The 288,358-nt window shown below is 43.1% G+C and overlaps 1 protein-coding gene across 1 annotated transcript; it reads right to left on the minus strand.

Moving 5' to 3' along the window:
* Positions 1-78,624: 78,624 nt before the first annotated feature.
* PCGF3 (polycomb group ring finger 3) lies at positions 78,625-234,289 on the minus strand. Its single transcript, XM_077475394.1, has 9 exons — positions 233,965-234,289; positions 127,194-127,311; positions 100,632-100,728; positions 95,297-95,352; positions 91,002-91,112; positions 90,192-90,280; positions 89,105-89,242; positions 87,639-87,719; positions 78,625-84,128 (listed from the first exon to the last, which is right to left on the minus strand). Exons 2-9 carry the CDS (start codon positions 127,300-127,302, stop codon positions 84,081-84,083), a joined length of 729 nt encoding a protein of 242 aa, XP_077331520.1. The 5' UTR covers positions 127,303-127,311; positions 233,965-234,289; the 3' UTR covers positions 78,625-84,080.
* Positions 234,290-288,358: the final 54,069 nt, after the last annotated feature.

Here is a 288,358-nt window from a genome sequence, read left to right on the forward strand (position 1 = left end):
CATGGTTTAGGGAACAATTGTACATGTTTTAATATCTTTTCTCGCTTCAAGAAGTTTTTTTTTTAACACAGGAAACATACAGCGCATAGGAAACTGCATTTTGTCTTGTACACAATGAAAGAAATAATAACAAAATGTACTCAAGACCACGTCAGGTTACAATAAGGTTAACGAAATATCAACGTGATTTGGATCAGCCTGAAACCTAACTTATGTTCGGCCTAGACACTAGAACATATAGACAGATACTTGTAATTTACGTATAGGCTAGGACACTATCATATAGAAAAGTGAAGAATATCTAGTTATGTGCGTACTAAAGGCTGCATAACATTCAAACCACAACTAGTGTTACCCAAGGTCACCACTAGGGTGGGCGTCTATTGCAATTGGGTACATTAAGAGGGCGGATGTTAAAGTACAAGGCAAGAAGAGTAGAAGGAAAAGAAAGGGAAAGAAAAAGGGGGAAAAACAGGAGAGAAAATAAAAGGAGAGAGAGAGAGAGAAAGGGAGGAATGGAGGAAAGAGAGGGTGGAGAGGCAGGAGCAGTGGTTGGCCGGCTCCCACTAAACATTTGAAGGCCAGCAGTTGGCTGCTGACCGAGGGAGGTTTTTTGCTATGGGTCAAGTAGATGGTGATCAAAGTGTGGAGGTAGATAATGGTCAACCCATGGTTGCCAGATTTTAGAGTGTCGGGGGATAGCGTCTTGAACAGTTGCTTCGATTTTGCTGTGTATCATTGCCTGCGTAACCCTATTCTTCACTTCAGTCAGGCGCAGGGTGGACGTTTTCCAGGCTTTAGCTATTGTTTGTTTGGCTGCTGTGGTGACCTGCAGAGCGAGACGCATCTGAGCCTTGGTATAAAAATTTGGGTAAAAATTGAGGAGGGCCAAAGCCGGGTCAGGGTCTAATGTCTTGTTGATCAGTATGGATAAAATCAGAAAAATTTCAGTCCAGAAGCGTTGAACCACTGGGCAGGTCCACCAAATATGCAAGTGCGTACCCCTCTCGTCACAGCCACGGAAACAGTTTGAGGAGTAAGAGGGTAAAAATTTTGCAATTCTATCCGGCACTAAGTACCATCGCATGAGAACTTTGTAGCTCGCTTCCAGGGCCACAATATTTTTAAGGAGAGTTTAGTGTGTAGCCAAACATCAGACCAGTCGTGTCCATCCAAATTTAGATTCAGGTCCCTGGACCAACATTGCGCATATGTCGGAAGTGTCAAAGGCTGGGAGGTAAGGTGTGCATACAGCTGTGATATGGTACCCGGGGCGTGCGGATCAGAGTTGCATATTTTTTCAAATATCGTGTACGTATTCATTCCCCTGGTCAAGCCTACAGTCTGTTGCACGAAATGTGATATTTGGAGATAACGGAAATATTCATTATTTGGTAATTGTGTTTGGGCTTGCAGGGAAGAGAACGGTTTGACTGTACCACCAGCCACCAGGTCACATATTCGGGTTAAGTCTGCATGTTCCCATGCTCGGAATGAAGAAGGAGAAGTATAGGCAGGATAGAACTTAGGATGACCAATGTATGATAATAAGGGGGAGTGCGGGGAGATCAAATGAAATGATTTACAAAGCTTATCCCAAAGTTTGACAGATATAGAGGTCAAGGGGTTGGGAATAGGGCCTCGGACTGCAGGGGGGAGCCAGAGAAGATTAGTTAGGGGTATGGGATGGAGATCCACCGCTTCCAGACTCACCCAAATGGGAACTTCAACTTTGGCATGATAGAGTGTTATTTGGGCAAGCTGGGCCGCGTGGTAGTAATGTTGGAAATTGGGTACACCTAGACCACCGGCCCTGTGGTGACGAAGTAGGGTGGATCTAGAGATTCTGGGTTTCACGGGGCCCCATATATAATTAAAGACCCGGCCTTGTATTATACGGTGGAAAAAAGGGGGAACAGGGATGGGAAGGACTCTGTATAAGTAAAGAAGCTTAGGGAGCAGGGACATCTTGATGGCGGCAATGCGCCCCATCCAAGAGATGCAGAGGGGATGCCAATCTTGGAGTAAGGATGAGAGATGCTTCAGCATTGGGAGATAGTTCGCTCGGAACAAATCTGCAGGATCACTGGTAAGTTTTATGCCTAAGTACGGGATAGAAGAACTAGACCATTGGAATGGGAAATTAGTCCTAAGAAGTGCTATGGCGTCATCTGGTAGTGATACATTAAGGGCTTTGGATTTTGCCTGGTTAACTTCTAGGCCAGAAATTTTAGAGAATTTGTCAAGGAGATTGATTAGATTAGGGATGGTAATGTGTGGGGAGGTAATGAACAGTAGAGCGTCATCGGCAAATAGGCATAGCTTATGGTTAGTAGAGGCAACCTCCAGTCCCCTGATATCTGGGTGTGCTCTAATCAGCGCGGCCAGGGGTTCTATTGCTAAAGCGAAGAGTTGCGGCGACAGGGGACACCCCTGTCGCGTCCCCCTTCGTATTGGGAAACTTTGAGAACCGAACCCCGAGTATTTCACTGACGCCTGGGGGTCGGCATACAGTGACATAATCCACTGAAGGAAGTGAGGGCCAAAACCCCAACGTTTCAAGATGAAATGGAGATAAGGCCAAGAGACCGTATCGAATGCTTTTCTGATGTCTAAGGATAGGAGGTGCATGGGGATTGAACGTGCTTTCGCAAGGTGTTGCAGCAGGACGACTCGGCGAATGTTGTCGCTAGCCTGCCTACGGGGAATAAACCCTACCTGATCTTTGTGGATCAAAGTTCCTATAATCGGATTGAGACGTAGTGCAAGGATTTTGGATAACATTTTTATATCTACATTAAGTAGAGATATGGGGCGAAATTAGACCACAGGGTATTGTCAGAATTGGGTTTGGGAATCATTGCTATCGTGGCCATTAGAGAATCTCTACCGAGGGCTTGCTGCTTTAACAGGGCGTTAAAATTTTTTTATAATAGTTACTGGGTAAACCGTCAGGGCCAGGGCGTTTATGAGGTTTGAGGGATTTTATAGCTAAAAGTACTTCCTCCGCAGTAATCAGAGTATCGATGGATTCTCTAGCTGTGCGGGATAATTCAGGTATAGACAGATTCTGAAATAGGGATTCTGCATGTTGATGAGAGAACTGGGTTTTGTCAGAGTATAAGTCAGCCAACTTCTCACGAAATTCGGCTAGTACTTTGATGGGCTTGCTAGTGTGGGAGTTCTTAGCAATTTTAAGCCTAATTGGTTTACGGATCTTGTCAGGCTGTCGGAGACACAGGGCCATAAAGGTATTGGGTTTATTGGCTTTGGTATATATCGTGTGACTAGATTTACGAAGAACCTTATCCGCTGACTCGGCTAATAGAAGATCCAGTTCCAGTTTAGTTTTTTCAAAGATAAGCCTATGGGGTTCTGTAGGTGAGTTCTGGAACTGGAGAAAATGTGAGTGGTAATCTTCCTCCAGCTTTTGTTGCCTGGCCTGTCGATCTTTCTTAATATGTGTGGCTAGAGAGATGCAGCTGCCCCGAATTACCGGCTTATGAGCTTCCCAGAGAAGAACCGGGGAAATGTCTGTGGTGGTATTATGGCGTAAGTAGTCTGTAAGAGCAAAACGAATGTCAAAGCAGTAGGTTTGATTGGTAAGATGTGCTTTGTTCATGCACCAAGACCTTTCTTTAGCTCTGGGGATCAATGAGGTGATAGTGGTGATAACAGCGCAGTGGTCAGACCAGGGAACCGGACATATGTTGGACTGGAGCATGACTGGGAAGGAGGCCACTGGTGTCAGAATATGATCAATCCTAGAAAACGAATTGTGAGGGTATGAATAGAACGTGTAGTTCTTTTTCAAGGGATTACATTCCCTCCAGGTGTCTAGGAGGGATGCCGTGTGGAACTGTTTCCGAAGCTGCGCCGAAAGGGAATGGCTTTCAGGCGTATATGGTGATTTATCTAGGTGAGGATGTAAAGTTAGATTGGAGTCCCCACAAACAAAAAGCGTACCCTTGCAGTGAGTTTTGATAACCTGCAGGAGGTGCGGAAAAAAAACGGGTTAGGGTTACCGTTCGGGGCATAATAAGAAACTAGCGTGGTTTCAGTATCCTGGAGTAGGCCGACCAGAATAATATAGCGACCTGCCGGGTCTTTAATTTCTGCAGTGGGCGTGAAAGGTAGAGAATGATGAAACGCTATCAATACACCCCTATGTTTAGTGGCTGCAGAAGCCGTAAAGACCTGAGGGTAACTGGAACTAAAAAATTTGGGGGTTTGGGATACCGCAAAATGTGTTTCCTGCAAGGCCACTATCCCAGCTTTCAGGGAGTGGAAATTTCGGAAGGCCTTAACCCTCTTGTTGGGGGAGTTAAGACCCTTAACATTAAGAGATAGTATATTCAAGGGGGCCATCTATAAGCTGAGGGGGAGATATTATAGAGTAATGCATGGAGTGTAGGAACCGACCGACCTAAAAAAGACAAGGGAAATGAGAGAGAGGGAGCAAAGAAGGGATAGAGAAAGAAGAAGAAGAAGAGAGAAAGTTCGTCTGCAGGGCAAACCATGAGATGGCAGAAACAGTCAGACACCGGGATGGTTTGCTCGGCCAAGCAATGCTCAGTCCCCGGGGTCCAAAACAGGCGACCCAGGAGAGAGTGCATTAAGAGAGGGGGGAGCAGTGGCTGCTCTCCGCCGCCGCCAGGACAACAATTGTACATAAACAATGCATTTTGCTAAACCAATAAGAAACCAAAACGAAAAAAGAAAGAAAACAGAAAGAGAACATAAGAACCTGGTCCAATTAACAGGACCACAAGAAGTATTGGATATATAATTAGACTGGTACATAATACCCCATTATAACAGTATTACAAGGACCTTCGAATAATCAGGAGGACGGTGATGGGGGAGAAAGGAAAGAGGGAGAGGGCACGTCAGAGTAGAGAAAAGTAGGGAGGGGAAGGGGAGACAAAAGAGAGGGAAAGAGGGAAAAGAGTGGGAGGGGGGGTATCAGAGATGGAGGGAAGGGGTGGGAGCCAGGGAAAGAAAAGGAAGGGGAGGAAGGGGTAATGGGGGACAAGACGGTATATACTAGGCCATTAAAAAAATATCATCATTTGTAAGCACTATGATGGAATCGTGAAGACACGATAATTATAGATATAACCAGACATCTCTGAACAGTTGTAACGCAAGCCTGAGGTGCCAGCGTCACATCGCAAAAAAAATAAAACATAATGTGAAGATTAGGTATGAGAGTCAGGCTATAGAGAAGCTTAGAGCCCAAGGTCAAAAAAATAAAAGGTTTCAAGTTAAGAGCCATCAGTGCTGAAAAACCTGGGAAAATAAAAATAAAAATGAGGAAAAAAAAAGAATAGAGTACATACGGAACAGCAGGTAGAGAGGATTCGGTGGAAGATGTCCTCCGGAATAGAGGACATTATTCGTCTTCCGCACGGATGTCCGAATCCTAGAAATCTCACAAAGAAATATAAAAGTTTAGAGAAAAAAATAAGAAAGGATGAAAACACCCGAGCAGTCAGTTCAGCGCGGCGGGCGAGACTTGGGAGTAGAAACAATGCCGTCCGACAGTCTGGTGGGGGTTCCTTTGCGGACAGACACAGGGCCCGGCTGGTTACGATGCGGCGTAGCCGAATAAGGAAGGGCCGCCGAACGAGCTGGTGTGCGAGGCAAGCTGGTCTCTGAGTGTGAATCAGGATGGGCAAGATGGAGGCATTCCAGCAGGCGCTGTAATGATTCCGGAGACGAACAGGTGTGCTGCTGTCCTTGGTAGGAAAACTGTATCGCAAACGGGAATCTCCAGGTGTACTTCAGTTGGTGATGGAGTAAGATTTGCAGCTGTGGCTTCATGGCTCGGCGCTTGGTGATGGTAAGGGGAGCCAAATCTGAAAAAAGCTGGTATGTGTGTCCCTGGAATTGCAGGGATTCCTTGTTGCGTGCTGCATTGAGAAGTTGTTCTTTCGTGCGGAAGAAATGCAGCCTAACGATAATGTCCCTGGGAGGGCCGTCTGCTTGTCTGCGGGTCAGGGCTCTGTGGACTCTATCGAATTCTAAACGTTCAATAAGTATGCCCGGGGCCAGTTCCTGAAACATGGCCGTTACAAAAGACTGAACATCATCCACTGACTCGGGAATGCCTCTTATTCTCAAATTGGCTCTACGGGAGCGGTTCTCGGCATCTTCCCATCGTGAGAGAAGGGTAACATTCTCTTCTCGGAGGGCAGTTTGTTCCTGGGCTTGCTCCTGTAAAGCGATTTCGATGTCGTCCACTCTGGACTCCAAGGCGGCAGTGCGCTGGCCTATGTCACGTATCTCCCTCGAGAGTCTGTCGGTGATCTGCTCAGAAGTGACTTTCAGGGCTTTCTGTAGCATGGTTTCCATGTGTTTGAGGAAGTCACTGGGGATCATCCCCGACGGTAAAGAGGATGTATCTGTGGGGTCATGTATGCTATCCTCTCGATCATCATCGCTGTCCGAGGTTTCGCGGCTGGGGGCGGAGGACGCTCGCTGGATAGCAAGGGCCTTCGCCGCCATTTTAGACGAGGCACGCCCCTTAATATCTTTTCTTAACAATGTGTAGTTCTCCTACAAACTTGTGCAGTATCCCTGTTTGGCAGGGATTTGTTTCTTTTACTACAACAGGTCCTTGTGCAGCCAACAGTCTAATCCCTCTAGGCCAGGGGTCTCAAAGTACCGGCCTGCGGACTGGTTACAAATGGCCTGCAGGCATGGGGGGCCCACATAAGGGGGGTGCCATGCTTAAGAGCTTTATCTCTCTGTCTCCTGTGTCCTTTTTGCCGCATGCTGCTGCAGCCCAGCTGTATACAGACACCATAAAGGAGAGCAGAGAGAGAGAACAGAGCAGAGGGAGGATCCGCCCATTGCTCCCCCCACCTAGGCACTGATGATAAACCAGATCCAGGGTCCTGATGTCACCTCAGGGTGGGAGATTGTGGCATTCTCAGGGTGCCCTGTGTTGAGCCAGGACCTGACAGGAGGAGAGGACTCGGGAGGCAGAAGATCAGGCCACCAGCTGACTGCCAGGAGGAGAGGTAAGTGAGCCATCACACTGAGGCTGAGTGAGATTTGTGAAGAGGGGGTATTCGTGGAGTGTAGGGGGGTATTTGTGGAGTGTAGGGGGGGTATTTGTGGAGTGTAGGGGGGTATTCATGGAGTGTAGTGTAAGCCTTATGTGCACAACACAACATTGTAGGATCTGAGACTGAATCCGTATTCATAGCAAAAAACACAGATAAGGTGTCGGTAATGTTGGTAGCCTATGATGGCATCTGAAAAATGCGGAAGTTGGCCCGCCAAATGTAGGCAGGACTAGGAGTGTGCCCTTCCACCACCGTGATAGACACAGGTGCGTGATCAGACCATGTAATGTCGTGTATGGTGGAGGAGGACACTGCCTGGAGCAGTATTTTGTCTACAAGTATCAGTTCGATTGGAGAGTAAGAATTATGTCTAGCAGAATGGTAAGTATAGTCTTGTTTGTTTGCATGTTGGCATCTCCATAACATCATAGATGTCTTCCGTATGGAGCAGATGTTGAAGCATAGAGGGTGGGCGTTTGGCCTTGGATGTAGAATCCAGTGTGTAATCTGCCATTAAGTTGTGGTCACCACATACCACCAGGGAGCCTTTTTGGGTGGCAGCAATTTTGCGGTATAGTCTTTTTAGGAAGAAAGGTTGATGGAGTTGAAGTTGAAGTATAAGATATCTGCCAGCCGGGGTGAGGTAGGTTTCTGTTAAGCTGAAGGCCACAGAAATGGCGATGAGGACTAATTTCTGTTTTGTTGGAGCTGAGGCCAAATACATATGAGGGAAGCTTTTGTGTTGGGAGAGTTGCCAGCTAGAAAGTACATCTCCTGGATAAGTAGGACATCGGCCTGGAGTTCGATTGCTTCTCTCCAGACTGAAGTTCTTTTGGCTGGATGGTCATTTACATTGAAGGAAACTATTTGAAGAGCCATGTGTACAGGGTAAGTATGTGTGCTGACAACACCTTAGTTTTGTTGATAGTAGGCATCTCGCAGCTGGTCTAATAACCTATTGCTATAACACTATAATATTGGCCTGTTTTGCCACAGGCCAATTCACTGTAAATAAAATTGAGGGTTTAAAGTGACACTAAACCATATTTTTTTTTTTTTTGTAAAAATAATCCACACACATCCACTACTTAATAATGTCCCTGTAATCTATTTTTTATGTTGTTTTTTCATGAAATCTTACTGTGTTTTTCTGCCTCCTTGTAACATCTTCTGTGAATCTTTGAGCCTTTCTTTTTTTCCCTTAATTTCCATCTGTTTTGAATAAGCAGAGAATGTTAGTTGAGGTCATGTGCACTGCTCTATGTACAGTACAAATCCATCTCTGGAGTGATCAAGCAAGGATGGCTATGTTCACACAAGTAGGCCATAGAGAATGAACGTAGCCATCCTCTAACAGGAAGATCAATGTAGCCAAAAAATGAATGGTGAATGTTATTTTTTGAGTTAGCAATAAATACATTTTTTAATGTTTATATTTGTGCTATGACTGCTACTCTAGTACTCTACTCTGCTATTCCAGTTAATTCATGCATATTACCACTTATTTAAAAAATCAGTGGTTGCATTCAAAACTACTCACAAAAGCTTTTTTTTTTAGTTATAACAAATTGGGGTATTAAAGCGGGAGTAAACCCTGTTTCAAAAAACACTTACATTCCCGGCATGCCGGAAATGCTAACTTTCACATTGGTTGTGCTCTCAACCAAACTTTCAAACCATCCAATGTCTGGTTTCATTACTGATCACATATGCGGCATTATGGCAGTTGAAAAATCATTAGAGGCCAAGATGGCAGCTTCCTTTACTGAAAACGATAGAAGGGTTTACTTCCACTTTAATGCTGCTATTAAATGCAAGCAATAATGTAAAGTAAAAATGTACTAACCATTTAAACTATGTGATGCCAGCATACAGTGTTGCTGACCCTGAGATTTGTATAGTTCCATAACCCCACATACAGCTTTTAGGCATATCCGAGTCCCAAGCATGTATTTGAAAGGATTGGTGTTTTTATTTAGTGCAATAAAATAGACATAACAGATACGTTATGGAACAGATAATGACAAAGGCAATGAAGCTCATTGTTACATGAGTTGGTAAGAGTACAAAACATATGATATATAATTATATAGATTCTGATGTATTGTAAGCAAATTATAAGAAAATACTTTCAGAAATTAGCTATTATCCTGAACCAACAAGAGTTAATGAGGTAACTTCAAGGAAGAAGGCCATATTCTGTAAAATGGAGAGCTTCAAAATCATAAGAGATTGAAAGAAAGGATAGAGAGAAGGTAAGTAAAGAGCAGAGGGGTTCCACAAGGTTGATTGAAGAGCCATCGCAAGGTATGGTATGATCAAAATGTAATCAACTACCACGCAATTAGGACAGAGACATTAAAGGATGACGGGATTGGTGTTTTTCCAATGTCATCCTAATTGAAATATGTTTTTACATTTCTACATATCCCCCAGGGAAGTGAACAGCTCCCCAACCCCTGTGTAAGACAAGCCATTACCTATTAATCTTGAAAATGTCCAGAATTGATTTTTAAAAATCATTCCCAATTGACTCCAAATTATGATTAGTACAGAAACAGGCCGTGAACCAAACTCATGCATATTCATTCATTTCTACCATTGCCTTCTGAAAATACAGTAACTACTAAATGTTATGTTTTGTATAATGTTTGCTTTAAGGATGTTTCTCTGGGTTCCATCCTGTAAGCCTGTAAATTCAGCTATACATGCGTAAACGTTTCACAATTGGTTCCACATTTTCTGCACTCACTGATCCTTACTAATCTCCACATGAAATAGTTGAGCTTCTTCTATTATCTAAGAACCTGAATTCAATTTAAACTGAAATACTCTACCATTTACACCAATATTAATAAAAATAAAAAAAGTCATACAGAAATTCCATTCAATTCACTTTACCTTGAACATTAAAGGTTTAATCCACTTCCCTTTTCATGTTTTCTTCCCTAAAGTTAAACTTTGACCTGTATTTTAAAAAGTACATCTGTGAATGTAGCAAATTGTGTTTGCTAAGGCTAGGGACACATTTAGTTGAAGACATTTCAATAATTCAGTTCCTTAATGATAATCTCTCATTCGAACATTGCTAGCAAGTAGTAGAAACACCTACAGATAAATGTTCAAGGCTCTGCAAGAATATACTGGGGAAATTGAAAGGACCGGGACTTAATTAAATTCCTTACCTTACTAGGGAATCCACCAAGTCAAGATAGGTTAATGTTACAGTAAAGCATACTATTGAGATTAAATGCAGACCTAGACCATCAAAATGTATTAAAGCAGTAGCATTATGCCTAAGATAATGAAGTGCACAGTTCAAAGATGGAAACAAAGCTCTGATGCCTTTGAAGAGGATCAACCATTAAAAACTATATTAAGCCATTTTAATGGCTTTAAGAGAAAATAGAACAAGTGTAGGAGGTTATTTTGGGACTAGTGAAATACTTTGGGAAAATTTATATTTTAAAGCAAAAGAAAAAATATATTGTTCAGTCTAGCTCCTTTTTCAATGTCATCTAAATGTTTTAAATCAAATTGAATATTAAGCATATTTGTTGTGGCATGTTTGGGATCACTAGTCTACTAGTCTATGAATCAGTACTTTAAATAACTTTCTTCCTTAGCACAAGTCTACATGTAAAGTGGAGTTCCACCCAAATATGGAATTCCGCTTTAAGCACTGAGACCCCCTGACATGCCATATTTGGCATGTCATTTTTTTGGGGGGGTGGGTACCCAGTTTTGACATGCACCCAGCTCCCACTTCCTCTCCTGGCACCACAGGGCTGAGTGGAAGTTCACCTCTCCCCTCTCCCTCCCTGCAATCTTCTGGGACACGTCACAGATTGCCTGGCCATTCACAACGTGCAGTGTGGCTAGCACATGCGCAGTGCGCTGCCGGCTGTGAAGCCACAGCTGGGCACCCTCAGTTACAATGCTGGTGCCATGGAGAGGAGGGGAAGAGGAAAGAGGCTTCATGCACCGCATCACTGGACCGTGGGACAAGTGAGTATCTGTTTATTAAAAGTCAGCAGCTACACGAGCGTCGTCTACGTCAAAGGGAGACAGAGAGGTGAGAGGACGCCAGGCTCACTCACTCACTCTCAGCTGCATCCGGTCACGCCCCATGATCTTGATTATTACAGTATACTTTTTTTTATTATAAATTAATCTTTATTACATTTTACACTTTATACATACAACTTTTAGATCATTTTTTTAAAAATAGAGTTACCAAAATTCTAGTATATATTCCTTCCATCCAAGAGTCTGATATTTAAGGAAGGGGGGAGCTGGGCATATGTACCCATACACACATGCATAACTTTATACATAAAAACAATATCTAGACAATACCATAAATCCCCGCTCTTCCCTATTCATCTATTTTTCTACTTCTTATTTTTTTTATTAAATAACCCCCCCCCTCCTTCCCTCCCTTTTCTATCCCTTCCTTCCCCCCTCCCCTCTCCCCAATGTTATGTTTATGCCTTTACCCCTCAGTGTTTTTCTCTTCTTTTCTTTTCTTTTTTCCTTTGTGCCCTATTACTTAAAGTGTTTCCAATACCCTTATCCCTTTCTTCCCTTCTCCCTCCCACCTCCCTCCCCCCCTTTATCCTCTTCATTTTATTATTATGGTTTATACCGGGGTATGTATCTTCTCTATCCAATTTCGCCAATTTCTATCGAACTCTTTTAGATTATTCCGTTTTGCATATACAGCTCTCTCTTTACATATATATTCATTTACGGCTCTCACCCAATCTTCCACTGTGGGGGCTAGGCTTTATTGCCATCTCATAGCGATCATCCTTCTGGCTTGGAATAAGCATCTTAGGATTACAATAGTTACTCCCTTTCTCTCTGCTTTCTCATTTCTATATCCTAAAATACACACCATGGCATTTAATTCTATCGCGGTCCCAAAGACCCCGCTCAGTGTCTCTACTACTCCTTTCCAATATCGAAATAATTTGGGGCACTTCCAGAGCATATGTATTAAATTTCCCGTCCCCCCACACCTGGGACAACTGTCATCCGCTCTTTTACCAAACCTAAATAATCTCTGGGGGGTATAATATGCTCTATTAATCACCATCAGGTGGGATATCTTATGCGGAGGGGAGACCGAGACCTTTGGGCAAGCCTCTAGAATTATCTTCCACTGTGAATGTGTTATATTTCCCACATCTAACTCCCATTTCCCCTTCTCAGCCCTATTTTTCCCCTCACGATTAATCTGTTTATTTAACTGAAAATAGAGTTTTGATATTAATCCTTTGGTGGGCCCTGCTTTTGCTATCAACTGTAACAGTGGCAATTCTTCCCAAACCAATGATAAGTTTCCAAACTGGGTCTTTAAGGCATGTCTCACCTGTATATATGCATAACATGTATTTTGTGATACTTTAAATTCTTTTTGCAGCTCTTCAAATGATTTAATACCCCTGCCTCCATATAGATGGTTCAACCTTTCAATACCACATTTTTCCCATCCTAAGATTTTACCAACCCGCCAAATTTCTTGTAGCTTCCTATTGTTCCAGAGAGGGGTATATTTTGTTATTTCCCTATATCCCATCTTTTTTTTAACTATATCCCATATCTTTAACATAATTTTTACTGTAGGGCACCTATACTGGAATGAATCTGCTTCCAGCGTCTCTATCAGAGTTCTATGTGGGGAACCTGTCAGAACTAATCTCCCATTTGGGGTTCCTCCATTCACCACATCAATTCTCCCTAACTGTAATTGTGATGACCAGAAATAACACTCAGGATAAGGAACTGCGAAACCTCCTTCCTCTACCGGTAGCTGGAGCATACGCAATCGCAATCTGGCCTGTCCTCCCTTCCATATTAATTCCCTGAACAACATCTCAATCTTATTAAACCAGCTTCTATTAATCCATATTGGGGTATTATGCAATATATATAGAAGTTGGGGCATCCAGATAATTTTTATCAAATTACATCTGCTAGCCACCGATAGAGGCATTCGCTTCCATATAGCAATTTTTTGTTTAAACTTAACTAATAATGGACCTAAATTATAATTTATAAATTGCTTAGGATCCTTTGTCAGAACTACTCCCAAATATTTCAAATTATCCACTATTGACATTTGGGGGATTCCCAGGACCGTTTGTTCACTGGCAGAGTCCATAGGGAGACATTCCGACTTTTCCCAATTAATCTCCAGCCCTGTGAAACCTCCAAATTCCTGCACCATACCTATTGCTTTTATCAATGAGTGTCCCATATCTCCCAAAAATAACAAAATATCGTCTGCGTAAAGCGCAATTTTTTCCTCCCCAGTTTTTCTTAAAGAAGCCGACTATCTCCCGATTTGCTCTAATCGCACAGGCTAAGGGCTCTATAACAAGAGCGAAGAGCAGGGGTGACAATGGACACCCCTGTCTCGTCCCTCTCTCCAACTCTATTTTGTCGGAAAGCTCATTATTGATTTTTAGTCTTGCACTGGGTTTATCGTATAACATCCTAATCCAACCAATGAAAGAGGGACCCAGACCGAATTTCTCCAGTACTTTCCATATATATCCCCACTCTACGCTGTCGAATGCTTTTGTTACATCTAGTGCCACTACTGCTCCCGGCGTATCGTTATCTGTTGAAATCTGTAAGTTCAGAAAGGCTCTCCTGATATTTATGCTGGTTGACCTGTTGGCTATGAACCCTGTTTGATCCATATGCACTAATCTTGCTATAACTCGATTAAGCCTAGACGCTAAGACTTTGGCAAGGATCTTTGCATCAGAGCACAGGAGAGAAATAGGTCTATACGCTGCTACATCCAATGCATCCTTTCCTTCCTTATACAGCAAAATTATAATTGCCTCCATCATTGAAGGAGGCAATTTGCCCTCCCTAATTACTCCTCTTAGAGTTTCCAGAAGTTCAGCAAGCAGTATCTCACCATAGTTTTTATATACTTCAATCGGCAGCCCATCCGGCCCAGGTGATTTCTGATTTGACATACTCGCAACTGCTTCCTGAAGCTCCTTCAAGGTTATTGGGGCCTCCAATTCCTCTCTATCTTCTTGATTCAAACATGGAACCTCTAGGTGACCTAAAAAGGTTTCCATCTGCTCATCCATCCCCACTTTCTGTGCAGTGTAAAATTTTTTATAATACTCTCTAAATGTTTGGCATATACTCCCAGTCTCCGTTATAACCTCTCCCTCCATTGTCCTAATAACCGGGATTGAGGATGGCCCAGAATTAGGCTTCACCAGTTGTGCCAACATTTTTCCCATACTTTCCCCTTCTGCAAAAGAGACTTGACGATGGAACATATGTTGTAACTCCACCTTTTTCAAAATCATTAGCCTAAATTCTTCTTGTTTATCCAACCAGATTTTTTCCTTTCCCCGAATGGGGTCTCTAATATAATCACTTTCAGCCTCCAGCACTTCTCTCCCTATTCTTTCCTCCTGCTCTCTCGATTTTCTATTCATTTTTGCTATAGATTGAATCAGGAGTCCCCTCAAAAATGCTTTCAAAGCATCCCATAGTATCCCTGATGCTACTGTACCACGGTTATATTTTAAAAATTCTTTTAGTTCTGACTGGATCCTCTCTGGACTTTCTTCTTTCTCTTTTTTTATTAGTTCTAGCCAGAGCGGATTCAATTTCCATACCTTCTGTGCTCCTCGTTCTCTCATTTTTAATGCTACTGTCACTGGAGAATGATCTGATATCCCCCTTGGCTGATATTCAATCTTTTCCACCATCTGTAGGGCCAGGTCATTCCCCAGTATCATATCTATCCTGGACAACGTGGAATGCGAGGCCGAACGGCAGCTATACTGCCGGGCTCCCGGATTCCCAGTTCTCCACAAATCCAGTAATCCTACTTCTTCCAGGTACTGACCCAACCTTCCCTGCCCAGCCGGTTCCACCAATATCTTTTCTGGAAATCGATCAAGTTTAATATCTAAGACCGTGTTAAAATCCCCTACTATTATAATAGGGATTTCATCCACCCCCAATAGGAATTCATATAGTTTAAACACCACTTCCATTTTGAATGGTGGGGGGATATAGATATTTGCCAACACGCATTCTCTATCCTCAATTAAACAATGTAAAAATATATATTTACCCTTTTCATCTAAGCTGGCCTGCTTGCAGGCAAACTTCATCCCAGTTCTTACCAAGACACTCACCCCCCTACTATATGATGAATATACTGAATGATATTGATATTGATATCTTCTATTCTGCAGCCGGTGTATTGTGTCTCTATTTAAATGAGTCTCCTGCAAGCAGACCAACCCAGCTCCATATCCCTCCATCATAGCAAACACCGCTTTTTGTTTCACCTGTGTCCCTAGGCCCCTCACATTCAAGGAGCCTATCTTAAATTTCCTATCCTGCATTTACAGGGTAAGAAGAAAAAAAATGGAGGGAGAGAGAGAGAAAGTGGGGAGAATTTCTGAGAAAGACAAAAACTAAGACCCCCTCATACCCCAGTTCCTCCCATCTCCCCCCTACCCTCTTTATTAAGTCATAAAAAGCTTCCATAACCTTAATCCCCAATGGGGTAACAAATTGACTAACCATCACCTCTATTTCATTTATTACATATCCCCTAATGTAAATTGTGCTGTATAATTGGTTATTACAATTTTTTCCTGTGTAACCAATAAGTTTTCCTTGTTTTTTACCTCCCCGTATTTTGTGTCTTTTCTTTATTTGAGTTATCTCCTGAACCCCATTCGTTAGTGCAGTTAAGTTTTTTTTTTCCAGCCTCCCCCATATTTTTCCCTCCCCTCCTATCCAACCTCCCTCCCTCCCCCCCCACCTACCCAGGTGTTACCCAGGGGGCTTCTTAGTGACCTTATTCCACTATTTTTCCTCCACATATACCACATACACCTTCTCCAATCCTTCCCACCGTGTACCACCCCCCCCCCAAAAAAAAAAAAAAAGAATACATATCCCGCAACCCCCTTCTACCTTCCTACCACAACTCGTATTCCTGACCAAGAACTAAAATGACTAGAATTTTTCTCTATTTTCTTCTATCCATTTTTCCACTTCCATTGGAGAACTAAAGACTTGGGTATACCCCAGTGCATTGATCCGTAGCTTTGCAGGATAAAGAAGTCTACGCTTCACCTGCAAAAACTCTGCCCTTTTTCTCTGGAGTTCTGGGGAAAAATCAGAGTATAATGAAATTCTAACACCCTTATACAATATATTCGCCAGTTCCCTTGCTTTCCGCAACAACACCACTTTATCCTTATAATTAAGTAATTTCATCAACAGTGGCCTAGGGCGGCCCCCCTCAGGTGGAGCTCTAAAGGGCACTCTATGCGCCCTCTCTATAGAAAATGTTGTTGAAAATTAGTCCCTTCCAAAAAGATTGATTAACAAACTCGACGGGATTTACACCCTCGCTTTTTTCAGGGAGACCTATTATGCGCACATTGTCCCTCCGGAGCCTATTTTCCATTTCATCCATTCTTGTTCTATATCCAATAAACTGCTCCTTCAAACTTTCTACTTCTTTAATTAGGAAGGTTGTATCATCTTCTAATCGACTAGTCCTTATCTCAAGTTCAGTTGTCCTTTCCACCACTTTCTGTAGGTCTTGCCTTACCACCAATAAATCCTCCTTCACTCCCTTCATTTGATTACACAGTTCTTTCAGTGAGATGTTACACGCATTTACTGCCAGCAACACGTCCTTAATGGTTGGCTCTTTTTCTAGCGGAAGTGGGTCACCCGTTGTGATCTCTATACTCTGTTCCCCTGTGCCCGCATTTTTATTAACCAAACATTTTGCCACCGCTCCAGCCTGCGCATTGATATTAATGTTTGACTGTCCCAGGCTTTTCCTTTCAGGCATTACTCCTTGCTGCCCCTTTGTCTGCCCCTTTTTTGGAGGGGTCTGAGATGACTGAGCAGAATTGTGAGCAAATTGTTCTAATTTAGCTGCTGTAGAGGACTGTTGCGAGCTTTTTTCCCCCTTCTCCTTTGCAGAGCGCAGGTGCTGCATTTTCCTTTTCTCCCTCCTTTCCTCTTCCCCTCTCCTTAGATAATTCCCCCTTTGTTTATCCTGATCCAGTCTTCAGAACAGTCCTGGGTATCGTATTTAATGTATTATTGACTTTTTTAAATCAGCCGCCCATCACTCAATTGGTCGATTAATGTGATGTTAACCATATCTTATAACCAGTCCTCAAGCACCCACATCAGGTATCACAAAGACTTCCTGGTTTACAAACATACATCTTCGCAAAAGGATACTTATTTGCACGCACTATTTCAGGTACTGTTCATTCAGCTTACTGTGCAGTGCAATGCGGTGTAGTCCAGATAAAAAGTTATAAGTCCTCCTCACCCCCAGCCAGCACACTCCTATTTACTATTTGCCAGTCTCCAGGCACCGCTACGTCCAGGGCTTATACCGCAAAACATCCAGCTGCTATGCCCCTCCCGCCTCCGTCTTCTCCCCCCCGCAATACTGCCGCTTACCTCCTTCCTCCTAGCGCGGCTTGCGGGAGAGCCTCTCGGTATGCACTGCGTGTAGGATCTCTCAGCAGGACTCGGTGACTCGGTGACGCTCGGCGTGGCTCGGAGGTGCTCGTAAATCCTCGGCAATGTTCGCTGGGTTTCGCTGGGTTTCGCTGGGGTTCGGGTCCCGGAAGCTTACGGAAAACCCCGAGATCTCCGTCTGCACTCAGCACGCTAGCACTCCTCCTCCCGCCCAGCTTCGGTAATCAGCTCCGGCCCTCCTCACTCAGCGTCAGGCCGCGACTCCAGACACACCGCGCTCTCGTCAAGGGGCCAGGGAGGGAGTCATACACGGCGTCTCACATCCCTCACCCACTCCACTCCACCTTGCACATCCGGTCACACCCCCTATTACAGTATACTTGAACATGTGTTCTTATTTTTAACTTTTATATGTATATGGTCTGTATTTTGTATCAATAAAACTAGAAATTTATTAATTTTTTTCTGCCTATCTTGTTCAGGTACCGATATAGTCCGTTTGTGGTTTTCTCCTTTTTTTTCTTATCGCTTCTCCTCCCCCATCTCCCTTGAGGGAGAGGGGGGTGGGGGTGGGGCGAGGTGTATGGAAGGAGGAGAACAAAAAGCACGGTGTCCTCTTTTTTCTTTAGGGGTGCAGCACAATGTTCTCTTCTATATTCTTTATGTTGTGTTTTTTTTTGTGTGTGTTTTTTTTTTCTGTGATGGGGGTTAGGGAGAGGGAAGTTACAACACAAAAAAAATGTGCAAGTACTTTATTCTAAACAAGGTGTGTATGGGTAGGTCACAATAGAAGGCCCCCAGCCAAACCAAGCGAGATGATGAGAGAAGAAAATATGAGAAGTGGCGGGCGTGATTGGTATGTTATGCTTGTATGTGATTTAGGGTATAGTGTGTATGTAAGGTGTAGGGCTGAATGTAAGATGTCCACTCAAGATAAAAACGACTTTCACAAATTGCACTTGACTAGTACGATATCACAAGTATATAGTTTGACCACAAGAGGGCACACACTAATGAGTAAAGGATTATTATACAAACTCACAAAATTAATAAGGAACTTATAGCACTAATGTCTGGAGATAAACTAGTAAAGAGAAAAAGTATTATTTTATGCTCCTGGAATGTTAGGGGGCTAGGAAACCAAGGGAAAAGGGCTGCAGTATTGTCAATGGCAAGTATTTATGGGGCCACAATTCTATGTTTACAGGAGACACATCTTACCAATATTTCCATACCCCAACTGGGATTTAGAGAGTTTGGCCTACAGTTTCACACAGTCCACACTTCCTTGTCTAGAGGAGTCAGTGTTCTGATTAAAGCAGGGGCCACGTTTAACTGTATGCAGAGCAGGATTGATAAACAAGGGCGCTATATATTTTTACATTGTAAGATTGAGAATAGAACTCTTGTACTGGCTAATGTGTATATACCACCTCCTTTTAGTGTCGAGATTTTGCTCGATCTGGTGGAGTTTGTTCTGGACAAGCCAGGTCTTCCTGTCTTGGTTGTAGGAGATTTTAACACGGTCATTGACTAGACAGTAGATAGGCTCCCTCATGTGACACAATGGGGAGGGTTAACAGATGGCCGACTATCCCAGTTTATGGGAGAGATGGGCCTGAAGGATATCTGGCAGATAAGGAACCCAAATTCCCGGAGCTACTCTTGCTTCTCCAGCACACACTCCACACTATCTATGATGCTTGGTAACGATGAGGTGATTACTATGAGAAATAGCCTTAATTATATGCCAAGAGGCCTATTGGACCACTCTCCAATGACAGCCTCTCTGGAAGTAGGGGAGGGAAGCCACCATCAGGAATGGAGAATTAGCCCTTCCTGGTTGGAACTCATGGGAGAACCACAGGAGGTATTAGCGGCTTTGAGAGAATGTGTAGAGTTGAATACGGGTACAGCCCCTCAGGGGGTAATCTGGAACACACTTCAGGCCGACCTCCGAGGTTTATTGATCCAGCAAATTTCAAAAATAAAAAAACAATCAAAGGAAGGGGAAGAACTTGCAGCAGGAAAAGTGTCATCAACAGAAGAACAATATATTCATGATCCAACACCTGGGAACTTAAGGGCTTGGACAGAGACACAGCAGAATTATCGTCTAATATTGTTAGCAAAAGCTGAGAATAAATACATTTTTTCAAAAACAAATAGCCTTTGGGGAAGGGGAAAGGGTAGGTCGGATGCTGGCCCACCTAGTCCGAACAAATTTACCATCATCGGTAGTACCAATGATTACTACTAGCGAGGGTAGGTCATCCACATATACACCGGAAATAGTGGACAGATTTAGGAAGTACTACGAAGACCTATATAGGTCCAATCAGGAGGAAAGGGGGAAGAAATTGATAACTTCTTTCGAGATCTGACGATCCCCAGTCTCTCTGATGAGGACAGGGCTGCACTGGACGGCCCTATCACACTGGAGGAGATACAGCGGACCGTCCATAAAATGGCGGGTCAAAAATCCCCAGGACCGGATGGCCTCCCCATTAAAATTTATCGCCAGTATGGGGGAGTACTTCTTCCCGAACTGCTGAAGGTGTTTAACTGTTCGGCGGCGAAGGGAGAGCTCCCCCTATCCATGATGGAGTCCACAATGATAGGGATCCCTAAAGAAAATAAAGATCCACTTGACCTCGCCTCATATAGACCCATTTCTTTACTGAACTCTGATACAAAAATTTTGGCAAAGGTCTTGGCAGCTAGACTAAACATAGTTGCACATAAACTTGTTCATCCTGATTAATCAGGATTTATTCCTGGTAGATCTACCAGAATAAATATAAGACGACAATATCTCAATCTTCAAATCCCTACGGATGAGGAGGGCAACAGAGTAATCCTCTCTTTGGATGCCGCCAAGGCCTTTGATACCTTAGAGTGGAACTTCCTCTGGAGAACCATGAGTAAATTCCAGATAGGACCGAATTTTGTTAATTGGGTGAAGTTACTATATGGGTCACATGAGGACAGGGTAAGAGTGAACTATGAGCATTCTGCCAGGTTTCGATTGCTGAGGGGGACAAGACAGGGGTGCCCTTTGTCCCCCCTTCTCTTTGCCCTCGCGATCGAGCCCTTGGCTGTGTCCCTTAGGTCTTCTCTAGGGATAAAAGGATACAAACGTGCGTTAATACAAAGCCTTACTGCTCACGGGACTGAAAAGGATGTTTTCCCTTGTTGCCTTGGATACCTACAGAGAAAAAGAGTAGCGGCCGGAGGCTGCTATGCGGGCCACAAGACAAGGTCTGGCGGGCCAGATTCAGCCCACGGGCCTTGCATTTTCCACCTGTGGTCTAAAAAAAGATTTAATCTCCAAATACAGAAAGGTTTCTTCACAGTAAGAGCTGTGAAAATGTGGAATAGACTCCCTCCAGAGGTGGTGCTGGCAAGCTCAGTTGATTGCTTTAAAAAAGGCATTGGTACTAACATTTATAGGTAAAGTTGATCATGGTAAAATCCGAATGCCTCTCGGGGGATCAGTAAGGAATTTTTTCCCCTGCTGTAGTAAATTGGAGCATGCTTTGCTGGGGTTTTTTGCCTTGGGTGAGGGACTGTGTAAAGGGGATTGTATGATTATTTTTTTTTGGTTGAGTTAGATTGACTTGTGTCTTTTTTTCAACCTGACTAACTATGCAACTGTGTAACATAGGGTGATGTTCTAATGTTTTATTGTTTGTTAGGGTGATGTTGCAGGTGAGCATTGGAGGATCAGCAGAATAGCAATTGTATGGCAAGCTAGATAAGGGTCATTTGTCCAGTTTCCAGGCCTAGTAATGGGATCATTAGTTCATTCAATAGGCAAAATAAGCTGTAAGCATCCTGTCCAGCGACTGTAAATTACTCTATAGAGCATGAAGATAACAACTTTTTACAGGTAAAATATATGTTTATTCAGTTTTCATAGAATAAGAACAAAATACAAATAGTAACCATACAAAGACAATACTATTGTCAGAATGTTTATACTGAAATACTAAAAATTTATTGTAATTATGAAAAACATGCAAATCTTTGATTTGGGAGATTTACAATTTTCTAACAATACAAACAAGAAATTTAATTTTGGTTATCCATGCTATTTTGAAGACGAGTGATACAAATGATGTGGCCTAAAAATATATATTTATTAACTAAAATACAGTGCAAAATAATATCAGGTATATTTTGTGATAAAACAAATAAAAGGATATACAGTACTTCTACATATCAGAATAAATGATGATAAAGATAATATTATTCATATTTCTATTATCCCCTTGCCGCCGAGTGTATGCAGATGTGCGTACTCGGCTTCCAGGGGTTATACTGGGATGATGCCCGCACCTGCAGGCATCATCCCGGTACCGCTTTTTTACAGCGGGCGATTGGCTATCCAGCCATAACAACCGAAGTGGCTAAAAGCCGCTTGGCTGTTATGCCGGAGGAGCGGGAGGGGACGTCCCCCCTCTCGCCGCCTCCCGCCGCTGTTACCGGTGCTCCCGCTCAATCGGGAGCACCAATTCACGATCTGATGCCTCCGGCTGCTGGGGAGGAACTGGAATGAAGCTGTAATCAGCTTCGTTCCAGTCTCCTAATAGTAAACACGGAAGCAACGTCATGACGTCACTTCCCGTTTACTCGGCTGCCAATGGCGCCGGTTTTAAAAAAATATACAGTATTCAGAATCGCCGTTTGGATTTTAACTTGTAAACACCAAATGCCAAAAATAGGCTTAGTCATGAAGGGGTTATTCAAGTTCTTATAACAAAATACCACATTTCAATTCTTCTAATTATTTCATACTGCAGTTAAAAATAATACAACTCCAATTTGCTTTGCCATATATTTAAATGGTCTTAGTAATGTAATACTTTCATGCCAATACAATCTTAGAACCTGAAGTCGTTATTCTAACGATAAGCATAACAGTTTCATGAACAAACTCTTCATAGGAACCCACACTTGCAACCTTATAATAATATACGGTATGTATTAAACAGGTTTATATGTATGAATAACTAATACAGATATATTACCACATTAAAAAGAAAAACATTAGTTAAGATATGCATAATACAACAGCAATTGTGAATAAGCCCTCTGGTTTCTGTAGCTTATTCTGAAAATACTATTTAGGTTTGTGATCTGTGTAAATCTGTACCAACTCCCCTTATCTATAAATGTCCAAATCTTTAAATTATGGTCTGGGAAGGTGGTACAGACAAGACTTACAGACTCTCATTATAAGACATAAAAGAACTTTTGCAACAATGCCTATTCATGGACCATGAACTCCGATTCAAATCCACAGCCAAAATGGCTCCTCTCATGTCCAATATATATGAAAAATATGAAAAATTACACAATATGCGACTTTTATATATATATATATATATATATATATATATATATATATATATATTCTTCTAACCCCACATGTTCTGACACTATGCCAAATATCACGCTATTGCCGGCAAACATACCTGTCAGATTGCATATGCAGGAATAGTGTCAATGGTTTTTCCTCACTAAAGGCTTGTATGCAAGTTTTTTTGCCATAAAAAGTGTACGGGGACCCAGGTACTGGCCCAGGGGGCATGTATCAATTGATTTTTTTTTTTTAAATGCCCATTTTTTCAGAAGCAGTTATTTTAATAATGCTTAAAGTGAAACAATAAAAATGAAAAATTCCTTTAAACATCGTGCCTGGGGGCCAGTCTGTCTTTAAAGTAATGTATCTTTCCCATGTTTATAACAGTATCAAAGCAAAATTACATTTCTAAAGGAAAAAATGTAATCTAAAATTGCTTGCTGCTGTAATGTATTGCCGGATCTCCGCAATATAGATAAAAAAAATCTATGCCAGGCCCATCGAGTCTGGTATGGACATTAAGGGGAAACCCATGCCAATTTTTTTTTTAAATTGACATAGGATCCCCACCAAAATCCATACCAGACCCTTCAGATCTGAATGGATTTTAAGGGGAACCCCGTGCCAAAACTAAAAAAAATGGCATGGGGTCCCCCAAAATCTATACCAGACCCTTATCCAAGCATACAACCTGCCAGGCCGCAGGAAAAGGGGGGACAAGAGAGTGTGCCCCCCCTAGATGAATGAGTTTGTACCCCTACCCATTCACCAAAACAAGTAGTGAAATGTGACAAAAGACAATAGATGGTTTTTGACAATTCCTTCTTCCTCATTCGGTCTTCTCCTTCTTCCTCCAGCTTCTTCTTCCCCCGCTTCTTCCTCCATCTTCCTCCAGTCTTCCTTGAGTCTTCTCCATCTTCCTGTGGCTTCTTCTTCCCCTGTTTTGTCCTGCTATGTCCTCCTCTTTCTCCACTGCTGCTCTCGCCACTGCTGCTCCCGCCACTGCTGCTCCCGCTGAAGATTTAAAAAAAACTCCTCTGATGTGACTTCATTGCCTGGGGCATGATGTATCTGTGATGTCACAAGGGGCAAGGTCTCCTGGCTAATGTCATCGGATGGCCACGCCCCATAGTTATAGATGAAAGCGGACAGATTGGCTGGCCGCAGTGTCAGAGGAGGGTCGTTATTTTCATGTTTGGCGGGTTGGTGTCAGGAGCAGCGACAGAGGAAGACGAAGACCACAAGAATAACTGGGGGAAGAAGAAGCCGGAGGAAGATGGAGAAGACCAGAGAAAGATGAAGAAAGAAGTGGGGGGAAGAAGAAGCTGGAGGAAGAAGGAGAAGACCGAAGGAAGACTGGAGGAAGATGGGAAGATGGAGGACGAAGCCGGGGGAGAAGTGAAGAAGACATTTTTAATAAAGGAATTGTCAATAACCGTCTATTGTCTTTTATCACATTTAACTACTTTTATTAGTGAATGGGTAGGGGTACAATGTACCCAATATCCATTCACATAGGGGGGGGGGGCGAGATCTGGGGGCCACCTTGTTAAAGAAGGCTTCTAGATTCCCCCCTGCTCGCAGACCCCCACAACCACCGGGCAAGGGTTTTGGGGATGAGGCCCTTGTCCCCATCAACATGGGAATAAGGTGCTTGGGGGGGGATCCCAAAGCACGCTCCCCATGTTGAAGGCAAGTGGCCTGTTATGGTTCAGGACTGGGGATGCACTCGCACCCCCCCCTTTCCTGGGGCCTCATCCCTACAACCCTTGCCCGTTGGTTGTGGGGGTCTACGGGTGGGGGGACTTATCGGAATCTGGAAGCCCCCTTTAACAAGGGGGCACCCAGATCCCTGCCCCCTTATGTGAATGGGTACATTCTACCCCTACCCATTTACCAAAAAAAGCAGTGAAATGTCACAAAAGACAATAGGTGTTTTTTGACAATTCCTTTATTGTAAGATAGCTCTGAGCCATCTTCTCCCCTGAGTTGTGTCTCCCGTCACCATCTTCTGCTGGTGCTCTCTTGCTGCCATCTTCTGTCGCCATCTTCTCCTGTCACGTCACTCCCACCGCTATTGTCTCCTGCCGCCGTCTCTTCCATCACCTCCTACTTCTCCAGCTGCTGTGTTCTTCCTTGCCACCGTCTTCCTCCGTTGTGTTGTCATCCTCTGTCTGGTGTCTCTTACACAGCCATGGGGCGTGACCATCCGATGACATCAAATGGAGAGCCCTCCTTTTTTTGTTTTTTTCTTAATAAAAAAAGGCTAAAGGGCCTGGCATAGACCTGGGGGGAACCGCAGGCCATTTTTTTTTACATTTTGGCATGGGGGGTCCCCTCCAAATCCATACTGGACCCAAAGGGCCTGATATAGACCTGGGGGGAACCGCACGCCTCTTTTTTCGCATTTTTTTTACTTTCAGTGGGGAAGCCCACTGACAGCTGATGACTCATTGGTTGTTAGGGACATTGCAGCTGGCTTCCCGTCCCCCTGCTTAGCAACCAGCTATATACAGTGTTTAAAATAAGAACCGCAAAACACATAAAAAATTGCATCACAAATGCAACAGTTTCTGGTGCAGTTCCATTGAAATCTTTTACCCGCAAATCGCTGGAAAAAAGTCCTGACCCTTTCCAAAAATGCACTGGCCGCAAAATGCATAGGTGTGAACTAGTACCACAGGAAATAGTACCACAGGAAACCATGTTAAATGAACTGTAGTGCATTTCTGCAAACTGCAAAATGCACTAAAAAACGCATAGGTGTGAACCTAGGGTCAGGGCCGGTTCACACTGAAGCAATGCGGGAACCCTGCAAATCCAGAGCGGGTTCCCGCATCACATACAACTCACAGGCAATTAACACTGCCATATGTAAACTGCTGGGAATGTCAGCAGAAAGCTAATGACACCCCAAATCAGTTCGCATATCGCAGAGCGAATTACAAATTCGGACTGGAATAAGATCGCATGGGTGTGAATACCCGGTTCTGCTGCGGACCAAAAAAAGGGTCCTGTGCGAGTTTGGCCTGAATGCAATGCAAATTCAGCCATACAATCTGTATGGCTGAGTTCGCATTACATGTGATTTCACACTTGTGTGACTTGTCCTGCGACTCCTGCGTCCATAGACCTCAAGATTGCGCACAAATTGATTAAAGTCGCACCAAATTTGTGGCAAAAAGCGCCGTAAAATCGCAGGACTTTCATGTCGCACAAGTGTGAAAGGGGCCTTATGGGCCTCAGGTCACATGAAAAATTGGGCAAAGTGTGAAAGGAACCTAATGAGATTCATTGATAACACCTTTGAATTAGGCCCCATTTGCACTTCTGTGACCAATTCCTGTGTAATCTTGTGGTGTATGGATCTCAAGTCACTTCAAAGCCAAACCAAAGTAGTGCAGGGACAAATTGGACCCACTTTTAGGATGCACAAGTAAGAATAGGGCCTAATTCAAAAGTATAATCCATTAATCTCATTTATACTGCTTTGACCCTAAAGTCACACTATTTTTCTGCCACTTTACTGTTGCAACTTGGCCCAAACTTCTGGGAATGCTTGTGTAATATTGTACCCACCCTGTGTACCTCAAGTCACACCAAAGTAGTACATGGACTACTTTGAATTTGTTGCAACTTGACGTAGCACAGATATGAATGTTTATATCACTGAGAATCATGGAGTACAACTTGTCATGTAACTTGGAGGTTCAAATTTGTAGGAAAAGTGGCCCAAATGTGACACAAATCATACATATATTTTAATAAAAATTAGCTCTCATTCATATTTGCATAGTCCTTACTGATTTACATTAGCAGAACAATTGCAGGAGGTGATGGGTGCACATGGGCCAGAAGCAAACGTGTGGTGATGCCAAATAAACAAATCAATAAACCCCACCCACATCAAATCTAACTACCACATCCACCCCCACATTGAGTAAGCACAAGTACATTCCCTACACTTACCCAGCAAATGAGCAGCACCTCCTCTCTGCTAAAGAGGGACCTCGCCATGTCCACCTAGATGGAGATCCTGAACAGCATAGGAACTTTCGGGTGATTACAATGATTTTGGGTCAGAAGGTGAAACCACGCTCTTTTGACCAAAGCTGAGAATATTTGATCGCAACCACAATTAGAATTTTTTTTTTCATTTATTTGCAGATATGCATATCTGTATTTCTACATATAAAGGCAAACTTAAGGGAGTTTGATAAGAAATGGTGTCCCTGGGATTGCAGCAAGTGAATGAGCTTGAGCCCTGGTTTACACCGACAACGAGAATGAAATTTAAATTGTGTGAGTTCAGCTGAACTCACACAATTTCATTCCCGCGTGTCAGTCCCGACAGCGGGGAACTTTCAGACATCTGTGCGGGTTTCTGCGCAGATGTCAATGGAAATCGCACCCGAAGTCACCAAAAAGTAGTACAGAAACTACTTTTGAAAATCAGGTTGCCGCACCGATTAGGCCGGTGTAATTGACGCTGACATTTCAAATCGCACCAATGTGAACTATGTACATTCATCTAGTGGCATAAAAAAAATATTCTACAAGATATATGGTGCTACATTTAACAAATCAATTGGCAATTGGGTTTTAAGGGCCCTGCTCATAGGAGCTTACAATCTAAAATTTGTCTAAACCTTGGAGTGGATACAGCTTTACTTTCAGTGTATAACAGGTAAAGCATTTCATTGTACAACTACTCACCCACATCACATTTTTATATGCAAGATTATAGAAGCATACTTAACAGTCATTATTCTTACAAAGCATTCCAACATAATATTAAAAAAGGCACATATTCAAACTATAACACCCACCACCACCCCACATTCCACACGCATACATTGGTGACCATGTTCTGCTGGAAGCTGCATTTCTGTGTACATGATTAAGCAATGAGATCAAAGAATAGAAGGTCAGCAGATGCTCCTAAACCATGAATGCATGGTCAGACAGGAACAATACACATACAACATTGACAAATGACCACATAACCCCACTTTTGATGGACAAAATGCACAAGAATTTCAGCAAACAAATAGCCCTAGTGGGGCATTTGTCATTATGCACAATATCATTCCTTCTCCCCCACAAATCATAGCAAAAAACCTGACCCTTTCTCAGGCCAAACAAAACCCCCTACTGCAGTCCTTTATATAAGCAAGGTTGTATTGCTTATATAGTATCTTTCAATCTGTCTGTTCATATATGTCTAAAGTGATAGCACCTGATGAGCAGGAACACATAATACTATTTGCAACTGTGTTCGATCTTTGGCCTGTAGTTGGAGATTTTTTGCACATAGCCAAGGGCTAATCAATTTGCATGCACATAAACAAAGCAACAGTTTTCTAAGCATATGTACCTGTGCAGTGTAAACAAAATTTAAATGTCCAAGTCCTTGGGAAAGATTAGTGCTAACAAACATTAACCCACTTGCCAACTGGCTCATGCCAATATACTTCGCCAGAATGGTACGGCTGCACAAAACGACATACTCGTACTTCGCTCTCGCCTGCGGCGATCAGATTTGTTGCAGAACCGATCAGACTTCAGGTCCCGGCCAATAATTTCTGGCCTGGATCTGCTGATCAGTTATGACCAATGGAATGCCTCCTCGGCCTGTGAATTGTAAACAAAGTCAGAGGAAGTGATGTCACCTCCCCTCCTGGAATCCTTTTTGGTTCCAGAGAGAGGAAAGAGGACATCTAAAATTGAGTTGCACCAACACTACACTGACACAGTACACGTAGGCACACATTCCCCCCCCCCCCCGATCGCCCAAAGTTAACCCCTTCACTCCCTGTCACTGTGTCACCAATTGCAGTTTTCAGATTTTTCACTGATCACTGCATTGGTATCACTTGTGACACTAATCAGCATTAGGGCAGCTAGTAGTAGGCCCAGGTAGCTTTAGGGTACCCCCCAATAACCCCCCAATAAAGGTTTAACCCCTTGCTCACCCCCCAGTTAACCCTTTCACCCCCTGTCACCAGTGTCAGTAGTAGGTCTATTTTCTGATCGCTGTATTATGCCGCGTACAGACGATCGGACATTCCGACAACAAAACCATGGATTTTTTTTTTTATTCTGATGGTTGTTGGCTCAAACTTGTCACACAAATGTTGCCAGAAATTCCGAACATCAAGAACACAGTGACGTACAAAATGTACAATGAGCCGAGAAAAATTAAATTTAATAGCCAGTGTGGCTCTTCTGCTTGATTCCGAGCATGCGTGGACTTTTGTGCGTCGGAATTGTGTACACAAGCTATAAATTTCCGACAACAAGGAAAATTTGAGAACCTGTTCTCAAACAGTTGTTGTTGGAAATTCCGACAGCAAATGTCCGATGGAGCATACACACGGTCAGATTTTCCGACAACAAGCTCACATCGAACATTTGTTGTCGGAATGTCCGATCGTTTGTACGCGGCATTCTATATATAGTAATATTATCTAATAAAGGTTTTAACCCCCTGATTGCCCCCTAGTAAACCCTTTCACCCCCTGTTACCAGTTATCACCATATTAGAGTCACGGGTGATGCTGGTTAGTTCATTTTTTATAGCGTCGGGTACCCACCGTATATTACGTAATCAGGGGCGTAACTATAAATCACAGGGCCCCATAGCAAAATGTTGTATGGGCCCCCCCCACCAAAAAAAAAATGCCATTGAACAACAGACTACCACACCCATGTGGCACAGTACCCAGGCAACAGCTTATATTAATTTTGAACAACAAAGTATGCAGTATACTGTATGCAGCCCCTGAAGGGAACACATTGCTGACCTCCATGTCTTCTAACCAATTTCTGTTCTGTTATATAAAATGAAATAGTTCAACTCACCATAATGCAAAATCAGTGGGATCCCTGAGTGTGTCACTTGCCATCATCGCCTGCCACCAGATGCAGATTGTAACTTGTCACACGTTGCGGAATGTCACCTACCACATCCCAGATTGTCACTTGCCAAGTCACCTGCCACACATTATGGATTGTCACTTGCCACGTCCTGGATTGTCACTTGCCACACATTATGGATTGTCACTTGCCACGTCACTTGCCACACATTATGGATTGTCACTTGCCACGTCCTGGATTGTCACTTGCCACACATTAAGGATTGTCACTTGTCACATCACCTGCTACACATTGCGGATTGCGGATTGTCCACTTGCCACGTCGCCTGCGACCAGATGCAGATTGTCACTTGTCACACGTTGCAGAATGTCACCTGCCACATGTTGCGGATTGTCCACTTACAACGTCCCAGATTGTCACTTGCCACGTTACCTGCCACACATTACGGATTGTCACTTGCCACGTCCTAGATTGTCACTTGCCACGTCCCGGGTTGTCACTTGCCACGTCACCTGCCACACATTACGGATTGTCACTTGCCACGTCACCTGCCACACATTATGGAATGTCACTTGCCACGTCACGGATTTTCACTTGCCACATCCCCTGCCACATGTTACGGATTGTCACTTGCCACATCCAGGTTGTCACTTGCCATGTCACCTGCCACACGGTATGGATTGTCACTTGCCACGTCCCTGGTTGTCACTTGCCACGTCGCCTGCCACACATTATGGATTGTCATTTGCCACGTCATGGATTTTCACTTGCCACGTCACCTGCCACACGTTACGGATTGTCACTTGCCACGTTCCGGGTTGTCACTTGTCACGTCGCCTGCCACACATTATGGATTGTCACTTGCTCTGCCACTTTCCTGCTGTGTCACAGAGTCAGGCAGCAGATTATCAGTCAGGCAGCAGAGAGATAATGTCATCTCTCTGCTTCCTGGCTGCCTGCACAGTGAGGGGAAACTGCACTGCAGGGATGCAGGGCGGCGAGAGATGATGTCATCTCTATGCTCCCCCGCCCATCAGCTCCCTGATTGGCCAGCCCGCTCACGCCCACTCTCTCACCAGCTGACCGGCCACTCTCATCCGCCTCCCACTATCACCCGCGGAGCCTCTGACCGCCCGCTATCACCCACGGAGCCGCCCGCGGACCGCCCGCTCTCACCCACGGAGCCGCCCGCGGAGCCGCCCGCTCTCACCCGCGGAGCCGCCAGCTATTTCCCGCTGAGCCGCGGCGCCTGTCCTCACCGGGCCCCACTTGACTGCGGGCCCCATAGCGCCCGCATGTGTTGCTATGGCGGTAGTTCCGCCACTGCACGTAATAAAGTTTTAACCCCCTGATCACCCAGCGCATGACATCAGTAAGGTTTTATTGTCAGTTAGGGTCAGCGTCAGTCCCAGGCAGTGTCAGATTAGTGCCAGTAGTGCTAACACCCACACACGCATCATACACCTCCCTTACTAGTATCTTGTCTAAATAGATCATTATCTTTGATCTGAGCAGATCTATACTAGCAACCCCAGTAATTTAGGGTTCGCAAAAATGCAGCATTAGTGGGATCAGCCCAGATACCTGCTAGCACCTGCGTTTAGCCCCTCTGTCTGGACCAGCCCAGTCCAGCCCACCCAAGTGCAGTATCACACATAACTGCAGCATTCGCTACAGTTAGTTAGGCATGATCCCTGTGAACACTAACAGTTTTTTTGGTAGCGATTGAAGCAGTCACTGAAATCAGGTGCTCTTTTGCCTGTGAGTCACATTTGTACCTATAAATTTAGAGGCCAAAATGTCCAGACAGAGGTACACTAGTGAAGAGGCCTACATGTTGCTGAGCATGACAGATGAGAGCAAAGGGGAATCAGCCTCACTGGCAGATTCAGGCTCAGTATACAAACCAGTAGACAGCAGCGGCACCATGACAAATAGCTCTGATGATGGAGTAGTGGACCCCGTTCTTCTGTTGTTGAGGTGCAAGAAATGCAATAGCTCTCATATGGAGCAGAGAGCCAGTACTAGTGCCGCTCATCCTTCTGGTGAACTGGCAAGCACCAGCGGTCTAGTACACCCTGGTCGTACATCCAGCACTGTAGTATCACGTGGTGATATGGCAATTCCCAGTGCAGTTCAAGCTGGTGCGGTAGCTAGCACAAGTAGTGTCCTGCAGCCACCAAGAAGCCGCCAAGAAGACAAAGACAAGTCCGTCAAGCCCATAGTGCCCTTCCTGCAGAATATGCTAACCCTGATTGGGAGCCCATCACTTCTGCAGCACCCATACTTCCCACATTCACTAGCCAACCCAGAATTCAGGTGGAAACAGTTGATTTAATGCCACTTGATTTTTATTCACTGTTTTTCACGGAAGATCTTTATAGATCTATTGTGGACCAAAGCTATTGTATGCTGCTCAATTTATCATCGCTAATCCCCAATTGACCCTTGTCAGAGATTGGAAACCTATTAAGCTTTCCAAATTTTAGACCTTTCTGGGCCTATCCCTCCTCATGGGCATAATTTTAAAAAAGTGAGTTGCGGTCATATTGGTCCACTGACCCAGTTCACCATATGCCTGTGTTCTTTGCTTCCATAACCAGGGCTAGATATGAGTAGATCTTGCAGTTCATGCATTTTAATGATAATGAACTCTGTCATCCTCGAGTGACCCTGAATACGATCGGCTCCACAAAATTCGGCCCCTCATAAACCACTTCAACCAACAGTTTACAGCCTTGTTTACTCCTGATCAAGTTGTCTGCGTTGATGAGCCCCTGATTACATTTTCTGTCCGCTTGGCTTTCAAACAATATCTCCCCAGCAAGCGTGCCAGATATGGGTCAAGTTGTATAAGCTCTGTGACAGGGCAACAGGCTATACATATAATTTTTTGGTTTACAAGGGAAGAGATAATCACGTGGAGCCCTAGAACTACCCAGACTACATAGGGAGCGCTGACAAGATTGTTTGGGACTTGGTGTCACCCTTATTCGGAAAGGGGTACTACTTGTACGTGGACAATTATTACACGAGCGTGACACTTTTTAGTCACTTGTTTGATCATGGAATTGGCGCATGTGGCACCAAGCGATCTAATCACCGGGGCTTCCCCCAACAGCTTGTAGAATCCCAACTTAGACTGGAGGAGAGAGCCTACTTTAAGTGTAATAATTTGCTTGCAGTGAAGTGGAGGGATAATCTGAATTTTTTCATTCTGTCCTCCCTTCACGCAGATACAACAGTCCAAATTCCAATGGTGACTGGTGTTGTGGAGAAACCCCTCTGTGTCCATGAATACAACCTTAATATGAGAGGGGTTTACCTCAACAACCAGTTAATGGCGCCGTACTTAATTGCCTGTAAGGCCAGATGCTGGTACAAAAAAGTGTCGGTATACTTATTCCAGTTGTCTCTGCTGAATGCTTATGTGCTATACAAAGCATCAGGATGAACTGGATCTTTCCTTAAATTCCAGGCAGAGATCATCTGTGGCCCAACTTCCCAACTTCCCAATCCAAATGAGTCAGCTGCATGAGAGGCATTTTCCGTATGTCCTCCATGGTACCCCTACCCAACAATCACCCCAAAGAAGACGATGTTTCTGTAGCAAGCGTGGATATAGGCGTGATACCCGCTATTATTGTCCCGCCTGTCCTGGTCTCTGCATTAATGTTTCCAACGCTACCACACACTAGTGGAGTATTAGCATAGGGTACAGTGCAGTCTAGGGTACATTTTCACAGGATCTCCAACGATGCCATTGCATTTTGAGAAACTCAAACCTGGAACTATTACAGTTACAGTTACAAATAAAAGTGTTAAAAAAAAGTAAAAAAATACATATTGCTCTTCTGTAATTGAGCTATCAGCCATCTGCAGGAGTTTGTGGGTGTTGTCTGTGTGCCTTGAGCACAGTATACACCTGTATCTACCTATATAGCTATATTGCTCTTCTGTAATTGAGCTATCAGCTATCTGCAGGAGTTTCTGGGTGTTGTCTGTGTGCCTTGAGCACAGTATACACCTGTATCTACCTATATTGCTCTTCTCTAATTGAGCCATCTGCCATCTGCTGGGGTTGTGTGCCTCCAGCACAGCACAGTATACACCGGTGTTAGGAAAGGGTCCGTCCGCTGGTAAGATCCATCATTTGGCATGCAGTACTGAGGTCCACCAGCAGGTGTCTCCTGGCAGTTTGTAACTGTCAGGAGAGACTTTCCCTGCTGGTGTTATGTCACCATTGGGCCACTGTACTAGCGTCCACCAGCGGATGGATCCTGGCAGTAGGGAGCAGGCAACACTTCCTACACTCAGGTGTTACTTGAGGACAATTAATGCAGTCTTATAAATACCCGGCAAGCCCACATGCTTGCCTTGGTATCTTTCTCCCTGGGTCCTGACCTTGAGACTGCTATCCTGACCTTGAGCCTGCTATCCTGACCCTGAGCCTGTATCTGACCCCGTCCTGGACCTGTCCCTCCTGTTTGCCTTGGATCCCTGCTCTACAGCCCATCCATCCATCTGTCCTCGCCCTGTCCTGTTGGTTCCCCATCCTTACCCATCTGCTGACCCCCCTGTGTATGACCTCGGCCTGGCTTTTTTTAACGATTCTGGTATTCCCCAATATTTGTATATATCATTGTTGTTTGTGGTTTTGGGCTGGTTGTGCACTTTTATATTCACTTACTTTTCACCTATGTAAATAAACACCATTACTTTTTTGAGCATTACACAGCCTGTTCCCGACAGATGATAGTAGAATGTGTTGATTCTGTACAATCCCTTGTCAGACAGGCAGTATGTAACCCGCAGTTTGTACAACCACTACTTTTAGCATGGTCTGGTATTTTCCAATCAGCCACAGCCAGCCCACAACAAACCATCTCTGCTACCAAACACCTGCCTGCCCAAGAGTCTCTTCCTCCATCACCTATGGCAACCTTAGTTTCCGCCCAATATACTCTACTCCCCACCAAATATCAATACCCTGTTTCTTCCTGCTGCACATACCCTGCCTTTAATCCAACTGCCTCTTTCCCGTTGCCTACTATCCCTCAAGAACTTCCCTCAGCCACTGTTACCTCTTCCCTGCCATATTCCAACCCTTCTCTCCAGTCTGCTTCATCCCCTACCTATAGATCTTCAGCTACCTACAGGACTTCAGTAACTAAATCTAAAAAGAGACTGAAGTTCTTTCCTACCCATTTGATCCTGCCAGTAACGCAACCTGCTCCAGTTTGCCTGCATGCCAGCTGAACCTGATCCCCCACCTGATTCTGCCAAACATCTGACTGCTATCCAGCCAGTGTCTACGCCTGAAGTTCCTGTGCCCCAGTCTGATGTGCCTGCTGTCCAGCCTGACGTCCCAGTGCCTGCTGTCCAGCCTGACGTCCCAGCCTTCCAGTCTGATGCCTTCCAGTCTGATGTCCCGGCCTTCCAGTCTGATGCCTTCCAGTCTGATGTCCCAGCCTTCCAGTCTGATGCCTTCCAGTCTGATGTCCCAGCCTTCCAGTCTGATACCTTCCAGTCTGATGCCCCGGCCTTCCAGTCTGATGCCTTCCAGTCTGATGCCCCGGCCTTCCAGTCTGATGCCTTCCAGTCTGATACCCACGGCCTTCCAGTCTGATGCCTTCCAGTCTGATGCCTTCCAGTCTGATGCCGTGGCCTTCCAGTCTGATGCCTTCCAGTCTGATGCCCCGGCCTTCCAGTCTGATGCCTTCCAGTCTGATGCCCCGGCCTTCCAGTCTGATGCCTTCCAGTCTGATGCCCTGGCCTTCCAGTCTGATGTCCCGGCCTTCCAGTCTAATGTCTTCCAGTCTGATGTCCCGGCCTTCCAGTCTGATGCCTTCCAGTCTGATGTCCCGGCCTTCCAGTCTGATGCCTTCCAGTCTGATGTGCCAGCCTTCCAGTCTGATGCCTTCCAGTCTGATGCCCTGGCCTTCCAGTCTGATGTCCCAGCCTTCCAGTCTGATGCCTTCCAGTCTGATGTCCCGGCCTTCCAGTCTGATGTCCCGGCCTTCCAGTCCGATGTCCCGGCCTTCTAGCCCGATGCCTTCCAGCCTGATGTGCCGCTGCCTGCCTTCCAGCCTGATGTGCCGCTGCTTGCCTTCCGGTCCGATGCGCCAGATTCCCGGTCCGATGTTTTCCTGTCTGCTGTCCAGCCTGAGGTGTTCCTGTCTGCTGTCCAGCCTTAGGTGCCTGTACCCGCTGTCCAGCTTGAAGCTCCTGTGCCCGCTGTCCAGCCTGATGTGCCTGTTGCCCAGTCCGACAACCCGGACCCTGCCGGTGACCTGGAGCCCTCTGTCTGCCTTGATGCCCTGCCTGAAGAGCCTGTTGCACAGCCTGATATACCCCCATCCAGTGTTCTGTTTGACGCCATAGACTATGTAAAATTTCAGCCAATTGGAGCGTCCGGAGGCCGCTCCTTTGAGGGGGGGTACTGTCAGGAAAGGGTCCGTCCGCTGGTAAGATCCATTATTTGGCATGCAGTACTGAGGTCCACCAGCAGATGTCTCCTGGCAGTTTGTAACTGTCAGGAGAGACTTTCCCTGCTGGTGTTATGTCACCATTGGGCCGCAGTACTAGCGCCCACCAGCGGATGGATCCTGGCAGTAGGCAACACTTCCTGCACTCAGGTGTTACTTGAGGACAATTAATGCAGTCTTATAAATACCCGGCAAGCCCACACATGCTTGCCTTGGTATTTTTCTCCCTGGATCCTGACCTTGAGCCTTTATCTGACCCCATCCTGGACCTGTCCCTCCTGTTTGCCTTGGATCCCTGCTCTACAGCCCATCCATCCATCTGTCCTCGCCCTGTCCTGTTGGTTCCCCATCCTTACCCATCTGCTGACCCCCCTGTGTACGACCTCGGCCTGGCTTTTGTTACGATTCTGGTATTCCACAATATTTGTATTTATCATTGTTGTTTGTGGTTTTGGGTTGGTTGTGCACTATTATATTTACTTACTTTTCACCTATGTAAATAAACACCATTATTTTTCACTTACATGTGTTTCTGGTTTCCTCTGTGCAGTCCACACAGTTCTGGTCTTATCTGATACGTGACAGAATACCAAGGCCATCCCTGACCAGAAGTGGCTACACAGAGGCAGGGCTGGTGCAAGGATTTTTGACACCCTAGGCGAAAGCTAATTTTGCCGCCCCCCTGGCTCCACCTCTGACTCCACCCCCTTTCCTCTGCCCATGTATACCACACCTTTTTAATGAAGCGCCCATTGATGTAGCCTCACCAGTGCCCATCGATGCAGCCTCACCAGCGTCCATCAATGCAGCCTACCAATGACCATCAATGCAGCCTACCAACGCCAATCAATGCAGCCTACCAACGCCCATCAATGCAGCCTACCAATGCCCATCAATGAATGTTTACTTGCTTCCATTCATTCGGGAGTCGGGCTGCACCTCTGACACTATGTGCGAAGGTGGCTGCCTGCTGATGCTGAGACTTAGTTGCTTGCTGCAGAGAGAAGAGAGTAGGAACACCAATGGCCCGGCGCCCCCAGGCAGAAGTGCGCCCTAGGCGGCTGCCTAGTTTGCCTAGTGGTAGCACCGGCCCTGCACAGAGGAACCATCTTGGTTCAGATTGCTTTGCTGAAATGAATTTAGAGGTGATTGGTTATTATGCTTTGCTGGTCTCTGAGAGTATTGACTATCTCCGCCAGACATTGAAAGAGTGGACCAGTGATCAGCTGTTGGAAACCATTCGTTTAGCTCACTCCTGGGTTGATCAGGGCTGTATGCTGTTTGGGGATGTTCAGCCGTTAATTCAAATCTGCACAGAGCTGGCCCTGCCCTGCATCCCAGGGGGCCATAATGATTTTTCTCCCCCTTTCACTATTAATCAAGTCACATCACTGGTATGGCTTCTGGAAGATGATTCCCCTTACTTTTTTGAGCATTACACAGCCTGTTCCTGACAGATGATAGTAGAATGTGTTGATTCTGTACAATCCCTTGTCAGACAGGCAGTATGTAACCCGCAGTTTGTACAACCACTACTTTTACCATGGTCTGGTATTTTGCAATCAGCCACAGCCAGCCCACAACAAACCATCTCTGCTACCAAACACCTGCCTGCCCAAGAGTCTCTTCCTCCATCACCTATGGCAACCTCAGTTTCAGCCCAATATACTCTACTCCCCACCAAATATCAATACCCTGTTTCTTCCTGCTGCACATATCCTGCCTTTAATCCAACTGCCTCTTTCCTGTTGCCTACTATCCCTCAAGAACTTCCCCCAGCCACTGTTACCTCTTCCCGGGCATATTACCACCCTTCTCTCCAGTCTGCTTCCTCCCCTACCTATAGATCTGCAGCTACCTACAGGACTTCAGTAGCTAAAGCTAAAAAGAGACGGAAGTTCTTTCCTACCCATTCGATAATTTGTAAATAAACACCATTATTTTTCACTTACATGTGTTTCTGGTTTCCTCTGTGCAGTCCACACAGTTCTGGTCTTATCTGATACTTGCCAACCGGTATCTACCCTTTAATTCCTGTTGTTCTATAATAAAGGCATCTGCAGGAGTTAGTGGGTGTTGTGTGCCTCCAGCACAGCACAGTATACACCCGTATCTACCCTTTATTGATGGTGTTCTCTCATACAGACATCTGCAGGAGTTAGTGGGTGTTGTGTGCCTCCAGCACAGCACAATATACACCTGTATCTACCCTTTAATTCCTGTTGTTCTATAATAAAGGCATCTGCAGGAGTTAGTGGGTGTTCTGTGCCTCCAGCACAGCACAGTATACACCGGTATCTACACTTTAATTCCTGTTGTTCTATAATAAAGGCATCTGCAGGAGTTAGTGGGTGTTGTGTTCCTCCAGCACAGCACAGTATACACCGGTATCTACCCTTTAATTCATGTTGTTTTATAATAAAGGCATCTGCAGGAGTTAGTGGGTGTTGTGTGCCTCCAACACAGCACAATATTTACCTGTATCTACCCTTTATTGCTGGTGTTCTATAATAAAGGCATCTGCAGGAGTTAGTGGGTGTTTTGTGCCTCCAGCACAATATACACTACCCAATTGCTGGTTTCCCACCTCCCTTCAGGCCATTACCATGTCTGGAAGGCCAACAAGGAGAGGCAGACAGGCACGAGCCAAAAAAAGAGGGCAAGCAGGCTCTGTGTCTAGAGACAACAGTGCTGGTCGTGGACGCGGTGCATCGTCATCAGCACGTGGCCATGGGACACGCTTGTCCTTATTTTCGGCAGCTGGATGTGTTGAGCCGCATCATGCCGAAGACTTGGTAGAGTGGATGACCAAGCCCTCTTCATCCTCCTCATCCTCTCTCACCCAGGCTCAGGGTACTAGCAAAGCAGCTGCCAACGCATCCTCTTCCCTTGTCTCAATGTCATCATCAGTGACTCTTTCCCTAGACCCACCACGTCCTCCTGAGGATTCCCCTGAACTCTTTGAGCACCGTTTTGGGTACATGCTCCAGGAGGATGCCCAGTGTTTTGTAGGCTCTGATGATGATACTCAGCTAGAGGAAGGCAGTAGCGTGAGCGCAGAGAGAGGGGATGTTCAAGAAGGACAACAATCTAACAGTCATATTTCACAAGCTGCAGCATACTGCCAGCTTTGCTCCAGCGATGAAGAGGTAGGGGATGATTAGGGCACTGACTCCACGTGGGTGCCTGGTAGGAGAGAGGAGGAGGAGGAGGCACATCTCCAATGAGGCAGGATGCCCTCCGGGGGCCAGCTTAGGGGCAGCACACCGACTGAATTACACCGCAGAGCTCCGCCTGTGCAGGGCGCTGCCTCTGAGCGTTATTCTAAAAGTTGTTTGGTGTGGGCCTTTTTTGAGACGAGTGCATCAGATCGCACCGCTGCTATTTGCAACATATGTCTCAAGCGTATCTCGCATGGCCAAAACATCAGCCGCTTGGGAACCACATGCTTGACCAGACATATGTTGACCTGCCATGCAGCTCGTTGGCAAGCTTACCTCAAAGACCCACACCAAAGAACAAAGCGGACCTCTCCTTGCTCCTCATCAGCTGGGATCTCCAACCCCACTAGACCTTCAGTCCTCTCTCAAACCTGCACTGAGAGGAATGAAGGTGTAGAATTAGGTGTGTCACAGCCAAGTGCTTGCGGGCACTCTGCTAGCAGTACACCCATGTCTGATTGTAGCAGGCAAATTTCTCTGCCCCAGCTGCTGGACCGTAGAAAGAAGTTCACTCCCAGCCATCCACATGCCCAGCAGTTGAATGCTAGCTTGGCTAAATTGCTAGCACTTCAACTGCTACCTTTTCAGTGGCAGGCCCCCAAACGCCACTTTTTCTCACAGAAGGCTCTCTACCGGCATGTGGAAGGCAATGTCCTTGCCTCGCTGGACAGGGCGGTCAGTGGTAAGGTGCATATTACCGCTGACTCATGGTCCAGCAGGCATGGACAGGGACATTACCTGTCTTTCACGGCCCATTTGGTCACTCTTCTGGCAGCTAGGAAGGATGCAGGACAATGTGCAGTAGTGCTGGAGGTTGTTCCGCCACCACGCCTCCAAAATGCTACTACTGGTTGTGACACACCTCTCTCCTCCAGCACCTTCTCTTCTTCTTCCTCCATGGCATCTTCCAGTGCTCTGTCCTTGGAACCAGCAGTGCTCCTTGGCGTTCAAGGGGCTACACAAGTAAGCAGGCAAAACGATGCCATGCCGTGCTTGCGCTGGTTTGTTTGGGGGACAGGAGCCACACTGGGGCAAATATTTTGTCAGCTCTGCAGGGTAAGGCTGAGAGGTGGTTGACGCCATGCCAGCTTAAGCCCAGGATTGGTGGTTTGCGACAATGGCACCAACCTCCTCTCCGCCCTCCGACAGGGACAACTGACCCATATGCCCTGTGTGGCTCACGTCCTTAACCTGGTGATGCAGCGGTTCTTGGGCAGGTACCCGGGCTTACAGGATTTCCTGAAGCAGGCCAGGAAAGTCTGTGTGCATTTCCACCGATCATTTAATGCCTGTGCTTGGCTGGCTGAGCTCCAAAAGGAGTTGAACCTGCCCAAGAACCGCCTTATATGTGACATGCCCACCAGGTGGAACTCAACGTTGCCAATGCTGCAGCGGCTGCACACACAGCAGAGGGCCATCAATGAGTACCTGTGCAACTACGGCACCAGGAATGGGTCAGGGGAGCTCATTTTTTTCTCACCACGCCAGTTGTTGCATGTTCAGGGATGCATGCACTGTCCTGTGACACTGTACCTCTTGTCCACCTGTTGGAGCATACGCTGCATGGAATAATGGACAGGGCACTTGAGGCAGAACAGAGGCAGGAAGAGGAGGACTTCCTTGCCTCTCAAGGCCCCCTTTATCCAGATAGTGTTCCTGCTGTCCCACGCATCACACAGGAAGAGGACGAGGAGGAGGAGGAGGAGTATGATTGTGTCAGCATGGAGGTGGAGCCTGGCACTCAGCATCAGCAGCAGCAGTCTTGTAGGGATGATTTACAGTCCCAAGAAACCCATGGACTTGTACGTGGCTGGGAGGAGGTAGCTGCGGATCGTGTTGTCCTTAGTGACCCAGAGGACTCCAGACCGAATGCCTCAGCTAACCTATGCTGCATGGCCTCCCTGATCCTGCAAAGCCTGCGGAAGGATCCTCGTATTCTTCGGATCAAGGAGAGGGACTATTACTGGCTGGCCACTCTGCTTGATCCACGGTACAAGGGTAAGATTGCGGACCTTATCTTGCCATTGCAGAGGGAGCAGAGGATGAGATATCTCTGGGAGGCCTTGCAGAAAGGTCTGTGCAACGCGTTCCCAGAGACTGGGAGGTTACAAACTCCTGGTCCTGGACAACGTGTTACTGAGGCATCGGTCAGAAGGAGAGGTGGAGAAGGGGGCCGTCTGACCGATGCGTTCAGACAATTTTTTAGTCCGCAGCCCCAAGGTATGATCGGTTCCAGCAACCATCGCTAGCGTCTGATTTACATGGTGCAGGAATACCTAGGGGCAAGGTCAGACTTGGACACCTTTCCCACCAAAAATCCTCTGGCTTACTGGGTCTTGAGGATGGATCACTGGCCAGAGCTTGCACAGTATGCAATTGAGCTACTGGCCTGTCTTGCATCCAGCGTTCTTTCAGAACGCACCTTCAGTGCTGCTGGTGGCTTTGTAACCGATCACAGGGTGTGCCTGTCCACCGACTCGGTTGATCAACTGACCTTCATAAAGATGAATCAGTCTTGGATCACCACCAGCTACCAAGCACCTGAAGCTGATATAACCGAATAATTTTTTTGAAATATCACATCCCTTCAAGACTGCCTATGCTGATGCTGAGTGACTGTCCTGTTATGTTGACTGTCTATCCTCTTCCTCCTCCGCTGATATCTTGAAAGAACATTTTTGGTTCTGGGTGATGCCACCAGCCCAATTTTTCAGCCCCTGTTTAACAGGGGCGTGAAATTACAATTTTTGATGCAATGCTTTGCAGCAGGGCTCATTCCTGCACTACAACTAGAGTATATGGGAGAGGTTGCAGTGTCGTGGCACCAGCACCAGTGCCTAAGGCCCAATTTTTCAGCCCCTGTTTAACAGGGGCGTGTAATTACAATTTTTGATGCAATGCTTTGCAGCAGGGCTCATTCCTGCACTACAACTAGAGTATATGGGAGAGGTTGCAGTATATAGGCCCAATTTTTTAGCCCCTGTTTAACAGGGGCATGTAATACAATTTTTGATGCAATGCTTTGCACCAGGGCTCATTCCTGCACTACAACTAGAGTATATGGGAGAGGTTGCAGTGTATAGGCCCAATTTTTTAGCCCCTGTTTAACAGGGGCATGTAATACAATTTTTGATGCAATGCTTTGCACCAGGGCTCATTCCTGCACTCCAACTAGAGTATCTGGGAGAGGTTGCAGTGTTGTGGCACCAGCAAGCAGTGCCTTAGGCCCAATTTTTCAGCCCCTGTTTAACAGGGGCATGTAATTACGATTCTTGATATAATATTTCACAGCAGGGCCCGTTCCTGTGCCCACCATGAGTAACTGTGAGGACTTATAGTGTTGTGGCACCAGCACCACCACCACAACCACCAAAGGCCCAATTTTTCTACCACTGTTCAACAATGGCATGTATTTACAATTCCCGCATCCAGCATTCGCTCCAGCGTCCACCAAGAGTCACTTTGAGGGCTTACAATGTTATGGCAACACCAACACCTTGTTCCGCCATTTCTGCAGAGCATATAGGGCAGGCCCCTACTTTCAAACATCGAACTTACAAACGTCTCCTACTTGCAAACGGAAGGAGACAACAGGAAGTGAGATGAAAAAAGACGTACTGCAAAAATTTTTTTTACAGGGGTGATAACCCTTCCCTATGTTTTCCAAAAAGCTTAAAAATAGATTTTGGACTGGAGCTACACTTTAAAAATGTACCAGTTAAAAATTACAAACAGGTTCTACTTAACACAAGAAACCTACACAGTCCCTGTCTTGTTTGCACTGCCTGTATACTGCTGTTCTGAGTATATAGGGCCTGGGGGCCCCACGCCTTTCCTTTTTTTAATATGGATTGGGTACGGGGTTCTCCTTAATATCTGTACAAGACCCAAAGGGGCTGGTAATGGGCAGGGGGGCTACCCATGCCATTTTTCTCAATGATTTTCATCCATAGTGCCGGAACCAGATATTACATTAAAACCGCATACAGTTTTAAATGACTTTTTTTCCGTTAAATGTCATTTTGTGCAGGGACTGTTCTAAACACGGGAAACACGTGGAAATTCACAGGCATAACTATAGACACCCCCCAGGCATGATATTTAAAGGAGTATTTCACTTTTTTTTCGTCATTAAAATCAGTGCTCCCGAAAAAACGGCTGTTTTTAAAAACATTTTAAGCATTGACCCATGTCCCCTGGGGCAGGAGCCAGGTCCCCAAACCCTTTTTAGGACAATATCTTGCATATTAGCCATTAAAATTAGCACTTTTTATTTCGAACGTTTCGAGTCCCGTAGACTTCAATGGGGTTCTAAAGTTTGGACGAATTTTCGGTCCGTTCGAAAGTTCTGGTGCGAACCGAACCGGGGGGGGGGGGGGGGGGGGTATTTGGCGCATCCCTATTTGTATATAATAAAAAACACACAAAATTGAGACTCATTTAAAATTTGCAAACAACCACATTGTTTGTGGTTTGTAAAGACATCTGTGTGAGTTTGGGTAAAGATTTTTCTGAGGACAGCAACAAGCGAAAGTGACAGAGAAAAATATATTTTACCAAAACATGAAAACATTCCACATTCTAGCATTCTTAAAAACAAAATAAAATAGATGAAGTAGAAGCAACATTGGTGCAAAGACAATTTCTTTGAGAGAAAGATACATTTCATCTCAACATGAAAAGTATTTATTTGGGGAAGTTACAATTGTTCCATTAGAATTAATGGCTGAAACTTGATTGGGCTACATAACTAATTTTCACTCCCAAAAAACGCTCTTTAATGATTTTTTATACTACTCACAAAAACGGCACATGTTTATATCAAAGGTAGAGATTGCTCAGTTTATCAGTCTGCATACTTCACAATGATCCAAAAGGTAAGTCTTTATTGGAATATATTTTAGGCTATATCATATATCTCAACTTCTATTTGATACTAAAGCTGCTTTTTGGTGTTTCCACGCTGATGTAGTACATGGGATGTGCTTTGAATATCTTAGAGAATTTATTTCCTTATCCTTATTATTCCTTATAATATTATTGCTAAAGAATGATTGACAAAATAAAGCAATTGTAACCAGGGGTGGCCCATCCATTAAGGGCGCACGGGCGCTGCCCCCTTCACTCCAGCCACCCCCCTCTATGGCTAATGGATAGATTCATGCATTGCATGAATCTATCCATGGCCGCTGCTGCCACCCCCTATTCAGTTGCCCGGCCCCTTTTCGGATGCCAGGCATCTGAATTTCAGCAGTGGTGGGTGTATTTTTTAAGCACCCAATTAGACTTATAGGCCCTGATAGGCTTCAAAAAAGGTGGACTTGGAGCACAGAGCATTGCGCTCGCAGTCCACCCAAATGTGTTAGAAAAGCAAATTAATATTTGCTTTTATAACACAGAACCGCCACTCCTGATTGGTTAAGGGCACGGGCGCACCTATTGGACGCTTAGTAGAACAGAAAAACAGAGGAGGGGGAAGCATGGAGGACACAGGAGCTGTCCCACAGCTCGCCACCGACACCCGCTGCCCAACCCGTCACTAAGATGGGGTAAGTGCTGGGTAGACAGCGGTCAGGCGGGGGTCACAGTGGCGGCATATGATGGGCACAAGTGGCGGCATTTGATGGGGCACAAGTGGCGACATATGATGGGGATAAGTGGCTGCATTTTATGGGCACAAGTCGTTGCATCTGATGGGCACAAATGGCTGCATATGATAGGCACAAGTGGCTGCATTTGATTGGGCACAATGACTGCAATTGATGGGGTTTTTTTTCAGTATTTTTCAGTTTGTTTGCGCCCCCCCCATCCCAAAAAAAGTTTGAGCACCAGCCGCAACAGTTTGCAATTCTCCATTATTATACCATTTCCTTTTCTATTAGACCTTTCACTTTGCTAAAGCATTTATGGTTACTATTCTATAGCACGGAACAACATAAACTTTGTTTCTTGCACATCTTTTGGTGTAACATAAAGATTAATGGCTGCTAATCAAGAAAATAACCTTTAATTTAACCTATCATGTACAGTTTTATAGAAATCTTCTGTTTTTGCAATTTGCAATACCTGTTGACCATGCTGCACACATGAAATAAGCAAATGAAAACATGGTGTACACCAAGGACAACCAGAATACCTGTGGAAATCTAAAAATTGTGGCTTTACTTTTGGGAACACTGCTCAGATACACCAAATACTGTTGATACATATGCAAATGGGATGGACAGTCATGCAAAAGCGCTGCATTACAATAAAATGATATGACCCCTTTAAAAGAATTTGGTTTCTGGACAGAAAAACATGGCACATGAACCATTTGTTGTCCCAACAAAAATATTTTTGCCTCTGTTTCCCATAAAACTCAACACAAAAAGATTTTGTGCAAGTGCTGAAAAAGGAAGTGAAGGTTTTCATTATTTGCATAAGTTTTTCTTGTAAACATCTGTCTCAACGATTAAGGAAGGCATTTTTGTTGGTTCATAGATCCGGTATGTCATAAATGACAATCGGGGGACAGAGAAAATCTGGAAAGCATTCAAGGATGTTGTTGAGAATCTTCTTAGCAACTACAAAGTACCAAACTACAATTAACTGTCAAATTTCTTCTTTCACACCAGCGCGTTTAGGCTTCGTTCACAAAATGCACTGCCCCTATGCAGACATGTGGCAGTGCAACTTGTTCTTAATGGCCCCCCTCACATGCCTTGCAAATGCCCTTGCATTCACAAGCACCAAAACACACTGTACCATGCATTTTGGTGCGGTGTGATTTCTAAAATGGTGCAATTTTTTGCGTGTTTATCATGCCTAGGGCAGCCAATTTAAATTAATAGGCTGCCCTAAATGTGCTGTATGGGAAAATGCATACACAAAATCATGAACATTTCACTGAAGTTAAAATTTTCTGTATTCAAACTTGGACTTCTTTCCCAAAAATCTAGGTGCAGTTAGGGACTAACATGATGAAAGGTTTCACCAGGACATTGCCACAATGGAAAAACAGTATGAGGGCACATGGAATCCATTAATGCTGGCTGACTATTGTTGGAAACTGCAATGAGAGGCAATGAACGCTGAGTACGAATGAAAATCAGCAGCAAAACGCTTTTAGCCCTGTTGAACTCATGCAGCGTGTCAGAACATTATGCTATTAACTACATTATAGGCATTAAAAGTTAATTTCATATTTCTCAAGATTCCTATGTGGTACATTCATTTTATTTGTGACAGTTTAAAGGGGTCTATCATAATCCTCAAAACTTTTTCAGGAAGCAAAACTTTTGAACAAAATGTGTTGTATAATAATCTTGTCATAATACTGCTTTTTTTTTTCTTGACCAAGGTATGCATTTACAAAGGACAATAACAGTTGTCATAACCACAGAGCAGTTTTTGACATGTATGATCTGATCTGTAAAATTAAACATCAGAGAAAGACCTGAAGCAAAAGATGTAAGATTATTTCAAACTGCCTTCTGTTTTTGTGTTGCTTTTATCCAGTTTATATATTAATCCATCATTTATTATACAAAAATTTCCAAGTAAACCCTAAAGTCTAGTACAAACAGGGACTTTAAAGAAAACAAATTCTAAAACTAGACAGTTTATAAAAAGCATGTCAAATGTTCAAGAAGAAATAATTAAGGAAGAAGTTTTGGCTACCGCACAAAAGAGTGAAGGATAATGATTTGATAACTGTCCTTATAAGAATTCATAATATAGATAGCATCTGTTTAATTGTCTGGTATGCTCTTTAATTGATTCTTCTTCTTTTTCCATATTTTAGCTTTCAGATGCCTCCCAAGAGCCCAAGGAGGTGAAAAACATTTTGCTACCTTTGAGTACCTAATAACGCTCATGTATATAAGCATTTAACATTTTCTGGACAAGTGTTTCTAAAAGTAAAATCTTCCATAGCTAGAAGTAAGTAACCTGTGGATGTCAGCTGCTGTTGCAATACAGGATCCATTTATCTTCTACCATCCTTGACATCCATAGCTATAACATTAAGGGATAAAATAATCAAATAGCAGGCACGACTGGCATTTAAAAAAAGTGAATCAAATAGAACAATATGAAATGCTTCTCATCTGCTGCCGCAGCTGCTCTGCTACACCCGGCTGGGTATATCACGCACTGCCATGGCGAGATGAGGGACAGGACCCAAGATTTCACCTGACACCCCCAGCCCTGATGGCCTGCTTGGGAAAGGAGGCAGCTTAATGGATGTTCACCAAAAATCTCTCCCTGAAAGGCCTGTCATCACACCAGCTGACTGATCCTGGAGAAGGGCTTCTGGAGGCCGATATGGGATCCTTGGATGGCATCCCCCGGCTTCTGGATGACAAGAAGGCCACATCTCATGTGAGTACTGGGCCTCAGGCCCCCAATATGGTGGTGGTGTCCCAGTGAGACATTGCTGACCCTGAGCCCACACTAAGGGACATTTTTACTGCAGTGACCATCTGCAGCTCTTCTATTGCTGACCTAACAGGGGAGGTGAAGGGTATGAACGTTGAAATATCCCTAATCAGGCATGACATGCAGAAATTGTGGGGGCGCACCTCTGCCCTGAAGGGATGCCTTGGTACATTGGAGGATGATTGGCCGCCTCTGCAGAGAGATGTCAGACATATACAATCAATGGCCTCTGCTAATGCATCCCACCTGGTGGACATGGAAAATCGCTTACGCTGGAATAATTTGCGTGTGGTGGACATCCCTGAATGGGCAGAGGGCAAAAATCCAGTTACCTTCATTGAAGCATGGCTCATTGACACCTTTGGCCTAGATGAATTTTCACCCATGTTTGTGGTGAAGAGGGCGCACAAGGTCCCAGCAAGGCCACCACAACAGGGGGACCCCTCGCCACTTTTTGTTCCGTCTCCTGAATTACAAAGATATCTTTGAAGTGGATAACGCCAAAGTGTCCCTATTTCTGGATTTTTGGGCTGAGGTACAGTGGAAGAGATTTAAAGTCATGGATTTAAAGAAAAGGCTGCGTGCCCTCAACATCCAATACTTCATGCTCTATCCTGCAAAGCTGAAAGTCATTGCCAGTGGAACCTCGCACTTCTTTGAAAATCCTGTGACTGCAGTGCACTGGCTCGACAGAGGAACATTGCCTGGCACAACTCTAGCATGGAAGGACACATGTATTGAAGTCTGAGCAAGTTGCACACCCCGTTACAAAAATTTGGAAAAATTCGAACAAATTCCCCATGGGGCTTTTTAGCAGCAATGAGAAACAGATACTCTTGTAAAACTTAATTGATTTTATTAATCAAGAAGGTAATCAAACTTCATTGAAGTACAGGAGTTTAAAATATGAGCTCTGGTGTACATAAAGCGAAAAATTTGGTTAGGAAAATAGCATTCATCATGTTAATTTTTGTGCAAAACAATGGTATTAGATTTATACAATTTCCATGACATATTAAACTGAATGACCATTTGGTATGGAAATACTCCAATGCATCTCGACCTTGGGAAATTTCGGTCTTCTTCAGGGGGTTTCTCACATTTCTGTAGGTACATCAAAAGGACAAAATTTCAACATTGTACAGAATCAATTCATTACATTTTCAATACTGATACATTGCACCATCAAATATTGGAATAAACCTATATTTATCCTTTCAACCAAATGGATTCGCTTGAACCAGAGACTTTCCTTAAAACCCAAACACTTTCCCTGGAGGCAATCCTAGACCCTGCTGCGAAACTGTCCACACCCAACCTTCTCACCAAAGAGGGGGAGGGCTAACTCCAAAAGTCACAGGCTTACACGGGGTCACAGAATCAACAGCACCTGGCACAACACCCTCCTTAGGAACAGTGAGATGTCTCGGGGACTCTTCCTTGTTTCATGGGTCCTTTCATGTTAATTAGCAACCCAGCGGGGACAGCTCTAGCAGTTTGTCTTCCCTACATTGCACAAAGTAACTGTTCTTTTACCTTAGTTCTGGTCTTATAGCACAAACTGGTTCTTTGCCTCAGGGCTACATTTGTGCCCCCCCCCCCCCCCAAGATGGTCCTGTGTGGAATCTTTCCCCTATATGTTTGGGGATGTTTTTGTTTTTCTAAGGCCCAGTTGGCCAAAAACTGTACTAACTTTGACCTCATACATGTGATTCTCCCTTCCTCTCTCCCCTTAGCCCCTTTCTCTTCACAGGTAGGACTTTTAAAGATTTTAACATCACTAACTATGATACAAGCATACACTAGGTGGCGTGAGACTCTCATCATTGATCTCTCAGTGAGATTGGTATGTTCAGGTTCACATTGTATTTACCTCAGCCTAAGGCTTGATTTGGGTAATGTGGCAGTTATATCCTATAGAGGAGGAGAGCCCTAGGCTTTTCCTCCCTTTCCAACAGTGTCCAGGATATCACAGAATACTACCAAGGGTTTATTATTTATGTCATGGAATGTAAGAGCCATGGTGGACAAAATTAAGAAGGTGCAATTTTCAAATATTTCAATAGATTACAGCCTCATTTGATCTTTCTCCACGAGACACATCTGCAGCCTGACTGTCCATCTGCTGCGTTCTCACAAATTCCCAACACAATTCCACTCCACACACTCATCTTATTCCAGAGGAGTCAGTGTGTTGATATCTGCCAATGTTTCTTTTGAGTGTATTCAGCAGCGGATTGATAGAGAGGGCAGATTTGTCTTATTATGCAAGTTAAATGGTTTTACTTGTATAATTGCAGCAATATATATCCCTCCGCCCTTCTCGGTGGACTCCCTTAAGAAACTAAAATACCAAGTTGTACCGGCGCTCAACCTCCCCCTTGCTGTGCTTGAGGGTCCTCTGCAATCCCAGTCCTAGTCCCCCCCCCAGAAAAACCAGGGTAAGTGAATGATGTATATATATATATCTTTAGGGGATTGCACCTCCCACTCACTATTTATACTACCCCCTTCTCAATAGAGTATTCTTAATAATACTTATATTCACTAAATAATCACTGTGCCCCCATATTATCCAAAATATATACACAAGACATTAATTTATAATTGCAAAAAATATAGTGTTCTTATTGTTCGATATTTTAATTTGATTGCTCCAACTGTGCCGTCTTAATCACCGATCATCTTCTAATCAAAAGTTCACTTGTGTCAACTAAAATAACCAAAACTGTGCCACCATCACCAAGCAGAATGGCCACTCACCAGATGTCCCCAATCAGTAAGCCTTCGGTTCATTCAACGGATAACCAATCCACAACGCATTCCTCCTGTTAGCAATTCCTCAACGTCCATATATTCATACAAAATTAAATGGGACCAATATAGTGTAAAACCGTTTTAACTTTAATGGAAAAATCTATAAAAAACGTATTGCACTCACATTTCAATGTGTCTATTGGCCGACACCAAGCCTTTCCAGCAATGAGAAAACCGCTCTAAAATCGGGCAAGCCACTGATGTTCCGCAGGTGGTGTTAGTCTCTCTCACTGGGCCGATGGATTAGAACAATATAGAACAATATCTGTAATGTGCCCTGTTATTGCTCACGCCTTATCTATGTTTGGGACAATCTGTCATATGTTGTCTTTACCTATTTGACAGAGTCACTGTATGTATTGAAAGAGCAACTTAGTGCGCATGCGCGAGGCGCCAAGGTCGGACATGATCTGATCGGGCTCCGCTAGCCTCCGGCCAGAATCAGCTAGAAGAAGCAGGGAGAGCCGATCGGGACGACACCTGACCAGCAGGCAGTGTACCGGGAGCGGAGGATGCCGCGGAGGGCGGCGGGGAACGGATCGCACCACAAGCAGCATCTCCAGCAGTCCCGTAAGTCCCGCTCCATGCAGGCCTCACAGCGAGCCAAGATGGCGCCCGAGAGGGGAGACACGCAGCGTGGCAGCCCAGGACCTACCCAGCTACACACAGCCTCTCTAGGAGAGCGACAACGGGGGGTAGAGGACACAGACCTTGCCCAGCGATCCTACTCCCCATCCCAGCATACAGAGACTGGTGATAGCTCGCAGAAGTACAGTTCCCCACAAGCTGCTCAGGGGAAGGAGAGGGGAGACATGGCAAGCAGAGGGGAACTACATCAGCAGAAATCATTATCTCATTCTAGCATTGTCACCCAGGCTGAGGTACATAGAGACCCCTTCTCATCCCAGTCTCAAGATGAGCTCTTTTCTCCACAAGGACAACTATCCCCTGGGTCGGACTCCCCTGAGTGTGTTATGTTTGCTGACTCTCCAGCCTCCTCCACAGATAGGCAGATGGCTGAGCTGGCTGAAGTGGCGTTGAGTCAGGCTAGTAGCGGACCCGGCCAGAACCCCATCCCAGCGGCTACTTATTCAGGGGACGCGGTCCTTCTGGCTAGATTTTCTGCTTTACTACAACAAGAACTGTCCAAAGCATGTACTATCATCACCACGGGTATGAGGAATGACTTTCAAAATATAGGAGAGAGGTTGGACACCATTGAGTCAAAAATGGACGGTACTGTGAAAAGAGTGAACCAAAACTCTAGAATGATCACATCTCTCCAGGACCAGCTGGATCAGGCAAACGCAAAGATAGAAGACCTGGAGAATAGGTCTCGCAGGTACAATTTTAGGGTACGCGGACTCCCTGAAACTGAGGTGAACTTGGAGGATTCTATACACGCTCTGATGAAACAATTGTTACCAGACATCTCCCCCCACCAACTTGAATTGGATAGGGTTCACCGGGCCTTGACGGCCCCCAGACCAGATGGACTTCCGCGAGACGTGATAGTCAAGCCCCACTTTTACCGGATTAAAGAGAAAATTATGATGGAGGCGAGACAAAGGGGTGACATATCTCTAGCGGGGCATCCGATCCAGATTTTTGCGGACCTAGCCCAGTCGACAATCCAAAAGAGGAGATCACTGAAACCGCTCCTGAATCATCTGATTGATCACCGTATAAAGTATCGATGGTCATTCCCATTCCGATTGACATTCGCCTACAAGAACAAAACCCACTACTTCTCAGATTTCCACTCTGGTGAGCTGTTACTCCAGAATCTGGGTCTGCTTCCTTTGGAGCCCGCGGCTCCCAACGCCTCCATGGAAGCGAGTCGACCGGTATCCCCCTTGTGGTCCCAACAGGGCAGATCCAGAGCCAGGAAGACTCCATCGGTTACTTGACTAGACTGAACTTGATAAACCCCATACTCTTCTATAGTCCCAAGAGGGATTTCTTGGCGAGAAGGAACTTGGTCTGCTTTGAGGCCTTGGAGGTCCGGGCCCCCCCCCCCTTCCCTTTTGTTTTGTTTTTTTTGTGGTTACTTAGCCTACCACTGGAGCCCGGGGGGGGGGGGTTTGCCTGTAAGGGCTAGTTTGAGTTTATACCTCTTAGAGGTTTTGCCATTTAATTGATGCCTACTATTATTTTCAGATGCCTTGACCCTGGTGTTGTCCTGGTCGGACCCTTTCCATAGTTAATGTAGATACAGGGCCGGAGGAGGGCGCACGCCACTTCTGGTGAACTTGTCTTTACACTGTTGGTGGAGACAACTTCACAACGAACAAGGGGGACTTAGAGCCCCAGTCGGTGTACTGCTAGGCAGTGCACGGGTTATCTTAAGTTACAATTTTGATACCTTGTCGTCCTAGAGGCGACAATGAATGTGCAGTTCTATTTTGAGTGTTATACCTTTAAATTACACTGTTCTTTTTTTTCTCTCTCCTTTCATACTTCTCTTACATTGGATGCGCTCCGGCTCCGGCTGGGAATATGTATGAATTCTTTCGACAGCGGTCGAGGTGGATTCTTTCAGATGATACACAGTGAGTACAATCTGCCAATTTACCATGACGAATGATTCCCAATTGACCTACTCGGTGGGGACACATAATGTACAAGGTTTGAATTCCCCAACTAAAAGAGCGAAGGCGTTCCAGCAATATCATAAATTGGGGGTGGATATTTTAATGTTGCAGGAGACGCACTTCTCACGGACCTCAGCCCCCAGGTATCTGAATGCCAGATACCCCACAGTTTACCTATCTAGTGGCCCTGACAAGAAAAGGGGAGTGGCCATATGTTTTGCAAAACGAGTCCCTTTTACCCCCACTAATGTTGTGAAGGATAGGGAAGGTAGATACATCATGGTGGTTGGGAAGATTGATGACAGAGCTGTCACCTTCCTCTCTTATTATGCCCCTAATGTGGGTCAACTTCCCTTCTTTCGCGAAATGTTGAGGACGGTAATGACCCATGTGGAGGGACATGTGGTGTTTGGGGGTGATAGTAATACCTCACTAGATCGGATATTGGATAGATCTAATCTGGAGAAACCCATCCTGAAACACGCCCCAAAACAAAGTTGCGAATTAGCACGCCTACTGCATAGTTACGACCTTATTGACCTATGGAGGAACATCCACCCCTCTACTAGGGAATATACCTTTTACTCTTCGGTGCACAAAACTTACTCCCGTATCGACCACATGTTTACTCTGTCCCCTCTATTACCGCAGGTATTGGGGTCAAAAATTATCCCTGTAGCATGGTCTGATCATTCTATGGTTCAAGCAACTCTTACAGGTTTATGGGCCGAGCCACGTTCATCGGCATGGAGATTAAATGAGTCCCTTTTGAATGATCCACTCCTTGTCGTTGAAATAGAAAATACACTGCGTCAATACTTCCAAGACAATCCCTACTCAGACACCTCCCCATCAATGGTGTGGGCGGCCCATAAGGCCACGATTAGGGGGACTTTGATACAGTTGTCGGCTAGAAGCAAAAGGGAACGGGATAAGGTGATACAGCAGCAAGAGAGGGAGCTCCTAGACTTGACCCGGGCACAAAAACTAAAACCACAAATCGACCTTAGAACACAGATAGACACGGCGCGATTGGCTCTGAATATGAGCCTCACGACCAAAGCGGAAAAGTACGTCCGCTGGAATAGGCACCGGTTTTACTCCCTTGGGGATAAACCTAACACTCTATTAGCTAGAAAACTTAATCCTAGACCTTTTAACCCAGCACCTCCTAAACTGAGATTACGTAACGGCCAAACTTCCCAAAACCCGCAGCTTATAGTGGAAGAATTTCATTCATTCTATTCTAAGCTGTACGAATCTCCCAAGGACTTTGAGGGGCAGGAGGCGGGAACATTCTTGCGGGATTTACAACTCCCCACATTGTCTAAAGAACATGCAGAACTGTTGGAGGCAGAGTTTACTGAGGGAGAAATTGCGGCGGCCATCAAATCCATGAACCCGTCAAAATCTCCAGGCCCTGATGGCCTCTCGGGCCACTATTACCGCAAGTTCAGAGAGATTCTGACCCCACATCTATGCTCTTTTTACAATGACCTGCGCAGGGGATCCCCTCTACCTCCACATGAGAACCGGGCTTATATACATGTTATACCGAAACCGAACAAAGACCATGGTGATTGTGCGAACTATCGTCCCATATCTTTGATTAATGTAGATCTCAAACTGCTGACGAAGATAATGGCTACTCGGCTGAATGGATTTTTGGCGGAGTACATTCATCCGGACCAGTCGGGGTTTGTCCCCACTAGACAGGCCCCAGACCAGACTAGACGGATCATTGACATTATCACCGCTTTGAACTCGGGATGGGACGGGGGGGGACAGAGGGGTGCACTACTGGTCTCCCTTGACCTGCATAAAGCGTTCGATTCTTTGTCATGGGACTACTTATTCTTTATTTTGAGCAAATACGGTTTTGGACCCAGCTTCTTGACTACACTTAAAATGATTTATGAAGGCCCTACGGCAACACTAGTAATTAAAGGCCATCACTCACCAAACATATCTATTCACAGAGGGACCCGCCAGGGGTGTCCTCTGTCTCCCCTTTTATTTATCCTGGCCCTAGAGCCACTGGCTATCAAGATCCGTGAACATCCGGACATATTGGGAGTCACGAGTGGGGGTCGGGAACACAAATGCGCAATGTTTGCGGACGATATACTATTGCTCCTCTCCTCTCCAGTTACATCCCTGCCCAATCTCCATGCGGTATTACAGCAGTTCACATCATTTACAGGTTTACGGGTGAATCACTCTAAATCCCAAGCACTAGACGTGTCCCTACAACCTCATATAGCCCGAGCAGTACGGAGTTCCTTCCCCTTTCAATGGCAAGATAAGTCCTTGCCCTATTTGGGTATAGTGTTAACCCCATCTCTGACCACGCTCTACAAACATAATTTCCCTCCACTGTTTAACAGAATAACTACAGATCTTAAACGTTGGTCGAATAGCCCCCCGTCATGGTTTGGCAGGTTGTACTCCGTTAAGATGACAGTTCTTCCAAAGGTGCTTTACCTATTCAGGACTCTCCCGATTTCTATTGATAGGCGGGAGCTCCAGAAATTTCAAGCTAAATTATTAGATTATGTATGGGGACATGGTAGACCTAGGGTGAACAGACAAACAATGTACACACCCAAAGCGAGGGGTGGCCTGGGCATGCCGGATCTGTTTAAATACCATCAGGCAGCAGTGTTATCACAATTAATTCGGTTCCATACACGCCATGACAAACCACTCTGGATGACGTTGGAATCCTCCCAATTCCCTAGAAGAGAAATTAGTCACTTAATCTGGATGAAAGCAAAAGATAGGCCCAAGGTGATGAGCCCGACCCTGTCCTACTCTCTAAATTTGTGGGATAGATTGTCAACCACCCACGCCTTCAGATCTAAGCATGCTCCGTTAGCCCCTCTGCTTAATAATCCTCTGTTCGCCCCGGGCTTACGGCCTCAAGATTTTTTTTGGTGGACTAATAAAGGTTTGCTGCGTATAGCTGATCTATGTGACCATAGAGGGGCCTTGTCACGAGTATCCTTACAGGAAAGACATCAGCTCCCGAGGTCAGAGTTTTTTCGCTTTACTCAGATAGCGCACTTTCTGGCAACATTAAGTCGCACTTCTGATCTCACTACATATACCCCAATGGAAACCGTATGCAGGACGTACGACAATCACAAGGGCCATATTTCCATGATATATAATATCTTATTCCCGACCTCCCAGAAGTTGCCTTATATGGAGAGATGGGAAAGAGATATGCAGTGCACCTTGCGAATGGAGGAATGGAATAAGGTAGTACAAAATGCATCTAGAGCACTTATTAATACTTCTTTGATTGAAGCAAACTATAAGGTGTTATTGAGGTGGTATATGGTTCCAACTCGAGTGGCCGCTTTTGCTCCGGGGGCGTCCCCGCGGTGCTTTAGAGGTTGCACTGCGGAGGGGACCATGTATCACATATGGTGGTCATGCCCCAAGGTGCGAAGGTTCTGGATACGCACTCACAATTTTATTTATTCTTTGACCGGAGTGAACCTTCGGAAGTCACCGTTGCATGCGCTGCTGGGGCGCCCTGTGGAAGGGGCATCGAAGCCAATGAGAACGCTTATAGCTTTCATATTTGTGGCGGCAAGGGTTTCTATAGCTAAATCGTGGAGGTCACCAGCAATACCCTTTTATTTGCTCAAAACAAAACTGTCTTGGATTATGGTGAATGAACGCCTATCGGCAATACTAACTGATAGACTGGCTTGGTTCAACGGAGTGTGGGGTCCGTGGATCAGGGATTTAGTTACAGTCTAGGGGGTTTACCTAGCCCGCCAGGGTCGGGGGCCCTCTTGGAGCTGGGGTGCATCCTCTCTTCTATCTCTTCTATCCTTCTTCTTCTCTTTCCTCTCTCTACTCTTTTTCACATATCTCAGTCTAGGATAGCTATCTCATGTCATCTTTCCCTCTCTACTGGGGGAGCTCTTTATTTAGGCCGCATATGTGCTATTGAGTACGGTACGGTTATTAGGATGTACTGATTAGAGTACCGGAATGGGAATTGAGGGCTGGGGGGCGGGGCACTAGTACTTGCCATGCCGCTCTCATATAGAGCAAAATAAATACATGATGTTGGTATGTGTGGATTTAATTATTCTTTGGGCTATCTTTTAAGCCATGCATATGCGGACCGACTCCCCCTTTTTTTTTTTTTTTGTTATCTTATGGTTACTGTTATGCAATTGGAGTTATATTGTTATAAGAATTCTGATTCTCTGTGTCTTAAAGATGTCAATAACTGAGATTGTAACTTCTAAGTTGAAAACTTGAATAAAAATATTGAAAGAAAGAGCAACTTAACACTAAGAAAAGTTTTGATAAAGAAAAAATGTTAACCAAAAAAACCCTTGCAATAGATTGCAAAGATTTGACTGTAATTGTCATTGGAGTGCTGGATAAGAATGTAGTACATAAATCTAACAATAAGGCTGCTTTCACACTGAGGCGCATTACAGGCGCTATAGTGCTAAGAATAGCGCCTGCATAGTGCCTCTAAAGAGCCTCTCCTGTCACTCCAGTGTGAAAGCTGAGGGCTTTCACACTGGAGGGGTGCACCGAAATCAATGGGCAGCGCTGTGTTGATCTGCCTAGATTAGTGATGGCGTACCTTGGCACTCCAGATGTTTTGGAACTACACTTCCCATGATGTTCATGCACTCTGCAGTGTAGTTGAGCATCATGGGAAATGTAGTTCCAAAACATCTGGGATGCCAAGGTTCACCATCACTGGCCTAGATCAACAAAGACTCAATGCCAAACAATAATAAATTGTTTATTAACTCCACGCTTATGGTTAAAATCAATTATAAGGTAAGCAGCTTAACACACACTGTGATCTGAACTAAACAAAGAACATGCATATAGAAAAAAAAAAGAGTGTAGTGCTGTACCTTTAAAAATTGTGCATTGCTATGTGTTATAACACTCTTTAATCAAACCTAATTACAACTTCCATGTTTTACTGTCAAAGATTAAAAGAGAAATATAAGTGTTTTTTTCTTTTTAGAAATCATACTTATCTAGATGGATGCAGCATTTGTCTGATGCTGCCCCTTTCTGCCACCAGTTCTAAGACTTAGAACTGAGCGAACAGCTGTCTTTGATGGCGTCCCAGAACGGGCACGCAGCAGGGCGATCTCTGACACGCCATGCTGCTAGGACACGGCGTGACCCCGATCTCTCTAAAGAGCTGCATCCGCGGCTCTTTAACCATGTAATCGGCTGTGCCCAATCACAGCTGGTCACATGTAAACACAGAGATGCCAGTAATCGGCGCTCCTCGCCTCACACTGACAGAGCGTGTGGCGAGGAGAGACAATCAGCGGCATCTCCTCGCAGGAGACAACAAAACATGTAATCAGGGCACTGATCATCAGTGCCCTGATTACATTATAGCGCCACCAGTGTCACCAATCAGTGCCCACCAGTGTCAGCAATCAGTGCCCACCAGTGCCAGCAGTCAGTGCCCATTAGTGATGCCAGTCAGTGCTGCCTATCAGTGCCACCTATCAGTGCTGCCCATCAATGCCCATCACTGCTGTCCGTCAATGCCCATCAGTGCCGCCCATCAATGCCGCCTATCAGTGCCCACCAGTGCCGCCTATCAGTGCTATCAGTGCCCATAAGTGCCACATATCAATGCCACCTATCAGTCCCCATAAGTGTGGCATATTAGTGCCACCTAATCAGTGCCCATAAGTGTCACCTCATTAATGCCTACCCATTCAGCCTATCAGTGCCGCCTCATCAGCGCACATCAGCGAAGGAGAAAAATTACTTATTTACAAAATTTACTGACAGGACCTAAGTAAAAAATAAATAACTCAGTGATTAAATACCACCAAAAGAAAGCTCTATTTACATGAAGAAAATTATAAAAATGTAATTTGGGTACAGAGTAGCATGACCGTGCAATTGTCCTTCAAAATGCGACAGCACTGAAAGCTGATGGCCTGGGCGGGAAGAGAGTGTAAATGCCCTGTAGGCAAGTGGTTAAACACCACTGCCTACCTGAGTCTTTGTTGCTGGCCATGTCCATTACTACTGATGGCTGCTTCCAGTAGGATAATGCGCCATTATTATGCAGACATTATCTGAGACATATAACACACATTCCTACTGGCCAATGAGGCAGCCCATCAAAGCCCTATTTTAATGTGACATTCACATTTTTATACAACTATTGAAATAAGATGTCAAAAACAAAAGCACTCATTATGGTCTATTATTTAGTGACTCATAGACTTGCATAGTGAGAAGCAGCAGTAAAGTGCAACTATTGTATAGTCCTGCAAAGCTTACAACAAAGCTTGGAAATGGCCAGTATGACTGCCAGCATGTACTGTATGTGTATACTTGGAAATTATACATAAAACATTCACACCTAGTGATAAGATTTTCATTATAAGCTGATCTCCTCATCATGTTTAACTGAAAGAATATTGAAAAGACTATACATTCCCTTGAATAAATCCTTGGTTTAATATGAAGAGCAGGAGCATTTTCATAAATATTACTAGAGCTGTTGTGACAGGACAGTAACATATATTTATTAAAATCACAGCCAGTTTGTCAGCATTCTTTTTACTAGTAAAGATTAATATTCTTGACAAATACAATTAAATGAGTCCTAAGTAAAGACAAAATGTAATATCGTCTAATCACTGTGATATTTTCATATAGAATGTCAGGTTTTCTCTTGACAGAAAAATGGACACACTTTTGGCACTAATATTTGCAGGATTAATTAGTTATATTATATTTGAGGTTTGACAGGTAGAATGGTACGTCTATTAAAATCTCTCATGCATAGCATTAATGTAGGAAAATTCCAAGATTAAAGCATATCTAAAACCAAAATCAACAAAAAAAAACACCACATCCAAAGATTAGTAAGCTGCAATATATGTTTTTTTGGTGGGCTTTTTGCCCTTTATTTTCTTCTTGTAATCTTGCCAGCAACATACTTCCTGTTTTAGGGTGGCTACACTTAGGGCCCTTTCACACTGGTGCGCTTGAAAACATGGTAAGCATTTTGCAAAAATGCATATCACGTATTTAACACCAAATGTTTTCTGGATTCCTGACTCCCAGCATGCACTTGTGAAACTTGGACATGTGACTCAAAGGTGCTTTTCCTATGGAAATCAATGGGAGTTGCGTTTTTGAAACAAGGGAACCAAAGATGTAGCTTGCAGGACTTTACAAAATGCACCACACCCTCAGCACATTAGAGTGAAGAGTTCCATAGGATTATGACCCCTTTCACATGGACAGACAGTCTATCCATTTTTCCAGGTGCCAATCCATGGCAGCATACCTGTGATAGAGCTCCGCCTCTACTCCGCCTTCAGGACTAGTGAATAGTATAAATTAAAGGGCATTGTCCCTCCCCCAACATTCTCCTTTTTTTCCTCATACCTCTTGACTGGTGAAGAGTAGCAGTATGTCCATACTTCTGCAGTCGGCAGCGTCCGCGGGGTTAAGGCTCTCACGTGTGCAGTCCCTGTTCTTGGGCCGCTATTAGCACTGATAAGACTGGGAACCCCTTCTGAGGATCTTTTGGGGTCTTGCAGAGATTCCTCACAGGAACGCAGTCTGCTAATAAATTCAAGAACGAACGAATGTTGGTGGAGACAGCAGGAGTATAAGCTTCTCTTTCCGGTTGTTTGGGTCAGGTTAGATTTTGTTCCTTTTAAATAAGAGGAGTAGGGTTTAATCGTTAGTGACAAGTATTTTTTTTTTCTTTAAGAAAAATAAATAGGAGAAAAATTAGTGAGGTGTTTAGACAGAAGTAAAGTTTGTCCCCTTTAACACTTTTATTCCCGGTTTGCGCATGTGCGACCAGGACTCCTTACTTATGCATTCTTCCTCTCTCCCGTTTATTGTTCCCTTTTCCTTTATTTTTAAAATTGTACTGCGGGTTATTGGGGCCCTTACCATGCCTTATTTTTAGGGGATTTTCCTTCTCCCCACTCGCTGAAGGAGCGGTGGGGAGAGGGGTGATTCGGCTGTGTTTCTCTGATGGCCGCGGCATGTCTCAGACCTCTGTGCGCAGGCGCTGCCCGAGATACAAAGCGTCACATAGATGTCAGCAGGAATGACCTGGTGACCATAGTGTGCATGCGCACGCAGGCGCATAGTGTGATGAAGCCTCAGCCGCCATCTTTATTGAGGGAAGATTCGTTCCAACTTAGTAGTTGTTGCCAGTAAGGGCTTGATTTAATTGATTACAGGTTTTAGTTTATTTAATTAATGGAGTATTCCCACCCTCTCTCCCTATAAAAGTTGGTGCCTTTGTGAGTTCAGGGCTGCACCTCATAACCAGTGTGTGTGCCCTGCAGCTCAAAAGCGTTTCAACAAACAGGTATGTCTCACCTTTAAATTTCACTGCCATTATGATTTTTTTTTTTAGGTATCTCTTTGGGGTTCTACTTTTTTTTCTCTTTTCCGTATTTCCTCAGCTGATCCTCCTGCCCATAATTCACCATGAGCCATTTGTCTCATAGCCAAGATCCTCTTGTATCCAATAGGTATGTGGTCCACCTGTACGTGAGTATTTAAAAAAAAAAAAAAAAGTGTGCCACTGATAAACAAACTTTGTTCGTTTCAGCCCTGTTCCTTCAAAGTGGTACAGAAAATCCTCAAGGCGCCATGACAATGACGACAGTCCTGAGCTGATGTCACGCTCTTCTTATCATAAATCAATTAGGATCTTATAGACGTCGTCATTCGCCTTCACGTCCACCGCGGGCGTCAAGGAAAAAATGCTGGGCCTGTGGCGCGGTTCCACTCCCTGATAAGCTTGTCTGCAGAGACTGTCTCAGAGATTACGCAGCTAATCTGGAATTAGAAGGCCAACAGGTGATTGACTTACTTTACTTAAGAAAACCATGAGAGACTCTCTTTCTGAATTGACACCCATGATTCCTGCTCACCCGGTTTCACAAGCTGCACAAGTGTTGGATATAGACCCCGACATACCGGGTCAGTCAGCTGTTAGTACTCCTTTGCCTCCCTCAGGGAAAACAGCTAAACAAACTATACCGGTAGATTCATCCAAGGAGTCTTCAGATGATACTGAACAATCTGGTTTCAATGTCTCCCTAGTTCGACCCTTTGTACAAACAGCGAGGAGCTCCATTGCCTGGGAAGACCTGGAAGAACCTCCTCAAAAATCAAAATCAAAAACCTATTTCCTATTCCTCAAGAGAAAGCAGATCTTCTTCCCATTAATGGGGGAGATCAGGGAGATCATAGAGGATGAGTGGAACAAAACTGACAAGAAGTTTTCTCTAGTCCGTTTAACCAGACTCTATCCTCTGGCAGATTTGGATACTCCTTGAGCTCAATTGGATTTTGTAGGAGAACCTGCAATTGACACAATCCGGAGTGTTTAGCCAATTCAATGCTGCACTCTTTTATGGCAAAGCGGGCCTTATGGCTAAAACCTTGGCCAGCCGATCTAGCATCAAAGCAGAATTGGTGCAAGATTCCCTTTGATGGAAAATCTTTGTTTGGCTAGAAACTCGACAAAGCAATCTCCAGAGTAACAGGGGGCAAATCTGGCTTACTTCCTCAGGAAAGGAAGGTCAAGAGAACAAAGGCCTATTTATCACGATTCCGGCAATCAAATTCTAGAGACTTCAAGCAGTCTCGCTCCTTTAGGGACAACAAGAAATCGTGGAGAGGCACCCAGACTTCTTTTTTGTGAGCCAGAAAGAACAAGTCCCTCACTGCTCCCCAGGAGGGGACAAAGTCTTTTTGACGTCAAAGGGACAGAGACGCCCCCAGTGGGAGCCTGGTTAAAAAACTTTCCCCATCTGGACCTCCAAGTGTCAAGACCCATGGGTCCTATCAATGATCCGGTACAGTCACTTCTGGACTTTCTCTCAGCAGCCTCCTCACACGTCCTTCAAAGAAACACAGTTACCAGAAAGCGCTGGCCTTAAACCAATTTTTGGAGCCCCTGCAGCGTCAAGGGGCAACAATACAAAAAAAAAAACGGTGACTGGAGGCCTGTAATATATCTGAAAAAGCTAAATCAATACATCCATCTCGAAAGCTTTAAGATGGAGTCGTTCCAAACGATCATCCAAACCATACAACCAGGAGATTGGCTAATATCGATAGACCTGCAGGATGCTTACCTCCACATACCTATTCTACCATCCATCCAAAAATACTTAAGGTTTGCAGTGGGTGATGTCCACCTGTAATTTCAAGATCTGCCCTTCAGGCTGTGCACCTCCCCTCGGGTGTTCACAAAAGTATTGATATCTTTCTTGGCCCCTCAGAGAGAGGGGATTAAGAATTTATCACTACCTGGACGATATCCTCTTGCTGTCAAACAACCCGAGCCAGCTTATAGTCCACAGGGAGATTCTTTTTCAGTCGTTGTCGGAGTTCGGGTGGCTGGTGAACCATCGGAAGAGCCAATTATTTACAAAACACAACAGATGATTTACTTGGGAGCAATGTTCAATATGTTCCTAGGCACAGGCTCTTTACCCCAGATGAAAATAGAGGACATTATTCAAAAGGTATTCAAGATCATACAGAGATCCCATCTATCAGCCTCAGAGTGTCTGAGCCTTATTGGCACTATGTCGTCATGCATACCTCTAGTCCCATGGTCTCACTGGCATCTGAGACACTTCCAGACGAGATTCTTAATACAATAGAAACGGCAACATCTTTCTCAGACAATCTGTTTAACAATGCTAATGAGCAGGAGTCTACACTGGTGGACGAATCCAGAGAATCTCTCCCGGTTCCATCATTTGGGTTCCCACTCATGGACCACAATTAGGTCAGATGCGAGTGGCCAGAGGTGAGGTGCCCATTGCAGAGAATTCTGGACTCAGGGAAGATGGTCCTTTCCTACCAGAGGGATAGTGTCCAACGTCCTAGAAATGAGGGCAGCAATTCTAGCCTTAAACTCTTTTGCATCTCAGGTCAAGGGACAGAGAGTACTTCTACGTTTGGACAACAAGGCGGCAGTCTTGTACCTTCAGAAACAAGAGGGCACCCACAGCAAGACACTTATGAGGGAAGTGGAACCTGTAATGCTCTGGGCAGAGAGGAACCTGGTAGACCTCAGGGCAATGTATCTGCCAGGCAAGATGAACACGGAGGCAGATGTCTCATCTGTGAGGTTTTGGGACAATGACAAGTGGTCTCTCCATCCCCATGTGTTCAACCAAATCTCCAATCTATGACAGACCCCACAGGTGGCTCTCTTTGCTACGCAGGAGAATTTCAAACTCAGGAGATTCTTCTCTCGCCTTCCACATCCACAGGCAGAGGGAGTAGATGCGCTATCTTGTCCTTGGACCTTCAAGACAGCCTACACCTTTCCTCCTCACCCACTCATTTCAAGGTTTCTCCTCAGACTCCTGAACGAACCAGTTTAATTGCTAGCAGTGCTACCCTATTGGCCGGAGAGACCTTGGTTTCCACTAGCCATGCACCTCAGTCTGGATTCTCCGATCAGAATTCCTCCCTTCCCACAGTTCTTGACACAGGGCAGGCTGGCCTATCCAGGCCCACAGAAGCTAGATCTTCGTGTATGGAAGTTGAAAGGAGGAGATTTGAATCGTTAGGCTGTTCCCAAGAGGTCATATCCCCCCTGTTGAAAGCTAGAAAGCCTACAACCAACACAATCTATACCAGAATTTGTGACAAGTTCTTATCCTATGCCACAGAGAAAGGATTTGATCCTCTCTCTCCTTCCACTGCTGAGGTTCTAAGTTTTCTGCAAACTGGTCTTGATTTGGGGCTCAGCCAGAGTTCCCTCAAGGTACAAGTGTCCGCAATTTCTGCAGTAACCAACACCAAGTGGGCAGAAGACCCTCTAGTGGTTATGTTCCTCAGGGGAGTATTGAAGTTGCGTCCTCCATCCAGAAGCTCCTTCCAAAAGTGGGATCTTCCTCTAATATTGGAAGTCCTATCCACTCATCTGTTTGCCAGTTGAAGAAGTGTCAGTTTGAAACTTAACTTTAAAAACAACATTTCTGTTGGCCATTACATCTGGCAGGAGGATTTCGGAACTCCACTCCCTGGGCATCGGGGATGAACATATATCCTTTTTCCCAGATAGGGTAGAACTTCGCCCTCTCAGAGGGTTTATGCTTAAGGTCACCTCAACAGCAAACCTGTCAGAACCATGGGCATTACCAGTTTTCATGGAGTCAGAATCAAACTCCTGTTACGAGTTGGACAAATCCAAAGTCGTCAGGGCTTACTTGGAAGCCATAGCAAGTTTCAGGAATTCAGAAAGATTACTCATCTTTCCATGGGGCAAAAATAGAGGAAAGGAAGCTTCTACCAGAACCTTGGCATCCTGGGTTGTCAAACGAATTCAGAAAGCATATAGGGTGAAGAACTTGGAACCTCCGGCTCAGGTGAATGCTTATTCAACATGAGCGGTATCAGCTTCTTGGGCAGCGAGGGCCAATGTTTCTTTGGAAACAGTATCCAGGGCCGCCACTTGGTCTTCTCGACACACATTCCTTAAACACTATCGTGTTGATACCGGAGCTCTTACGACTGTAGAGTTCCGGAGAAGAGCACTTTGTGCTGCTATGTCTGTATCTGATTAAAAAATGTTTTCGTTAAAGCATTAAACCCACCCGTGTGAGCTAGTTATCACAGGTATGCTACCATGGAGGCACCAGGAAAACGGGAAATTGTATCATATTTACCGTAATTTTCCTTCCCTGGTTCCAATCCATGGTAGCATACGCTCCCACCCTCGGTATTCTATATCACGAAGAATGTTGGGGGCGGAACAATGCCCTTTAATTTATGCTATTCACTAGTCCTGAAGGCGGAGCTCTATCACAGGTATGCTGCCATGGATTGGCACCAGGAAAGGAAAATTACAGTAAGTACAATACAATTTTTCGTTTTCTTCCATCCAATACATTCCTATGGGCAAACAGATGACCATCCATTACCATCCACTTCTGTTTTATCCGTATTTTTTTAACGTATAAGGTCCAGATCCATCAAAATGCATATTAACTGACGTTAACGGACAATGTCCATCAACGTCAGATCAGCTAAGATCTGTTTTGAAGAAATATATATTTTTTCTATCTGTATGGGAGGAGTAATGCTTTCTGGGTAATTTCCTTAAAGGAAGAGAAACTGCTATAAACAGATCTTAGTCAGAATGAAACAGGAAGAGGATCTTTCTGAGGGGGACTGGCAGGATCATTAGGTATTTGCATTGTCCCCTATTAAACCCACTGTGATTTCTAATACCTTGCTTTAATACTAAGCAAAGCAGTCACCAACTTAGATGTTTGGGTTCACATACACTTTAAAACAGAAGAAAAAACAATTTTTCTATTATTTTCTGTAGAGGTTAACAACGTTGTCTGAACTAAATTCTTTCCCATTCCTTATAGAGCACAAAAAGATATTCTTATTTTGAAAAGAGATTTCAGTGATAGTTACTATACTTGACTTCACATTTTGTTGTCCATTAGCTGCAGTATAGGGATGGCAATACAGAAAACCTGTGTTACTAAACCCACAACAGTCAAATCTGTCTGTATATGCAGAATAGCATGCTTGTTATACTTACTGTGGAACTTTAGTGCTGGTGAAAAGAAAAATGCAATAAAAAACCTCCCCTCTAAGGCCCCTTTCACACGGGCACCATCAGTTTAGCCACGTTAAAAACGTATCAGTTCTTATGCGTTGCTTCATCCATCTTCCGTTCCATTAATATCCGCTTTCATCCATTAATGTACACGTTTACATCCGTTTTGATCTGTTCTGCTATTGCTATTCTGCATATACAGACAGATTTGACTGTTGTGATTTAGTAACACTTTAACTTTATTGATATGGTAGCCTTTTGCACAGGTTTTCTGTATTGCCATCCCTTTACTGCAGCTAATGGAGAACAAATTGTGAAGTCAAGTATAGTAACTATCACTGAAAGCTCTTTTCAAAATAAGAATATCTTTTTGTGCTCTATAAGGAATGGGAAAGAATTTAGTTCAGACAACGTTGTTAACCTCTAAAGAAACTAATAGAAATAAAGCTTATTTTCCTCTGTTTAAAAGTGTATGTGAACCCAAACATCTAAGTTGGTGACTGCTTAATAATTCTAGGCATTGAAGCAGATCAATTTAGAGAATTGGCACAGAGTTCCTTGGACCTGTCATGTCGGTGAGTGTCCGAGTCTCTGTCCGACACCATCAGAGCTATGCATAAAAGAGGGGACAGAGCAGTCACACAACCATCAATAAAAGGGGAAAAAAAAGGCATTTACCTTGTATTTTTAGTATTGTAAACTACACAGACTGATTCATGGAATAGCTGAAATTATTGTTTTAGTTTTCTGTGACTTTTACAAATATTATAATTGAATTTCCTATTAAGAATGGTGGAGAAGTTAATGAACTCAGTTTAATTGCTTTTATTTATCCAATGCAAATGTACCTATACCAGAAACCAATACTTTTAAGCTCTGCTCTTTGAGCTGTCAGTGGGTCTCCCCAGTGTTAAAGAAATCCGGTAATTGGAGCGGTCAAAAAAAAAAAAAAAAGCAGCCGGCAATGTTTATTACCAACATTATAAAGGGTTAACAAAATAAAGTTCAGATAAAATACTGCATCAGTCCCATGTTAAAACAGCGCCACTGTTAGTCCATTTCTGTTTATGACCAAAATCGATAACACAAATAGATCATTTGTGTGTGATGACAATATAAATTGCTCTTTAACCACTTGCAGACCGGACCATTTTGCTGGTCAAAGACCAGACCACTTTTTGCGATTCGGCACTGCGTCGCTTTAACTAACAATTGCGCGGTCGTGCGACGTGTCTCCCAAACAAAATTGACGTCCTTTTTTTCTCACAAATAGAGCTTTCTTTTGGTGGTATTTGATCACCCCTGCGGTTTTTATTTTTTGCGCTATAAACAAAAATAGAGCGACAATTTTGAAAAAACACATTATTTTTTACTTTTTGTTATAATAAATACCCCCAAAAATATATAAAAAAACTTTTTTTTCCCTCAGTTTAGGCCGATACGTATTCTTCTACATATTTTTGGTAAAAAAAAGCGATTATTGATTGGTTTGCGCAAAAGTTATAGCGTTTACAAAATAGGGATAGTTTTATAGCATTTTTATTAATAATTTTTTATTATTTTTTTTTACTAGTAATGGCGGCGATCAGTGATTTTTATTGTGACTGCGACATTGTGGGGGACCCATCGGACATTTTTGACACATTTTTGGGACCATTGTCATTTATACAGTAATCCCTGCTATATAAATGCAGTGATTCCTGTGTAAATGACACTGGCAGTGAAGGGGTTAACCAGTGGGTGGCAGTGTAGGGGTTAAGTGTTCCTAGGGGCGTGTTACTAACTGTGGGGGGGTTGGGCTTTCAATTAGTGAACACTGATCTCTGCTCCAATCCCATGGAGCAGAGATCAGCGTCACTAGTTGCTAGGCAGAATGGAGAAATGTTGTTTACAACGGCACTTCTCCATTCGGCCGGTCCGTGAGACGATCGCGGGGATGCCCTCTGCGATCGAGTCCGCGGGTCCCGCGACCGGACTCACGGGGGTCCCGACCAGCGCGGGAGTGCGCCGGCGGCGGCGCGCTCCCAATGGCAGGGCGGCAAATTTAAAGGGACGTACATGTACGCCCATTTGCCTGCCCGTGCCATTCTGTCGACGTACATTGTCGTGCGTTGGTCGGCAAGTGGTTAAAGAAGGCAGTCATCAACACTGGAGGCGGTTTTGGTAACTATAATTCACTCCAATCAAGTGTATTCATAAAACAAAGAAAATTGTGGACATAGCGTAATCTTGTTTCATTTATTAATAGAAAACCCATAAACCCATCCCTCATACAGAATACGTACAAAATTCAAACATCAATGAAACATAAAAATCAGAGTGAGTGTGGTCACCGGCCTGCTGTCCAGGGAGACGTCTGTGTTGAATACACAGCAATACTGTGTGTTTCCAAATAAACTGACCAGCTGACGGAATGCACATGTTAGTTCCGGTTGCCGTAGTGATCACACACTTCAGACTTCAACTGAGGGCATTATTACCAACATTGCTCAGTCCTGAAACACTAAAATAAAAAGAAACATTGTTTCTTTTTGCATATTTCTGTTTCTTCATCTGCAGATGAAAGGGATGAACAAATGTTCCTCTGTTTAACCCCTTAATAACCCCTAATTTACTCTAATCAGCCTTAATTAACTCCCTATTCTCCTCCATTTAATTTAAATTTTCCTGCTTTTTTTCTTTTGTTCACATCTATTTTATAAAGGATAAACAATTAAAAAACATTTTGTTTGCTTTGTTAGTGAATATTTTTACACATATATATTAACATATATTTACACATTTCACATTGAAAAAGCGCTAAATTAAAAAAAAATCTATTCATTTCATTTGTAAATAACTTTTCAATGCTTTGTACCATTGCTGACAGCTGAAGTTAAAACAAAACAGTTGCGGTAGGAATCGGTATCGGCGAGTACTAAAATAAAAGTATCGGTACTTGTACTCATTGTAAAAAAAATGGTATTGGTGCATACCTAATAATAAAAGAAACTGCCAAGACAATACATTATTCTGAGCATATTAGTTGTCTATAGCTTCAGTTTAGAGTCACTGACAGGCAATTTGAATTTTAAGAAGACAAGATCTGCAAAAGCATTTATTTTCTCAGTACAGGTCTCCCTTAAAAGAAGATTTGTCACCAAGTAAAGTACCTTGTTTGAAGACAATGAAAATAGTGTTTTCTTGATTTCTTACTGGCTGCAGGTCAGTGAATAACTGCACTTGGAGGAATAGCATGACAGCCAAGCAACTAGCACTTTCAGAGGTTGGTCAGAAATAGCAGCCTACTTATTTCTTTTATGACAGTTTCTATTCAAATGGATTTAGGGGAAACTTCTGCCACAACCTCCATAAACCTAAACACAATGGTGTGAACAATTACAGAATTAGGCCAAGAATAATTATGAGGTCTTAGGCCCCTTTCACACTGACGACCCGTTCAGGCCCGCCTGTCAGTTTTTCAGGCGGACCTGAACGGGTGCTCCATAGAGCTCTATGGAGCGTCGGATGTCAGCGGTGACATGTCCGCTGACATCCGACCCGCTCCGATCCGAAAAAGTGTGACGGAGGAAAAAGCTATTTTTCCATCCGTCTGTGGATCGGATCGGATGACGACGGGCACTGCGGTCCGTCGTCATCCGATCTCCCATAGGGGAGAGCGGCGCTGTGACAGGTCCGTCCCTGCGCAGTGTGCAGAGACGGAGCTGTCATCTCCCTGCTCAGCGGGGATCGGCGGAGTGATCCCCGCTGAGCAAACGGACATCCACGGGGCGGATCAGAACTGATCCGCCCCGTGTGAAAGGACCCTTAGTTTAAGGACTTTTTTTTTCTTTCCCTCCTTCAGACTACTAATTAAGGGGAGTGGTTAATTGGTCACAGGTGCTTCAGGTCCTATATAACTTTCTGTACAACTCATTTCTGAGTGTGCCATCTTTTTGCTTGATGAAACTGGTGAGTTAAAAAAACAGAAAACAGGAGATTATAACAGGGGTAATCAAACCTGTAAGTAACATCTGAAATTTCCTGTTATTAATATCATTGTAACTGGGAAAATGTGTGCTAATTAAAGGTTTTTTACAGTGCAGTGTGCCACATGTATACAACAATTTAGAAAAAGCTCCAGGAAGGATACCGCTGCAAAAGATGTGAGCAAGTTTCCCTTCTGGAAGCTTGCATTGGAAATCTGGGAGGAGCAAATTGCAACACTGGGCAGATCTAACAACCTTGAAAGGGGTCCACTGCTCACTGAGCAGGTGGCTAGTGAGGTTAATGGGGCGGGTGGAGGGGTAGGTCAGGATTATCAGGTAGGAAGATGAGTTAATACAGTTAGAGGGTAGTGGTAGGGGCTCACAGAAAAAGGAAGGACAGCACCGCTTTTGAGCACCTTAACAGATTTGCCAACTTGGTTGAAGATGTGGGGGTATCAAGCTCAGGAGGTGGCAGTCCTAGATGTCACTGCTCCCCCTAACAGCCGGGAGAGCAGCCCCTCATCTAGTAGGGTTGGCAAGGGGAGTGCAGGTAGGCCTAGACAGTTGGTGGAAATAGCGGTTTCTGTAATCAGAAGAACCGATAGAATAATTTTTCGCCAGGATCGACAAAATGGTTTGCTGTCTCCCTGGTGCCACGGTTCGGCATGCGGTGGACTGGGTTGATAAATTACTGGGAAGGCCTGTGCCGTGTGCAACACAGGAAAGGCAGGGGGAGATTAGAGAGCTGAATGCATGCCTAAAGACTTGATGTAAGAAGGAGGGATTTGGGATTTCTGGGCTGACTTTTCATTGGGGTGCAACCTATATGCTAAAGATGGTTTGCACCTAAATGGAAGGGGGTCTACTGTGCTGGGGGAGAGGTTTATGGGAAGGATGAAGCAGTATTTAAACTTAGACTTTGGGGGAGGGTGAATTTGATTATAATGGGGCAGACAGGGGTCAGCCCCTATTGGTGGGTGTAATGGAGAAAGATGGGGGGGGGGGCAAGGGGCAGATGATATTAAGGTTCCTAGGTTACAACCAACCATTGGAAATTGTACTATTTGTACTAAAATAAAAAATATGCAGCATGCGGTTGTAAAATGTGACAATCACCTAAAGTGTTTTATGATCTAATTGGTATTGCTGAATCTTGGCTTCCTTCTTCTCATGACTGGCTATTAATATTCCTGGCTATGCTGTCTTTTGGAAAGACAGGGTAAACCAGAGGGGTGGTGGTGTTTGTCTCTATGTGAGAAGTGATCTCCAAGTGAGTGTGATTGAGGACCTAGTTGATGGAGAGTGTGATGTGTCTGAAGCATTATGGGTGGAACTGTACATGGGACAGTGATAATAATGGGGGGATCTGAACTACCCGGAAATTGAATGGAATAATGGCACTGCTGGGACAGTTAAAGGGAAAACATCTATAAACCTATTACAGACAATTTTATGGGCCAGTCTATTGAGGCCCCGACTAGGAATAACGCTCTGCTGGACCTGGTCATCTCAAACCATGCAGAGCTTATTACCAATAATTATGTAAAAGAACATCTGGGTAGCAGTGTCAATAACATGATTTCATTTAATGTTAACTGTAAGCAACACACATATGGGAAGGATAAAAACACAGAACTTTAAGAGAGCAAATTTTCCAAGGATGAGGGCTGCTCTCCAAGACTTAAGCCTCGTAAACACACCTAGATTTTCAGACAGCCGTTTTTTGTGGAATGCTAGTCTCATGTCGAAAGTGAAGAGATTACTCAATACAAAATTTTTCATACGTCAGAAGTAACGTAATCTGTTGAATCGTTTTGTATGTATTCTTTAATTTCTGAGCATGCTTAGTCTTGCTATTAGGATTTTTTTCGTACGAAATCACAAAAATTGGACATTGAGTTCACATCCTACAAAAATGTTATAGTCTGCACATCCAGCTTTTGTCTGACGAAAAAGCGAAAATCAGCTGTCGAAAGCACCATACTAACAATCCGAATAAAGGCAGACAGCTTGTCGTACAAATTTTTCCATCTGATTTTCGTATCATGTATATGGGTCTTTAGACTAGGATTGAATATTGGCATCAATGGAAACAGAACAGAAATGGGAATTCTTCAAAAAGACTGTATGCAAACTCACTGCAAAGTATATTCTCATTGACAATAAGTTCAAAAGGCTAAAAATAAAAACTGTGGTTCACGGCCAAAGTTAAAATGGCTATAAAGAAAAGAACTTTAAAAAATATATTTATTCTTCGTAGCATTTAAACAATGATAGCGTTCCTTCATTTTTATAACAGCATATGTAAAAAGGAAATCAGGGATGCAAAAATTCTAAACGATCTTATTGAAGATCCCCTGGTGGCTAAGAAGGGAACGGAAGCTGTCTGATATACTTGATGTGTTTTTAAAAGTTCTGAGGTGAGAGTTCTGGGAGCATAGAGTTTCCCGTGTTTATATGAACATTTTTGCCTGCTGCTTTCTTTGCACCATTCCTTGAACGCATTTGATGCTATTGAACCAAGATTTTGGGACTGTTTTTTGGGACTGCTCTTTGTGCCCGTTTTTTATGCATTTATAGTTTTTTATGTGTTTATATTAATTTTGGTTTTAAGCACGTAGCACTTTCTATTAACATTTGTGTTGCGCAGGACCATTCTATATTTATAACTTATTAAATACTTTCTTCAGCTCTGTGTATACAAAAGGAGCGTTGGTGAGCTCGTGTCCATAATGGGGATGGTATTGACACAGCCCCAAATGATCCACAATGGCTCAAAAGTGATACGGTCTAGAAATATTTTGACAGAATAAAGGTGGATAAAGCATCTGAACCAGATGGCATCCACCCACGGATCCTAAAAAAAAATTGAGCTCTGTCATTTCAAAGCCATTGTTTCAAATTTTTAGGGACTGGTTAATGACTGGAATGGTACAACTGGATTGGCGTAGGGCCAATGTGGTGCCCATATCTAAAAAAAGGGATCAAAGTCTTTACCAAGTAACTATAGACCTGTTAGTTTAACTTTTAAAGTCAGGAAGATACTGGAGAGTTTAATAAAAGATCACACAGAAGAGTTCTTGCTGGGAAAAAAAATTTAAGCGACAGCATGGCTTGATGAAAGACAGAAGTCAAACAAACCTGACTTATTTTTATGAGTTATGTAAAATCTTGGACAGAGGGGTGGATGTGGACGTGGTATACTTGGATTTTGAAAAAGCTTTTGACACCGTTCCCCACAAATGACTAATGTGTAAGGTAAAGTCTACAGGCTTGAAATATCAATTTGTAACTGGATAGAAAACTGTCTGAAAAAAACAAAAATTCAGAGAGTAGTGGTTAATGATTCTTACTCTGAATGATCTAAGGTTATCAGTGATGTACCCCAAGGTTCAGTGCTGGGACACTTAATTTTTAACATCTTTATAAATGATATCGGGTCTGGGATTAAAAGTACAATTTCTGTCTTTGCAGATGACACCAAGCTATGCAGTGGAATAATGTTCTTACAGGATGTCTTCAGTTTACAAACTGACCCCAATGCTCTGTCTAATTGGGCAAATAAGGTTTAATGTTAATTTAAAAAGTTTTGCACTTGGGGGTTAAGAATTTGCATGCATCATACATACCAGGGGGAGTACAACTGGGGGAATCAATAGTGGAGAAGAATCTGGGAATTTTGGTAGATCATAAGCTCAATAATGGCATGCAATGCCAAGCTACGTTTTCCAAGGCAAGCAGAATCATTTTGTGTATTAATAGCGATATGGACTCCAGAGAGTGAGACATAATTTTGCCCCTGTACAAATTATTAGTAAGACCTAATCAGGAATATGCAATTCAGTTTTGGGCACCAGTTCTCAAAAAGGATATTGGGGAACTGGGGAAAGTGCAGAGAAGGGTAACCAAACTGATAAGAGGCATGGAGGAGCCCACCTATGAGGAAAGATTAGAGGAACTGAATTTATTCACTCTTGATAAGAGGAGATTAAGGGGGGATATGATCAACATGTACAAATATATAAGGGGTCCATATAGTGAACTTGGTGTTGAGTTATTCACTTTACAGTCAACAAAGAGTCCAAGGGGGCACTCTTTACATCTAGAGGAAAAGAGATTTCATCTCCAAATACGGAAAGGTTTCTTCACAGTAAGAGCTGTGAAAATGTGGAATAGACTCCCTGCAGAGGTGGTTCTGGCAAGCTCAATAGATTGCTTTAAGAAAGGCCTGGATTATTTCCTAAGTGTACATAATATAACTGGGTACTAACATTTATAGGTAAATTGTATCTGGGGAAAAATCCGATTGCCTCTCGGGGGATCAGGAAGGAATTTTTTTTCCCCTGCTTTATAAAATTGGATCATGCTCTGCTGGGGTTTTTTTTTACCTTCCTCTGGATCAACTGTGCGTATAGAATTGGGTATATGGGATTGTATGATTTTTTTTTTTTTGTGGTTGAACTGGATAGACTGGTGTCTTTTTTCAACCCGACTAACTATGTAACTATGTAATAATTCTGCTATTGCTACTGTCTAATTGGGCAAATAAGTGGCAAATGAGGTTTACGGTTAATAAATGTAAAAAGTTTTGCACTTGGGGGTAAAGAATTTGCATGCATCATACATACCAGGGGGAGTACAACTGGGGGAATCAATAGTGGAGAAGGATCTGGGAATTTTGGTAGATCATAAGCTCAATAATGGCATGCAATGCCAAGCTATGTTTTCCAAGTGCCCCGTACAAATCATTAGTAATACCTCATCAAAAATATGCAGTTCAGTTTTGGGCACCCGTTCTCAAAAAGGATATTGGGAAACTGGAGAAAGTGCAGAGAAGGGTAACCAAACTAATAAGAGGCAAAGATGAGCTCAGCTATGAGGAAAGACTAGAGGAACTGAATTTATTCTCTCTTGAGGAGTGGTCCATATAGTGAACTTGGTGTTGAGTTATTCACTTTAAGGTCATCACAGAGGACAAGGGGGAACTCGTTACGTCTAGAGGAAATTTTTTATCTCCAAATATGGAAAGGCTTCTTCACAGTAAGAGCTGTGTAAATTGTGGAATAGACTCCCTCCAGAGGTGGTTCTGGCCAGCTCATTAGATTGCTTAAAAAAAAGGCCTGGATTCTTTCCTAAATGTACATAATATAACTGGGTACTGGCATTTTATAGGTAAAGTTGGTCCAGGGAAAATTAGATTGCCTCTCGGGGGATCAGGAAGGAATTTTTTCCCCTGCTGTAGCAAATTGGAGAATGCTTTGTTGGGGAGTTCTCTGGATCAACTGTGGGTATGGGATTGTATTTGTAGTATATTTTATGTGTGTGTTTATGTATTTTATATATTGTGTTATGTGTATACATGTATCACATACAAACATTTCAGGACAAATCCATTTTACACATCAAAAGGATGTTAATGTTGTGCAGGGCCACATTGTTTATCTAGTTACGCATTTCAAAAGGGGACTTGTTGATAAAAAGGGGATACTGACCAAACAATATTTAATCCACATATCAAAGGGGACAGATAGTGACTCTGTGCTATGTTAATGTTAATATGCAAGAATGCAATTTAGGACCGTTTATGACTGCAGCTGTTTACGGTTAGGGGTCATTATCTGTCACTCTGAAAGACGGTAGCAGATCAAATGCCTAATGGAAACGGCCAAATTGCTCAGCCCTTGGGTGTTTAAGCTGGCAGGCTGTCTTGTCATTCTCCATGAAAGTGACAGAAGGAACTGGGTTCTCTGAAGGCTACTGTTCATTGTCATATTTACTCTGTTGGATTTTGTCATCTGTCACAAGTATCTTATGGACTTTGTTCTGTCTGAAGTTTCAATAAATGCATCTCTCTGGAAGAATCGGGTTGCTGCTGGAAATTACTCCCATCATTGTAATAACTAATAATTACCCACTCACACGACTACATCACTACAGTATTTTATTTTTTTTGGTTGAACTGGGTGGACTTGTGTATTTTTTCAACCTAAGTAGAGGGTTTTCTCTTTTGCAAATAGCAAGGATAACCTGCAAAAATTAACCCTGATCCTCGGGACCACTAAACTTTACTTGCAGATTATAAACCAGAAAAAAAAGGCACATTCTATGCCATAATATTGTCTATACATTCGTGGACATGTGGCCATAGAAGGCAATAGCAACTTCAGATCAGGTTGTCCAAATGGAACCAGGGTGACACTCTAAAGTGTATATAAACCACAACAATGAACTCTCTCTCATTTGCTTTCTTTTAATCTAGCCTTTTTCAACGAGGGTGCATAGGCACCCTGGAGTGCCTTTAGGGGTGCCTTGGCAAAATGCCTACTAATTAGGCAAAAGTTCTGTACAAGCCAGTGGGTGGATCAAGCCTGTCTTATAGTTGCCCAAAGCCACAGGTTTTTATTGTGCACCATTATAACCTTCTAGCCACCGGTATCCTAACAACCAGTGACATCCAGGACACTGGATGTTAGCATTGGGGTAAACAAGGATGCTGTGCAGACTAAGAGATGCAGAAGGGGCAATGTTAATGGAGTGAAGGAGAGAAACTGAGTAAGAAGAGAAACATTGGAATATTTGTCAATACCAGTGTGCAAAGGTGCGTTTGCTTTGGAAGAATAAATCATCTCGAACGTTGGGTGTCCTACGTATGTGGATGTTGCGTCTATACGTAAATCTGTTTAGCTTTTTACATTTTAGAATTGGGTGCCTTGAGATGAAAAAAGGTTTAGAAACACTGATCTAATCTGTTAAATATACAGTTGAAAGTGTTTTGCTACAATAATTTGCCAAGTGCAGAAAAGCTCCTGTCAAACAGTTGCTAAAGGAATAACTTCCTATGCTGACTCTGCTTCATTGTCATCAGTTAGCATTGCTTCCAATTTTTCTATGACTACAAAAAACATCCCCCTTAAAGGTGGAACTTTAAATCAGATAATTAAGTCCTGCTAGATCACTTCAGGCTGGTCCCTTTTGCAGGTATAACAAAACATGTATGTACAGTATGTATGTAAAACATTAAAAGAAACTGCCTATACTTTTTAAAATCCAGTTATACACGGTCATCCTGCTCTGCACATGCTCAGCTGCTCTCCACTTTAAGGCACTTTACGCAATTTGTAAAGGCCAATCTGCTGACAGCCTAAAGATTTACTGCCGCTCAGGGGCTCTGGGCTTCAGTATAGCCTCTAGCAAGAAGACACAAACAATTCTGGAGGCAATTTACAACACACACTCATTTTGGTAGCATATTCATTTGTGATGTAGGTTCCTTGATAAAGAAAATTTAGGTTATTGGGGGGGGGGGGTCTGTAATCCCACCACACTTTCTGTCCTTGGGTGAAAAGGCTGCTGCTCCATAGATACAGGACCGTCAATAAGCTTTGTTAATTTAGGACAGGGAGTGTGTTACTGGCAGGATCACCAGGTGAAAATGATAGGTGAAAAATACCCGAATAAAGAAAAAAAAAACAAATGCATGTACTACATACAAGAACTGAAAAATATGACATATTTGTTATTGGCTTTAGGGAAGTGATGGTTGATTACTTTTTTCTTGGATTTTATTAGGTTAGGTTTTGATACCCACACAAAGTATTTTGTTTAATAAACAATTATCACAACAACCAACCATCATTTTTACTGTTTTTGTTGCTTTTATTACAAGCATATAATATTTATTGGCAAAACACAGAATACAAGCTTCACGGTTATAAATCAAACATTGAGCAATATAACCTCACCCATCAGTCATCATGGGGAAAAAAATGATGCAATGTTTAGACAGTAACACAAATTTAAAAATGTAAACTTTAAAGAGACAAAATTATTAACTGCCCATAGTTTTAGGTTTATTTAAGTACATGAATTTCTTCAGGCTTTAAAAATACTAGAAACAGTAATTATCATTTGAATACATACTTTTCTGTATACTGTAAGAAAAAAAAGTAAATTATTACAATGAAATAATAACGGAGGAAAAAAAAAATGGAAATGTGATGTTCCATTTACATAGGCAACCAATGAATATTTAATATTTCATAAGTGTAGAAGGTTGACTGTTAGCAAAAGCTGTATATTGAGAACTGTACCTGAAAGCTTCTTCTATTTAACAGTCCAAATCTATAACCTTGCACAGCATTGTAAAAAGGCAGAGTAAAAATAACTAGCAAACTGTTTAAGAACAATCAACAATTTGCTCTTTATACCATAGAAAAGTTAAAAAAGACTTTTTAATATGAACTCTGTTGATCTATTTTAGTAAGGATGCAATATGCCAATGGACATCAAGAAAAAAAAAGTGATCTCTATGAGAACAACAAAATGACAGCTTTGAAAATAGCACCATTTTATGTATACTTCAGAATATCAAATTGATCCAAATATCAAATATTCAAGAACCTGATAAACATAATGCAAAACTATGTGGTTGTATAGCTTACACTTGATGCATAGAGTTAAAATATATTTCATTTTATAGCACTGGAGTAAACATATACTGTACTAGAAAAAAAAATGCTGGTTTGTAATGTATAGTAGAAAAAAAAGAAGAAAAAAAAAAAGAAAAGTTTGTCGATATTCTGTAATTAGAGTTTTTAGAGCACTGAAGATGTACATTTACTTAAACAAAGCACATTGTAAATCTATTGCACAACTGCATTCCTGATGCTTTCCTTTCACTTAAATGAGAAGTCCACCGAAAACATTTAATTTGATTTTGTATGAAAGATGATCGCCTGCTCTGGGGAGATTATCTTACTTATAGGTCACAGTGTAGAGTCAGAATACTGACATTCCTCCATTGAGATTACAAACTTGCTGCCGTGCCCAATAGTGTTTAGAAAGATTGCTCAATGGCTCCTACCCCTAAAAGCAATACTAAGGTCTTATTTTTTTCATTTGAAAATAACAAATATGTTATACTTACTTGCCTTGTGTAGTGGTTTTGCACAGAGCAGCCCAGATCCTCCTCTACTTGGGTCCCTCTTCGGTGCTTCTGTCTCCCCCCTGCTGAGTGCCCCCACAGCAAGTAGCTTGCTATGGGGGTACACGAGCCCCTGCTCTGTGTGTCCATTCAGACACAGAGCCACAGCCTGGCCCCACCCCTCTCCTCATTGGCTTACTGACTTTAACAGCAGCAGGAGCCAGTGGAGTGCCGTTGCTGTCTCAACCAATCAGGAGGTAGAGTCCAGGCCAGCGAGTCTCTCATGCAACATCATTGGATCTAGATGGGGCTCAGGTAAGTATTATTATGGGGGGCTGCTGCACACAGAAGGCTTTTTATCCTAATGCATAGAATGCATTAAGATAAAAAAAACCTTTTGCCTTTACAATCACTTTCAGAGGTTAAGAAAAAATATGAATTGCTATACTGGTGACAGATGTGAAATGCAATACCTAGAGGTATGCAAACCTACTTTTAGTTGTGTTCAAGAAGATTTCCGACTTGCACCAAAACACAATGATCTCCATCTGCAAATATCAGCATTTAGGTTCAAAATCTCAACGCTGACCCACCCACTAACACCTCCTTAAATACCAGAGCCAGATTTACTGCTCTGTAGGCTCAAGATTTGCAGAATGAGCACCCTGAGCTTTAAGGCTCTTAGGTAGCTCTAAGCATCTACATTTCACTTCCGTTTCCAGCTTAGAAGATTTAAAACGAATATTGGGTACATTTTACCATGCATAGGTCGCAAAACACAAGAAAGAACATTAGCGATTTGGTTTTTAAAAGGAAATCTGTCACAAGATAAAACCAGGGCTGCAAATACCAACTTCCTATAAATTGCTACCCGGTTCTTATGCTGACCCACTGACATCAATATCTTTTGTGTCATCGACCAAGGGCAAGCAAACAAATCAGAAAACTGTTGTTAAAGTGGTTCTGAAGCCTAAACATTTTTTTTTACCTTTGCATTCCCTGCATTAAAGACAAAAAATGCATTATAGCCCTCTCATCCCCATTATACTTCCCTGAGTTCTAACTCAATACAGCTCTTTGTCCTTTGTAGCGGCTCTGTCCTCCCTCTCTGCTCTCACAGACTTGAGCAGAGGGAACCATAGGCTCCCACTGTGGTCAGTCAAATACTGTGACGAGAGAGCAGGGTGGGTTAAACGGACGCAGGCAGCATGGCTCAGGGTCGAGCCCACACAAATGCCCCCATAGCAAGTGGCTTGCTTGAGGAGCACTCACAGAAGAGAAGGAGACAGGCGTGCCAGCGGGGGACCTGAAAAAAGGAGGTTGGGGGCCAATCTGTGCAATTCCATTCCACAGAGCAGGTCGGTATAAGCCTGTTAACAAAAAAAATGACTTTACAATTACTTTAAGTTCTTATATGCATACTGACGAAAGTGAGTCACTGTAAAAGCCAGGCAAAAAGCATTTTCAGGAGGGGCGTTTTTGCAGCCTTCAGGTTATATCAAAGCACAGAGTATGCAAGCAAAATTTTCAACATCAGTGCGTTAGTCATCCTCCATCTTAAACAAATTGAACAGTTTTGGGTGGGGTTCTCCATTAAGTGAAAAATAATGAAGCTTGTTAAACACTTTACAAATTTATATGCCCGTAAATAAAGCTGGTCACTTAAACATTTTCAAATGGTAAAATAATATAGAAAGCTTAAAATAGAATAAATAATTTTATAAAGTTATTTTCTTTTAAACCCCACTGATCCATGTTAAATTTATCATATATTCTGTCAGAGTTTTTCTATTTCAATAAGAACTATATTAAACAAAACCTGGCTATCTCTGGTCTTGCTGTTGCAGGATACAACAAAGACATATAATTATTCTTTTCGCAGACATTACACAGTGAATAAAGTTCTTCCAACCCTGTTCACTGAAAACACAAAAGTCTCCACCTTCAAAATATGCTCCAGACACAATAGGCCGAGTGTGGCTCATGAGAACAGCACAGATGTGTCACATCAAATCCGACAAAATAAAAAAGTGCTTCCTTGCCCATTCTCAAATGTAACATTTAAATTTTAGCTCCAGGCGCAACTCTACATTGTACCTCACAGAGGCTTCCTTTACTCCTTTACACCTCCTTCATGTATTCTATCTGTAGAACATTAGCCTTAGCAGTGCAACACGTTTATTGTTCTTGCTCCCCACATATTATAAAAGGGAACTGAATTGCATGGAAACTGTGTCATGATATTCAAAAAAAAAAAGAAAGAAAAAAGGCTCTTATGCCGAGGTTGTTAACACACTGTCAAAGGCAGAGTTGTACAGTGTATAGATAGATCATGCCTTTTTGTTAACACAATACTCTTAGTTACAAAGATAAATAGGGATAGACACCATAAGCTAGCCTGAAGCTGAACAGAATATAGCGTTTACTGTCAGCAGCAAACAGATTAGTGTAGCACCATATCATATTCAAGTGATCGATTAGATAGCTGATCAAGGATAGTATTATCTCAGTTCATCTTCTTTCCTTTCATGGTTCAACTTAACCTTTTTTTACTGCAGTAGAGACCTGAAATTTTAGTGTGCATAGTTAATGCATCTTAGGTTTTCACTATTCAGATCAAAGTGACCGATTTAAGGCGTGTGCAAACAACCTGTTTCCCTATACGAGTTCAAATTGTGGCCACATGTGGACTGGTTTTCCATCCACTCAGTCAAGTGTTGTGTGTGATGACCTTCACCAATAAAGATCAACCAACAATATAGAAGAAATAAAATCTAGAAGAATGGAAAGCTTCCATTGGCCAATGTCCCAAAGCTGCTAGAAATGTTACCCAAAGAACCAAACTGCCTCAATTACCTTTTTTACAGTAATACTAAAATCTGCATCATAACAGAAGTGGTGCTTTGTAGTCATTTGAGGAATGGTCAAATAAAGGATCTTTCATTGACCTAAAATAAAGATCTTTTTCAGCCACACAAAAAGAGAGAAAGCCACTGGCGGAATACAGCAGTATACATTTTTCTCCCAGATATTTTCAAATATTTATGCTGTTCCTTGAGCACTTAGGAGGGTTTGCCATTTCTCAAGAATCCAGATCAACCCTTTTTTTGCTCTGGTATCCCAGGGAGAGTATCAATTTACTATAATACATTCCCATCTAGGATGCAACCAATAGCAGATGTGCACAAATCTCATATGTCCAGCCATAATGAGCGAAAAACAAGTTGTAAAAGATGAGCTTAGCACCAAGAATAATAAAGATGGCAAAACTTCCAACAGTGATCATACGGTAAAGAGAGAATATAGCAAGAATGGCCTGGAATAAATATTTCTGTAACCAAACTGATCTATTTCACAACCGAAAAATTAGCATTAACCTTGACTGCACCCTTTATGACCTTAGTCCAAGAAAACAAAATTATAAATGTAAATGGGTTGTGTTGCCATTGCAGCAAAAGGCCAAAAGAGCACCATGGCACATAACCATAAGAAATTATAACCCCTGGGCACTGCATACTAGGCATCTCTGATCATTTGCCAAACAGAATCTCATCTCCAGAAGACCTCCCTATCAATGAACTCCGAGAATAGCACAATCACAATCCCATCTATCCTTCCTTTTAACGTGTTGATATTTTGGCTCAGAGTACGGTCCTGGGCTATAAGCCTAAACAGACTGTTTATTTTTTAACCTACAAAATAAACTTGAAAGTGGGCTTTAATTGTAAATGATTTATAAAACCTTTTCACAATTAAAAAGCAACCTAAGGTAATTTGGTGTCAATCTTTTTTTCTTATCTATTAGATATATAGATATATATTTATTTATATATATGAAGATTAACACATCTCAAAAAACCAACTGGGATGTAGTTTGCAGCAAATACATGAACATCCATGAAAAGTTTTGGAGATTTGTAAAAGTCATGCTGGTACTGCCTTGAGTTGTGAAAAATTATCTCTTGTAGAAAAAGTAGAAATATTCTCCTGTCAGGGACTCTGGTAATTGTTGTGAAAGTGAAGAGATTCTCCTGTGAGAGCGCTACAATCTTCTGGCTTGAGTCCACTGGTTCAGGTCACGTTGTGAGCAATGTGGTGCACTATGGAGGTGCCCCCCGTGATAGTCTCTGCAAAAACTCTGTCCAGAGAGGACACTTAAGTTCTGTTACAGCAAGTCCATTTTCGGTCTGTAATGCAGGAGGAGTGGTGCTTTCTGGAATCAAAGTAAAATAGTTAAATCTAGATTGATGAACAGACGTTAAAACACTAATACAATTTTTTTTTTTGGTTAAGGTAACAGTATACTTTTAGTAAAGGTACACTAACCCACATTACACAGTGACATTTGAGAAGGCTAACTGCACAGGCAAGGGCCGTGTTGAGAAAGTTTTTAGCTACAGAATGAAAAAGAAAGCCACGGACTTGAGAAGGTCAGAGCTGTGTTACTTATACACATATATATATATATATATATATACACACACACACACACAAACTTTCAATAATAACAGTGTTACATAGTCTGGTACTTACTAGGGTTTAACCACTTGCCACCCGCCCTATTGGGAATTGACGGTGGCAAAGTGGTTGCATAATCCTGATCGGACGTCATATGACGTGATCAGGATTATGAGCCCCGGGGGCGCGCAGTGCGGCGATCGTTGTTGCGGGGTGTCAGTCTGACACCCGGCAACTACGATCTCGGTAAAGAGTCTCCGACGGAGACTCATTACCACGTGATCAGCCGTGTCCAATCACGGCTGATCAGTGTAAATAGGAAGAGCCGGCGATCGGCTTTTCCTCACTCGCATCTGTCAGACGCGAGTAGAGGAGAGCCGATCGGCTGCTCCTCTGACGGGGCGGTCTGTGCTGATCGATTATCACACAGCCCCCCGAGGATGCCCACACTGGATCACCAGGGATTCCACCAGACCACCAGGGATGCCCAACAAAAGGTAATCCTCCCTAGACCACCAGGGATGCCAGTCAGTGCCACAATGGATGCCAATCAGTGCCCATAATGGATGCCAATCAGTGCCCACAATGGGCATCACTGATTGGCATGCATTATTGTTTGGCACTGATTGGCATCCATTAGTAAAGTATAACAATACAATGCCGCCTATGAGTGCCCACCTGTGCCGCCTATCAGTGCCCACCTGTGCCGCCTATCAGTGCCCACACATGCCCATCTGTGCCGCCTATCCATGCCCATCTGTGCCACCCATCCATGCCAATCCGTGCAAGCTATCAGTGTCAATTTGTGTCGCCCATCAGTGCCCATCTGTGTCGCCCATCACTGCCCATCTGTGTCGCCCATCAGTGCCCATCTGTGTCGCCCATCAGTGCCCATCTGTGTCGCCCATCAGTGCCGCCTGTCAGTGCCCCCTATCAGTGTCCATCAATGCCACCTCATCAGTGCCACTTCATTGGTGCCACATCATTGGTGCCCATCAGTGCCGCCTTATCAGTGCCCATCAGTGTAGCCCCATCAGTGCCCATCAGTGAAGGAGAAAACGTACTTATTTACAAAGTTTTGAAACTGAAACAAAAAAAAAACATTTTTTTTTCAAAATTTTCGGTATTTTTTTATTTGTAGCACAAAAAATAAAAACCGTAGAGGTGATCAAATACCACCAAAAGAAAGCTCTATTTGTGGGAAAAAAATTATAAAAATTTTCATTCAAATTGCGACAGCGCTGAAAGCTCAAAATTGGTCTGGGCAGGAAGGTGTTTAAGTGCCTGGTATTGAAGTGGTTAAAAAGTAAACTTGTCACAAATCTAGCCAATTCAAACTGACCATATGAACTTTCTGTAAAAAGCTCTTTCCATCATACCTCAGCCTCTCAATTACTCTACATAACAGAGAGTGTGTGAGTGCACAGATTTCGATAGATAGATATATACACACACACACACACACACACACACACACTATTATTATTATTTCACTCATGCTACAGTTCCACTTTAAAAAGACCATGTCAAAAACTTTTTGGGGGGGGGTTTAGAAAATACTTAGTTGCATTGTTTTTTCTTTCTACAACTAGTTTTTATATTCAGTAATAAAGGACCTTTAAACTTGCTAGAAAAAACGACTAGTCAATCTATTAAAAAAGAACTAGAAATATTTTCCATGGGATTTTAAAATGAGGTACAACATTTGCATAAAAATATTTAGTAAGCAATAGATGAAAATCGTGTACATGAAAAAAAAAACAGAAAGCCGATTTGTAAACACCACCATGCATTGGCATACAATATGCATATAATGATGCATTCAAATATTTAACATAATGATGGGTAAGTCCTTTAGCTCAACGTGTTTCGTGACAATCTCACTTCTTCAGGAGTAGATGCTTATTGTAAAATTTGCAGATCAAAAAACAGCTTCGTATAGTATGTTCAAAAGTTCCCTCAAAACAGGGGAAGGGTGAAGATATGATAATTAATGAACATCTATATGCATAAATATCATAACATCTCCACCCTTCCCCTGTTTTGAGGGAACTTTTGAACGTACTAAATGAATCTTTTTTTTTTGTTTTGATTTGCAGATTTTTCAATGGGCATCTGCTCCTTTAGAAGTGAGATTGTCACAAATGCATTGAGCTAAAGGATGTACTCATCATATGTTAAAGATTTGGAAGAGTGGGATTTTGTATATATATATCATTATATGAATATTATGTTGATTGTATGCCAATACACGGTGGGCAAATCATCTTGATGTTTTCATTCATGTACAAGATTTTCATCTATTGCTACATTTCATGTATATTCATGCAAATGTTGTACCTCATTTAAAGTCCCATGGAAAAGGTTTCTAGTTTTTAATATGCAAATAAGGGATGAAGGCATGACAATCCAAGGCACCAGCACAAATTATAATTGATAAAGTCAATTTGGTAACAAAGCCCCCTTATTTTTTGTACGCCCTTTTGTTCCCTTCTGGAAGAATCCAATTGCTTTCTGCGCTGGGCTAAACTTCTCCACCCTTCCCCCTCACCGTCCTACATAATCTTTTACCTAGCAGCCAGGGAAGGCGCGAAGGGGAATATTATAGGGTGTCACTTGAGTGACAACTCAGAGTCTGTTGGGGCTGCTGTCATCACATCCAAGATAGAGGCTAGCCCTCGGGACTTCTGGATGTCTACACATGGAAGGCTTTGACCGGTACAAAAGTTCATAAAATAGGTTATAGGAACATATCCTATAGAAAAATTGTTGTTAAAATGGTTTAGCAATAGGATTTCCTAAACCATCCCATTGGGAGGTTTTCGGAAACTTCACTCTGTAGAACAGCTTCAAGCAACAATTCTATCCCATTCTTCCATGTGCATGATAGAGGGGGTCTCCCAGAGTTTTTTTTTCTGCCTTCTTTGCAGTGGCAAAGTAACCAGTCAACTGCAAAAGAAAAGAATACTTTCTCTGCATCATAGTAACAGATCATTTACCCCTTGTTCGCACCTACTCCGCTATGACACCCTATACAATTCTAGTAAGATGTGAAGAGTATGTTTTTCCACTTTTCCCCACTTTTTCATATCTTATTTCTAAACTTATTTACCTATTTTTAAAAGTTTTTTTTCCTGGCCTATCACAGTATTGTGTGTTGCTATAAAAAGTATATTCACAATACTGTGTGTTGCTATAACACGTATATAATTATATATTAAATATCAACATGAAGTATAGATCAGAACACAAACATAAGATATACCTTAAATCTCCATCTTGTAACAACAACAAATTTAAGCGTGTGATCCTTGCCCAGAATTTCTTCATTGCATAAAATGTCCAACTAAAAAATATAAATGCAAGGATTAAACTCCCACGTTCCATATGAAAACCTGTCACTAATGAAATACAGACATACATTTGTTGCTACCCACAAAAAAAAACTTAATTTTCTCTGAAATACCCTTAAAACGGACAAAAGTAAATGGCATGCATCCTTGTTAAGTCCACATTTCATAAAAAAAATTATATAAAGATTATAATGAATAAAAGCAAATGAAAATGGCATGGACAAAAATGATGGGACCCTTAATTTAACATTTTGTTCAACAACCTTTAGAGGCAATCAAAACAATTTTTATAGTTCTCAATGTGATTCCTACACCTGCTAACAAGTAGTTTGGGGTACTCTTCCTCAGTGAACTGCTGCAGCCATCTCAGGTCTGAAGGGGGCCTTCAAAAGACTCCATATTTTAGCTCTTTCCATAGATGTCCAATAGGATTCAGAAAAGGGGTCAAAGAAGGCCACTTTAGAACATGCCAGGGTTTTGTTTCTTAGCCATTCTTGCGTGCTTTTAGCTGTGTTTTTTTGGGTCATTACCCTGCTGGAGGACCTGTGACTGGGACAGAGTTTTCCATCAATGGGCAGTACCCTTTGCTCCAGAACTGCTTGATAAATTGACTTCATTGTACCCTTCACAAATTCAAGGCACTCCATGCCAGTCGCAGCCCCAAAACAAATGAACCTCCTCCATGTCTCTCAATAGGTAGATTTTCTTTTCTTTGAAATAAACGTCAATGAACTTTAAGGGTATTCAAGCATCACACAGTGTGCATTAGAAGTTGTAGCAAGTCCAACAGAGCCTGGTCTGTTTCCTGGATGGAGGACGCCAGCGTTCCTGGCCCACCCATTTCATTTATTGAATTTCATGCATGGAGGATCACATGTGGACATTACCCAGGGCAGTTTGCATGCAAATACAACACCCATCTTAAAATCAAGGTAGTATGATATTTGCATAGCTAATGGCGGGCATACATAGATCGAAATTTGGTCAGTTCAGAAGAGAGCTGGTTATATACAAGTTGGTCTAACGAACAACCAGTGTGTCAAGTTTTTCCCGAAAGATCAATGCCGTCAGCTATTTAATGTGTTGACTGGGGAAGGCAAAATATAAGTAGATTAAAACTTCCTCATTAAAGTTAGAGAATTTCAGAAGAGGTCATTAATGGCTATATATTGCTCTCAGTACTGGTTTCCTTTAATGGGAAATGTAGAAAAATAAAAGGAAATAGAAAAACATTTATATAACATTTTTTTATTTTTTTATGTGCGGTGATGCTAATATTTAAACAAAATAATGATGTGAACTGTAAATATATAAATTATACAAACCATAACATTTTTAAAAAAATACACACTCCAACTTTCACTTTTGAATGCCTTACCTCATTGAATGATGACAAATTTAGCTTTTTGGCTATGAACTTTTTTAGATGCAAAACTGTTGCTTGAGCTGAACAGCGTATCCATTTTCGCTTGAGTCCACGCAACTTACTGCTATTGCATTCTAAGCATATACTGACCTTTAGAGAGGAAATAAAGCACAGAAAACACACTACTTAATATAATACCTTTCTAGACAAGATTTTGTTTTTGTGCTACTTCGAGACAAGCAAAAGTTTATGTACTGTTGGGCTTTAGAAAGAGATAATGTATCTCGGAGTAACTGCAGCTTGCAAGCACAAATTTGCTCTAAGCTTAGAAACATTTAAAGAGAAAATGTCTGTCCACATCTCTGAGGCTATTGCATCCAAGCCAAGCTTCCTTCAAACAAGTAGACAAATTAAATATATGGAAAAGGAACACTTGGTAGCATGGTACCAATGCATTATGGCCAAAAGATACAAACTTGTCCTTTGTGCAATCAATGTCTCTAATAAATTACATCTTTACCTCCAAGTAGCGGCTATATATAGAAAGCTGCTGAATGAAATGCAAAACATGAACAAATACATAGGTCACACAAATGTCAACCTGCATTGTGTTCCCCTCCAAGCTCATTATACACAGGCCCTGCTTTTCATCCTAATAGCCATTATTAGATCACTTGTCAGTATAAACTGAATACATTGGCAAAGAGATAAGGCAGAGCAAGCCTAGTGATTCTAAGATTTACTAACAATACCATATTTTTACTCTCAAGATCTAATTGTTACACAATGTTTTGCTGCATAAAAAAGAAAGAATGCAATTGATGCAAGATTATTACACTGCATAGCTTTCTCTTTGCTATTTTTACTTGGAGATGCTGCTAGGCAATATTGCTTCTTCCCATTACCATTCACAAATTCCCAAAGTCACCATTGCCCAGGGAGAAAGTCCTCTACCAAAAATATATATGTGTGTGTGTGTTTTTTTAAATGAGAGATCAATGTTTCGATCCTACTAAATACGCATATTCGCCCCTCACTAGACCAGAGAAGGTGCAGTCTGGCCTCTGAAAAAAAAAAAGGGGGGGGGGGGTGGGATTACCTGCTCATCACTCCTGTGGTAGTCGTGGTCTTCTTCTTGTTTTTCTTCTGTTGATTCTTTATTTGAAGTATCTTCTGCCTTTGTTTCACCTACAATTTAATTTTGTATATTTTTGTAAGTCTGCACTAGGACTAAAGACCACACAATTTAAAAATAAGCTGACTACAAGGGGAACCAAACATGGCAGAAACTTAACGCACACTCATGATTGGGGAGCTTGGTTGTTTGAATAGCTAACAACTAGAAATTTGGGGTTTGTCTGCCTGGGAAAACCTAATGTTTCAGTTAAAGTGGAAGTAACCTTTTTTTCTTTTTTCACTTGTACCTTCAGGTAAGCCTATAAATAAGGCTTACCTGTAGGTACAGTGCATATCTCCTAAACTTGCACTGTTTAGGAGATATTCACACTGCTTGCACCCGGTGATGTCACCAACACATGCGCTCCTTCAGAGCTCTGTACCAGTCAGTGACTTCATCGCGGAGCACCCAATCAGATGGCCAGAGGATGCAAACCCAGAATCAAGACCGGGTGAAGATGGAAGCCCTGTCAGTGGTGACAGCGAGCCACTGGAGAACTTCAAAATGAGCACATTATGCCATTTTCTTTCAGGGTTTAAAAAAAAAAAAAAAGTGGTTTTAAGTATGTGGCTGTGTCTCATACATAGAGCTTTGCAATGCAACAATCTTAGGGCAAAGACACTCAAAACAACAGATGATTTACATTAACCATTTGTATACCATAATCACAATAATCCATGCTAGATATAAGTAGATATAAGGAATAACAGACAGTACAATTTAAAATCTCACCATTCCTAACGGCTTCTACACTCGGTTTAATTGTACAAGTCTCTCCTTTGATGTCACCAGGCACTTCCATTCCAAGCTTGTGATAAAATTCTCTTTGTTTTCGGATTTCCGCTAAAAAAAATAAAATAAAAAAATAATATAAAGATAAAAGCAAGAACTTAAATGAATGTTCAAAAGGTATGAGGCCATAAAAGTTGAATATAATTCTACATATATTCATAAGAAGCAACACATGGTGCCTAGGTACATTTGACAAAATATGCTAAACATTTAAAAAAACATTTCAAAACGTAGTACTGTAGAGTCTCTCTGAAGAGTCTAGAAAAAGCTGTCTATATTAATATTGATTATAACAGACTTTCATTTCCGGGCTACCCTATGCTGCCCTTTATACAGTTATACAGTCCTTCCCTTTTAGAATATGCCCAACTGGTTGCTTTAGCGGAGCCAGATATTCATTTAAGATTAGTGGTGTGAAAAAGGAAGTATAGGCTAGATGCTGTTCCCAAAAAAAGAGAGTGCAAAGAAATAGTCACCAATATCACATTTGGTCTCTATGCAGGTGATCTTTCTTGATTATGGATTTGCCATGCCTTCTTCTGCACTGTGTCTATGTCATATTGATAGAGGCAGAGTTTTTGCCTCCTCTGCAAAAACATGGAGCAGCATAACAGTGACATTGGCAAATCCCACTTCAAATCTCATAACAGCAGTGTCAGAGGCTGCAGTGCCTTGGATTTCACACTGCAGATATATAGTTATAGATAGGGGTGCCGAGGCAAAGTCACATACCAGGAAAAATTTAGTTATGTATCAGGAGGTATTCCAGACACGGTACATTGTTCAGGATACTGCTTAGACACCATTAACATGTCTAAATTTGTCCATGTAACATAGCAAATCTGCAAGTTTTGAGTTCAGTTCTAATTTAACTGTAGGCTGCACTGAATCCAAAATTGACTGAGCTTATCCCAGTCATTTTCAGTGTGTCTGTTCAGATTACAGTGTGACCTGGAGATGCTGCATTGTAGGCATCAGCAAATCACGGTTCTCCCTGTAAGGCCCCATTCACACCTGAGCGTTTTGTAGCTTGAAGCTACAAAACGCTGGAGGGGGGAAAAAAAAAAATCTATTATTCTCTATGGAGATGGTTCACATATCCACTCCAAAACACCTGAAGCCAGAAGCTCCAAAATGCCTGAAGCTCAAACAAGTTCTGGAACTTTTTTTTTAAGGCAGATTTGAGTGTTTTTCTGCTTTTTACATTGGTGACCTTTTGACCTATACATAATCGCAGTAAAAATGCAAAAATTGCTGCAAAATAGCGAGACTTTCTGCCTGAAAACGCTACGTGCTCAGGTGTGAATGGGGCCTTAGCCCAGCCATTTGCTTGTCTATTAGGGGGTTGGCCTCACCCAATCACACCTAGCTCCTCTCCTTCTGCATATTGCCTAGATATGCTGATGCATGTTAAAGAGAGGTGTGCTGGAAAATGCATAATACATCCTAATTAGTATACAATCCTGCCCAGTCACAACTACAAAAACAGTCCAAACCTCCCAAGTCCCTCCTCACAGATCACAGCATTATTCAAGACGGAAACGCCTTAATACACAGCCTGTCCTGAAAGTTAGCGGTGCTGCTGCTGGGCAGGATTGAATGGATCACAATTAGAATACAATCCTGCCCAGTTAAATATGCCAACCAGTGTGAACAGAGAGAGTTCCACGCCTCAGACCCCACCCTCCCAGAGGCCCGCTCTCTGTGAATGGATTCATTTACATATTAACCACTTCAGTCCCGGAAGGATTTACTCCCTTAATGACCAGGCCATTTTTACTGCACTGCATCGCTTTAAATGCCACATATTTTTGGTAAAAAATAAAAAAAATCGTAATAACGTATATCGTTTGGTTTGCACAAAAGTTATAGTGTCTACAAAATAGGGGATAGATTTATGGCATTTTTAATATATATTTTTTTTAAATAGTAATGGTAGTGATCAGTGATTTTTAGCAGGACCGCGGCGGACAGATTGGACACATTTATTTTGGGGTCAGTGACATTACAGCAATCTAGACATGTGCACTGCTGAAAAATTTATTCGTTTTCATTTCAATCGGTTTTTTGTTTTTGGAAATTCGAAAATTCGTAAATCGAAAATGTGGAATTCGTAAAAAAAATAAATAAATGATGTTCTTATTTTCTGGCAAGGAACACTAAGGGGCGATCAAGGGGTTAAGTGTGTCCTAGGGAAGTGTTCCTAACTGTGGGGGGAGTAGACTGACTAGGAACAGATGACCACATTGTACTCCCCTGACAGAACGGGGATCTGCTTTGTTTACATTGTTCTGCTTCTCTGTAGTGCCATCGCGGGTGGCCGGTGGACATCACGCCCCCAGCCACGTGCATCGGCGTGGGTGACCACTATTATGCAAAGCACTGTACTGGCACAGCGATCCGTGCAATAAAGCCACCCTGCCGCAGTATAACTGCGGTGGCAGGTTAGCAATGGTTAAGGAAACCCCTTCATAATAACCTCCCAGAGCTCTTGCTCTGTAGTCTTGCAGTAAGCCATTATTCTTTGGTATCCTGCAAGACAGGAATGACACAGAAGGAGGTATGACATTTACATCGTTCGCCACCCACATGAAGTCCCAGATACACCCACAGTAACCCTAGGACCCACCCACATCAACCCTCAGAACTGGTACAAGTGAGTCCCATTGTCCTCCCTGAAACTACAGATGCTCAAAGGATCATGGCACATTTAGTATCAGGGCTGGTAAAAGGATACAGGAAGTCAGGGAACTTTGAAATTCAGCCAGGAGGAACGACATCACAGACACAGAAATCTACTATATACAGCTAAAGGTGGCAAGTTACACACAAAATACCTGTGGTATTGTAATTCATTTACATTAGTGGTGCACCGAAAATCAGAATGCACCTGGCCAAAACTGAAAATTCAGAATGCACTTGGCCGAAACTGAAATTGACGGTTTTTAAAATAAATTTTATAAATAATTGTATTATATTTGACTTTTTAATTAATATCATGAATAATAGAATAAGAATTTATTTCGGCTGTTATCGACACCTTTTGAAGTGATGTTAAAAAAGATGGTTGCTGCATTATTGGTCAGTTAAAAAATTGGCACCAAAAACGCACCTCCCCATGGAAATGCCTGTAAATACAGCAAGGAAGCATAAAAGATGTACCCGTGTTGCGTTTTTGATGCATATTGAGTCACACAACCTATGAAAAACAGACCATAAGCAAGGTAAAAGATTGTGGTTAAATTGTGGCAAAATGGTGGGCGTTTTTGGCAGTCATTATCAGCACTTTTTTTTAATACGCTGAAAACTCTACTTTCGTCACACGATAATTCGGAGCATCACTAATTTACATGCACAATACATTCGTCGTTTTGGGGAGGAAATGCTGGAGTTCTTCTTTAAAGCGTACCTATAGCCAAAACAAAGTAAGAGGGATTTCTCTCAGATACTTGTAACCAGAACAGGTGTCCCCATTAGAAGATATACCCTCACTCTTTGTTCCTAGTGACACATTTCTGATTTCCTATCAATCTCTGTTTTAGTGACAATGATCAAGACCAAATTTTCTCAACCAGGGTTCCTCCACAGATTACTACGGGTTCAATGAGCAATTTCTGCCTCTAACATAGCTAAAAAGATTAATAGTGTCAGTGGAAACCTATCTGTAAGGAGGTCATTCTTCCCAATTACCACAAGTGTAGGGGACATTCTTCCCACTGAGCATCACACCAATGTATCATAAGTTGTAGATATAGTAATTTTTAGCAGGGGTTCCCTGAGACTGGAGAGGTATTGCAAGGGTTTCTCTGTGTTTAGAAGGACCATGACCTAAGATGAACTTCCTATTGGGGCACCGACAGCACTTAAAACGCGACAGGGGTTCTATTCCTAATCTAGCTAAAAGAAAAATTGGTTGCACATACACTTTAAGTGCAAGCACCTAAATGCGATATACAATTGTGTAAAAAAGTATCAAGAGATCTGTATCCAACATCAGCTGCCTCTATAGTTTTGTGACAGGTTAACCTGTGAAAGGTAAAGCCACAAAGACCACACACATATACATGGTAACAAAAAGAAAGGCCATGTGCAAACATAGAAAAGAGCAGTTTTGCTACATACTCAAGAGAATGGTGCCAACTGTATAATACATCACAATATGCCCCTCTCTCTGCCTGCTTTGACTATTTTTTTTAACTAGTGTCCCACCACCTTTTACTGCAGAATAAACCTACCTTCTTGAAGACCCGGCACCAGTTTGTAAACAATATCTTGCATTGTTCGGTCGTGGCTAGAAAAGACAGATAAAAAGAGTTATAAATAATGAAATGGTATATAATACCATAAATAATTATACAGGCTGCCGTTCATTAAAACCTCTCGATTCAAACTGAATGTTGGCAAAGGGAAGAAAGAAAGCCTATTTCCTTTACTGTCTCTTAGATCTAGCCATTCTTCAGACAAGCAGTGATTAGGAGAGGTCTGGACAGCAAAGACTGCTGGTTAACAAATTACATGAAAAGTATAAACAGCAACTCTACAGGAATTGGGTGGACTTAAGGCCAGGTTCAAACTGGTAAGACATGACTGCTGTACGAATGTAATCCTACTTTGTCCTGTGACATCGGTCCTACTTCCATCCAACTTGAATAAACAGGATACGATTTTGCTCTGACTTTGAGATAGCCCGACTTGTTCTTTGACCAAAACAATATAATCCCAGTGTGACAAATTCCTTTTCCTGCTGTTGTAATCATGTCGGATGTCACAAGTTAGATGGTTAGGACAAGGATCCGACTTTAAAGATATTGGATGGGCTGAAAACGGACAAAAGTCAGACCAAAGTACCGCAGGAACCTTTTCTTGAGGCCAGGTTCACACTGGTACGACACAACAGTCGTACGACTTTGGATACTACTTTGCCCTGCAAATTGAAGTCTGGAATCCATCCGACTTCAATGAATGGGGATCAAACTTTGATCCCGACAATGCCAGGCACTTTGTGTCTAGTATGAATCTTTAGGGGAAACTCCACACCAAATAAAAAAATAAAAATAAAGTAAAAACACACAGCATGGGTTCCCTCTCCAAGACCATGCCAGACCGAAGTCTGGCATGGGTTTTAAGGGGAACCCACAACGCCTAAAAAAACGGCATAGTGTCCCCCCCTCAAAATCCATACCAGACCCTTACCGGAGCATGCAGCCCGGCAGGTCAGGAAAGGGGGTGGGGACGATGGGGCGCCCCCCCCAAACCATACTAGGCCACATGCCCTCAACATGGGGGGAGGTTGGTGTTTTGGGGTGGGGGTTGCTCGCACAAGTCCAGCGCACATGCGCAGGAGTTATACAATTTGTGTTGCCCCCAATGGCAGAGCCAGAAAATTAAGTGGAACAGGGACATTGCATCATTGGTAGAGGCACACCAAAAGGCAAGTGTGCCATATTTTATTATGCATACGGGGTATATACTGAAGTCGATATTTCCATCTTCATTGTGTCTACTTGGTAATTAACATAACATACTCTCTATCATGAACAAAAAAACCTTGAAGTGTTAAAAAAAAAAAAAAATCAGTGTATTATCACATACATAGCTTGTATTTTATAAAAGTAGAATATTACTGTATGGGTGACGACTTTATAGACATGTTCTGTATCAACTTCCCTAGCAAAGACTGCAAATAGAATTCACTATACACAAGCTTAATTCTCTGAACTGATACTTGTAAAGTACCAGCACACAGCCATTTGGAATGAATGCTAAAAGAGACATGGTACATAAGACTTCCTGTTCAGCACTGTGAAACCGCGAGTACACTGCCTGGCACATTCTAAGGATCATCTAAGGAATGCTACTTGCCAGCACCCCTTGACCCCTAATTCAACCTGTTGTGAATGCTATTGTACTCTACTGAAGCACTGACACATGTAGCATCCCTGCTGACAAACCAATACTGTTCTACTCGAAATATAGAGATAACAAAAATGATCTCAAATTCAGTGTAGAATCTAAAAATGTATGAAAAACATCATTTAGCAGACACTCATGAAAAGAGGAATAATTTGTTCATGTGCAGAAGCAAAGTACCAAATATTTAGAAGCCACTTTTATATGATCATTAAAATATTTTATTCATGAAATTAGCATTTAGAGCCTGAACACAAGACTTTAGTGGAAAGGTTAAAATGTTGGTAAAAATATCAATCCTAGCTTAATATGTATCTAGACCAGTGGTTCTCAAACTTCTAGTGCCGTGACCCCTTGATAAAATTTCTCAAGTTGTGGGGACCCCTAACAGTAAAATTATTTTCGTAGCGTGGGTTGTCAGCACCCAAGGCAAGACAAGTAATTTACAACCCTAACCAACGGACATTTAGCGAACCCCGAGTCCCTTACACTTGCGATGTACCACTCTTTTTGTTTTCATTTTTCCCTTTTATCTCTCTTTTTCCTAATTTCTCGTTTTTTTTCCCCCCATTACAGGTAGTGTTACTGTGTCTCCAACTTTGTGGTGTCTCGCAGTAGTGACACCTATGCTGAAATCAGGAGATGGGATCTCCTTCAGCCCCTCCCACTTCACATTCCTCACCAGTCAGCTGACCTCTAGTCTCTGCCCCCCAGCCATGCCGTGGCTGTGAAGAGGCTGAGTGGGCGGCCATGGGCTACAGGGACAGCCCTTCTGGGCGGCTGCGAAAGCGGTGCAGGCTTCAGGAACAGCCCAGGATTCGGTGACCCCTGGCAAATCGTCATTCGACCCCCGAGGGGGTCCAGACCCCAGGTTGAGAACCACTGATCTAAAGCCAAAAGTTCTTAAACAAAAAAACAAACATACATTTTTTGTCCCCGTTTAATCTCCACCTTGACTGAACAAATCCAAAATTTTGAGTCATCTCCAGAACAAGGGTTAAATCGAGAATATTTTCCAATGGAGATACTTACAAATGCCCAGGAGGGCATATCCCTCCCTTTGGGAGATTTCCTCTCAAATTATGTGGTGTTCAAAGGGCACGACTTAAAAGGAAATCTTTCAAACTGGACATAATCAGCAAAAAAGTCCAAAAATGTATAATAGAACCTGTAATGGGTTTACTTTAACCACTTCCCACCCGCAGGCCGCCATATGACATCCTTGACTTTGTGCGGGTATATCTGAATGATGCCTGCAGCTACAGGCATCATTCAGATATCAGCTTTTTCAGCCAGCGTTTCCCTACACCATAACAATGATCATAGAGGCTGTTCCACTGCTTGATTGTTCTTACGGGCGGCAAGAGGGGGATGTCCCCCTCCTGCCGCACTCCGGTTCTTCTACCGTCTCACCGCTTCCATCGGTGAGTCGGCCCTGGATGCTTACCTTTACATTCCTTGTAATAGGAATAAAAGTGATCAAAAAAAAAACGTTAGAGCGAGAGCAATAATTCTAGCCCTAGACCTCCTCTGTAACTCAAAACATGTAACCATTAAAAAAAATTAAAATCGTCGCCTATGGGGATTTTTAAGTACCAAAGCTTGGTGCCAATCCACGAGCGTGTGCAATTTTGAAGCATAAAATGTTGGATATCTATTTACTCGGTGTAACTTCACCTTTCACATTATGCAAAAAAATTGGGCTAACTTTACTTTTTTTTTTTTTTTTTTTTAAGTACAAAACTGTCTTTTTTCCCCCCCAAAAAAATAAAAATAAAACTGCTGAGCAAATACCGTGCGAGATGAAAAGTTGCAACGACCGCCACTATATTCTCTAGGGTCTTTGCTAAAAAAAAAAAAAAACCCCATACATAATGTTCTATGTAATTTTCTAGTAAAAAAAAAAAATATATGATTTTTACATTATTGACCTGGGTGGCAAGTGGATAAAAAGGACAAGATCAAGATAAATACAACACTTGATTTGTACCAGCTGCCATGTAAACAGTGCAGGAAGGTCACCACCATTGTAGGAGGCAAGTATATACCTGAAGTAGATGGTTTACCTAATGCCACTAGGGAAGGTTTAGTTATCCAGCGAACCTGTCTTTTAAGCATTCCCTACCCACAAAAAAAGTGTTTAGACACAGCTGGAAAACATGGTCCAAATGAGGTTTTATTTCACTGTCCTACATATTTTTCACAGCTGGAATATATAATGTATTCACACTATTTTGCGATCATGTACATTAGCCAGTCTTTTAGACCTTTTTTATAATTGGGTTTGGGATGAGGTAAAAACATGTTATGCTGCAAAGGAAGCAGAGGGGAAAGTACATAAGTTAGTGTAAACTAGTTCTTACATAGCACATCTCTACGTGCCTTGTGATATCAAATTATTACCTGCTATTTAATCAGTAACAACAAATCACAGGTGATAATGAAATGGTATGCTAAAAGAGGATTTCTTCTAAACTAGATTCATGTTACATAAAGTGGGTACTGAGTACAAAAGAGAATACGCTGTGCATAAATTCTGGGCTTTCTGGCAACTATACTTAAGCTTAAAGCGATTATAAACGATCACCTTGTAAAACAACCAATTTAGTTTAAAATAAAAATGAAAAGGCAAAACATTTTTGTATAGATATAAAAATACATTATAAATACCTTATTTCCCTTTTTGATAAGTGATCACATCCCTTCTGTTCTCAGCTGCATAAGAGTTGGGGAGTGGAGAAACCGCAGCACACTGAGCTTCCTAGTAAATGGCTGTGCAGCGGGGGGGGGGGGGGGGGTAGTGAACTGACCAGGATGTGATCTCCTGATTAGTGTGGTCATTTTTTAATGGGTGATGGGTAAGCAGAGGGACTGGTAGGAATACCAGGGAGTTCACACAAAGGAAGCAATACAAAGACAACAAGATACTTTTATCATACACGTACATGGTACAGCGGGCACGTATCAGGAATATATGACGTTTTGGGGTAACAAACGATTTAACTTTTTCCATTATGTGAACATAAACCTTCATATACTATTTCACTCCACTCATGTATTCACTTCATTTTATTTTTAGAAAAGCAGCCACCAACACAAAGCACACCATAAGTATAGACAAACTGTACAATTAACATATTGCACAGAAACCCCAACAAAATGAAAGAGCTCATGTTTTCATACAGTTGTGAGAATTAAAGTATAACTAAAAGCAAAAACTTAAAAGGAGGGGAAATCTTCCAATGGGGACACTAGTTTCGGTGACCTGGGCATCCGCAAGGGATCCTTTATTTTGCAGGGATTTAGTCTCACTTCCTGTTTGGCTATGGGACAGGATGTGAAGGGAAATCTCCACAATGGGACACAGATGGTGAAAAAAATTAAAATAAAATATCTGACAGCCAGGAAAAAAAGGTTTTACTATATAGTTCTACTTTAATATTATTTAAATTTTTACTTGTTTGTGGCTTTAAAAAACGTCAGTGTCCGAGTCCAGTAATCTTTGTAGCTGCATAACATTAGAACTGTTTACTCAGGTGGTGCACTAGAACATATTTTTATTCCAATATGTTGAACAACAGACATGAATAATATTACCAGGAATTTAGAACAGCAGCAGCATTACCTGGGACATTGCTTACATTTACCTATTGCACTTACCCTATATACTGTAGAGGATGGCTCTGATGGATTACAATTCTGCATGTTGGACATGTGTTATTCTCTTCTAAATACTTCACCAAACAACTTCTGCAAACTGCAAAAGGAAAAAAGTTAAATAGTTTCTTTAAAAACCAGTTGTTACTTTCTTTTAAATTGTTAATAAGCAAACCACATTTTCAGGTTTATTTTTTTTAGAAATATAAAAGGCTTACTGGGGGGTGGGGGGGGGACTTCAATTAAAATGTTCTTTCTTGGTTCTTTTTTTTACCAACAAAAAAGCTCTGCTTTGATTTTAATTCAGCTGGCAAACAGTGCCATCTACTGGTCATTTGTAATAATTCTTCCTTATACGTGGGGAGTAGGCAATGGAAAGAATTATTTACCGAGTGCTCTAGATGCATTAGAAACAGCGGGGTGTATGATTTTACTTTCAATAACATAACCATAAACCGTGTAATACAAATAAAAGATTGTTAAATGTAACACTTACTTCGAAAATTATATTTTTTTTATGTCATTTCAAAGTTCAGTAAAGTCTTTTAAAAAGCGCATGCAAAGCGCCTTTGCAAACAAACCATCAAAAAATCTCTCGGTATGTCAAAAGCAATTCTGCTTGTTTTCAGCCATTTTGCAATATAGAATTCTTATGAGCGAATCCTAAACAGCAGTAGCCCATAGAGACAAATCCAGTACATGTTGTCTTCTAATTGCTTGCTGGGTTACTGTACTTAGAAAATCAGCATGGAAGGGAAACGGTACAGGTTTTTAAGTAAACTATATTTCCTTACTTTTTTTTTTTATAGTTTTAGAAGTAAGAAGAACAAATAAATATTTTAAAGGGGGCTTTTTTCTATGCCGTGTGCTGTACACACTGGGGAGTCCAATAAAAGATCCAGCACAAGCCCCACAGCTTGTTGACTACGCTTGCATAAAGAAAACCTAAACAGCACCATTTTCACAATGTTAACAGGCTGTGGCACACTTCCGTGTCAAAAAAGTGCATTTACAAGAAAAAATTTTTTTAACATTAATATTTGGTTATGTTTTGTGATAAACCCAACCAGTTAGTTTTTTTTTTTTTACAATGGTGTGGCCAAATAGCAACTGTTCAAAAAATAGGATTTTTGTACTCCCCGTAAAATCCTTTTCTCTGTAATTCACCAACCGACACAGCTCCTCTCTGTAACTAAATGGGTTGTATAGCCTGCCATTAGGAGAACTAGGCAAAATTGTTACACAATACACAGAACTTTAAATCCCGCCCCAGGGGGCGGACCCTGTGCCATCAACCCTCCTCACTGCTCCCAGCAGCTTCAGTACGTCAACAAGCAGTATAACGTAGAAAATAGGAGGGGTGGGTGCTGTGTCGGTCAGTGAATTAAGAGAAAAGGATTTTACGGCGAGTACAAAAATCCTATTTTCTCTTATATTCACTGACCGACACAGCTCCTCTCTGTAACTAAACGGGACGCCCCCAAGCAGTGGCAAATGAGGGGTGGGAAAAAAACAGCATAAAAAACTTCATCCACCATGGCAAGTGGGAACTTGTGAAAACAAACCCACAAAAAAAACAGCAGCGTGTGGAAAACCTCCACCATATAACCGGGCATCCTCAACAGGAGTGATCCCCAAAAGCGCAACATTGCAGAAGTAATGCAACAGTGCATTTAACAAAAAACAGCACTGCGTTTTTATCGAAAAACCAGGAAAAAAACTCAATTGCAAATACACGGCCGCCTGCAAAACTTTGCGGCCAAAACAAGCATCAGCCGATGCACTGATGTCTACCTTGTAGAACTTGCTAAACACATGGACAGACGACCAGGTCGCTGCCTTACACACCTGAGCGACAGACGCTTGGTGTCGGAAGGCCCAAGACGTTCCAATAGCTCTTGTGGAGTGGGCCGTGACTGGAAAGGGGGACACCTGCCCTTTCAAAGAGTAGGCTTCTACTACAATCTGTCTGATCCACCTGGAAATGGTGGCCGACAAAACCACCATACCTTTCTTTGGACCAGCCACCGAAACAAAACAGTGAGTCTGACTTCCGAAAGGGAGCCGTGGCAGACAAGTACACCTTCAGAGCCCTAACCACATTGAGAGCGTGAAGGGCCACCTCCTTGGGGTGCTTCGGCTTAGGACACAACAATGGTAATACAGCCAGAACAACCTCCACAAACACTTTTGGGACCGCCCAGACTGAGACCAGGACCAACGCCAGCCGCACAGAGCCCCCACGGGTGAGAAACCAGCGAACCCACACACACCGCTCGCAGCGCATGCAGCCAAGGAGGAGGAGTGATAGGGACTTGGGAGAGAAGATAGTGGAGGTGAGGTGGCCCCCGAATCGACCCCCCAGGGAATGCCCAGCTGCTCACCCCACCGAAGCAGGGAGAGCCATACTTACCAGTCCTGAAGAGTTGGGAGACATTACATCAAAGACCTACTCCTGCGCAGTTACAGGGTAGCTGTTGGCCTGGTATACTGTGATCCAGACAGCAGTAGCCCGGTCATATGTATACCCTGGAGCATTGAAGCTCACCGACCACCTCTGGAGCTGAGGCATGTCGTGGCCTGCCGAGCCTTAGCTGCGGCCTGCTCACGCTCGATGGCTGGACTGGGGAGACTACAAGGATATCATTAACCAGCCTGTCACCCAGCCGGCAGTTGATAGAAGATCCCAGGATCTTTCATCGTGCTCAAAAACACATCAAACCTGCAGCAAAAACATGGAGCGAGAGGGCCCGCAGGGTTTCTAGGTCATTCCCCTTACTAGGCAAAATAAAAACTGAAGCTGCTGGGAGCAGTGAGGAGGGTTGATAGCACAGGGTCCACCCCCTGGGGAGGGATTTAAAGTTCTGTGTATTGTGTAACAATTTTGCCTAGTTCTCCTAATGGCAGGCTATACAACCCATTTAGTTACAGAGAGGAGCTGTGTCGGTCGGTGAATATAAGAGAAATACTCAGTTAAACAACAACTGACTTTGTGATCAAAATGTAACATCAGAAGGGTTGCAGAACCGAATAGTGCCTGGGAGCAATTTTTAGACCCTTTGCAAAAGAGGCCTTACAGCTGCAGTACTTCCCTTCCAGCATTTTAGAGCACCCTGGAGGGACAGATGTCTAGCTCCCTGTAGCCTGTCAAAATCTATAGCAGGTTGTGGCTGGCGGGGGATGAACGTTGTACCAAGTGGAACTGGAGTTTAGGGCTTTGTGTGTTCAGGCACAAAGGTCTCTGTTACAGTCTGCCTGCAGTAGGGCTGGACACTGCACCTGTTCCTTACTGGGCACACTAGAATGACAGGAGGGGACACACTACTGCTGAATGGCCCCATGCGCAAAGGGTCAGTCTTTAACCACTTAAGGACCGCCGTATTGCCAATGTACGTCATTACAATGGCACAGGCAGGCACAAGCACGTACATGTACGTGCCTGCCTTCCAGCGGGTGGGGGGTCCGATCGGACCCCCTCCCGCTGGATACGGCGGTCCGTTTCCCTCCAGGAGCGATCCGTGATGAGGGGATGGCCGTTGGTTTCTGGCCATCCCCTCTCGATCGCTCCTGGCCAATGACAAACTTCCTCCCACTGTGTATTGTTTACACAGGAAGGAGGAAGTGATGTCACTCTCCTCGGGGCGGTCTTTTTGACCGGACTACGAGGAGAAGACTAAAAGCAAGTGCACCAAAACACTACACTGACACATAGGTACACAACCCCCCCCCCCCCCCCCTACTGTCGCTAGGTAGCTAGTTATTTTTTTAGGTTCACCGCCAGGTTTTTATAGCGCTAGGTACCCCGATATACTACCCAATAATGGTTTTAACATCCTGATTGCCCCTAGTTAACCCTTTCACCCCCTTTTGCCAGTGTCACTAAGCGATAATTTTTCTGATCGCTGCATCAGTGTCGCTACTGTCGCTAGGTAGCTAGTTATTTTTTTAGGTTCACCACCAGGTTTTTATAGCGCTAGGTACCCCGATATACTACCCAATAATGGTTTTAACATCCTGATTGCCCCTAGTTAACCCTTTCACCCCCTTTTGCCAGTGTCACTAAGCGATAATTTTTCTGATCGCTGCATCAGTGTCGCTACTGTCGCTAGGTAGCTAGTTATTTTTTTAGGTTCACCACCAGGTTTTTATAGCGCTAGGTACCCAGATATACTATCCAATAATGGTTTTAACCCCCTGATTGCCTCTAGTTAACCCTTTCACCAGCGATCACAGTATAAGTGTCACTGGTGACGCTGGTTAGCCAGTTAGTTATTTAGGTTCCCAGTCAGGTTTTTATATAGCGCCAGGGACCCCCATATACTACCTAATAAAAATTTGAACCCCCTGATTGCCCCTAGTTAACCCTTTCACCAGTGATCACCGTATAAGTGTTACGGGTGACTCTGGTTAGTTTGCTTTTTATAGCATCAGGGCACCCACCATTTATTACCCAATAAAGGTTTAACCCCCTGATCACCCGGCGGGTGATATCAATTAGGTTTTAGGGTCAGGGTCTGCGTCGCCCCAGGCAGCGCTAGGTTAGTGCCAGTACCGCTAACACCCACGCGCAAAGCATACACCTCCCGTAGTGGTATAGAATCTGAACAGATCAATATCTGATCTGATCAGATCTATACTAGCGTCCCCAGCAGTTCAGGGTTCCAAAAAAAACGCATTGTTAGCGGGATCAGCCCAGATACCTGCTAGCACCTGCGTTTTACCCCTCTGCCCAGCCCACCCAAGTGCAGTATCGATCGATCACTGTCACTTACAAAACACTAAACACATAACTGCAGCGTTCGCAGAGTCAGGCCTGATCCCTGCGATCGCTAACAGTTTTTTTGGTAGCATTTTATATTTAAATCCGGAAGGCAGTGCTTGGTTTTCGGGGTCCCGTACGTGGCTAGGCTCCCAAAAAGTCCCCCACATGTGGTATCCCCGTACTCGGGAGAAGCAGCAGAATTTATTTTGGGGTGTAATTTGACTTCTGCCCATAGCATGTGTGAGCAATATATCATTTAGTGACAACTTTGTGCAAAAAAAAAAAAAAGTTTGTAATATTCCCGCAACTTTTGGCAAAATTTAAAATATTCCATGGACTCAACATGCCTCTCAGTAAATAGCTTGGGGTGTCTACTTTCCAAAATGGGGTCATTTTGGGGGGTTTTGTGCTATTTTGGCATTTTATGGCCTTCGAAACTGTGATAGGTAGTGAGGAGTTAAATCAAAAATTTGCACCCTTAGAAATCCTGAAGGTGGTGATTGGTTTTTGGGGTGCCGTGCGCGACTAGACTCCCAAAAAGTCCCACACATGTGGTATCCCCATACTCGGGAGAAGTAGCGGAATATATTTTGGGGTGCAATTCCACATATAACCATGGCATGTGTGAGCAATATATCATTTAGTGACAACTTTTTGTAAAAAAAATTTTTTTTTTGTCATTATTCAATCCCTTAGGACAAAAAAAATAAATATTCAATGGGCTCAACATACCCATCAGCAATTTCCTTGGGGTGTCTACTTTCCAAAATGGGGTCATTTGGGGGGGGGGGGGTTGTACTGCCCTGCCATTTTAGCACCTCAAGAAATGAGATAGGCAGTCATAAATTAAAAGCTGTGTAAATTCTAGAAAATGTACTCTAGTTTGTAGACGCTATAACTTTTGCGCAAACCAAAAAATATACGCTTATTGACATTTTTTTTACTAAAGACATGTGGCTGAATAAATTTTGCCCTCAATGTATGACTAAAATTTAGTTTATTCGATTTTTCTTATAACAAAAAGAAGAAAATATCTTTTTTTTTCAAAATTTTCGCTCTTATTCCATTTATATCGCAAAAAAAAAAAATCGCCGAGGCAATCAAATACCATCAAAAGAAAGCTCTATTTGTGGGAAGAAAAGGACGCAAATTTCGTTTGGGTGCAATATTGCATGACCGCGCAATTACCAGTTAAAGCAGCGCAGTGCGAAATTGGAAAAAGACCTCTGGTCCTTAAGGTGTTTATTGGTCCGGGGCTGTAGTGGTTAACTCATGCATATTCTGTATGTTCATTTTCTTAGTGGAAATTTAGCCAGAAAACTAGTTTGTGATAGATTACGTCACACTGGCCCCTTTTGAAAGTAAAGCTATATAAACATAAAAAATAAGTGACTATACTATTCAGTAAGGCATGTCCTCACCCTGCTTTATACAGCCTCAGTTCTCCTGTATTATTGGCACTGTGCTGACAATCAGCAAGTCACTACATGCCAACCAGCTGACAGCCTAATAATTTAATAATTTACCGCTAGATGATTTGATTTTCTTTCCTTCCACCACAGAAAGGAAAGCAAGAAAAATCGCTCGATTTCCCCATCAACACCATTCAGTGTTGACAGTTAACCCCTCCTGCAGCACTATTGTTTTCTACCCGTGAAAGGGGAAAGGGTCGCAGGGAGCCCTTGCAGCCAGCAGCACACGATTACTACTAGCGGCTTTAGCCACCAGCAATTATCGCATATACAAACTCCAACAGGCTGGTTGCACCCAAGTTGATCAATAGATCAATTTGGATGCAACCAGCCTGCCCATAAGATGGTTCAAATCTTGGCTAGTCCTTGGCTTTACCACCCAAGATTGGATCAATCTATGGCCAGCTCAAAGCTTCTGTTAGCTTTCCTCTCTAACACTTCTTATACAGCGGAGTGACCCCGCCCTCCTCTGACACACAGGGACTTCACAGGGACTTCACAGGGACTTCCTTATGGCTTGCCCCGTGAATCAAGGCTGGGAATGCACACCTTTTAATTGCAGAAACATATAAAGTAACATAAGGAGAGGGAGAGAGTTTTCAATAAGAAAGTGACTGTTCTGGACTTTCACAAAGCTTTCAGCCCAAAATGCTGCTGCCTGCACAGACGTGATGCATGCTTTTTATCACACAGCTCCCTTTTTTAATGGATTTTTTTGAAGTGTAAAGTGTGAGACATTAATGAGCAAATACAGCTACCCACTTTACATATATAAAACTTACAAACCCTAGAAAAACAAGGTTTTTAAAACCTTAAAACACTTGCTGCCAAGAAAGAAAGAGATACACAGTATAAAAACACTTTTACATTTATACCTAAGGAAACATGAATTTCCTTAAAAACTCAGATTAAACAGGTTCCAGGTCAAAATGACATAATGCATACAGCTGAGCCTAATGATGTACAAACCATAAAGTGAAACAAAAGCTAGAACTGGCAACTTTCTTGGATGTCCACATCCATCTGAGCTGGTGGCGATAATTATAGAATATCTACTTGCTTGAGTGCGGCAGTGCATCCTATTTTTAACTACTTTCAGACCAACTACCACACATCTACTGCAGCAGGGTGGCCCGGCTGCACAAAACAACGTACCTGTATGTTGTTCACGACTGTCGGGTCTGGGGCATGCGTGCAAGGCCAGAGACACACTATCGCTGTGATTGGACAGCAGAAGCCAATCAGCGGGTCCGGCAGTCGCGATGGCCGTCAGCTACCCGCGATCGTTCGGAGGAATGACAGAACAGCATTCTGTCAGACAAGAAGCGAGAGATCTTGTGTTCCTGCTAATCAGGAACACACATCTCTCGCTCTCTCTCTTCCTGTACGCAGTCCATCCCCCACACAGTAAGAAAACACACCCAGGGAAGACACTTAACCCTTTGATTGACCCTAGGGAATAATAAAACGCCGATTGCCGATATTACTAGTAAAAATAAAAATGCCATAAATCTATCCCATAGTTTGTAGATGCGATAACTTTTGCGCAAACCTATCAATATATGCCAATTGGGATTTTTTTTTTTTACCAAAAATATGTAGCAGAATACAAATTGGCCTAAATTGATGAAAAAATTTGTTTTTTTTACATGTTTTTATTTGGATAGGTTTTATAGCAGAAAGTAAAGCTTTTTTTTGTTCAAAATAATCACTCTTTTTTTTTTGTTTATAGCGCAAAATAAAAACCATAGAGGTGATCAAATAGCACCAAAAGAAATCTCTCATTATGGGAAAAAATAAACATCAATTTTGTTTGGGTAAAACGTTGCACGACTGAGCAATTAGTTAAATTAACGCACTGCCGTATCGCAAAAAATTACCTGGTCATTAAGTGGGTAAAACCTTCCAGGGCTGAAGTAATTAAGTGTGGTTTTTATTATTTCCAATAAACATTCATATGGCTTTACACTTGCTTTTAAATCATAGTGGGAAACATTCTGGAGGGTATAAAGTGGCATGTTACCCTAAAGGGTGCAAGACAACATATTTTTGTTTTGGTTATCTAAGGAAGGTCAGGGCCAGACCTGTGGAGTGTCACGTGGATTTATTCATACTGTCAAAGCTTAGACAGTATATGGTTTCAATAAAAAACAGTGACTTTTACTGGTGGATTCACTTTACATTATGGAGGATTCTGATATGCAGCACGCTTTATTAATGTATTACTAAAGTGTTTTTTATTTTTTTTTTGGGCTTTAATTGTTGCTAACATTAAGGGCTTGTTCACATGAGTTTTGCACTCTGAAGAGCAATCTGCATTTATATGTCTCTAAAGAAAGCACTGAACAGGTGGTGCTGTATAGCCTCCTCACAGCCTGCCCTAACCCATTAAAACCCGTACCAGGAGGCTGAAGCTTTTGCATGCAGTTGCAGGAAAATTGTGGCCCCATTCAATTGAATCAGTAGTGGGGTAGAATTTCTGGCGCAGACACAAAGCAATGCATCATGGCCATGGCATGTGTATATCCACACCAAGGGGTAGTGATTTGGGGGGGGGGGGGGGGCGATACACTTTTTGCTGCCAAGCCCTGCGCTCCATTTTTAAATTTAGCTGGCTGGACCATTTTTGCAATTTTTCCATTGCTTTCTTATGTTTCCTTACGACTTTCAGAGTTTGGAAGAGACCCCCCCTCCCAACCATATATTTGCTGAAAGCACATGACCAGTAGAATATAAAATAAGGCGCTACTGATTTTTATAGGGCATAATAATATTTGCGCAAGTGTTTATCAAAACAATATTTTCGCAAAAAACACACACAGCACATTTTACAAAATTCCTACTAAATATAAAAGCTAACCTGTATGGAGTTAATAACAAATATTTGTAAATTTTAAATTGCATTTTTGTTGGGGGGAAATGGTGAAAATTGAACGTTCGCAAAAATGTAAATATCTAAATTTCTCTGAAAGCTGTAAATGAAAAATTAAAACCTCTAGATTTTTAGCGTTTGCTAAAAGACCCCCTAAACCATATATTTTCTGAAAGCACATGACCTGTAGAATAAAATGTTTATCAAAACCATATATGCTCTAAAAATACTCTAAAATCATTATTAGCAGATATAGACAGCAAAAGTTTACAAAAATTCCTTCTAAATATAAAAGCTTAACCTGTATTGAGCTACTAACAAATATTTGTAATTTTTAAATTAAGCCTTTTTCCAAAATAGTGAAAATTGAATGTGTGCAAAAACGTAAATAACCAAATTTCTCAAAAAATCTGAAGGTTTTAAATTTTTTCCTTTACAGCTTTCAGAGTTTGTAAAAGACCACCCAAAGGCATATATTTTCTGAACGCATCGGACCAATAGAATAAAAGGAAGTTGCTACTGATTTTTAAGGCCCCGTGATATTTGCAAAAATGTTTACCAAAGCAATATTTCCGCTAAAAATACACAAATCATTATTAGCAGATACAAACAGTAAATTTTACTAAATTCCTGCTAAATTCCTACTTAATACAAAAGCTTAACCTGTATTGAGTTAATAAATAAATATTTGTCAATTTTAAAATGCACCTTTTTTTGCGAAATGGTGAAAATTGGACAAACCAAAAATTTCTCAAAAAATCTGGGAGGCTTTCAGTTTTCACTTACAGCTTTCAGGGTTTGTAAAAGACCTCCCAAACCATATATTCCTACTATATAAAAGTTAAAAATGTATTAAGTTAATAAATAACAAATATTTGTACATTTATTTTAAATATGCACTTTTTTGTGAAATGGTGAAACTGAAGGTACGCAGAACTGTAAATAAAAACAATTTACTCTAAAAATCCAGGAGGTTACCATTTTTCACTTACAGCTTTTGGAATTTGAAAAGACCCCTCCAAACCAACGTTTGAAAGCACATGACCTTTAGAATAAAAAAAAAAAAAAAAAAAGTGCTACTGATTTTTTGGACCCCGCAATAATTGCACAAATATTCATCAAATTGGCCATTTTCACAAAAAAATCCACCAAAATCATTGTTAGTGCACATAAACCATAACTTACAAAATTCCTGCTAAATTACTACTAAAGCATCGTTCACATGTGGTGTACACCAGTGTTAATTTTGTTGACTAAAATTACTAAAACATTTAGTTGACTAAATTAATACTATTTTAGTCGACTAAAATATGACTAAAACTAAAATGGCATTTTAGTCAAAAGACTAAGACTAAAACAATTTAAATTTGACTTTGAACATTCACTACAGTGTTCATTTTATACTTCAATACCATAAATAATAGCATATTAGATTTTTCACTCCAGCAGTATATAATGAGTTTGGAAATTGTAGAGAAAGGTTAACGCATTACAATTTAATCACACTCATTCAAATTTTAGACGACTAAAACATACTGGATATTTAGTCGACTAAATACGACAAACAATTGCAGAAGACTAAAATGGAGCTAAAAATAAAATGGCATTTAAGTCCCAAGAATAAGACTAAATCGAAATAAAATATATATTTATTACATTTTTTCAACTTTTCTAAAAAAAATTACAACTATATTTAATATTGCGTATTTTTTTTAGTCTTTGGTGAGATTGATTGTTTAGGCTGCCTGTGTCCATTGTAGTACAGGGAAGGGGCTGGCAAACATGGGGCAGGAGGGAATGCCACCCAGCAGCGATGGATCAGTGAGACGGGGCCATGGGAGGGGGGGGGGGGTGATCAGAGTGGCAGGGGGGACATATTCTGATCCCTTTTAAGCCCCTGCATCACCTGAAGCTGGCAGGACAGGCAGAGGAGGGAAACTGACAACTCAAGGGTAGCCTCAGCAGATCGGGTTTGTTCGGGGGGGGTGGGGTCGGAAGAGTGGGGGGAAGAAGAAGGAGATATGAAAGAGGGAGTAGGGGGAGCCATTTTAGAGGTAAGGGAGCAGCTGGAGACAGGGAAGCAGCTGCATGGGGGAAGGTCACATTTTAGCTGAATATCTGATTATATCCCCTGATCAGAGCTATAGGTTTGTTCAGCAGAGCCTGCTGAAAAATTCTGCTATAAGTTTATGGTCCTGGCCCGCTGGAAGCAGTGCTGTACAGACCTAGCAGTGAAAGAATTTATATTATATATATACACACACACACACACACACACACATACATATATACACATACATACATATATACATTATATATATACGTTATATATATATACATATATATATATATATACATATACATATACATACACACACACACATACACACCATTTCATTAAAAACTGCACTGATAATGTGCATGTCCCTTTTACAAAAGCCAGTCATCGCCTCTGTTCTCTCCTCATGTTGTCAGCGCGGGGAATGAAGTTCAGATAACCAGCATCTGTTCCGTGATTAGCTGTAATTGGACACAACTGATCATGGGGTAAAGAGCCGCCGAGTCTTTACCTCAATCTGATCAGCAGTGTATACCGAAACCGATACCAAAAATGAAAAATACACTAGGCCGAAAAACCGAAACAGCACCGATACCGAAAGTGCCTGTTTTAAAAAAATATTTTTATACAGGAGATGGTCACAGAGTGGGGACATGGTACAGGAGATGGTCAGAGAGTGGAGACATGGTACAGGAGATGGTCAGAGACTGCAGACACATTACATGAGATGGTCAGAGACTGCAGACGTGGTACAGGAGATCAATGCAGCCTCACCAGTGTCCATCACCAGTGCCTGTCAGATGCAGCCTACCAGTCAGTTGTAGCAGCCTGCCTGTGCCCTTCATGCAGCCTCACCAGTGTCTGTGCCCATCAGATGCAGCAGCCTGTCTGTGCCTGTCATGCAGCCTCTCCAGTGCCTGTGTCCATATGTAGTAGCCCGCCAGTGCCCATGCCATGCAGCCTTACCAATGCCAGTGCCCATGTTGTGCAGCCCACCAGTGCCCATGATGTGCAGCTTGCCAGTGCCCGTTAATGAATCTCATGCTGTGTGTCAGAGCTAGATCTGAATCGCTGTGCAGCCGATGTAACGATCTCCCGCCTCTTATGACACACGGCACAATGATTCCTAGTATTGGGTCAGAGTGCCGTCTATCACAAAAGGCGGTCTAGGAGGTGGGACATCGGCTGAACGGCGATTCAGATCTAGCTCTGACACACAGTGTGACATGCATTATCAGGCACTGGGGAGGCTGTGTATGACAGACGTGAGAAGTGGAGGAGGGAGGGGAGACTCTGAGGCGTGCATCGGGATGAAACCTGTGCGGCCTTGTCCCTTTTTTTTCTCATTTTTTTTTTCCTCATTTTCTCTCATTATCGGCAACATTTCTCTTTCGGCAAATTGCCGAAAATGCAATTTTCAGCCGATATGTTTCGGCGGCCAAACTTTTGATGCATCCTTAATTAAAGTGGTATTAAATCCCTAAACAAAAATGTAATATTATGCAATTTACTAATCCTTAGATGTGGTTGCTGCATTCTTTTTTCTATAAGTCTTTTCCCTTTTTATTTTGACCTGGTGATCCAGCCAATAACACACTTCCTGTTAGGGTGGCTCTACTCCACTGGAGGCACCCTTGGACAGCAGCATTGTCAGTCAGGGGAGAGGGTAGTGTTAGCGGACTTAGATCGACTTGACCAACACATTGAAGCAGAACGGCAGCGAACACTTTATAAGCAGATAAAGTAACAGTTTTTTTTTCCTTTTGTTATAAAGGGTTTTACATAAGTAAATAAAAGCTGAGCATTGTAAGCACTCCTATCAGTGTTAAACGGTCTAAAAATTGGCAAGCTGCAATTTACTACATTTTGGCCTTTTTAAAACTACTTTAAGCTGATGACAACTATTAATTATTTAATTTTCAGCAAGGTCATACCTTATTCCCAGCCTTTTATATAGAGAGAGGAACAGTCAGGTAGAAGTTAGACTGTTATGGGCGAGAAGCAAAGCATTGCAACTGCTGCATGTAAATACCCGCGTGCTGCCTATAGCAGCTAAAAGTGGGAAGGGTGCAGTTGGCATGCTTCAAAAATGCAGTTCAACTTCACATTTTTACCACCCCCAATCCCCCCAATTACACAGTGCAGGAAAACTGCATTCTGTACATTTCCTGGACTGCGTTCAACACCTGCATCCCCCCCCACCCCAAAGCACCTTGTCCCCATGTTGATAAGGGCAAGGTCCTCTTCCCGAAAAACCTGGTTGTTGGCTGTTTGGGTCTGCGGGGGGCTTATCGGACTCTGGAAGCCCCATACAATGTACCCCATACTCATTCACATATGGTGGGTGGCTGAGATCTGGGGACCCCCTTTACCCCAGATCCCGGCCACCCACCCTATGTGAATGAGTATGGGGTACATTGTACCCTTACACATTCACCTAAAAAAAAAAAAGGTAAAAAAATTGGATTTTTATAACAGGTTACCTGTAAAATCCTTTTCTTAGAGTACATCACGGGACACAGAGCACCATTGTAATCACTATGTAGGTATATAGGCACCTTCAGGTGATGGACACTGGTATACCCAATACAGGAAGTTCACTCCCTATATAACCTCTCCTCCTACCAGGAGTACCTTAGTTTTTGTAGCAAAGCAATATACCTAAACCCCAAAAAGAGGGACAGAACCTGCTGTGTCCCACGATGTAATACAAGAAAAGGATTTCACAGGTATGCGGTTATAAAAATCCTATTTTCTTTATCGTACATCACGGGACACAGTGCACCATAGTAATCATTATGTGGGACGTTCCATAGCAATGCTATTTGAGGGGAAGGAGACACAATCCGTAGTGCACCCCCAGACTTGAGGACCTATACTGCTGCCTGCAGCACACTGCGCCCAAAGGCCATATCCTCATGCCTGCTTACATCCACTTGATAAAACTTGGTGAATGTATGTACTGAAGACCAAGTTGCGGCCTTACAGATCTGAGCCATGTAGGCCTAGTGACGCACTGTCCAAGAAGCACTAACCGCCCTGGTAGAGTGCGCTTTGACTTGAAAGGGTGGAATCTTACCCCTTAAATCATAAGCCTGAATTCTAACTTGCCGTATCCACTTAGCGACAGTGGATTTCAACCCTCTGGCAGTACAAATAAGACATCAGTATTCCGGATCTGAGCAGTCGTCTTTAAATAGACTTTGACCACTCTCACCACATCAAGACAATGTAGTGACTTCTCTTCCCTGGAACATGGTTTTAGAAGAAACAATGGCAGGACAATATCTTGGTTCAGGTGGAAACCTGAGACCACTTTTGGTAGAAAACCTGAACGAGGGCGCAACACCACTCTGTCCTCATGAATAATCAAGTATGGCTCTTTACAAGAAAGATCAGCCAATTCTGAAACCCTCCTTGATGAGGATATAGCAACCAAGAACACCAACTTCCTTGTCAGAAGGACTAAAGAAATATGTTGTATTGGTTCAAATGGCTGTTCTTGTAACACTGACAAAACTAAGTTCAAGTCCCAAGGGTTTAAAGGAGGTCTGGCTGGCGGATTAAGCCGCATCACCCCTGGCATAAAACCCCAGACCAAAGAATGTGAAGCAAGTGTTTTTTTTTTTTAACTAAAACCGATAAAGCTGAGACTTGGCCCTTGATAGCAACTCAAGGCCAGCTTCATCTCCCCCCCCCCCCCCCCCCAATTGTAGAAAGGCAGGAATTCTGCCTACGATATACTTTCAAGGGTGCCAACCCTTGGACTCACACCAGGAAAAACATAAGCCCCCCGGACTCTATAATATATAGTTCTGTAAGCTGGTTTCCTTACATTAGTCAAGGTAGAGATAACTGACCCAGAAAGCCCACGTTTCTTCAGAATGTGGGTTTCAATAGCCAAGCCGTTAAATTTAGAGTTCATAAGGTAGGATGGAATATCGGCCCCTGTAAGAGTAGGTCTGGCCGTAGTGGAAGGGACCATGGATCCTCCACTGCCATTATCTTTACAATTTCTGCATACCAGGACCTTTTGGGCCACGCTGGGGCTACCAGAATTACTGGATTTCTTTCCGGCTTTATCCTGCAAAGAAGTTGTGGCAGCAACTGAATAGGGGGAAATGCATAAATCCATGAGAACTGATCCCACTGGGTAACCAACGCATCTGTTCCGCATGCGAGTGGATGCTTTGTCCTGGACACAAAGTTGACCAACTTGATGTTGAATCTGGACACCAAAAGATCTACGTTCGGAGTCCTCCATCTTTGGCAAACAGCACAAAAAATGTTGGGGTGAAGGGACCATTCCCCCGGGAATAATCGCTTGCGACTCAAGTAGCCCGCTTGCCAATACTCTACTCCCGTAATGAAGACTGCCAATAGGCACGTAAAAATTCCTTTCTGCCAAAGTTAGAATATGGTTCACCTCTCTCTGCGCTGAGACTCTTAGTGCCCCCTTGGTGATTGATATAGGCCACAGCTGTGGCATTGTTGGATTGGATCCTGACAGAACAATCCCGTTACCTGAAAGTTCAGGCCTTCAAAGCCAGACATACTGTCCGAATCTCTAGCATGTTAATAAATTGAGTTGTGATCCCCGATAAAAAATTCAAGAAAACTGATACACAATAATTTTGGAAGAAAAAACAGAGGTTATGGGGTAATTTTCAAGGGCCGTTACTGCGACTGCAGCTAATATGACAAAACCTACACAGTTAATAGAGTGCCTATGGACTATCTTGGTACTTGACACAGGTAAATCAAAAAATATATAAAAAAATAGAATTTTTAATACTCAAAGAAAAAATTATACATAGAATGTACAAAGACAGTTACAATCAGGCAAAACATTACATTATAAAAACATCCACCACAACTATACAACTGTTGGGTTTCCCTGTAAAGTTTTATGCTGAAGGGTGGTGTGGCAGTATTCCTCTCCCAGTTTCGCGGTCAAGAACCGCTTCTTCAGGAGGGAGATCTATGGAATAGGCAAATAGGGAAAGCATGTTGACGGGCAAGGCTCTTTCAGTTCTTGACCACTGTCCCTAAACAGTTGTCTTTTCTAACACTGCTCCCCAGCCTGAAAGGCTGGCATCGGTCGTTACCACCTTCCAGATAACTGGTCTGAAGAATTTTCCTTTCAGCAGATTCTGCATTAGTAACCACCAACTGAGGCTTTGGGACACCCTTGGGAACAGCCGCATTGGCAAGTCTAAAACTTAAATAGTTTTGTTACAAGCAGACAGGATAATGTTTTGCAACAGTCTCGAATGGAACTGGGCATAGGGAACCGATTCGAATGAAGCCACCATCTTTCCTAACAACCTCAAGCAAAGGTGAATGGAGGGATCTCCTTTTGACTTGACCATCTGCACCAGCTCTCTTATGGAATTGATCTTTGCCTGAGGCAAGAACACCTTTCTCTGTGCTGTGTCTATGATCAGACCCAAGAACTCCAGCCTTTTTTGTGGTTTTAAGGAAGTCTTCTCTAGGTTGAGAATCCAACCTAGAATTTCCAAGTAACTGGTTGTAATGTGCAAGCTTTGCTCCAAACGAGCCACCAACTGGTCTATTAGTAATAGATCATCTAAGTACGCCAAGACTTATGCCCTGTGCTCTTAACCTGGCTAGAAGTGGGGCCAGGACTTCTGTAAACACCCGGGGTGCTGTAGCTAGCCCGAAAGGCAAGGCTACAAACTGGAAATGCTGCTGTTCTACCTCAAACTGCAGTAACCTTTGGTGAGCGTGAAATATAAGAACATGCAGATATGCATCCCTGATGTCGACAGATGCCAGAAGTTCTCCTCCTTGTAGGATAGAAACCACTGACCTGATCGACTCCATGCTAAAGGAGCGGATCTTCAGGAACGGATTTAGATTCTTTATATCTAGAATGGGTCTGACATCTCCAATTGGTTTTGGTACTGTAAAGAGGTTTAAATAAAACCCCAAACCTTGCTCTTCTGTGGGGATTTGTATGATCACTCCCTGAGCTATTAATCAGTCTAGTGCCCGAAACAGAGATTGCCTTTTCCCTGGATCTTTGGCAACATTTGACCTCAGGAAACGAGATGGTGGAAAGTCCCGGAACTCGTTCGTACCCCAGAGTTACCATGGAGATGACCCATCTATCCTGAATTTCCTCTTGCCAGACTTCTGAAAACTGCAGGAGTATTCCCACCCCCCCACCATGGCGGGTGGGGGGGGGGGCATCTTCATAATGAGGCTTTAGAATTTTGCTTTGCAGCTTTTTGGCCCCAGGACTTCTTTTGAGCCTGGGCCTAACCCTGAGGTTTTCCTCTAGAGTCTGACGGCAGCAGCCGTCTCCACTGCCTAGAGACAGAAGCCCCTGGTGCAGGAGAAAGCCAGCTTAAATTAAGGGTGTTTATACTTTCTTTTGACTGGCAAAAGAGTACTTTTCCCACTGGAAATCATGTGGATGTATTTGTCCAAATCATCCCCAAATAGCCGATCTGAATGAAAAAGAAAACCAGTCAGGAGCTTTTTACATGGTGCTTCGGTTGAGTAATTTTTTAACCACATGATTCTACGTATGTGTACTAGCACAAGCGCAAGACGGGACACCTGGTGAATAGAATCTTTAATGGCGTCTATGGCAAAACATAATGCTTTTGGTAGTTTGGCCAAATCCCGGGTTTGTTGTGCAGGAACCTTTTTAAGGGCCTGTCTAAATTGGTCCTTTAGGGATTGACAGATGCCCATTGCAGTGACTGCAGGCTGAGTAATGGCACTTGCCAAAGAAAAGGAGGATTTTAACAGGAATTCCAACCTTTTATTTGCTGGATCCTTAAGCATGGGATAGAGAACTGAGAATCTCTTTGGGGGGAGAAAATGCTTATCCGGGTGATGCCATTCAGCATAAAGCTTTCTAGTAATGCATGGACAGGAAACGTATGCAAAGGCTGTAAAGGTTTTAAAGAACCCAAGGAAGAAACTGAACTTTTAGCAGACCCAGTTAGGGGTAGCATGAAAGTAGAACAAACCATCTCCGTAAGAGATTGTATCAGCAATTTCTCAGATTGCGAGGCTGAAAAGGGTTCATCTACCATTGATTGTTTGAGGAGTCATTGGTTTGTCTTTCCTCCTGATCGCCTGAGAGTAACACCTCATCCTGTACCCACTGTTTCCTTTGCAAAGAATCTAAGTTGGGGGAGGGGGATCTAACATGCTTCCTATCCATTTGAATGGAGAATGTGATTGAAGCCGCTAATCTTCCTTCTAGGCCCTGCAGGGCAGAGGAAAAGGCATCTTCAGTCAGTCACTTATACAGGGGCTGAGATGAGAGAAGCAGCTGCACCACCAGTTTGTTCTAATGACTCATCCTGGCTTGCCATAACTGGCATTTCATGCGATGACAGTGTGGAGACATGAGAGGAGTTCCGAACACCTGGGGGTGGAATTTTTGGTACCTTTTTGGTCTTTGTGGTGTCTTAGTACGCATAGACCTAAGCACAAAAGCAGAGGCACTATTTAAATGCACTATTTGCTGAACATAGTTTGACAACGTAATGCCGCTATACAAATTCAAGCTAGTGCTGGGAAAAATGTCCTTTCCATACTGGAAATGCCCTTTGCAGTCCTTACGTGCCCCACCGCTCCTGTGTCCCGAGTGCAGCCAGGCTTGCTTCTCCTTGCTACAGCCGAGGAGAGACTGCACCATGTGAAACTTTTAAGCCTGCGCCGTGTGTCCTCATGGACGCTGTGTCCTACACACGGCACCGAGCCTACGCCCCGCCCCCTCAGTCAACCCACCCCCCTCCTTTCATTTGAAAGCTGGGGGGGTATTACAAGGGGGTACAACAACTGCCGATTCCCTAACCCTCCTGGTCCATTCAGGGGGAGAAAAGCATGGCAGATCCCTTACCTTGAGAGGAATCCAAGGCAAGCTGAGCTGAAGCGAAGACATCAGATTAAGGTATGTGCACAAACTCCCTCTAGTGGAGAATTAAGGCATGACAACATTAAAAACCTTAGGTGGACTTTAATAGTTCCTAGGCTTCTTCCTTACCTTATCCCCACCACAGGATTCTGCTGAGTTAACAGACAGAACCAATCTTCACCCATCACGGCGGGCTGCGTTTTGCAAATCTTCAAGGACTGGGTCCCTTTTTATTGGGGTTCCACTCCCTTGGACCTGTTAAAGCACCCAGCCAGAAAAAACTTTCGGTAACGTAGCATGATCAAAGCTCTGGGTCTCGGGGTCTAGCCCTGCAAAGAGGCGTTACAAGCAAAACCTTGTGCTTTCAGATATGAGGCCCGGGTACAATCCACCTTGGCCTCAGACGCACTTTTAACCACTTTCAGACCGGACCATTTTGCTGGTCAAAGACCAGACCACTTTTTGCGATTCGGCACTGCGTCGCTTTAACTGACAATTACGTGGTCGTGCGACGTGGCTCCCAAACAAAATTGACGTCCTTTTTTCCCCACAAATAGAGCTTTCTTTTGGTGGTATTTGATCACCCCTGCGGTTTTTATTTTTTGCGCTATAAACAAAAAATAGAGCGACAATTTAGAAAAAAAACGCATTATTTTTAACTTTTTGTTATAATAAATATCCCCCAAAAATATATATAAAAAAAACACTTTTTTCCCTCAGTTTAGGCCGATACGTATTCTTCTACATATTTTTGGTAAAAAAAAAAATTGCAATAAGCGATTATTGATTGGTTTGCGCAAAAGTTATAGCGTTTACAAAATATGGATAGTTTTATAGCATTTTTATTAATTTTTTTTTTTTTTTTACTAGTAATGGCGGCGATCAGCGATTTTTATTGTGACTGCGACATTGTGGGGGACCCATCGGACATTTTTGACACATTTTTGGGACCATTGTCATTTATACAGTAATTACTGCTATATAAATGCAGTGATTCCTGTGTAAATGACACTGGCAGTGAAAGGGTTAACCAGTGGGTGGCAGTGTAGGGGTTAAGTGTTCCTAGGGGTGTGTTACTAACTGTGGGGGGGTTGGGCTTTCATTTAGTGAACACTGATCTCTGCTCCAATCACATGGAGCAGGGATCAGCATCACTAGTTGCTAGGCAGAATGGAGAAATGCTGTTTACACGGCATTTCCTCCTTTCAGCCATCCCGTGAGGCGATCGCGGGTATGCCCGCGGCGATCGAGTCCGCGGGTCCCGGCGCGCTCCCGATGGCAGGGCGGCATTGAAGATTGGACGTACATGTACGCCAATATGACTGCCCTTGCCATTCTGTCGACGTACATCGTCGTGCGCTGGTCGGGTAGTGGTTAAATGATCCGGTCTTTGGAGGTTATTTAAATCCAGCATGGATCTCTCCTGGAGCTCCTCAGAGCACATCTTTACTCGTGACCAATACCTTAGACACTGGAGAAAAAAACAGAGGTACTCCTGGTAGGGGGAGGGGTTATATAGGGTGTGAACTTCCTGTATTGGGTATACCAGCGTCCATCACCTGAAGGTGCCTATTATACCCACATAGTGATTACTATGGTGCTCTGTGTCCCGTGATGTACGATAAAGAAATAAAACACCTACAAGGGTTTTTAAAGTAATTTATTAAGGCAGCTCCATTGTCTCTTCCGATTTATTCTCTCCTCTCCGACTAATCTGCCTCCTTTGCTGAATTCTTCTGCCAGTTCTTCTCCCCTCTCCAGAGGGCGGACACCCTAAAAATAGAAAGTGGCGGCCTCCACCGCCTGCCCTGGGGCCACCCATCCAGCACTCGGTCAGTAGACCGCAAAGCAGCGGCCTAAATTCTCGGTCACCTGCCATGAGTGCGTGGCTTGCGGGGGATGGGATCGGACCGATATGAGCTGCTGAACGGAGGGCAGACACCCAAAAACAGAAAGTGGCGGCCTCCGCCGCTCGCGGGCCGCCCACCCAGCACCCGGTCGGTAGGCCGCGGCCTAAAGTACAGCCACAGGCGGTCCCCTGATCGTGGTTGTCCGGTCACTCGCCTCCTAGACCCAACCACTGCAGCAGGTGGGCCCAAGGGATACCCCCAATAGAAACCCAAGGAGTGGAAGGGGGGGGGGGCACAGGTTGTCCAAAAAGCACCTAGGGCAGAAGCATGGGCTTACCCGGGAAGGGAGGGGGGTTGGAGGAGAACCCTGGAGGGAACGACCACCCCAGGGAGTACCTGCGCCCAACACCATGTCCAGGGAAGGAGAGGGGGGTCCTTTACTTACTGATCCAGCGAAGCATGGTGTAATGCTCACAGGCAGATCCCCTTGTCACAGAAGTGGGGGGGCTGTCGCTCATGAGAAACAATGAGACTCAGGCCGAGACCCGATTGCATGTGGCCTCGTGAGACGTTTAACTCGCAGGGCCAGCCCCCGTCCAGTGGGGCTATGTCGCAGCCCATCTACTGTGTAGCTGCGGTCTGCACACGCTCACTGGCCAGACCACTGGATCTTAGTGTCCAGCCTGTTGCCCAGCCTGGCAGTAGATTGTAGATCTCATCTGAGAAAAATCCAGTAACAAAGAAAATAACAAAAAAATTCCCACAAATACAGATCCCAGCAGGGAACGAGGGCCTTACTCCTGACTAGGCAGGAAAAAAAACTGAAGGCCTATAGCAGAGAGAGGGGTGTATACCCCCTAGGACTGCCCATAGGCGTAGTCAAGTTATTTTTTCTGCCTAGTGTCCTACTCCTGTATGGGGGCAGTATAACCCTATGGTTCAGAATAATTGAGCGCTTTCCGTCAATGAACGAAAGAGAAAATATTTTATTTTTTTTCAAAATTTTGGGGGTTTTTTCGTTTAACAAAAAATTCAAAAACCCCAGTAGTGATTAGAGAATATGTAAACCCAACATTTCATATTCTTGGTATGTGCCTGCTGTACCATGTATTTGTATGCTGTAAGTATTCTGTTCTCATTGTATGAGGACCTGGTGGTGGCACCAGGCTCAAAGCTGGAGTTCCAGTAACCACCAGCAGGTGTCTCCCAGCAGCTCCCTGTGATCAGTTCCACCTGGCCCCAGCTGCTTAAAGAATACTTAAGTCCCAGCTATACTATTGCAACTTGAGTCAGTGTTTTGATTGACTTGCTTGCTGCCAGATCCATCCCGCTCTTGGGCTACCCGTGCATCATGTTCCCTTTCTGCTGCTCGCTGTGTTCCTGTACCCAATCCTTTTTTTTCTCGTATTGCCCGTTACCCTTGCTTCCCATATTGTATATATTTTGTATATAGTTCGTTTGCTAGTCGTTTCTGTCGCTTAGGCATTTTTGGTTATGCGTGAAGCGTTAATTATGTTCGCCATTTACTGTTGTGATTGTCTTTTGTTTCACTGTAAATAAATAACCCTGCACAGCCTTTCACTTGGAAGATCGGTGTGCTACTGGTTTTCCTACCCAGCTCGTATGCAGCTAAGAGCAGAGAATATGTAATCACTTATAAAAATAAATAAATAAAATAAAAAACACATTATAAATACTTTTTTTTTTTTTTTTTTTTTTTTTATATGTATACACAAATGTTTTGCCTTTCATTTCTATTTTAAACTGAATGGGTTGTTTTACAAGGTGATCATTAACAATCACTTTAAAAATACCACCAAAAAAAAAAAAAAAAAGCTCTATCAAAAAAGTTATAAAAATTGGATTTGGAGTACAGTGTTGCATGACCATGCAATTATCATTCCAAGTGCGACAGCACTGAAATCTGAAAACTGGCCTGGGCAGGAAGGGGGTGAAAGTGTCCTTATTGTAGTGGTTAAGAAAAATGATGCGATATTTAATTTAGAATTGCCTTGTTCTTATCTGTAAGGCCTGCCTTCCCTAAAAAGGATGTGGTCTAGAGGGGAGCATAGCCAGGTATTGAAAATGGTTAGAGAGGAGCTGCACCTTTAAAAAATATATATTAAAAGCCAGCAGCTACAAATATTGCAGCTGCTGACTTTTAATAAATGGACACTTATCTGTCCCAGGGTCCAGCAATGTCGGCGGCAGATGACGAGCAATCGCTCGTCTCTCCACTGCCCCCGCCGCCATCCTCTGTCAGGGAATTGGGAAGTGAAGAATTACGACTTCACTGCCTGGTTCCCTACTGCGCATGCTCAAGTCGTGCTGCGCGTCTCCACTGGTCCCCGCTGTGTCATGGGAACTGTTTGTTTCCCAGAACGGGGGGGCATCTGCCGCTAGCTGCAGCTAGCTTGTCCCGGAAGTGGGTGCAGATACCTGGATTATCCAGGTATCTGCACCCCCTCCCCCCTGAAAGGTGCCAATTGTGGCACCGGAGGGGGGGAGGGATCAGATGAGCGGAACTTCCACTTCAGGGTGGAGGTCCGCTTTAAGAAAAAATAAGAAATTTATGGCAGCAACAAGTCTCAAAAAGTTAGGACAAGGCAACAAGAAGCTGGTAGGTGGTACTAACAAGAAAGAGCTGGAAGCTAATTAGGTTAACTGGCAACAGGTCAGTAACATGATTGAGTATAAAAAGGAAAATCTTAGGCTGGCCATACACTATACCATTTTCTTATTCACTTTCCTTTAGATTTACCTTCAACTATGTAGCGCAAGGTCCTGCATGATTGCATACCAATTTAAATGGTTTAGGTTTGACCTCATATTATATGGTTTTGGTAACTCTAAAGCAAAGTTGAACAAGAAAACTGTATAGTGTATGGCCAGCCTTAGAGGGTCAGAGTGTCTCGGAAGAAAATATGGACAGAGGTTCACCAATCAAAATCAGTGTCTAAAAATTGACAAACCATTACAGAAAAATGTTCCTGAATGTAAAATTGTAAAATATTAAAAAAATATGGAGAAAGCCCTTTGCTTAAAGCAGTACAAAAATAAAATCAAAAAACACTACGCTGTCAAAATATCAAATAGCAGCTAACACAACAAAATAGATATCTTGTTCAAACAAAATTACATAAAGTGTAGCACTAAAACAATAAATAATGTGACCACAACTATCCACAAATATATGCAGAAATTATGTGTTAAAATTAAGTGAAAATGTAGTGATACATGTAGCATCAAATGTATATCACAGTGCTTAGTATACCATCCAATGTATATCTTATTCAATTAAGAATTCCATACCATTTCAAAGTATACAATATACTTATATATGCCCAAATACAATAACACAATGTATATAAAAAAAGAAAATACGTGAAAAAATGAATAAATATGAAATTATGTAAAGGCCTATCAAAAAAGGAAGAAGATCAAGTCCCACGTGTGAAGTTGGATATTACATATCAAGCAGACCACCAAATCATTGGGATGCAACATGCAGCCACCCGTGTAATGATACCACCACCTCTATAGATGTGTTCTTACCAGGTGGTTCTGACCCAAGAGAGCATATATGCCAAGGGTCACACACGCTTATATGATGACGACAACAGGTGGATGGAACTCACAGATAATAGATTTCCCAAGCTTTAAAGAAAGTTTCTCTCCAAATACGGATAGATATTACCAGGTTCTCTCCCAACACATGAAAAGCCAAACTCCAACCGAAGAACATATAGAATGGAAGAACAAGGCCATATAGCGTAATTCCGTATAAAAGATAAAATGTATTAAAATAGTATAAAAATTTGCCTCTGAGAATGTATGCTGCAGGTCTCTCTCCCAATCTCGTATGTATACTACTCTGAGACTCAGCAGACTGCAACCTCTTGTAAAGCATGGAAATAGAGTGAAGAATGGGGTCTACAGACTTACATAGCCTTCCAAATGGTGTCAAGGAGGAAAGAGGTCGGATAGGGTGAGGTAGACTACCAATAAAGTGTTGTAATTGTCTATAGCGCCATTCATCCATCGAGAAGCGGCCAAAGTGGGAGAGTAGCCAGTCCATGGAGACTAGGCCTTGCTCGTGCACAAACCTCCCGCATCACATCTTCCATCCCTTGCTCACATGCAGAAATAGGATAGGTGTTCCCCTGGGGTGAACCAGGGGAAGCCCCCAAGAGGTGCAAGCAGGGGCACAGGCTGCGATAGCAGATCCTGTGTTTAGTGTATCCCATAACCTCAGCACATGGACAGAGACCGGTGGCACAAAATCTGAGAGGCCTCGACAATCCTGGGGGAGCCATGGGGCGTTCTGCCCTTGTTTTAACTTTGGATAGCAAAAAAAAAAATTTTTCTGCCAGTAAATGCCATATACAGCCCACTTCCTGTTTCTTGTCTGGTCATTAGCCTAGACGTATGACATCATGCACAGCCCTCTCGCTCACTCTCGTTAGAATCTGTCAGAAAGGGGGGGGGGGGTGAGTCATAAGAGGGCCAATGAGAGCTTCAGGGTTGCAGAGCTGGAGGTGTGTGTGTAAATCCAGGAAGTGAACAGACAGCAGCTTCAGCTGCCCAGAGTTAAAACGGTTGCAGCCATTCACAGTGGAGGGAGATTTATGCAGCATATTTGGCAAGTACAGAATCACAGTATATATAAAATAAATATGTAAAGTGGTTGGAGGGAAGCTTCAGAATTTCAAAGATGTTTTTATTACAAATTATGTGAGCAGACTGCTGTTCCTCTTTAACAGACAATGCAGAAACACAATATTGGGTGCCTGAGATCTTCATGGCTTCATAGTGGAAGAGACCAGGTGCTTAACTGGCCTCCCTGCAGTCCAGACCTTTCACCAATATTTTGCAGGGGGAAGTCCAACTGCAAGGTGAGTTTTCATTTTACCAAACGTTCAGACCCAATTGCAGCTAATTATTCATTAATAACTTATTACACATCTTTTTCTCTCTCTAGTGAAAGTCCCTGTATTTGTTTTAGAATCGGCTTCTTGTATTCCCCTATACAGCAGCCCTTATACTGGGAGTGGGATGAAGCAGAACTGGAAGCCAATGAGATATGCTGCATCCAATAATGCTGAGACAGAAGATGCTGATCGGAATCAAGAGCAGAATAAATGGATGGCCTCCTCAGTATGCAACATGATATGTTAATGTAATATTAATTTTACGGTTAGCACAACCATTTGGCTTTTTTTTTTAGCTTTTGTTTTACTCTATTTAATTCTGCCATTAAGAATTCACTACCTTACCACATAAGGTTATATCAAATTTACTGGCATCCACTGAAACATCAAGGTCAACATACATCCTACACTGGAATGGTAATGTGGGCAACACGTGGTCTCATTAAAAGCCTGGTTAGCCAGGTTGATTGTTTTCAGTATAGTCCCAATTGTTCTCCAAATTAACCATTGCTGCTGTGCTCTACAGCCCTTAGTGTATGCATACTTGTATTAAATAGGTGTATAAAATCTGCATAAATGTCAGAAAAAAAAAAAGAGAGAAAAAACAAACCATTTTCTTAGTAAACTGCTGTTCGCTGCCAATGGGTCGCTTTTCACTAAAATTTCAGAGCACAGCATGACCAACCCAAACAGATTTGTAAAAAAACAATACTTACAGGTATGTAAGCACTCTGTCACAGTAGTGGCATCAATAAGGTAACCATTGCACAAGCGACATGTGATGTGAGCATTGATATCCCAGAGTTTTATCTTTCTGGTCAGCATCTTTGGTGTCTGGAATAAAAGAGAAAAATGGAGGTTAAAGAGATAACAAAATGAAGAAAAAAAATTCAATATAAGCAACACTGAGGTATTAGTGATACAATACCAAGCAATTCAGATTATGCTTTTTTTTTTTTTATGGAATACTAAAAGCACTGCATGAAACAGTAGGTTTGGGTGAAATGGTAACTTTAAAGGATAAGGGTGTAACATGTTATTAACTCAGCAGGTACAGGCCGACAGCTACACTGACAGTCTGCAGGAGCCTGAGATTGCACCTGTGATCTGCTGATCGCAGGTACAATGCTTTACAGGCTCCTAATAAACCAAAATTAAATGCACATTTTTTTTCCTGCAAAAAGATTTGCATTTTTTTTTTTTTAAAGGTGAACTTATCTGTTAAAATGTAAGTTAACCCTTATGCCACGTACACACGACCGGACTTTGACGGACGAGTTCCGACTGACTTTCCGAATGAACGGACTTGGCCACACACAATCACACCAAAGTCTGACGGATTTGAACGTGATGACATATGACCGGACTAGTATAAGGAAGTTCACAGCCAGTAGTTGCCCTAGCATCAGTTTTTGTCCATCGGACCAGCATACGCACGAATGGATCTCTCTATAGCAGTGATGGCGAACCTTGGCACCCCTGATATTTTGGAACTACATTTCCCATTATGCTCCTGCACTCTGCAGTGTAGTTGAGCATCATGGGAAATGTAGTTCTAAAACATATGGAGTGCCAAGGTTCGCCATCACTGCTCTATAGGAACTGGGTCCAGTGGAGTTCCGGCCGAAAAATTTGAAACATTTTGAAACAATTTGAAACAATTTGAAAAAATTTCTAAAGTCCGTCAGATTTTTGGACAGCAAAAGGTCCGATGGAGCCCACACACGGTCGAATTATCAGACGGAATGAATCCGTCTGACCTTTGCTGTTGAAAAGTCCGGTTGTGTGTACGAGGCATAAGAAACAAAAGCACACTATGCTGCCCCATATAGGTATAGCAGCATTTTGTGCTAAACCCTACCTTCCAGCTACGGCTCCCTTTCTTTTTAAACAATGAAGTCAACAACTGCACTTAAAAGAAGCTTCTTAACATCCTCCACAGCCTGCAATGGCTCTGTCCCGAGCTAATATGGACACGGAACAGATTTTGTGACCAGCATCACTGCTACGGGAGGGTGCACTGTCCTGTTCTTTTTAGGCCACATTTATTGTTATATCTGTTATGTTCGCTTAGTCCAGTGTAGTAACCCCCAGGTTTTCCCTCTTTTTTCCCTGTGCGCCTGATGAAACAGAGTCAAACATGATGAGCAATACTACTAAACTTGCAACTGTAAAAGCTGCAAGCAATATGTACGAAAAAGCTTTTCTTTATCCACATGACCAGGCATGGAATAATGTTAAAAGGTGTCACATATGTTTAAATATTTCAGTTATGCTATCATTTTTAAATTATAATTTTCATTTATGTTTTGCACCAATTAATAAAATATGTATATTTGTTAAAGATTGTTAAAGGCAAGCCAAAAGCTTATTTCTAGTTTTGGATAAAGTGTGGATAATTGGAACCTTGGTCGGGTTTTCATTGCTATCTGAGGCTCTGTTAAAGACATTTACCTTCACTTCTTGCCCTGCTGACAATGTTTTGGCAGACAGGAACTGAAGGAAACTCTGAAACAGCAAAACAGAACAAAAAATAATAATAATAATAAAATAAACAAATTTATATTTTCTGCATTTCTGTTTGAGAGTCCTTCTCGCTTAATAGCTTTCCCCCACAGCTATCACAGGTGTCCCCTGATAACCTGCTCCTTGCTACTCTGGTATTGTATGAAGGTCACCAGTGAGATCGAGGGGGTGCGGGTCTCTCAAGGGGAAAAAAAACGTAAGGTTTTTAGGAATCTCGAGTCAAAAAATATTTTATTAGTGACAAGGTCACTTAAAAGCACACCAACCATAAAAGAGAAATGTGATGGCTGCCATTACCGACCTCTTAGAAAAAGTCTAGTTCCCTGGCTGATCCTGGCTACATTCTGAGCCACTAGAATGTAGGTGAAATTAGATGCCCTGATCTTTATACATGTTCTAAGAAACCAACGCAAGGTATTAAGGCCAAATGGATCTACACTGTTGACAGTTAAGTAGCGTTTTCAAAATTAGATCGGCAATAGCAACCTTAATATCGCTCTCAATATAATTCATTTTCATTTATTTACAATCAAACGTGTGTGAGGTAATCAAAAAAAACATTTAAGTGCAAAGATATGATGGGCTTAATGGCTAAATGAAGAATAGCCATAATCCATTTCAGACTACAGGAAAAAAAAAAAACATGCTTCTAAACCTCATTGCAAATAGCTGTTCTACACTTATCGAACCACTAGAGGGTAGCAAAAATCAAAAGTTAGAAAATCTTTTTTCTTTCCAAAGGACTGAGTCAATGTGTGAACCAATATGCACATTACTATGGGGTCCTTTGCACAAAAGCATATATTTTAGAATTGCATCATACTAAACAACATCTTATAAACAGCACCCTTAAAGGTTCGGAAATGTAAAATGTAGGCATGTAGTCCATGCAACAAATGTAGACAAGCAGGTAGATATGGCTGTGAAATCTGTAAATGTATACTGTATGCAAGTACTTTGAGGAACATTTTGGACATTCATCTAGGATTAAAAGACTTTCGTATTTGTCCAATAAGACAAGTACACACAAAGCTAACTGGATTTCGGCTACTCAGTAGTTGGGTCAAGCTGTCTAATATGCAAGAGCAGTGGTAAAGTGGACTGAAATGAAATTTCAGCCAAAACTTGATGTCTCTAGCCAAAGTGGTTATAAAGGCTAGTTTTTTCCTAACATAATAAACATGTCATACTTACCTGCTCTGTGGTATTGCTTCCTCTTCTAGGGTCCCCCGCTGGTGCTCTTCAATCCTCCACTTCTGCGAGTGCCCCATTGCAAGCTCACTGTTCTAGGGGCACTCGTGTGGGCATGCTCCCGAACCAGCCTGTGTGCATCCAAAGACACACACAGCATGGCTTGGCCCGCCCCCTGCTACCACCACACTTGACAGATGCCACCAGAGCATTTGGAGCATTTGTTGCAACAGCTTTCAAATTTGTATTCCCCCCCTCACTTTCTATCCTGGAACAGGTAAAGAGCGAATCTTTACAACAGAGACATGGACAGTAATAAACAAACATTCACTCTACTCCCCCAAAATAAACTGGATAGTTTTTTTTAACCCTTCCACAACCAAAATCAGTCATTGAATCCTAGATGCCTAGACTGAAGGATCAGTATGTGTTGGTTAACTTGACAATAATGCTATGATAAATTTGCCTTCCTAAATGATGTTTTTAAGGGCATAGAAGGCTTTTAATTTAGCACACCGTTTCAGTTTTTCTGCTCGTGTTTTTAAAATAAGTTGACAAATAATCAAAGAGGATTAAAAAAAAAAAATGCATTTTAATTTATACAGCAGTGGTCAGTCATAATTTAGGCTTCAACCACCTTGTGTCTGGAAGAATTCTAAGCTTTTACAAGTTATCAGCTTAGCGTCAACCACGAAATCGCAGCTCTAGAATGTATGCTCTCACGCCAATGTTTTTAACCATGTTTACATACACACGTGGGACCTATGAGCACATAGGGTTTTAGCATTTACATTTTTTTTTATTGCTATCACAAGGGGGCTATTAGACAGTCAAAGACTACACTGCCCTGTACTGCAGTTGATCACACGCAAAACAGGCTTGATTAGCTGCTTCCATTGGGGAAGGAAAGCTTAAGAAAAAAAAAAAAAAACAGAATTGACCAAATCCTTGTTACCGGCTTTATTAGCCGCAGAAGAGACTGGGAATTGATATGCCTTAATCACCTCTGCATTTAATTACTGGTTTAGAGCGGTGCCGGGCTCCCCAGAGGAAAGAGAAGGTGTGGAGTTTGGCTTTTCCTTTACACTACTGTAAAAAGGATCAGGTGACTAGAATGCGATTCTCAGATCACTTTTACTGAACAGCTGTTTACCGACTGTAAAAAAACAGTAATAGGCTAATGGCTGCAGCGTCTGAGTGGATATCATATGGCGCCCCCAAGGGCGTGCAGTGCGGCGATCTATTGTGTGGTGTGTCGCTCCGACACACCACATCACCGATCACAGTAAAGAGCCTATGACACAGGCTCTTTACCATGTGATCAGCTGTGTCCAATCACTGACAACGTGCGACGAGAGGAGAGCCAATAAGCAGTTTTCGTCAGTGGGTAGATCTGCATTGATAATCCGTGCAATGGATTATCAGTGCAGCTCCATCTGTGATGTCCACCAGTGCCCAGTGATGCCTGTCAGTGCCGCCTCATCAGCGCATATCAGTGGAGAGAACATTACTTATTTACAAAATGTTATAATAGAAACTAAGAAAAACTTTTTTTTTTCTTTTTTTTCTCTTTCGTTGGTTCAGCAAAAAATAAAAAACCCAGTGGTAAAATACCACCAAAAGAAAGCTCTGTCAAAAAAATTATGCAAATTTTGTTTGGGTACAGCATTGCACGACCGCACAATTGTAATTCAAAATGCAACAGTGCCGAAAGTGCACAATTGGCCTGGACAAGAAGGGGTGAAAGTGCACAGTATTGAAGTGGCTAAAGTTAAAGTCCCCTCTTGTAGGGGAGTTGCAATGCCCGCAGTTATGTCTAGGCAGGGACAGAACAACAAATTTACCAGATTTACTGCTCCCCCAAGAGACAACACTCTATGCTGCAGAGTCCAAGGGTTTCAGGACAGCGATAGGCACCTTTCAAAGCAAACCTCATGAAATCACCACAACTGACAGTCATAGTAAATAAGCTTTGTTACAAATTCAACAATGTTTTCAAGTCGGCTAAATCCGTATTGCATTTTTGCATATAGGTCTTTTCATACATTAGTTGGAACCCTAGATTCCTTCCCACATGTACTGTATACCAGGCTAATTTTAACTGTTTTGTTGGAAAAAAGTGTTCGTGTTTACTAGCTTAAGGTCATATTGCTCATATTTATATCCCCCATTTGAAATGTATCCTGTGTGGGATAGCAAGCATTTTCAATAGAGAATAGATAGATTTTCAGCTTTCAACGCTGTCGCACTTTGAATGACAATTGTGCACTCATGCAACACTGTACCCATATTAAATTTGTATCATTTTCCACACAAATGGGACTTTTTGGTGGTATTTAATCACCAAGTTAAAATTTCGATTTATAAATTATGCAAAATAAGTAATTTTTCTTCTGAACAGATGAGGCTGCACTGATAAGCTGCACTAATGGCCACTGATAATCAGTGTTATTGCTGTACTCACTGTACCCCAAATGATCAGCTTACCTTTCCTCACATGTGGTATCTGTGTGAAGAAAGGAGAGCAAATAACCATCAAGTCTGTTTACATGTGATCGGCTCTGACTGGACACAGCTAATCACATGGTAAAGGGCCACTGTGATTGGCCCTTTACCCGGATCTGAGATACTTCCCTGTTACGTGCCCCAGGGGGCATGCAGGAAGCATGTTCTTGGGTGGACATCCAAGGAACTTAACTGGAGAGTTGTACTGTAACCGTATATTGACTATAGCATAGTGGAAATGTGGTTAAAGACACTGCAAGAACATAAAAATATATGTTCCAATTTGCCAGAAATACACTGAGCTCCTCATTTTTTGTTGTAAAAAGTGGTCAGCCTTGCCCAGTTGCCTTTTGCTAAACTATAGAATCCCTCCCACTGTCCTCATCTCCACAGTATAGGATCTAATTATTCTGTAAATAATTACAAAACAAACACAGGAAAGGAAAAAAACACAGGAAAAGTGCACTGGGCAGATATGAAATTGTGACATGATCAACAGTTTATTTTTTGCACTTATAGAACAGATAACATCTCTTTAAAATGTTAACTTAGCAGCCCAAATCTGAGCTAATAGGTTCAGGGTTCAGCCATGCTTGGCCACCCTATGTTTACATCGTAGGTCAATAATATGAGAGGGTCTGACATGGCAGACTAAAAAACTGTTTTTCAGGAGAGGACTTGTACCTAGCATAAGAGACATTAAAAAAACATATATAGGAGGTTTAATTATAGAGAGTATAATTGCTTTACAAGCATCATACTTCCTTGGTTCTTAATGCAAATCTATTTTGTCATGTAATCATCTTACCTCTCATTTCAAATACATGCTGCACATCAAACAGCCATGCATCATTTAAACCGAAAAAAAAAAAAATGAAAAGGGTAAGGCCTCTTTCACACGGGTGGTTGTTCTGCTGCTGTTAAAAGCATGTTTTGTTATTTTGAAATTCCAAGACTCCAGGCACAGCGATCACTTGCAGTTGTACATTGCGATTAGCTGCATTTACATGTGGGTACGTTGGAACATTCTTGCCATTTCTGTGCTATGTTCTTCCTGAAATAATGCACTGCAATTACCTGCAGTTATATGCAGATAGCTGCAATAAATCGGTCCTGGACCCAGTCAACTTTATTTCTTCTACCCGCACCAAACCCCATGTAACATAACCGTTGCTAAAAATGCAGTGTATGAATGGGGCCATAGAAAAGCATTGTGCGAGTTTATCTGCGGTAGATAACTTCATCTATCCGCAGTTAAAAGCTTAATTCTATCGGCCCGTGTGAAAGGGGTCTTCCTAAACCCAGAACCTGCATTTACTATATCTGATCTCCCACAGTACACAGAACATCGAAATGCAATTATTTTAGTAAATATAAACTTACAAAAAGCTTTTTCTCTGTTCTATCAGCAAATGGACTGGGGACAGTAACAGAAAGGGAGGATCAGGGAAGATCGGCTCAAGCAGCATTTTTACACAATGTAGGTTCCACAGTGAGTAGAACAAGCATGCTTTACTCATATACAGACTGATTTTACTGTTGTGGGTTTAGTAACACTTTAAGCAATTAAAGCGGACCAAATTTCAAAAACACACTTCATAAAAATATATAGCGGAAAAATTACCTGCATTAGCCCCGGCAGCTTTTTATTAACCACTTGGTGCCCGTGCGATAGCCGAAAGACGGCTACAGAGTGGGTTTAGATTGCCGGGAGGGTGTACATGGACATCCTCCTTGGTACTTGGCTGATCATAGATCAGAGTAAAGGGCCAATCACTGCCCTTTACCACATAATCAGGTGTTAGCCAAGGACACGCTGAGAGCATGAGGAGAAAAATAAAATAAAGCCGATTACTGGCTTCTGTAAAAGGGACATCGGTCCCATGCTATACCAACCAGTGCCCATCAGTACTGCTAACCAGTGTCCACCAGTGCCACCTTATCAATGCAGCCTATCAGTGACATCTCATCAGCACCTATCAATGAAGGAGAAAAATTACCTGTTTGAAAAATTTTACTTGTTTAGCAAAAAATAAAAAACCCAGTGGGGATTAAATACCACCAAAAGAAAGCTCCATTTGTGTGAAAAAAATAACCATATGGGTACAGTGTTGCATGGTCATGCAAATGTAATTCAAAGAGTGACAGCACTGACAGCTAAAAATTGGCCTGGGCAGGAAGGGGGTATATGTGCCCAGTAAGCAAGTGGTTAAATGTTGACATTTATCATGCTGCTTCTTCCCTGTTTTTCCTCGTGCCACATTTTACAAATTAACGGATTCAACAGAAGGCGTATTCTTCCTTGGTTCCTCCGCCGGCCCACTGATGACATTGGCACCTCAGTAAACGATTGTAATACTGTGCTTGTGCAATACATCATGCAACTCATCTGGACCATATGAAAATGACATGCATCTGTTGGGGGGAAAATGACAGAATGTGTGTGATGAGGCATATTTCCCCATACACTCCATCTCTCACATACGCAGTATGACCACACTGCAAGATCTCATAGTTTAGGGACAAGAATTCCCTGAAGGCACAAATGATGTGGCCTTAGCCTTTGCACTCAAGGCTACAGTGCCTTGCAAACGTATTCACCACCCTGGCTTTTTACCTATTTTCTTACATTACAGCCTTTAGTTCAATGTTTTTTTTTTTCCATCTGAATTATATGTGATGGCTCAGAACACAATAGTGAAGTAAAATTAGAAAAAAAAATATACATATATATAAAATGATAATTGCCATGTGCATATGTATTCACCTTTGTTATAAAGCCCATAAAAAGCTCTGGTGCAACCAATCACCTTCAGAAGTCACATAATTAGTGAAACGATGTCCACCTGTGTGCAATCTAAGTGTCACATGGTCTGTCATTACATATACACACCTTTTTGAAAGGCCCCAGAGGCTGCAACACCTAAGAAAGAGGCACCACTAACCAAACACTGCCCTGAAGACTAAGGAACTCTCCAAACAAGTAAGGGACAATGTTGTTGAGAAGTACAAGTCAGGGTTAGGTTATAAAAAAAATATCCAAATCTTTGATGGTCCCTAGGAGCAAAATCAAATCCATCTTAACCAAATGGAAAGAACATGGCACAACAGCAAACCTGCCAAGAGACGGCCGCACACCAAAACTCACGGACCTGGCAAGGAGGGCATTAATCAGAGAGGCAGCACAGAGACCTAAGGTAACTCTGGAGGAGCTGCAGAGTTCCACAGCAAAGACTGGAGTATCTGTACATAGGACAACAATAAGCCGTACGCTCCATAGAGTTGGGCTTTATGGCAGAGTGGCCAGAAGAAAGCCATTACTTTCAGCAAAAAACAAAATGGCATGTTTTGAGTTTGCGAAAAGGCATATGGGAGACTCCCAAAATGTATGGAGGAAGGTGCTCTGGTCTGATGAGACTAAAATTTAACTTTTTGGCCAAAGAAAACGTTATGTCTGGGGCAAACCCATCACATCACCCAAAGAACGCCATCCCCAAACATTGTGGTGGCAGCATCATGCTGTGGGGATGTTTTTCAGCTGTCAGGACATGGAAACTGGTCAGAGTTGAGGGAAAGATGGATGGTGCTAAATACAGGGATATTCTTAAGCAAAATCTGTACCACTCTGTGTGTGATTTGAGGCTAGGATGGAGGTTCACTGTCCAGCAGGACAATGACCCCAGACACACTGTTAAAGCAACACTTGAGTGGTTTAAGGGGAAACATGTAAATGTGTTGGAATGGCCTAGTGAAAGCCCAGACCTCAATCCAATAGAAAATCTGTGGTCAGACTTAAAGATTGCTGTTCACAAGCGCAAACCATCCAACTTGAAGGCGCTAGAGCAGTTTTGCAAGGAGGAATGGCCAAAAATTCCAGTGGCAAGATGCGTCAAGCTCATTGAGACTCCTCCAAAGTGACTTGGAGCTGTGATAGCCGCAAAAGGCTCTACAAAGCATTGACTTTAGAGGGGTGAATAGTTATGCACATTGACTTTTTCTGTTATTTTGTTGTTTGCTTCACAATTAAAACAAAAAACACATCTTCAAATTTGTGGGCATGTTCTGTAAATAAAATTATGCAAATCCTCAAACAATCCATGTTAATTCCAAGTTGTGAGGCAACAAAACACGAAAAATGCCAAGGGGGTGAATACTTTTGCAAAGCGCTGTATGTCACTAATGTTTTCAGGGAAGTCTTCAAAACCAAAAAAGGCAAGTTAAAAAAAGGCAAAAGTTTATTTTCCTAAGAATCAAAATGTTAAGCAATTTCACAGCAGTGCACACTGATGTGAATTTAGCAAAAGGGGAGAAGCTCTGCTTTAAAAAGGAAAACCTGTAAAGACACCAAAGTTCACAGACTTTATGCATCCTGAAATACAAATTTGTGAAATGTAAAGTACCTCTAACCATATATTACGAGTGGATTTATGAAACAGTATTATACAGCATTCATGGATAACCAGGTGAGGGGAAGGTTCAGAACCTAAACTACAGGGAGTATAGTGGTAAAGGAGATTTTTAAACTGAGCATATACTTTCAATAGCAGATATTACTTTCAGTAAAATTGCAGTGAAAACTATATTTTAAATAAGGAATTGGTCCAATGCTAGACTGCTTAATTTAACCACTAGGGATCCGCGCTATAGCCAAATGACGGCTACAGCGCGGACCTCCTTTGCCGGGACTACGTCTATTGACGTCGTCCCGTGCACGAGCGGCCTGCGCGCCCCCTGAGGGGCGCGCGCGGCGCGCTCTGTGATCAGCGAGTCTATGAGACTCGCCTGATCACGGTTCGGAGCAAATCGGTCCCGACCCCTTACCACGTGATCAGCTGTCAGCCAATGACAATGATCATGTGATACAACGGAGCCGGTAATCGGCTAAAAGAAAAAAAAAAAGAGCCGATCACCGGCGGCCGTGATTGGGACATCAGTGCCGATCACGGCCAGCTTATCAGTGCCCACCTGCCCCCTGCCAGTGCCACCTCAGAAATAAAAAAAAAGTGCCCCCCATCAGTGCCCATAGTGCCACCCATCAGTGCCCACAATCTGCCTCAACAACGGTGCTTCACCCCAGTGGCACATATCCGTGCCCATCAGTGTCATCTACCAGTGCCCATCAGTGCCGCCCATCAGTGCCCAGCAGTGCCACCTATCAGTGCCCATCAGTCCCATCTCTCAGTGGTACCTATCAGTGCCCACAATCTGCCTCAACGGTGCTTCACCCCAGTGCCACATATCCGTGCCCATCAGTGTCATCTACCAGTGCCCATCAGTGCCGCCTTATCTTTGCCCATCAGTACTGCCTTATCTGTGCCTATCGGTGCCACCTTATCTGTGCCTATTAGTGCCGCCTTAACTATGCCCATCAATGCCCACCAGTGCAGCCTCATCAGCGCACTTCAATGAAGGAGAAAAATGACCTGTTTGCAAAATTTTATAACAAACTATTAAACATGATTTTTTATTTTTTTTTTGCATCTTTTTTTGTTTTTGTTTAGCAAAAAATAAAACTCCCAGCTGTAATTAAATACCACCAAAAGAAAGCTCTATTTGTGGGAAAAAAATTATAAAAATGTCATTTGGGTACAGTGTTGTATGCCCACGCAATTGTCATTCAAAGTGCATCAGCGCTGAAAGCTGAAAATTGGTCTGGGCAGGAGGGGGGTTTAAGTGCCCAGTAAGCAAGTGGTTAAAGTATAACTTAAAAAAATAAAATAAAAATAAATAAAGTTTCCCTTTAAAGAGTGGCGAGGGATTTGAAAACCTGTCAAGTTTTTATTTCAGTCTGTGGCCCCATTCTTCAATATTTCTGGTGACAACCCGGGATTTCCTCACTTTGGAGGGCCTTCCTCGCTTCCTGTTTATGGCTAGTGGAGGCGAACCAAAGAACAAAAAAAAAAAAAAAAAAAACCCTGACAGGGGTTATAATCTTCCCTTACTCTAACCAAAATGAAAAAGGTTTTGCCTTTAGATCAACTTAATTTGCATATTTACAGTGCATCTGGGAAGTATACACAGCACTTCACTTTTTCCACATTTTGTTATGTTACAGCCTTATTCCAAAATGGATTAAATTCATTATTTTCCTCAAATTTCTACAGACAATACCCCAAAATGATGACGTGAAAGAAGTTTGTTTGAAATCTTAGCAAATTAAAATCAAAGAAAATCCCATGTATATAAGCATCACAGCCTTTGCTCAATACTTTGTTAAAAGCAACTTTGGCACCAATTACAGCCCCAAGTCTTTTTGAGTATGAGGTTACAAGCTTGGCACACCTATTTGTGGGCAGTCTCTCCCATTCTTCGTTGCAGGATCTCTCAAGCTCCATCAGGCTGGATGGGTAGCGTCGTTGCACAGCCATTTTCAGATCTCTGCAGAGATTTTCAATCGGGTTTGAGGCTGGGTTCACACTGCTGCGGGGGGGAGATCCGGATGTGATTCGCACCGCACTGCAGTGCAAATCACATCGGATCTCTGTAGCGATGCGAGTTCAGCCATACAGATAGTATGGCTGAATTCGCATCGCTCCTGCAGCAAACTCGCACGGGACCCTTTTTTTGGTCCGCAGCAGAATCGGATCGCATGGGTGTTCACACCATGCGATCCGATTCCTGTGCGAGTGTGCAGATCGCACTGCGATATGCAGACGGATCTGGGGGTGTCATTAAGATTTCATTGACACTCCCAGCAGTCCGCATAGGGCAGTGTGAACTGCCGGCGGGAGTCATGCGATGCGGGAAAACGCTGAGGATTCACGGCGTTCCCGCATCGCTATAGTGTGAACCCGGCCTAAGTCGGGGCTCTGGCTGGGCCACTAAAGGACATTCACAAAATTGTCCCATAGCCACTTCTTTGTTATTTTGGCTGTGTACTTAGAGTCGTTCTGTTGGAAAATCAACCTTTACCCCAATCTGAGGTCCAGAGCACTCTGAAGCAGGTTTTCATCAAAGATGTTTCTGTACATTGCTGCATTCGTCTTTCCCTCGATACTGACTAGTCTCCCAGTCCCTGCCACTGAAAAACAGCCCCACAGCACTATGCTTCACTGTAGGGATGGTATTGGCCAGGTGATGATCGGTACATGGTTTCCTCCAGACATGATGCTTGCCATTCAGGCCAAAGTGTTCCATCTTCGTTTCATCAGACCAGAGAATTTTGGTCTGAGTCCTTCAGGTGCCTTTTGGCAAACTCCAGGCGGGCAATCATGTGCCTTTTACTGAGGAGTGGCTTCCGTCTGGAAATTCTACCATACAGGCCGGATTGGTGGAGTGATACAGAGATGGTTATTCTTTTGGAAGGTTCTCTCTCCACAGAGAAATGCTGGAGCTCTGTGAGTGATTATTGGGTTCTTGGTCCCATCCCTGACTAAAGGCCCTTCTACCCTGCTCACTCAGTTTGGCCGGGCAGCCCGTTCTGGGAAAAGTCCTGGTGGCTTCAAACTTCTTCCACTTACGGATGATGGAGGCCGCTGTGCTCATTGGGACCTTCAATCTGTGCCCTTCCCCAGATCTGTGCCTCCATACAATTCCGTCACGGAGGTCTACAGACAATTCCTTGGACTTCATGGCTTGGTTTGTGCTCTGACATGTACTGTTAACTGTGGGACCTTTTTTATAGACAGGTGTGTGCTTTTCCAAATCATGTCCAATCAACTGAATTTACCACAGGCGGACTCCAATCAAGTTGTAGAAACATCTCAAGGATGATCAGCGGAAACAGGAAGCACCTGAGCTCAATTTTGAGTGTCATGGGAAAGGCTGTGAATACTTATGTACATAGGATTATTTTTGTTTGCGTTTAATAAATTTGCAAAGATTTCAAACAAACTTCTTTTACGTTGTCATTATGGGGTGTTTGTAGAATTCTGCGGAAAATAATTAATTCAATGCATTTTAGAATAAGACTAACATAAAATGTGGAAAAAGTTCAGCGCTCTGAATACTTTCTGTATATTACAGTTAGGCTTCACTAAACAACACTACTAAACTAAAAAACTAAAAAAATAAAACCTAACATAACAGAGAGGTTGGAGTAAAGGACAAAGCTCAACGTAGCCCCCCTTCAAGTGGGATTTTTTTTCATATAGGCAAGCCTAAAACAAGAGACTTCCCTATAGGTACAGTAAATCTCTCCTAAATGTGAACAGCTTAGGAGAGATTTGCTTTAGATGCAGCCTCTGACGTCACCAGTACATGCGCTCTGAAGGAACGGAAAGGAAAACCGCGACTCCCTCGGGCATGCATGGCCATTCACACGACCAAAGCCTGCAAACCGGAAGGAAGACCAGGTGTAGGTGCCATCGCCTTCAACAATGACAGTGCACCCCTGGAGGGCCTGGTTCTCAGGTTAAGTCTGTCATAGTGTGCTAGTATGCAAGTCAGCTTTTCACCATTTTAGTGTGACTTGTCTTGGTTCTAGCAGGTCTCCTTTAAACTTCCTTAAAACCCAGCATTTCTTATTCCTGATATGTCCATGCTGTACCATGTACTTGCTTCCTTTATGTGAAATCCCTGGTGCTCCTGCCAGTCCCTCTGCTTTCCTATTAAAAACTGACCACACTAAGCAGGGGAGTACACTATGGTCAGTTCTCTAGCTATGCCAGGAACTCAGTGATCTCTTATCCAATGATCAGACTTGTCCTGACCCCCCCCCCCCGCACAAGCATTCACTGGGAAGACCACTGTTCTGCTGGGTCTTCTCTGCAGCTCAGAACAGAGGGAAGGTGATCACCTACAAAAAAAGGGGGGGGGGGGGCTGGGTAGTGTTTAGAATGTTTTTATAGATCTATACAGAAATGTTTTGCCTGTCATTTCCATTTTAAACTAAATTAGTTGTTTAAAAAGGTGAGGGTTTACTTACACTTGAACACACAAAGAAAAAAGGCATTTTAACACCGCTTTTGTCCTGTGTAATGACTTTTATTAGCATGGGGCAGGGCCACCCGATGACATAGTTAGAGGACACACCCCTTGTGATGTCATCACCCAGGGCATTATGAGGTGATGCCATCACGAGGGGTGTGTCCTCCAAGTCATCAGGTGGCCTGCCCCATGCTAATAAAAGTCATTGCACACGGCGGACCCAGCATTACACCGCTCTCATTAAGGCCCCTTTCACACTTGTGACTGCAAAGTCGCACCCCATGATTTCCACAGAGTACCAATTAGAGCTGCCACGACGCATCGACGTAGTCGACTGCGTCGACTAAGAAAATATGTCAACGTGCGTGCTGGGCGTCGATGCGTCACAGTGGGGGCAGTGCTTAGCCTCTACCGCTCCCCTCCGTGCCGCCGTCCCCCTCTTCTCCCCCTCCGTGCTGCCGTCCCCCTCTCTTCTCCCCCTCCGTGCCGCCGTCCCTAGGGGTGCAACGGATCATCACCGATCCGTGCGCACATGCCGCGATCCGCGGAGCGCTCCACGGTCTTGGCCTTAGGAGAGGCCGCGGCTTCGGCCTAGCCCCGAAGCGGCGGCCATCTTTCTACACCCAGGCGTTTACAATGTGATCGCTCCGATGGAGCGATCACTTGTAAACAAACCGTTTCTCTCTCCCCTCTCTGTACTGATCTGTGCAGTGGAGGGGAGAGGTCGGATGGATGCAGCCATCCCTCCATACCCTGCAAATACTCTGCCCGCCAATGCAATACTCTGCCCGCCAGCACTCTGCCCGCCAGCACTCTGCCCGCCAATGCAATACTCTGCAATACTATACTCTGCAATACTATACTCTGCCAGCCAATGCAATACTCTGCAATACTATACTCTGCCAGCCAATGCAATACTCTGCAATACTATACTCTGCCAGCCAATGCAATACTCTGCAATACAATACACTGCCAGCCAATGCAATACTCTGCAATACAATACACTGCCAGCCAATGCAATACTATACTCTGCCAGCCAATGCAATACTCTGCAATACATTACTCTGCCAGCCAATGCAATACTCTGCAATACAATACTCTGCCAGCCAATACAATACTCTGCAAGCCAATGCAGTACAATACACTGCCCGCCAATACAATACTCTCAAGGTTATCCAAAGGATTAATTAGCTAATCAAAAAAAAAAACACTAGATTCATTAAAAAATAAAAAAAATAAATCGGATAGTCGTTGACTGATCGAAGAAATAATCGATAGATTAGTCGACAGACAAATTAATCGTTAGTTGCAGCTCTAGTACCAATCATATCTGTGTGACTTCAAGTCGCACTGACTTCAAAGTAGCTTCCTGACGACGCTCAAATGCGAAACATGTAGGAGTTGTGGGAGACATACAGTCCTTGAATACAAGCTAGGAACAGGTCGGCCCAGTGGAGGGAGACTAACACCACCTGCGGAACATCAGTGGCTTGCCCGATTTTAGAGCGGTTTTCTCATTGCTGGAAAGGCTTGGTGTCGGCCAATAGACACATTGAAATGTGAGTGCAATAAGTTTTTTATTGATTTTTCCATTAAAGTCAAAACGATTTTACACTATATTGGTTCCATTTAATTTTGTATGAATATATGGACGTTGAGGAATTGCTAACGGGAGGAATGCGTTGTGGATTGGTTATCTGTTGAATGAACTGAAGGCTTACTGATTGGGGACATCTGGTGAGTGGCCATTCTGCTTGGCGACGGTGGCACAGTTTTGGTTATTTTAGTTGACACAAGTGGACTTTTGATTAGAAGATGATCGGTGATTAAGACGGCACAGTTGGAGCAATCGAATTAAACTATCGCACAATAAGGATGCTATATTTTTTGCAATTATAAATGAATGTCTTGTGTATATATTTTGGATAATATGGGGGCACAGTGATTATTTAGTAAATATAAGTATTATTAAGCATACTCTATTGAGAAGGGGGTAGTATAAATAGTGAGTGGGAGGCGCAATCCCCTAAAGATATATATCTGTACTACTTTGGTCCAACTTTGATGAGAGCGGAAGTCCATAAACCTCAAGTTTACACAGGCATTCCCTGAAATTGCGTTGAAAGTGCGGTAAAATTGTGCGACTTTCCAGTTGAAGTGTCAAAGGAGCATAAGAGCGCTTGGACTATGTTCGCCCCTTCCTGGCAGATTCACCATTCACAGAAGCTGTACTACAGCTTCAAGGAATGAGACAGCATCTTTGAATGGAGGGGGTGGAGCTTTCAATCATCTGCCCATCCTCCATTCAGAAATCATTCATACTTAGAAGCTATAGTATAACTTCTACGAATGGTGGACTTGGAAGACTGGGCATAGTCAAACTCTCTCCAGAGAGCTCCTGACAGATCTTTAGTTGTATTAGAACCAGCCACTCCAGAAGAATACAGTGGTGGGGGGGTGCGGCAAGATGGAAGATTTTTCCATAAAGAAGAGGAATCAGCACAAAACGGAGATCATACTGTAAGTTATGTCCTTTGTAAAGATTGTTAGGTTTTTGATTTTATCTAAAACTTCGCCTTTCACCCCTTCCCACCCACCATATAGCAAAATGACAGCCAGAAAGTGGTTCTGTTATCCTGACTGGATGTCATGATGTCCAGCAGGATAAGCAGCAATTGGCGATCAGTGGTGTGGTGCCTGACACACTGCGTTGCCAATCTCAGTAAAGAGCCTCTAGTCTAATGTATGCCCTTTACTATGTTATCAGCTGTGTTCAATTAATCCGTGTATCGGCTTTTCTTCTACTCACTCTGACCGGTGCAAGCAGAGGCGAGCCAATTGGCTGCTTTCCTGACCGGGGGGGGGGGGGGGGGGTCTGCGCTGATAATCAGCACATTGATTATCAGTGCAGACCCATCGAGGATGCCCACTAGAGCCCACCACAGATGTCAATCACTGCCCATCAGTGGGTGCCGACTCATCAGTGCAGCCTCATCAGTGATGGAGAAAATTTACTTTTTTACTAAAGTTTTGTAACAGAAGAAAAGAAAAACTTTTTCCAAAATGTTTGGTTTTTTTATTTATAGTGGAAAAAAATAAAAAAATAAAAACTCAGTGGAGATCAAATACCACCAAAAAAAAAATGGCTATTTGTCAGGAAAAACTATAAAAATTTTATGAGTACAGTGTCACATGACTGCGCAATTGTCATTTAAAATGTGATTGCGCTGAAAATTGGCCTGGGCAGGAAGGGGCAAAGTGCCCAGTATAGTAAGTGGTTAAAACTAAAGAGCAGCAAGCTTAGAACAGAATGCTGTGCATCAAAATTACATATCAATTTTTTGTGTATTGAAAGAACTTATAGGTACATACTGTATCAATCCATCTAGATAGATAGATCGATGCAGTAGATGAAAGAGTCTACATTGTGCAAGTTTAATGAACTAAAGACTCTCTGCAATCAAATGTGAGAGTCACTCCTTCATAAATGAACCATCACCAACGAAAAGGTCTCATATTTGATTGCAAAGGGTTTCCCCCCCCCCCTCTTAAAAATAACAAACATGTTATACTTACCTGCTCTAGGCAATGGAAGTCCCCTCGTGTGTGTATTATATATATATATATATTTTGTATAAACGTTAACAATCCTCAATGTAGACCTTCAGCTCAATCATATAAAGAAGGTGAAGAACTGCATTGAGGATTGCGATAGATTTTCTGTTTACATTTATTTTTTGAGGGGGATTAATACAGCAGCACACAAAGGGATTTGTTTATATACAGCATATACTTTGACTAAATATGACTAAGTGCCCAGGGGAATTTGCAGCAGTATAGTATATTATATATTTCTGTGTTTTTGGTTGAATTTAGGAGTATCTTTGTATGACTCACTACAGTGCTGTATTGATGAGTGATATCACTTTTATTGATTTAAACGATAAATTTACCTTTTGGAAAAAAAAAATGCACTTTTTTGTGGGTAAAAAATAAAAAATTAACATTTTATTTTCTAAGGAGCCTGCAGAGCGTTGCACCCACAATCAGCAAAGCACAGGTGCAATGCCAGGCTGCTTAGACTCCCAGGATACCCGTTTACAGGTACCAGGTATGGGCAGGCAGTTACTTGAGAACAGGAAGTTCAATGGACTAGGAGAGCGCTCAACAAAGCCCTCACAGTTCTTTGAGAACTATAGTAGAACTGCAGCGCATCAGTGTAAAAGTATGCGTATCTCCTACCTGAGCAATCCCTGTGTAAGCTGCAAATCACTTAACTGTTGCCGTTTACATAGTAATAGCAGAAGCTTTCCAGGTCCAGTGCCAAGCAGCTTCCCTTCTTCACAAAAACAGAAAACAAAGAACAGACTACTGTGAATTACACATTAGTACTTTTGCTGCATAACTGCAACAAATTATTTTTGTGTAATATGAAGTACAAATGCCAGTAGAACCATGGTCACACTTAGTAAGGATGAGCTAATCACAGGCAGTGAGACATTGCCCCAATGTGCGGCTGCAGAGATCGGGCAATGTCTCACTGCCTGTGATTAGCACAGCACTGCGCCGACTTCCTGGAGGGCTCTGCACATGAACCATGCAAACACGCCTGAGCTCATCCCTATTGGTCAGACTTTCAGCAGCATCTGGCCGGTGTTCTGGCATATTCAGTCCGGCCATCATATAGCGTTCGCGTTCAAGAAGCGTTGTAAAATTTCCGAAAGCTGAACGGCGCCTACGCCGTGGTAGCCCCACCATCCAAGCGGACATAGGGTTGTGAAAATTAGACGGACCCTCGCGGGCGAGCTTCGCTCGCCGCGCTTCGGGCTCGGCCTCGCTGCGCTCTGCTCTTTTTTATTCCTGCTCTTTGTCCACTTGGATGGTGGGGCTAGAACCTGGACTCAGTGCGCAGGCGCCGTTCATCCTCGCCAATTTTCGGAATCTGTGTTGCGGTGTACTACGCATGCACAGTACACAGCAGACGCTATCTGATGGGGGCCCTTATATGATAAAGACACTGGCAACGTTTTCCCAGCTCATTGGAGTTTCTACCATTGAGACTGAATTGAGCTGTGTGCAACTGGGCAGGGTGGGTAGGAAAGGGAAGATTTATATGTAATATTTATGGAAGTAAATATAGAATAGGGACAATGTCTGAGCTAACAATTTTTAATTATTGCTACTTACAAACTGATGGTGTAAATGTGGAAAAGTGACAGTCCCACTTGGCATGGTGCAGTGCTGGATTCAATCCTTTCCATTTTAAGTCACAGGTTTTTCCATCAAAAATCAAAACAAAAACATGAACACAATTTGTAATGCACATTGCAATGCACTTTAATTTCAATGGAAAACACGTGTATTTAAAAATATATAGGTGAAAATCCAGCCCTAGGGCAAATTCACACAAACAAGTTAAAATCAGAGCCAGAAACTTGCTAAGTATACTGTTGAATCTGTAAGGCCCCATTCGCACTTTAGCACAATTCTGCCCACAATTCCAAATCACGGGGGGAAATTGCTGCAAAACGCGACACACATCTGGGTGCCTTTTATTCTTTATTCTTTATTCTTATTTATTATATGGAACCCCAAACACAGTTCAATTTTGAAATATCTGTCACAACAGAATCGTGTGGCATTCGTACCTTTAAAAATTGTGTAACGCTTGTTGACAAAAAAGAAAAGAGGAGCAGCAGCTTCTTCTTTTGGGCGACAAACGCATATTGGGAAGCCTATTGAAGTGAATGGGAGGCCCTATGCGCCACATGTAGAATCACGTAAAAATTACCAATACAAAATCCCAAGCAGGAACAAGTGTTTCCACTACATGAAATGTGAACGGGGTCTAAAAATGAGTGTCTGAACAGTGTTTATAAACACCGTTTAGAGCTATTACTCAGAAATACAAATGTAACATGATTGTTAGGTTTTATTTATTCTTTCAATCTTACCAATCAGATGTGCTGGCTGCATTAGTTTTCTTTTTTTGTAGGCTCCCAAGTCCCCCCCCCCCCCCCCCCGTTTTCACCTGGGGATTTGGCCTCTAACACTCTTCCTGTTTTAGAGTGCCCACATTCAGAAAGAAGGCGCACAGGGGTACAGCAAATGATATTCTTTTGGGTGACAGGTATTAAGCAATTCTGTTTGCATGATTTTAAGGTGTTTGTCATCTGCCGATTTGTGGTACAATCTTGCCAAGATCAGAGTGCCTTTGAAAGTCACAGGGAACGCAAAAGCACCCCATGATTTGCCTCTATTTCTGATCACGGGCAGAATAGAGCCAATTCTGCCCTCGATTCAGAACATGGAGATGTGAATGGAATCTAAAGGGTTACAATAATTGTAAGCACCCTAGGGCTCAGCTCACACTGCCACGACTTGTAACACCCCCAAGTCACATGACATGTAAAAACCCACATTAGACAATGAGAGCGGTCTTAAAGACGAAGTAAACCCTAATGGGTTTTACTTCTTTTGTTCCCTGCAAAGTAAAAGCATAATGTACTAGTATGCACCATATACTAGCACATTATGTGACACTTACCTGCAAATGACGCCTGCGATGTTCCCGCTGGAGGTTGCATCCATGTCTGCTCCTCTTCCTTTCGGCTCTGTGATTGGCCGGAGTCGTGTGACATCCCTAATGCGCACGGGAGCCTCCAGTCATGGCACTCGCTAGTGAATAAACGGCACGGAGGCCGTTTCTTCACAATGCATGGGTTGATGACATCATTGGCGCAGTACAAGTAAATATTTCCTAAACGCTGCACCTTTAGGAGATGATATTTACTGTACCTATAGGCAAGCCTTATTATAGGCTTACCTATAGGTCCAAATTGAAAATAGGAGGTTTACAAACTCTTTAATTAACGCTACTGAAGTTGCTCCGACTTTAGAAAAGGTTCCTCTACTACTTCAAGGTGACTTCTATCTGACTTGTACCCATAGACTTTAACCACTTAACGACCGCCGCATGCCATTGTACGTCATCACAATGGCATGTACAGGCACAAGCACGTACATGTACGTGCTTGCCTTCCAGCGGGTGGGGGGTCCGATAGGACCCCCTCCCACTGGATGCCGCGGTCCGTTTCGCTTCAGGAGCGATCCGGGATGAGGGGATGGCCGTTGGTTTCTGGCCATCCCCTCTCGATCGCTCCTGGCGAATGAGAAGCTTCCTCCCACAGTGTATTGTATACACAGGCAGGGAGGAAGTGATGTCATTCTCCTCGGGGCGATCTTTTTGACCGGACTACGAGAAGACTAAAAGTAAGTGTGCACCAACACTACACTGACATGTAGGCACACACAGGCACACAAACCCCCCCTCCCAGTCACAGTGTCACTGATTGCAGTGATCATTTATTTTCTGACCACTGCATTCAGTGTCAGTTGTAAAAGTAAAAAGTATCAGGGCAGTTAGTGTTAGGTCCAGGGTAGCCCCCTACCACCCCCCAATAAAGGTTTAACCCCCTGATTGCCTCTAGAGTTAACCCTTTCACCCCCTTTTGCCAGTGTCACTAAGCGATGGTTTTTCTGATCGCTGCATTAGTGTCGCTAGGTAGCTAGTTATTTTTTTTGGTTCACCGCCAGGTTTTTATAGCGCTAGGTACCCCGATATACTACCCAATAATGGTTTTAATCCCCTGATTGCCCCTAGTTAACCCTTTCACCAGCGATCACCGTATAAGTGTCACTGGTGACGCTGGTTAGCCAGTTATTTAGGTTCCCCGTCAGGTTTTTATATAGCGCCAGGGACCCCCATATACTACCTAATAAAAATTTGAACCCCCTGATTGCCCCTAGTTAACCCTTTCACCAGTGATCACCGTATAAGTGTTACGGGTGACTCTGGTTAGTTAGTTTGCTATTTATAGCATCAGGGCACCCACCATTTATTACCCAATAAAGGTTTAACGCCCTGATCACGCGGCGGGTGATATCAATTAGGTTTTAGGGTCAGGGTCTGCGTCGCCCCAGGCAGCGCTAGGTTAGTGCCAGTACCGTTAACACCCACGCGCAAAGAATACACCTCCTGTAGTGGTATAGAATCTGAGCAGATCAATATCTGATCAGATCTATACTAGTGTCCCCAGCAGTTTAGGGTTCCAAAAAAACGCATTGTTAGCGGGATCAGCCCAGATACCTGCTGGCACCTGCATTTTGCCCCTCCGCCCAGCCCACCCAAGTGCAGTATCGAGCGATCACTGTCACTTACAAAACACTAAACACATAACTGCAGCGTTCGCAGAGTCAGGCCTGATCCCTGCGATCACTAAGGCGGCGTACACACGCGGGGACTGTCTGCCGAAACTAAGTTCGTCAAACAGTCCGCTCAAACTTTTGAATGAACGAACACGCCCACACACGGCACTTTTTGAGCGGACAAATACGGCAAACTTTGTTCGTCGTACTAAGTCCGCGCAACTTTTGAAATGAGCGGACTCGCCCACACACGAGGCAACAGTCCGCTCATTTCGAGCGCGTGTGCAGGTAGGCGGGGCCCGCGACGGAGACGTCGCGGGCTCCGCCGCCTGGAATGGACTTAAAGGGGAACCACAACGCCGAAAAAAATCGGCGTGGGGGTCCCCCCAAAGTCCACAACAGACCCTTGTCCGAGCACGCTACCCGGCCGGCCAGGAAAGGGGGGCGAGCGAGCGCGCTCCCCCCCTCCTGAGCCGTACCAGGCTGCGTGCCCTCAACATGGGGGGTGCCTTGGGGAAGGGGGGGCCGCGCGGCCCCCCCACCCCAAAGCACCTTGTCCCCATGTTGATGAGGACAAGGGCCTCTTCCCGACAACCCTGGCCGTTGGTTGTCGGGGTCTGCGGGCGGGGGGCTTATCGGAATCCGGGAGCCCCCTTTAATAAGGGGGCCCCCGGATACCGGCCCCCCACCCTATGTGAATGAGTATGGGGTACAATGTACCCCTACCCATTCACCTGTAAAATAAAAGTACCCAAAAAAAAACACAACACACGAGATAAAATATTTTATTGCACAGCTCCGGGGGTCTTCCGTCTTCGGGGGTCTTCTCGCCGGACTCCTCCGCTATCTTCTTGTAGCTCTTTTGCTAGCGGAGGAGTCCGGCTTTCTTCCTCCCCGCCGCCGGCCTCTTCTCCCGACTTCGGGGGTCTTGTCCCCCTCTTCGGTTCTTCTGCCGGGCCACCGCGCCTTCTTATAGCTCTTTTGCAGGCGGTGGCCCGGTCTTCTGTCGCCGCTGTCGCCGCCGCCTTCCGTTCTTCTTCTTCTTGTTCTTCTCCAGGAGATGTTGACACGTCGCTCTCTCCGGCCGGAATGCCAGAGCTGCGCTGTGCGGCCACTTATATAGTGACAATGGGGCGGTGTCACATGGTATATGTCACATGGGTTGGTCACATGGTGACCCCGCCCCCTTACGATGTCATAGTCCCCATGTGACATCAACCCATGTGACATATACCATGTGACACCGCCCCATTGTCACTATATAAGTGGCCGCACAGCGCGGCTCTGGCATTCCGGCCGGAGAGAGCGACGTGTCAACATCTCCTGGAGAAGAACAAGAAGAACAAGAAGAAGAAGAAGAAGAAGAAGAAGAAGAAGAACGGAAGGCGGCGGCGACAGCGGCGACACAAGACCGGGCCACCGCCTGCAAAAGAGCTATAAGAAGGCGCGGTGGCCCGGCAGAAGAACCGAAGAGGGGGACAAGACCCCCGAAGTCGGGAGAAGAGGCCGGCGGCGGGGAGGAAGAAAGCCGGACTCCGCAGCTAGCAAAAGAGCTACAAGAATATAGCGGAGGAGTCCGGCGAGAAGACCCCCGAAGACGGAAGACCCCCGGAGCTGTGCAATAAAATATTTTATCTCGTGTGTTGTGTTTTTTTTTTGGGTACTTTTATTTTACAGGTGAATGGGTAGGGGTACATTGTACCCCATACTCATTCACATAGGGTGGGGGGCCGGTATCCAGGGGCCCCCTTATTAAAGGGGGCTCCCGGATTCCGATAAGCCCCCCGCCCGCAGACCCCGACAACCAACGGCCAGGGTTGTCGGGAAGAGGCCCTTGTCCTCATCAACATGGGGACAAGGTGCTTTGGGGTGGGGGGGCCGCGCGGCCCCCCCTTCCCCAAGGCACCCCCCATGTTGAGGGCACGCGGCCTGGTACGGCTCAGGAGGGGGGGCGCGCTCGCTCGCCCCCCTTTCCTGGCCGGCCGGGTAGCGTGCTCGGACAAGGGTCTGTTGTGGACTTTGGGGGGACCCCCACGCCGATTTTTTTCGGCGTTGGGGTTCCCCTTTAAGTCCATTCCAGGCGGCGGAGCCCGCGACGTCTCCGTCGCGGGCCCCGCCTACCTGCACACGCGCTCGAAATGAGCGGACTTCCCTCCGAGCGGGAACAGTTTGCTCATTTCGAAAGTGGCCTACACACGGGCGGACTGTTCGCTCAAACCAAGTTTCAGCGGACAGTTTTTCGGAATTTCCGAAAAACTTTGTTCGTCAAACTGTCCGCTGAAACTGTCCGCTGAAGCCCCACACACGAGCGGACTGTCCGCTGAAACACTGTTCAGCGGACAAAGTTGAGCCAACAGTCCGCCCGTGTGTATGCGGCCTAACAGTTTTTTTTGGTAGCGTTTTATATTTAAATCCGGAAGGCACTGCTTGGTTTTCGGGGTCCCGTACGTGGCTAGGCTCCCAAAAAGTCCCCCACATGTGGTATCCCCGTACTCGGGAGAAGCAGCAGAATTTATTTTGGGGTGTAATTTGACTTATGCCCATAGCATGTGTGAGCAATATATCATTTAGTGACAACTTTGTGCAAAAAAAATTTTTTTTAATATTCCCGCAACTTGTGGCAAAATTTAAAATATTTCATGGACTCAACATGCCTCTCAGTAAATAGATTGGGGTGTATACTTTCTAAAATGGGGTAATTTGGGGGGGGTTTCGTGCCATTTTGGCATTTTATGGCCTTCGAAACTGTGATGGGTAGTGAGGAGTGAAATCAAAAATTTGCACCCTTAGAAACCCTGAAGGCAGTGATTGGTTTTCGGGGTGCCGTACGCGGCTAGACTCCCAAAAAGTCCCACATATGTGGTATCCCCGTACTCAGGAGAAGCAGCAGAATATATTTTGGGGTGCAATTCCACATATAACTATGGCATGTGTGAGCAATATAATTTTTTGACAACTTTTTTTTTTTGTGTGTCATTATTCAATCACTTGGGACCAAAAAAAAAAAAATATTCAATGGGCTCAACATGCCCCTCAGGAAATTTCCTTAGGGTGTCTATTTTCCAAAATGGGGTCATTTGGGGGGGGGTTTGTACTGCCCTGCCATTTTAGCACCTCAAGAAATGAGATAGGCAGTCATAAATTAAAAGCTGTGTAAATTCCAGAAAATGTACTCTAGTTTGTAGACGCTATAACTTTTGCGCAAACCAATAAATATACGCTTATTGATATTTTTTTTTACTAAAGACACGTGGCTGAATAAATTTTGCCCTAAATGTATGACTAAAATTGAGTTTTCGATTTTTCTTATAACAAAAAGTAGAAAATTCTAAATTTTCAGTCTTTTTCCTTTTATATCGTAAAAAATAGAAATCGCAAAGGCAATCAAATACCATCAAAAGAAAGCTCTATTTGTGGGAAGAAAAGGACACAAGTTTGGGTACAACATTGCATGACCGCGCAATTACCAGTTAAAGCAGTGCAGTGCGAAATTGTAAAAAGACCTCTGGTCCTTAGGCTGAAAATTGGTCCGGGGCTAAAGTGGTTAATGGAAATCCCCTCCAAGTCGGATCCTCATCTATACTGATGTGATATGGATCCAAAATTACAGGAAGATTATCCAGACAGTGCATGCCATCTCCCTGTATGCTGTTATTGCTGCATACCTGCACAAGACAGTCACATCAATGTAGTACTCAAGTCGCATCAAGTCACCAGGAAGTCACCTGGCAAATTCACATGACTTTAAGGAGGCAGCAGTGTTAACTGAGCCTTAGTGTTAAATGGTTTGTCTTAAAGCGGGAGTCCACCGGGACTCCACGTTTTTTTTTTTTTTTTTTAAAAGCCAGCAGCTACAAATACTGCAGCTGCTGACTTTTAAAATAGTGACACTTACCTGTCCAGCGCGCCCGCGATGTCAGCACCCGAAGCCGATCTGTAGATCGTATGTCGGGTGCTGCCGCCGCCATCTTGGGTATGGGAATCAGGAAATGGAGCCTTTCGGCTTCATTTCCCGGTTCCCTACTGCGCATGCGCGAATCGCGCTGCGCAATAAGGGGACGGTCCCCGCTGCCTCTGGGATCTGTGTGTTTCCCAGCAGGCAGCGGGCACTTGCGGAAAGGGGCGTAATATATGCCCCTTTCCGCAGAGAGCTATCCCGGAAGTGGGTTCAGATACCTGTACTGTACAGGTATCTGCACCCCCCTCCCCCCTGAAAGGTGCCAATTGTGTGCGCCGGAGGGGGGGAGGGTTCCGATGAGCGGAGGTCCACTTTAGGGTGGACCTCCGCTTTAACAATACTCAATACTGCTACATATGCAGCTGGTTCTGTCGAACAAACAACATACTTAATGGCAGGACCACCAAATGAAAAATAAAGCAAAGAAAGCCTAAAAAAAAAAATTATAATATAATATAATTATTATAATATATATATATATATATATATATACACATATATATATATATATATATATATATATATATATATATATATATATATATAAATAAACTAATGCTGCAATCACATCTAAGAATTGGGAAGCTGCAATAATAAAATGTTTGCTTTTGGGTTTACTACCGCCTTAAAGCAACCCTACCGGTAAAGCAAATAAACATTTATTTCTAAACAAAATCCTAACCTAAAATTTATGTCAACACAAAATTATTCTTTTTTTTTTTAAATTCATACATCTCTAGCATACATGCACAGTTCCCTATTTTTTCCTATTTAAAACACACCAAGTACAGAAATATCCCTTTTGAGAATTGTTGTATGCTCCGACCTTCCTCTTTGACAGTACAACTCAAATCTGAATTTTAAAGCATGTGGTGTCAGCCCTGCCCATTTCATTTCTGATGGAATACAAAGAACACCCCCCCCCCCCCCCCCCCCAGCTCTATATCCCCTTTTTGAGCACAGGCAGACAGCAAAGGAATTTATCAGCTTATAAAAATATATACAGTATCACAAACATGAGTACACCCCTTACATTCTTGTAAATATTTTATTATATCTTTTCATGTGACAACACTGAAGAAATGACACTTTGCTACAATGTAAAGTAGCGAGTGTACAGCTTGTATAACACTGTAAATTTGCTGTCCCCTCAAAATAACTCAACACACAGCCATTAATGTCTAAACCGCTGGCAACAAAAGTGAGTACACCCCTAAGTGAAAATGTCCAATTTGGGCCGAAAGTGTCAATATTCTGTGTGGCCGCCATTATTTTCTAGCACTGCCTTAACAATTTTGGACATGGAGTTCACCAGAGCTTCACAGGTTGCCATTGGAGTCCTCTTCCACTCCTCCATGATGACATCACAGAGCTGGTGGATATTAGAGACCTTGTGTTCCTCCAACTTCCATTTGATGATGCCCCACAGATGCTCAATAGGGTTTAGGTCTGGAGACATGCTTGGCCAGTCCATTGCCTTTACCCTCAGCTTCTTTAGCAAGGCAGTGGTTGACTTGGAGGTGTGTTTGGGGTTGTTATGTTGGAAAACTGCCCTGTGGCCCAGTCTCCGAAGGGAGGGGATCATGTACTGCTTCAGTATGTCACAGTACATGCTGGCATTCATGGTTCCCTGAATGAACTATAGCTCCCCATTGCTGGTGTTCTGGCACATAGTGTCCTGCCATCATATAGTGTCCGCCCCATACTGCGCATGCGCAGTATGGGGCAAAAGAAGCTTCGGAAAATCTCCGAAGATGAACGGCGCTTGCGCCATGAGTGGAGGTGGTAGCCCCACCATCCAAGCGGACATAGGGTTGGGAAAATTAGAGGGCCCCTTGCGGGCAAGCTTCGCTCGCCATGCTTCGGGCTCAGCCTCGCTGCGCTCGGCTCTTTTATATTCCTACTCTATGTCCACTTGATGATAGGGATAGAACCTGGGCGCCGTTCATCCTTGGCTATTTTCGGAATCTGTGTGTGCTGTGTACTGCGCATGCGCAGTACACAGCGGACACTATCCAATGGGGGACCATATATGATAGGACACTGGCAGCACTCATGCAGTCCCAGACCATGACTAGTCCACCACCATGCTTGACTGTTGGCAAGACACACTTGTCTATGTACTCCTCACCTGGTTATAAGCATACCAAAAAGGGGCAAATAAGAGAAGTTCATTGTTAGAGATACTATCGCCACGTTAACTTCAACCAGCCCTAATTTACTCCTTCCCTGACGCTATATTATATATATATATATATATATATATATATATATATATATATATATACACATACACACACACACACACTATACATATACACATATACACACACATACACACAGCGGGGCAAAAAAGTATTTAGTCAGCCAGCAATTGTGCAAGTTCTCCCACTTAAAAAGATGTGAGAGGCCTGTAATTATCATCATAGGTATACCTCGACTATGAGGGACAAAATGTGGAAACAAATCCAGACAATCATATTGTCTGATTTTTATTTTTTTTTTGTTACAGGCCTCTCTCATCTTTTTAAGTTGGAGAACTTGCACAATTGGTGACTGACTAAATGCTTTTTTGCCCCACTGTGTGTGTAATATGTAAATATATATATATATTATATTGTGTAAAAGAAACTATAATAAAAATGCTGTATATTTGTTATTAACCTACCATCAAAAAACAACTGTTAATAACACAGCGATACCACATATGGGAATGTTATTTGTTGTTTGCACACGTAATAAAGCCTCAAAATAACAGTAATCATCACGTAAAAACACACTAACAAAAACTGGCACAAACACTTAATTTTATTTATTTTCTATTTCACCTAAAATACACTGACAATGACGTTTGACCCTGATCTAGATATTTTTCTTTTTACACACATTTGTTTGTTGACACTTTTCTCCCCTAGCAAGAGAAAAAGATACAATGAAGAGAAAACCCACACGGGCAGGTTGTACAATGACTGACAGAGGTTATCACAGCAATCAGGTACTGAGCCTCCAGTTCCCAGTCGTTAGAAGGAGACCCGAAGCATGGTCTCTGTGCTGGGAGCATGTTGTGCAGCATGTCCTCAGCACAAACAGAACCATATATATGCAGCCCCACAGATAAAGATGCACTTCCGTGAGGCTGTATATGAAAGTCCACTTGTCAGCAAAGGGGCTAATATTTAAACTTTTTTTTTCTTATTTTTTTGTACATTAAAAAGTTCACACAATCAGAAAAATAAATGGCTGAGAAAACGTAAAGTTCGCACTAGTTGGCAATAAAAAAAAAAAAAAAAAAAAAACGTAGAAGCTAGTCTAACTTTATGTGAAGATATATCGTGAAAGGCAGTAGTAAGCTGTATAAACATGCAGATGCATAGGAAGCGTCACTGAACAGGTATGCAAACTGAATGAAGTCAGGTTGGTGTTGGTCAGAAAGTCTTTGCTCCCATGTGCTGTGGTTGCAGCGGGGTTCCACCCTAAAGTGGAACTTCCGCTGATCGGAACCCTCCCCCCCTCTGGTGTCACAATTGGCACCTTACAGGGGGGAGGGGGGTGGAGATACCTGTCAAAGACAGGTATTTACACCCACTTCCGGGCATAGACTCCCGTGGGAGTCTATGCCTCTTCCTGTCCTGCCGCGCTGTCTGTTGGGACACACACAGGTCCCAGTGACAGCGCGGACAATTCCTATTGCGCTGCTCGACTCGCGCATGCGCAGTAGGGAACCGGGAAGTGAAGCCGATTCGCTTCACTTCCTGATTCCCTCAGCTAGAATGGTGACGGCAGCAGCCGAGAGCCGAGCGATCGATCGGCCTCGGCATCGCTGGAACCCGGGACAGGTGAGTGTCCATTTATTAAAAGTCAGCAGCTGTAGTATTTATAGCTGCTGGCTTTTAATATTTTTTTTTTTAGGTGGAATCCCTCAGCCTAACACATGAGGTGCACTTGTCCAAGCATGTCTGGCCTACACAGACAGGCCATTCGACAAACTGACACTGACATCAGAGCTGGGGAAGAGATGACAGGTACATGTCTGAGTAGGCCAGTGTGTGAGCTAAGTAGGTAGCAGTCTGTATGCAAGCAAGCAACAGGTCAAATTTGGTGACTGAAGGAACTAGTTAAAGTGGTACTGAAGCCCAAAGCATACATAATTATTATAGCTTACCAATTCTTAGGCCGCGTACACACGCGCGGACTGTTCGCCCAACTTTGTCCGCTCAAACTTAGCATGGACGGACAAGGCCACACACGACGGACGAACAGTTTGCTGAAACCGTGCGCGATGACGTGAACGGCACGTACGACGGGACGAAAAATACGACGTCCTATACACTGCATTATAACTTTCGGCATGAAAATCCTTTCTGAGCATGCGCGCAACTTTGTTTGACGAACAAGCCTACACACGAGCGGACTGTTCGCTGAAACAAGGTTTCAGCGGACAGTTTTACGGAATTTCCGAAAAACCTTGTCCGTCAAACTGTCCGCTGAAACTGTCCGCTGAAAGCCCACACACGAGCGGACTGTCCGCCCAAACACTGTTCAGCGGACAAAGTTGGGCGAACAGTCCGCCCGTGTGTACGCGGCCTTAGATGTGATGGCTGCAATAGCTTCATTTTTAGTTTTTGTTTTTTTCACCTGGTGATCTGGCCAGCAAGTCTGTTTTTCAACAGAACAAACTCTTGCAAATATATCAGTTAAGAGTGTTGAGACAAACCATTGACAGGGTAAGGTTATCAGTTGGTCAACTGAGCGTTACTTAACCAGTTGCCGACCGCCGCACGCCGATGTACGTCGGTAGAATGGCACGGGCAGGCATAAGGACATACATGTACGTCCCTTGCCTCCCGCGGGTCGGGGGCCCGATCGGGCCCCCGCCCGGTGCCTGCGGCGGTCGGTTTTCGTCCGGGAGCGATCCGGGACGAGGGGGCGGCCATTCATTCATGGCCACCCCCTCGCGATCGCTCCCGACGAATAGAAATCCCCGGTGACATCACTTCCTCTCCTGTAATGTAAACACAGGAGAGGAAGTGATGTATTCTCTCCTCCGTGTCGGTATTTTTCGTTCCGACACGGAGGAGAGCGGATCGGTGAGTTGCACCAACACTCTACACACACAGTAGAACATGCCAGGCACACTCACACCCCCCCTTTACCCCCCGATCACCCCCCCAATTACCCCTGCCCCCCAGTCACAGTGACACCAATGTCATTTTTTTTTTTTTTTTTTTTTTTTTTTGCATTGGTGTCATTTGTGACTGTAATAACTGTTAGGGCAGTTAGGGTTAGCCCCCTTTAGTTCTAATGTACCCCCCTAACCCCCCCAATAAAGGTTTAACCCCGTGATCACCCCCCGTTGCCAGTGTCACTAAGGCTGGGTTCACATTGCAGCGGTTTATGAGAACGAATGTGATTCGCACCGCACTGCAGTGCAAATCACATCCGATCTCTGTGCGATTCGAGTTCAGCCATTCGCCGCACCCGCCGCACCCGCCACACCCGCCGCACCCGCCGCAAATTCGCACGGGACCCTTTTTTTGGCCCGCAGCAGAATCGGATCGCATGGGTGTTCACACCATGCGATCCGAGTTTGCAGATCGCACTGCGATATGCGAACTGATCTGGGGGTGTCAGTAACATTTCACTGACACTCCCAGCAGTTCGCATAGGGCAGTGTGAACTGCCGCCGAGAGGCATGCGATGCGGGAACCCGCCGCGGATTCGCAGCGTTTCCGCATCGCTCCAGTGTGAACCCAGCCTAATAAGCGATCATTTTTCTGATCGCCGTATTAGTGTCACAGGTGACGCTAGTTAGGCAGGTAGGTATTTAGGTTCGCCGCAGCTTTTTATAGCGCCAGGGACCCCCATATACTACCGCATAAAGCCCCCTGATTGCCCCCTAGTTAACCCTTTCACCAGTGATCACCATATAACTGTTACAGGTGACGCTGGTTGGTTAGTTATTTTTTTATAGTTTCAGGGCACCCGCCATTTATTACCTAATAAAGGTTTAACCCCCTGATCACCCGGCGGGTGTCATTTGTGACTAATAACTGTTAGGGCAGTTAGAGTTAGCCCCCTTTAGTTCTAATGTACCCCCCTAACCCCCCCAATAAAGGTTTAACCCCGTGATCACCCCCCGTTGCCAGTGTCACTAAGGCTGGGTTCACATTGCAGCGGTTTATGAGAACGAATGTGATTCGCACCGCACTGCAGTGCAAATCACATCCGATCTCTGTGCGATTCGAGTTCAGCCATTCGCCGCACCCGCCGCAAATTCGCACGGGACCCTTTTTTTGGCCCGCAGCAGAATCGGATCGCATGGGTGTTCACACCATGCGATCCGAGTTTGCAGATCGCACTGCGATATGCGAACTGATCTGGGGGTGTCAGTAACATTTCACTGACACTCCCAGCAGTTCGCATAGGGCAGTGTGAACTGCTGCCGGGAGGCATGCGATGCGGGAACCCGCCGCACATTCGTGGCGTTCCCGCATCGCTCCAGTGTGAACCCAGCCTAATAAGCGATCGTTTTTCTGATCGCTGTATTAGTGTCACAGGTGACGCTAGTTAGGCAGGTAGGTATTTAGGTTCGCCGCAGCTTTTTATAGCGCCAGGGACCCCCATATACTACCGCATAAAGCCCCCTGATTGCCCCCTAGTTAACCCTTTCACCAGTGATCACCATATAACTGTTACAGGTGACGCTGGTTGGTTAGTTATTTTTTTATAGTTTCAGGGCACCCGCCATTTATTACCTAGTCTCACTAGTGTACCCCTAAATTTAGGGGTGTCTACTTTCCAAAATGGGGTCATTTGGGGGGGGGGTTTGTGCCATCTTGGCATTTTATGGCCTTCAAAACTGTAACGCCCTTAGAAAGCCTGAAGGCGGTGCTTGGTTTTCGGGGCCCCGTACGCGGCTAGGCTCCCAAAAAGTCCCACATATGTGGTATCCCCGTACTCAGGAGAAGCAGCAGAATTTATTTTGGGGTGTCATTTCACATATGCCCATGGCATGCGTGAGCAATATATCATTTAGTGACAACTTTGTGGAAAAAAAAAAAAAAAGTTTGTAATTTTCCCGCAACTTGTGGCAAAATATAAAATATTCCATGGACTCAACATGCCTCTCAGCAAATAGCTTGGGGTGTCTACTTTCTAAAATGGGGTCATTTGTGGGGGTTTTGTGCCATCTTGGCATTTTATGGCCTTCAAAACTGTAATAGGTAGTGAGAAGTGAACTCAAAAATTTACGCCCTTAGAAAGCCTGAAGGCGGTGCTTGGGTTTCGGGGCCCCGTACGCGGCTAGGCTCCCAAAAAGTCCCACATATGTGGTATCCCCATACTCAGGAGAAGCAGCAGAATTTATTTTGGGGTGTCATTTCACATATGCCCATAGCATGTGTGAGCAATATATCATTTAGTGACAACTTTGTGTAAAAAAAAAAAATATTTTTTTTTTTGTCATTATTCAATCGCTTGAGGCAAAAAAATAAAATATTCAATGGGCTCAACATGCCTCTTATCAATTTCCTTAGGGGGTCTACTTTCCAAAATGGGGTCATTTGGGGGGGTTTTGTACTGCCCTGCCATTTTAGCACCTCAAGAAATGAGATAGGCAGTCGTAAACTAAAAGCTGCGTAAATTCCAGAAAACGTACCTTAGTTTGTAGATGTGACAACTTTTGCGCAAACCAATAAATATACAATTATTGACTTTTTTTTTACCAAAGACATGTGGCTGAATACATTTTGGCCTAAATGTATGACTAAAATTGAGTTTATTGGATTTTTCTAATAACAAAAAGTAGAAAATATCATTTTTTTTCAAAATTTGCGGTCTTTTTACGTTTATATCGCAAAAAATAAAAATCGCAGAGGCAATCAAATACCATCAAAAGAAAGCTCTATTTGTGGGAAGAAAAGGACGCAAATTTTGTTTGGGTACAACATTGCATGACCGCGCAATTACCAGTTAAAGCAGCGCAGTGCCAAATTGTAAAAAGACCTCTGGTCATTTACCAGCAAAATGGTCCGGTCTGAAAGTGGTTAAATTGATAATGGCTGTTCTGTACTGTATACAAAAGGAAACAGATTCTTGCAATTTAATTTAGATTATATTCATTTTTCAAGAGGTTTTTTTATCCCTAAGAATTTGCAATGTTTGGGCCTATTTGTGGTCTGCTACCGTTTAGGGGGCATATCATTGCTTTCAAACTGATACAGCAATCTACATAGTTACATAGTTAGTAAGGTTGAATAAAGACACCAGTCCATCCAGTTCAACCTGAGTGTCTACAATTGTCCCTATCCCTGTACATTGCACACTCACATCAGTCCCTACCCTCAAGGAGCCCACAATCCAAGGTCCCCATTCATATACTAGGGCCAATTTTAGACAGAAGCCAATTAACCTACCTGCGGGTCTTTGGAGTGTGGGAGGAAACCGGAGTACCCAGAGGAAACCCACGCAGGCACAGGGAGAACATGCAAACTCTGGGCAGGTAGTGTCGTGGTTGGGATTTGAACCAGCGACCTGTATTTATCTCTGTATCACTAGACAGAGCGCTTTTTGAAATAGGTCACTTTCGTTCTGATTAGCATATTCGGATGAAAGTCCACTTCATTTTCTCTATATAAGCAGTGAGTTGAGATGTGTGCGACCATGCCCCTGTTGACATCTATGAGGAAACGCGTGGGGCGGAGCTAGGACACAGGGATGCTAGTTGGCCCGCTGCCATCTTAGATGGTGGAATTTGTACACATAGCACTGCTATTCATTGAAATGTTGAGTGAGTATTCTACTTCTTTTATTAATGCGTTTTAAATGTTTTTTTTACACTATTGGGCTCTAAAGAAAACAGCTGGTTCTTTCTGCTTGGATTTCTTCTGTAGGTGCCTCATACCATAATTGTGCAAATACTTACTATAACACCATTTATGATTTTAGTGCAATCACAGTGGTGTGGTGGGCAAGAGACCAGCACTCACATGCCTTGGAGTGGATGCACCTTACAAGCACTTTTTAAAGTGGTTGTAAACCCTTACAAACCACTTTGACCTACAGGTAAGCCTAGATTATGGCTTACCTGTAGGTCCAAGCAATATCTCCTAAACCTATATGGTTTAGGAGATATTTGCCCGAAAACGGGCACCGCTGTCTACGGCGCATGCGCCGTAGACAGCGGCGCGCAGGCGCACTGAGCGCGGCAGTTCCAAGAATGGAGCTGCCGCATTTGTCGACTCCCGTGCGCACGCGCGGGAGTGACGTCATCGCGGCTTCGCCGAATGACAGCGGCGGAGCTGCGAGACGCCACCAGCAAGATGGATGCGGCGGACTACAGGGGACAGCGGTGACTTCGCTGGCTCCTGTGTCAGGTAAGTGACACATAATGGGCTACTATGCGATGCATAGTAGTCCATTATGCTTTACCTTTGCAGGGAAAAAAAAGAGGAAGTAAACTCATCAGGGTTTACTTCCTCTTTAAACGATTTATGGACTTTGTTCACGTTTTAGTGTTATTATACTTCAAAGGGATGAGTTTTGCACTTAAACAAACGCAGAAATGTAAAAAAACAGACACTTGCCTAGATGGCTGCAGCATGGATCCAATGATGTAGCAGTCCACCGCTGGCTCTAGACAAGAGAGCTGAGTGATCAAAGAATGCTGATCATTCCATTCTTAGCCTTCCGTAAGCAGAGAGCCAATGACTGTCAGTCACCCCCCTTTGTCCTGCTCCTCCAGCGCTCCTGGAGCACTGGACTTTGGAGAGGATGGCAGCAACTGGCTCAGGCTCTCAGCAGCATGCTGGGAGTCTGAGGCGGTTACCAGGAGGCATCTGGGTGGATCTCAACATTATTGTTGGGATGCCTACAGAGCCTGAATCAGCTTTGTAATGTCAGACAAAAACAGAAGGCTTTAGTCAGTTGCCAACTGAACCTGGGTCACAGGAGTGCCAAACCAAGTGTAATCCTGTGAACCACAGTGAAAGTTATGCCAAAAGAGCTTTGGTCATACTTCTCCTTTAACTAGCATATTGCTCTTTAACCTCCCTAGCAGTAATACAGAGTCTAGCAGACATCCCGGGTATGATAAAGTTTATAATATAATAAATAATAATAAAAATTATTCAATAATGTAATCAAATCCAAAAACAGGCAGAAAAAACAGTATTTATAATATAAAACTGCATGCAGGGCACTGCACTGAACACTAGGGACAAAGGGGATGTGTAATTGTTTTATACAGTACTGTAATCTGTGGGGATTACAGTGCTGTGTGTGTTTTGTGTGTTTTTACTTTTTTGAATTTGGCGCCGATCTCCGCTCCCGTGCGCCATAACGTCGCAGGGAATGGAGCTCGGCGGCATTCGGGCACTGTGTGAATCGACCACACAGCGCGGAGAACATCGCTGGATCCAGGGGACAAGGTAAGTAACTTCTACCTGTGTCCTCCCTGTATCCAGTGATGCGATCCAGAGTCTGGCTGACAGCACTGTAATCCCCACAGATTACAGTACTGTATAAAACAATTACACATCCCCTTTGTCCCTAGTGTTCTGTGCAGTGCCCTGCATGCAGTTTTATATTATAAATACTGTTTTTTCTGCTTGTTTTTGGATTTGATTACATTATTGAATCATTTTTATTATTATTTATTATATTATAAACTTTATCATACCCGGGATGTCTGCTAGACTCTGGTTTGAACAGATTTAAGAGAGTTATTCCTAAGAATTACAGGACTACAATATAAAACGCCAAATTTCCATGCAAAATAATTGTACCGCTTTCAGCACCTAAAACCAGAACTAATCATACCGCCAGGGAGGTTAATGGACGTTTCATGGATAGGTTTTATTTTTTTACATACTGACACTGTTTATATATTTATAATAATTTTCTCTAATAATTGCACAGTAGCACGTCAACGTAGTGTGTGTTTATATCAATTTATATATCTACATCAATTTTTTTATGGCGTTTGTTTTTTGGTGCATAGTTTCATTAATGCCGCACTGTTTAGTCTTTTATCATTCCTGTTCTCTAGCGGCAGTGCCTGAGGGCCGTCATTCCTCCTGAACAGCGCAGCATTAACACGATGTGTGTTCTCCAACCCAAGAAGACTGTGAAGCCAGGCCAGCGTGCCCCTAGCAGAGGACTCCATGATATTCTGGTCTAAACAAATTCATGGATTTTTTTAAAATTTGAGAGTTAATCTGGTCAAACAAAGAGGCCAAATATTTGATTCTGTTTACATGTATTACATTGTACAGCTATACTTACATTCAGAGTTTGCTTCTCTCTGATCAGTACAACACAATGGGGGTGATTTACGAAAGCCTTGCGCCATCAGTAGAGGCGCATGGCGAGGCGCATCACGTATTTTCAGATTTTGAAAATGGTTTAAGTCGGTAACAGATCACGAATCCCCCATTTACTATAGCGATCTCGGCACACAGGAGAATGCAATCTGAATGCCACTATGGACATGGGGAACATCATCTCCAAATCAATACTGACAGAAGATGGAGATGCCAGTATTATGGGGTGATATGAGGAAGTTTAGCAACAACTGCCCAAGTAACAAATATGATCAAAATAGAATGAGAAAGTAACTTTTTCAGAGAAAGCTAGCTGTGCCTGTAAGTACGTTTTCGAACTGCGTGGGATTAATGTCAGCAATGCGCATGCGCAAGCAGCTCTTGCGTTTGTTCACATGCGTGGCCAAAATCGTAGTAAATGTTGAGCAATGTACATGGGTTGAACGGAAGCACCTCTAAACGTGCCAATTTATTTTTTGGCAAGTTGGCTCACCCTTTTGTGTTTTTTTTAAGGAGATTTGCACACAGGTCATGTTAGCACGTTACATTGCCAACATGTGACATGTACCTTGTTAAAATTATGTAAAAAGACTCTCACTCCTCTAGCTCCTCCTAAAATAAACATTTAACCTTCCCCCTCTAATGCATATAATTTCCTTTGGCTAGCTTTTGCTTTTAAAGGGGAACTCCACACTCCATTCTCCAATGCTTGTCTCCCCCCTCTAATCCCTTGGATTTCCATGGGCTAACTTTTGCTTTTAAAAGTTGAACTCCACTCCATTCTCAAAAGGCTGTGAGCTGCCTTCACCAATCCAAATCACATCCTTTTTCAGAGTATATAACAGGGCCAGCTGGGAAAGGGGTGAGAAGAGCAATCGCACAACTCCCTCCTGAATCATACAAGGCCACATGCACTCAACATAGCTGGCTGCCTTTGGGGCATGTTGGGCTCAGCCCAATAACCACAAAGCACCTTGAACTCACTAGTTTTAAAGGGTCTTTCCACATTCCATAAAGCCCACTGTCTGCAGCCCCCCACAACCCCAGCCTAGTGTTGTGTGGGTGAGGCCCTTGTCCCACTGAATATGGGACATGGTTGACTTTTGGGGTGCCTGAGCCCAACCTGCCCCCAAGCATCCACCCCCCCCCCTTTCATGGGCTGGCTTGCTGTGTGTTTGGCTAGGGGTTTGTTAGTGTGTGGAAGAGGAACAATATTTTGAGTTTGGGGTGGTATTTTTCATGTGGGGGTCCTCATTTCAAGCCTTAACAGACCCAAATGGCCTTTTTTGCATTGGGGCAGGCTATTTTTTGTTTTTGGTTAAAATCTTGCAGATCTGTAAGGTTTCTCTAAAGCCGTACATCTTTGAAGCAGCATTTTGGATACATGGTACAGATGCACCACTTTACAGGCATAGTAAGCCTGAGTTACTAGCTTTTAAGCAATTTTGCATTTTTAAAGGCACTTCTTGTTTCGTTTTTGGGGTTGTCCACATTGGTGACATCGATATATGTCCCTCAGGGTGGGACCTGGGCCCCCATACCAATTTTAAGGCCAATAACTATAATATAAGCCAGCCAAGGGGGGACTAGCAAAATTAACAAGTCAGTTCCCATAGACTGCAATGGTATTTGTTGTTTAACTTTTGCCCAAGTTAGGCTCTTTGTTTGCCCCCCCCTGGACCAGGGAGTATTTGTCCTGTCTGTAATTTTGTAGGATGCTGTATTGTGTACTTAATTTTGGACAGGGGAGTGGCTTATTTTGTTCTAGCTACATTTGGGTTGTTCTGGGCATGCTCAGGGACTTTGGTTTTTTGCTGTGGCTTTTGGTGTGTGAAATGCATTTGGGTTGGTCTGGGCATGCTCAGAGAGTGTGTTTTTTGGGTTACTAATTTAAGGACATCCTTAACAGGTCTACCCATTTTGAAGTATTGTCTCTACACTGGGTGAACTTGTATTTTGTGCTTTTCATGGACTGTGTATGCAATTTTAATTGCCTCAGGCTGCATTCACACCTGAGCGTAGCGTTTTCAATCAGAAAATCGCGCGTTTTTTACCGCGATTTGCCTCCATTTTGTGCAGGGCAAAAGGTCACCAATGTTAAAAGAAGAAAAACGCCCAAATCTGCTCAATTCGAGCGACAAAGGGTCCGGAACTTGTCTGAGCTTCAGGCGTTCGGCTTCAGGCGACATGGAGTGGAGATGTGAACCATCTCCATTGAGAATAATAGATTTTTTCCCCCTCTAGCGTTTTGTAGCTTCAGGCTTCAAGCTACAAAACGCTCAGGTGTGAATGGGGTCTAATTAGCACACAAACCTATGGTTATATAAAGCTTGCAGATACAATCTTTGCCTTGCCCTGAAAAGAGACGTGTGTGTGCGTGTGTGTCAAGAGAGTACATTTGGGTGTCCTTAGAGTTTAAACACATGTATTTTCTCTTTGTATTTTGTTTGTTATGTCTTTGCAAAACAGATGTGTTTTAGAGCAAGTATTTTTTACTTCTGTTTATTTGGGGGGGGGGGGGGGGGGGGTATTTTTCACTGAAATTTTTGATGTGGTCACTGTTTGTTGTTTGTAGGTTGTTCGTTTCAATTTGATTTAATTGTCTGTGCTGCATTATTTAGCAACATATTCTAAGATGTTGTGACGAATAGATATTTAAAGTGGGGTACCCCCTAAAAAAAAAAAATTTAAAGTCAGCAGCTACAAATACTGCAGCTGCTGGCTTTTAATAATCGGACACTTACCTGTCCCGGGTTCCAGCGATGCGGGGGAACGAAGCCCCCCCCTCGCTCCCCGCTCCGCTCGCGGAGCCGTCATGCATACTGTGGGCACCCGGCTGTGGCTTCACAGCCGGGCACCCACTGCGCATGCGCGAGCGGCGCAGGGCGCCGTGATACGCCGTACAGTCACCTGGGACACGTGACAGGTCCCAGGTGAATGTGCGGCGCGAGGGGAAGTGATGTCACCAGCCCGGGCAATGAAGAAGGCAGACTACGAGGGACCCCCTAGCAACCGGTATTTAGAGGTGAGTAAAAAATTTTTTTTTTGCCAATTATTTTTTTTTGATTTTTTTTAAGAATTTTAAGTAGTTTTATTTTTTGGGGGGCAACTCCACTTTAAATCCTTCAGAGACTGTCTATTTGTGGGCGCAGTCCTTTTAACTCCTGTTAATTTCCTCTGCAAAATGGTCAGACCTCAAAATCATATTCTGTTAGTGTCTCAAATTGGTATAAATTGTTTTTTGCTTTCCTTGCTCTTTTCCAAGTCCTGTTTTGTAGACCAATAAAATTTATAGCAATTTTTTTTTTTTTATGTTTTATGTGTTTTAATAATTTGTTTTGCAGATGCATGCTCAATCCAAGTAATTGATTTTACACTCCCCCCCCCCCCCCCCCCGCCCCTAAACTATTTTCATGCAACAGATTTCCCAGCTGCAGCTTAATTAGGCTGATTGGCATGGCAAAACAGAAAAAGGTGCGATTTGTCTAAAAGTTACATTCCTGGTAACTTCATGGTAGCACATGCATTTATTGTGCCCATGCTGCCATGGATAGGCACCAGGAAAGGAAAAATTACAAAGAGGTAAGTATGACATTTTCCAATTTAGCGCAGTTCTCAGCTTCAGTCCTCAAGTAATCCCGACAGGACATGTTTTAGGAATTTATCTTAGCTGAAATAGCTGTCCAGAATACCAAGCCATTGACTCTGATTTAAAGCACCTGTGCAAGATGAAGGAAAATCTGCAAACATGGCCTGTTGGGGGTACTTGAGGACAGGGTTGAGAACCGCCGATTTACAGCACTGAGCTAAAATCTAGCTCAAGACAATTCTATTTTAATTGTGGGAATTTGAGGGAAACCAAGCGAGTGTTAGAACCCCGCTTGTCTTTTAGGTTGGACTTTGTGTCCCTTTTCTGAAAATTGGCTTCACTTCCTGTCACACAGCCAAACATTGGTAGGGTTTTACCCCCACTTTCTGTCTTTCCTTGGGGAGACACAGGTCAATCGAACTAGTGTACCCATTACGCAAATTGCACTCTAGCACTTTGTTGTGTACACCGCAAATTATTCAGTAGTTTGGAGTTTATTAAAAGGCAAATCTGCGCTGCAATACAAGTGTATGCACTGTAAATCTCAGGGGAAGCATTGCTGATTTTATCATCCAATAATGTAATGCTGTTTTTTATTTTCCTTGCATGACCCCCTCGGATCTCCAGCAACCGCACTTCCAAGTGCAAAGTAGATTTGCCTTTAGTTAATAAACCCCAAAGTCCAAGATACTTAATAATTTGGGGTGTACACAGCAAAATGCTAGAGTGCATTTTCCTTAATGGGGAAACTATTTAGACTGATAGGGTTTTACTCTCACTTCCTGTTTGGCTATTTGACAGGAAGTGAATAAATTTGAAGAAACTGGCAAAGTTTCAGGGGTGTTTTCACCCTATCAAGGGTGCAGACATCCCCAAAAACTGACAAGACTTCTAATCCCTCTGCACTCTATCCCCAAGCAAAAATGAGAAAGGATTTTATTTAGTTTAACTTTGCAAACACACATTCCTAAGTTCAACAGTGATGCATGTCAATGGCCCATTTAGACCTTGTTTAACCACTTGACATCCCGCCCATAGTCAAATGACATCCGCAGGAGGGATCTCCCATCCTGGGCGGGCATCACATGACGTCCTGGGCCTCCCAGCCATCTAGAGGGTACGCACGTGCCGTGTTACTCGGGAGCCAATGCGCGTGCTCGGTGCCCGTGATTGACCAATAACAGAGCAGGAGCGTGGATCTGTGTGGGGACCCTTGCGAGTCCCCTCCTCCTACAGTTAAAATCACTCCCTAGGTAACATTTAACCCCTTGATCTCCCCCTGGTGTTAACCCCTTCCCCGCCAGTGACATTTATACAGTTATTAGTGCATTTTTATAGCACTGATCTCTGTATAAATATGAATGGTCCCAAAATAGTGTCAAAAGTGTCTGATGTGTCAGCCGCAATGTCGCAGTAATGATAAAAACCGTAAATCGCCGCCATTACTAGCAAAAAATAAATAATAAAAACTCCATAAAACTATTCCCTATTTTGTAGACATTACAACTTTTGCACACACCAATCAATATACGTTTATTGCGATTTTTTTACCAAAAATATGTAGAAGGATACATATTGGCCTAAAATGCGGAAGAAATTTGTTTTTTTTGTTTTGTTTTTTCAAATTGGGATATTTATTATAGCAAAAAGTAAAAAATATTGTGTGTTTTTTTCAAACCTGTCACTCTTCTTTTGTTTATAGCACGAAAATTAAAAACCGCAGAGGTGATCAAATAGCACCAAAAGAGAGCTCTACTTGTGGGGAAAATATTTAATTTGGTTTCAGTGTTGCATGACTGCTCAATTGTCATTCAAAACGCGACAGTGCTGAAAACTGAGAATTGACCTGGGCATGAAGGGGGTGAAATGCCCTGTATTGAAGCGGTTAATAGAAAACACCAGTTGCCTTTTACTAGAAACATTTTTTAGTCCAGTCTTGGAAATCTGCATCTGCTTTACTATTAATTCACATAAAAATTGGGTTCCTGCAGCTAGATGCGCGACCACTGTGTATGTGAGATGCCCAACTGCTGTGTGCATGGAGTATGTACCAGTGGTGCACATCTGGTTCCCGGAAGCGGTGGCCAGCACACCGAAATGAAATCACGTGTCCCTCAAGGAAGTTGCTTGTATTGCTGCTAATTTCTTCCCAACACCACGCTCCTCTCACTGTTCTCAGAGGAAGAGATGATCCTTATTTGCAAATTAAAGTGGTGTTCCACAGAAAAAAAAAAAATCATTAAAACATTGGGAATTTTTTTTTTTTTAATTCGCCTCTAAATACCTATTGCTAGGGGGTCCCTCGTAGTCTGCCTCCTTCAGTGCCTGGGCTGGTGACATCACTTTCCCTCGGTGCAGCAAGGGCTCAGCTCTGCCCCTTCCCTCCTGTCAAGTCATCTGGTACACGTGACAGGTCCCAGATAAGTGTCCGATTATTAAAAGTCAGCAGCTGCAGTATGTGTAGCTGCTGACTTTGAATTTTTTTTTTTTATATATTTTTTTTAAGGGGAACACCTCTTTAAGATCATTTTTTATTTATTTTTACATGGGGTGTTGTTTGTATGGGTCACGTGTGTATGTCTAAATGATTTGGCCTCAAAACATACACCTACTTCCTGTGTACAGATTCACTTCCGGACCAATGTATATTGCTTCCTGCTTCAGTGTGTAATTATATATATATATATATATATATATATATATATATATATATATATATATATATATATATATATATATATATATATATATATATATATATATTTGTGTCCACCAGCAGAGAGAAGTTGGGTAGATACCACACTCTCAATTCTGCAGGCGCAATAATAGTCTAGCACAGGGTTCTTCAAACTACGGTCCTCCAGTTGGTCAGGAACTACAATTCCCATCATGCCTTATCATGTCTGTGCATGTCAGAGTTTTACAATGCTTCATAGGATGTGCAATTCCACAACATCTGGAGAGCCGTAGTTTTAACATTCCTGATCACTCTAGCAGGTCTTGGGGAAAAAGGTGTTTTTTCATGTGCCTTGTATAATGCCAAAGAAATATCATTTGGAAAATAGAAGTGGGTCATGGCACATCTACATTCCAAATTTGGCACTTAGGATGGTCATGCACTATGCAATCTGATTGGCCAATCTCTGTACAACTCAACATTTAGGCAAAATAGGCAATGGGAAGACGCACTTGAACAATTAATTCAAATTATAGGAAATCAAACAGGCTCTTGCACTAAATCTAATCTAACTGATTGCATCACCTATAAAGATCAAGATCTGAAAAATATAAAATTATTGGGTTTAGAAACACTTTTCTGTTCTTTGTAATGTATTGAAAGATTTGGGTAAAAAAAACAAAAGACAAAAAAAAAAAAAACACATTTCAAAGATATATTATAAGTAATAGGAATTAGATTAGCATCAAAAGGGTTAATTAACTGAGAACACCCACTAATTGCCTAACAAGACACATCCAATGAGATGAAATTAACCAATTGTTTTGGGTGCGTGCTATTAATGAGAAAACCGCAGTTAGTGACAGTTGCAGTTTACATATGCGGGTATTTAATATGGCTATGTGCGCCGGTTCACACATTTGATTAATGTATGAACTGGTGCAGTCCCTTCTTAGTAAATAACCTCCAATGACTGCACTTCACAGCTCTGATCTCTCAGTTCAAGTCTGCCTAAATCAAAGCACTCCCTAGAAGTAACTGAGCTCAACTCCACACTCCCAATATAGGGATGCCAATAATCTCCCCTGACATCCACCAGAGGGAGCATTTACTAAAAATTACAAATAGAAATGTGGAAGTCAAGTAAATTACTTAAAACATGATGGAGTTTTTATTGCAACATTCACTTAAGTATACATTTTGTTTCCCTTTGGCACTACTAGAAATACAAACAAGTTGCTGCTGAAAAGGGAATGTTTTAGGGCCCATTCACACCAGAAACTCTACGTTTACTGTGCATTTTTGCATGAACATTTTCATTAATTTGATGCACGTTTTTATAAGCATTTACATACAATGATGTGCATTTTTCCCATCCACATTTATCCTTTGGCAGTCACTGCTTTCTTTTGGGTTTTTGTGCACTGTGATGCCTTCCTGTGCGTTTGTGCACTTTTTGTGAGTTTACGGTGTAGAAAAATGCAGCTTGCTGTACTTTTTTTGCTGCACTGCAATGCTCTAACTATGCCCATAAGATAACCTAGATATATTGGACAGTCTACAGTGGGAATGAAGTCAAAAATGCATCCAGCTGCATCTGGTGAGAATTCACACTGCTCCACTGTAAGGAGGATGTGCAGATTTTGGATCTTTGTTCACATCGAATGTTTGTGTATGATTGGTTGTCCTTATAATATACCCATGTTGGTTACTGCAAACATGGCTATTCTCCAACACTTCCCCTCATATACAGTCCTCCCCATTACTATACCATTTCTAAGGCAGGCCATACAAGCAGCGGCAGCCCATCCATTAGGAGCTCTTGGGCACCACCCTCCCCCCTCCACTCCACCCCCCTATATGGTAATGGATAGATTCAGAGGCTCCAATAGGCTTCAAAATCGGGTGGGCTCAGGACACAGAGGAAGCACTGATCCTCAAGCTGGCCAGAAGCGGGTATGAGACCCGTTTTCCTATTGGCAAAAAATACGGAGAACGAGAGGCGGTCGAGCAGTGGAAGCCGCCGGTGATGGGGTAAGTGTGTCTGAGCAGGGGGGGGTGGGGGGGGTACATTTTCACCCCCGCATACATTAGATTCCCCCATTTACATTAAAATATGGACAGAGGGATTTCCCCCTACCAGCAAATTTATTATGACAGCAGCTGCCACTCTAATGGTGCACATACAGTGCATCCGGAAAGTATTCACAGCGCTTCACATCTTCCACATTTTGTTATAGTAATGCCTTATTCCTAAATGGATTAAATTCATTAGTTTCCTAATAAATTCTACAAACAATACCCCATAATGACAACATGAAAGAAGTTTGTTTGAAAATCTTTGAAAAATGTATAAAAAAAACAAAACAAAAAAGCCTTTGCCAGGACCTTTAGTGCCCGTTCACACAGGGGCGACGTGACTTGCAGCGCGTCTCACAGACGCGACCTGCACACGATTTCAGCGGCGACTTGCAAAATGACTTCTGTATAGAAGTCAATGCAAGTCGCCTGAAGTCGCCCCGAAAATACTACAGGAACCTTTTTCTAAGTCGGAGCGACTTGAGTCGCTCCTATTAGAACGGTTCCGTAGTACAGAACGGAGCGCGACTTGTCAGGCGGCTAAGTCGCCTGACAAGTCGCGGTAGTGTGAACCGGCACTTAGGGGAACACCATGCCAAATAAAACAAAACAAAAAAAGGCATGGGGTTCCCCCTCCAAGACTATACCAGGCCCTTCGGTCTGGTATGGATTTTAACCAGTTGACCACTGGGCACTTAAACCCCCCTCCTAACCAGACCAATTTTCAGCTTTCGGTGCTCTCACATTTTGAATGACAATTACTGAAACACTGTACTCATGAAATATTCGTCCTTTTTTTCACACAAATAGAGCTTTCTTTTGGTGGTATTTGATCACCTCTGGGTTTTTTATTTTTTGTGCTATAAATGAAAAAAAAGACTACGTTTTGTAGCAAAAGAATGAATTTTTCTTCATTTCTATTATAAAATTTTGCAAATAAGTAATTTTTCTTCAAAAATTTGGGCCAAAATTTATACCGCTACATATCTTTGGTAAAAAAACAAACAAATTAGTGGATATTATTTAGTCTGTGTGAAAGTTATAGAGTCTACAAGCTACGGTGGCAATCAATGAAAATTGATCACATCTGATCACACCTGATGTACTGAGGCCTATCTCATTTCTTGAGACCCTAACAAGCCAGGGAAGTACAAATACCCATTTTTCACACAATTCTTTGCAAAATGACTTTTTATTTTTTTCACACCAAATTGTCACTATATTTCTCTCACATTGCATGTATATTCCACAAATGACACACCAAAATATATTCTGCTACTCCTCCTGAGTATGGTGATACCACATGTGAGATTGTTTACACAGCCTGGCCACATACAGAGCCCCAACATTGAAGTAGCACATTCAGGCGTTCTAGGAGCATAAATTACACATCTAATCTCTCAACCAACTATTACATTTTTGAAGGCCCTGGAGCACCAGCACAATGTAAACGTCCACAAAGTGACCCCATTTTGGAAAGCAAACACCCCAAAGTATAATCTAAAACAGAGTATTTTTTCCTTTTTTTTTTTCCCAGAAGTTTTTGGAAAATGTGGGGAGAAAAAAGTGAAAACTTTTTTTGGTAGTAAGCAGGAACATGGTCCAAGTAGCAGGCCAGGAAAGAATGGGGACAGGGGTAGAGGCTTCTCCCACCCAAATCTCTTTAAAGCCTCTGAGTCTCCAGACCCTAAATCTGGGAATGAGAAAACTAAAAAATGTGTTTTCTTCATCCAGAAAAACATTTCTGCAGCCCCTCACATATGTGAGACCCCTATGTTCCCACTAGCATAGCAGGGTAAATGATCAGTCCAAGAGGCAGGCAAAAAAACATGGTCACACAGTCTAGCCTCAGTTCCAGATTAGGCAGAAGCTTGGTCGTATAATAGGCCAAGGTCAGTTCCCAAGAAGCCAGAGGTAGGTACAGTTTAGGATTAGGCAGAAGCTTGGTCATATAACAGGTCAGGGTCGGTTCCAGACAAGGCAAAGGTATGTACAGTTCATTGCAGTGGCATAAGGGGTGTTATGGAAAGTGACAGGAAATGAGAATTACGTTTACCATACTTCCCTAATAATGTAGAGAAGTATGGTAACAAAAGGGCGGAGATTACTTGTTCCTGGTAGTGCAGATAGGATATGGGAGTCTCAGATTTTTGGTAGATAACATAAGTGTTATACATGGCCAAACTGAAAAGATAAATGGACACTTTTTTTATACCAATGACGGGATTTTCTTGTGGGAAGGTAGGGTTCAATCATCCGATCACTGAAGTCCACTCCCCCAATAAACAAATTATAATCATAGATACAAGCTGGTTTCTGGACTGGGACGTTTTTTCTGGAGACTTCCACATAGGTGTCATTAGGAATTATTGTGAGCACGTGGATGTTTCATTTGTCCCTCCACTTGACAGCCAATAGCTCCTGGTTCCGCAAAGACGCCGTCTCCCCTCGCCGTAGCCTTTCATTCACCAGTTTTTGCAGGAAGCCCTTTCTATTTGCTCTTACGGTACCACATGCTGGGGTGTCCCTCTGGTGAAGATTGCGAAAGAGGGGCAAACTTGTATAAAAATTATCCACATAAAAATGTGGTACCCCTTTCCAAGGAGTGGATAAACAAGCTGCCAGACAACTTTGCCGCTGGTTCCAATATACTCTGGACATGTAGTTGGGAGTCCTTCCCTAGGTACACCCAGAAAGCGCAAATGTACCCTGTGGCTCGGTCGCAAAGTTTGTGCATTTTAACCCCATATCGGGTCGTTTTGCTGGGGATAAACTGTTTGATGCCAAAGCTTGCCTGTGAATTTTACAAGGGATTCATTCACAAAGATATTCTGGTTGGGAGTATACAGCGGGACATTTTTCAGAGAAATAATTTAGGAGTGGACGAATTTTGAATAATTTGTCAAAAGCTGGGTCATTTTGGGGAGGGCACTGGGTGTTGTCATTGTACTGGAGGAAGCACAAAATCATAAAGTATCTTGATCTTGGCTTAATCGCTGAGAAGAGTGGCATGTGGTGGATGGGGTTGGTTGACCAATATGACTACATTTCGTTTTTTGTTTTTTTTTGTCCCATAGTAAAAGTTAGGCCTAAGAAAATTTTGAATTCCTCTATGGTAAGCTCTCTCCACTCATAGGGATGGGCATAACTAGAGCCAGGGTTGCTTACTATGTACTGCTGTGCATAGAGGTTGCACTGGGCCACAATGGACGATAGTAAGTCTCCGGTCAAAATCAAATGAAAAAAAATCAAGCATGACAAAATCATTGTGTTCACCTGGATACCTGGCTGGGCGGTAAAAGAGGGGATATTTACTGCTCCGGAATTAGGGAGAAGCCACAGGGGGTTTTGAAGGGCATAGGGAAGGCTGGCATGGCCCCTATCCCTTTGGGGCTGAGATGACAGCCCACTTGTTCCTGGCCTTTGTTGCAGTGGCACTGCACTTGAGGTGGAAGCCACTGCTCTTAAAGTGGATGGCAATGAGCTCGACGTGGATGTCCCTGCACCACGCCAGAATGCCTTCTTTTCTGAGGGAAAAGTTCCTCTTCTGATTCTGTATCAGACCCACCGCTTGTCACGGGTTCATAGGCTGAATCCGAATCAGACCAAGACTCAAAGAGCTCCTCGCTGCTCTCATTGGTCATGCTTAGACACTAATATTTTGCCATACTGGTGGGTGGTGAGGTTGATGTGGCATAGATGAGCACTGATGGGCACAGGTGGTACTGGTGTGGCTCTGGTTTCACTGGTGTGGCACAGATGACCACTGATGGGCACAGGTGGCGCTGTAGTGGTGTGACTCTGGTGGGCACAGAGGCGGCACTGGTAGGCACAGTCAGCACAGGTGGTACAAATGACACTGTTGTGGCACTGTTTTATATGAAAAACTTACAAGCGACCGGGGGAGAAGAGCTTTAGTCGGGGAGGTGACCAAGAATATGATGGTCACTCTGACAGAGCTCCATCATTTCTATGTGAAGAGAGGAGAATGTTCTAGAAGAACAAACACTTCTGCAGCACTCCACCAATCAGACCTGTATGGTAGAGTGGCCAGACAGAAGCCAATCCTCAGTAAAAAGTACATGACAGCCCATCTGGAGTTTGGCAAAAGGCACCTGAAGAACTCTGACCATGAGAAACAAAATTCTCTGGTCGGATGAAAGATTGAATTCTTTGGTCTGAATGACAAGCGTCATGTCTGAATGAAACCAGGCACTGCTCATCACCTGGCATGTTGGTGGCAGCATCATGCTGTTGGGATGGTTTTCAGTGGTAGGAACTTGGAAACTAGTCAGGATTGAGGGAAAGATTAATGCAGCAATGTACAGAGAAATCTTTGATGAAAACCTGCTCCAGAGTGCTCTGGACCACAGACTGGGGCAAAGGTTCATCTTCCAACAGGAAAATGACCCTAAGCACACAGCCAATATAACAAAGTGGCTATGGGACAGCTCTGTGAATGTCCTCAAGTGGCCCAGCCAGAGCCCAGACTTGATCTCTGGAAAGATGTGAAAATGGCTGTGCACCAACGCTCCCCATCCAACCTGATGGAGCTTGAGAGGTCCTGCAAAAAGGAATGGGAGAAACTGCCCAGAAATAGATGTGCCAAGCTTGTAGCATCATACTCAAAAAGACCTGAGGCTGTAATTGGTGCCAAAAGATGCTTCAAAGTATTGAGTAAAGGCTGTGAATACTTATGTAAATTTTTTTGCATTTTTTAAATTTTTTTAATAAATTTGCAAAGATTTCAAACAATATTCTGCCATGTTGTCATTATGGGGTTTTATTGTAGAATCTTGAGAAAAATAATAAATTGAATCCATTGTAAATCGAAATTCAGCAAATTGAGCAGTAACCTGCAGAATTTCATTCAATCTATGGCAGTTTACACTCAACAGAGACCGTTGGAAAACCTCTAATAGGCTGAAGCTGCCGATCAGTATATTCTGACAGTGGATGAGTCCTCCATCCACCTCGCATGTGTGAATGAAGAAAGAAATAAATAATATATTTATATATACACATTTTTTCCTTCATATAAATTGTGGTAATAATAAAATAAAAAAAACACACATACACACAAACACACAGGCACCCAGGGCCAACCTTAGGGCAGTTGCACGCAGCAAAACCGCAACACAGTGGAACTGAAGTTTAGGTGTGAGTTACCCACAATTTTCCCACAGACTTCTAATAGATTGCACGTTTTTGTGTATTTTCTGAAAACACACCAAAAATGCAGCTTGCAGGGCTTTTAATACACTTTCAGAAAATGCACCAAAAGGTGAAATCCAACAGAAACCTATGGGAAGCCATGGGTACGGCAGTGTGAAACCACCCTTAAGACCTGTACACACGTTTGATTTTCGGACGTCAATAGTGTTTACGATGACTAATCGTCTGCAAATCTTACCGTGCTTACGGTGCTTTTGATAGCCAATTTCATTTTTTTTTTTTCGGCAGACAAAAGCTGGATGTGCAGACTATCACATTTTTGTTGGATGTGAACTCAATGTCTAACTCAAGTCTACGCATGCTCAGAAACTAAAGAATACATACAAAACTAGTCAACAAGTTACGTCACTTCTGACGTATTCTGTCAAATGAAAAATTCTCGTATTGTGAGTAACCTCTTCACTTTCGACATTTGACTAGCATGCAAAAAAAAAAAAAACCCGACATTCTGTCATCCGAAAATCTGAGCATGTGTACAAGGCTTTATAATACCCAAACAGTGCACTAAACTCTAATTGGCTTCACCTTTTGTGCAATGCTACAGCCATATTTATGGTGCAACATGGTATAAATGACCCCCCCTCCCCACGTGACAGTGTGCCAAGTTCTTCTTTCATGCAGCTGCTCTTAACAGAGATATGCAAATGAATGAACTACAAGTCAGCAGGTGTGGTAATCAGCACACTTGTAATCCACTGACGCTTCCGCTAGCCCTGCAACTGAAAGCCCATACCTCTGTAAAGCCAGGGAACAGGAATAAGGCTCGATTCACATCTATGCATGTTGACCTGGGGGGTACCCCACGCTGTTTTTTTTCCATGTTTTTTTTTTTTGCCGGCTTTTTTTTTTTTACATTGAGCGGGAAACCAGCTGACAGCTGATGACTCATTGGTTGTTAAGGACATGGCGGCCGGCTTCCCGACCCCCTCCTTAGCAACCAGCTGTATGTAATGTAAAAAAAAAAAAAAAAAAAAAGCAAAAACGCAAATCGGAAAAACGCAAATCGGAGCAAAATCGTGGTAAAAACGCAGTACTTGCGTTTTGGATGCAGGTCTATTGAATTCTATTACATGCAAAATGCTGCATTTTGCAGGAAAAAGGTCCCCGACTGTGACAGACCTAGCCGGGACACAGGCTTTTTGAAAGGACTGAATGTGAGCCTCTTGCCGACTGATTATGGGCCCTGGATTTTAAGGGGCACAGGGTGAATGAGAACCCCACTATAATCTGTGCTAGTCAGATTCAATGCTGTATATATGTATATAATGTGTGTTGTCTCATTCTGTTGGGACACACACTGTCAGATGCTAATGTTATGAACTCCAGCCACCTGTTAGTTGTCTTATATAATGTAAATGAGTCTAGTCTGGCTTGTAAGAGTATTCCACACATTGTTTGATGTTTATGGTAATGTGTATTGAATTGTTAGTGAGCTAGGAGCCGAAAAGTCTTATCTCTCAGTCAACTAGTCTGAGTGTTGATTTATATAATTAGCTCAGGTTAATTCTGTTTCTGGCTACAATTGTATTGTTAGAATAAATGATCAGGAGGGGGGACCTCCTCTTCTACTGTATTATAAATACTTGTCATTTTGGTTCTAATAAATCAGTCCATGTTAGCACTAAGCAAGTCTCATCTTGTTTTGTGCTTGTGAGCGGTTGGAATATCTGATATCTATATTCAGACTGGGAGGAAGTGGTATATGACGAAAGCACTCAAGCAGAGTGTGGGTTAGGATCCATCACACCGACACTTTCCAAAAACGCAGAGGCACAAAAATGCATTGATGTGAACATGTTCCATAGGAACCCATGTTAAAAAATTTCCCGTATTAAAACGTATTAGTGGAAATCAAGCCTAATGCCCTGTACACACGACCGGTTTTCCCGTCGGAATAAACTCTGAAGGATTTTCAGATGGAATTTTGCTGAAACTGTCTTGCGTACACACAATCACACCAAAGTCCGCACGTACAATGGGACTAGAAAAGGGAAGTTCAATAGCCAGTAGCCAATAGCTTCTGTATCGTACTTGCTTCAGAGCATGCATAGTTTTTGGTCCATCAGAACAGCATACAGACGAGCGGTTTTCCAGAGATGAGGGAGCAAGGGGCAGGGCTGAGCCGAGCCCTGCTGTCTGACTATAGACACAGAAGCAGCTTCCTATGAGGGCACTCACCAGAGAGCCAGAAGCACTGGTGGATTACCAGAGCAAAGGATGTTCGGGGACGTTCTGTCCAATTCCATTGTACAGAGCAGGTAAGTATGAACCGGTTAGTTATTTCTTTAAAATACATTTACAAAACAAAGACGTTCATGTTAGTGCAGATTTTACTATGTATTGGAATGCACAACATAAAATTACAATGCGTCACAGACAGTGATTTAAGTAACTCAGTTAAAATAAAAACAGAGTTACTTAACGCATTTACTTTAGAGGGTAACAAGTAATCTAACCGATTACTCTTCCCCTCATGGTAACTCAGTTCCCATTACTTGGGCGGTGTTACCGCAATTACATCTACCGCCTGGAAGGCCTGCCGTGGCCGCGCTGCCTGGCCGTTCGTTTGCCGCGGGGAGGGGGGCTTTCGCCCGCTGAGCAGAGGCTGAGACTCAGAGAGACTGTCTGGACCGCCCCATCCCGCCCTGCCAATGGAGAGGGAGAGGGGAGAGAGGGGAGAGAGCGCGGAGAGAGAGCGCGGAGAGAGAGAGAGAGAGAGAGAGAGAGAGAGAGAGAGAGAGAGAGAGAGAGAGAGAGAGAGAGAGAGAGAGAGGGGGAGGGGGGAGAGAGCGGGGAGGGGGGAGAGAGAGGGGAGGGGGGAGAGAGAGGAGAGAGAGAGGAGAGAGAGAGGAGAGAGAGAGAGAGAGAGAGAGGAGAGAGAGAGAGAGAGAGAGAGAGAGAGAGAGAGAGAGAGAGAGAGAGAGAGAGAGAGAGAGAGAGAGAGAGAGAGAGAGAGAGAGAGAGAGAGAGAGAGATGAGAGAGAGAGAGAGAGAGGAGAGAGAGAGAGAGAGAGAGAGAGAGAGCGCAGAGAGAGCGCGAGAGAGCGCGAGAGAGCGCGAGAGGAGAGAGAGGAGAGAGAGCGCGAGAGGAGAGAGAGCGCGAGAGGAGAGAGAGCGCGAGAGGAGACAGAGCGCGAGAGGAGAGAGAGCGCGAGAGGAGAGAGAGCGCGAAAGGAGAGAGAGAGCGTGAGAGAGAGAGCGCGAGAGAGAGAGAGCGAGAGAGAGAGAGCGCGAGAGAGAGAGCGCGAGAGAGAGAGCGCGAGAGAGAGAGCGCGAGAGAGAGAGAGCGCGAGAGAGAGAGAGCGCGAGAGAGAGAGAGCGCGAGAGAGAGAGAGCGCGAGAGAGAGAGCGCGAGAGAGAGAGCGCGAGAGAGAGCGAGCGAGAGAGAGAGCGAGCGAGAGAGAGAGCGAGCGAGCGCGAGAGAGGGGAGGAGGGAATGCAGGGAGGCGGGTGGACAATGTAAAATGAAGTCAGCTGACACCAATCGAGTGAAGGGGAGGGTCTCTCGCTCTCCCCATGAGGAAAGGCATCCCTGGAGACATTCAAGTAAGTGACCGACGATTCGAATTGCAGTGCAATCGATCCATCCCAAGTCCTCCACCACCTCGGCTTCTTACTGATCCCATCCCTATCCACCCACCATCACTTCTACAACAGAGGTGACGGGGGGGATACGGTAGGGATGAGATCAGTGGTGGTGGGGTATGGGAACAGTAAGAGGCAGAGGTAGTGTTGGGAGAGGATAGCACCACCACTGCTACCAATAATATTTAGCTGTGCACAGGCCTACACCCATTGCCTTCACAACAGATTAAATTTCCTAGCCGAGGCTCCAGATGTGTTAACTCTTTCTTTCCTGTTTTTCTAGTTGCCAACTTTGGCTTACATTTTGACCTTTGGCCAGAAATCAGATTTTGAAATTGCCCCTTGAGTTTCTGCCACACTCTCGATCTATCCCTGTTCATCTGTCAAATGCAGAGGTGCACACAAAGGCCACAATCTGGAATACACATCAGTAAAACCAATCACTCCTTAAGACTGTGCACCTTGGCCCTTTTTAGAGCAAATAATCTTTCAAAACATTCAGACAGCATAGAGCATAAATAGTTTGCGACATGCATTTGGAGGAGCTTCCATTTCCATGAAAAACAAAAAAACACACACAAGGCATACATGCACAAGGTCTGTGTTGTCAGACTTTGGCCTTCTGCCAATGTGAATGTGCAGCATAACAGGTGCATTCTGCTTGCATTTGACAGCAGTTTAAATGGGTCTGAGACTATTATTAGGTAGCTCATGGATAGGTACATTTTAATGCTTTTGGACTTAAATTTTAGATACGCAAGATTTTGGATTAAAGCGTTTGATTTTATCCATCTAATTACGGATGTGAAACTTATTAGATCTCCAGAAATTGCTCTCGGTCTCTAAGCATACCAAATACTTAAATTTCCCATATAATACTGGCTGCTAGAATAGTTACTGCACGTTTTTGGAACCAGACAGTAGCGATATTGGACTATGTCAAACAAAAATTGAACTGGATCATGATGAATGATAAAAGAAAATTCAAATTTCAGGTCAACACTGGCACTTCTAATGAACATCAGGAACAATTATGTCTGTAGATTCTTTTGGCTGAAGACAGTAACACCAAGCAGCACTGAATACTCTAGAACAGACCTAAATTTGTCAAGCTGCAATGGTACTACAGATATGCTATAGTAGCCCCTCAAAATGATATCACATTAGATAAATTGCTTGACAGCCCACTTTATGACACCTTAGGCGTCATGTACACGGGACGTTTTTACAACCTCTCCTGAACGATTTAACTAGACAGATAGTAACCAACATTTAAAACGTCAGTTTTGCTGCATTTACATGCCACATTTAGTGGCGTTTTGCCGTGTTTAGAAGCGTTTTTTAAAAAGAAAAAAAAGGCGTTTGTTTTTTTTCAAAAATGAAAAAACGCCTGTAAAACGAAACATAGCTAAACGTGAGTTACCACGTTTACAAGCATTTGGTATTTCAAATGCCTCTAAACATCCGTCCTGAACGCATTTTTTTTGGCCTTCCAAAGAATGCTTCTAAACTCAAATGCATATAAAATGAACCTGTGTACATGTACTAATAAGATAACAGAGGAGAGCTCAGGGGCAGCTGGAAAAAAGTCCAATTGCTCCTAAACATCTATTTACCAGCAGCAGTTTACATGAGGCCTTAGAGCAGTGGTTCTCAACATTTTGAAGAGTGCAGCCAACTTAAATTATAAAGTCCTGTTTTCTTTTCTATTAAAACAAGCGTGGGGGCATGGTGACCAGGCTAAAAGATGGACGCTTGAGACAGGAACTCTGCCAGCATCCATCCACATCTGAGCCCACCGGCTCCATCCACACTGCCTTTAGCCTGCCAAACCATCCATGGATGACGAGGCGCAGGAAGAATACGCCACAGCCACACAAAATGCTCAATTTCTTCTCAGCAGACCAGTGCAAGCTACAACAAAATGTCGCCAGCGCCCGGGAACAATGGCCAGAGCACAAAGCCACGGCGCACAATAATGGCCACCCCAGGGGAGGGCACCCATGGCATCCTCCACAGCCAAGTTATACAGCGAGTCCTCCTCTGGGGCATCCAACCCATCCACGAGAAGCCCAGCAAAGTCTAAACCAAGAAGCCACTCCCCAACTAGGCCACAAGCTGACACAGGTATGGAGGTAAGTGGGCCACTAATTGCTAGATACACCCTCCAGCACGATCCTATAACAGAATTCCCCACATCAGACAGACCTATCTCTGACACAATGCTAAAAAAAAAAAAAATACTACTGTCCCTAAGATTCTCAATGCAATCAGACAAAGGGATTAACAAGTGCCAGAGAGAAGTCCAAGCTAATGGACACAGGGTAGATCAAGTTGAAAGTAAGATTGATGCATATGCATCATCATACAATGTGCTAGTTGATGTCCATACAGTTTAGGGAGAGGAAATCGCATAGCTGAAAGACAGTCGCAGATTTAGAAGACAAATCCAGAAGAAACAACCTCAAACTTAGAGGTATACCAGAATCTGTCCCACCTAACCAACTCCTACAATATGCCCACACCCTATTCTCAACTTTGGTTCCAACACTGACAGCACCAGACCTCGTAGTGGACAGAATCCAAAGGGTCCCTAAACCAGGGGTCTCAAACTTGCGGCCCTCCAGCTGTTGCTAAACTACAAGTCCCATGAGGCATTGCAAGGCTGACCATTACAAGCATGACTCCCACAGGCAGAGGCATGATGGGACCTGTAGTTTGGCAACAGCTGGAGGGCCACCAGTTTGAGACACCTGGCCTAAACCCTCTTTCTTTCCTGAAGAAACACCAAGGGATGTATTATTAACCACTTTCAAACCGGACCATTTTGCTGGCTTAAGACCAGACCACTTTTTGCGATTCGGCACTGCATCGTTTTAACTGACAATTGCGCGGTCATGCGACGTGGCTCCCAAACAAAATTGGCGTCCTTTTTTCCCACAAATAGAGCTTTCATTCAGGGGTATTTGATCACACCTGCGGTTTTTATTTTTTGTGCTATAAACAAAAATAGAGCGACAATTTTGAAAAAAAAACACAAAAAAAAAAAAAAAAAAAAATGTTCCCCTCAGTTTAGGCCGAGATGTATTTTCTACATATTTTTGGTAAAAATCGCAATAAGCGTTTACAAAATACGGGATAGTTTTATGGCATTTTTATTAATAATTTTTTTTTTTTACTAGTAATGGCAGCGATCAGCGATTTTTATTGTGACTGCGACATTATGGTGGACACATCAGACATTTTTGACACCACTGTCATTTATACAGCAATCAATGCTATACAAATGCACCTGTGTAAATGACACTGGCAGTGAAGGGGTTAAACCAGGGGGTGGCAGTGTAGGGGTTAAGTGTTCCTAGGGGCGTCTTACTAACTGTGGGGGGCTGGGCTTTGTGTTAGTGAACACTGATCTCTGCTCCAATCACATGGAGCAGAGATCATCGTCACTTGTTGCTAGGCAGAACGGGGAGATGCTGTTTACAACGGCATCTCCCCGTTCAGCCTCCCAGTGAGACGATTGAAAATGGACGTACCTGTACGCCAATATGCCTGCCCGTGCCATTCTGCTGACGTACATTGGCATGCGCCTGTCGGGAAGTGGTTAATGATCCACTACTACCACGTGAAGGAACAAATCCTACAAGTGTCACGTAAACCCGACAGCATACCTCCACAATATGCCACTATATGTCTACTTCCTGACCTATCCAGGCACACATTACAACACCGCCACAACCTGGCGATGATCACCATCAAAAAAAAAAAAAACAGTAAAGTTAGCACTTTCTTTTGTATAATGTGAAAGATTTTACGTCGCGAGAAACATTGTAACAATTTGTCAATGGAATAGACTGTAAGTGAAAAAAGTTTAACCGCTGGTTTCAAGTAAAAATCTTTTTTTTTTTTTTGCTAGAAAATTACTTAGAACCCCCAAACATTATATATATATATATATATTTTAGCAGAGACCCTAGGGAATAAAATGTCGATTGCTGCAATATTTTATGTCACACTGTATTTGCCCAGTGGTCTTTCAACCGCAATTTGAGAAAAATTACACTTCAATGAATAAAAAAAAAAAAAAAACACAGTAAAGTTAGCCCAGTTTTTTTTTGTTTAAATGTGAAAGATGTTACGCTGTGAGAATCGTGATCTATCTTCTAAGCAAAGAAAAAAAAATTGTGATTCTCATTTTAGCCAGAATCGTGCAGCTGTATTACAAAGTAAACTTCACTAAATCTAGAATTCTCAACATGGGAGTACCAAACACCCAATACATCTTACAGAAAAATCTCCAATAAACTTGGAGTACCAAAGGCATTACATACCTAGAATTTACACTAACACAACCGCATCACTAGCTGTTGCCAATATCAAAACGGCCAACGACCAAAATAAAAGCCCAACTAAAAAACATTTCATGGTAGGAACTATCCTGGCTAGGAAAAACAGAGGACTTCAAAATGTTGATTTTACCACAAATACTATATATTACTAGGGCTGAAACAACTAATCGATTAATCGACAACTAATCGATTATGAAACGAATCGATTACTATTTTCATAATCGATTAATCGGCCAGTAACATAATGGGGTTAAAAAACCCTAAAACGAGCCCTTTATAGTACAAAAATATAATCACTACTGTAAATATTACTTTCACTGTTCTACAGTAAACAAAATGAACCCCTTCCAGTAATTATCTGCTTTTTTTTTGTACTTTTTTTTTATAAAGGGCTCATTTTAGTCTTTTTAATTCCATTATGTTACTAAACGTCTTGGCCTGGTTCACATCTATATGTTTATTGGTGCTTTTTGCAGAAACGCACTACAGTACATTTACATGGTTTCCTATGGGACACGTTCATATCTGTGCTTTTTTCAGCCACTGCATATTTGGAAAAGGTCAGGGACTTTTAATGCAAAACGGTGCATTTTTGGTTCAATATACTTCAATGGAGAAGCTGCAGAAAACACTAATGCATTTTTGCAGCAATTTGTGTTTTTAAATCTGCCCAAAAAAATGCAAATTGCAGTAAAATCACGTGCGCATAAATCAAACAGCACCACAAAAAGCACTGCAGAAACAGATCAAAAGCAAAAACTGCATAGGTGTGTACTGAGCCTTATGCTGGCCTCACCGATCAATTTTCAGATGAAAAATCTTTGTACATTCGCTGAATGAAAGAATTTTTTGGAGATTTTCACTTCATTTCTGAACAAAAAACACGTACACTGTCTGAAAATTCCTTTGACCGAGAAGTTTTCTATGATTTCAAAATTTTCCCATCACTGTGGTTGAAAATGAACGTCAATTTGACCCACTTTTTTTTTTTAAGGTTATCAACCGATTAATCGAAACAATAATCGGCCAACTAATCGATTATGAAAATAGTTAGTTGCAGCCCTACATATTACACACCCTACCAGTCCACATACATCACCATTACCTAAAAACTGTCAAACCTCATCTGGAAATATATTTAGAATGGGGGAAAAAAAAAGATGTTCCAGAAATAATCTAATCTAATCTCACATAAAAAGGTTGGGGGAGCTAGCCTAGTAGATGCAAATGACTACCTTTGGGCAGTTAGAGTAGACCATCTCAAATATTGGTTCTATGAAAAATAACCACCCACTGTGGGTAGACATAGAAAAAACAAGAACCCCAATGAATGACCTAACAGCATTCCTCATGGGCGACACTTCCTACACCCCCCTTCCTAAACCAAAAACACACAAACGCCTGTCTCACAAACTACCCATTGTCCTCCTAGAAGCTAAAAATTCCCATCTATCAGTAAAATTGCTCTCAAAACACAGTATTCTACATATACAAGAATTCTCCAATGAACTCAAACTTAAATCTCTAGAATAAATAATGAAAGAGTATAAATTGCCGAACATGATTTTTTTCCTTTATATGCCTATATTTCCTAGAACTGGTACACCCAATACCAACTATAAAAGTACCAGTCACAGCATGGCACTTTAACTCAAACCCTAAGACCCCTTTCACACCAGGGCGTTTTTGCAGCGTTTTAGCGTTAAAAATAACGCTATTAAAACGCTCATAAAACGCTCTCCATGCATCTCAATGGACCCTTTCACACCAAGGCGTTGCGCTGGCTGAGCGTTGAGAAAAGTCCTGCAAGCAGCATATTTGGAGCAGCTTTTGGGCGTTAAAAAAAGCGCTTCAAAAACGCTCCACTCCATTGAAATGAATTGAAAGCGCTGTAAAAACGCCCTAAAAACGCCTATAATCCGCCCTGAGCTGTAGAAAAAGTCACATGATCTAAAAAAAAAGTAAACATGCAAGTAGAAAGAGAGCATCTACAACAACAGGACTGAAATTGTGGAAAGGTCACAATGATTTCCAAGCCATCAAAGTGCCAAAGAAATCGTAGAAAAATGTAGATTTGAAGTAAAACAAGACACTGCATGTACTTTATATAAACTGCTTGTTTTTACATGATCTCACAAACAAAAGATAAACATGCAAACAAAAAGATAGCATCCACAGAAACAGGACTAGCTGTGGGGAGGTAACATGATCTCACTGAAGCGTAGGATGCTGGGAAATCAGGGAATCCTGTTTGTAGAGGTGGATAGGAGCTAAGAGAAGATGGAGGTTGAAAGAGACCAGGGATTTGGGACCAGTGGGAGTGGGATTAGGGTTGGAGATTAGGGTTCTGGGACCAGTGGGAGTGGGATTATGGTTCTAGATTTGGGTTTTGGGACCAGTGGGAGCGGGATTATGGTTCTAGATTTGGGACCAGTGGGAGTGGGATTATGGTTGGAGATTTGGGAGCAGTGGGAGCGGGATTAGGATATAGATACTTACGTTCCAATGCTCATTCGAGTATAGTTTCGGAATTTGTCTGGGTGCACTCTTAGGTGCTCATATAGCAAGACAAATTGCCCAATAGAGCTGTGTGTTTGTAGGATGGGATGAACCCAATACCGACGTTGCTGCCTCTGTTGGTGGATATTTTCCCAATACAGTAGCACAAACATCAAGAACAGCTCCATGAACTCCATCTTCTTTCTGTATCCTCTGTCACCTCACAAGATCCCAGGAAGTAAACAGGAAGTGATGTAGGGAGGTGAGGTGGCTCTTTGACGCCCAACGCTTGTAAAACGCTTGTAAAACGCTGTAAAAACGCCCACAGCGGTGCGGTAATTTTAACGCTAGCGCCCCAAAAACGCTGTAAAAACGCTCTAATAACGCTGTAAAAATAGCGGTGTTTTACCGCTGACGCTATGGGCGGTGTGGTGTGAAAGTGCTCTAAGAGCACTTTCACACCACACCGCCCATAGCGTCAGCGGTAAAACGCCGCTATTTTTACAGCGTTATTAGAGCGTTTTTACAGCGTTTTTGGGGCGCTAGCGTTAAAATTACCGCAACGCTGTGGGCGTTTTTACAGCGTTTTACAAGCGTTGGGCGTCAAAGAGCCACCTCACCTCCCTACACCACTTCCTGTTTACTTCCTGGGATCTTGTGAGGTGACAGAGGATACAGAAAGAAGATGGAGTTCATGGAGCTGTTCTTGATGTTTGTGCTACTGTATTGGGAAAATATCCACCAACAGAGGCAGCAACGTCGGTATTGGGTTCATCCCATCCTACAAACACACAGCTCTATCGGGCAATTTGTGTTGCTATATGAGCACCTAAGAGTGCACCCAGACAAATTCCGAAACTATACTCGAATGAGCATTGGAACGTAAGTATCTATATCCTAATCCCACTCCCACTGCTCCCAAATCTCCAACCATAATCCCAAATCTAGAACCATAATCCCGCTCCCACTGGTCCCAAAACCCAAATCTAGAACCATAATCCCACTCCCACTGGTCCCAAAACCCAAATCTAGAACCATAATCCCACTCCCACTGGTCCCAAAACCCAAATCTAGAACCATAATCCCACTCCCACTGGTCCCAGAACCCTAATCTAGAACCATAATCCCACTCCCACTGGTCCCAGAACCCTAATCTCCAACCCTAATCCCACTCCCACTGGTCCCAAATCCCTGGTCTCTTTCAACCTCCATCTTCTCTTAGCTCCTATCCACCTCTACAAACAGGATTTCCTGATTTCCCAGCATCCTACGCTTCAGTGAGATCATGTTACCTCCCCACAGCTAGTCCTGTTGCTGTGGATGCTATCTTTTTGTTTGCATGTTTATCTTTTGTTTGTGAGATCATGTAAAAACAAGCAGTTTATATAAAGTACATGCAGTGTCTTGTTTTACTTCAAATCTACATTTTTCTACGATTTCTTTGGCACTTTGATGGCTTGGAAATCATTGTGACCTTTCCACAATTTCAGTCCTGTTGTTGTAGATGCTCTCTTTCTACTTGCATGTTTACTTTTTTGAGATCATGTGACTTTTTCTACAGCTCAGGGCGGATTATAGGCGTTTTTAGCGCGTTTTTACAGCGCTTTCAATTCATTCCAATGGAGAGGAGCGTTTTTGAAGTGCTTTTTTTAACGCCCAAAAGCTGCTCCAAAGATGCTGCTTGCAGGACTTTTCTCAACGCTCAGCCAGCGCAACGCCTTGGTGTGAAAGGGTCCATTGAGATGCATGGAGAGCGTTTTATGAGCGTTTTAATAGCGTTATTTTTAACGCTAAAACGCTGCAAAAACGCCCTGGTGTGAAAGGGGTCTAAGCCTAATATAAAAGAAACGTCACTATGCTATAATCTCTCCCAAGATAAACGAATATAAAAAAAAAAAAAATTGAAAAAACGGGAACCAGAAACAGGTACCACTTTCTCAGATGCTCAATGGCAATATTCCTTCAGGGAAATCCATACAGCTTCCTACTGTGTCAAACACTGGGAATTGACGATTAAAATAATAAACATATGGCACTATACCCCATATAGACTTGCTAAATACTATCCAGAAAAATCACCACTATGCTGGTAGGAACTGCAGCCAAACAGGAAATCTGCTACATACATTCTGGGACTGTCAGAGTATAAAAAGCTTATGGGACAAAATATTCAACTTAAAGCGGGAGTCCACCGGGAGTTCCGCTGTTTTTTTTTTTTTTTTAAAAGCCAGCAGTTACAAATACTGCAGCTGCTGACTTTTAAAATAAGGACACTTACCCGCCCAGAGCGCCCGCGATGTCGGCACCCGAAGCCGATCTCTCGATCGTCTCTCGGGTGCTGCCGCCGCCATCTTGGGTATGGGAATCAGGAAGTGGAGCCTTTCGGCTTCATTTCCCGGTTCCCTACTGCGCATGCGCGAGTCGCGCTGCGCAATAAGGATGGTCCCGCTGCCTCTGGGATCTGTGTGTTTCCCAGCAGGCAGCGGGGGACTTTCGGAAAGGGGAGTAGATCTACGCCCCTTTCCGCAGATAGCTATGCCGGAAGTGGGTGCAGATACCTGTACTGTACAGGTACCTGCACCCCCATCCCCCCCTGAAAGGTGCCAATTGTGGCGCCGGGGGGGGGAGGAGTCCACTTTAGGGTGGATCTCCGCTTTAAAGTGGTTGTAAACCCTTACAAACCACTTTGACCTACAGGTAAGCCTAGATTAAGGCTTACCTGTAGGTCCAAGAAATATCTCCTAAACCTATATGGTGCACTGAGCGTGGCATTCTCAACTACGGAGCTGCCGCGCGTGTCGGCTCCCGTGCGCATGCGCGGGAGTGATGTCACCGCGGCTTCGCCGAATGACAGCGGTGGAGCTGCGTGACCCCACCAAGAAGATGGATGCGGTGGACTACAGGGGACAGCGGCGACTTCGCTGGCTCCTGTGTCAGGTAAGTGACACATAATGGACTACTATGCGATGCATAGTAGTCCATTATGCTTTGCCTTTGCAGGGAATGAAAGAGGAAGTAAACCCATCAGGGTTTACTTCCTCTTTAATTTCCTCAATCACAGGAATTATAACTTTTACTAACCCAGCACTTACATTCCTCCACCTAGGAAGAGAAAAATTTCCTCCACAATTTAGGTCCGTTATAACCCACATTCTACTTCAGACTCGTACCCTAATACTTCGCAAATGGAAATATAAATATTTCTGAAGTAATAAAATCTGTCCACTGTAACCATACCTTTGAATGCCTTATTCTATGCATTGAAAGACAGTCGATAAAAATTGGTCAATTTGGACAGAGAAATATAGTAACATATGAAGCCCCCCAGAGGAATATTGATCTACATCAACATCCTTGACTATTGATGATCAATGCTGATGAATTTATACCAATATGTAATGTTTGTGTTGAACTCTTATTTTATTGTACCGTTTTATCGATTTGTTAACAACGGTAAACTCAATAAGAAATTATTGAATTTAAAAAAAAAAAAAAATAAATACATGTCATTCTTACCTGCTCTGAGAGACACAAAGCTGTGGCCTGACCCCGCCCCCTCTCTCTCTCCTGATTGGTTAACTGAGTTTGACAGATGCAGGAGCCAATAGCATTAAGGTAAAAAAAAAAAAAAAAAAAACGAACTTTACAACCCCTTTAAGTGATTTGGTAACCAATCACAGGGCACAACATAAATGAAATGGTTCAGCATTTCAAACGTTTTATTTAAATAACATAATGAAGATTTTAAACAACAGATCAGGATAATTTTCCATGGCACCAATCACCATTGGATATTTACCCCTGTTTAATCACAAAAATCAAATTTTTTATTAACCAGATCACCATTAATCCCACACTCACACTTGGGTGTGACCAGCCAAAAAAGCTCTAAACCAGTGTTGCAGCATTCACTATATCAGGGCTTTTGCATCCCTTGAATAGCCAAAACAAGGACTGTGAAAAAACAAGCAGGAAAGAGCATGGAGCAAGAAAGCACATACTCTAGAAGTGTAATAAACGTGTTTATTAAGGCAGAACTACACTGCATCTGAGCACTACAAATCAAACATGAGGGAAGAGGATTCATGTAGCATTTACTTCTTGGAACCCATCTGCCCTTAGCTCAGACATGCAGGCAGGATGGGGTCCTGTAGGACATTATTTGCCTAGGGATGGAAACCAGGAGGTAACTAAAGAAATGTAAAAAAGGTTTACAATAATTATATAATAATTATACTGTCCTATTACTAATGCTAGAATCATAAGGATTAAAAATAGTCAATGTTGGACAGAGAGTGAAGTTCCACTTTAAGCAAAGATAAAATGGACACACAATACTCTCACATACTCCCAGAATTGCAGCAACACATCACACAACTGTGAGAATCCACCTTCAAAACCCTTGTATGGATACCACTAGATGTAATCCACTTGGCTAAAGGCTCCTCTCCCCACATCGGTGTGTTAGGAAGGAAAGGGAAGAGCAGGGAGCTGCAATCATTCAGTATATCAGAGTGCACCGGAAGTAGGCTGTGTGGGTTGCCGTAGGTTTGAGGTCATGAGCCACATCAGATGGCTCCATGGGTCACCATGAGTTGAGCATGCCTGCCTTAAAGAATAATTCCAGGCATGGCTTTATTATACTGTACACAGTTACATTTATTCAGCTTGGACCACTAACTATGCTATATATCTGGCTGATGCCTCTAATGGCTGAAAATGACTGAATTACACACAGCTACTCGAGTGATCTCCACTTGCTTCCAGATCCTGTGCCAAGTAGCTATACTCCTGGTTACTGAACACAGGTAGTCAGCCGATCAGAACAGGCTTCATTCAGAGGAGGTTTATCATTTTCTGAATAAATGCAAAGCTTTCTCCGATTGGATGAGGCAGGCAGTTGGGATGTTGACATCAAGTTTGTCACCTTATCCAACCAGAAAATGCTTTGCATTCATTCAGAAAATGCAAAGCATTCTCTAAATGGGGCCTGTGCTGAGTGGCTGACCTCATCTGTTCAGAATGCATCAGGCCAGACACTCAAGAACAGCATGGTCTGCTTCAGTAATATCCTGCATCTAAAAGGGATCCCACAGGTTTAGTATATGCTTAGATTCATTGACCTAAGCTGAACCAATGTAACTATGTATAATATAGGCATACCTGAAAATCTTTAAAGCGGAGCATCACCCAAAAGGGGTAGCTCCACCTCATCCTCTCCTTCACCGCCACATTTGGCACCACTTTGGGGGGGGGGGGGTTTGCTTTTGAAATTTGGCCCCCTCCTCCTTCCCCTGCAGCCAGCGCATGCACACATGTGCAGTAGGAAACCGGCTGTGACAACTTCACTGCCGGTTTCCCTTAGTTAAGCACCAGATTGAAAAACACTGCTGAATTCCTGAGCAGGTAAGTGCCCTACAAAAAGTCAGCAGCTACAGTTTTTGTAGCTGCTGACTATTTTTTTGAGCCTGGAGCTTCTCCAAGTGCTATTGCAGCTTGATGAATCATAGCCAATGTCTAAAAAAAGGGATGAGAATCAGAGTCTGCCACTGTTTGGCCACCCCCTGTAGTGATGTGGAGATCATCCAAAAGGCCTAATTAACACTTTCTGATAACTGTAAAAAAAAAAAAAAAAAATATGTACACAGCAATTACTAAGCACATGTGCAAATTTTAACAGAACATTTATACACACTTCAATATATAAATGGAGCAACTCATCATCCACCCATGTGTGAAAACAAAAGTAAAAAAAAAAAAAAAAAAAAAAAAAATTATAAAAATTTGTTGGGAATAGTCTGAGACTTCATTATGCATTTTAATTTTACAAAGCAACTTCTTATGAATGTTTCCTGTCTGTACATGTCAGGAGGGGTTTTCTAAAATATATTGCATAGCAGTGAAGGTTCCTCGTTCAAAATTTTTATTTTATGTTAAAATAAATTACATGTACAGAATATAAGACAAATTATGTGATACCAGAAATAAAAAGTAGACATATTGAAGTACGGATGATACAAAGCAAAGAAGAATTTCAAGATATTCTCGTGGGAATGACAATAAATGGCCTTATATATTTTAGAATTTGAAAACCATTCTTATAGCTGAGTTTTAAACATTTTAATCCCAAGAAAATATATGATTTTAAAGTTTTGACCATAACTTCTAAAAGCAGTGAAGGTTCTTATCTATCCTGGTCATGGTATATCTAGTAGTAGTCACATTCAACTGGACATGTTCTGTAATGTTATATACATTTTAGGCCTGGTACACACTAGACCCGCGCGATTAATTGTTAAAAAATTGTGATCTCAATTCCCCCCACGATCTTAATCCAACATTTCATGTAGAAAGTGCAGAGCAAGTCAACTACTCACAGCTGTCAAAAAAATAATAAATAAAATAAAAGTTTATTAGATCGTATGGCTGAATTTGCATCCCATTCGGACCAAATTCGTACAGGACCCTTTTTTTTGTTCCGCACCAGAATCAGATTGCATGGGTGTGCACATCCTTGCAAAACAATTCCGGTCCGAATTGAAAGTTTGCATTGTGATCCAATCTGGAGCAGTCATTAACTTTGTATTGACAATCCCAGCGGTTCGTATAGGACAGTGTGAACCGCTGGCGGGAGACGTGACATGCAGGAACCGTACCAGATTTGCAGGGTTCCCGCATCGATGCAGTGTGAACTGAGCCATAGTGTGTCACAGTAGTGTCTTCTGCCCTGCTTCAAATCACTCACCCCCACCACAGTGGTATCCTCTACCTCCTTTCACATCACCCCCCTCCCCCCCCTCACTGTAGTGCCCTCTGCCCCCTATAGAAATGTCCTCTGCACTCTTCTCCCCCCCCCCCCCCCGTGGTGCCCTCTGCCACCCCATAGCAACATTATCCTCTGCACAAAGCATCCCCAGTAGTGCCCTCTTCTCTCCCCCCCCCCCCCCCATAGCAGTTTCCTCTGCAAACCCCCCACCCCCCTACAAACACACACAGTAGTGTGCTTTGCACCCCACCCCCATAGCACTATCATCTGTTTCCTCCCTCCCAGTAGTGTTCTCTGCACCTCTATACTATATCGATTTCCCGATATAGCTCCAAGCACACAGCTCTAGGTAGCTTTGTCCTACCTTATAGCGTCTATTAGAACTGCACAATTAATCGTCAAGAATCGTTATCGCAATCTTGACTAAAGTGTTTCACAATTCTATGCAAAGAATTCTCTCGCTCTTCTGAAGCCACAGCCTTCAAAAGAAAGGAAAAACTGGGCACTCGGCCAAGAATCAAAACATTCTTTATCAGTTGAACTTAAGTATAAATATTGTAACAATTTGTCAATGGAATATACTTTGTGTGTAAGTGCAAAAAGTTGTGTGTATTTGACAGCTGCAAGCAGATAATGGCTCTGCACTGGTTACATGAATCATGGAAATGCCGGATTAAGATCGTGGGGGAGGGTGAATCGAGATCAAGGTTTTTTTTCACGATTAATTGTGCAGCTCTAGTGTGAACCAGGCATTAATCAGATATGTAATTGTAAAAACTATTCCGTGCTGTTCAACTTCTCTCTTCCTGAGAAACCACAAGAAAACTTTCAATGTGTGGGTGGCGAATACTCCTCTCAGTAACTAGTGTTCCCAGAAATTCATAGTAATGGCAAGAAAGATTTAATAGGTAGACTAGTGTATTTTAGTTATGCCTTGATGAAAAACAACAGAGGCCCTAAACATGCATGTTATGTGCCCTGTATGTATTAAAAGACAAAAACAAAAAACACACACACACACAGGTGATCCTGCCCTAGGCTGCTTTCCCAATTTGGCCTGTAAACCTTTCCCACACCCCTCATTTTCATAACAGCGCCGATAGGTCTTCTGTAGTGCACCAAAGAAAACATTGAGATCTGAGTTCAGTGCAAAGGACGTGAAAAAAAAAGACAACAAAATTCTTGCAAGATCAACAGATCTTTTTCTGCACAGAATTCTTGCCCGATACAGAAAAACAGATGCAGCCACCACATCGAAGGACTGGAGAGTCGTAATGTTACATTTTTGTTCTTGGGGGAAGGGATCCTTTAAATTATTGACCTAGGCCAGGGGTGCCCAACCAGTGGCCCGCAGAGCCCTCTGATGTGGCCCTTGACCTCCTGCTCTAAGATGACCATGCCAGAGCAGCAGTTTTGTGAATGAAGCCGTTGGTAGTGGAAGCAAGTGGCTGCGGAGCAGAGCCACATAAGCCAATGCTTCCTGTAAAACACCCGCTCCTGTCACAGGCAGAGTGATACCAAATGCACTCCGCCTGGGACCGCAACAGCCAGCGATACCAGAATGAAGGAACGGTTATTAACCACTTTCAGACCGGACCAATTTGCTGGTCAAAGACCAGACCACTTTTTGCGATTCGGCACTGCGTCGCTTTAACTGACAATTGCGCGGTCGTGCGACGTGGCTCCCAAACAAAATTGACGTCCTTTTTTTCCCACAAATAGAGCTTTTTTTTGGTGGTATTTGATCACCCCTGCGGTTTTTATTTTTTGCGATATAAACAAAAATAGAGCGACAATTTAGAAAAAAACACATTATTTTTTACTTTTTGTTATAATAAATATCCCCCAAAAATATATAAAAAAACATTTTTTTCCCTCAATTTAGGCCGATACGTATTCTTCTACATATTTTTGGTAAAAAAAAAATCGCAATAAGCGATTATTGATTGGTTTGCGCAAAAGTTATAGCGTTTACAAAATAGGGATAGTTTTATAGCATTTTTATTAATAATTTTTTATTATTTTTTTTTTTACTAGTAATGGCGGCGATCTGCGATTTTTATTGTGACTGCGACATTGTCGGGGACCCATCAGACATTTTTGACACGTTTTTGGGACCATTGTCATTTATACAGTAATCACTGCTATATAAATGCAGTGATTCCTGTGTAAATGACACTGGCAGTGAAAGGGTTAACCAGTGGGTGGCAGTGTAGGGGTTAAGTGTTCCTAGGGGTGTGTTACTAACTGTGGGGGGTTTGGGCTTTCATTTAGTGTACACTGATCTCTGCTCCAATCACATGGAGCAGAGATCAGCGTCACTAGTTGCTAGGCAGAATGGAAAAATGTTGTTTACACAGCATTTCCTCCATTCGGTCGCTCCGTGAGACGATCGCGGGGATGCCCGCGGCGATCGAGTCCGCGGGTCCCGCGACCGGACTCACTGGGGTCCCGACCAGCGTGGGAGTGCGCCGCCGGCGGGGCGCTCCCGATGGCAGGGCGGCATCGAATATTGGACGTACCTGTACGCCAATATGCCTGCCCGTGCCATTCTGTCGACGTACATAGTCGTGCGCTGGTCGGGAAGTGGTTAAAGGCAAGTTTACTACTAAATTTACAGTATATATGGATATATCTGATTCGCAGTGTTTACTGGTCTCATTTCAAACTGATCTGCAGGTGCAGTGCAGCTGTGGGTTACCTGCATTGAGCCATAGACTTCTGTTATTACTTGCAGGTTTGTTGCGCCTTCAGAAAGCGTGCCACACCTGCAGGATATAATAGAAGTTTACGGCAAATTGCAGTTAACCCGCAGAAAATCCACAGGTTCACTGTGGTGCACCTGCAGTTTGGGCAAATCACAGTGCATCAGTGTGAAAGGGGTCTGACCCAATCGGACTTACTATTCACCTCTAGGGATGAGCTCAGGCGTGTTTGCATGGAACACTTGCAGAGCCCGCCAGGAAGTCGGTGCAGCACTGCGCTAATCACAGGCAGTCAGACATTGCCCCGATGTGCGGCTGCATAGCTCGGGCAATGTCTCACTGCCTGTGATTAGCGCAGCGCTGCGCGGACTTCCTGGCGGGCTCTGCATGTGTTCCATGCGAACACGCCTGAGCTCATCCCTATTCACCTCTATGGAGCAGCAGATGTAAAAACGTGGCCCGTGACCATTTACCAATTCGCATAAGTGGCCCTCGCTCTTCAAAAGGTCATACATTCTGTCAAAATGCTGGTGACATACGCGATTGCTGACTGTTGAAGTTTTAAAGGGTGCGGTACTGCCATATACCTATAAGTGTAATCAGGATGCAAGAATCATGATCGGATGTCTTAAACACCAAAACCATAACCTGCTTTGGATAAATATTATTAAGGCTACTATCTAATCCACATCTGGTAAGCGCATCAAAAACCTGGTGACGGGCACTGATTTGCAGCTTTGTTTGGACTCTCCGTGGTGACTCGTTAATCACTGATATATTGGACTTTATCCTCCAGTCTCAGCTACTAGCTGTTTTTTGTTATATGTCAGTTTTATACTTCTTATATTTTTTGATGGTTTAATTTGTATAATGTGAGTGTTATTGGCAACAAACATTTATTTTGTATGTATTTAACCCTTTATTGACATTTCATCTGTAGTTAATATATAGGGCCAGTGGCGCAGCTTTCCAAATTTTCCTATCTTCAAAAGGTTGGGCACCCCTGACCTAGGCCTACACGTCTACAAAAGTGGCAACTTTTTGTTGTAGCCTTTTTTAAATTAAATATGCTTCATACTGTATTATATGTATAGATGTTCGGCTGTAAATTTACCCTCCACCGTCTTTAGTCTGCAAATTTGTGTAAAAATAATTTGAAAGAAGAAAAAGATCAATAAACCAGCTGTACCTTATTTCTACAGGTAAAACAAGCTCTATACCTGTACATATTTTATTCTGATTTTGCATTACACAACCAAGGTTTGAAATAAAAATAGACATGGGAAAAAAAGGAAGCTACAGATGCAAGTTCCTATTTGAAATAGATATGCTAAATGAAAGCAGTTTGTGAAATGAAAAGGTTACCTGCAATGATAAAAAGCACAAGGGTCCCATTGCTGACTTTTTTTTTTGGAAATTACTAGGTGCCTCAGTACTACACTGCTACTCTTGCATTATTACTCTAAAGCAGGGGTCTCCAAACTTTTCACTTTGGGGGCCACTTTATGCATTTTTCACATATTTGCGGGCCAAAAATTTTTTTTTAAATGAATATGCAGCAGAATAAAAAGTTGACAGGCTCATGGCAGTAGAGCTTGAGGGCGCACCTGCATCCTCTGCCTGCACCTAAAAGCTGCAACCTCATGCACGGGGGCTAAACTTCCAGTGTGCACAGGGCCTTATATCTGTGTTACCGTCACACACACACACACACACACACCTCCATACATTTGGTCCTCATCAGACCCCTCCTTTAATCACAGAAATTTAAAAAAAATAAAAACCCAGTGGTGATTAAATACCACCAAAAGAAAGCTCCACTTGTGTGAAAAAAAAATGATAAAAACTGTGTTAGGGTACAGTGTTGCATGACTGAGTAATTGGCATTCAAACTGCAAGAGCACTAAAAGCTGAAAATTGGTCTGGGCAGGAAGGGTGTACAAGTGCCCTCCCTGTATTGAAGTAGTTAAGCTGCTGACTATTAATATAAGGACACTTGCCTTACATTCCAGGGACCTTATAGTCCAGGGAGCCAGCAAGGTTGCCAATCCACTTTGGGTGCAGGCACTGGCATCGGAACTAAGGGAAACCATGTGTGAGCTGCGCTTTGCTAATGGTCCCGCAGTCTTCTGTGCCCCAGAAGACTGTGGGGGAACAAATTTCTGACCCAGAATTTAACCGTAAGTGGGAGCAGATATCTGCCAAAAAACAGCTCCCCTCCCCACCCCACCCTACCCAAAAAAAATATGGGAGGGGAGGGGGGGTGTTATGATGCAAACAAATTCTCCTTTTGGGTGAAGCTCTGTTTTAAGCACACTACGAACATATATGCAACAAACAATGTATTTCAATGAGCCTAGTTTACAACAGTACAGTGCTTTCATGAGCCTTGTATGTACAGTGTATCCAGGAACATATTCACAGCACTTAACTTTTTTCACATTTTGTTAGGTTACAGTCCTAGTCCAAAATTGGTTAAATTCATGCCCATAGGATAACCTAATCTACAGTGGGTATTAAGTCAAAAATGCATCCTGCTGCATCTGGTGAGAATTCACACTGCTCCACTGTAAGGAGGATGTGCAGATTTTGGATCTTTGTTCACATCTGTTTGTATATGATTGGATATCCTTATAATATACCCATGTTGGTTACTGCAAACATGGCAATTCTCCAACACATCCCCTCATATACAGTCCTCCCCATCACTATACCATTTCTAAGGCATGCCATACAAGCATTTAACAGATTCCTCAGTTCACATTAAACATGGATGGAGGGATTTCCCCTACCGGCAAACTTATTATTTCAGCAGCTGCCACTAAAGCTGCACATACAGTGCATCCGGAAATTATTCACAGCGCTTCACATCTTCCACATTTTGTTATGGTAAAGCTTTATTCTAAAATGGATTACATTAATTCTTTTCCTCAGAATTCTACAAACCATACCCCACAATGACCTAAATAAGTTTGTTTGAAATCTTTGCAAATTAATTAAAACTACAAATTCCTATGTACATAAGTATTCACAGCCTTTGCAATGAGGCTGGGTTCACACTGCAGCGGTTACGAGAACCGGATGTGATTCGCACCGCACTGCAGTGCAAATCACATGTGATCTCTGTGCGATGCAAGTTCAGCCATACAGATAGTATGGCTGAATTTGCATCGCACCCTGCCCAAACTCGCACAGGACCCTTTTTTTGGTCCGCAGCAGAATCAAGTCGCATGGGTGTTCACACCATGTAATCTGATTCCTGTCCGAGTTTGCAGATCGCACTGCGATATGCGAACTGATCTGGGGGTGTCATTAACGTTTCACTGACACTCCCAGCAGTTCGCATAGGCCAGTGTTAACTGCCGCCGGGAGGTATGCGATGCGGGAACCCGCAGCGGATTTGCGGCGTTCCCACATCGCTGCAATGTGAACCCAGCCTAAAAAGGCAAAATGGAGCTCAGGTGCTCAGGTGTATCCCGTTTCTACTGATCATCCTTGAGATGTTTCTACAACTTGGAGTCCACCTGTGCTAAATTCAGTTGATTGAACATGATTTGGAAAAGCACACACCTGTCTTTAAAAAGGTCCCACAGTTAACAGTACATGTCAGAGCACAAACCAAGCCATGAAGACCAAGAAATTTCCATAGACCTCCGAGATAGGATTGTATTGGAGCACAGATCTGGGGAAGGGTACAGAAAAATTTCTACAGCATTGAAGGTCCCAATGAGCACAGTTGCCTCTAACATCCGTAAATGGAAGTTTGGAACCACCAGGACACTTAACAGAGCGATTTCAAATTTTTTACTTTTTATAAATTTGAAAAGATTTCAAACAAACTTCTTTCATGTTGTCATTATGGAATATTGTTGTATAATTTTGAGGAAAATTATGAATTTAATCCATTTTGGAATAAGAGTATAACAAAATGTGGAAAAAGTGAAGCGCTGTAATAACTTTCCGGATACATTGTATAATTGCACCTTGAACATGGGGATTGTGTTGTAAACAAGTCTTTTTCTCATAGCCACCACATTCAAACATATAAAAAGGCAGCTGCAATGATTATCACAGTTATAAAGTAAAACACATTACAATTTTTATTCTAATATTCCAAATAATGCATGTAAATGTGGTGGGAAATTGTGTCTCTTCAATCACAGCGATTTTATAGAGAACCCCCCCCAAACATAGGTTTTGTTGATTTAGCATCTGTTCTCCCAGTTTCTTGCCCCAAGATTAAAGACTGTATATAAAAGGTTAGTGCAATTTTACAATATGCAATATACTCAGCACTTGCATATTAGTGATATGGATAAAGATTTCAGAGATTAGCAAAGGACTAAAAAGATAAACATGCACAAACGGTTACTATTTAGTCATTTTGAAACTGTACCCCATATTGTGTATACAAACAACTGCAATACTGAATATGAGAAGACCAACGTCACATACTAAAAAGATCTGCACCATCTGCTCACATTATAATCAAACATTTGGTAATCATAATACCCATAAAGATTTGGCACAGTTCTAATCCCAGGTATCTGAAGTAAACATGGGCATACACAGGCAGATCCACGGTAATGACCAATTTTTCAAGCACTAGTTAAACACCTTGTACTGACAAAGCTTCTCCAACAGAATTCGACTGTATTTTTCTAAATAAAACACGTGTAGAATATTTACAACGCATGCAGATTTTTCAATCATACCCACACACTTTGAAATGCCAGTTGCACCTGCTTTATCTTGCATAACCCGGAGAGGAGCCACTCAATGTAAAAATGCAGGAAACAATATGGTCCAGTTTGCTGCACTTTCAAGTAGACGTGATGTAAATCTTTTAATTGACATCAAATAAAAGGCTCATAAATACAGGCAGGATAACCAGATCAATTGGCTGCTGAGGCCTCAAAAAATGTATCACATTGCCTGGGAATACTCGGAAATTATTTATTCCAAAGACAGACAGCCTGAAAACCATATCAATTCAATGTTAAGAAAGAATACAAGAACCAAAGTAAAATGTTCGACCCAACCACTATCAAAATACTAGTATACATTGAATTTCTATGGACAAAAAAGTGTATATATACAAAGAGTTGCACGATTAATTATAAAAAATAAAATAAAAAATAAAAATAAAATTGTGATCTCAATTCAACCCCCCACACGATCTTAATCCAGCATTTGCACAATTCATGTAACAAGTGCAGAGTCATTCTCTGCTCACAGCTGTCAAAAAGGAAGAAAAAAAAAAAAAAAAAAAGCAAGCAGCTGGCAACGTTTATTTACAACATTGCTCAGTGTTGACATAAAAAGAAACATTGTATCATTCGGTTCTTTTAGATCAAAGGGATGGCCTTCGGTCTGCAAATGAGGATAGTTTAACCACTTGCTGACCGCGTCATAGCCGAAAGATGGCTACAGCACGGTCGTGGTCATGTTTTCCTGGGTGGACGTCCTCCCAGAAAGTTGCTCTCACGCACCGCCTGGGGCACGCTCCCGCAAACATCCGTGACCACCGGGTCCGGAAGACCCGGCGTATCACGGATCGCGGTAAACAGCCGCTGATAGCGCCCGTTTACCAATAAAAGTTTTTCAGTCTTTTTTGATTTATAGTGCAAAAAATAAAAAACCCAGCGGCGATTAATTACCACCAAAAGAAAGCTCTATTTGTGTGGAAAAAAAAAGGAAAAATGTCATATTAGGTACAGTGTTGCATAACTGAGTAATTGTCATTCAAAATGTGAGAGCACCGAAAGCTGAAAATTGGTCTGGTTAGGAAGGGGGTTTAAGTGCCCAGTGGTCAAGTGGTTAACCACTTATGCCCCGGACCAATTGTTAGCCTAAGGACCAGAGGTCTTTTTACAATTTCGCACTGCACTGCTTTAACTGGTAATTGCGCGGTCATGCAATGTTGTACCCAAACTTGTGTCCTTTTCTTCCCACAAATGGAGCTTTCTTTTGATGGTATTTGATTGCCTTTGCGATTTTTATTTTTTACGATATAAAAGAAAAAAGACTGAAAATTTTGAAAAAAAAGATATTTTCTACTTTTTGTTATAAGAAAAATCGAATAAACTCAATTTTAGTCATACATTTAGGCCAAAATGTATTCAGCCACATGTCTTTAGTAAAAAAAAAAATGTCAATAAGCGAATATTTATTGGTTTGCGGAAAAGTTATAGCGTCTACAAACTAGAGTACATTTTCTGGAATTTACACAGCTTTTAATTTATGACTGCCTATCTCATTTCTTGAAAAAAATAAAATGGCAGGGCAGTACAACCCCCCCCCCCCCCCAAATGACCCCATTTTGGAAAGTAGACACCCCAAGAAATTGCTGAGTGGTATGTTGAGCCTATTGAATATTATTTTTTTGTCCCAAGTGATTGAATAATGACACAAAAAAAAAAAAAAAAAAAGAGTTTACAAAAAGTTGTCACTAAATGATATATTGCTCACACATGCCATAGTTCTATGTGGAATTGCACCCCAAAATATATTCTGCTGCTTCTCCTGAGTACGGGGATACCACATATGTGGGACTTTTTGGGAGCCTAGCCGTGTACGGGGCCCCGAAAACCAATCACTGCCTTCAGGATTTCTAAGGGTGCAAATTTTTGATTTCACTCCTCACTACCTATCACAGTTTCGAAGGCCATAAAATGCCAAAATAGCACAAAACCCCCACAAATGACCCCATTTTGGAAAGTAGACACCCCAAGCTATTTACTTAGAGGCATGTTGAGTCCATGAAATATTTTATATTTTGCCACAAGTTGCGGGAATATTACAAACTTTTTTTTTTTTTTGGAGCACAAAGTTGTCACTAAATGATATATTGTTCACACATGTTATGGGCACAAGTGAAATTACACCCCAAAATAAATTCTGCTGCTTCTCCCGAGTACGGGGATACCACACGTGGGGGACTTTTTGGGAGCCTAGCCGCGTACGGGACCCCGAAAACCAAGCACCGCCTTCAGGATTTAAAGCAGGGATCAGGCCTGACTCTGCGAACGCTGCCGTTATGTGTTTTGTAAGTGACAGTGATCGATCGATACTGCACTTGGATGGGCTGGGCGAAGGGGTAAAACGCAGGGGCTAGCAGGTATCTGGGCTGATCCCACTAACAATGCGTTTTTTTTGGAACCCTAAACTGCTGGGGACGCTAGTATAGATCTGATCAGATCAGATATTGATCTGTTCAGATACTATACCACTACGGGAGGTGTATGCTTTGTGCGTGGGTGTTAGTGGTACTGGCACTAACTTAGCGCTGCCTGGGGCGACGCAGACCCTGACCCTAAAACCTAATTGATATCACCCGCCGGGTGATCAGGGGGTTAAACCTTTATTGGGTAATAAATGGTGGGTGCCCTGATGCTATAAAAAGATCGGGGGGCGATTTGTGTGCCTATGTGTGCCTACATGTCAGTGTAGTGTTGGTGCACTTACTATCTCTGCTCTCCTCACAGTCCGGTCAAAAAGACCGCCCCGAGGAGAGTGACCTCACTTCCTCCCTGCCTGTGTTTACACTACACAGGCGGGGGAAGCTTCTCATTCGCCAAGAGCAATCGAGAGGGGATGGCCAGAAACCAACAGCCATCCCCTCATCCCGGATCGCTCCTGAAGCGAAACGGACCGCCGCAGCCAGCGGGAGGGGGTCCGATCGGACCCCCCACCCGCTGGAAGGCAAGCACGTACATGTACGTGCTTGTGCCTGTCGGTGCCATTGTGCCGACGTACATTTACATGCTGCGGTCCTCAAGTGGTTAAAACGGGCCTTTTTCTGACACTTACAAGTTAAAATCAGTATTTTTTGCTAGAAAATTTATTACAACCCCCAGAGACTCTAGATAATAAATGGTGGTCGTTGCAATATTTTATGTCACACTGTATTTGCACAGCGGTCCTTCAAAAGCAATTTTTGGGGAAAAAATACACTTCAATTAATTAAAAAACAAACAGAAAAGGTAACCCAATTGTTTTGTATAATGTGAAAGATGAGGTTATGCAGAGAATCGCGATCCTTATTCTAAGAAAAAAAATTGCAATTCTTATTTTATCCAGAATCGCGCAGCTCTATTATACACACACAGCAGAACATGAAAACCATACCGGTTTTCATCCTTTCAATAAAATGCTGACCACTGATCAACTCAGCCTTTTATACTTTAATTAAAGTGATATTTAACCCTTAGCTTTTTTTTAAAGTACTTTCAGCAGAGGATTTAATTACTTGCATCTTTTACACCTTGCCTATGTTCCAGTTTAAGTGCCACAACCACTGCCCCAGGTTTTCTATTTTAGGGTGGCTCCTTTCTCTTGAAGCATCCAATGCAGCCACCATTGCATGCAAGCGTTGTGTCACCCTACACTGTGTGCATTAATAGATACACACAGTCCTCTAGCTTAGGATGGCAAGGTACTCCCCTGTTCCTCCCATCTCCAAGCTGATTGACTTGAGACTGCACTGTCTGCTCTTTCCTGTGAAGACCAGAAGTTCAGGGAAGTAGCACTGAGAGAGCAGGAGCCAGCAACATAGAAAGTTGTAAACAACTAGTGCTGGGGTAAGAATTGTAACAAATATCTTACCTAGAGATGTTTATTTTGCTCAAGGTGTCAAAATAAAATAAAAAATGCTGAGGGTTTAATATTACTTTAAAGCAGAGGTCCACACTAAAGTGGACCTTCCGCTCATCGGAACCCCCCCCCCCCTCCGGCGCCACAATTGGCACCTTTCAGGGGGGAGGGGGGTGCAGGTACCTGTACAGTACAGGTATCTGCACCCACTTCCAGGATAGCTCTCTGCGGAAAGGGGCGTAGATTACGCCCCTTTGCGAAAGTCCCCCGCTGCCTGCTGGGAAACACACAGATCCCAGAGGCAGTGGGTCCATCCTTATTGCGCAGCGCGACTCGCGCATGCGCAGTAGGGAACCGGGAAATGAAGCCGAAAGGCTCCACTTCCTGATTCCCATACCCAAGATGGCGGCGGCAGCACCCGAGAGACGATCGAGAGATTGGCTTCGGGTGCCGACATCGCGGGCGCGCTGGACAGGTAAGTGTCACCATTTTAAAAGTCAGCAGCTGCAGTATTTGTAGCTGCTGGCTTTAAAAAAAAAAAAAAAAAAAAAAAAAAAAAAAACACGCGGACTCCCGGCGGACTCCCGCTTTAAGGAAGCTTTCTAATGACTAATTCATCACAGATCTTTATGGGCGGATATAAAAACAGTGCAAGACATAAGCCAACTGAGAGACATTGTCACAGTATACAAACATTTTCTGAACATTTGTGAAGCCATTTCATTGTGCATGGAAGGGCAACACAAAACCTCCCAGAGAAATGCCACCATCACAGGAGATTCTCCCATTCATAAAATGAGGTGCTCTGGACATTTGCTTATATTTGTTATGAGAATACAAGTCTATGTCAGTTGAAAAGGATGGTCGCACACTGCTGGTATCATCCACAAGAAACTTTAACCACTTGCCCCCTGGGCACTTAAACCCCCTCCCTGCCCAGACCAATTTTTAGCGCTGTCACTTTGAATCACAGTTGTGTGGTAATGCAACACTGTACCCAAATTACGTTTTTATTATTTTCACACAAATAAAAGCTTTCTTTTGGTGGTATTTAATCACTGTTGGGTTTTTTATTTTTTGCTAAAAAAATCAAAGACTGGGAAAAAAAAAACGCACACACACACAACAGGTTCATAGTTTGTTATAAAAATTTAAAAAAACAGGTACATTTTTCTCCTTCATTGATGTGCGCTGATAAGGCTGCACTGATGGGTGGCACTGGTAGGTGACACAGATAGCCATTGATAGGTGGCACTGTGGGCACAGATGAGCCAGCCAACGTCCCTCTGACAGAAGTGGGTGTGCGGGGGAAAAAAAAAAAAAAAGACTGATCTTTTGTTTATATCATGTGATCAGCGGTCATTGGCTGGCAGTTGATCACATGGTAGCGGATCGGGATTGGCTCCTTACTCCGATCTGTGATCTCAGACTCGGTGATCACAGAGTGGGACGCACAGGCAGCTCATGCATGTCACATCTACCCGGCAATTAAGGCCTGCGTTGTAGCTATAGTGCGGGTGGGAGGAGGTTAATGGAGACGTCTTGGACAGGACACCATGGCAGAACCATGTTCTGTCTGAGCAATCTCCAATAACATTTCTTGTGGATGATATCAGTGGTGTGCAACCCTCCTTTTCAAAGTTGCATCATCTACTACAGGAGTGTGGGCAATATCCATGCCGGTCTGCAACTGACCTGCAAAGCTCAAAGTGGAAGTAAACCCTCCTATCTCTTTCAGCCAAGGAAGCTGCCATCTTGGCCTTTGCTTAACCACTTGCTTACTGGGCACTTAAACCCCCCTCCTGCCCCGACCAATTTTCAGCGCTGATGCACTTTAAATGACAATTGCGCAGTCATACAACACTGTACCCAAATCAATCAAAAAATTTTTCCCACAAATAGAGCTTTCTTTTGGTGGTATTTAATTACAGCTGGGAATTTTTCTTAGTTTGTTATAAAATTTTGCAAACAGGTCATTTTTTTCCTTCATTGAAATGCACTCATGAGGCGGCACTGGTGGGCACTGATAGGCACAGTTAAGGTGGCACCAATAGGCACAGATAAGGCAGTACTGATGGGCACAGATAAGGCGGCACTGATTGGCATGGATGGGTGGCACAGATGGGTGGCACGGATAGATGGGACTGATGGGCACTGAGACGTGGCACTGATAGGTGGCTCTGATAGGTGGCACTGATAGATGACACTGATGGGCACGGATATGTGGCACTGGGGTGCAGCACTGTTGTTGAAGCAGATAGGTGGCACTGTGGGCACTTATGGGTGGCACTTTTTTATTAGTTAGGTGATACTGGCAGAGGGCAGGTGGACACTGATAAGCTGGGCATGATCGGGACTAATGTCCCGATCACGGCCGCCGGTGTTCGGCTTATTTTTTCAAATAGCCGATTACCGGCTCCATTTTATCACATGATCAGCTTTCATTGGCGGACAGCTGATCACGTGGTAAGGGGTCGGGATCGACCTTTGAAAGACTCCCAGCTGAGCAGGCGGAGGACAGGTCTGTCTCTGCTCACTGTGTAGAGTGGAGATGGACCCAGTCCTGCTCTCCTCTATGGGGAAATCGTATCCGATCCCATCCACCAGATGGATGAAAAATAGGACCACCATCCACCTGGATTTGGAGGACAGGATCGCGTCGGTTGTCAGCAGACATGTCACTCGCTGCTCTATAGGGATGAATGGATGGTCCGAACAGGTCCGCTTGAAAAAAAAAACGATATGCGGACCTGATCGGACAGCCTGTGTAAAAGGGTGCCTTAAAGTGGTTGTAAAGGCAATGCTTGCTCACAATCACTGCCAGCCCCTAACCCCCCATGCTCCCCCCACCCCCCGCTAAGACAAAATGTACTATACAGTACCTTTTTTTTTATTCTCCTGCTAAATACCTTATTCCACCTTGTCGATCTGCCCGCCACTCTCCTTCTCTGATCTATAGACTACAGAGAGGGGGTCTGTAATCTCCCTCTGATGGCTTCCGGGCGGTCACATGATCACAGATAGGCAAGGTGGAATAAGGTATTTAGCAGGAGAATTAAACTTTACCGCCACTCTGAACAGCGGTAGGAGTAGTGGGAGGTGGGGACTCACACACAGGAGCTGACAGGCAGGGAGGGAGGGGAGAGGGGAGAGCAGCAGGCTGACAGAGGCATGTAAACTCATCACGGTACATATGGATCAGCAGCCATGAATACCGTGGTCAGCACACACACAGAAAGAGGCAAGTTCAACCAGGTTTTTTTTTTTATATCATAGAAAATGAATGATTACACCGCACAAGCACAATGCGGTTTAACATGCTTTAAAAAGGAACAGGATCTTTTTTTTTTTTTTGGTTACAACCTCTAAGTTATTACTAAAACCAGTAATCATACAAAAGGCAAATATTTCATATGATTAATGATTTGAGGGCAACCATAATGCTGACAAGGACCACAATGAAATGGTGTTTGATACACTTGCCCTAAGGGCTTTTACAGGTATGCAGGCAGGTGCGCTAAAAATAGGCAGTCGAAGTGATGTTTTACTGCCCCAACTATTCCCCTAACATAGCGGCCAGAGGGGGTTGTACACGTCAAAAATTATACCCCCGTTTGTATTCAGTGGTCAATACTGCCCCAGAAGGCAACCCATTCAAGTGAATGGGGTCACACCACAAATACGCACATGATTGTGAGTTTTTCAGGTTTATAACAGGTGGTAAGGAGACCATATATTGTTTCCAAGGCACCTGTCAACCAATTGACAAGTGGCTAGGCAGCTGCCACTGTAAAAGTGCCATCACAGTTTTTTGCCAGGCAGCTGATTAAGCAAAGATAATAAAAGTTCAATCAACACGCACTTCAGAGTGAAAAAATCATATCAGCCAATTAGAAGCTTGCAGGTGCAGCTTACGGCTCGGGAGAAAAAAAAAAAATGGGACAGTATAGCTATGCAGGTTACATCGCATGTGGAATATGTTATGGAAGGCATTGCTGTGCTAAACACAGAATGGCGTCGTCTGGACCCTCAGGCATATAAAATTAAGCTTAGCTCAATGGCCTTTTCATGCCACGCGTATCTTCAGGAGCAGAGTTGATCTTGCTTTTATACACCTGAGGTCCAGCCGCCATTCTGTGTTTAGTGCGGTGGCACCTAAAGTTATTCCATACCAGCATATATGTTTTAAATGCACACCATGCGGATTGTTTGAACCATTCTGATATGTCTGAGGTCCGGCCACCATTTTTTTTGTAGTTTGGCGGCACCTGATGTAAGTTGAGAAATCTAGCAACAGGTGTTTAAGCACTTTATCCATGTGGATTACTGTGATTGTATAGTTTTTAGATCTTTTTCCTTTTTTGATATTACCAATACTACACTATGAGCATTTTCTCTCTGGCATTGGCGATTTGTTTTTGGTTGGATTAAAGTGAGCATTTCCTCTGATGGCCATGTGAAGCAATGTAAAGAAAAGGTCATATCCAGCGAATATCACATGCATCCCATAAGAGGAGGATCAGAGATTAATGAACAAGTTTTGCTGTTCTGTATGTTAGACAGCAACTGGCTCTGGCGAGTTTGCACTCCGTATGTTTGGTGGAGGCAAGACACCCACGGTGGAAGATCTGATTTTGCTTATCGCTATAGTTCACATATGGACTTTATTTCCTGTACATGTCTTTGAAGGACACTATATACCTTTTTGTGGTATACAAAACCCACACTACCTTATGTTGATTAGCATTGTTTAGATTACTTTGAAGGACACCTTTTGTGTTATATAACATCCACACTACCCTTATGTCAGGATTTTTGATTAGTACCGTTTACATACGACTGTTTGAATAACTATTTACACTTTATATAGGTTTATTATCATATGCGATATTTTCTCTATATTTATCATACAGTGTTTGTATATCTGCACACTGCTCTTCACAGAGAAATTTAGCGCTGACACACTTTTTACCGCACATTCATTAAAAATGGGACTAGAAAAAAAAAATTATATATATATATATATATAAAAACAAACACACACACACACACACACACACACACACACACACACACATATATATATATATATAGATAAATAGATAGATAGAGATAGAGAGAGATCCCTCTATCTTAGATGCACATCACTCCACCCCTACCAATGGCTGACTGCAAACGAAACAGACAGCTGCCTGCACATTGCTGCGGTTGAGGGCATGGGCAGTGTGAACCGGCCATTAGTGATGGCCAGTAAAGCCTACATAACACAACCCTGAAATATGGAAAGGCTTCTTCACAGTAAGAGCTATGAAATTGTGGAATAGATTCCCTCAAGATCTGGTTCTGTGGTCAGCTCAGTAGATTTTTTTTTCCTAGATACATATATTATAACTGGATACTAATTTTTATAGATACAAGTTGATCCAGAGACTATCCAATTGCCTCTGGGGGGGGGGGGGGGGGGGGGGCAGGAAGGATTGTTTTCCCCTGCTTGAGCAAATTGGTCCATAATTTAGTGGGGGTCCCCCCCCCCCCCTTTAAATTTTTTGCCTTCCTCTGGATCAACTGTGGTTAAAGGATTGTATAAAAAAGGTTTTCCCTTCTATTGATTGAACTGGATGGACTTGTGTCTTTTTTTCAACCTGACTAAATAAATAACTATGAAACAGTGCAGTAGGTATGTGACACAATGCCAGTGTGCTGGTAAATTGCAATTTATTTTCTCAAAATGATTTTTTTCAGTGGTCCTGTGACTCAATTAACTTTTTTGGAAAACTATAGCCACCCAGAAAAAAGGTACTGAATCAATACTTCCTATGATGCTGCGATCAGGTTCTGAAACTAAAGTTCCCAAATGACTTTGAAGATGTGTAGGATGGTCAGGTACACATGCAGAATAGGCTTCCGATGTCCATCAGAAGGGATGGGACTTGCTGTAGTACTAGTCTCTTCCTCCAAGATGACAACACTAAGCTGTTGAGAAAAGAGGCTGTAACATGTATAGTTGACAATTTGTGGCTGTGAGAAAAGGGTAATATGCTCCGATAAGTCAGCAAGCACCATAACAGGATTGTCAAGTGTTTGCACCATTACAAAGGTCAGGTCTGTAGGCCCTTTACAAAATATACTAGAGTGGGTGACTGGGAACAGAGAGAAGGCAAATAAAATACTTTCTTCAGCTCTGTGTATACAAAGGAGCATGGGGGAGCTCATGTCTATAATGGGGGTTGTATTGGCACATCCCTTTTGAGCCTTTGTGGATCATTTGGGTCTATGATCCAATGTGGTGCCCATATTTATAAAGGGATCAAAGTCTTTACCAAGTAACTATAGAACTGTTAGTTTAACTCCTACAGTCGGGAAGATACTGGAGGGTTTAATAAAAGACCACATAGATGAGTTCTTGTTGGAGAATAATATTTTAAGCAACAGACAGCATGGATTAATGAAAGACAAAAGTAGTCAAAAAAAATGATTTTGTTTCTGACCCATTTGGACATTCACTAGCCACAGGGTTATAAATACAAGGGACAGATGAATGGGCAGTAATATTGTGGTTCACTTAAGTTTTTTTTACCCAAATTTGTGCAGCTCATCTCCATTGTCCACTCCTGGTTGTCTGTGCTACCAACTTCATGGTGTGCTACATCTTTCACAGATGGGAGCCACATTGTACATGATTGGGTTTTGCAATATACATTATATTTGTGTGTCAATTGTCTTTTCTGTAAAAAACTGTCAAACATATCTGTGTAAAGCCGAAGTGCATGTGAAATGTGTGAAATGTGTCTACCCAGCATTCTGATGCTTGTCGTTTTTTGGATGTCCAAATAAAAGTTTTTGATCTACAGTGGTGTGCGGCCATTTCTTCTAATTTCATTGTTTGCGGAGGCGAGCCCCTACTGCATCATTAGGCTTCCTAGTCTCACCTGAAACGGTCGGTGTGTCTTTTTCCATTGTAAGGTAAAGTCTACAGGCTTGGAAAGATCAAAAATTGTAAATGGATAAACGTTCAGAAAGAGGTGGCATACAACACATACGACGGGGTTATAAAGAGGCCAGTAGCCAATAGCTTTCATCTTGTAATTTATTCTGAGAGTGCGTGCCACTTGTGCGTCGGAATTGTCTACACGATCAAAAATTTAAACGATCGGATTTTGTTGTTGGAAAATTTTAGATCAAGATCTCAAAACTGTGTGTCTGAAATTCCAACGGAAAAAGTCAGATGGAGCCCACACACGATCGGAATTTCCGACAACACAGTCCGATAGCACATTTTCCATCGGAAAGTCCAACCGTGTGTACAGGGCATAACTCTAAATGGTTATCAGTGGTGTACCCCAAGGTTCAGTGCTGGGACCCTTACTTTTTATTATTATTATAAATAGGGTCTGTGATTAAAAGTAACATTTCCGTCTTTGCAGATGACACTAAGCTATGCAGTGGAATAACGTCCTTACAGGATGTCTCCAATTCACATGCCGACCTCAATGCTCTGTCTAATTGGGCAACTAAATGGCAAATGAGGTTTAATGTTGATAAATGTAAAGTTATATGCATGCATCATACATACTAGGGGGCGGACAACTGGGGGAATCAGAGAGCGCGATAGAGAGATAGAGGTCCATATAGTGAACTTGGTGTTGAGTTATTCACTTTAAGGTCATCACAGACGACTAGGGGGCACTCTTGACATCTAGAGGAAATAAGATTTAATCTCCAAATACGGAAAGGTTTCTTCACAGTAAGAGCTGTGAAAATGTGGAATAGACTCCCTCCAGAGGTGGTACTGGCAAGCTCAGTAGATTGCTTTAAAAAAGACCTGAATTCTTTCCTAAATGTACATAAAATAACTGGGTACTAGCATTTATAGGTAAAGTTGATCCAGGAAAAATCAGATTGCCTCTCTGGGGATCAGGAAGGAATTTTTTTTCCCTTGCAGTAACAAATTGGATCATGCTTTGCTGGGGGTTTTTCCCTTCCTCTGGATCAACTGTGGGTGTAGGTTTGTGTATGTGGGATTGTATTTTTTAGGTTGAACTTGATGGACTTGTGGCTTTTTTCAACCTGACTAACTATACAACTATTAAAAGAAGTTGTAAAAGTAGTTTTTTGTTTATCTTAACGCATTCAGATAACAAACCTTCTCTGTGTAGCAGCCCCAGAACCCCCCCCCCCCCCCATTACCTACCTGATCCCCTTCTCTCTCCAGCAATGTCCATGATCCCCTCAGCCATCCAGGACACTCCTCCTGATTGGCTGAGACAGTAGTGGCGCCATTGGCTCCCAGGACTGTCAAAGTCACACAGACAGCCAGAGAGGTGGCGGTTCCAGGTCGGCGCTCCATGTCTGAATGGATACACAGAGCTATGATTCAGCTTGGGTGCCCCCTGTTAGCAAGCTGCTGGCTGAGGGGCACTCAAAGGAGGGAGCAAAGAGGGAACCGAGAAGAGGAGGATCCCGGCTACTCTGTGCAAATCCAACTGCACAGAAGAGGGAAGTCTAACATGTTTGTTATTTTTTATTTTATATTTTAAAAGAGCCTTTACTTTCATCTTTAATTTGGTTTTTGAACTAAAATATAATGGCTGGAAGCATCCAATTGCAAACACAAATAATACAGGTTTGCAGTAAAAGTAAAGTTGGCCATAACTTGGTTAGAATTTGTTTGAAAAGGTTTGTTGTCAAAATGTTTATTTGATTTTGGCATGGCTAATGGGGACACACTGATGATCATTTATGACCAAGTAGGTGAGAATCAAAGGTAAAAGATTGAAAATTGTTCTTGTTTCTCATCTGAACAAACATAATTCGCACTGTTAATGTTAGAGGAAAAAAATAAAAATAAGAACTTGTAGTAAATGCGCGTGTGTCAAGAAAAGCTTCATCCAGAAATACAGCTTTAGTTCTTTTAAACAATTATGTATATTATATGGATGGTTAAAAACTATACAATACAATGAAATATTTCTTTATAGTGTATGCAAGCCTAAGGACCAGAGGACTTTTTACAATTTCGCACTGCACTGCTTTAACTGGTAATTGCGCGGTCATGCAATGTTGTACCCATACGAAATTTGTGTCCTTTTCTTCCCACAAATAGAGCTTTCTTTTGATGGTATTTGATTGCCTCTGCGATATTTATTTTTTACGATATAAAAGGAAAAAGACTGAAAAAAAAAAAAAAAGATATTTTCTACTTTTTGTTATAAGAAAAATCGAATGAACTAAATTTTAGTCATACATTTAGGCCAAAATGTATTCAGCCACATGTCTTTAGTTAAAAAAAAAAAAAAAAAAAAATGTCAATAAGTGAATATTTATTGGTTTGCGCAAAAGTTATAGCGTCTACAAACTAGAGTACATTTTCTGGAATTTACACAGCTTTTAATTTATGACTGCCTATCTCATTTCTTGAGGTGCTAAAATGGCAGGGCAGTACAAACCCCCCCCTCCAAATGACCCCATTTTGGAAAGTAGACACCCCAAGGAAATTGCTGAGGGGCATGTTGAGCCCTTTGAATATTTTTTTTGTCCCAAGTGATTGAATAATGACACAAAAAAAAAAAAAAAAAAAAAAAAAAAAAGTTTACAAAAAGTTGTCACTAAATGATATATTGCTCACACATGCCATAGTTATATGTGGAATTGTACCCCAAAATATATTCTGCTGCTTCTCCTGAGTACTGGGATACCACATATGTGGGACTTTTTGGGAGTCTAGCCGCGTACAGGAACCCGAAAACCAATCACTGCCTTCAGGATTTCTAAGGGTGCAAATTTTTGATTTCACTCCTATCACAGTTTCGAAGGCCATAAAATGCCAAAATAACACAAAACCAATCAGAATAGGCTGAAACAGTGGCCAGGTCTTTATTCCCATCCGTTTGCCTAACTTCCTATCCAAGGCATAAGAACAGGAAGCAGCGGGAAATGTCCCCTGATGGGCAGCCGAACAAACTTGACAAAGTCTAAAAATGTCCTGCTCTATCCGAAAAACAAATGAATGGAAAAAAAAAAAAAAAAAAAAGGTTTTGTTACAATCTGTCATTTTGCCTTTAGATTTCCTACCTCAGATGGCACAGTAACCTGGAATTTAGAAGAAACCTTCTATTTAAAAAAAAAAAAAAAAAAAAAATTAAAGAGGCTCTAGTCTAGCCCTCCCTACCATCTAAAATAAAACAAAAACTGTCAAACTGTTTATTGTTTATTATCTGGCCTTCCAACAAATGTACTTGCATATATTAAATGAAAAAGGAAACAGACACTGTTCAATGTCTGAAGAAATCATAACAGCCAGGAGGAAGTCAATATGACTGTAAAATAATTTGGGCCATATCTGAACTAGGTGTTTTCTGCCCTTTTTAGGACTCATTTATTTTAGCCGACTCGAAACTGGAATAACTGGATTCTCCTGCCTAGCCTATTTTGTGTGTGGATGATTCAGAACCAGGTTTCCTCAGGTATCACTAGGAACTTCTTCCAACAAGCACTGAGCTTCTTTTAGTACAACTCTTTGGAAATCGACTCCATTGATGCAATGTTTTTAGTCTACAATTTTTATTTTTTTTTATTCCTGGGTTTAGATATATTTTAAAGGCCGTCTCCAGTGAAGGAAGAAATAAAAAAATAAAATAAAAAAAAAACACACACACACACACACACACTCTGTTGCCCATCCCACTCCCCTCTAATTGCTGGCAGTTAAAATAAATCAATTTAAAATATGAAATACCCATTTAACTTAGAGACTTAAGCAAGTATAACTTGGTTCACAAGATAAGGAAAAAAATTAAAAAATTCTGTAGTATGGGTTAGAGGCGAGTGCCCAAAGTGTGGCCTTAAAAGCAACCAATAATACTGCAGTGTGTATTTTTCTCGTTAAATCGTTGATAATGACGTGACAGATTTATGAATTTTTCACAAGTATCTGTATTTTTATCATCAATCTTTAGTAAATTAAGCCTAAAGAGCCTGGCCTAATCATTCACTTTAATAGATCATGCCTGCTGACATTAAATGCTTAAAGCTGAAGTGTAATCTGATTATACCCCCTCCCCCAGACACAGGCCAATGAAACCTGTTTTCATTACATACCTTGCATACCATGGGTAGAGGTAGGAACTGGCAAGCATAGCTTTCTAGAAATACCCCCAACCCCCCCCCCCCCCGCCTTGATCTCCTCCTCCCCTTCCTGTGGTAAATTCACTAAAGCTGGCCAAAGACTGATCGAAATTCGGTCAATTCAACAGAAACTGGCCGAATTTCAATACATGGGCAGGTTGACTGTACTGGAGTACATCAACTTCAACACAACCAGCTGGTCAGGTTTTTTCACACAATCACCACCTCCGGCTATAGCGGACAGAAGTGATCATTGTATTCTGATGACAGGGAAACTTCCTGCTGTCAGAATACAATAGCGCAGAGGGAAAAGACTCAACCATCAACACAGAAAAGGAAAGAAATCTATGGCCAGCCTAATGCCCTGTACACACACGATCGGAAATTCCGCCAGCAGAAGTCTGATGAGAGCTTTTAGTCAGAAAATGTGATCGTGTGTATGCTCCACCAGACTTTTCGGCATGTCGGAGTATTGTACGTCACAGTGTTCTTGACGGTCGAAAGTTCTGAGAACTTGTGTGACCGTGTGTATGCAAGCCAAGCTTGAGCGGAATTCTGTCGGAAAAACCATTCAAGTTTTTTCCGATGGAAAATCTGCTCATGTGTACGAGTGAGTTATATGAGTTATTTAAAGCGGGAGTCCACCGGGACTCCGCGTTTTTTTTTTTTTTTTAAAAGCCAGCAGCTACAAATACTGCAGCTGCTGACTTTTAAATAGTGACACTTACCTGTCCAGTGCGCCCGCGATGTCGGCACCCGAAGCCGATCGCTCGCTCGTCTGGCGGGTCCTGCCGCCGCCATCTTGGGTATGGGAATCAGGAAATGGAGCCTTTCGGCTTCATTTCCCGGTTCCCTACTGCGCATGCGCGAGCCGCGCGGCGCAATCCGGACGGTCCCCGCTGCCTCTGGGAGCTGTGTGTTTCCCAGCAGGCAGCGGGGCACTTGCGGAAAGGGGCGTAACGTACGCCCCTTTCCGCAGAGAGCTAGCCCGGAAGTGGGTGCAGTTACCTGGATTATCCAGGTAACTGCACCCCCCTCCCCCCTGAAAGGTGCCGATTGTGGCGCCGGAGGGGGGGGATTCCGATGAGCGGAGGTCCATTTTAGGGTGGACCTCCGCTTTAACAAATGCATAAATATTTAGGTTTGTGATATTTACCACTTTAAATCCAGTGTTTGTGATATCACAATTTTTTTTGCAGGCTAACACTGCACCAGAGGACTATTGTTCAATAAATGAAGGCACGCAGAAATATTGTACACTATGAAAAGATGCCTTCATTCACAAAATGATCTTCTTATGGTACAAATGTTACTTTTTTTTATTTTTTTTGTACATTCCTGAGCTAAGGTTATGACATTTCTATATTGATACATTGTATGCTTTCAACTTGCTGGTCAGTGAAGAATTCCCCTCATTGTTAGTTTGTACAGTCCTAAAATATTGACTGCCAGTACCATGAGATACATAACAAATGGCTGTCTTCTTATTGACTTTAATGACTGCTCTCACATTTTTGTGGTAATTACCTCAAATTTGTTATTTTACTTAAAATGAATTCATTCTTATTATTGCATAAAAAATTTACCAAAAAAAAATAAAATAAAACACCCCACACAGATATCACATACAATAATGCAAAACAGTCTGGTCCATTTACTCTTGCTGTAGAGCTGTCCAAATCACTTTAAAGCTTAGTGCCACTCAAAAATGAAACTTCCGCTTATTGCATTCCTCCCCATTTTGGCACTTTTCAGGGGAGGGGAAGCAGATACCTGTCTGATACAGGTATCTGCTCCCACTTCTAGCGATCTATGCCATGTCTGGCCCCTCCCCTGTCCCCCCATCCTGGGAGGTCATCATATGACGTCCTTGGTCCCTCACCGCTCCTGCAGGCCCCCAGCGCGGCCATCGGGGATGAAGCATGTCCCTTGGACACAACCCATCCCAGATCCATGTAAAGAGCCAATAAAAAGAAATGTCTCTTTACCACGTGACCGGCTGTGTCCAATCACAGCTGGTCACATGCACTGCCCACCTGCACAGCCCTCGTGCACGCCCCTATGGTGCTCAGAGAGCAGCGATCGTGTTTAAGAAGGAGATTGTGGTAACAGCTTGTTACCGCTCAGTGTACACCAACCACACCGATTGCCCCCCCCCCCCCCACCCCACCAATAAAGAGGGCCCGTCGCCAGCCAACAAAGTGCCCGAGTACCAGTCACGGTCCATCAGAGTAACCGAGTACCTATCACCAGCCCATGCCTTATAGAATATACGCTGGAGTGTTTGCTTTCCAAAACTGGGTAATTCCACTGTCCTGGTGCTCAAGGACCTTCAAAACGTGATAGCTAAGAATCAAATGAGATGTGTAAATTATGCTCCTAGAACGCCTGAAGGTACTACTTCAATGTTGGGCCTCTGTATGTGGCCAGGCTGTGTAAAAGTGTCACACATGTGGTATCGCCTTCACAGGATGAGTATCAGAATGTGTTTTGGGATGTAATTTTTGCTATATACATGCTATGTGTTAGAAATGGCTTATAAATTGACAACTTTGTGTAAAAAAAAATAAAAAAAATTTAATTTTCTTTCCACGTTTTCTAAAGACTTGTGTAAAAAAAAATAACCCTACAAAAGACTCATAATGCCTCATAGAATATATGTTGGGATGTTTGTTTTGCAAAATGGGGTCAACTCACCATGCCTCTTACTAAATAACTTTGACTGTCTACTTTTCAAAAGGGGGTCATTTGGGGGGTATTTGTACTTTCCTGACATTTTAGGGCCTCACGAAATGAGATAGGCAGTCAGTGCATCGGGTGTAATCAATTTTCAATGCTGCACCACAGCTTGTAGGCCAAATAATATCCACTAATTTGGGTTATTTTTACCAAAGAGATGTAGCCGTATACATTTTGGCCCAAATTTATGAACAAAAATTACTTATTTGCAAAAAAAAAAAAAACGTTAATACCAAAAGAAAGCTCTATTTGAATGAAAAAAAAAATGCAAAACATTTTGTTTGGGTACAGTGTTGCATGACTAATTGGCATTCCCCGTTTGAGAGCGCTGAAAGCTAAAAATTGGTATGGGCAGGAAGGGTATATAAATGTCCTGTATTGAAGTGGTTAAAGAGGAACTGCAGTCTGCTCACATAATTTGTAAAAAAAAAAAAAAAAAAAAACACAACACATCTTTGCCCTTATGAAGCTTCCCTCCAACCTGCATATTTTATATATACTCCGATTCCATACTTGCCAAAATATGCTGCAGAAATTTCCCTCCACCAAGTCTGGCTGTAGCCATTTTTAACAGTGGGCAGCTGAAGCTGCTGCATGTTCACTTCCAGGATTTACATAGAGGCACACCTCCAGCTCTGCAGCTTTTATTGGCCATCTTATGACTCATCCCCCCTCCCTTCCTGGCAAACTTTCACAAGAGTGAGAGAGCTGTGCATGATGTCATAAGCCTAGGCTAATGACCAGACAAGAAAGTGGGCTGTATAAGGAATTTAATTGCAGAAAAAAAATGTTTTACTATCCAAAAGTTAAAACAAGGGCAGAAGATTTAATAGATGGAAAGTTGAAAAATAAATAAATATACATGACTCAAGGCTTGCTTTAATCGCCAGGTGATTTTTTTTTTTTTATCTCACAGCCAGATCCCCACAAGGTATGATGCACAAGGCATGGCAGTGAGACTGGTTCAGCAGCCCCCAAGTCATGGGATGTGACCCAGAAGGCTGTGGACAGGAAGGAAGAGGGAGGGTGGTGGTGGTGGAGGTGCTAACCGGACGTTGAGAAATTGGAAGAGGGTATCTGTCAAAAAAAAAAAAAAATGTGCATTAGCGTATGGGAGGGTCAAATAGTCCCCCATCTGATTTTCACAACCCTATGACAGGTGGCATTGCCACTATTAAAGCTCAACACCAGGGGTGTTCGGTAAATATAACTTGCTGCTTATATTTTATTTGCTCTTTTTTGAAAAGGACACAATTTAAATTCTTCTTCTAAGCAATATTAAAGCCCAACTCCAGGAAAAACTGCAAGGGTTAATTGTTCATTTGCTCTAGGGGAAGATTAGGAAGTAAATACTTACCTTACTAGTCTCCAGTAGGCTCCTTCCAGCACGTTGACTGGCTTCAGTCACATTCCTGCTTCCGAGAGTAGGCCACATGCATGTGCGATCCCCGGTTGGCACCCGCTGTGATTGGGACTTGCTGACAGGCTCCCACTGTGTACAAACAAAGACCTGCCGATTGGCTGTAAACATTCACAGCCCAAAGCAACAATCTCTCCATTTTTTTTATCCCTGCAATGCAAGGATGAGAAACAGATCTAGTAGTAAAAGCAGCACACACATTACACATAGTTAAGCCCCATACACACACATTGGCCAGTTTCTATTGACATTTCTATTGACATTCGGCCCATGTGTAATGAGACCAGACTGACAGAAGCCTGTCGTCCTGCCAGCTTTTGTCAAAGGAGCATTGACCGAAAAAGGTCTGCTCGACTGGCTCCCTGTCTCTTAGCCAATGGTCCGAGAATGCTGACCGAAGTGCTCTGGTGGGGGAGATTGCTGTACTAGCATCAGATTGTTAGTACAGTGGCTTCTATCTGAGCTGTCAGTTTTTTTGTTTTTAATACAGCGACAGCGCTTTGTGTGGTTACTCTCTAGGGATTTAGAATGAGGATATCGTCAAGGTAAACCACCACACATTATTGCAACATGTCATAGGACATCCTTTATGAATTCCTGAATAACTGGAACATTGCAAAGACCAAACAGCATTACGAGGTATTAGTAATGTCCCGTTCTGGTATTAAAAACGCAGTTTTTCATTCGTCGCTCTCCTTGATCCTCACAAGATTGTATGCCCTTCTCATATCGAGCTTTATGAAAACTGCTGCTTCCTTGGAGGCGGGCAGACACATGCTTCGATATCAATAGAATCAGATATGCATTCTTAATCGTGAAGCAACTGAGACCCCTAGAAATTGATACAAAGCTCATCTCTGTTTTTCATAAAAGAAAAAGCCAGCACAAGCAGGAGACGAGGATTTGCAGGTAAACTGGCTTGACCTTTGTCAAAGGCATCGCTAAATTCACAGTACTCTTTTGGCAAGGAGGAGTGTGAAGAGGCGCACAAGACCTAAGCCACCTACTGAAAACATGTTTTACTGCATTGTGGCCACCAGGAAAGAACCTCAGCACAAAGCCAATCAAAAGAGGGGTTGCTCCTCTGTAACCAAGGATAACCAATAATCACTGTGTAATGAGGTGAGGAAAGGACTTGGAATTGGATCTCATTGTGAAGAGCCCCTATGGGCATGGTCAACAGAGAAGTCACATGGGCAGGCTGTAGACTTCTCCCATCAAAAACCTCCATGGCAAGTGGAGTGGCACGAAGCTGCAGTGGAATCGAGTGCTTAGACTCAAAGGCATGATCTATGAAAAGGCCTGCACTCCGGGAGTCGACTAGAGTCTGTGTCTCGATGGACGACTCAGACCAAGAAAGGGTAACCAGAACTAAAGGCTTATCCTTCAGGATAACTGAGGACTTAATGTCATTTAAGGTCTATCCCCTACAGGACCTTAAGGTGGGGGTGTTTCCCGTACGGGTAGGACAAGACTTCAAAAAGTGACCTGCCTGGTCACAATAAAAAGGCAAAACTCTCCCTTCTCCTAAAGGCCCTCTCATTCGCAGAGAGACATGTGAAGCCCAACTGCATGGGTTCTACGTCAGTGGTGGACTCTGTACCAGGAAGCATGGGAAGCAAGGGTGGGACTGCAAAGCTTGGAGCCAAGTGTACAGGAGGCTTCTGGAAGGTCTCTCTGAGTTTGGAGTCAATGAGAATGGCAAATGTGACCAACCTCTCCAGATCCATTAGGTATGTCTCGGGCTGCTATCTCATCTTTGATGTTATCCGAGAGACCATAAGAAAAGGCAGCCACGAGGGCTTCATCGTTCCAATCGATCTCTGTTGCCAGAGTACGGAATTCAATGTCGCAAATGGCAACAGTTCTCGCACGCTGATGGACATCAGATGGAGACAGAAAATGCAGTTAAAAAAAAAAAAATAATAATAAAAAAAAAAATAATCACACCTTTTAATATAAAATGGTAGAAATAGTAAACGTAGTCAAAACAATGCCAGGGTATGCTAGCCGAAGCGGGTTGTCAGAACAAGCCAGTAAATCAGTAAGCAAGAGATCAGCATAGCTGGAGGCAGCAGACAGGTTCAGGAACCAGAAGGGATATCAGTCAGGCAAATCTTCAACAGGAACACAGCAGAGAGTCTCCAGTTATGTTTGACCAAGGTGAAGGCACAGAAGAAATGAACCAGGCAGTTTAGAAATAGCCAGAAGGGGCTGGCTGTAGGCTGGACTGACAAGCAGGAAATGATCACCAGGTGAGCCGCTGTGGAAAGGAGTACTGGCAATAAACCGACAGCTGAGCAACCTGTGCACTGAGAAAGGAGGGCTGAGAGCCCAGCCCTGACACAGTGTCCCTGCTAGAGTCAATTTCACGTGTGTGTGTCTGCCTATTGGCTCATTTCCCTGAGCTACTTACTATATTGAGAATAAAATAAAAAAAATTTTTTTTGCGTTAATATTCACCTTAAAAATTATATATTGTACGTGTTTGTAGCCTAAATACTGAAATTTGCACTTAAAACTGTAATTTTGTAACTTTTGAAAAAAAAAAAAAAAAACACAAACTGAGCATGTGCAGCCCGACTCCAAAGACTATCTTATTTCGGACATGTTTTGAAGTCATTGGAAGAAGGAGGAGGAGGAGGAGGATCTGTACATGAAGGATCAAACAGCCTTTTTACCCAATGCAGAGGATTAACACCTTAGGTTCCACAGCAAGCATACTTTTCTGCATATACAGACTGATGTTACTGTTGTGGGTTTAGTAACACTTTAAGGAGAGGCCTGGAGAGTTCATGTTTACCATAATTTATTCCTGTTTATACCAGGCTTAAGGCTGGCCATACAGGAGTCATTTTTAAATGACGATTCTCCCATCCACGCATTTAACAAGGATGGGGTAATACCTCCCGCTGAGCTACTGTAGTCTGACAGTGGGGGGAGGGGGGGCGGGACTTCCTCACTGTCAGAATAGATTGATCAGCAGCAGCGGCTCTGATCTAGGGAACATTTTCCAATAGGCTGATTGTACACAAGTCGATCGATAGTTGTGTACAACCAAGCCTAGCCATACTTGGATCAAAATTCGGTTGAACTGGATGAATCTTGCATGGGCAGCTTTATTATTATTACAGGTCATTAGTTTTGTTTACTTCCCCCCCCCCCCCCAACTGTATACAAACACACACACACACACACACACACACACACACACACACACACACACACACACACACACACTCCTCAGGTAGGAAGGTCTTGCACAAATGAGCAATACAAGGAATGAGCAGCACACATTAACTCTCAGTACACCCCCCCCCCCAACATAAGGAGCCAAAAAACATTTATTTATGGCTTATTTCCCATTCTTGTCGGTCGTTCTGAATGTAATGTGTCAATATGCCAGCTGAAAGTGCCTCTCCCACAGAGTAGTATACTGCTTTCCACCCAGCACCCATGTGCTCATTCATAGACCTGCAACAGCAGATAAAGGAACACACTTTTGAAACATAAATCAATTAAATAAAAAAAATTATAAAAAAAAAAAAAAAAACACACACACTTTAACTGCAGTATTCCCCAGCTTCAAATACTCACCTTCCCTGCCATTCTCTTTGTCTGCTAAAAACAAAGGAGAAATACTTTGAAGTACCTCTGTGTATGGGGGCATGTGACAGGGTTGGTGCTTGGTGATTGGTAGCCTGTTACATAGAAGTTGGGAGGGAGCCCTAGCATGCTTGATGTCACTACGTTGAGATTACACAGGGTCTAGAGGCCATGTTCACCTTTGACCTATAGATATAGAATTTAAAGAGGAGCTCCAGGCTCCTTTAGAGAAAAAAAAAGTCAGTAACTACAAATATCGTAGCTGTGGACTCTTAATATAAGGATACTTACCTGTCTAGGGATCCTACAATGTCTGCACCTGAGCCGATTCTTCAAAAATCGGCTTTGGGTGCAAGCGCTGGCATCTAGTAAGGTAAACAGGAAGTGAAGCCTTGAGACTTTACAGACCGTTTCCTACTGCGCATGCGCAAGTCGCCCTTCTGTGCCCTGTGAATGGTCCCGTTGTCTTCTGGGACTTGTAATGTGTCCTAAAAGACTGCAGGGGAAGGAGGGTGGCAAAACTTTCGGCTCAGTTCATCAAAACCTGTTACCTGCGCCCACCCAAAAAGTGCCAAATGTGGCAGTGGAGTGGTGCAAACAAGCAGAAAGACAAGTTTTAGCCATTGGAGGACAAGCAGGCTGCGCTTCCAGCAGCCAGAAAACGGACCATGCTGGGATGGATGTGTATCCATGTCTAGTGTGGTAAGTTTGAAAAAGGAAAGCGGGGTACTTGCAGGATCACCAGGTATTTCACACAAAAAAAAAAAAAAAAAAAGGAAGAAATACAATGGACAGGTTACTTATCAACAAGTACATTGTAAAATATGCTCCCCTGTCTCAGCTAGCAGCAAGTTAGTATAAGTGTTAGGGGGGGGGGGGGAGGGGCAGTTCTAAGGTTAGTTAGATTCCAGAATCCTACTTTCAATTTCTTCATTCCCGGCGGCTAAATAGAGTGGAGAGAGGGAGGGTGAAGAAAAGCCTGGCAAGGTGAAAGTTGGGAACAAATGCACTTTAAGATATGTCTACAAGCTATAGTCCCCTTTTAAAAGCACCCAGAATCATTAAAAATTAAGAAAAAAAAATAAAAAAAAGAAGTGCAGAAAAGTTTTTTTCTCTCATGTACAAAGCAAAAATTCCCATAAACACAGAAGTCAACAGAAGCCTATAACTGGAAGACAGCGCAATAAATTTGCTTTACAGTTCCACATATTTAAAAACCTGTAACTATTTAAAGCAGAACAATGTAACTGTTTCCCAAAACTATTACATTCAAGACATGCCATGAATGGCATTTGTTGTGAAAAAATGGGAGGATTTACTGACGATTTAAGTCATTGACAAATGCAAGAGGTTTGGGCCAGAGGAAGTAAACATTTCAGCAGTCCATGGTTGTCAGACTTGGGCAACTGAAGCTGACCATAGGCTGTTTATTTTTTATTCAGCCAGCCCAAAGGAGCTGAATGGAGAAATCCCCTGTGGCCAAGGTATTGTATTGTGACAGCTGCACCTGCCCGAATACACTAACCAGCGGCTGCAGCCACTGAACAGGAAAAGTTTTTCAATCAATGGACAGACTTCTGTCCAGTGGGGAAGCCCACACTGTTTAGAATTTGGTTGGTCCCCGTTGAACCAGCCAAATTTCGGTGAGTGTATGGCCACCTTAAAGAGTTTAACTAAGATGGGGAAGGTTAGGCAAGGTGTGCACAATTGTATGCTGCTTTCACTTTTGTTTTATTAAATACCTACAAACGGACTTAGAGATTGCTATACAATTCTAAACAAGTGTAATTACACAACTTTCCATAGGTATCTATCTACAGAAGTGAAAGCTATATTAGCAAAGACCAACCATATTTACTTTTAATTTACAGGACATTCATTCTTTTTGCTTCAAGATAACAAGCAGTCAAACGTATTTTGAAACGGCCATTGTCAAGTCACTAGCAGGTGTTGATGTTTCATTTACTGGTTACAAGCTGCCAGGTACCATGGAAACAATGAAAAGCATTAACAACATTTCCAAATGTCACTAACAATGTACAAAGATACATAGAGATCATAAAAACTAGCCTTAAACCCAGAACAGCATATCACAGTCTTAATATAATACCAGCCTTGAGAGACGTACATAATTCATTAACAGATGGGTGGTGGGTGCAGATCATTCGTTATTCAGCAACTCTTATCCAATCCAAAAAGGGAAAAAAAAGAATCACTTAATAGCTAATAATGACAACTGACCACTAATCTGCTAATCACAAATGCTTTTTCATAGACCATGATCTCCAGTAACACTTTCATAATCACAATCTTTAGAAATGATAGATGGAAAATAAGGGAAACCAGACTAGGAAGGGAAGTAACAGGTAGGTATATCGAGAAAAAAAAAGGGAACACTGAGGAATTTCAGATAGAACATTTATGAGTTTAAAAGATCCAGAAATCAATGACAAAATAACTGAATTACAAAACAACTGAAATGAACAATAACCAACATCACTGAAAAAAGAAGGAAACAATTGTTGCCGACAACGTGTGTCTTGTGTATGCAATGAACAAAAAAGTTTCTATGTTGCCAAAAACAGCTAAATTCCAGCTGTCAACTTTTTTTTTTTAGTACAGGCAAGAATGAAAAAAGAAGCTCTGGTTGTCGAGGACAAGGCAAACTTTAAGAAAGTGGGAAAACAAAGTGGAAGTTCGGACAAAACCTATGTAATCCTAAATCTACTCTCAGCCACATTCTTTAGCTAATCTATCAAAACCTGTAAAGAAAAAATAAATACTATACATACCTTTCTGAAGCTGATCCAGTCTGGTCTCCAGCAGCAGATTGTGTACAGAGAGAACCGACAAGCTGGGAAATGTTGTCACCCAATAGAGATACTATGGGGCTTCAGTTGTCAGCTGCCTCTCCTACACACTGAGGCCACCGCTGACAGCTCAGTGTAGGACCAGAACGGAAACGGCTGCAGAACAGGTAAGTATAGCGATTTCTTCTTTACGGGCTAGATAGATCGCGAAAGAATGTGGCTGAGAGTAGGTTTAGAAAGTTCAGCCAAAACCTATTTATGCCAGTCATACATGGATTGAAATTCAGCTGGTTCAGCAGGGACCGGCTGAATTTTGATCCACGAATGGGCACCCTGGTTGTACAGAAGTCAATTAGTCAACTTCTGTACTACCATCCTGTGTTTTTTCCCAAATGATCAGTCGCACTGGATATAGCTGGCAACACTGATTGTGTCCTGACAACTAAGAAGAATGAGAACATTATATTACAGTGGGAGTAATTCCCCCATCCACCTCAAATGTGTGGATGGGTGAAATCAGCAAATTTTTTATGAAGAAGAAGGAAGAAGAGACAAGATGGGCATCTGGAAAAGTGACTTAGCAGCAAGGTGTAGTAAAGTGCTTTGATAGAAACCAGGGCTACTGTTAGCAATCACAAGGCCACATACAGCCAACCTGATAGGGCCTTGCCCCCAGCCGAAAGTTACTGAGGACATAGATTTATCAGTCCCTTTCTCTGCAGCCTCAGCTGCATAGTTGAATGAATAGGAAGCGTTCTGATGCTTCCTGCTCATTAATAAACTGAAGCATAGTAGACATGGTCGATGTTTAGTACTAACTGCTCACTGCGTTCATTCAGGAAAATAAAATGACATTTACTGGTCCCTTCCTCCGCTCTCCATCCTGAAACATCCCTGTACGTGCCCATAGTAGCTGCCTGGCAGGAGAAGAGAGGAGGGAAGCCGCTCTGTGGGGGAAAGGGGCTAGAGAGGACCAATCCCCCTGCAGTGCAGCCGGAGAAGCTGGCAGCGCTACAGGAGGAGGCAGAAGAGGATTAGTGTTTTCAATAAGACAGCACAGCCAGCCCTCATGCTCAGCAGGTACCCAGGCCCCCCTTTTGAGCTAATGGGACCTGTGCCCAGGCCCAGTACAGAAGGGTGGGCTGTACTGCCTTATCAGTGGCCCTGATAGAAAAAAAAAAAAAAGTTGAAAAGTGTGATAGCAGCATTGTCCAGAAGTCACAAGAATAATAATGAATCTTCACATAAATTGTCTAAAGGAAAAAAAATAATAAGTTATCTGAACCTTTGAGATCATACATGGAAACACTAGCTGGTGTAAAAATGTAATATATAACAGAAGGAAACTGGTAGCAGAAAGTGGCAGGACATAGCGTGGTAGAACTTAAGCCGGCCATAGACGGTTCAAATATTGGCTGGTTCAGCAGGCTAAGATTCGAACCATGCATGGGTAGGCTGAACGTACTCAAGTTGATCGATCAACTTGGGTACAGCCAGCCTGACGGATTTTACATGTGATTATTGCTAGTGGCTATAATAGCCGCTAGCAATAATTACTGTGTTCTCCCAGCGGGGACTACTTCCCCTGCTGGGAGAACATAATGACTCCTAAAGGGGGATTCACCGACTGTGTTGATGGGGGAATCAAGACATTTTCTTCGTTCCGTCCATGGCCAGCTTGCTGCAAGACTTGCTAAGCCCCAAATAAAAGATTATATTGCTAGCTAGCAACTCTGATAACCCTCAGAATCGGCATCAAGTGAATAGAAACAAGACCTAGATAAGCTGCTCAATAGAGATGTCAGGACAACATGCTACTCAATAAAAGTGTTTGTGTGTTTAAAAGTCAAGTTGAATATGTGCTACAGCGACATGGGAAAATGTGGTGGTATTCTTATAATGTGTACAAATATTGGCAAGGGAGTGGGAAAATTAAAGTAAAGTAATCTAAAGCCTTCCTTTTTGTTAAAAAAAAAAAAAAAAGGAATTGTTAAAAACCCAGTTGTCCCACTAAGAAGATTTTCCTTCACTGTCTGCTCTGAAGACATAACAGGAAGTGAGATGAAATCTTGAGACAAAATTACCCTCTTAGCCGGTCTTCACCCTTAAACGTTACAACACTAGAACTCCACAGACCCCACCAAATTCAGCAGGACCCATGATAAATCCAGACCTCTGCAGAACTCCACTGACCCCATCAAATTCACCAGGAGCTCGCTAAAACTCCACAGACCCCACCAAATTCAGCAGGACCTCTCCAGGACTCCACAGACCTCTCCAGAACTCCACAGATTCACCAGAACCCACCAGAATTCCATAGATCTCTCTGGAATTCCTCCAAATTCTCCAGGACCTCTCCAGAACTCCGCAGACCCCACCAAATTCTCCAGGACCTCTCCAGAACTCCGCAGACCCCACCAAATTCTCCAGGACCTCTCCAGAACTCCGCAGACCCCCACCAAATTCTCCAGGACCTCTCCAGAACTCCGCAGACCCCACCAAATTCTCCAGGACCTCTCCAGAACTCCGCAGACCCCACCAAATTCTCCAGGACCTCTCCAGAACTCCGCAGACCCCACCAAATTCTCCAGGACCTCTCCAGAACTCCGCAGACCCCACCAAATTCTCCAGGACCTCTCCAGAACTCCGCAGACCCCACCAAATTCTCCAGGACCTCTCCAGAACTCCGCAGACCCCACCAAATTCTCCAGGACCCTCCAGAACTCCGCAGACATCTCCAGAACTCCGCAGACATCTCCAGAACTCCGCAGACATCTCCAGAACTCCGCAGACCACACCAAAATTCTCCAGGACCTCTCCAGAACTCCGCAGACCACACCAAATTCTCCAGGACCTCTCCAGAACTCCGCAGACCCCACCAAATTCACCAGGACCTCTCCAGAACTCCGCAGACCCCACCAAATTCACCAGGACCTCTCCAGAACTCCGCAGACCACACCATATTCTCCAGGACCCACCAGCCGGTCTTCACCCTTAAACGTTACAACACTAGAACTCCACAGACCCCACCAAATTCAGCAGGACCCATGATAAATCCAGACCTCTGCAGAACTCCACTGACCCCATCAAATTCACCAGGAGCTCGCTAAAACTCCACAGACCCCACCAAATTCAGCAGGACCTCTCCAGGACTCCACAGACCTCTCCAGAACTCCACAGATTCACCAGAACCCACCAGAATTCCATAGATCTCTCTGGAATTCCTCCAAATTCTCCAGGACCTCTCCAGAACTCCGCAGACCCCACCAAATTCTCCAGGACCTCTCCAGAACTCCGCAGACCCCACCAAATTCTCCAGGACCTCTCCAGAACTCCGCAGACCCCACCAAATTCTCCAGGACCTCTCCAGAACTCCGCAGACCCCACCAAATTCTCCAGGACCTCTCCAGAACTCCGCAGACCCCACCAAATTCTCCAGGACCTCTCCAGAACTCCGCAGACCCAACCAAATTCTCCAGGACCTCTCCAGAACTCCGCAGACCCCACCAAATTCTCCAGGACCTCTCCAGAACTCCGCAGACCCCACCAAATTCTCCAGGACCTCTCCAGAACTCCGCAGACCCCACCAAATTCTCCAGGACCCTCCAGAACTCCGCAGACATCTCCAGAACTCCGCAGACATCTCCAGAACTCCGCAGAACTCCGCAGACCACACCAAATTCTCCAGGACCTCTCCAGAACTCCGCAGACCCCACCAAATTCACCAGGACCTCTCCAGAACTCCGCAGACCACACCATATTCTCCAGGACCCACCAGAACTCCACAGACCTCTCCAGAACTCCACAGACCTCTCCAGAACTCCACAGACCTCACCAAATTCACCAGGACCTCTCCAGAACTCCACAGACCCCACCAAATTCACCAGGACCTCTCCAGAACTCCGCAGACCCCACCAAATTCTCCAGGACCCACCAGAACTCCACAGACCTCTCCAGAACTCCACAGACCTCTCCAGAACTCCACAGACCCCACCAAATTCACCAGGACCTCTCCAGAACTCCACAGACCCCACCAAATTCACCAGGACCTCTCCACAACTCCGCAGACCCCACCAAATTCACCAGGACCTCTCCAGAACTCCGCAGACCCCACCAAATTCTCCAGGACCTCTCCAGAACTCCGCAGACCCCACCAAATTCTCCAGGACCTCTCCATAACTCCGCAGACCCCACCAAATTCACCAGGACCTCTCCAGAACTCCACAGACCCCACCAAATTCTCCAGGACCGACCACAACTCCACAGACCTCTCCAGAACTCCACAGACCCCACCAAATTCACCAGGACCTCTCCAGAACTCTACAGACCCCAACAAATTCACCAGGACCTCTCCAGAACTCTACAGACCCCAACAAATTCACCAGGACCTCTCCAGAACTCTACAGACCCCAACAAATTCACCAGGACCTCTCCAGAACTCTACAGACCCCAACAAATTCACCAGGACCTCTCCAGAACTCTACAGACCCCAACAAATTCACCAGGACCTCTCCAGAACTCTACAGACCCCAACAAATTCACCAGGACCTCTCCAGAACTCTACAGACCCCAACAAATTCACCAGGACCTCTCCAGAACTCCACAGACCCTAGCAGAACTCCACAGTCTGAGGGACATGGGGTGATTGATGAAGGCTTGAGACTGGTAAAGCTGCAAAGCCAAGGTAGACCATGAAACCTAATGTTAGCTGAAGGGTAAAAGGGCAATTCACTTAGCAATCTTCTCCAACCATAGCAGGGGGTGGGGGAAATAAACAGAAAAGACCTGGGGGGGGGGGGGAGAGAGATGTTGAAGGCAGATGCATTAGTGAATCCCTCTTCAGGCCATAAGCCAGGGGGGGGGGGGGGGCACAGAAAGTGGAGTGCTGGAATACAGGATGGAGACATGACTGGGGGGCTGTAGCATGGTTGCACACACACATGTATATGTATTGTATATACTGTTGTATGTAGTGTGGGGCTTTAAACACAAGAGATGTGCTAGATGAAGGGAAAAAAAGGGAGGGCTGATAAGGTGGGGAGGGGAGTCACAATCCTGACTACTGCTCTCTATGGGAGCCCAGGTCCCCCTCACTTTGCAGGGGTGGTGGGGATATCTAATCACACACTGACCTGCTGCAATGGTGCCGCTGTAGTTGCCGGGTGTCTGTGGAGATGAAGCCGCCGCTTGCTTTGCTGGAGGGGGGTTTCTCCACCGGGCAGAGCACAGACAGACACACACACAGGGCAAGGGGAGAAGCCTCGCTGTGTGCAGAGCTGTGCAGCTGCCAAAGCCAAGGAAAAGGACGGATGTGTGTGGGGGCCACACGGGGCTCACTCGTGCTCCCGACCAGTCCCCCCTTAGTTAAAAAAACAAGATTGGAAATGAAGAGGAAAAAAAAATTCCGGCAGGAGTTTAAAACAAAGAGGCGGAAATAGCCGAGCCGTGCCGAGCAGAGCCGAATGTGAGAGCTGCGCCTGCGCCCCGCAGGAGGGGGGGAGGACAGCGGGGAGGGAGGGGGGAAAGCTGGGCTTGTTCTCCTCTATTGCAGGCAGGCAGGCAGGCAGCCTCCTGAGGTAAAAGGCTACAAGTGATCCTGGGGGACTACACACATGGGACACAAGGGAAAAAAAACTCACATCTACTGTCAGCTGGGTGAACACAGAGGGGGAAGTGCTCATAAGTCACCACAAACATCCAACCATGTGCCTCTGGGATTTAAATAAAATAAAAGACTCTCTTACCTGTGATTGGAGGTTTGAGGTGAACGCAGGCTCATTGCATTATAGGTCACTTCCTCACCGCTAGCACTGAGTCCCTCCGTTCACACTTGAGCGTTTTTTTCTCTACTAGAGACGAGCTTGGGCATCTTCCGAACTCATTTCTAACCCAAACTCATGCTCTTTTGTACCCCAACGAGGCGCGGGCAAGGAATGACCCGGGCCACAGTTCATTGGGGCCAAAGTTTGGGTCGGAGTTGAGAAGACGCCCAAGCTCTATTTTCCACACATGCAGAATCCTGTTCTTTTAATTGTCTCTGGTCACACTAGTGTGCTCTGTCACTCAACGCCCTATGTTCGAAAAAAGGACATGAGCTTTTTTTTTTTCTTTTGAGCATATTTAGGAGTTTTTGGCCTTTAGACTTCAATCCATGTAAGCCCCCATTTACACTTGGGAATTTTTCGGCTCATTTCCCTACCCCTTGCATTCCCTGACTACACAGAATCCCATTCATTATAACTGTCCCTGGTCACACATGTATGCTCAGTCACCCTACAGTCTAATGCCGCGTACACACGACCGGTTTTTCCTTCAACATAAACTCTGGCGGTTTTTCCAACGGAATTCCACTGAAACGGTCTTGACTACACACACAATCACACCTAAGTCCGATTGTCTAGAATGTGGTTACGTACGGCACGTACAACGGGACTAGAAAACGGGAGTTCAATAGCGAGTAGCCAATAGCTTCCCTTGTGTTATTTTTGGTCCATCGGAATAACATACAGACGAACGGTTTTCCCGATAGGAATTGATTCCATTGGAAAGATTTAAAACATGTTCTATTTCTAGGTCCGCCAGGATTTTCGAAAAATAAAAAGTCAGATGAGGCATACACACGATCAGAATATCCGATGGAATGATTCCGTCTGACCTTTTCTGCCAGATCAACGGAGCGTGGTGTTGAGATGAGACGTGATGTGTGAGCGCGCGGTGAACCTCCAGGCTCTGGGGAAGCTGAGCTGAGCGGTGCGGAGCTGTAGCGAGACACGAGATGGCCCTCCCACGTCCTGGTTCCGGGTTCCTCTGAGACTGAAGCCCAACATGGCGACACGGCGGCATACCGCTCCGCAGTCTCTGGGTAGGGGGAAGCCTCAGACGGGACAGGGGCGGCCTGAGAGCATATCTGTTTCCACTGAGCGCGGAGCAGGGAAAAGCAGCCCGGAAACGACTAGAGACAGACGTGAAAGGTAACGGATCACCTGAATGCAAAGTCAGCCAAGGAATGCACAGGTGTGAAAAAGAAATGCAAATGAAGGGTCAAGGCCCGCCGGGATTTAAAAGGAAAGGTTTAACAAGTTTAACACTGGCTGGAGACAGTATGATTGGAGAGCTGGGGATGGAGGAGCAGGACAGCATGGCCGGGAGGGATAATCATATGACCGCAGGTGAGAACTGCAAAATAAATCATCAAGGCACAGAGACTGAGTTCAATAAAGGAGCCCAGGGGCAGTATAGGATACAGGACACCCCGGGAGAGGGGAGTAGAGGGGTGAGAAATGTGGACCCCTCAAAGGAAGGCACTCAAGGGGTGGACTGTGAAGGGAGAACCCCCAATGGGGGAGTGGGATGTGTGAGCCCGGGTAGGACCCTAGATGGAACCCCAGAAGGGGACATAAGAAAACAAACATCACAACCTATATCTCTGATACAAAGTCCCTCATCAGAGCAAACGGTATCCCAAACAGAGGCAATAGGTGTGATAATGGATAAAGAGCTAAGGGAACTATTGAAAGCTCTCCCCACAAAAACTGATATGCAATCACTAATTGCAGTAGTGGAGTTATCATGTAATCAAATGATGGATGGCCTGTGAGAGGATATAGTAGCCCTGGGGCATAGAGTGGAAGAGATGGAGACAAGCCAAGATGGGATTAAACTGGCAGTGGCGGACACCCAGGAGATGGTAAAGCACCATGAAGGAATAATAAACTCACTATTAGATCAATTGGACGATCAAGAAAATAGGGATCGAAGGCAAAATATCCGTATAAGAGGTCTGGCTGAGGCAAAAGGGGGTACGGACTTATTACAGACAGTGACAGAACTTTTTCATCAGATTCTGGAGCCCTTGACAATAGAAACAGTGGAAATAGACAGAGTACATCGGTTTCTGTCTCAACCCTCCCAGAGTACAGACAGACCCAGAGACATCATATGCAAACTGCATAGATTTACTATGAAGGAGGCAATTATGAAAGCAGCCCGTAATAATCCTACTATAGAGTATGAAGGTTGCCAGATATCCCTATTTCCATACTTATCATATCGCACATTAGTGTAACGTAGGACTGTCCGGCCTTTACTGGAAGTAATGCGTACTGCAGAGGTGAAATATGGGTGGGGCTTTCCCTTTCGAATAACGACCTCGCAAAATGGAAAGACAGCAGTCCTCAGGTGAAAAGATGATTTAAAGAACTTTACTGAGATACTAGGCTAGGCCTACCAGCAGTGGACTTTGTAGATTGGAGACTGAATAGTATTAAATCTCCCATGCGGCGTCCGGAGCAATGGAGTCAAATTCCAATTAGAGGTGGAGGGAGGAAGATAAGATAAAAGATGGACATGGACAGTTGGCAAAGGACAAAAGAAGGAGGTGGGGGAGGAAGAGGGGGTGGAGACTGGAACATGGTGAGTGGTAGGTGGGGAGGGGGAACAGGGAAAGGGGGGGTTGAGGAAACCCCTCCATAGGTATTATATTTATTAGAAATTAGGAGAACTAGCCCCCCCGCCCTACATGCCACTAATGCCCCCTGCCTGTCTTCGGCCCTTCTCTTCTTCCCACATCCTTCTCTTATTAATTTTTTATTTTTTTTTTCTCGCTCTAGATTGCTGGGTTGTGCTCCCCAGGAGCCCGGGGGAACCGGGTTTATCACCCACACCGGCAATTATGTTGCCCCCGATAGGATGGTCCCAAGAAGGGAGACTTCTGATTCCCCATGTAGGCGGGAGGGAGGAGAAATCCAGGGGTGGGCAGTATACCTATCCAGGGAGGGATCCCCCTGTTAGTGGTGGTTGGGGATATTTGGGTAAAATAGGTACATCCAGGTGGGGGGGGGGTCCTTTTTTTTTTCCCTCCTTCTCTCTCCTTACTATTCTCTCGACCCCGGATATATTCAGAGGAAGCCAACAAAAGAACAAAAAAAGAAGAGAGAAAAAAAGTAAGGGAAAATGGAAGAGGTCAGGATAGAGTCTTATAATGTATGGGGACTGGATTCCCCATGTAAAAGGGGCCGGCTCTGGTGCGAACTGCGTACCCTGGGAGCAGAGATTGTGTTCCTTCAGGAGACGCACTTCACGACAGGAGCGACCCCACAGTTGCCATGTTCATCGTTTAACCAATGGCATCATGTGACCTCTCCTATTAGGGGAGCGAGAGGAGTCTCAAAAGTGTTCCATAGACAATGTCCTTTTTCCTGTATGGAAGTGGAAGCAGATCCAGAGGGACGTTATTTGTTTGTGAAGGGGAAAATTTATGGGCAGTGCTGTACATTAGCGACAATTTATGCTCCTAATAATCGCACGGTGGACTTTATATCAAAAACATTGAAAAAATTAGGGAAGTTTAGGGAAGGGGTATTAATACTAGGGGGAGATTTTAATCTCACGCTAGATCCTGGGATGGCCACCTCATCCGGTAAAACACCATTATCATTTAGAGCACAGAGACATTTAAAAAAAAGTTTGAGAATGTTACACTTGGTAGATAGTTGGTGGACACTACAAGCACGAGAGAAAGACTTTAGTTACTATTCTAAGACACATAACACTTATTCACGGATTGATCTATTTATGATAGATCAGTTTGACTTACATCGGGTGCAATCTTCTAAAATTAGATTAGTCACGATTTCAGATCATGCCCCAATAGAATTGAGCATGGGGTTGAGAATGACAGGTAGTAAAGGAAAAGTATGGCGTTTAAATGAAACTATATTGGATGATAAAAGAGTTTTAAAAAAATTATATAATAAGTTAGTTGTTTATTTTGAAGATAAAGTGCCGGGTGAGGTGTCCAACCAGGCGGTGTGGGAGGCCCACAAGGCAGTAATGATGGGGGAATTGATTGCGCAGGGCTCACATTTTAGAAAAAAACAGCAAAAGGAAATGGAGGAGCTCTTAGAAGAAATACACAAACTAGAAATCAAACATAAAAGTAGCCTACAACCTGTAGAGCTGAATAGATTGGAGGAACTACGACTGAAATTAGTTCAATGTTTAGATTAAAAAGTGAAAAATAAGCAAAGGTATTATGCACATCGCTTCTATGAGCAAGGTAGTAAAGGAGGAAAGCTACTGACCAAACAGTTAACGAGACAACAAGAACTAAAGCATGTCCATAATTTGGTAGTGAAAAAGAAACAAATAAGTATTATAAATTATTGTATAATATAGAGTCAGACCCAGTGAGGAATGGGGAGGGGGGATTAGAGGAAAAGAAAAGGAAAATTAGAGAATATTTAAGGGCTGCGGAACTGCCCACTATCCCGAAACAAGCACTCGAGGGAATGGAACAAATAATTACGGAGGAAGAACTGAATAGGGTGATAACGACTTTAGCGTTAGGTAAGAGTCCAGGCCCGGATGGCTTTACAAATGTATACTATAAAAGATTTCTACCAGTTCTAAGTCGTGACATTATTGTTTCACTTTAATCATTATTAAAATCACTGCTCCCGAAAAAACTTCCGATTTTAAAACTTTTTTTTTGCATTGATCCATGTAACCTGGGGCAGGACCCGGGTCCCCAAACACTTTTTAGGACAGTAACTTGCATATTAGCCTTTAAAATTATCACTTTAGATTTTGAACGTTCGAGTCCCATAGACTTTAATAGGGTTCTAAAGTTCACATGAAGTTTAGGTCTGTTCACAGGTTCTGGTGCGAACCGAACAGGGGGGTGTTTGGCTCATCCTTACTCAATGGAGATAATATAGGGATTTAGTTAAAGGGGTTCTGCACTCATAATACAACATTTGCCCATTCTGTTGCCTCTAGTTAATATATCTCATAATGCCACCTGTTTTTTTTTTTTGATTCACCTACCTTTTGTAATCTTCAGTAGTTTATTTTAAACCCCTGCGGCGATGGGCGGTCTCTTGCGGGGATCAGCGTAATTTCCTGTTGAAGCCCGCACTGTCTCCTGGGATCTCGTTCGTGTAATCCCAGGAGACATTGCGGCTAATGCACCCGACATCTCGCGAGATTTCGGGTGCTACAGCCGACATCTCGCGTGATTTTGGTAATTACAGCCGAGATCTCGCGAGATCTCGGCTGTATTTACCGAAATCACGCGAGATGTCGGCTGTAGCACCTGAAATCTCGCGAGATGTCGGCTGTAGCACCCGAAATCTCGTGAGATGTCGGCTGTAGCACCCGAAATCTCGCGAGATGTCGGGTGCATTAGCCGCAATGTCTCCTGGGATTACACGAACGAGATCCCAGGAGACAGTGCGGGCTTCAACAGGAAATTACGCTGATCCCCGCAAGAGACCGCCCATCGCCGCAGGGGTTTAAAATAAACTACTGAAGATTACAAAAGGTAGGTGAATCAAAAAAAAAAAACAGGTGGCATTATGAGATATATTAACTAGAGGCAACAGAATGGGCAAATGTTGTATTATGAGTGCAGAACCCCTTTAAGTTGGAATGGTGGGGAGGTTAAATGGGTAAGGGATTGAGCCCTGCATTAATTTATATGGTCTGTAAGAGAGACTGGGGAGGGGGAAGGGGTGTTGGGTTTTTTTTTTTTGGATGTACATGGGTCAATACAGGGGATAAAAAACTGAATGTATGTATATTGTGTTTATATGTTAATGAATATGGGTGGAGAAAATAAATAAAATGTTATAAAAAAAAAATTACCTTTTCTGCCAGAAAGTCCGACTGTGTGTACACGGCATGAGGCCTACTCTACAAAAAGTACATTATAGACATCTGCAATTCATTTCGTAACAAAATTTGGCCGAATTTTGCATCTTTCAGACATTTGGATGCATTTGAATGTCCAAAGAAAAAAATAACAAATTTCAACTAATACGAAAGAAATTATAGCGGATATAACGGATTAATTCAACATGATTCGTTAAGGCCCCATTCACACCAGAGCATTTTGTAGCTTGAAGTCTGAAGCTACAAAATGCTTGAGGGGAAAAATCCATTGTTCTCTATGGAGATGGTTCATATCTCCACTCCAAAATCCCTGACAAATTCTGGACCCTTTTTTGTCGCTTAAATCGGGCAGATTTGGGCATTTTTTGGAGCATAGTCACCCAGGAAGCAGATGACAACATAGCAACAAATTATATTTTTTTCCTATTGCCTAATAAAAAATAAAAAAAAGCCAAAGCTCAAAAACGCTGCATGGAAACGCGCAAATCCGCTCAACAAAGCGCTCAAAACCACTACACTCAGGTGCAAATGGGGCCTTAAGGTCTAATGAAACAAAAGGTCAACTCAATAAATCTTACAGTCCAATCAGCTGATTAATTTTGTGCTGGAGGTTGAATTACCGGCAAAGTGCATTCCTTAGAACTGAGTGAGAAGGGTGTTGTATTGTGTTTGAGCAGAGGAAAAGAGATCTTGGGAGTTATTTACTAAAGCTGGAGAGTGCAAAATCTGGTGCAACTCAATCAGCTTCCCGGTTTTATGGCCAAAGCTTAATTGAACAAGCTGAAGTTAGAGGCTGATTGGCGACCATTGCCAGCTGCTCCAGATTCGCAGTGCACCAGTTTTAGTAAATCTCCCCCACTGTCATTGTGTGTGTTAATAGATTCAATAAACAAACGACTTTCCAAACTATGAATCATTATCACAAATATATATACATACATAACTATTGAATCAAATTGATATACATACAAAACAAATCAATTCGGTATAACGAATATCGGCACTCTACAGAAATAAAGTATGTGAAAACAAATTAACATAACATAATGGATATAACAGAACGAAATTATTTCTTTTCCGAGTGAAAACGAAACAAAACAAAATTTTCCGTTGTGCACAAGTCTAGTACATGAGTTTTTTTTTTCTTTTTTTTTATTTTGAGCATATTTAGGTGTTTTTGGTCTTTAGACTTCAATGGGAGTGCATGTAAGCCCCCATTCACACTTGAGACTTTTTCTGCTCATTTCCCTACCCCTTACATTGCCTGACTACACAGAATAGCATTCATTCTAATTGTCCTTGGTCACACTTATATGCTCAGTCAACCTACAGTCTAAGCCCTTGTACACACGGTCAGATATTCCAACGGAAAATGTCCTATCGGACTGTGTTGTCGCATAATCTGACCGTGTGTGGGCTCCACCGGACTGTTTCCGTCGGAATATCCGACGGACAAAGTTTGTCCGATCGGAATTCTCTACACACGATCGGACACAGTGCCACGCATGCTCAGATCAAATTCTGAGACCAAAGCTATTGGCTACTAGCCTGAACGTAGTCCCGTCGTAACGAAATAATGTCATGTTATTGTCCGACCGTGTGTATGCAACACCAGTTTCGGACAAAATCCGACGGATTTTATTGTTGGAATGTCTGACTGTGTGTACAAGGGCTAAGGCCTATTCTACAAAAAGAGCTTTTTTTTTTTTTTTAGCATATTTAGGTGTTTTTGGTCCCATAGATGTCAACAGGAGTGCATGTAAGCTCCATTCATGTTTGCATATTTTTCTGCTCATTTCCCTACACCTTACAATTATGCCTGACTACACAAAACCACTTTCATTCTAATTGTCCCTGGTCACACTTGTATGTTTTGTAGTCCTACAGTCTATGGCCTACTCTACTAAAAGTACATACGTTTTTTTTTTTTGTTTGTTTTTTTAGCATATTTAGGTGTTTTTAGTCCGATAGATGTCAAACATACAAAGCCATTCACAACTCTGCCCCGAGCTACATCACCAATCTTTTCTCCAAATACCACCCAAATCATCCTCTCCGCTCTTCTCAAGACCTCCTACTCTCAAGCTCTCTCGTCTCCTCTTCCCATTCTTGTCTCCAGGATTTCTCCAGAGCCTCTCCCATCCTCTGGAACTCACTACCTCCACTGGTTCAGCTAACCCCTACTTGTACTACCTTCAGGCGATCCCTGAACACTCATCTCTTCAGGAAAGCCTATCACGTCTCCAACTAATCTCCTACCACTTCCATCAGCTCATTCCCCACAGTTACAACCTTTTCTACCACCTGCCCAACCCTATTAGATTGTAAGCTCTTCTGAGCAGGACCCTCTTAATCCTCTTGTATTTTATCGTATTGTAACTGTATTGTCTCCTTTTATATTGTAAAGCGCTGCGTAAACTGTTGCCGCTCTATAAATCCTGTATAATAATAATGGGAGTGCATGTAAGCCCCCCATTCACTCTTAAGACTTTTTCTGCTTATTTTTCTACCCCTTACATTGTCTGACTACACAGAATCTCATTCAATTGTAATTGTCCTTGGTTACACTTATATGCTCAGTCGCTCTACAGTCTATGGCCTACTCTACAAAAAGGACATGAGCATTTATTTATTTTTTCCTTTTCTTTTGAGCATATTTAGGTGGTTTTGGCCTTAAGACTTCAATGGGAGTGCATGTAGGGCTCCATTCACACTTGAATGAATGAATGAATGAAATACTTATATAGCGCACAATGCGAACTGAATCGCCTCTCTGCTCATTTCATTCAACCTTACATTGCTTGACTACGCAGAATCCCAGTCCCTGCTCACACTTATATGCTCAGTCACCATATAGTCTCTGTGATTCTGCTTTATCCTTGTTCTCCTCCTACCTATCTCAGCGCATTTTCAGTGTCACAACTCCATCTCCTCCGCTCCTCTTCCTCTCTCTGTTGGGGGTACCCCAAGGTTCAGTCCTCGGGCCCCTCCTATTCTCACTCTTCCCTGTGCCAGTTGATAACCTCCCATGGCTTCCAATACCACCTCTACACCTCTACACCCAGATCTATCTCTCCACTCCTCAACTCATCCCCTCTATCTCCTCGCGAATATCAAACTTACTGAATGACATATCAGTATTGATGTCACACCACTTTCTCAAACTCAATCTTTCTAAAACTGAGCTTGTTATATTTCCTCCTTCCTGCTCCCCCCCCCCCCCATGACTTTACCATGAAGATCAACAGCACAACCATTGGTCCCTCCACACATGAGCCCCCACATCCAATCATTGGCTGAATCCTGCCGCCTTAACCTCCGCAACAACTACAGAATTGGACCCTTACTGACTAATGACACCACAAAGCAACTTATTCACTCCTTGATTATTTTCCGCCTTGACTACTGCAACTCTCTCCTTAATGGCCTAGCCTAATGCAGGCTATCCCCCCTTCAGTCTCTTAAGAATTCTGCTGCTAGACTATTACATCGCACTAACCAATCTGTGACTGCTGCCTCTGTCTGCCAATCCCTTCACTGGCTTCCCCTGCCCCCCGTATAAAATTCAAAATGCTAACCACAACATACCAGGCCATCCACAACATCGCCCGAGCTACATCACCAACCTCATCTGCAGTTATCGCCCTACTTGTCCCCTCTGCTCCTCCCAGGACCTCCTGCTCTCTAGCTCCCTTGTTACCTCCTTTCATGCTCACCTTCAGGACTTCCCCAGAGCCTCTCCCATCCTCTGGAACTCCCTGCCTTGGTATATCCGATCAGTCCCTAACCTGTCCACCTTTAGGAGATCCCTAAAAACTCACTTATTCAGGGAAGCCTATCCCACACCCATCTAACAACTGTCCCTGAGCCACCCCCATCAAATCATTCCCCGCATCTATTACCTTTTGTACCACCTCCCCCCTCTCTTTAGAATGTAAGCTCTACAAGCAGGGCCCTCCTGTCCCTTCTGTATTTAACTGTACTGTATGTGTGATTTCCCCCCTCTACATTGCAAAGCGCTGCATAAACTGTTGGCGCTATATAAATTGTGTATAATAATAATAATAATAATATAGTCTATGGCCTACTCTACAAAAAGTATATGATTTTTTTTTCTTTTGAGCATATTTATTTTTATTTTGTTTTTTGGCATTTAGATTTCAATGGGAGTGCATGTAAGCCCCCATTCACACTTGAGAATTTTTATGCTCATTTCCCTACCCCTTTATGGTGCCTGACTACCCAGGACCCCATTCATCCTAATTGTCACTGGTCACACTTGTATGCTCAGCTGCTCTAAGGCCTAAGCTACAAAAAGTACATGAGCTTTTTTTTTTCTTTTGAGCATATTTAGAGTTTTGTGCCTTTAGACTTCATCGGGAGCCCCTCATTCACACTTGAAATTTTTTCTGCTCATTTCCTTCAACCCTACATTGCCTGACTACACAGAATCCCATTCATTCTAATTGTCCCTGCTCACACTTTTATGCTCAAACGCCCTATAGCAGTGATGGCAAACCTTGGCACCCCAGATGTTTTGGAACTACATTTCCCATGCTGCTCATGCACTCTACAGTGTAGCTGAGCATCATGGGAATTGTAGTTCCAAAACATCTGGGGTGCTATGGTTTGCCATCACTGCCCTATAGTCTATGGCCTACTCTACAAAAAGTAATTTTTTTTTCTTTTGAGGATATTATATTTTGGCCTTTAGAGTTCAGTGGGGAGTGCATGTAAGCCCCCATTCACTCTTGAGAATTTTTCTGCTCATTTCCCTACCCCTTTACGTTGCCTGAATACCCAGGATCCCATTCATCCTAATTGTCACTGGTCACACTTGCATACTCAGTCGCCCTACGGTCTACTTCCTACTCTACAAAAAGTACCTGAGCTTTTTTTCATTTTTCTTTTCTTTTTAACATATTTAGGTGTTTTTGGCCTTCAGACTTCAATAGGAATGTATGTAAGCCCCCCATTCACACTTGTGCATTTTTCTGCTCATTTCCCTACACCTAGGGCCTCTTGCACTTGATACTCCTGTTTGAGCATCTACTTTTTCAGACGTAATTTCAGGCTTTTTTTCACATATTTGCTCATATTTACATGCATTTTCGCATATATGCGTTTGCGAATTTTCTCATGCACTCACGGATTATCGAACAAATTTAATCTTGCGTTCTCATTCTGCACAATATGCAAATGGCCATTTGCACGCACTCGTGCGTATTTGCCAGCTTGAGGCGTAAAATACTGACCATAAATGTTGATTTTTCTATTTTTTTGGTTACTGAAGAATGCATGGCACTTGTTTATGCACCTGTGTGCATAGGCACATTACAATTAATGGGCTGTATTTTAGCTCAGTTAAAAAATAAAAATAAAAGCTATAATGAGCTTTTTCAAGCTGCAGTGTGCAAGAGGCCTTACATTGCCTGAATACACAGAATCCCATTCATTATAATTGTTCTTGGTCACACTTGTATGCTCAGTTGCCCTGCAGTCTAAGGCATACTCTACAAAAAGAACATGATTTTGTTTTTCTTTTAGCAAATTTAGGTGTTTTTGGTCCCATAGATGTCAACGGGAGTGCATGTAAGCCCCATTCACACTTGCAAATTGTTCTTCTCATTTCCCTACACTTTACAATGATGCCTGACTGCACAATACCACTTTCATTCTAATTGTCCCTGGTCACATTTGTATGCTCAGTCGTCCTACAGTCTATGGCCTACTCTACAAAAAAAGTACATACTGTTTTTGTTTTGTTTTTTAGCATACAGGCATACCCCACTTTTAAGTACACAATGGGGTTTATTTACTAAAGCTGGAAAGTGCAAAATCAGGCTCACTTCTGCATAGAAACCAATGAGTTTCCAGGTTTTATTACCAAAGCTTAATTGAACAAGCTGGGGTTAGAAGCTCATTGGCTTCTATGCAGAAGTAAGCCTGATTTTGCACTTTCTGGCTTCAGTAAATAAACCCCATTGTGTACTTAAAGCGGGATTCCACCCTAAAGTGGAACCTCCGCTGATCGGAACCCCCCCCCCTCCGGTGTCACAATTGACACCTTTCAGGGGGGAGGGGGGTGGAGATACCTGTCAAAGACAGGTATTTTCACCCACTTCCGGGCATAGACTCCCACGGGAGTCTACGCCATTTCCTGCCCTGCCGCGCTGTCTGCTGGGTCACACACGGGTCCCAGTGACAGCGCAGAGATTTCCTATTGCGCAGCGCAGCTCGCGCATGCGCAGTAGGGAACCGGGAAGTGAAGCCGATTCGCTTTACTTCCTGATTCCCTCACCTCGAATGGCGGCAGCAGCAGCCGAGGCCCGAGTGGTCGATCGGCCTCGGCTGCCGGCATCGCTGGAACCCGGGACAGGTGAGTGTCCATTTATTAAAAGTCAGCAGCTGTAGTATTTATAGCTGCTGGCTTTTAATATTTTTTTTTTTGGGCGGAATCCCTCTTTAACCACTTGCTTACTGGGTACTTAAACCCCTCTCCTATCCAGACCAATTTTCAGCTTTCAGCGCTGATACACTTTGAATGACAATTGCGCGGTCAGAGAACACTGTACCCAAATAATTTTTATCATTTTTTCCCCCCCAAATAGAGCTTTCTTTTGGTGGTATTTGATCACCTGTGTGATTTTTATTTTTTGTTAAAAAAAATATAAAAAGACCATTTAAAAAAATATATATTTTTAATTTTTTTTTATTTTGTTATAAAATTTTAAACGGGTAATTTTTGTCCGTCATTGATGTACGCTTATGAGGCGGCACTGATGGGCTCCGATAGGTGGCAGTGATGGGCACTGATGGGTGGAAGTGATGGGCACTGATCGGTTACACTGATAGGTAGCATTTCTAGGTGGCACTGATTGGCACCACTGGTGGGCATTGATAGGTGGCACTTGTAGGCATTGATAGGTGGCACTTGTGGGCACTTTCATATGGCATAAATTTGGCACAATTGCCTCTTCCGTTTCGGGACCGATGTCCCTTTAAGATGAGCTGGGGATCAGGTTTTTTTTTCTCCTCCGTTGTCAGCGTGAGGAGAAAAAAAAGCAATCACCGAGCTTTTGTTTTGATCATGTGATCAGATGTCATTGGCTGACAGCAGGGGCAGACTGACAACTCATGGGAACCCCGGGCAATAGGAGTTTATGGGGCCCCCAGGCAATCAGAGATTATGGGGCCACACAGTATACACAAACACACACACACACTATACAATCACACAGTATACACAGACATGTTTCTATTGGCTGAGAAGGTACTGGAGAGGTGGGGCAGCTATAATCTCAGGATTTTTAGACCAAAAGGATGTCGGTAAGGGACATTTCAGATACAGATGTAAAAAAAACACAGATTTTTACATACTGTCCCTGGTTTTACTGAGGCTGGCAACCCTGATGGGGCCCCCTAGTGGCCCGGGGGGCTCTCGGGCAGCGCCCGAGTGGCCAAATGGCCAGTCCGCCCCTGGCTGACAGTTGATCACATGCTAAGGGCTGGGATCGGCCCCTTATTCGGATGGGTGATCACCCGAGCCTGTAGGGCGCGCAGGGAGCGTGCACAGGGGAGGCCGTCATATGACGGCCTCCCAGGAATTCACATCCACGCTGTGGTCATCATTCGGCCATAGCGCAGATGTCAAGTGGTTAAAAGTGAGGTATGCCTGTATTTTGTTTTTTTAGTCCCATAGACATCAATGGGAGTGCATATTAGCCCCCATTCTTCACTTTTTCACAATTTTTCTGCTCATTTCTCTACACCTTACAGTGCCTGACTACACAGAATCCTATTCATTCTAATTGTCCATGATCACACTTGTATGCTGAGTCGCCCTATAGTCTAAGGCCTACTCTACAAAAGGGACATGAGGTTTTTTTGTTTTTGTTTTTTTTAGCATATCTAAGGGTTTTTGGTCCCATAGACATCATTTAGAGAGTAAGTGCATTTGCAAAAAGTACATGAGCATTTTTTTTTCTTTTAAGCATATTTAAGTGTTTTTGGCCTTTGGACTTCAATGGGAGTGCATATAAGTCCCCTTTCACACTTGAGCATTTTTCTGCTCATTTCCCTATACCTTACGACACACGACTACACAGAATCCCTGAATTTGAATTGATTCAAATTGTTCCTGGTCACACTTGTACGTTCTCTTGCCCTACAGTCTACTTCTCAGTCAATAACCAGTACTATAGAAGGGATGGACGGCACCTAAATGAAGAGGGTGCCGATCAGCTGGAAATGAAGATGGCCAAAAAGTTAAAGGGGTTTTTAAACTAGACGACCGGGGGGAGGGAGGCTCCAGAGGTAAAGATAGTTAGTGCGTAACATATTCCAGAGGGTAGTATTGGGGGGCATTAGTAATAGGCTGACCAAAGTACATAAACCCAAGGTAAGTATAGTAGCAAGTCCTAGTTGCATTAAGAGGATAATATGCGACCGGTCTAAACTATGTGACATGTTGACCAATGCCAGGAGCCTGATGGACAAGATGAACTAGAGGTACTGTTATACGAGGAGGATTTGGATTTTGTGGGAACTTCAGAGACCTAGTTCAACAGCTCTCATGATTGGCTGGCAACCATTAAAGGGTATACCCTTTATCGCAAGGATAGAGAGGGTAAAAAAGGGGGAGGGGTATGCCTATATATCAAGAATAATGTACAAGTGAATGTGAGAGATGTGAGAGATGACATCACTAAGTGAGTTAGGGAGAAGTTGGAATCCTTATGGGTAGAGCTCCAAAGGAATGAAGCTAAGGGGGAAATAATACTGGGAGTATGCTATTGGCCCCCTAACCTGAGGGAGGAAGGGGAGACAGATCTCCTATCACAATTTGGATTAGCAGCAAGGATGGGAAGTGTTATCATAATGGGGGGTTTTAATTATCCAGACATAGACTGGGCGGAGGAAACCATGCATTCATCTAAGGCTCTCCAGTTCCTAAATGTCTTGCAGGATAATTTTATGGGTCAGATGGTAGACACACTTACTAGAAATAAAGCGTTTCTGGATCTACTGATTACCAACAATTTAGGTAACAGCGATCACAGGTCAATTGGCTTCAGTATAAATCACACAAATAGGAAACATAAGGGGAATACAAAAACACTGAATTTCAAAAGGCCAACTTCCCTAAACTACGAACCTTGCTAGAAGGCATAAATTGGGATAAAGCCTTAGGAACAAAGAACATGGAGGAGAGATGGGTTTGTTTTAGGAGCATATTAAATAAGGGCATTAGCCAATGCATCCCATTGGGTATTAAATTTAAAAGAGCGAACAAAAGTCCTGGATGAACTCCAATGTAAAAATGCATATAAATGCAAAGGAGAAGGCCTTCAAAAAAGACAAGGTTGAGGGATCATCATCAGCATTCAGAATCAATAAAGAATGCAACAAGAAATGTAAGGCTGCAATAAGGATGGCTACGATAGAACATGAAAGCTACATAGCGGAGGAGAGCAAAAAAAATCCCAAGAAATGCTTTAAGTATGTAAACAGTAATAAAGGGAGGACAGACCATATTGGCCCCATAAAGAATGAGTAAGGACATCTGGTTACAAGAGATGGCGAAGGTATTGAATTTATTCTTCTCCTCAGTGTTCACAAGGGAATTGGAGGGCTTCATTAACCAAAACTGCAGTGTTTATCCTCATGACACATCACAGGAATCACCTCCATGGTTAACAGAGGACAGAATTAAAATTAGACTTGGGAAACGTAACATTAATAAATCACCGGGACCAGATGGCTTGGACCCGAGAGTACTTATGGAACTCAGTCAAGTAATTGCCAGACCATTGTCCCTAATTCTTACTGACAGTCTACTGACTCGAATGGTACCAGCTGATTGGAGAAAAGCCGATTTAACACCAATATTTAAAAAGGGCCCAAAATGCATCCCTGGGAATTAACAGAATTTAACATGAAGGGGCGGATGTTTTCATTTCTGGCCACTACAGCAAAGATGGGAGCAGACTTTTAAACGTTTAGCTAGCTAAATAGGCCCTCCAGGAAGAATAGCAGATAAAGATTTGTTTAGCAGATTTGTTTGGGCATCGTTAAAAATTCTGCCCCCATCTTTGCAGAAAACAACCTTCATGTTAAATTCCGCCCCTCGCCTACATGAACACTCCTCAGCAGCGCGAGGCACAATCTGACTGAAAAATGTCTTCAGGCGGCTATTGTGCACAGCAGCTGATCGTAAAATCAGCTGTTGTGCTATTACGTGCAGCGCATGCACAGTTCCTCCTGGGCACTAATCAATAGCGGGCACTAATCAACAGAACACTGGCCTCTGATTCAGGGTCCTGCCGCCATCTCAGGGCGGAAGATTGCGGCGTTCTCAGGGTACCCTGCCATTAGGCCTATGATGAAGCCAGGACCTGAGAGGAGGAGAGGACTCGGGAGGCAGAAGATCAGGCCACCAGCTGACTGCCAGGAGGAGAGGTAAGTGAGCCATCACACAGAGGCTGAGTAAAGTTCCTTAGTTGCATGACTCGGGTTGAAATTTGTGAGGAGGGGGTATTTGTAGAGTGTGTGTGTGGAGGGTGGTATTTGTGGAGTGTAAGGGGGAATATTTGTGAAGTGGAGTATTTGTGGAGTGTAGGGGATAATGCTGGGGTTTAATATTGCGTCCGCTGACACCAATGCAGGGGGTTAATTGTGTGTCCACTGACACCAGTGCTGGGGGTAAATAGTGCGTCCGCTGACACCAGTGCTTGGGGTTAATATTGCATCCGCTGACACCAATGCTGGGGGTTAATAGTGCGTTCACTGACACCAATGCTGGGGGAAAGGACAGTTTGCATGCGGCCACCATTGTATGTGAAAATTTGGCCTGTGGCCCTCAGGTAATTTGAGACCCCTGTTCTAGCTCTTGTCCTGGAGAAGAGAAGTCCAGCCTGAAAGGTTTGCTGCCCTGCTATGTGCTTGCTGTTTCTGAGGTCGATGCTGGGCTAGCTGAGGGCCTGGATGCTGAAGTTACAGACAGCTGACTGGCTTTAATCCAAAGATCTAGTCTGGTATAACAAAAAAAGATGTTGCATGGGTGTTGGAAGGAGGCAACCAAGATTCCAAGGGCATTTGTGAGTACAGGCAGTGAGAGAGATCTTAGAGACTTTTGGGCTGCTGCCACCCCTCTGGTGCTAGAGAGTCAGCTGTGTGTGTAATGGGGACATCATCTGGTGTCCTTAAGAGCTCAATCTATCTAATTTCTCTGTGAAGGAACTTTGCTCTATATGCTTTAAAGAAAAAGCTTTTGTGCTTTTTACTGCTTCTACAACAAAGCCAAGTCCACAATTTGCTTTTGCAAGGACATTTGCTTCAGTTCTAAAAAAGAAAGTTTACGTTCCTCCTCTTCTACATTTTTTTTTTTTGGAGAATCCCACTCAATTCCCCCAACCCTATCCAAGTTACCCCCAAAATACAAAAAAGAACACCCCTAGTCACTTAAAGTGGAGGGCCACCCTAAAAAATGTTTTACTTACTAGAAACCTCTGTTAATAGGCAGTCTTCCTAATCTGCCTCTTCCTATTCCACGGTGCTTCCTCCTCTTTGGCGAGTGGCCCCATTGCCTTCTGGGACATGTGTGTGTCCCAGAACACAACGGGGCCATTCACAAATTGCCATGCGACTCGCACATGTGCAGTAGGAAATGGGCAGTGAAGCCGCAAGGCTCCACTGCCTGTTTCCCTTAGTGAGGATGGTGGCGACGGGACATGATACGAGGGACGTATTGGCCTCGGGGGGGGGGGGGGGGAGAGATCTGGCGTCAAAAAGACCCCACATCTCTTCTAAACCATGAAAAGCATCAGATCAAAAAAATAATTTATCTAATGGTTTAAAAAACAAAATGGCCTTGTTTACATTGGCCATGAATCAGAAGTGACATCATGGTGTCGCTCCTACTATCCTAGGCCATAGGGATGATCTTTCCTCTGCCAATCTCTATGGCCAGCTGCCGCAAATGCTGGATCAGTTCTCGGGCTTCCCGATGAGCCGAGTAAGCCCAAGGACCACCGGAGAGTGGTGGGGGGGGCGTGACCCCTCCCGATGCTTCTAAAAGTGGTCCAGAAGCTAGTCAGCCACTCAGATGACTTTTATCGGAAAGAGCGGCAGCTGCAGAAAGTTTTAATACTGGGGTTATGGCATCTAGCTGCAGCCATAACCTCAGTATGAAACTGCAAAGTAATGATGTGTAGCACTGCCCCAGTAGGGGCTGCAGGTGACAGGGTTCCCCACTGCTGCACACAGCATTTTCAGCATTCATTCAAGCACAGGGATCAGTCCTTGAGCTTTATTTTTGTTGTTTTATTGAGGGTTAATAACTAACTTGGATGTGGATAGAAATGATAGAACACCCAACTTAAGTCACAAAAACCAGGGACAACTTCCTCCCTATGTACAACTCTGAAGCTGTACAGAAAAATCAATCAATTCCTTTCTTTAGCTCCAATTGATCCTTCTTCACAGACTAATGGGCCATACACACAATCGGATTTTCCGAAGGCAAATGTTCGATGTGAGCATGTTGTCGGAAATTCCGACCGTGTGTATGCTCCATTGGACATTTGCTGTCGGAATTTCTGGCAACTGTTTGAGAGCAGGTTCTCAAATTTTCCAACAATAAGACTTGTCAGAAATTCCAAGCGTGTGTACACAATTCTGATGCACAAACATTCACGCATTCTCGGAATCAAGCAGGAGAGCCGCACTGGCTATTGATCTTAATTTTTCTTGGCTCGTCATACGTGTTGTAAGTCAATTCTTTCTAGCCAATCGGAACATTTGTGTGACTATGTGTATGCAAGACAAGTTTTAGCCAACATCCGTCAGAAAAAAATAAATCCACGGTTTCGTTTTTGGAATGTCCGATCGTGTGTACATAGCCTAACAGTCTGTGTTAGATTTAGCAACAGCCTCTTACAGAATAGCAACTCTCAGTCCCTTTAATAAGTAGCACAATATTGTAGACACTGGCCCCGGCTCTACCTCTGCAGGAAATGCTATCCCTCCTGGCTGCCTCTTCCGCCAGCCCACGCGGCTGCGTCTCTTCAACAGTCTACCCAACTGACACTCTGGTGATCTCCCAGGGCAAGGAAAAATAAGACTTAAGCACACTGCTGTCTTTAAGAGAGACCTGCTACATGTGGAAGTCCTTCCCCTTGTCTGTCCCTCCACCGTGTCTGTCCCTGCACATGTGCTCACACTGTCCTTCCTGCTCCCTCTGCTTCTGAGCAAAGCCTCCTTCCAACTTCTCCTGTGGTAAGATCCTTCCAGGCCCGAGGCAGAGCACTGTTCCCAGATGAGGGGATTCACCTCAAGCGCCACCAACAGCATCCTCAGCACTGCATCTCCATCTTCTACCTGACTTCCTGCCCAGCATGACCCATGTCTATTTAAGGGCTCACTTAGTTCTCTGCCAGGTCCGCTTCCTGGGGATTGGCTAAGGGCACCTAAATATGCAGGATAATCCTCCTAGCCTCCACCCTTTAGCTTCCAGAACATTCTCCAACATTCTAGAACCTTTGTGGTGAACAGAGAGCTGCCTGTATGAGTCATGCTGCCCTGAACTCTGGTAACCCTGACCCAATTACAGACTCAAAGTGTTTAAGCTTGTAAACTTGAGTCAGAATATGCCTTTACCTACTCTGACACTAGTAGCACAGTAGAGGGTGCTACAGACATATTTTCCCAGTTAAGCAGTCGACAAGTGGATTGGCTTATTTATTAAGCCAAAAAGTGACTGTGACCATGTGCGTTGCTGCGGAGCAATTACTGGGAAAAAGAACCCAGGTATATTTCCAACTTCGGCGGTAGCGATATGCATGTTTTAGCAGCTGGGGTCCTCTCCTCCTCTAGAACTGCTCTCCTCCCCTTGCTTAGTCCAGGAAACTAATGACTGAAAGTAGAAATAAAGGAAAAACTTTTTTATTTTGAATGAGGGAGAGTTATAACCCCTATCAGTTTTTTTTATGCCACCTGTGTCTCATTGAGGAGATTCCTCTTCACTTCCTGTCCCATAGCAATAACAGGAAGTAAGAGAATCTCTGGTCATCACCATGGTCACTAGAACTAGTGTCCCCATTTAAAAAATGTCCCCTTTATTCTTGAAAACTCAAAATCTGTTATTTTCTTTCAATTTCAGCGATAACAGTAAAAAAGACAAATAGAGAGGCTGAATCTACCTAATTGTTTGATTGTATTATCTGATCGATGTGCAAGTCGATTAAAATGATCAAATCTTCAAACAAATAAAGAGCCATGACTTCCCTTCCCATCGATTTAGACTCCATTACAGTGATTGTAAAGTGTCCATTTATTTTAGTTAAAAATAACAAACAAGCAAGCAGCAGCATCTTTGGAGCGGTGACACTGCTCCTAAACCGCTTCTGCCCATTGAACTGAATGGGCACCACTGCAGAACCGCCGGCAAAGTGGCGCTATAGCGGTGCTTTGTGGATCGTTTTAACCCTTTTTCTTCTGCTAGCAGGGGTTAAAACCGCCCCTCTAGTGGCCGAAAATGCCCGCAAAAATGACAGTAAAGCACCGCTAAAAATAGCGGCGCCTTACCACTGACGGCCCAGATGCCCCAGTGTGAAAGGGGTCTTAGTGATCATATCAAATTAAAGATTATACAAATAAAATTGTTTCCTTACCTTGAGAATTACATAGGAGTTTAAGTGGTATTAAAGCGATGGACTTTTTGTCAGGGCTGGCTTAGCCCTTCCTTCTCTGGGCTGGCCACTCAGTTGTCGGCTAATTTCCAGCTCTCTTCTCTCTCCACAGTTACCAGCTGTTCCTGATGATGCTCGTCTAACCTGCCTACTTAAAGCCTTCCAGCTCACTTCATTTCTGCCTTCGCCTTGGTCACATCACTAGAAACCATCTCCTGCGGTTTGTTTAAAGACTGGCTTGCTGACATCCCTTCTGGCTCCTTATCCTGCTTGCTGTTGCTCTACTTGGATCCCTGACTTCTGGCCTGGCTGACTACCCGATCTGGTTACTGGACTCTGGCTTCTGCTTGACTACGCTTTTTCTATTTACCTTTTTATTTTTATTAATAAACAAGTGTGATTTAATTGTACTTCTGTCTCAGTCTGATTCATGGTTTCTGACACTTTTTAAAAGTTGTGGCCCTGAGTTCCATATCTGAATGTATCTAAAGATTTCCCTTCTTGATAAAAAATATACATTTTTAATTTGTGGCCAAGATGTCATCTTATTGTTCATTGGAATGTCTCTTTCTGTAGATTACCTTTGTTTCCCATATGTCACTGAAAAGACTGGTTAGGAAACGAGGGTTATATAAATGTATTCAAGTGATGAATGTTATTATTTTAATGTTAATTTGGTAGCCCATTTAAATCACACTCTGGGAACATTTCCAATAGAGATGAGCCCACGGTTTGTGTGGAACGTAAGTTTGACTCGAACATTGGGTATTCGTTTGTTCTAAAACAAACTGAACATATGGGGCATTCGCGGGAAATTTGAGCACCGTGTAACACCCCATAATGCACTGCGAGATCACACTAATACAGTGTGTACAGTTTCTAATAGACGTCAGGCAGTGTATATATATACATAAATCCATTATAAATAAATACTGTATATACATGTATATATAATGTCTGTGTGTGTATACATGTATATATTATGTAGGGGGACGCTTTATTTTACTAACATTAATCGCACTGTGTGTCAGTGTATTGAGCTGAGATAATTTATCACTGCTTAATAAATTGACATCTCTGTGTATCGGTGAATTTCTAGTACTGTAATCTCGTAAAGTCTCATGAGATTCCGGTATTAGGGGCCGTTCTCCAGTGTTAGAAGTGTTTGTAGATCGCTTCACTCCTCCAAGGGTGAAGCGATCTACTCCGCTTTATAAACTGGCATACAGAGGAGAAAGATCTCCTCTGTGAATGCCGGAGAATGAAGCAGTGAATAGATTTCACTGCTTCATAAAAGGACACCAAAAGGTGTTACCTTTACTTGAAATTTTGATAGATCACTGACAGAGACATTTATTTGAAATGATCAAAATGGATATACATTATTTGAGGAATAGTATTGATATTAACAAAATGTAATGAAATTAAATTGAACAATATCTATTCCAGTCCTGAATATGCTGATTTAATTTCCACAGTAATGCTGTCAAATCTTCAATCTGTGAAGTTAACAGGGCTCCCCCTCCCTCATGCAAAAAAGCTACAAAGAAGGAAATGAAACCTTGTTGCATAAAAAAGTAAACACATATACTGTAATTACCTTGCCACAGCTTCTGTATTGCAGGAGATGATGTCATACTCTGTCCAATAGGATTCCAGGAGATGGTAAGTAGCTCACATGTTGCAAAATTATGCTTAAACCCTGTGCAGGAGCAGAAGATCTGGGCTACTCCGCATTCCCAGGGATCTGGCAAAAAGTATAGACATTTTAATTTTCCCTAAGCAATACCCTGTACATTTTGACTGGAATGCCTCAAGAATAGTAGAGAACCTCCCAATATGTTAGTGTGCCTAGTCACTCCTGTGTCTACAACCTCATAGCTGTATATCTGCAGGGTGTATTTAAGGCACTGCTACATCTGACTGTTAGCCCTTGTACACACGGTCGGACATTCCGACAACAAAATCTGTCGGATTTTGTCTGATGGATTTTGTCCGAAACTTGTGTTGCATACACACGGTCGGACAAAGTTATCGGAAAATCCAATCGTACGTAACGTGATGACGTTATTTCGTTAGGACGGGACTACGTTCAGGCTAGTAGCCAATAGCTTTGGTCTAGGAATTTGATCTGAGCATGCATGGCACTTTGTCCGATCGGAATTCGCTACACACAATTGGACAAAGTACAATCGGATCATGTTGTCGGAAAGTTTTATAGCCCAGCCCTAACACTTTGTCCGTCGGATATTCCGTCGGAAACAGTCCGATGGAGCCTACACACAGTCGGATTACCCAACAACATGGTCCGATCGGACATTTTCAGTCGGAATGTCCGACCGCGTGTACAAGGGCTTAGTTTAAAGCGGTATTAAATCCAAAATTAGAAATTTACTATATTGCACATTACCAATCATTAGCTGTGGTTGGTGCATTAGCTTTCTTTTTTTAGGCTTTTTCCCTCTGTTTTCACCTGTTGATTTGGCCAGTAAGAGTTTTTTCTCAACACAACATAGATATGCTTATAATTTCACACAAAAAAACATTCTACTATGCTTCTTCAGTATGCAGATGCCACATGTGTGAGACTTTATCACAGCCTGGATGCATAGACAGACTCCAAATCCAAAGAGTATCTTTGAGTTTTCAAGGCGCATAAATTAGGTGGCTAATTTCCTGACAACCTATCAAACTTCTCAGCTATGAGGAAAGATTAGAGGAACTGAATTTATTCACTCTTGATAAGAGGAGATTAAGGGGGGATATGATCAACATGTACAAATATATAAGGGGTCCATATAGAGAACTTGGTGTTAAGTTATTCACTTTACAGTCAACAAAGAGGACAAGGGGGCACTCTTTACATCTAGAGGAAAAGAGATTTCATCTCCAAATACGGAAAGGTTTCTTCACTGTAAGAGCTGTGAAAATGTGGAATAGAATCCCTGCAGAGGTGGTTCTGGGAAGCTCAGTAGATTGCTTTAAGAAAGGCCTGGATTATTTCCTAAGTGTACATAATATAACTGGGTACTAACATTGATAGGTAAAGTTGATCCGGGGAAAATCCGATTGCCTCTCGGGGGATCAGGAAGGAATTTTTTCCCCCTGTTTTAGCAAATTGGATCATGCTCTGTTGGGGTTTTTTTTTGCCTTTCTCTGGATCAACTGTGGGTATAGAATTGGGTATATGAGATTGTATGATATTATTTTTATTTTTTTATTTTTTTGTGGTTGAACTGGATGGACTTGTGTCTTTTTTCAACCTGACTAACTATGTAATAAGTCTGCTATTTTTTACCCTCATTTACCAGCCCAAATTGTCCAGTCAAAGTGACTGTTAGGCCTCTTTCACATGAACTGTCCGTTCAGGTCCGCCTGTCAGTTTTTAAGGCGGACCTGAACGGACACTCCATAGACATGTCCGCTGACATCTGACCCGCTCCGATCCGAAAAAGTGAGGAAAAACCTTTAGAGGGTAGGAACAAACCATTTAACACTGATAGGGGCACTTACAATGATCAGCTTTTATTTGTTTATCCAAAACCTTTATCCCAAAAGTAAAAAAATGTTGCTGTAATTGCTTAAAAAGTGATACCTGGAGTTCAGTTTAAAGTGGCTGTAAAGGCAGAATTTTTTTTTATCTTTAAGATCAGGCCTCTTTTTTAGATGTGGTGTTTAAAAGCTAACAACAGTTTCTTTTGCTAGAAAATTATTTAGAACCCCAAACATAATTAATTTTTTTCTAACACCCTAGAGAATAAAATGACGGTAGTTGCAATACTTTTTGTCACACCGTATTTGCGCAGCGGTCTTACAAACGCACTTTTTTTTGAAAAAATATACTTTTTTTAATTAAAAATAAGACAACAGTAAAGTTAGCCCAATTTTTTTTATATCGTGAAATATAATGTTACGCCGAGTAAATTAATAACCAACATGTCATGCTTCAAAATTGCGGCCGCTCGTGGCATGGCGACAAACTTTTACCCTTAAAAATCTCCATAGGCGACATTTAAAAAATTCTACAGGTTGAATGTTTTGCATTCAAAAAGTGTTTTGCATTACAAAGGAGGTCTAGAGCTAGAATTATTGCTCTCGCTCTACCGATCAGGGCGATACCTCACATGTGTGATTTGAACACTGTTTTTATATGCGGGCGCTACTCACATATGCGTTCGCTTCTGCACGCGAGCTCGGTGGGACGAAGCACGTTTAAAAACTTTTTTTTTCTTATCTATTTTACCTTTTATTTTTTATTTTTACTGTGTTTTTAAAAAAAAAAAAGTGTCACTTTTATTCCTATTACAAGGAAAATAAATATCCCCTGTAATAGAAAAGAAGCATGACATGACCTCTTAAATATGAGATCCGGGGTCAAAAAGACCTCAGATCTCATATTTACACTAAAATGCAATAAAAAAAATAAAAAAAAGTTTTCATTTAAAATAAATAGATAAAATAAGATGGCCCTTTAAGAGCTATGGGTGGAACTGACATTATGACGTTGCTTCCGCCCGGCAGCGTCATGGAGACGGTGGGGGCCATCTTCCCCTCACCCGTCTCCATGCACAGCACTGAGAAGGATCCGATCGCCTCCGCCGCTGCCGATGGCTCCGGTAAGCGCCGGAAGGGGGGCCCTCTCCCGCCGCCGATAAAAGTAATCTTGCGCCAATTCCACCGCAGAGACCACTTTTATCGTATACTGGACCACCGACTGAACCCGGGAATACTGGGATTATGGCAGCTAAGGATAGCCGTCCCCAAAGTAGGGACACACATTAGTGCGGCAGTCCGGAAGTGGTTAATGCATTCTGTGCATTAAGTTAAAAAACCTTCAGTGTGCAGCAGCCCCCAGCTCTCCTAATACTAACCTGAGCTCCATCACGATCCAGAAATGTTGCACGAGAGACTCGGCTATCTCTCCCTCCTCATTGGCTGAGACAGCAACGAAGCACCATTGGCTCCCGCTGCCATCAATTAAAGTCACTGAGCCAATGAGGAGGGAAATGGGCTCGGGCCATGGCTCTGTGTCTGAATGGACACGCCGACCTGCGGCTCAGCTCGGGTGCCCCCATAGCAAGCTGTTAGCGTTGGGGGCACTCAACAGGAGGGATGGGCCAGGAGTGCCAAAAAGGAAATAGAGAAAAGTAAGATCTGGGCTGCTCTGTGCAAAACCATTGTACAAAACAGGTAAGTATGACATGTTTTTTATTTTTAACTAAAAAAAAGACTTTAGTATCACTTTAACTCAGTTAGTTGAGTCCATCTATATCTGCTAATGTGTCTAACATTACCTTCTCTCTAGATTCCAAATATTGAAAGATGTCTCCTTTGCTCCTCCATCCAGACTGTAAAGATCCTAAGAAAGGTTTCCCCATTTCATGGCACACTCCAATAGCTCAGTGAGTGTCTTTTGAGCTTCTGGGCACTTCGCCTCTGTTTTTACGATTTGCAAGACTGCTACCTGGTCTTCTGTTCACACATTCTCCAAGTTTTGGCAGGGGAATATTAAGGCCTCTGATGCCATCTTTGGATGTAAAGTTTCTTAGACAGCTCTTTGGGCTGCTGGTTGTCCCCAGGTATCACCTCCTATTTTGTGGGCTTATTAGCATTTTGTTTTCTGTGTTGCCCACCCTTCAGTTGGACTGCTTTGGGAGATCCCAGTTGCCTCAGAATAATTTCTCACTCTGTGTCCCTTAATGAACTCCAAGAAAACTCCAAGAAAACGATTTTTATAGGTAGCACCCCTAGTTTTGCTCGTTAGGATTTTTGTTAGAGTAGGTAAATTGTCAGGCTTGGCTTGCAGCCAAGCCTGTGTTGTTTAATCTGGGTCAGGTGAGTGACTTAGGTAGGCTGGATGGCTCAGCAGCAGCATCTCTGGTGACTCCCCCCTGCTTGCTGGAAACTTAGAGAATGTTCCAGAAGCATTTGAGAGGGGTCTAGGAGGAGCTGGCTGGAGATTCTGAGGGCCCTGACCATTTCCCAACAGATGGGTTGGCAGGGGGCAGGCCCCCTCAAATACTCAGGGTCAGCTCAGCTGGGGCAGTGTGGAGTTTGAGTGGAAGATGGAGAAGGAGTGTTAGACTGTCGAATGCCTTTGAGAGTAGCACTGCAGTCTGTGGGGGGGGGGGGTTAACTCAGGCTGGGGCTCGGGTGCAGAAGGGGCCCCTTTTCATGACACACGGAGGGACCCTGACCAGGAGGAACAGGAGCAAGGTGAGGACAGCAGGAGGACACTGCTGGGCAAATATCCAGGGAGGAAGACAGCCAAAAGGGCTGGTGAGTGTTGCAGTCAGAGGACTGAGAGCCATGCCTGAAGGAACTGAGTGCAAGTAGTCTGGGATGGGTGCAGAGTCAGTCTTGGAGGACTGTGGAGAAGTAGCCAGGAGGGCTAGTGAAAGAGGCAGCTGCATCCAGGTGGGCGGGCAGTGCCAGGACAGCTATTAGCAAAGACCTCTATTTTTGCTACACTACCAAATGGGCCAATGTTCCCTGCCTGCAAAGGGCATCCTGTTTTTTTTTCACTTAGTTAGTTATACTTTTGGCCCAGGGTTCCGCTTAAAATCGAAAAAATTTACATTTTGCTTTAAGGTTTATACAATGGGATACCAACAAATGGCAAAAAATTAATGGATACTTGGATAATATGGGTACTGATTTCACAATGAACTGCATTTGTGTATTGGACTTTTACACATTTGGTCGTATTACAACCTGTAATAAAATATATCTTTACCTTATGATTCACACAACATATTTAACATTCTCTCTCCCCCCCAAGTCTGTGGCTGCAATTACATCTAGTAGAGACTTTTTTGGAGTCTCTACCTGTTTTGCATTCTGGGAAGTTGCAGTGTTTGCCATTCCTTCTTAGCAAAATTGCTTGTGCTCTTTCTGTTGTGTGGGGACCATTGTTGAACAGTGATTTTGTACTGGTGCTCAGGGTTCAAAGGTATACGTTGCTGCTTGTATTCATTTGTTCTGTATTTTTTTATTTGGGCCTTCCAGAAGCTGGGCTATTTATTCTAAAATGATGTAACACTTTAATTACAGGGGTGGACCCAGCTTAACTAATCATGGGGCTTCTTAAAGTAGCTTTTGGTACCAGATTGGGTTTAACCACAATGAGGGTAAACATTTGTGTAGCCAATACTTTTTTGCAAGTTAATTTGAAATGGTATATTTTTCACTTTGACCTTATGGACCTTCTTGCATAGATCAATGGCATACAATTCTACGTAAAACTGTGTTTTTTTCATATATTTACGATATGTATGTAGAAAGGACAAAGTGGCGACTGACAAGGGATTCCGAATGTCCAGGCTGGCAATACCCAATTCTTGCAAAAGTCCCTGGAGGGTGGCAGGGCTGCAGAGTAGTCAGTGCGGAAGACAGGGTGCAAATTGAATCAGCAGATGGTATGAATGGTCCAGCAGCTGAGAAACATGTTTGAAGATGATTCTGAGATAACCAACAGTAGGCAGAGTAGCAGGCAGAGACCTGATCAAAAGGCAGATTGAATAACACTGTAGAATTAGGAAAATAGAGGCAAGCATGGTTAGGAACTAGCTAAGTCAGCAACTGAAAAGCAAGGTGAAAGCAAGTCCAAAGGCAAGCTAGGTAAGCAACAAATAGGGAGTGCAGAAGCCCAGGAGGCAATCAGGGTCAGCAAAAGGTAAGCAGAATAAACGCAGGTCCAAAAACAAGGTAGATCAGCTATAGGTAGACAACCAACAGAAACACATTACTCAGATCACAAATAAAAGCTGAAGACCAGCCAGGAAATTCTTAGTTCAGCACTGATCCTTGTGATGCCTTTTACAGCCAGTTTGAAGAAGAAACTGTTTTCTTCAAAGAGTCCAAATTATTTTAGACCACTGATTTCAAAGACACATTATGCATTTACACTAGGGATGAGCTCGATGTTCGAGACGAACGTAAGTTCGACTTGAACATCGGGTGTTCGCCTGTTCGCCGAATAGTGAACAATTTGGGGTGTTCGTGGCAAATTCAAAATCAAAAGTGCTAATTTTAAAGGCTTATATGCATGGTATTGTCATAAAAAGTGTTTGGGGACCTGGGTCCTGCCCCCGGGGACATGTATCAATGCAAAAAAAAGTTTTAAAAACTGCCATTTTTTGGGAGCAGTGGTTTTAATAATGCTTAAAGTGAAACAATAAAAGTGAAATATTCCTTAAAATTTTGTATCTGGTGTCTATAGTATGCCTGTAAAGTGGCGCATGTTTCCAGTGTTTACAACAGTCCCTGCACAAAATTATATTTCGAAAGGAAAAAAGTCATTTAAAAGTACGCGCGTCATTGAAAAAAATGGCATGGGTTTTCCCCACAGTCCATTACCAGGCCCTTCAGGTCTGGTATGGATATTAAGGGGAACCCCGAATCAATTTCTTTTTCTTAAATGGCGTGGGGGTCCCCCTCAAAATCCATACCAGACCTGAGGGTCTGATATGGATTTTAAGGGGAACCCTGCACCAATTAAAAAAAAATGGCGTGGGGATCCCCCCCAAAAATCCATACCAGACCCTTATCCAAGCATGCAACCTGACAGGCTGCAGGAAAAGAGGGGAGAAGAGAGAGCGCCCCTCTCCTGAACCTTACCAGGCCACGTGCCCTCAACATGGGGAGGGTGCTTTGGGGTAGCCCCCCAAAGCACCTTGTCCCCATGTTGATGGGGACAAGGGCCTCATCCCCACAACCCTTGCCCAGTGGTTGTGGGGGTCTGTGGGTAGGGGGCTTATAGGAATATGGAAGCCCCCTTTAACAAGGGGACCCCTAGATCCCAGCCTCTCCCCTGTGTGAAATGGTAATGGGGTAAAACTGTACCCTTACCATTTCACAAAAAAAGTGTCAAAATGGTAAAAATGACAAGACACGGCTTGGTACAAGTCCTTAATTAAAAAATAAAAAAATAAAAAAGTCCCACAAAGTCCATTCATCATCTTCTTCTCTCGGGGACCTTCATGCCTTTTTTTTTTTTTTTTGGCGCAGGAAAAAAAAATAGTTGACTCAAGAGGTTTGGATGTGTCATTGCCTTCATCCCATAAAGTATTTCAAAATGTACATAAACCTCCAATTGGGATTTTTAAGGCAATGAAAACAATTTAAGTAAAAAATCATTTATTAGCATATAGATATAAATACATGAGTCAAAAATTGGATAAATAGAATTCCATCATTACACAGATATTACATAATTTTAAAAAGCATAATGCATATTTGGAGAAAGTGAGAGAAAGTGATACATCATACTACAAAATATAGTCACCACAAGTTCAAAAAAGTGGCATCTAGTAGCAGAATTCCAACGCGTTTCAACATTTATTTCAAAAAAAGTCTTCCTCAGGGAAAGTTGTATCACAATCTAAGAAGAATTAAGGTCACAATGTTATAAACTGTATGCATCTATCACATGTAGCATAACTAGACAGAGTGAATGCTAAACCACATTTTTCATATGTATTTAGTGAGCAACAGATTGCATTCCCAGTGTCTGAGTGAGAGGCTCCAGTCCTCAAATAGCCCAAACTGCCAAATAATCTCTACAAGATGGCTTGATATATTTAAAAAGATCCCAATCATGGCATTCCAAGCATCAATACTTGATGGCTGTATAAAACATATATAAAAAAGAAAGAGAGAGGCAATGAGATATGTGTATGCCCCCAGGATGGACCCCCCGGGGAGAATGTCCGGTGACTTACCCGAATATAGAGGATACAAGTTCGTCCGGGCCCCGGTCAAATCATAAGAATGAGGAGTCCGCGCTCACTGGTAAACCCCTTTGGCTATACACGAGGGGAGGAATGGAGCCATTTGCCGTCCCTGGTGTCCTTTTGAATAGCGTGGGCAGAGGAGAAGCGTCGCATCACCGTAGTGGGTCCAGTTATTGTTCTTTCCATAGAAAAAATTGTTCTAGGGGAGATTAGTGTATCCTACTTCTAGGTTCTACATTTTTTTTTCTTTTTGACCTATCATTTATAAATATTTCTGTTCGGTGTTTCAGACGTTATCTAGGGGAACCATGTGGGACCTACAGGGGGGAGAACGGGAGGAATTTGATGGCCAACATTCAGAGGAGTTATCAGGGGAAAGAACAGGTCACTTCTGACCTGTCCTCTTTCTTCTCCAGTCTCACCAAAATTCTTGAAAAGAAATCGGCTTTGCATTGGCATATTGAATCCCTTGGAAGATACATCAGGCAAGGCATAAACCCTATTGGCTTAAGGATTAAAATATTCCCTATCCAAGATAACATCTCTAAGGAGTTAAAAAATAATTGGGAAACAAAATTGAATGATTGTTCTAAGACTCTTATGCTGTTACTACAAAACGAATATAGACAGCAACTAGAGGGCATGAATGTGGAAATGAATACACTATATGCCCGACTTTCCCCTTTAAAAAAGCATGAAGAATACACAGTTCATGAAAATAAAGTAAAAAAGCACTTGGAAACTTTTGGTAAAGCTATCATCATCAAAAAAGAGACAAAATAATGAAGGGACAAAAACTCTTTTGGAGAGGGTAGGGCCTATAAGTGGAATATAGATAAAAAATAGAAAAAGAGAAATCCAAGAACTTCATACCGAGATAATGTTATCCAAACTAATGATTATCTGTCTGACACACCCCCCAACTCTTCCTCCTCAGTTTTCTCACAAACAGGTAATTTCCAGGGCAAGAGAAAGGGACCCTTTCCAAAACAACAAGAAATGGAAGGAGAGATTAAACAAACTAACAAAAAACGAACAACGGACTCTCAACCAATGGAGTTTTCACTGGCTGGAAGAGGAGGCGCATCTGGTATGGCAAGAGGTGCACCTTATGGGAATTCTAGAGGCCCCTCTTCCTCAGACCAAGGAAAAGGTAACAAAAAAGACCAGGGGGGCCTATCCCAGAACCCAGCAAACAAAACTAGACAGTTTTTTAGACAAAAACAATGCACCACCACCCACACTGTATCCTTTAACACAATTGTCAATGATACCTATGATATTTGTAACTCAGAAGGAGGATTGAATGTTATCAATCTTTCCTTGCATGTTCTGACAACAGCTGAATGAGAGGTATTATTGTTGGGCCTCTCGTTCTGCCCTAATCGGGATATGGACAGTTTTGAGACAATTAAGGACATCAACCTATTTGCTTGGAAGTTGTTACTTAAGAGTCTCTATACCAAACAAACGGTTAACGAACCTGAAATAGCATTGGATTTAAAAACGGCTGATTTTAGAGCCTTGAGAGATTTGAATTTATTGTTACAAGAGAATGAAGCCATAGAGGACCTTTGGAAGGAAGAGTTAGACAGTGAAGAGAGCGAAGAGGAGGAGACAAGGGAGGAGGGGGGGAGCCCGCCAAATATACAGCCAAAAATTCCAAAAATAAATCAAATACATTTCCACCACTCAACCAAAACCCAGCCATAGCCTTGTTTGGGAGACAGATCACCAGAGAAATTGAGAGACTGGGGAAACAGACCACTGAAAACAATCTTAGTCCAAAACATAGATATGCACTTAAAACCCTGAAAAATGATATGGACATAACAATCAAGGCATCGGATAAAGGGGGAAATATTGTCCTGATAGACAATACCAACTATGAAAAGATGTGTTTCAATATACTCAATAATACCAAATGTTATAGAAAAAGCTCCCCAGCTGTAGTTGATCAATTCAATCTGGAATTTTTTTTATCTCGTTGATGAATTCATCAATGAGGGTGTCATCAATAGAGATATGTGGGATTTTATACGAACACGGCACGCCCGGTCGCCCACGTTTTACTCCTTGCCGAAGGTGCATAAAAATCTAGATGACCCCCCCCCAAGGAGACCTATCATCTCCGGCAATGGCTCTATCATGGAAGGTATAAGTCAAATAATAGATCAAGGCCCCATGTCATGGACTTACCCTCATACACAAGCGACACGATCCATTTGCTACAAATTTTGCACAATCTAGTGGTTTCTAATTCTGCTATATTGGTTACAGTTGATGTACAATCCCTCTACAATAGTATCCCACATGATACAGGAATTGCATTCATTGAACGGGTCCTGAAACGGGCCACCACGGAGTGGAAGTTCAATGCTTTTGTCCTCCAGAGGTTAGATTTTATCCTAAGGCACAATACTTTTTTGGTCAAGGGCTCCCACTACCTCCAGGTGCAGGGAGTGGCTATGGGGACATGCTGTGCACCCTAATTTGCCAACCTATACCTGGGGGAGAGGGAGACAGATTTCTTAATAGGAGAGGTGTCATCCATGTATGCTTACCACATTTGCATGTGGCAAAGATACATTGATGACATTTTAATTTTAATCTGGGATGGTCCAGAGGGTGAACTCAGGGACTGTCTGAGTCTCATGAATAGCTTTAATCTTTTTTTTACTATGACACATGACCTCCATTAGGTCAATTTTTTGGATATTACCATTTCCAAAGATCAGGTGGATGAACTCTCGAGCAGGCTGTACAGGAAAGAAACTGCTGGCAACACGCTGCTACATGCAGGCAGTTTCCATCCTGAGCCACTCAAGAGATCTATCCCATTTAGCCAGTTCCTCAGGATTAGAAGGAACTGCTGTACACATATAGACTTCCAACGGGAGTCAGATGAACTCACTACTAGATTATTGGATAGAGGATACATGAAATCAGCCCTTAAAAAGGCCTTCAATCGTGCCAAAAACACAGATAGACGGGATTTGATCTTTAAAACTAAAAATCAGAGTAAAGCGGATACAACAATTAGAATCATCATGAGATTCTCTAATGAACACAATCAGATAAGAAAGATTATTTCAAAGCATTGGTCAATCCTCACTGAGGATCCCATTCTGGGGGTATTGGTCACGTCCAAACCCCAGATTACCTATAAGAAATCAGGCTCCATTGTGAATATTCTACCGCAAAGCGAGTACAGAAGAAATGCAAGAAAAGATCCCTGCAAAACGTGGGGTACCTATCTCTGTGGGTCTTGCTCACAGTGTATAGTTGTTTGGAAGAGGACCACATTGACCCTGCCGAATGGGGAGACCTTTTGTTTTACGTCACTTTGCCAATTGCAGGACGCAAGGCATCGTGTATCTTTTGCAATGCCACTGCGGTGCCTTCTGTATCTATCAGGGAATTAGTAGACCAGACTGTGTGGACTGCACAGAGGAAACCCAAAACGCATGTAGGTGAAGTAACAATAGTGTTTATTATAATAAGTGACAAGAAAGTGAAAACAAACGGTGCACTACCAACCACAAACAACAAGTAATATATACAATAAGTGGGAAATACCAGAGTCGTAAACAAAAGCCAGGCTGAGGTCATACACAGGGGAATCAGTAGATGGGTAAGGATGGGGAACCAGCAGGAGAGGGAGAGGACGGATGGATGGGCTGCAGAGCAGGGATCCTAAGGTAACGGACAAGAGGGACAGGTCCAGGATGGGCTCAGGATCGGGAGACGGCGGGTCAGGTCGGTTCAGGTCGGGTCGGGTCAGATGCAGGCTCAAGGTCAGAGTACAGGCAACAAGGTCAGGGCACATGGAGAGAACAATACCAAGGCAAGCATTTGAGGGCTTGCCAGGTATTTATAAGACTGCCAGTGATTAACCTCATGTAACAGCTGAGCGCAGAAGGTGCTGTCTGCTCCACATTGCCGGAGTACACCCGCTGGTGGACACCGGTACTACAGTCCAAGGATCCAACAGTGCCACCAGGAGGCAAGTCCTCTTATTACAGGCCCTGGGTGTTAGAAGACACCCGCTGGTGGACACTGGTACTGCAATCCAAGAGACCAACAGCGCCACCAACAGGTGGACCTTTTCATGACAATATCGGGAAGACCCGACAAGAATTTGGCAAACGAATAGAGAAACACATACACAGCATGCGTATAGGCAATCTTTACCTCCCACTAGGAAGGCGTGTAGCTAGGCAATACAACTACAGGATGCCCAATGTGAATTTTTCAGTTCTGGACAGGCTCCATATACCTATCGGGGGGGTGATTGGAATAAGGTTCTGCTCCAGCGTGAATACCACTACCCCCCTGGCCTAAATGAAGTGGAAAGCTTCAGACCTTTTTTGGATGACTTAATTTCAGGCAAGACAGATTAGAGACTCTATATCCCATGTCTATCCATTTTTCATACAGTCTCTGCTTTACATCTAATTCTGGGAAACTCAATAGCTGAAACCTTTGTCTTTTCTTCTTTCTTTTTTGTGAGATTGTTGAGGCAATATACTATCTAAATTGGTATCCTCTGAATTACTGTCACGTCTGGGACTTCTTTTCTCCTTTTTTCTTCTTTGTTCCTTTGTTCAATCCGCCCACTTTGGGTCCCTTTTGTGTCCCTTTTGGCCCCCCAGTTCGTTGGGGATCATTTGAACATGAGATACAACATTTGGAGGGTTTATACATATTATAATAAATAAATATATATGCTTGTATACATATTTTATTATACACTCAGGTTAACTTCATGGTTCTTGAATGGAGTCCTTGTTCCTCCCTCCCTGGGCGTAGACAGGCTTTTTGTACCAGGGTTGTGTAGAGTGCCAGCACTGATTATGTATAATTTTTCATTATCAATGGTAATTTTTTTTTTTTTTCATTTTTTATTTAAACAAACCCCTTTTTTGTGCAGCTTGGGGGGTTCCCAGTGTCGAGAGTTTGGTTCATGGGTTATTCTCCTTGTTTGGTCTCCTTTTGTATAGGAGCGGCCTATCTCTACCCGACATAGGGGGGCCACAGTGCCTGGTATGACACTATGGCACTTCCACCCCAGACCTTGAACTTGTTCAGGTGGGGGGACCTTATGTGTCAGTGGTTATTGGTCCCCATGGGTCTTTCCCCCATCTGCTCTAAGAATTCTTGGAGTGGTTGGGAGTAATGACCGAGTAGTGTGTACTGCAAGCCTTGCGGCATACAGGAGCCCCTATGGCATTCCATCTTGCCACCCCTCCCATGTGGCCTATCTGTTGGCGGGGACCTCTTTTCCAGACAGATCTTCACGCCACACTATTTCACATCGTCCAGGATGGGGGCATCTCCTTTACAGGTGATGACGCCAAGGCGTGTTCCGCTTCTGCTGTTTGGGACTGACGTGACGTCACCATACCCCCAGTGCCCTTTTCTAACATGGCTGCGATCCTGTCACGTCCGCCGGTCATGTGGCTATGCCGCACCGTGCCTGTGCTGTGGTCCAGCTGCGTCATGTGTCTGGCTTGTCTGGATGATGGGACACACTGCGTCACTACGGTGACGCGGCGCTTCTCCCCTGCCCACACTATTCAGTAGGACGCCAGCGACGGAAAATGGCGCCATTCCTCACCTTGGTGTATAGCCGAAGGGGTTTACCAGTGAGCGCGGACTATTCATTCTTATGATTTGACCGGGGGCCGGACAAACCTTTGTATGCTCTATATTCGGGTAAGTCACTGGACAGTCTCCACGGGGGGTGATGTATGTGGGGGGGGGGTCTTTCTCATTGCCCTTCTCTTTCTTTTTTATATATGTTTTATACAGCCATCAAGTATTGATGCTTGGAATGCCATGATTGAGATCTTTTTAAATATATCCAGCCGTCTTGTAGAGATTATGTGGCAGTTTGGGCTATATGAGGACTGGAGCCTCTCACTTGGACACTGGGAATGCATATTGCTCACTAAATGCATATGAGAAATGTAAGTGGTTTAGCATTCACTCTGTCTAGTTATTCTACATGTGATAGATGGATACAGTTTATAACAGTGTGACCTTAATTCTTCTTAGATTGTGATACAACTTTCCCTGAGGAAGACTTTTTTTTAAATATATGTTGAAACGCATTGGAATTCTGCTACTAGATGCCACTTTTTTGAACTTGTGGTAACTATATTTTGTAGTATGATGTATCACTTTCTCTCACTTTCTCCAAATGTGCATTATGCTTTTTAACATGCTTTTTCACATCATGTAATATCTGTGTAATGATGGAATTCTATTTATCCAGATTTTGTCTCATGTATTTATATCTATATGCTAATAAATTATTTTTTACTTAAATAAATAGTTTTCAATTTTGGCGCGGGGTTCCCATTAAAATCCATACCAGACCTGAAGGCTGAATGTACCAAGCTGTAGATCAATCAACTTGGGTACAGCTAGCCTGCCAGATTCTCTTGCTTTTATTGCTAGCAGTTCCTATAGCTGCTAGCGATAATCACTGTCTTCTCCTGGTGGGAGTGAAGACATTGGGTGCAAGTACCAGGGTTGCCAACCTCCCAAAGTGAAATTGACTGACACAGAGCCACATTTTTACATTTTTACTGACAGTTCAAAAAGTTAGCCAAAATGATCGTTTTCAGTGCAAATATCAATATTTAAGTGTACCTGATGCAACTAGCAATGTGTTTAATGTATAACAAAAGGCAAATAACATATTTCTCCTTTTACATGAAGGTCAGTTACTATAACCTAGCACAGAGTTCCCCCTTAAATCAGAGTCTGCAGGGTTCCCCTTTACAGTGCAAGTGGGAATTCTGTGGATCCTAATGTAAAAGGGAACACTGTGGTCTCTGATGTAAAGGAGAACTCTGTGGACTTTGATGTGAGGGGGAATGCTGTAAAAGAATATCTCTGATGTGAGGGGGTCTCCTTTCACTAGAGCTCCCCTTTTACACAAGCGTCCACAGAGCTCCTTATTATGTCACAGGTTACAAAGTTCTCCCTTACATCAGAGTACACAAAGTTCCTTTTTACATCAGAGTCTGCAGGATTGCCCCTTACAGTGCAAGGGAGAACTCTGTGGACTCTGATGTAAAGAGGAATGCTGCAGACCATGGTTTAAGGGTGAATGCTGTGGGCTCTGGTGCAAGGGGGAACTCTGTTGTAAGGTGGTCTCTGTTGACCAGAACCCCCCCTACACATATACTTCTATCGGAGTCTGCAGCATTGCCCTTCACATCAGAGTTTCCCTCTATCAGGAACTTTTATATTCATTTCCCCCCTAATTTTAGTGTATTCACTCCCCTCTTACAGTACATCAGTGACCCCCCCTACAGACTGTGTGGCCTGGCTGGCTGAGAGCTGTCACTGACCTGACCATTTGGCTCCACCATTGGCAGGCAAGCACCAATAAATTCAATGCAGCTAGGTTGAAGGGAAATCCCTGACAGCCGCACCAAGGCAGTGCATCATACACTGGTTAGAAATAAGCGCTAATTAATGAAGCGTGCCAACCTTTTTTCTTTACTGTATAGTGCACTGCCTTGGATTTTTTACATGCCAATAAAGAGAATTAAGTTTGGACTGTGGCCGTCTGGAATTTTTCTTCTACCTTGTGTGCAGCATGCTAGCTGGGTGAGCACCCTTCTGGCAAGTGTGTGAGGTGTTGCAGTGTGGACTGACTTACACCTATGCATTTTTAGTGCTTTTTGCATTTTGCAGATTTGCACTACATTTAACACGGTTTCCTATGGAACACGATCTGTAGTGAAAATCTGCAAAATGCAAAAAGCACTAAAGCACTAAAGCACTAAAAATACATAGGTGTGAATCAGGCCTTAGAGCAACTCTTGTTGCTGTACCAAATTCCAATGCAGCTACCTGATGGAATTCTAAAGTGTGTATACAACACCCTTTATGAATTTCCCTGAAAGTGTCCAAGAAGCTTTATAGCAGGATCACCACTTATTAAAGAAAGCTGCAGCTTTAAAAATATTGAAAATTACATTTGAAATGATATTAACAAGCTAAAGTGTATAAAATATTTGTGTTAAGTTTACATATTTTCACTGTAACTTTATTAGTCTTGGAACTAAGCCTCGGGTAACCACTACAACTACCAGTGACACTTTTGACTGTAGAAGCAGCTTATATACTAGTGGAAAATAGTAATATGATTAGTTTTAAGAGGAGAATGCTATACTGCCACTCTTTTCTTTAGTGAATTATTTTTTTATCGACTGTTCCTAGATGGTTACGTATATTAAGGTAGTATTAACGTCTCTATTTTTTTAAAATTATGTTAAAAGCCCCCCCCCAAAAAAAAATCTATTAAGCATTATCTTTAAATATGCATTGGAGCACTTACATATACAGTGGTGTGAAAAAGTGTTTGCCCCCTTCCTCATTTCCTGTTCCTTTGGATGTTTGTCACACTTAAGTGTTTCGGAACATCAAACCAATTTAAACAATAGTCAAGGACAACACAAGTAAACACAAAATGCAATTTGTAAATGAAGGTGTTTATTATTAAAGGTGAAAAAAAAATCCAAACCATCATGGCCCTGTGTGAAAAAGTGATTGCCCCCTTGTTAAAACATACTATAACTGTGGTTGTCCACACCTGAGTTCAATTTCTCTAGCCACACCCAGGCCTGATTATTGCCACACCTGTTCACAATCAAGGCATCACTTAAATAGGAGCTGCTTGACACAGTAAGGTCCACCAGAAGATCCTTAAAAAGCTACACATCATGCCGAGACCCAAAGAAATTCAGGAACAATTGAGAAAGAAAGTAATTGAGATCTATCAGTCTGGAAAGGGTTATAAAGCCATTTCCAAAGCTTTGGGAATCCAGCGAACCACAGTGAGAGCCATTATCCACAAATGGCGAAGACATGGAACAGTGGTGAACCTTCCCAGGAGTGGCCGGCCGCCCAAAATTACCCCAAGAGCGCAGTGACGACTCATCTAAGAGGTCACAAAAGACCCCACAACAACGTCCAAGGAACTGCAGGCCTCACTTGCCTCAGTTAAGGTCAGCGTTCATGCCTCCACCATCAGGAAAAGACTGGGCAAAAATGGCCTGCATGGCAGAGTTCCAAGGAGAAAACCACTGCTGAGCAAAAAGAACATCAAAGCTCGTCTCAATTTCTCCACAACACATCTTGATGATCCCCAAGACTTTTGGAACAACATTCTGTGGACCGATGAGACAAAAGTGGAACTCTTTGGAAGGTGTGTGTCCAAGTATATCTGGCGTAGAAGGAACACTGCATTTCATAAAAAGAACATTATACCAACAGTAAAATATGGTGGTGGTAGTGTGATGGTCTGGGGCTGTTTTGCTGCTTCAGGACCTGGAAGACTTGCCATGATAAAAGGAACTATGAATTCTGCTGTCTACCAAGAGATCCTGAAGGAGAATGTCGGACCATCTGTTCGTGTACTCAAGCTGAAACGAACTTGGGTTCTGCAGCAGGACAATGATCCTAAACACACCAGCAAGTCCACCACCGACTGGCTGAAGAAAAACAAAATGAAGACTTTGGAGTGGCCTAGCCAAAGTCCTGACCTGAATCCTATTGAGATGTTGTGGTATGACCTTAAAAAGGCCGTTCATGCTCGAAAACCCTCTAATGTAACTGAATTAGGACAATTCTGCAAAGATGAGTGGGCCAAAATTCCTCCAGGATGCTGTAAAAGCCTCATTGCACGTTATCGCAAACGCTTGGTTGCAGTTGTTGCTGCTAAGGGTGGCCCAACCAGTTATTAGGTTTAGGGGGCAATCACTTTTTCACACAGGGCCATGATGGTTTGGATTTTTTTTCACCTTTAATAATAAACACCTTCATTTACAAATTGCATTTTGTGTTTACTTGTGTTGTCCTTGACTATTGTTTAAATTGGTTTGATGTTCCGAAACACTTAAGTGTGACAAACATGCAAAGGAACAGGAAATGAGGAAGGGGGCAAACACTTTTTCACACCACTGTACAATACTGTGTACAATACTGTGCAAAAGTTTTAGTCAGGTGTGAAGAAATACTGTAAAGTAAGAAGGCTCACAAAAATGTATGTTTTAATTCTTTATTTTTATCAATTTACACAATGCAACATGAGAAAACTGAAAAAAAAAAAATCTAAGCAATATCAATATTTAGTGTTACTACCCTTTGGCTTCAAACCAGCATTAATTCATGCACTTGCACACTTTTTACAATTGCACTAAGATTGCTTTCACACTGAAAGTGCCAGCGCTAAATCGCCATTGAAGACACACTGAAATGAATGGGAAGTGGCTTCTGGCGCTTAGCAGAGGCTATTTCCAGCGCTAAAATACCTGAAAACCTCCCCAGTGTGAAAGGGGTCTTGGTCAGGGATTTTGTTGCATTAGAGTCAGGGATGCACTAAGTCAGGGATTTTGAACCAACTATATGAAACAGGTGCTGGTGATCATTAATTTCATATGTAGGTTGAAACATTGCCATTAACTGAAACAGAAACAGTTGTGTATGACATAAACTGTTGAGAAACAGCCAAACTCTGCCACTAAGGTGAGGTTGTGGAAGATCGTTTCATGTCTCAGGTCATACACAATGGCAAGTCTGAGCGCAGCAACAAAACACAAGGTAGTTATACTGCATCAGCAAGGTTTCTCCCAAATAGAGAAAAGATTTCAAAGCAGGCTGGGATTTCAAAATGTGCTGTACAACTTCTTTGCAAATAGCACAAAAAAAGGGCCACCAAATAATTTTGAGAGAAGGAGAAACTTGACTGGCCTGCACCTCAGCCCGATCCTTAGTTCCAGTGAAGGCAACTCCCAAGGCATCAGCATAAAAAGACATTTTGGACCATTTCATGCTCCCAACTTTGTGGGAACAGTTTGGGGATGGCCCCTTCCTGTTCCAACATGAATGCAAACCAGTGCATAAAGCAAGGTCCATAAAGACATGGATGAGCGAGTTTGGGGTGGAACTAGACTGGCCTGCACATAATCCTGACTTCAAGCCGATAGAACACCGTTGGAGTGAATTAGAGCGCAGACTGTCAGCCAGGCCTTCTCTCCAATACCAGTGTCTGACCTCACAAATGCGCTTCTGGAAAAAAGGTCAAGCATTCCCATAGGAACACTCTTAAACCTTGTGAACAGCCTTCCCAGAACAGTTGAAGCTGTTATACAGTAGCTGCAAAGGGTAGGCCAACTAAAATATGAACCTTATGGACTAAGACTGGGATGCCATTAACGTTCATGTGCATGTAAAGGCAGGTGTCCCAATACTTTGGTAATATAGTGTATCTGCTGTCCGGAGAAGTCTGGTCAGAAATAATCTTTATGGAAGAATTGCATCCAAAAAAGCCATACTTCTGACATGGAAAAAAGGCTAAGTGACTCAACTATGCATGAAAACATAGGGACTGGGGTGCAGAAAAATTGCAGCAGGTGCTCCGGACTGATGAGTTAAAATTTTAAATATTTGGCTGTAGTAGGAGGCAGTTTGTTCACTGAAGGGCAGGGGAGCGGTACAGGCAACTTTGAAGCATGGTGAAGGTTCCTTGCAAATTTGAAGCAACATTTCTGAAAATGGAGTTGAAGATTTAGTCAAAATCAATGGTGTCCTCAATGCTGAGAAATAAAGCCAGATACTCATTCATCATGCCATACCATCAGGGAGTTGTGGGATTGGCCCCAAATTTATTGTGGAGCAGGACAAGGACCCCGAACATACAGCCAATATTATTAAGAACTATCTTCAATGTAAGGAAGAACAAGGAGTCCTGGTAGTGATGATTGGCCCCTATCGAGCCCTGATCTCAACATCATTGAGTCTGTTTGGGATTACATGAAGAGACAGAAGGATTTGAGGCATCCTACATCCACAGAAGATCTGTGGTTAGTTCTCCAAGATGTTTAGAACAACTTATCGTCTGAGTCCCTTCAAAAACTCTGTGTAAGGGTACCTAGAAGAGTTGATGCTGTTTTGAAGGAAAAGGGTGGTCACACCAAATATTGATTTGATTTGGATTTATTTTCTGTTCGTTTTTTTTGCATTTAATTTCTAAAATCATCACCACTGTTGGCCTGGACCAGACCCCTCAACTACCCTTTTTCACAAATCTTGCTCACTGATATCTGGGACAACATGTCCCATGGTACCTAGCTACATTCCTATGATCTTAGAACCTGCTTCAGGTGCTACAGTCATTCTACTAGAGAAGGAGCAAATCTTGCTTTGCTGGGTTTCAGGGTCGCATGTTTTTGCAAAGACAGAGCATGCTTGTACAATCATAGTCCCAGACTGGGCGCATGCATGCAAAGGTGGCTCCATAAAATTTTGCAGGTCAATGGAGCAACCCTACAAAAAGGAAACTAAGGACAGCAAATGGGCATGGGCAGACTTCACAAGGAAAGCACCACCTAAACATAGCAGGTGTTGAGGTCAGCAGTACTACATGCTTTCTTTTTTTCATATACTGTAGGACTAATACTGGCAGAGCAAAATGCTTACTTTGTGTTAGAGAAACCTCACAAAAAACAAAAAAATAACTATTTTCAACTCAGATAAGCTTTCCTACTTAACAGCAACAGCCAAGATGAACCGAAACTAGAACCACACAAACAAGGAAAGACTAAATATGAAACCACCACAATCCCCTCACAGCTGAAATCAACAACCAACAATATGAGAAATGATAGCTCCATTTGGAAATATGAGAATGCATGAATAAATGGGAGAACGAATGAATGTGCAGAGCAATTCAACAATTCACAACGAAAATCCATATACCGTATATACTCGAGTATAGGCCGACCCGAATATAAGCCGAGGCCCCCAATTTACCCCCAAAAAAACTGGCAAACTTATTGACTCGTGTATAAGCCGAGGGTGAGACATGCCTGTCCATCCCTGTGTGTGTGTCCGTCCATCCCTGTGTGTCCGTCCATCCCTGTGTGTCCGTCCATCCCTGTGTGTCCGTCCATCCCTGTGTGTCCGTCCATCCATCCCTGTGTGTGTGTGTGTCCATCCATCCATCCATCCCTGTGTGTGTGTGTCTCCATCCATCCATCCATCCATCCCTGTGTGTGTGTGTGTCTCCATCCATCCATCCATCCCTGTGTGTGTCTCCATCCATCCACCCATCCCTGTGTGTGTGTGTATCCGTGTGTGTGTGTGTGTGTGTGTGTGTGTGTGTGTGTGTGTGTGTGTGTGTGTGTGTGTGTGTCCAGCCTACCTTTGTCCCGAGCCTCCGTCCCGTGCCTTGCCTCCTTGCCTCCGTTCCGTCCCGTGCCTTGCCTCCTTGCCTCCGTTCCGTTCCGTCCCGTGCCGTCCCGTGCCGTGCCGTGCCTTGCCGTCGTGTCGTGCCTTGCCTTGCCTCCGTCCCGTCCCGTGCCGTGCCGTGCCTTGCCTTGCCTTGCCTTGCCTCCGTCCCGTGCCCTCTTCGGCGGCCATTGTAAAATTCAAAAGCCGCGCCTCCTCCTTCGCCTGTGATAGGCGGAACACTGAATTTCCCAGCAGCCTGTGTTCCGCCTATCACTGACGTCGTATCATCCTCGTCCATAGTACGAGGATGATACGATGTCCGTGATAGGCGGAACACAGGCTGCTGGGAAATTCAGTGTTCCGCCTATCACAGGCGAAGGCGGAGCCGGAGGCGCGGCTTTTGAATAGAATGGCCGCTGTCTGTCTGCTCGACACGCTGATCGAGCGGGCAGACAGCGATGACTCGAGTATAAGCCGAGGGGGGCACTTTCAGCCTCAAAAAAGAGGCTGAAAATCTCGGCTTATACTCGAGTATATACGGTATATAGAATATAGGGAAAAGGCCTGGCAACACAGGGTCACACGCACATGATATCACCTCTGATGCACAATTTAACGAAGGCACGCAAAATGGGAAGTTCTTAGGGATGATCCGAGAAAGTTTGTCTGCTTTAGTACATTCTCGAATGTGATATGAAATAGCGTGCAAAAAATAACAATCAGTCGTCTGATTTTCTCATTGTGCGTATGAGGCTTAACCCCTAAAAAAAACTAAAATGTAACTCACACAGGAGCCCTTGTAAATTTAAATACTAGTGAAATTTGTGTACCAAGCGACAGCTACATACAAATAAAATATTTTTTTTAATCACAGTTGCAATAACACTATAAGCCATTGCTTACATTTATTTGCAAATCACTTTTATTTTTCTCTTATGCCACTTTTTGACAGCAAAGGTCCGACGGAACGAGTCCGTCAGACAATTCGATCGTGTGTGGGCTCCATCGGACCTTTGCTTGCCAAAATCTGGCGAACTTTAGAAATAGAACATGTTTTACATTTTCCCGCCAGAACTCCGCCGAACCGAGAAATCCATTTGTGTGTATGCTAGTCCGACAGACAAAAACCGACACTAGGGCAGCTATTGGCTGCTGGCTATGAACTTCCTTATTCTAGTTCGGTCGTACGTCATCACATTCGAATCCGTTGGACTTTGGGGTGACTGTGCGTGTCCAAGTCTGTTCATTCAGAAAGTCCACCAGAACTCCGCCGAAAGTCCGTCAGGAAGACTGTCAGACCTAGTCTGTCGAAAAGTCCAGTCGTGTGTACACGGCATTAGAGTTGTTGCATTGTATTTCTTGTTACAAAGATGTATGCTCATCAGCTCCATCTAGTGACCATAATGCAGTCATTTATTACTGCCCATATTAAAAGAAGAGACATTCAGAAGAGCCTAAAAAAACATTTTATGTTTGCCAAAGTCACACACAATAAATGTACATGAGTGACTATGCATTTTTTTTTTTATAAATACAGTAGGTCAATGAAGGGTATCAACTAAACAATTGGAAACTATTTTTTGTGGGAGCCAGGATGCCAAAAAGTGCTAGTATTCACAGCATATTGGCACATTATGGCACACTTACCTGGCAAGCAGTGTTAATTTTAAAATCTAATTTTGATTTAGTTTTAGTTATAGTTTTTTAATTAAAATGCCATTCTAGTTTTAATCATATTTTAGACATCTGAATTGTTTAAGGTCCCTTTCACACTTATGCGACTTTTCCTGTCACTTTGGACAATAGAGTCGCATGACAAGTCGGACCCCATGATTTCCAATGATAACCATTCATATCTGTGCGACTTCAAGTCGCACGACTTCAAAATAGTCCCTGTACTACTTTGGTCTGACTTTGATGCGAGTTGAGGTCCATAGACCTCAAGTTTACACAGACATTCCCTGGAATCGTGGCAAAATCATGCGACTTTTAAATCACCGTACTTCAAAAGGGGCCTTAGTTTTAGTCGTATTTTAGTCAATTAAAATCTCCAGTACATTTTAGTCTACTAAAATCGAATACTTTAAAGCTTCTGTTATCTAGAAAAAAATCGATTCCCTCCCTTTAAAGCATCAATAACAGCACAGTGCCTGTAACACCTGAAATACCTGGTTAATCCTGTCAGTTTCTGCCCTCCTCTTTGTAAACTGATTACGGTCTATCATGACTGCTAAGCCCTGACACCATGGTCAGTTTACATGCCTCTGTCATTCGCAGCTCTCCTGTCTCTCCTGTGCTCTTCTCCATCCGCTCCCCCTCCCTCCCTGCCTATCTGCCCGTGGGTCAGTGCCCACCTCCCCTTCCTGCTGCTCTCATAACTATTAAACTCTTATATAATCCGGCTGGTTTCTTCATAACAGGAGCTTCTGTCTCTGTGGTTTATTTAAAAAATGCCTCCTTTACCATATTTCAGTGATCACTCCCTACAATCACATGACAGGCCGACTCTCTCTTTTCTCTTCCTCTTGTCCCGGCTGATGTCAGTGAGGGACTCTCGGCCCTGCCCACTGCATCTGTCAGGAAAGCAGAGGAGAGCCAGCCGGTGACTTCATCGCAGGGAGCCGCTCTGAAATACGATAAAGGAGGCATTTTTTAAATAAAACACAGAGACAGGAGCTCCTGTCATTAGGAAACAAGGAGGGTTATGTAAACGTATATACCTCTTTAAGCTTTCTTTAGCATTGCCAAACTCATTTTATACTCCTGGAGTAAAAATTTAGTAACATGTTATGATTTATGGTGTTAAGGTTTGACCATGCACTACAGACACAGATCTCCCCGTTGTGATATATAACATCTTTATAAATAAAACCAAGATCCATAAGCAAACAAAATTATTGCTTTTTGACAAGCAGAAGTACAACTTGAAAATATAAAAAACCAAAAAAACTGTAAACTCTATTGGCTGTAATGCCATTGCACATATTACCTGAATTTATTACCAACATTAAATATCAAGAAAAAAAAAAATAGGAAAAGCCTTTTTCTTATTGTTTTTTCTTTTAGCAGCTTAGTTGATGCCCCCTACATATTCTTATGTGGTAGTGCAGTGTTTTTTGTCAAATTTCAATTTAGTTTTGACAAAAATGCCATTTTAGTTTTAGTCATATTTTAGCCGACTAAAATAGTATTAATTTAGTAGACGAAAATATTTTAGTCAACAAAATTAACACTGCTGGCAAGTGATCCTCTCTAGGGATGGGCCGAATGGACCCCTGTTAGATTTTTAAAGGGAAAGCATAAAAATAAAAAAATCCTTCCAATATAGTGCCTGGGGGGTCCCCTTAGTCTACTGTAAACTGGTAGATCTGTACCATGTCTATAATCTGCTGCAGCATTAATTGCATTTATAAAGCCAAAAAAAAAATTAATTTTCCTTGCAAGCTGCCGTTATTTTGCTCAGCTACAGCTGGGGAGCCAATGGGGGTTATTTGCGAAAGGCAAATACACTTTGCACTGCAAGTGCACTTGGAAGTGCAGTCGCTCTAAATCTAAGGGGTAGATCTGAAATATCATCCAAATATCATCCAATCATGTGCAAGCTAAAATGTTGTTTTTTATTTTCCTTGCATGTCCCCCTCGGATCTTCAGTGACTTTACTTCCAAATGCACTTTCAGTGCACTTGCAGTGCAAAGTGGATTTTCCTTTAGTAAATTACCCCCAATTAGTATGATGAGGCCACAATGTCGTGCACTGGAAACAAGATTATAGATTTTTTGGATACATTCTGGTGTCACTTTGACTTTGGTTAGAAGTAACAGGTGCAGAAAAATTGGTCTTTGGGTGTCAGTGGTGCCTTCCCATCGTAACCCTATAGAGGTGCCCTTGATGAAAGCAAGAATTGGCCTTGCTGTAAAAAATTATTCTTTGGGTGTCGGGGGAACCTTTCCACCGTAACCCTATAGAGGTGCTCTCGATGAGGGCAAAAAAAATTGCAATGATATACACCTGTCAAACAGGTGCTGAAAAATTGGTCTTTGGGTGTTAATTGTGCCCATGAAACCTATACCAAAAACATTCTTCCAGATGAAATGATTGAACACCCTCAAAGCTAGGCAGCCTCGAAGTCCTGCAGAGATTCCACTTCCCAAAAAGACTTAATCAGTGACATCGGCATCAGGGGCTTCGTAGTTGGTAATCCAGGACTGATTCATTTTTATAAAAGTCAATTGGGCCATAGAGTCTGTGGACAGACGCGTTCTATGATCAGTAATGAAACCTCCTGCAGCACTAAATGCACGTTCTGAAAGCACGTTGGATGCAGGGCAGCCCAACAACTCAATAGCATACTGGGCAAGTTCTGGCCAGTGGTCTATTCTCAAGACCCAGTAAATGTCACGTATCAGTTAAGACCAGAACTGTGTGGACCGCAACAGAGGAAACCCAAACATTTATAAGTGAAATATAGTGATTTATTAAGATAAGTGAATAAACACAACCACCTCCAATATAATACAATGTGCAACCAACCAACCACAAACAGAAACCCACAAATGATAATAATAGACAGATATATACATATAATGGGAAATACTGGAATCATAAACGGAGCCAGGCCAGGGTCGTCAACGGGAGGTCAGCAGCTGGGGATAGGGAACAAACAGGACAAGGAGAGGATGGATGGATCAGGCTGTAAGGTAAAGGTAAGAGTAACAGTATCACAGGAGAGATGAGTACAGGTACAAGGCACAGGGTTCAGGTACAGGGATCAGGTTCAGAGACCGGATCAGGATCAGGTTCAGAGCTCACAGAATCAGGTCAGGGCACAAGAAAGATACCAAGGCAAAGTGTGTGTGTACTTGCCAGGTATTTATACATATTATCTCCTGCGATCAGGCATCACCTGAGCCTGATTGCAGGAGATGTCGGCTCCACACTGCCAAAAACTACCCGCTGGTGGGCGCCAGTACTGTAGCCATAAGATTAAATACCACCAGCAGGAGAGAGCTCCCCTGACAATTCCAGACTGTCAGGAGACACCCGCTGGTGGACATCAGTACTGCATGCCAGATGTCTGACAATGCTACCAGCAGGTGGGACAATTCCTGACAATAAGTAAGTGGAAAGCTCTCCATCTCTGTTTTGGCCCCGAGGTAATCGTCCACCATGTGATGCAGACACTGCCGATGGGATGTGGAAGCTGACAGTCCTGGGTGGCGAGGACTAAAAAAATTCTGAAATGCCTCACTTAGGCGGGCGCCTTCTCCAACGCTCCTCTCTTGACCAACAGAAGACTCAAAGCGACATTTCCCATGACACTGTAACCTACTGGAGTCAGGAAAAATGTTCAATAAAATCCTCTTTAACGTTTCCTCAAGAGATTTTATCTTCTGTGGGGACGGGATGAGTTCTGAGACCTTCCTCTTATAACGGTGGTCAAGGAGGGTTGCCATCCTTCTCCTTAATGCCACGTATTCTTGGGTGCTTTCGCAGGCTTTGAAGCATGAGGTTGCCCATACGCCTCAAATTTGCCAAGACTTGAGAAGCAGACTCCTCTGAGTCACTCAGGATGACTGCATCTGGAACTTCCTCCTCCCTGCCATGTACTACTCCCAAGGGTCCTGGAGTTGGAAAGCCATCACTTACAGATTGACACATGTCATCCTCTTCTTCAAAGAATATGAAAGTGCCAGAATCCTCCTCCTCATCTCCCTCCCCACTCTCCTCCTGTGTGTTCTGTGACATAGGAATGATGGTGTCTTGATAAAGTGGGTCTTGAGAGGAAAGGAAGTCCTCCTCTTCCTTCTGCTGATCTGCCTCCAGTGCCCAGTCTATAATGCCATGCAGAGTCTGCTCCAGCAGCAGCACAACAGGGATTGTGTCACTGATGCATGCACTGTCACGGCTCACCATCCTTGTGGCCTCATCAAATGGTGACAATACATGCATGCATCCTTAATGATCAGCCATTGGTGTGGGGAAAAAAGCAGAGGAGGCCTGAGCCTGATGTTGTGCCGTATACGCGCAGGTACTCGTTGATGGACCTCTGCTGCATGTATAGCCGATGCAGCTTTGATAAATTTGAGTTCCACCTGGTGCGCATGTCACAAATCAGGCGCTTTTCTTGCTGAATTTCAGCCAACCGAGCACTAGCTGTGTATGACCGCCTGAAATATCTACAGACTCTTCTGGCCAGCTTTAGCAAATCTTGCAACCCTGGGTATGTAATTTGGGAAACGCTGCACCACCAAATTGAGGACATCTGCCATGTGTCAACTTTCCCTGTCTCAGGGCGGACAGGAAGGTTGAGCCATTATCCCACACCACCATTCCTGGCTGCAGCTGGCATGGTGTGAACCACCTCTGGGCCTGTCCCTGCAGAGCTGCAAGAATCTCTGCTCCGGTGTGGTTCCTGTCCACTAAACACACCTGCTGAAGCACTGCTTTGCCCCTTTTAGCCTGAATCTGGGAATAGCCCTTTGAATGCTTAGGGGGTTCCTGATGTTCATACAATTCTGCAGAGGAGGGCATGGAGGTGACGGAGGAGGAGGTAGAGCTCACAGGTCTGGCATAATCACAACCAGCTGTATGGAGACGTGGGGGCACAACAAGCTGCAGCACCGAGCCCTGTCCTGCATCCTTTTGAGTTGCAAGCAGTGTTACCCAGTGTGCTGTAAACTAAATATATCGTCCCTGCCCATGCTTGCTGGACTACATGTCAGCAGTAAGGTGGATTTTACAGCTGACTGCATTGCCCTTCCACGTGATGGTAGAGAGATGGAATGGCCTTAGGTGAAAAGTAGTAGCGACTGGGAACCTGCCATTGTGGTACAGCACATTGTGCAAATTCACGGAAGGAAGCAGAATCCACCAGGCCAAAAGGCAGAAGTTGGAGAGCCAACAGCTTTGACAAGCTTGCATTTAGATGCTGGGCATGTAGGTGGCAGGGACTGTAATTTTGTTATCCCAATTACAGAACTTGACTTTAATACTTTTACTAGTAGTTGTAGTAGTCTGTTACAGGTTCTGTGATTTTTCAGACTTGCATGAACACATTTGTTGCTTTTAAGAGTTATAAAACTGTGCAAGCATTGTTCTAATGGCATTTGTTTGCTATTTTACACATTTTAACTACTGCCATTTTTTTTGGATGAGCTTTTTTAAACATTGGACCCAAAGCTATGGCAATAGTGATTAATAATAGATTGACCTTTTGACATATTTGAACTATGGCATGTATAATACTACAGTGCCATCTACAGTTTGGAGTTGGAAAATTAATCTCCTATAGAAACTGATGTAGAAAGGAAGAGGTACAAAAAAAGATCACACCCATCTGGGAATGGCTATCCAAACATTCTAAATAAAAGGTTAGCAAGCATAAGCTGAAAGTCGGACTCCACAAGACCAAAGAAGATTCTGCCAAAGGGGATAACACTGGAAACTACACTACAAGAGAGAAACAATACCAACACCTGCAATTGCTTGAGTAGCCTGAAGTCCTGTTTGCAATGGAAATTGCGGACCTGCTATAGCACAAGCAAAGAGACATTTTTTTAGTGTATCCCTGTAGCATACAGACCATTGTCAATGCTCATTTTCTAGGAAAATAGATAGTGTGTGCAATTGTGTTGTATGCATATTTGTAGTATACGGTGTGTCCCATATTGAGTCCAAAATTGAGTGAGACCGTGAGAAAATAAAAGTTTTCACTGCACCCTTGTGCATGGTTAACAATATGTTAAAGAAAATGCAATCAATATTTGTTAGGAATTATTTTGTTGAAGCCAATTACTAAATAATAATTGTGGTCAACTTCAGAGCTCAGTGTTTTTGAAACATATACCTGGTAAGAAAGATCCTATTCCTCTTCTCCTAGCACTGTCCCTTTCAATTATATTTCACTCTGGTCTCTATTCTGAAAGTCAGTAAAAAAACATAATGACTGCTTAACAAATGCTGTATCTGTTTGTCATCCCCCCCCCCCCCCCCCCCAAAAAAAAAGAAATGAAGTTAAATTAGTGACAGCTAACACTGCCAGTTTATAAACAAATGTCTGTTGCATCCTGGCAAAAGGGGTCAAACAAAGTGAATCAAACTGTCACTAATTGTCCTTAAAATACTATTAATATATATTGATACAAAAAAATGAATAAAACGTAGTAATATACTGTAAATTGTAATATAACACTAGAATGAACTGCTGATGGCCAGAGGGTAAATGAGGAGTTAGGATATTAATCAATGTCAATGACTACTGGTGGTAACGGACCTGAACAGTTCTGTCATAATATATTGCAGGGCAAGCATGAGAATAAGAAGAAAATTAAAAGAAGACTATGTATTCTCTACTAATGATGCTGAACAAAATATATTGAGATCTGAAGGTGACAAAGAACAAGAGGCAGAGAGGCTAGTGATTAAAGCTTTAGTATTGGGATTCAAAACATATACAAATCTTAAACAGTCCCTCTGAACAACTACTGTTAGATGGGATAATAGAAGGAATAGCAAGGGTCAATTTAACATGGACTCTAAAACGTAACTCTAAAGCCGCTTACACACGGGCGGACTGTCTGGCCAACTTAGTCCGTCGAAACACATTTCAGCGGACAGTCCGCTCGTGTGTGGGCTTCAGCGGACTTTTTCAGCGTGCAGTCTGGCGGACTAAGTATTTCGGAATTTCCGTAATATTGTCCGTCCAACTTTGGTTTCAGCGGACAGTCCGCTCGTGAGTAGGCTAGTTCGACGGACTAAGTATGGCGCATGCTCAGAAAGGATTTACACGGCGAAAGGTTGCATTGCTGTGTATTGGACTTCCTATTTCTAGTCCCGTCGTACGTGCTGTACACGTCATCGCGCAAGCTTTCGACGGACTGTTGTTCATCCGTGTGTGGTCAAGTCCGTTCATTCGAAAGTAGGACGGACTGTCCGTCGGATTGTCTGACGGACTAAGTTGGCCATACAGTCCGCCCGTGTGTACGCGGCTTTACCCTCACACTAGCTATTACCCCCACATTGAATCAATTTTTCACTTAAACTTTTTAGGCAAAAGTCTTGCTAAAGAGCAGAAAATACCAGATGCTAATGCCTGCAATAACCAGAGAAGCCTTTTTGTCACTGCAACCTAACTTTCCAGACATTGGGGTTAAGCCCTGCCATTCTACTTTTCATTGAGTTGCCAGTAAATGCACTGTGACTGAATGTCATGCCCTAGAAATAAAGTGAAACACCCCTTGATGTCTGTCTCAAGGCAGTACTTTTACCTTTTTAAAATTTAAAATGAAATACTAATTTCACAGGTTAACTTTAACAAAACCCTAAAGGTAAAGTGATTACATAGTAGGTACAGTTGAATAAAGGCAACAGTCCATCCAGTTCAACCTGTGTAGGTGTGTGTGTGTGTGTCAGTATCAACAATCATTTCTCATATCCCTGTATGTTGTGTTCTTTAACCACTTCAGCCCCGGAAGAATTTACCCCCTTTCTGACCAGAGCACTTTTTGCGATTCGCCACTGCGCTGTTTTAACTGACAATTGCACGCTTGTCCGAGGTTGCACCCAAACAAAATTGACATCCTTTTTTTTCCCACAAATAGAGCTTCCTTTTGATGGTATTTGATCGCCTCTGCGGTTTTTATTTTTTGCGCTATAAACAAAAAAAAAGATGATTTTGAAAAAAACACATTATTTTGTACTTTTTGCTATAATAAATATCCACATTTTTTTTTTTAAAGCAATTTTTTACTCAGTTTATGCCGATATGTATTCTTCTACATATTTTTGGTAAAAGAAAAATCGCAATAGCGTCTTTTGATTGGTTTGCGCAAAAGTTATAGCGTCTACAAAATAGGGGATAGATTTATAGAATTTTTATTATTTTTTTTTTTTTACTAGTAATGGTGGCGATCTGCGTTTTTTATCATGACTCCAACATTATGGCAGACACATCAGACAATTTTGACACATTTTTGGGACCACTGGCATTAGTACAGCGATCAATGCTATAAAAATGCATTGATTACTGTAAAAATGTCACTGGCAGTGAAGGGGTTAAAATTAGGGGGCGATCTAGGGGTTAACTGTGTTCCCAGGGAGGTGATTCTAACTGAAGGGGGAGAGGACTGACTAGAGGAAGTGATTGATCATGGTTTCTAGCTAATAGGAAAAC

Source organism: Lithobates pipiens, unplaced genomic scaffold (genome assembly GCF_037356315.1).
Source record: "Lithobates pipiens isolate NorthernLeopardFrog02 unplaced genomic scaffold, aLitPip1_a1.2 Scaffold_13, whole genome shotgun sequence".
Lineage (NCBI taxonomy): Eukaryota > Metazoa > Chordata > Amphibia > Anura > Ranidae > Lithobates > Lithobates pipiens.

Coding starts and splice junctions, on each gene's coding strand:
- PCGF3 (XM_077475394.1), bottom strand. CDS start 127,302: ATGCTGACCAGAAAGATAAAACTCTGGGATATCAATGCTCACATCACA. Junction 90,281..91,001: donor TGTAGAAGCCGTTAGGAATG/GTGAGATTTTAA, acceptor ATTAAATTGTAG/GTGAAACAAAGGCAGAAGAT. Junction 87,720..89,104: donor ATTTGTCATCATTCAATGAG/GTAAGGCATTCA, acceptor TATATTTTTTAG/TTGGACATTTTATGCAATGA.